Consider the following 252043-nt stretch of genomic DNA (forward strand, 5'->3'; position numbering starts at 1 on the left):
CTCTTGTAAGTTTTCACGCTTTCTGAATACACGACATCATTATGCTGCTGACTGCAGCCTGTGCGCTCTCTTCAAGACTTGCAACGCATCGTCAGGCTCTCGGAGAACAGCGCTGAGCTCCTACATTATTTCAAGCAGTGGATGAATCAGGCAAGGCGTTTCGGAGACGCCTTTTCTGAGCTTCTGCGAATTATCGCCATGGAAAGCGAGATTAATGGTAACTACTCAGTACTCACCTCAGTATAGCTGCGCAATGAAAAGACGTCCTGATGCTCTATTTCTCTCTCTCTCTCTCTCTTTTATGGCAACTGTCTCTTTAGGCTTTAGGAACGCAGCAGACTACGTCATGAATTCTTACGAATGGCCGACGTTCAGGGAAGATGCGGAAGCATTCTGGAACAAACTGTTCCCGCTGTACCAGCGTATGCATCGCCTGGTGCGAGAGAGGCTGATCAGAAAGTATGGCTCTAAGGTCGTGTCTCCGACTGGTCCTATAGACGTTCACCTACTGGGTAAAGCACTTTGACCTTTTTTATTGACTGTACTTAATCTATGGTTCCTGCACTCTGTAATATTTTCACCCTTTAATGAACAAGACAGCAAATAATGCGTGACTGAATTTACAATGTTTACATTGGTTCACTATTGCTTTATTTGCCTCTAAAGAATCTCAAGCCATATTTAGAAATACTTATAAGCAAATAAAAAGAAGAACAGTACAGAAACGCGAAGATTTTTGTTATGTCGGTTTGCAGGAACATAATGCTGCATGGAGAAATTGTGTGTTCGATACAAGTGCGTTTGCTGGCAAAATAGGCGTGCGAACGAATAGAATTGCACAGAAAAGCCAACGTGCACGTTTTGAGTGAAATCGCGCAGTATTTTCTGCGTGAAAGCACATTCTTCCTCCTAGTTCTATACGTGAAAAGCCGTAACTAAAGGGCAAGCCCCGTACTCTCACTGCGCTCATTTAACCCACGTTCACACTATAAGTATGCGCAATGCACAGATTGCACGAGACGTAAGCGCAAACGCAAAGAGCGCAGATGCAGTCGCACCAGGCTTCAAGCGTGCCAGAGCCTCAATATTAGAAAGTATTAGTTTAGGGGACGCAAGCGGCTTGCGCACGCAGCAACTGCGCATGTGCAGACCCAGACGTAGGGGTCCACGCATGCGCAGTACCGTCGCCCGTAGTTCCTGCGTACGCAAACCGCTTGCGTCCCCTAAACTAACACTCTCTATTTTCTAAAGGATTTGCTGGGAGGGTCCAAACAGAGCGACAGAACGCGGCCAATGAGCGCCACAGTATTAGTTTTCGTTTTGCGGCTACATGGACTTCCGGAATTATCGTTTTGTGAAACGGATGGCCAGTACAAGCCGCATGGGCTTTTGAGAACAGTGGGCTTGAGCCCTTTGCTAGTACTTCTGTTGGTTGTGTTGTCTTTTACGCGAGTGCGCTACGTCGGCGCTGACGTTTCTGTCTGCGTCTACGAACGCCCAGGTAAATGTGCACGAGTGGATGTGCAGATGTCACTTCGCCGCCTCGTATTTTGACGGACAACGCGAACCGCCAGAACCGTTTCGATTGTACATCCTAGTGCGGTCAACACGCTAAAATAACATGATTTGTTAACGTTACGACTGTGCTCTGAACCTAGCATTATTCAGTGATTGCTGTAAGAATTGGCTTCAAGATATACTTAAACACAAACTGCCTGTCATTATCCGTCTATGCCTATACTTCCGCATGAAGGACTTTATCAGCGAGATTCAGTTACCCCTATTCTTCACCAGTGGGCTCCAGCATTGCCTGAATGTTCTCATTCTTAACATTTAGAGATTAGTGTTCCTTAAAAAGCCATAATGTATTGCTGTGATATCGGTTAAAGCATTCGCACCCGCAAACGCACTTGGCATGGCGTGATCTATACCAGAGCCGTTCCAGTTAGTTTTTACGTATAGTTTGGCAATGAAATATACCCGAGCTGCGCTGCCTCTAAACCTTGTAATAGGTGTGGGCGAACATTTGAAGTTTCCAATAAGAATAAAATATTTCACACTAACTATTCGTATTCGTATTCAAAAAATGACCTATTCAGTATTTTCGAATATCGAAACTAACAAAACATTTCGCACAATCCGACTGTTGAAGTCCGGTTACTGTCCTTCGTTTGCTAAGCGAAGTGTCGTATGTCATCAGAAGTCAAACTACGACAAATGTTTTTAATCACGGAAGAAACAAAATAGGTAATGCAAGCTTAGTTTTCTTTTAGTTTGGCGGCGGAAACCAACATGACAACCTGTGATTTTTGCTTCTAGTCTGCGATTTAGTGTTTCTTGCAGTCTAGTCATTTAGCACTTTTATATTTTAGGCTACAACCACGCAGAGCTGTTTTCCTTGCAACGGGCCTTTTTACATGTGTCAACGGCACGCAAGTCCTTCAGCCATCTTTTATTTTCTTTTTCCACAACTCTTCTGGTTTATTTTCAACGACTATTTATTTAGCGTTCTTGGAATGATAGCCGTGCAACAACCATTGAATTTTGGAAAGCCCCCTTGTTTGCAACCAGGCTCTAAAGATATGGAGAGGCTATTCGTGCGGTTCATTTCATAAGGTTTAGTGATCTTATGTTTCAAACTAATCCCGATTGCCCGTGATAGTTGGCTGCCTTTTTCTCACTAGTCACTCAGTACAGGCGTGGTACCTAATTACTGGAAAATATATATTCCTGCTGCAAATACATGCGTCTGCGTTGGCTATTTGATATTCGATTTCGTATTCAATACTTACTATTTGTAAGCGATTCATATTCGAAAAAGTTGATATTCGCCTACCTCTAGTATATAGCGTGTTTCACCGAACATTTTCAAAATTTTTTTAGTATTGCCTGTGGCAGATGACACAATTCTAGTCCATGAGCTGGTCTACTTGAAGAGGCGGATATTACTTGCACAAAATATTGAAATGCACAACCGATTAATTAACAGAAATTACTAATTAAGTTTTTAACTAATTACCGTAGGCACGCATTGCAATTTACAAATTCTAGCGAGTGAGACTGGAAGGCACATCCACTTGAACATCAGTGCGTGGATGACATCATTTACAGAATATGCGCCGTCACACTTGCGCTAAAAGTGCACTGTCGTTCCACTTACTCTTTAACAAAACGTCGTTTTATGCGTTGAAGCACAAAAGTAACTGGAACACCAATGCGTTCCAGTTACTTTTACTCCGCAAGGTTAGGGAATTAATATCTCGAAAGCGGTGTAATCCTGGGAATTCGTTCCAAATGGATCCGGCTTGCGGACTCCCGGCGAGAATTTGTAAATTGCAATATGGGCCATGATGTAATTAGTTATTCATAATTAGGCATCTTTTGGTATTTAGTCGCTTAGGGATTTCAATATTTTGCGTAAGTAGTGCCCGCCACTTAGAGTAGACGAGCTCATCAACTAGAATTGAGCTCTGTGCCACAGGGAAGTTTTTTATCTTAAATTGAAAGTGTTCGCTAGAACACTCGGTATAGTAAACACTACGACCTAACACGACTTACGTTTTTGGTTAGGCGTGCAGGGTTACTTGACAAGCAATGCGGCAGATCTGACAGACCCTTTGACGGCGTCGACATGGAATGATGAAAACTCTCCTGTGAACTCGAAGGTAAGAAGAATCCTGGTCATCGGGTGTCTTGCACAATAACATACCATCGGTATTTCACCCTACCAGCAACGCCATCTAGTTTAACATGTTCTGTCATTCTTTTACGGCCGCTTTGTTCTGTCGACCTATCTTTATGAATTATTTTACTTTCTATATGATTTTGCAGCTAGCCGCATGTATGAGCATTCCTATTCAATAAAAATCTTGGTTGCAATTTTACAGCTCGTGTCCTGTCGATGCCCTTCGTCTCACTTCTTTTTCCCGTGAAGAAAGTGGGTTAACCGAGGGACCCGATTTTTATTAATCATATCATAAGAATCCACTAAATAAAGACACCAAGGACAATACAGGGGAACTTACTTCTACTTATCAACTGAAGTAAATTAATGATAAATTAATGGAATTGAAAGTGGACGAAGAAACAACTTGCCGCAGATGGGGAACAATCCCACGTCTTCGCATTAGGCGTGCGATACCGCGTGCCGTTTTTCCATCCACTTTCTGGGGCATTAATGCGTTACTACTAGAACTAACCCTGGGAGTGTTAGCCAGCGCCACCGCTCACAAGTTTAACTATTAACTATGAAATACGCGCCAGCATACCAACCTCTCTCTCATTATATCCGCGTGACAATTAATTTGGAGCACAGCGCTGGCACGCCTGCACAAGTGCTGTATTGGGCTGGTAGCTGCCATTAACGGATTGAATGGTGTGAAATTAACTGCCCTTCTTTGCTTTCAGTCCCAAAACTTTACTGCATTCGAAGTGTTCAAAGAGGCGGAGTACTTCTACGTTTCTTTGGGGCTGCCGCAGCTGCCTAGGAGTGTTTGGGAGAAGTCTATGATTGCAACGTCATCGTCGCGGGACGCCGATTTCTCTTGCGAGGCGTCTGCTTGGGACTTTTGCGATGGACAAGATTACAGGTAGGAAACATTCGCGTTCATTGACTGAGTGCAGCAGTGTTACTTCATACGTTTAAAAAAAAGATGTAATTTACAGGTTAAAGTAGGCAGAAATTAACGAACACAATTGGAGCAGGTTAGGACGTATGCCGTTAGAATGAGTAAATAAATTAATTCACTAGGTAACATAAAACGCGCAGAAAGTTCGCCCGGTGTCCTGGGAGACCTAAATGTAGTGGCGACTTTATATTTATACAGGTTGGGGCGCATGCCCAACCTGCGGGCTGTTGGGTGATACAGGCACGTACCCAGGATTTTTTTTCGGGGGGGGCCCACCACCTCCATCATCATCATCATCATCATCATCATCATCATCATCATCATCATCATCATCATCATCATCATCATCATCATTCTGTGTTATGTCCACTGCAGGACGAAGGCCTCTCCCTGCGATCTCCAATTGCCCTTGTCCTGCGCCAACCGATTCCAACTAGCGCCCGCGAATTTCCTAATTTCATCGCTCCACCTTGTGTTTTGTCGTCCTCGATTGCGTTTCCCTTCTATTGGTACCCATTCTGTAACCCTAATGGTCCAACGGTTATCTAACCGGCGCATTACATGACCTGCCCAGCTACATTTTTTCTCTTGATGTCAATTAGAATATCGTCTATACCCGTTCGCTCTCTGATCCAAACCACTCTTTCTCTCTTAACGTTATGCCTAGCAATCTTCGTTCGATCGCTCTTTGCGTGGTCCTTAACTTGCTCTCAAGTCTCTGCCCCATATGCACTGGCAAAATGCACTGGGAAATGCACTGGGAAATGCACTGGCACATGCATTGGCACTGGACATATTGCACTGGCAAAATGCACTGATTGCACATCGTACTTTTCAATAATAATGGTAAGCTTCCAGTCAGGAGCTGGCGATGTCTGCCGTATGCGATCCAATCTATTTTTATTCTTCTGTGAATTTCCTTCTCATGATCAGGGTTCCCTCTGATTAATTAACCTAGGTAAACCTACTCCTTCACAGTCTCTAGTGGCCGACTGGCCATCCTGATCTCTTGGTCCTTTGTCCGGCTATTTATCATTATCTTCATCTTCTGCATAATAATATTCAACCCCACTCTTACACTCTCTCTGTTAAGGTCTCCAATCATTTGTTGTAACTCGTCTGCATTGTTGTTGAATAGAACAATGTCATCAGCAAACCGAAGGTTGCTGAGATATTTGCCGTCGATCTTTACTCCTAAGCCTTCCCAGTTTAATAGCTTGAATTCTTCTAAGCACGCAGAAAATAGCTTTGGAGAAATTGTGTCTCCCTGTATGGCCCCTTTCTCTATAGGTGTCTCCCTGCTTTTCATGTGTAGAATTAAGGTAGCTGTAGAACCTCTGTAGATATTCTAGCGCGAAAAACGAGTCAGTAAGACGAGAAACTATTTACAGATTATATTTACAACAACGGTTGCAGCGCTGACCGGTTAGATTCACAGCGCGAGCCCAGTTCGTTCTTCCTCCTCTTTTCTGTTGTTATGGCGCCTAAGCGCCTCGTTCAGACAAACAAATACCTCACGCATGTAGGGATATTTTCCAAGCTTTTTACGTAAGCGTTCTGTACTCCTTGATTACGTAGTGCCTCTACAATTGCTGGTATCTCTACTGAATCAAATGCCTTTTCGTAATCTATATAAGCCACATAGAGAGGCTTATTGTACTCTGCAGATTTCGCGATAACCTGATTGACGACATGGATGCGATCCATGGTAAAGTATATCTTCCTGAAGCCAGCCTGTTCCCTTGGTTGACAAAATCCAGTGTTAACTTTATTCTATTGGAGATTATTTTGGTAAATATTTTATATAATACTGGGAGCAAGCTAATGGTCCCATAATTGTTCAATTCTTTAACGTCTCCTTATTTTGTGGATTAGTATAATGTCTGGATTCTTCCAGTTTTCTGGGACCTTTGCAGTCGATAGACACTTCGTATAAAGAGCCGCCAGTTTTCCAAGCATTATGTCTCCTCCATCTTTGATTAAATCGACTGTTATTCCACCTTATCCTCCCGCTCTTCATCGTTTCATGTCTTGCAGGGTCCTTCTGACCTCATCGCTAGTTATAGAAGAGTTTCTTTATCCTGTTCATTACTGTTTCTAAGTGCACTATCGTGACTCCTCTAGGTACTGTATACAGGTCAGATTAGAATTTTCCCGCTGCTTTTACTATATCTTTGAGATTGCTGATGATATTATCCTTCTTATCTTTTAGTGCACGCATCATGGTTTGTCCTATGCCAGGTTTCGTTTTTTACTGATTTCAGGCTGCGTTCATTTTATGCGGCTTCTTCAGTCTTTCTCATGTTATAGTTTCGAATATCAGTTATTTTCGCCTCAGTTTGACAGTTCCGCGAATTGCGTAACGCTGTGCGGCCGCCAGTCCCATACAACCGCGTAGAGTGCAGGACTCTGCGATTCAAGACGTACTGCGCTCACTGCGAAATGTTAGAAAAACACTCGCATAAGAACAGCAGAGAAGTGGCTACGTGAGGCGGCTCGACCGATAACTGTAGAAGCGTCATTCAAAACAAGTAATTGTTCTCCACTTCCGGCGGCGTTTTCTCTACTTCCTTTTTAAATAAAAAGATGTTGATCCATAAATATTCTCATAAACAACGGTTAACTTTTTTATTGTTCGCTTTTGCTTGCAGTTTGGTTGGTGCCTTGGCTCTCTCCCTTAGTAGATCGCTTAATTTCTCAACTCTTTGCGATTTTTGTTTCCAGTTGCCAATTTTGCACGAAAAGCGCTATACAGTTAGGGAAAAAACAGACGAGGTAACGGGCGACAGTCATCTTGCTTATGGGTTTAAGGGTTATTGCAGGGTTTCATGATGGACGCTTTTTCACATTATTTTATTTCCCATCTTATCTAACCCATATCACGTGTATATGGTTACGGGCATCTGCCAGCGTCGCGGCGAGCCGTAACTCAAGGAAACAATGAAGCAAAGGGATAAGTTAAACGCAATTGGCGTTTTCTCCGTCCGCAACTCGTTCCATGAGAGTACAGACCAGCTGAGTAACAGCCGCATCCCTCTCCTGGTCCCAAGATCAGCCTAAAATAAGAAGGTTGAACTAACAAAAGCAACAGCTATGCACGTGACGGTTGAATAGATGGTGTTACGACATCCCAACCGGTGCCACCAGGATAACGAACATCCAACCGGCGCCACCAGTGTTACGAACTTGCACCGCTGCACCACGATTACGGCTTTGTGGTCCCGTAGCGCTCGTCACCCGTTTCGTGACAGAGCGTTGGTAGCGAAGACTCCGAGCCTGGCGTCGATGAGAATAACAAAAGGGACTTTATACATTATATACAGGTTATCATACAGGACATGAACGGGTCGGCACTGGGGCCGAATGCTCACAACAAACGCGACTGTTCTCGCACGACGACGTCCGGCGAAAACGCGTGACACATCTCACCCCAGTCGGGAGCGACACTCTCTCCCGGTGGGTTGGCGGATCCTGTTTTTCAGGCAGCGCGTTGCTGCTTTTATAATCCCCGAGCACCATTGTCACTCAAACGGCCCAATACAAAGTCAGCACACGACGGTCGTCCGAGGGGTCCAACCAGCGACCGCGCTGGCCACCCGGTTCAAAGTTCGCGCGCGCGGTGACCTCCAGGCAAAGGGAGGCGCGGCGCCGGGCTGTCTGGCACACGCGGACACGTCCAAACTTGCGGCTCGCCGAGGCTTCTCCGCTTCTCCCGCAGGACCCGCTGCCTGACGGCTCAGCATCTTGACTTGTGAAGGGAGAATTAGGGCGCTCGCAGGATAGATTCTGCATCTTGCAGATTCGGACTCCGGGCTTGTGGTAATGGCACAACAATGGTGACAACTGAACGCACCTCAAGTTAATCGCGCGGCTGCGGAATCTACGAGAAAACTGTCCTTCATATTACAAGAGATGCCGATAACTACCGCCATTTAAAAGGAGTGAAAAAGGCAGCATAATGCTGACCGATGAACAGCTGCGAAATCTCAACATTGATCTGGCGGCGCTTTAGGAATGTGTGAGGAGTGGTGGCGTGGGTGGGGAGGGGGGGGGGGTATGCCACTTGATTTCGGGGGGGGCCCAGGCCCCCCCGGGCCCCCCCCTGGGTACGTGCCTGGGGTGATATGCAGATAAATGTTTAGATGTGTGGGTTGATGACGGGCTCATTAATAAATATTTTTAAGGCGAAAGCCTTAAGTAGCTCATACATCGATGGCTTTGAAAAAGAAACGCTTCGTCCGGTCCAGTAGTACGAAAACTATACTTATCAGCAATTGCTCATACCCCTCTAAACAAGCAAAATGTGCAATGGCTCATCCTTTTCCTAATGCAGAGGCTACAAGCACTCAGCAAAGTGAAGCGTACGGTGCATGCATTTATTGGAATCACGCATACAACGCACAGAAACGCGGCATCTAGTCGAGTTGTAAAAAAAAAGCAACGTGACCTTCTCAATGACTCATACCACGGTAAGCAATGGCTCATACCCTCGTAACCAAGCAAAAAATGCAGTGGCTCATACTCGCGCAAGGCTGAGGCTACAAGCGCTCAGCAAAGTAAAGCAAACAATGCATACATTCATTGAATTCACCCGTACAACACACAGAACAGCATACGTTTCAATCCCCTGCTTAGAGAAAGTAACGTAACGTCGAAAGGAAACGTCGTTGGCGCGAGTGTGACCCCGCAACACGAGCGCCCGAAGCCGCAGCTAAGCGTCGAAAACGAGCCGAAGAAGCCGAACTGCGAAAGCAGCAACGTGAAGATGCGAGACGGCGCATTACCAAGTGTGCAGCAGGCTTTCGCATTCGCGTGTTACAGGAGTGTAACGTGCTGCCGATTTTTTTTTTCTCTCCGGCCTTTTAGGGACTTCAACGAAGCGCTAACTTGGTTTGCCCGCCCTGGGAGAACTAAACGTGGCACCTATAGGTTAAGTTTGCGCGGGGATGGTATACGTGTTATAAGCGATTCGCGATCAACGTTTAACCTGTAGGTTATTCACAGCCTTTGTAGGAAATTACGTATGCACACGTTCGAGAGTGTGTTTCACGAACAGTGTGCAATGCTTCTCCGGTGTTCCCTGGATGAACTATATTCCAGTCCGCATTTGTCTAGAATGAGGGTGCACATTGCGGCCGATATGTGCTAACAATGTATAAGGTCTTTGGGCTAATTAAAAGCTTTGTATTACACTGATGCATGTGATTGGCGTCGTTATACAGCCTTTATAAACAACGTTTGTTGGGACAAGTAAATCTTGCACCCGGTTCACATTTGATGGAAACTATGGACATACCAGGGATTACGTGTGTGCAGAACATAAAGTGAGTGGGTTTTTACTTTTTGAATAGGAAAAGCCTTTTCGATAATGTACTGATGGAAGTACTCCAAAGTGTTGTGCTCGTTTTACAAACTCTGTAGAATGCTTGCGTTATGTCTTTGGATAAAGGACTATGATACCGTGTTCATCATATATGTTAGAAGTAGGAGCCAGGTTATGGCCGATGTGTGCTAAAAATTTAAAGGGCATTGGTTAATTCCGGCTTTTTCAGTAAATTATTTAATCGCTCGACAGCGTTTTACGACATGCGTTATACATAATCATGTTTTCCCGTTATCCTTGGAGAACGAACTGAGACATCGGGTTTACATTAGCTGGAACTAGAGGCCATGTTACGGGACATGTGCGGGAAAAGCTTAATATATGCGGCCTCATTAATACTATGCAAAGCATTACTAATACAACTGTTTGAAACAAACAGCTTCGCTGAAGATTGGGTTGTCATTCTGCAAAGATTGCACAAGTCTGCCGTGTCTTTTGCACCGCAGTTGTAACGTTCTGGCACTTTTTAACTTTAGGAGAACCTATCGCGATTACAACATTGAGAAATCTTGAAAATCTGAAATTAGCGTTTCACACGTGCATGCCTGTTTCCGTGTGTTCCGTCGTGGAGCCGTTTTGTCAGATTACATTTGGGTTTCTTCAAATGTGCTGCTAAGGAGGCGATTACTTGAGCACAAAATAGCCTCTGAACTCTAATATACTTTTCCGAAAGTCTACCAAAGTTTACCCGTGAAGAAAAGTGAACTCAGCGGGATCGTCTTCGGTAGCGATTTCGTCACGTTGGATATGGTTGAATTGAAATTCATAAATGCTGAAATAAATCCTTGACACAGCAGCGCTTTCATTCTATGTAATTAAATACCGATGCATTTCTTATTGCTGAGAGCTCTCAGCCACCACGCGCAGGTTACTCATATAGCTGTCCTCACAATTTTGCTAACGCGTATGCGGTTTAGGTTTACGCATGGCAAGGAAGCTATAAGTTCGTTTAAGCGACCTATGGTCCTTGGCTACTACTGATGTACACGAATCCCCCCAAAAATCGAATTCGATAAATTCGAAAGGAATACATAAATTTGTTTACAACTACGGCTGTATGCTCGGACTTTAAATGCATTGGCTTCTTCCTATAACCAGGTAAATCACGAATTCGAAAGAATTAGTGTGCAAAGTGGTTATGAGGAGGCCGGTTCACTCCTAGTGCGCTCTCATGCAATGTACAGCCAGCCAAATCTTTTGTTAGCTGAAGCGAGCATCGCTTTCTTATACTTTCCAGCGCGATGTATACGATGGAGCGAGCTTGCGAAACGGGTCAAGGTTAAGCAAGCACAAGGCGACGGGAGCAGTGTGAAGTCGCATAACCTCGACTTGTTTTCGGCATTTTCTCAAACACGTGATGTACAAGTGGCGTTATTTATTTATTTTATTTTATTTTATTTAGTACATACTGCAGACCCTTTTCAGGGTCCAAGCAGGACAGGCATATATTCTTAAAACTCAAAAGATACAGAACACAATGAAAAGAAATATACATAAAAATAAGGAGACAAATATTGCAAACTATTAAGATGTCATAACATGGTTCCAATCGGATATTGTCCGCGGAAAAAAGGAATATTTAAAACAGTCAGTTTTCGCAAAATACGGTGTCAATGAGTGAATGTGATGATGTCGGGTATAACGTGTGGTTAGAGGGGATATGTACTGTGAAGGATCCAAAGCAAACTTATGGTTAAGTAAAGAATAAAGAAATTCAAGGCGATATTTTCCTCTTCGCGTTTCAAGTGTTTCAATATTGTTAGCCGCCATGAGGTCAGTGGGGGAGTCGGTGATTTTAAATTTGGAATAGATAAACCTAACAGCTTTTCTTTGAACCCTTTCTAATTTATCTATGTTAAGTTTAGTGAATGGGTCCCAAACAACCGAAGCATACTCGAGCTTTGGCCTGATGTAAGTGTTATACGTTAGAAGTTTTATGTGAGAAGGTGAATTTCTTAGTTTATGCCTCAGAAAACACAGCTTTTTAAATGCAGAGGAGCATATGTTATCTATATGTGAGTTCCAGGAAAGACGGCTTGTGATTGTTACACCTAGATATTTGTAGCTATTAACCTGCTTTAGTGTTGATGATCCGAGTGTATACACGTGGTTAATTGGGTTCTTTTTATGTGTTATTTGCATCGAAACTGTTTTTTCAGTGTTAAGAACCATGGAAAACTCGCTGCACCAATCAAGAACATTTCGAAGACACTGGTCAAGTTCGTTTTGATCGTTAGTACACGTAATTTGACGGAAAACGACACAATCATCAGCAAACAAGCGAATATGAGTTCCTGGAGTAACCACATTAACAATATCATTTATGTAAATCTGAAAAAGCAAAGGCCCCAAGACGCTTCCTTGGGGCACCCCAGAGGTGACTGGGAGACAACTGGAGCTGCACCCATCGACTGAAACAAATTGCACTCTATTCGTGAGGTAATCTTGAATCCACGATATTAAAATGTCTGGAAGATTAATGTTTTTTAGTTTTTGAATCAGTTTTTCGTGGTGAACTTTATCAAATGCTTTGCTGAAATCCATAAATATGGTGTCTATTTGACCATTCATATCCAGTGTTTTAGCAAAGGTGTGTACTATTGTAACCATGTACCTATACGTACATGTAGTGCTACCATGTACCTATACGTCTGGAATAAATAAATAAATTATGAAAGCTAATGCTCACAAAAGCTCGTACGCACACGAGAGTCGTCCATTTTGGTTAGCTCCTCTCCTGAGGCACCATGGCGTGCAGAAAGTCCATGCTCGCGCGAGGCAGCTAAAAGATTTGGCAGCTGCACGTGCTTCAGCATTGTTCCCTGACCAGTGTGCCCGTATTGCTTTCTCTTCGAAAAAGGATTAGGATGTGCACCGAAGCAACTGTCGGTAGCCTGGGAACAGTGTTCCACGAGATGGGACACGTGTATTACTTCATGCTGTACGCGGAGCTGCCGCATGTCTTTCGAACAGGAGCCAATGCAGGTAAGTGAATAGAGAGAGAAGTGGTTCTTGTGGGGAAGGAGGAAAGGCTAGCACTATTTTCTGCAACCCATGCGGGAGCACGGCTCAGCGCGAACAGGGTGGAGGAGATGGGATTAAATGAGAGAGAGGGTAGGAGGGAGAAAGGTAGAGGGTCGTAGAGATGGAAGCGAAGTAGTGGCGGATCAGGAAGGCCGAGGTGGTGGGACGGCCGCTAGGCCATCCGTCTCTCTAGAAATTTCCTAGTCTCGCCGAGAGCCCCGACGAGTCGAGGTACTCGACGACACTTAGGAAGGCTGGCAGCTGATTACGACAGGGGAAGAGCATATCTTCCGGTCGTGAACATGGGAGCCCCAGGCGGTGGAACTCTTGCAGAGCTGAACGCAGCTCTCTCTCTCTCTCTCTCGGAAACGTGCTTTTCTTAGGCACCTGGGCACGTCAGCAGTCTATGAACTAAGGAAGGACGAATAGCGAAACCGAAGCGATTTACGCGCATAGTCACGTTAATTGTATTATTTTTTAAAAAATATTAATGATAGAGAGAAACAAGAAGCCCTGCAGACGAAGGCTATACCACCCTTGGACGCACTGTCTTTTTCTCTACACTTTCCACATTTCTGTGCGTCCCGTATTAATAATTTATTAATTAGCTAACAAGAACAATCAACAACAAACAAAATGACTAAGTTCTCTTTTCCTTTGACTAATACCTGTTGTGGTCGTGTTCGACCAGCATTCCACGAAGCTGTTGCAGACGCGCTGTCATGGTTGGCGATTCAATCTAGAAGGCTTCGAGAACATCTCGGATTTGGAATAACAAATCCCGGTAAGCAAAAAAATCGAAGTTGCTTATTGATGCAAAGGGCGAAAAATTGCATTATTTTATTTCTTTTTGCGCAGGCATTTCCATCCCCTCCCATTTGTTACATTTATCTCGTGAAAGATGCTGATTGTTTTCCATTGTTTGTTGCAGTGGCACCTGGCAGATGCGAGTTATATAGAGATGAAATCAATATGCCACATAATTATAATATCCCGTAACTTTGGAAGATTATTTGGTATAACATGTACCATACAGAGAATGTGAACACAAGACATTAATTCTTATGGAGTATACGTGGCCTTCGTGCGCGAGATTTTTTTTTCAGAAGGCTTTAGTGCTTGTACAGCGAAGTTGAATAGACTTTTTTTTTGTGTAGACATTCATGACTGCCGTAAAAACAGCAATAATAAATGAACCACCGTAATCTGCAGCTCCAGGATAGCGACACGCTCTTGCTGAACTCCCATCTTTTTTATTTCCATTAATGAAACGCGTCGCAATTGCTACAACGAAGTAGCTGCGGAGACACATCACCTACTGGCGCTCGCCTTCGACCACGTCGGACGACTGTTTTATGGAATCGCAACTAGCAAGTGGATCTGGACAGTGCTGGACGAACCTGTAACCCGCGAGCGTATGGACTCCCTATACTGGGATATGAGGCAAGTGAGAAGTGTGCGCTTGTTTAAACGATTACTTACTTATGAATGAATGAATGAATGAATGAATGAATGAATGAATGAATGAATGAATGAATGAATGAATGAATGAATGAATGAATGAATGTCGTATGGACTCACTGAACTGGGATATGAGGCAAGTGAGAAGTGTGCGCTTGTTTAAACGATTACTTATAAATGAACGAATGAATGAATGAATGTCGTATGGACTCTCTATACTGGGATATGAGGCAAGTGAGAAGTGTGCGCTTGTTTAAACGATTACTTATGAATGAACGAACGAATGAATGAATGTCGTATGGACTCTCTATACTGGGATATGAGGCAAGTGAGAAGTGTGCGCTTGTTTAAACGATTACTTATGAATGAACGAACGAATGAATGAATGTCGTATGGACTCACTGTACTGGGATATGATGCAAGTGAGAAGTGTGCGCTTGTTTAAACGATTACTTATGAATGAACGAACGAATGAATGAATGTCGTATGGACTCACTGTACTGGGATATAAGGCAAGTGAGAAGTGTGCACTTGCCTAAGCGAAAACTTATGAATGAATGAATGAATGAATGAATGAATGAATGAATGAATGAATGAATGAATGAATGAATGAATATTCTGCCTCACTTTTTAGGGATTTCTGCGCCACTTGGCAACACAACAGCACGATCACGATCGAACACATCAACAGTGGCTCAATCAGCAGGACAGTGGCTTTTTTGGGCGCACAAATATAAAATATCCAAAGGTAATTTTGGTACAGAGCGTGAGGCTATCTTGTTTTACAGCGCAACAAGAATATGCGCCTGCGCACTGCACTAATTGCTACGGTTTTCTAAGAAGCACCAAGACGCCAATCTAATGCGACATACAGGAATGCCCCTTCTGTGGCCACTTCGAGACATTTTCGTTGAAGCAAAATCTTTCTCTTTTTTTTCAGACTAAAATACGAAGGAATACGTTCACCGTTGGATACCCAGACGGGCAGTTTCCGCTCACCTGCGGATTATGATTTTCGCGCGCACATGAACCGAATCAGGTAAGTGAGGCGCCTGCAAATGCTGTCGTGCAAGTGTTTTTTTCCCTACATATTACCTTGATCAATGGTGTAAAGGCTGAGGGAGACATTAGAGTACTTGAGCAGCATGACAAAACTGCGCTTAGTACTAGTAAGGTGGCTGTTTCCACTGAATCTCCGCTTATTTGTTCATGTAAACCGACGTTGAAAGCACGGATCAAAACTAAAATACAAACAGTGAAAATAGTACTACCGATAGCCCATGCATATTCACTTCGCTGCATCCTGGCTCAAAATTCAACTTTTATCAAGTCGATTTTTTTTCCGGCATGTTCGCAATAGCCAGTTCGATTGGATGAATTTTATGAGCGTCCCTGTTGAAACGGGATGGCATCTGTTGCGACCACGCTATATATAGTTACGTTTATAGTGCGTTTATTCACGGTACTTAAAACCAGCGGTAATTACCGATTCCTGTATACGCATGCGAAGCGTACCTCACTCACTGCTATTTGCTTTATAACTCATGCTGAATAATCACGTTGATATAACTCTTTTCTTTAAGCGGATGAACAGGATAAATTACCGGTTTGAAAAAGAAATCTGATGTTCTCCTTTGTATTGAAGCACCGGGGATAAAATCAGTATCTGCCGGAGTAGCGCTGTCTCTTCTTGCGTGGTGGTTGCGAAAGTAAGCTAGCGCAAATAAAATATGCAGTATTGCTTTTTCAATTTATTAGAACGCACACCATTTCGAACATCTGCGAAACCTCGACTTGGAGGGTTGCCATGACTACGCCTCTCGTAATCTAAATGCAGCTCTGGGACGTAAGGAGCCCTTGAATCATTAACCAGCGCTTTTCAAAGAAAGCAATAATAACACGGAATGCCGACACGTTAGCAGGGTACGTAAGCGGCGCTTATTAAAGTTTATATTTACAGGATAACAGATGAGATGGGGAGTAAGCCGCAGTAACGCAGACATTTTTTTATATATTTTTACGTTCGCGCAGCCATCACATTACGAAGCCGCAAATGCATGGACTTTCCAGTGGCATGCACTGTATATGCTGTCCGATTTATCTGCACCGTAGCATATACGGAGTACAAGTATATAACGATCCGTAGTTTTTGTGCAGTTTTAGTGAGACAAATTTGGCAGCTTTAGAACTCGGACTGCTTTCCGCTACAACACAAGTGTTTGTCGCAGTCTAAGCAACACAGTGGGGCCACAGTTCGATAAAGTGCTGGCGTGGTGATCAGTGTCCGAACGAGGAAACCGTTGTCCTGGCATCGTTGCCTCGACAATGTCCGCTGGTTGTCTAAGCGGGGGTTGTGGAAGCCCAAGCTGCCGCTTCTCCTGTTCGATTGGTGTTGGTTGTCGAATGTAGCACAGCTACGGCCTGAAGGGCTATGGGCGCGTTTTGAAGAAATGCAAATGCTGTTTGTTCGCGCACAGTAGGCCCGGCAGCTATTCTGCGCACGAACCCATGTATAACCCTTGCGTCGTCCTGCACAGGTCCATGTGCAGCTTTGTCGTGCAGATGCAGATCGTCAAGTACCTGTGCGGAGGAGCGAATCGCACGGGTCCACTGCACGAATGCGACGTTTTCGGCTCTGAAGAAGCAGGCAGACGTCTCGCGTAAGTCTGTTGCAACACTATTCTTTATATATATATATATATATATATATATATATATATATATATATATATATATATATATATATATATATATATATATATATATATATATATATATATATATATATATATATATATATGATACTTAATTATTTGCAACCTTGCATCTGAAAGAAAGCAAAGAGACAATCTGTCAACATTTGAAAACATTTTCCTACACAAACAGACCGTATGGATGGAAGATCTGTTGGAATTCGTAACGCCCCGCCGACGTCATCGGTACCATATTTTGGCGCGAGAGTCGAGAAAGATTTTTTGAAAATTCACTTTGTTTTCACGGAAAAACTACAATTAGAACTACAAAAGAATGCGATGCCGAAATAATCTCATTTTGCGTCTCTACCTGATGTCGGAAGTGCATATAGGACTCGGCGATTGATCAGTTAACATTGACTAATCGATTGAGAGTTCAATAGCGATTAGTGTTTTTTTTTTCTTATCGCGAGTAACTGGGTAACGTGACGAGTAAAATCATGCAAATGTCGGCGCCGATGCTGCCACTTTGATTCCTCAAAAAGCCCGCAAGCGAGCGACAAATGGAGCTTCGGACTTTTTTAGACGGTGACCGTGGGTCTTACAGGATCGAAGGCACTCGTACAGTTTGCACTTTGAGCCTGCACAGGAAGAGTCAAATGCCATGCGAGCGCCCCCTATTCGACGCTGATCGTATGGCGGTTAGTAATTAAGGAAGATCTACTATCTTACGCCAACAGACTTCGTTACCTCCACGGTTGGTCGTATTTAGTCAGCGTAAGCTTCGTACGTTTGATATGCCCGCTCACGCAAAGTGTCGCTGACAGGCGAATGTCGATTGAAGCGGCACGGCTTGTTCGTTCGGCGAAGTTTATGCACGTGAATCACGTTCTTATTTTTTGCCGTGGTTTTGTTGCATTTATGGGTCCGTTTGCTAGTGATAAGATCAGATAACTCAGAAGCCCAAATCGCTGCCTGTTCGTGATTTTCTTATTTATGTATGAGATTCACACGGGTGCGAGAGGCGCCAACAATATTTACAAACTGCTTTTTGTCCATGAACCTACTGACTAAGATTACAGCGGCTGCTCGTCTTACTTTTCAGATCAATTCTTAGGCTCGGATCATCAAAACCCCTGGCGGATCTTATGGAAATGATCAGTGAAGGTCAGCGAAAAACTATGGATGCGTCGGCTACTCTCGAATACTTCCTGCCCGTGATGGAGTGGCTGCAGGATAATTCTGAAAGCTACGTCGGATGGGGTCAACACCGGTAGTTACAGGTCGCAGTGGCGCTTCTCCGCGTTTCAATCCGCCTCTGCCCATTATACATAAAATGGGTCAATGATGTCAATCGGTCGTGCGATCTGACAGCTTTCTACGAGGCACCATCGGAAACACCTGAAGCGTGGTGCTGCATTAAGCTTTTTTTTTCTTTCAGAGTATATATATGCAGAACAATTTGTGTAGAATTAAAACACTTAAGCAATGTGTAAAACAAACCTCGAGAAATAAAAACACGACTACAATAAATGTAGACGGTTCTTCAAATCATTGACACTTTTTTTCACCTGAGAGCGCGGATCGTCTGCTACAGCTGTTGAACGCTGCAGACGTGGTCACACGCACACCACTCCCTCCCCCCGGCCCAAACACGCACGCACGCACGCACGCACGCACGCACGCACGCACGCAAATTGAAATAGAAAAGTTTGGAATAGCTTTACGGTATAGCGCCCCTGCAGTGCAAGCGCAGCGTTTGTTTTGTGCACGAGAGGGCTTGGGTGCTCGCTGGCGCTCAGATGCTTCAGTCTGGCCGTGCTACGTGGTGCAGGCCATCTTTGTCCTGCACCAGCTTGACCGGTCAATAGCACAGAACGAAGCGAAGTCTGCCAAGGCGTCCAGCCAGGAGCGAGCGTGCGCTGGGTAGCGTGCGCTGGGTAGCGTGCGTGTGGTCTGCCTTTGAGTTCCGCGCGGTTTGAGGCTGGTTGAGTGTTCAAAACTAGTCGAAATTAGCGAGACCCGACGGATACGACACCAATAAGCAGGGTGGCCAAAGTTTAGTTCCTACACGGGCGGCTTCGACCGAGCTTGAGTAAACAATGGTCGGCTTCTTCCGGGAGTATGTAATTACTATCGAAATTCGAAAGCAGATTTTGCCTTACTTAAGCCTGTTTATGAAACTATGTCAAAAAGCCTGTTTATGTTAGTGTGACACAGTAACAGCAGGAAGAAGCAACACTGATACAAACAGCCTTCTAGATTGATGTCAGATATTGGCGGCGTATGGGCTATATACTATAGTACGATATTCAGCGCCCGAAAAGAGTGAGCAGGAGGCTTCTGTTGAAAAGAGAGCTGGCGGAGGAGAAAAAAGGTGATTCGCATTCCGCTTGCGAGCTCCACGCGCCGCGCACGACTGCAAGATTTGGCTGAGATGTACACAGCAGCGTGTGCTTTTCGCAGACTGTGTTTTTTCACCAAGCCCGAGGGTTGGTTCAGGTACCCTTTAAAGAACGTCAGATGGTTAAAATTAATCCGGCGTGCCCAACTACGGCGTGTCTCATAATGACGTCGTCGTTTTGACACGTAAAAACCCAGAATTTAGTTGAATCTTTCTTTTTCTGTAGTCGATCCGGGGAAGCAAGGCGACCAGCCAATTATACCATGCGTTGGTTGTAATTGTTCTGCAACGAGAGCATATAGGAGAGGAATGTATGGCGCTGTGCGGTGCAGTTCTTACGAATAGTTCTAATAAATCCCTTACAGCGATAGGGTTGGATTTGCCTGATGGTACTGACTCATGCAAAACTCCCAGAAAATGCTTCAACGAAGAAACTAATGCATAATCCTTTCTCGCGTAAACGGGCAGGAAGAGCCAAGGAAGAGCTTCCTAGTTCGTTCAGAAACACCAGCGTCAAATCGTGCAAGGAAAGTTTGACGCAACGCACGTGAATATCGTTGCGCCTTGGATAATCGGATGATGTCCCCAGTAAATACGGCCTCAGAACAGGAATGGTACTGCTTCCGTACGCTTACCACAGTATGTGGTGATTCAGACATTTAAACGTCGTAATAACACGGTGCATACTGGTAGGCGTCGCGGGCGCATGCCACAGCGGTCACGATACAATAATTAAAAGCAACAGCATATGCCCATTCCATACATGGTGCGGATCGGTGACATGCGAATCAATTTGCAGATAGCTGGCCATCTAGCACCTTTTCGGGGTTCCACAGAGCGTTATCACATGGTGCCACAACATGTCCTTGTAGGGGGCGCGCGACGCTAACTTCTGTACGACCACAACGGCAAGGCGTTGGTGAAACGACGACGATGGAGAGGCCAGTGATTTGTTGTGCTCAGGCGAAGAGCTGTCACAATCTATTCCTTTACGCCCTGCTTCGATTCCAAAGGGCGCTCACTGGGTAAACTGGGCGACCCTGAAGCCGATGCAATGTTACAGAGCGTCTCACAGCGTCTCAAAGAACTGTAGGTGCCACGAGGAAAATACGAGGATAACTGGCACGTTGCTGCACGAGGGAAGGAAATCGTTACTGTGCAACGTGATTTACGTGCCGAACATCTAAAAGTGCTAGCTTGCACGTGGACAGGAGTTTGGTAACCTTGTAATTCTCATCCCACCGTCGGGCGTGTAACTTGTCTATGCTTACTGAAGATGCCCCAAGTGAGGGTAGACAAGGATCATCCACCTAACTACATACCACAATATGACTGGTCAGAAGCAAATAATGCTTCCCACTAAATTGCAGCAAACATCCGCTGTGAACATCGGAGTATCGGTTCCAGCTGGCGGTTACGGTGACTCGAGCGAGCGAATTAATCGCAGCGGGCTTGACGCTTCCGCTTTTTCCCCGTCATGCAGAAGTTTGCGCTGGTTTCGCTTAACTCTTTTACCACGTGGTGGCAGCTGCTTTATTGTTCTTTGGCCGCACGATTGGAGAAAGAACCGAGCATCTTGCAGACGGCACGTCGTGTAGACGCGGGCTGCCTGGCTCAAAGATGTCAAAAGACCAACTGCTGTACGAACTAAGGAGCCGTTCTCTCAGTTTTTCCCTCTCTTCTTCTCCATCTTCACAACAGTTGCTGCTGCTGTGCCTCCTTTCTTCGGACCTGCGTGGCGCGCGCTCAACAGCTGGCGCGCACGTTTCCGTGTTTGTGGTTTCCGTTCTCGTTTTCTCGACCAGGTGTACAGCATACGACGCGTCAAGCGTCGCCGGTGCCGACAGATCTCATTACCGTTTTCTCTCCAACTCTTGCCCAACAGCTGGTGATTTAAAGCTACCGCGTTGGCAGCACCATGCCGTGAACCTGTGTTACGCATCCGCCACAGTGTCCGCACACAGTGCGTGTCAATGAACCTCGAAAGGCCTCTGGTCTGTGCGCGCTCCTGCATTCGCCACATCACGGTGGTTGGTGACACTTTTGACTTGGGTCAGCGTGGGAGGACTGTTGGCCCGGTCCTATGCCGTCCCCGAAAACCATGTGGCAGGAAGCAAAGGGATGATTCAACTGGCGGTGATGGAAACGTGAGTGATCTCTACTCTCGCCTGCTTGTCAAAATTGTTGCTGCAAAATTTTGCAGACGAAGGGGCGAATTCTGGCCGCTGACTGTTTTTGTACCGAGTGGACAGACAATCAACCATAAGACTGTCTAATCAGTTTGTACAGTGAACGAGAACACAGAAAACAAAAGTTGAAATAAGAATTTACTTGAGGTGATAGGGAGCGAAGTTTCATATAAACTTAAAGATACATTGATACAGTTTATTCAAACATTTAGAGCTAAGGACTTCTTGGAAAAATGGCTAGAACGAACGTGCACTCTGTCAATGTAAACTAAGGGCAATGTCTGAATGGCGGTTTCTTGCAGGTTTTTTGGTCATGGAATGTGGTAGCGGTTGCTGTCAGGCAGGCACGATGGTAATACTCGTGAAAATATGGCCACCACTTATGTCGTGAAAAGTATGGAAAGTATCCCCATCATGCGTACGTTGGAAAGTATGGAAAGTACCAGTACCACTTATAAAAGTAGTCAGCGTTATAGTGAAAGACATGGCTTTTTGACGCCTTTCATAGGCTCCAGGCCGTATCACTGTTCGTACGAATCACAGTGAGCAGCGGAAGCGAAGCGGACCAGCGAGACAAGAAGCGAAGCAGTGTTGCTGAAGCGGAGGTATGTGTTAGTGTTATTGTTGACGATACTGCTGCAGGAGCAGTTAGCCTGGCAGGCTAGACCCACTGATGACCCGCCTGAGCATCGCTTGCCGTGCTATAAATACCGGTCGCCATCAGCCAATCACTTCCGTATGCTCGACACTTCCTCATTCGTGGTCTTACCGGGACACCAACACTTCTGCTCGTTCATGGGAAAATCCTATTCTTCTCATGCTGCTCAGGAGCCTCTTACTTTCGAAACATAAGCGCTTGCTGGTCCAAATGAAGTGCTCAGTTTCGCCCACTTTGTAGCACTCATAGCATGATGGAGTAGCAGCACGGCCTGCCGTTGGTACCCCTGCAGGAGCGTAGGCCAATGCCGTTGTTACCCTGCACACACTGCGCAGCGAACACTACGATGAGCCGCCAGAGGCAACTGGTCTTGGTTTGAATGTTCGACCATTCCCTGCTAAGTCAGGCCATCCGTTAGGAATTCAGTTGGTTTAAACCTCAGCCCTGCAGTATGGCGTTTGTCACAGGCAGATGACCGTATTGCAAACTGCGTATTTTAGCTTTGCTAACGTTTGCCACAGACTGTGCTTTGGTGTCGGACATTAAGGGTCCACAGTCACGGTCAGTACTGAGGTCAGAGAGAGAGAGAGAGAGAATAAGAGATGAACGTCAGAGAGGTTAACCAGCGTAATCGTCCGTTAGGCTACCCTGTACCGGGTGTAAGGGGAGAGGGTAGAAAAGATGAGGAGAAAAGAAGACATCAAAAGATTATGCCAGCACGTGGAAATCTGGCGGTCAGAATGTCCCACAAATGCGAGACTATATATATAAAATAACTGTAGAGGAAGTTACAACATAAACGAAGGAAAGAAACACGTGGCTGAAGAGTTTTATGAGCGACAAAGCAAAAGCATTCAACTCACCAGAATCCTCTGGTGATAAATGATGGTTGTCAACGTTGGCAAAGACAAGGCCAGCGTCACTGCCACCTCACCAACTCCACGAGATTACGTACGTTATATAGGAGCTGCTTACTGACCATACTAGGACGTTTCATGAATTAGCGTATTATTTAGCACATCAGTTTCCATTTCCAGGATGATGATGATAATGAAAAACTTTATTTATCCCTCTTTAAAGGTAAGGGGGCAATGGAATAGAGGGTGGGGTGAGGAACTACTTGAAGTAGGCCTCCTTTATCCTCTCAGCCCACTCCAGGATGGCCTCCTGAAGATCGGGCCTCGAGCTGCGCAAGGCAGCCTCCCACTGCTTCTCACTAGATATTAATTACTTGAGGAAAGGGGGAAGGGGGTGCTTAGGGCACCCCCACATGATGTGAGTCTGCTTTGGGAGAGACACAGAATTTACAAGATGGAGAAAGGTAAGGAAACAAGCCACCAAAGTTTTTATACCCGTGAAAGATAAGTATGTGAGGGTAAATAATGTCACTCCTATGCCGGCGATCTTGAGTCTTTTTTCGCGTCCTGTGCTAAACACTAGTGCTTCACGAATGGAGAAAACTGCGCAAAATAATAAGGGCAGCACTAACGGCAACTCTATAATACGCTGCGCAACATTACAAGAAGTGCGTTTATTTTGACAAAGGCAGAGAAGTCGGCCTGATCTACTGCATTCTAACTTGCGACTCTACCGATAACGTGGAACGAAAGCGAGACGTCCAGTCCTGCATGGTGGGGCATTTGTAGCATGGCTCCCACTAACAGCCCTTCTCTGGTGGAGTCAAGCAACCAGCATTAAGTTCTCATGTGATCGACGCAGCAGTTCATAATTATTACCCGCCGTGGTTGCTCAGTGGCTATGGTGTTAGGCTGCTGAGCACGAGGCCGTGGGATCGAATCCCGGCCACGCTGGCCGCATTTCGATGGTGGCGAAATGCGAAAACACCGGTGTACTTAGATTTAGGTGCACGTTAAAGAACCCCAGGTGGTCGAAATTTCCGGAGTCCCCCACTACGGCGTGCCTCATAATCAGAAAGTGGTTTTGGCGCGTAAAACCCCATAATTTAATTTTAGTTCATAATTATTAATGCATTCGCATTCTTAGGATACTTCACACAGTTTACAGCGGCTATGTATGTATGTATGTATGTATGTATGTATGTATGTATGTATGTATGTATGTATGTATGTATGTATGTATGTATGTATGTATGTATGTATGTATGTATGTATGTATGTATGTATGTATGTATGTATGTATGTATGTATGTATGTATGTATGTATGTATGTATGTATGTATGTATGTATGTATGTATGTATGTATGTATGTATGTATGTATGTATGTATGTATGTATGTATGTATGTATGTATGTATGTATGTATGTATGTATCCATTTTCCCATCTACCTGGGTCACTGGGTAGTCCGTGGTCTAGTGGTTAGCGCACCGGGCAGCTGTGATGGGGTAACAAGCTTCGAAACTAACTGTCGGATCAACTTAGGCCACTGAGCAAATGTCACGGTGTAGATACATGCCTCTCTTCAACGAAGCTTTTTCACGCCGACATGCTGCACTGTGGATGCGGCACTGGGTAAGCCTAGCGCCGCATCTACAGTGAAACAGTGCACTGCTGTTCGAAGAAACTCTTTGACGCTGAATTGGAACACTCGGTATGTGCCACTCGGTCTGGGCTGGTCTTCAATGAACCACTTTGATGCCAAATTACATCACTGGGTGTGTGCCAGTAGGTGTGTGACTCTCTTCAGTGAGCGTCTTTGACGGCAACATAGGTAACTAGGTATGGGCCTCTTAGAATGTGCCGCTCTACAATGACGAAAGTTATCCCTTTAATTTCTTCGATGCTGAGCGGAATCGAGCCCACGTCGCACAGGTTCCTCAAGGACAGCAAGCCGTCGCGTTAGCAGGCTGTGCCACAAATGCACTGGGTTGGTGGAGCTTTTCAATGAACGCCCGTTACGCCAACGGTTCAGCAAGCTGCGCCATGAATGCACTGTGTATGTACCGCTGCCCAATGAGCTTCTTGCCAACTCTGATCACTAAGTATGTGCCACTGAGTGTGCAGTAAGCGAGGGAACAATTCTCAGCGTTCGCAGGTTACCAGTGCACCACGGTTCTCGTCTCGCAGCCCATGCGCGGACTTCTCGGCAGCGCCACTAGATGGTGCAGCGTGCCAAATAAGAAGCGCGAGAGAGGAGCCAGGTTGCCGCATGACACTTTTCTCCGCCTGCGACGCACCGTGCATTTCGGAGGCCACGCGCAGGATTTGCGGCGGCACCGCTAGATGGCGCCAAGTGCCCTTAGGGAAGCGCGAAAGAGGAGTCCCGCGGCTGAACACGTCTCAGACATACCTCGTTTCGACGGTGGCAATACCTTGTGCGGCTATATTGATTCAATGCTAACGCATATAGCGTCGAAATTCATCGTAAGATAAAGATGATCCGGAACGATATATATCGGATTTTCTGAGCCGAAACCGGTGTTCCATTTTAGTTGGTTTTCCAGATCTGTGTCACTTTGATATGACAGAGAAGCGCGCCTACGGGAATTGTGTCAGCCTTAACCGGTGCAGCTGATCTTTCCGTCAGCGCAGCGCTGGTTGCGTTGGGCTGGTATTTTAGGTTGTTTAATTAGAACACGACTATGGCTATTTTGCCGCGAACTTCATATCTGCGTTGAAAATTAAAAACAAAACAGAAACAAAACAAAGAGCATAGTTATCGCGCAATAAGAGCGCCACACCACTTTGGTTTCTTGAAAACTTTGCTTTGGACCCATAGGAGGGCACTACACAAGTGGGGGGCAATCATCAGTAATAAACAAAGGTCATTTATACAATAAAAATTATCATCAGAACAAAAAAAATTACATGAAAATGAGAAAAAGTAACATACGCAGTTAAGACAACACAACTAGGGCCATGACACAGCAGTATCACGCAAGAAAATTTACGCTGCGTGAAAGGAACATCATCTGGCAGGGTGTGTTTGAATGCATAGATGCTTAGACAATGCTTCGCAGAAAGGAGCAAGGTTACGTTCATTCACTATTGAATTTGACACTTTTCTTTCATTTATGAATGGCAATTGAAAAAAATAATTCGTAAAAGCATTAGTCGAACCATGTAATCGTATGCTTAAATAATTATTTAGACGACGCGATAGAAGCTCGATGTGGTGGAAGAAGTAGTTTCACGTAGGCCCGAGAAATTGTAAAACAGCTTATGAAAAAGGCAAAGACGTGAAATTTTGTGACGTGATGCTAATGTGGAAAGTCCAATGGCTCTTTTTATATCATTTACGCTGGAGTGACAGCCGTGCTTAGAAACAATAAAGCCAGTCGCCTTATCTTGAACTGCTTATAATGAATCGGTGAAGTAATTTTGGTGAGGGTTCCATACTGAAGCGGCATAATCTAGTTTAGTACGTACAAAGGTTTCACATGCAAATTTACAAACGAAGGCCGGCGAGACATGGAGGGATCGTCTGATAAATCCGAGCGATTTAGAAGCGTCAGTTACAAGCTGTAATATATGGTTAGAGCTGTTCAGTGTACTTGTAATGATAACGCCAAGGTACTTGTGGGATTTTGCCTGTTCAAGATTAACTGAGTTTAAAGTATAGCAGTGGGCGACGTTAGTGCAGTCTAATAAGTTTTTTGCTTCACAGTGGTTGGAAGTTTTCACAGATATGAGACAGACAATGAACTTTTACTGAGCCCTTAGTAAAGGTTGGTGCGCGCTGGCACCAGATGGAATGGAACCTTCTTCTCAAGTCCCATATGCGTCCAGCAGTTCCTGACCCCTAGCCGCCAGTGCGAGCTGGGTCGGTAGGTCGGGTCTGGACAACACGGTCTCCCATCGCTCGGGGGGGTTGGGGCTGGGGAGGGTGGTGGTAGGGATGGTGGGGGGTTCCTGAGCTTAGTGCACTCTGCAAGGATGTGTGCTAGACAGCCTTCCGATCGTCTGCAAAACGGGCATGAAGTGTCATGCTCTGCTGGGAACATCTTGTGCAAGAGCATGGGATGCGCTAGCGACCCTGCTTGCGCGCGTCGCACGATCGTTTGCTGCCTTGGGCTTAGTTGCGGAGGCGGACGGGGAAGCCTGCATGCCACCTCTGTACCTTTGGGTGATATCTTCGTTATTTGTCACGGTAGCTCTGGCTCGTACTCGGCCCGGATTGACAGTTCTCGGGCATAGTAGTCGGCGAGTGCGTTGCCTTCCACTTGCGAGTGAGCCGGGACCCACACGGAACTCAACGGCCCGTCCCGGTGATTTGCGTTTTGTGATGATTGCTTGTGCCGCGGGAGAGATGTTATCCTTGCGGTAGCTTGCGTAGGAGGTCTTGGAGTCTTCGACCATGGTCCTCACTCCCGGTTGTGCGAGTGCGAGGGCCACGGCCACTTCTGCTTCGGCTGTATTCGTCGTGTGTATCGACGCGCCTGTGACCAGTTTCTCGATGGTGGTGACGACCGCCGTTGCTCTAGTGCCGTGCTTGGGAAGCGAGGCGTACGCGTAGAGAACCTCGGGGTCCTCTTCCAGCTGTCGAGCCAGTGCCTTGGGCCTTGACCCGCGCAGAGCGTCTCTCGTCGTTCCGCCACGGCTGCATGTTCCGGGGGTGGGGCTTGGTCTTAATAATGTCTCTCCACGTTGTGGGAAGCGGCTCCGTTGTCGGCTGCTGCTCAATTTGCCATCCTATCTTGCGTAGGACGGCCCGACCGTGCTCTGTCCGGCCCAGCCTTACTCTCTGGTGGGATATGTGTGCTTCCACTAGCTCTTCACCGTGTTGTGGGCACCCATGTCCTGCAGCTTCTGTGTTCAAGAGTAGACTGAGATGCCCATGCCGAGTTTTACTGCTTTCCTTATCGTCGTGTTCAGCGTCTCGCGGTTCACCTTCGTAAGCTGGAGGTCCGGAGCGGAGTACGTTATGCGTGACACGACGAATGCCTGCACCAGGCGCAGTGCGTCTTTTTCTTTGATTCCTCTGTTCCGGTTGGTGACTCTTCGGATCATGCTCAGGACCTGCTCTGATGTGGTCTTGATTTTGTTGACGGCTGCGTGCGCCTTGCCGTCGCTGCGCGACAGCAGGCCCAGTATCCGGATCTGCTGCAATGGCTTGATCTCCGTGCCGTCGATGGTGATAATTATGTTCGGCGGTCGGGCTCTTTCTTTAGTCTTCCGGGATGTACCATGAGCAGCTCCGATTTCTGCGGAGCGCAGCTCAGGCCGCAGGTCGTGGCATACTCGTGGACGGTCGTTGCCGCTCTCTGCAGGGCTTCCTCCGCCCAGGCATCGGTCCCCGCGCGGTTCGTCCACACCGTTATATCGTCGGCATAGAATGCATGGCCGACGCCTTCAATCTGATTGAGTAGTTTGGGCACCGGCAGGAGGGCCAGGTTGAAAAGCAGAGGCGACAGGACCGGCCCCTGTGGGGTACCCCTGTCTCCGAGCTCCACAGGCTCGGACTGTTCCTTTCCTATCCGGATAGTCGCCGTTATATTGGTGAGAAAATCTTTAACATAGCCGTAGGTCTTGCGGTCACACCCCGTCTTGCACAGGTTCTCGAGCACGCTGGCATGGGAAACGTTGTCGAAGGCCCCCTTGAGGTCCAAAGCCAGTATACCCCGGGGCGCGTGCCTCGTTGCTCTCTTAATCACGAGTTCGTGTAATTGGATCAGGACGTCTTGTGTGCTATCCATACATGGTCGCCGGCATCTGACACGTCTCGTCCAGGTGTGTTTGAAGTCTTCTAAGAACCATGCGTTCCATGACCTTGCCCACACAGGACGTGAGCGAGATCGGGCGCATGTTCTCGATCGTCAGAGGTTTGCCGGGTTTCGGTATGAACCGCAGCTCGGCCTGTTTCCATTCTGCGGGTAACTTCGAGCTTTCCCAGGTTCTGTTGATGTGACCCAGGAGCCCGCGTGCTGCCGCATCACTCATGTTGTTGAGCAGCTTGTATGTAATGGCACCCGTTCCGGGTGCGCTCGTCTTATTGCTTTCGTCAATGGCTGTTAATAACTCCGTGATGATGAACGATTCATCCAATGCCGGATTTTCCGGTCCCCCGTACTCCTCCGGTATCGGAAATCGCTCTTTCTCCGTCTTGAGGTAGATCGCCTTGAGGTCTTAATTGAGCCTTTGGCCGTTGCCATCGTAAGCGTTCAGAACTTTGGTGCGCTTGCGGTTGGTTGCGGTCTTGCTGCTCAACGGGTCGATCAGGTTTCTGAGCAGGCACCAGGTATGAAATATGATATGAACTGATATGAATAGATACGAAATACAAAAGGAAGTCCCACAGTCAAAGACTGTATTGCGATCTCTGGTCAAGGTTAGGTGGCGAGAGGAAGCGCTATATGGCAGCAAAACAAACCAATATTGTAACGCGGCGAGGAGATGAGTAATCGTTATGTCAACTTAAGTTCCTACTCACGTCGGAGCCTATACTGCGTCATTTTGACCCTTCTTCACCCACCGAAGTCCACACTGGCGCCAGTGGGATGAGCTCAGAGCAGTGCTCGTAGACAGAAACAGCGACGCAGAATGCGTTGTTGCTTATGTAATTCTCAGCAATTCTGAACAAAACTACATTGTCTTTGAGCAAGGATGCCTCTCGGCTGTTTTTGTTGTGTAGAAATTTCGCTGCTGCATTTACGGTCGCCCATTCAAGATCATCACCGACTACCGTTCTTTACTCTGGCTTAAGTCTTCGAATTGGCGTGCTATGTGCCTTGCATGGTGATGCGACATCCGGTCGTCTGAGATTCGCCCGCGCGCTGCAGCCGGTCCAGGAGCGCTTTTACTGGCCACAGATGCGTCGCACAACAAAGCAATGCGCGGTCAGCCGCAGTCAATGTCAACGCCACAAGCGACCTTCAAACGCTACATCAGGCTTTCTCCACCCACTGATTCCTCCGCATACACCCTTTGAACAAGTTTGAATCAACCTCCTGGACCCATCGAACAACAATTAGGCCATCGGTCATCGTCTGTGTTTACCACCTTACTCGGCAGAAACGCAGAAACAGCATCCATAACTTCATCCACCGTCTCGTGTCCCGTCACGAATTTTGGCCGGAATCCGTGCTGGTTACTAAAAAAGAAATAATTACTGTCAGAATGTTGTGCGACGTGTGAACAAATCGTATGCTCCAAGAGCTTACATGTGATAAAGGTTAATTAGATTCGGTGATAATCTGTAGGGTCTACGAGGTTACGAGACTTGAATACTGATAGAAACTTTCATATTTTCAATTCACTGAGAGAACTGTTTGGAATTGACTGCAAAAAACCATTTGCAGGTAGCCGTTGGTTATTAGCGTTGTGCCTTTAATTATCTTGGCGGTAATATTATCTGGTCCAGCAGCACTTGAAATTTTAAGGTTATAAATTAGTTTAGCTGTGCCGTCGGCAGTCATACTGATGAGAGGCATCTGGGAGTAGTTTGGGATGGGAAAAAAAGCATCAGGAAGGATTTCACACGTGAAGAATGCTGAGAAGTTTGAATTCATAAACTCGAGCGAATACTAGAAGGAATTATGCAGAAATCCTCTAGGTGAAGTAACTTTCACGAGAGGGAAAATTTTATCGCTAACTTTGCAGTACAGTTGAAGCTATAGGTAATACAGAGGAACTCCTTATACAAATTTGTCAGAAGGGAGCTTTACACTCATCAGAAAATTGAGTGTCAGAATGTCAGAGTGTCAGTGTCATCAGAATATTGAGTGTCCCGGCGCTTCTACGAATTCGTCGACTAATTCGGCTTCGCTTAGAAATTTTCCAGCTTCCTGGTTCACCCAGATGGTAGAACAACCGCCTCGGGAATGCTTTCGTACCGGGCTTGACCCCCCGGATCAGGAAGAGTATTCTTCAATTGCAAAGCATTCCTTCCGACAAATGTGTATATGGATTTCCCTTGTAACATTGTGCTATCGTGTTGACGACACATTTTCGTTCAAAGTCATCCTAGAATGACCTGAACTTTGTGTTTGCCAGAGAAGAAGCTGAAGTCCTTCGCTCCTGTGTGTATGCTGAGCTGACGCAAAATACCCGTGCTAGTATCTCTGGTAAATGTCAGCCGAAGGGGAACAGTGCATTGTTTTTAAAAGTAATACGGATTACGTTGCCTGCGACCGAAAGTCTATTTAAGGCTATTTAGGGGAATTCCTTTGAACCGAATACGCTCCAACGCCGCTCGGGAATGAAAAAAAAGAAACGAAGAGGAAAGAAATCCGTGCTCGCCATCCATATATGTTTGAATTGTAAATATTGTAAAGGAGCTTCACCGCACAGCCGAACGATATACATGACGATGACAGGGGTAGCCCGTATATTTTGACAAGGGCTGTCTGTATGAGCAGCCATGTGCGTGTTTTGTGGCCTCCGCTTCGCCGATGCCTTTCTTTTTTGTGCAATTTGCGTTTTTTTTTCTTTTTTTGAGGTGAGCCAACTATGGACCAACATCGCTTCCTGCTGGCCTGACGTTTGTCACCGGCCATTCACGAACAGCGATGAGCGTGTATGTGTCGTGTCCCCGTATTGCCTCTTATGCTCGCCGAAAAAAACATGCGTTTGCGCGTGCTCGCTCTTTTCTTTTTCCTCTCTTCGTGTGCTAGAGCTCAATATAGTTCACGGGTTGCTTCGAGCGGGGAGTCGCGAACGCTTGTCGTTTTGCTTATGAAATGAGCTACTGGCGGCGTATTTGCTTCCAGATGATGCGTAGAACTTCAAATATCAAGTGCTTTCGCTATGTTCCACGGTTATATTCAACGACGAAAGCTAAAGGAAAGGTATTCACGCTATTATAAATTGATTATATTTCCGGTGAACGTGTTTCACCGGCGAATCTCTGTTCTTTATTACTTAGAATAGGACCTCTAAATGTTATTACGAAGTGGGCAGAAAGTCATTGTAACTTAAGAAAGGTACTTTTGGAACAGTTCATTTTTTGACGTAATACTTCTGCGGAAACCTGCAAGGTGGAGAGCAGCAGTTAATAAAAAGAAAATGAGAAATCCGCACATTCGTAGCCATTGCTGAGACGGAAGCCTATACGGGTTCATCGAAAAAGAAACCTCACAGTTGGAGAAAAATTCACCCTGGCCCGGGACTCGAACCCGAGATCATAGCTTTTCCGGGCAGCTGCTCTATCATCTGAGCTAACCAGGCGGCTGGCTGGTGACAGGGTGAAGCCCGAACATATCAACAACTCTTAACCAACAATAATGGATTGCTTTTGTCCACCGTGCGGGTTTGCGCAGAACTATTACGTCAAACTCTTGCCTTTGCTTCGGGTTGCGATAGCTATCCTCGTGCGCTATAACTTCAGCGCGAATACAAAGCTCTATACAATGCTACAGCTGTCCCCGAGCCAATGCAGCAGGAGAAGACGTCTCGAGCCCGGTTTCCGTGCCTCCTGGTATCTTTGCAATATACAGCCCAACGACATCTCTCAAAGGGAGCACCAAACAGAATGTGTTTCGGGAAGTCCATTTTGTTATGTCGTCTACGGCGGCCCGGGCGGCGGCGGAAGCAACGCCGTACAGCAACGAGGATCGAGCCGCAGGCCGTAAGCCGACCACATGGAAGGAAGGGCAAATGAACAGTCGAAGAACCCCTCGTAGAATCCCCATTGTCTTGCGTTCCCAATACGTCCTCTCTTGGTGCCAGTCCAGTGGAACGGCACACGGCTTCTATGTGCCCCCATATTACAAAGGTGAAACAAACTGCATCTCGAGCTGGACAGAACGGTGAATTTTCGAGGCAATACGTGGACCCGCCGCGGTAGCAGGTGGTTGATGGTCGGGTGGGACGGGCGCCATCTTTGCTCCTACTGCTTTCCAGCTGGGGATGCCGCTCGCGCCATCGACCGCCGTCTTGTTCTTCTAGTCGGTGGTGGTCCCCGATTGAATTCGCCTGCGCAGTTGTAAATCGCCCCAAGTGCTGACCACTGTGCTCCCCCTTCCTCCCTGATGATTCACTGAATGTTGTTACGAAGTGTCGCGCCAGCACCCTTAGCGTCTCCTAGTACACGTCCGTGGCCTCCGCCATCGATGAATGTTTGGTCTTCCCCGCCTGCGTCTGGGCAGCTTGGAGCTTGAAATATCTATCAGGCCCTCAATCCCCAAGGCGGTCAGAAGAATTCACCTTTCGAAACCAGAATTGGTGTCTCCGGACGCTTTAAAGTAGGCTTGGAAAGCGCGACGCCACTTTGCCCACATTTAGGGGGGGGGGGGAGGGGGGACCTGGCGTGTGCAAAAAAAGCGGTGGCGTGATTACAGAAAGCACGGTTGTAGCTCGAATAGGGTCGTCGTCTGAGTAGGAATACCGTGGAGCTCTGAGTTAAGACCTCGGCGGTATGTCCTAGACCTTGGTAGTCGAAGCGGATTGTGCCTATGCAGCGTATAAGTCCACATAATCATTGATGAAATGCGTTGTAGCGTCTAGCGTCCGTGGTCCGAAACAATAGTATACAAACGACACGGCCGGGTATCAGCAGCAGTGTCTCAGCACAGAAAGTATAACTGCGGTACGTGGACGTATGGGCGCGTCGCGGCAGTAGCGTTCAAAGTAGGGTTAGCGCCCGGGTAGAGTCTGAGTCGTTCTAAGTCCGAAGATGAGGTCGCAGAAAGCAGGGACGCGTTTCCGTAGTAGAATCTGAAGTCTGTAGTGTAAGTGGTCGCAGTAGTATGTAACAGGGGGCTCCTCATAGTCAGTCTGGACAGCAACATGGACACGTCGCAGCAGCAGTAGTAGAAGTAGAACAGGGATGTGTCTCAGCAGCAGGAGTACCTGGCATCCATTGTAGACACATAATCCGGAGCAGCAGTATCGTAGCAGTGGTAAAGTTCGGAAGCAGTGGCCGCAGCAGTAGAAGTTCTTTTTTTACCTCGTCGCCAATTGATATGCCGTCGACCGTGGCCAGGGCGGCGGCACCACCGTACAACAAGGAGGATCGCGCCAGAGGGCGTCGGCTGACGGCATGGAATAAAGGACAAGTGAACAGTCGAATAACTTCTTGTACAATACCATGGCACCACACCAGAGGAGGTGTTCTGTAAGAGTCCACCTAGTGGACATGTCCATTTTGTCTGCTGTTGAAGTTCTGATTGGCTGGGCTGGGCTGCGCGTCCGCACTTCAGTAGAACTTCAGCATCGTCAGAACTTGAGTAGCAGACGAAATGGACATGTCCACTAGATGGGCTCTTACGGAATACCTCCTCAGGTTACGCCAACGCGTTTCGTCACTGCCGCACTTCGGCGTCCCACTGGGTGGATGCATGGACGATATCACATTTTTGTTATCGTAAACGCAACCAGCAGCGCGCGGCGTTTGTGGGTTGCGCGTCTAAACGGTCCGACGCACAGTGCGCAATAAAGGAGCCATACGAGAACGTTTCGTGGGAACGAGGTGGTCACGCCGGATCGGTTATGATCGTAAACTCACGCCGCAGTGGCCTGCCGGTCACATACGGCAGCAGGTGTCTCCACGAGCAAGGCGCGAAGCCTTCGCTATATCCCCGCTCACGGCGCATATCCGTATGTCGTCCTGAAAGTCTCCTCGACCCCACGCAACTGGTCAGCTGCGTAGGTAAGTATACGCAACGCCTTACGTTTCATACCAGTGTCAACTCTAACTGCTCTTGACCTTTTCTTTCCTGCTCAGGGTTATTCAAGTTTGAAACAGTAAAGTGGCTGTCTGGGAAATGTTGAACATGCCATGCAATGGAAACGCTGGTCTATATTTGAAGTAAAGTGAAATAAATGAGACTTCTTAGTAGTGTAGCGATATTGCGAGTAAACAAAACCTAATGGTGGTAACTTTATGTAAAATTTGATAAGGTAATTTTATTGTAGTGTAGTGTGTGCATTTTCCGCCTCCTCTCCCCTCTCCCAATGAAAAAAATAGCTCCCTAAGTTACGCTACCAAAAAAAGGTATAATGGTCGTAATTCATACAGGATGCTGAAATTTACTGTCGTGAAACTACACTGATTATTAGCAGTACGCGCGTTCATAATAGCATACTATACGAAGAACTTGGTCTTCTATTTCTTATTAAATACGGGATTTTTCTGTAGGGTATGTTGTAAAGGTAATTTGAATTGACAATACAATGTGCATAGCAGCTTGAACTCCAGCCAATGTTTGCAGTAAAAAAATTCGTATTGCACCTCTGATAGAATGTTCGGACAAAAATAATTTTGGTATGCCTGAAATTGGATAGTAGTAGTAGATAGATAGATAGGATGTAGATAGGTTGTAGATAGCTAGTAGTTTCAATGACGAAACATCGCTGCGGTTCTCATTTACGCCGCGCAATCCTCAGCATACTTTAGAAGGGCAACGTAAGGTAATAAGCAGGGCTCCTATTAGCAAGCGTTATCTGTACGCGAGAGTATGTACCTATCGTGGTGCCGAAGATGATATTAGCGAAGGCAGTCAGCTAATGGCAGAAAGCTCCCACGAGTGATAAGCATGCCGAAATCAGTACCCGAATATCTTGCCGCAGACGACGCTGGTGACGACGATAAGACATCTCTAGTTTGTTCCTTTTTGAGCGAGTTAAGCGTCATTATTAAAGTGAATTGAGCGCAAAAAAAAACTAAAGCGAGCAGACACGCACAAGAAAGACAAGGACGAGCACTATCACTACAGCAACTTGGTCCATTCCCCATAGTAGGTTGTGGTGTCATTACTCTGAGGACTTTCATACTTGCCATCTTTCGTATTCTTCCCCGCACTTTGAAGAGAAATCAATCATTTTTTATAGGCATACAAGTATATAGGAGGTCATTCAACGCATGTACTTATATTAGGTCGTCGAGTATCAATTAAAATGGAAGCCTCTATATGCGCCACAGCCAGCTATTTAGCGTTGACAGAATGGCATGGCTGTCTTTAGGTGGATTGCCACTTTTTTCTTTCATAAATTTTCCATCTTGAGCATTTTCGCAGAACTGACAATAAAGTGCGCGAGTGAAATGAATTGCCCTATGAAGTTATCACAGCAATGCTATTTCTATTTGGGAATTTATTGTTTATTATTGAGCTGTTTATTAGCTTGCTGTAGATAACACTGTTTACTTTTGATAGGCCAGTGTGACTGTCTTTCTCCATTCATGGTTTGTGATATCCTAACTTTGCGTGTAATATCATGATACATACTGTATTGTACAGGTACATTGTCTCCTCCACCCCTGCTTTAATGCCCACCATTGGGCACTGCAATTAAGAAAATAAACAAACAAATAAATAAATAAATAAATAAATAAATAAATAAATAAATAAATAAATAAATAAATAAATAAATAAAAACTGATTTGCCTCAATAATCGGAGTTTCACCCGACATGGTGACTCAGTGGCGATGACCTACTGCTGCTGAGCCCGAGGCTGCAGGAAATCGGTTCCGGGATGCAAAACTTATTCCAGGATTCCGTGGGGATGGAATGGAAGAACGGTCGTGTACTCAAGTTCAGTTGCACACCCCCATACGATTGAAGTTAACCCGGAGGCTTCCTCTACTACGTCATTCATACGGCCGCTGAGTTGTCTCGGGGTGCTAGCCTCGTGCATTTCGTGCTAGCCTCGTGCATCTTCGGGCATTTCATACCAACAGAATAAAGATACTGTGCCATCGAGTCATCGCTATGCGTGCGCTCGAGTGGCACATATTTTTTTTTTATATGGCTGGCCCCGCCTTTGGGTTTATCAATATTTCATTATCATACTCTTGCGCATGCGTTCCATTTGCTACTTGTGTCATCTTTTGTACTTTATGGTGACAAAAAATTGCCAGTGAGAGATTCATTGAATTTAATTATGAGGTTTTGCGTGCCAAAACCACTTTCTGATTATGAGGCACGCCGTAGTGGAGGACTCCGGAAATTTTGACCACCTGGTGTTCTTTAACGTGCACCTAAATCTAAGTACACGGGTGTTTTCGCATTTCGCCCCTATCGAAATGCGGCCGCCGTGGCCGGGATTCGATCCCGCGACCTCGTGCTCAGCAGCCCAACACCATAGCCACTGAGCAACCACGGCGGGTGCCAGTGAGAGATCGGAAAATACGCTGAGCAACACCCCTTCAACTCGTTCAGCAAAAATTGGCTCCGCGTCCGTCATTTTGAGGCGAATGGCGACATAATACGATTAGAAATATTTCATAGGATGGGGAATGGTGTGTTTCATGTGCTATGATGATCATTTTGATCGTTATGATGATGAAAGTAATGAGACAGAAACAAAGCTGGCATATGAAAAAGTGAAGATAGTTAATTAAAGAGCTCGACGGGCTGTCCTTTATTGTTCTGTACATATATACTCAGTCGCAAAGTTGTCTAACTTGCTGCTGGCTGCATGTTAGACAGCTGCCATCCAGCAGCAAGTAGTCTATTCGGGCGCTTACCCAGAGGCCCATGTTGTCTGCTTGACAAGACAGTAACCAGCACAAACCTGGTGGCCCAAGCTAGTAGACATTTTGGGTAAATGGGTGGAAGTGGTTATAGGCATACCGCAATGTGGGCAAAGTTACCGAAGAACGCTAATCAGATGAAAACTGACTTCGTTCAACACACTTTGGTTCACAGAACGCTTGGACCTGAGACAGAATGCAAACAGCCAGAATCACGCTCGGCGTGCTACTGTTTCTTGAGCGATACACAGCCGCAAGTTGTTCTCCGAGGCAACCGGCCGAAGGCACCGTGCAAGACGAAGACCGAGCAAAAGCATATCTCGGTGAGGTCGACGCCATTTTGAACGACATTTGCTACAACGATAACGTTGCCGAATGGAACTACGAGACGGACATCAACGACGAGAACGACAAGAAAAGAGTGAGTGCGCAGATGTGAAGAAAAGCGGGGGCGAGGGAATAAAGAAAATTTTGAGTCACATTTCACTTTTCGGGAGAAAGGATAATTAATTGAGAAAACGCAGAGAGGTCATGGCCTGAGGTAATAGTCCTCTAGCCTGCTACTGCGGTCGAAGGGAAAGGGAAGAGGAGAAAAAAAGAAGGGAATGAGAAATGATGCTGAGGATAGACAGCGTAGATATGATGATATGCACGTTTTTGTCCGAAGGGCCTGTTCAGAGGCTTGAATCTAGGAGCACGAGGGTTGCATTGGGGGCTTGTTGGTAACGCACCTTGAATAGGTATTTCTGTAGTGCAAGATAGGACAAAATAAGGCAGACAAGGACACACAGGGCACTGTGTGTGTCTTCTCTTTTTTTCCTGTCTTCTAATCGCACAATGGCAATAGCTATTGAAGAAGTTGAATCTAGGCCTGCGTTTATCAAAAATTTTAAGAGAGCGTCAATGGCTCGTTTCGCTGACATTATGTCCGGTCAGGGACTCAGTGATTCGTTTTCGCTCGACGAGCTGTCGTTAATTCACGCCAACGAAGAGGTCAACGCCTGGCGTCCACCGTCATATTTGGGAGAGGCAACAAGCTTATGTCCTTCTGTATCAGGTCTGTGTTCGACTGTCTCAATGCACGTATCATAAAATTTCTCAAGAATATTAAAAGAAGACTGCATCCACATAAGTGAGTACAAAGCATTGAGATGTTTTGAGACGTAGAACAGCATTGACGTAAAAAAATAAACTGACCTATTATTTTTAATGATTTTAAAACATGTAATGCTGTTTAGCTGAATACGAAGTTACATGTCAATTAACTTGAGCTATAGTGCAGAGAACATTGCAGAAGAGAGGCATAATTGAAACGTCAAGGCATTCTGGGCTGTCATTAGAATTTAAAATAAACTGCGCACGACCATGGGCGTGCAGAGGATCAGTCAGCTAAATAGTAATGTCAGGCTGAAACTAACGGCTATTACTATTTACCACAAAGAAAAGGAGCAATATATAACTATAGAACACAGCACACGAACCTTAGTGATGCAAACATGATGAATTGCAGGCGGGCCCTACCAAGCATAGATAGTAATAATAACCTGCACTAAAACCGAGCAATTATTCGTTAAGCCACACGGTAAATTGCTAACATCCACCTAACGAAAAACCAGCTGCGCCATCTCGCTCAGCAGCCTTTCCGAAAAGCAACAGTGTGTTTCATGCGAGGCAGGCTCGTTCATGCAAATATTGGTTGCATGATGAACAGGTTCTTTAGCTGGTGTATATTAGTGGGCTGACCAATACGTACACTCGCCACTACGTGGATTATGCTGGCTCCGACAAACGCAGCTTGTCCCCGTGTTCAACCACAATCGAATGTTTAGCGCGCAACGAATGTACAACATACCGGACTAAGATTAGAATGACATGAACTGTTATCTCCATAAGTACATTCTACCATTTCCAACGTAGGGGCTGGAACTTGTAGCATAACAAAGAAATTTTAGACGCAAATGGCGTCGCGATGAACGGCGACACGGAAAATGACAAGCGTAATCAAAACAGATAGGAAGACAGTAATATTCAGTAGAGCGCAAACAGGCATAGCTGATATGCTGACTGGGATTTAAGAGGAGGCTTTTGCTAGAGGCAAACTCACATGGCACCTATTGAAATAGATGTAAAATACAGAAGTACTTTGCCAATACGACCCTTAGACTGATGGGGATGAAATTTGTTGCCTTTTAGATAGGAAGTTAGATTATAGTGACATTAAGAAGCAAAATTGTTTTTAGGCCATTAATATCTTTCAACAAAAATCCCCCAAAAGTTCGTATGTTTCGAAAAACTGAAGCACAAATGCGTACCTTCGCAACAGAAAAGCTATCGCAGTTCTGCGAACTGCATCCGTTAGAGCACCGAAAGGGAAGAAATTTCGTAAATTAATTCAAAACTTGCTTGATATCCTTATATTGTTTACGAAGGTTTTGCGAAATGTCCTTCTCGAAACTGGCGGTACAGTTCAAAGCTGTGTATGGACTATGTATCGGTATATTGTTAGAAGTTCCATTAGATTGATAAACAATTACTGTAAGCAGTTCATTTTGATGTTTTGCATTTCGATCTATTTATTTATTTATTTATTTTTAAGGATTAAGGACTATCATTAATAATAGTTACATATTGAGTAGTTTTGCGCTTCCCCCATTTTAAACTTTTATTCCATTTGACAAGAGCACCAAAAGTGGCCATTGAAAATCCTATACCGTTAAGCTTTCGACAGTACGTGGATCGTTATTTGATTCTTTTGAGATGACGTTTGGAACCATATCATTCATCATCATGATATGTGTTCAATATTACAATTAGGATTTACCGTATCGTTAAAGATCAAGATATGGTGAATTAAGGGGTCGTCTCCCTAAAGGCGTGCATGAAACTTTTGCTAAAAATGTTCGACCTCTCTCTAGCCTCCCAGCGGACTAATTTAATCATTTTTTTCTCGTCTACTGCAACAAAGTGGACTGGTAATACGGCCAGTTACCTTGTACATCTTCAAGGGGCAACGAAAGACGAGGAAGACAGAAGACTTTTGTCTTTTGTCTTCGTCGCCTTGCGCTGCGCCTTCAAGATGTTCAACCAGCACCAACTGGCCCAAATCTCGATTCGTCTGCAGTTATGTTGTGCCGCAAACGGTGGCTGAGTCTGCCTTTCTGCTAGAATTCACTGAATATGACATTCGTTATATCATATTCAACTTTAAACAGTGCAAATTAGTGGGATTAGACAGCTTGTCTGCGGACGTTATTCGGAGAAACTTTGAAGCCCGGAAGAGTGTTCTTTTAGCACTCACAAACGACAGTGTAGCAACACAAATCGTGCCACCTCGACTCCAGAAAACTCTTGTAGTTCCCCTTTTCAAAAGCGCACAGGTTCATACTGTCAGAAGCTGTAGACCTATTTCAATACTTTCCTGCATTACTCTGATACTTGAAAAGCATATTTTTCATGTAATGCGACGCTTCATTGATGCAGATAGCCTTCTATCGCCCAACCAATATGTATTTACCTCCGGGCGCGGCAGTAAGTTGGCGTTAGATGAACTAACTGATTTCCTCTGCTCTAGAAAACAACGAATTTGCTTGCGCATTATTGTTGGACGTATTACAAGCTTTTTATTCTGTGAACCATGATGTTTTACTTTGTAAACTTCAGATCTATGGATTCTGAGGGCCTTTTCTATATTTCGTTAAGAATTATTTGTATGGTCGAACTGAAGTTGTACTAATCGAAAATATTAAAAGTATGCCCACACAGTCGTCCAGTGGGGTTTCTCAAGGATCGATTTTACAATCCCTTTTATTTAATATATATGTTCCTGATTTCACTCAACCTATTTTTCATTCCCGAGTTTTGCAGCAAGCTGGTGACACGGTTCTAGTATCTCGTCATGCCAATTTTGATCAAGCCGTGACCGAATTACAAACTGACGCTGTAAATGTCATGAGTTGCTACTGTGACAGCTTAATTTCTGTCAATTAAAGTAACACTAAACTCGTACGTTTCCACACTCCCCGGAAACGTATTCCTGTCATCATCCATTTGTTTCTTCATTCTCCTCCGTGTAATAATGGCGCCTGCTTTCTTATTCCATGCCTTTCAAGTGTCAAATATCTGAATGCTGATTTCGATTCCAGCATCTCTTGGGACAGTCATTTGGCTAACGTTTGTTACTTCAAAGTTACTTCTTTGTGGCGATATAGAAACAAATCCTGGACCGACACAAAAGGAACTGTATGACCAGCTGCTTGAAGGCCAAAAAGCTATCCTCACAGATGTAACTGAAATGAAAGTGCAGTTATGCAACATAAATAGTGTACTTGCCAGCTTACAACGTACTCTGGAGGACGTGCAAACTAAACTCCCTGACTCTTCTGCAACCCTAGTTCACACCGGTCAAGTAGAAAGCACGCTGAAATCCTTAGAGAAAGTGATGACTTTTCAGACAAAAAAATTGACTAGTTTGGAGGACCATAGCAGGCGTTCCAATGTGATTATTTACGGGATAAAGGAGTTAGCCGACGAAACCGAATCCATGATGAAGGAAAAGATCGTCAAGGAAATATTCCAAGACAAGCTGGGTGTGAAATGTGAGTCGATTGGTCGAATACATAGGCTAGGAAAAAACAAAGGAAACCGACCGGTAATAATTTACCTTCAGGATTACAGTGAAAAGAAAGCAATTTTTGCAAACTGCAAGAAACTTAAAGGGTCTGACATCTACATTCAGAACGATTATTCCCCTTCCACACTAAAAAAAAGAAAACTCCTCTGGGACAGTTGTAAAGAAGACCGGCTGCTTAAAAAAAGAGTTTCATTGATCCACGATAAGCTTAAGATTGGCAAGGATACTTTTTATTGGGATGAATGCCAAAACAGACGCGTACAAATTCCTCAAAGCTCCCTTCGGACTCCCACAGCAAACGAGCTAAACCATTCCACAATCTCGCAGGATTGACGCGCTCCCCAAGGGCCACATAAGCAGCTCAGACTGATTAATGTCAATGCCCGCAGTATTAAAAATAAAGAAGATGCATTGGAAATTTTATTACTGAAACATGACCCTCATATTACTGTCTTAACTGAGACTTGGCTACATGATGAAATAAGTGACGATATATTTCCTCCTTCCTATACAGTGTTCCGAAAAGACAGGCGCACCAGGGGGGGTGGTGTTGCCGTCCTGATCAAAAATGGCATTTCTGCCCATCTCTTGGAAGATATCCCTGAGATTGAATGTTTGCGCGTCAAGATAAGTTCTTGGGGTCACAGCTTTATTGTTTACGCCATATACAGACCACCGGATACTACTCCCGAATACTTACAAAAATTAGATGATGAAATGAACAGGCACAGAAAGAATAAGATTATATTGGCAGGTGACTTTAATTTACCGAACATCGACTGGGAGCGCCTTAATACTGGAAACGCGTTCAGCAAGCACGCCAACATTATCTTCAATATTATGCTGCGTTATAACTTGAAACAGGTGGTGCGCGAACCGACACGCATACAGGGCATTTGCAAATCCATTCTCGATTTGGTATTTCTTAGCCAGGATTTTCCGGAATATTTTGTTTGTATTGAAGAAGGACTTTCTGACCACCGGCTAGTGAACATTACCTTACCAGTTGTACAGATGACGCAAAACTATTCCTCAGTGCTTAGCTACAAAGATTATTCTCATGCCGATGATGTGTCCATCATTGAGCACATGGAAAACTGTCTTGTTGATTTTATCAGCACTGATGCCTGTTCTCTGTGGAATCGATTCAAAATTATGTGCCACTTTTGCATGAACCAATTCATCCCTAGTAAAAAAAAGAAAGTTCGCAAACACACACCTTGGGTGACACGCGATGTTATTCATATTAAACGCAAGGTAAAAAGGTTAAAAAGAAAGCATGGTAATCCTATTAAAATAAAAGAGGCGCAGAACTCTCTTCAACAGAAGGTGACTGCTGCAAAGAGTTACTATTATAACAACTCTCTGCCTAACTTTATTAAAAATGATCCTACAAAATTTTGGAACCATATGAAGGAAAGAAAGAAACCGATTTTACAAATAATAATTGAGGGCACATCAATAACTAATGACAAAGACATAGCACAACATTTTAATGAGTATTTTCAAAGTGTATTTGCAGTGTCAGATGATTGCATTACTATGCTTCCTGTGAAACAGGTATTCCATGTGGATTCTATTTCTTATGCTGGAATTGTGAACATGTTGGTAAACCTAAAAACCAAAGCTTCTTGTGGCCCTGACGAAATCCCTAACATCTTTCTGAAACGTTATCCTGAACTTATTGCCAGCTTTCTTGTACGAATTTTTTCTGCGTCTGTGCTGTCGGCACAACTGCCCGATGAATGGAGAGTGGCCCGAGTTGTTCCAATATTTAAAAAAGGAGATCGACTAAGATTACAAAATTATCGTCCCATTTCTCTGACATCACAATGCTGCAAGCTCTTGGAGCACATCGTGGCAAACTATATAAAAGAATTCTTAGCTGAAAACAATGTGCTCACGGAGTTTCAGCATGGCTTCAGAAAGGGTTATTCGACTGTAACGCAATTGGTATCAGTGATTCATTCATTTGCTTTATCTCTAGACAATAATGGCCAAATAGATGTAATATTTTTAGATTTCAGAAAAGCCTTCGATAAGGTTCCGCACGACAAATTAATATACAAACTTAGAATTATTGGCATACCTGACATTTTCATAAACTGGATTATTGCTTACCTGAGCAAACGCACTCAGTACGTTACAATAGGTGAACATAGCTCGGCCACTCTCCCGGTCACATCAGGGGTGCCCCAAGGTAGTGTCTTGGGGCCTTTACTGTTTTTAATTTATATAAATGACATTGTTAAAACCATAACTCCTGGTGTGCAAATTAGACTGTTTGCCGATGGTTGTATTTTGTACAGTGACATAACTTGTCAGAATGATCAGACTGTCCTCGAAAAGAATTTAAATAACATATTAAAGTGGTGTAATGAATGGGGTATGTTTATTAATGCTGATAAATCCGTATTTCTTTGTGTTACTCGTAAAAAAAGCCCACTAACTTTTTCTTATACGCTAGGTTCTTCAGCTCTGCGTGAAACTCACAATTACAAATACTTAGGTGTTACTTTGACTTCCACATTGTCATGGAACATGCACATTAATGATATTTGTTCTTCTGCTTTCCGCAAACTCTGTTTCTTAAGACACAAACTGAAAAATGCCCCTCCTAACGTGAAATTACTGTGTTATTTTACATTTATTAGACCAAAGTTAGAGTATGCATGTATATCATGGGATCCTTATACTAAATCAAATATCGTGCGTCTTGAAAAAATACAAAGAAAGGCAGTCAGGTTTATATTTAATAAATTCGCAAGACTGGACTCTCCCTCCAAAATTATTACAGAAAACTCCATACCTACTCTTGAATCGCGCCGAAAGCTGCTAAGACTTGAATTCCTTTCCCTTCTTCTCAACAACAGGCTTGAAATTAAACCATCGACTTATATAACGCCTGCACTAACACGGCAAACAAGACAGCATCATCCGGATTCACTAACACCCTATTATGCTCGAACTAACACATTTAAATTTTCTTTTTTTCCCAGAACAGTATCAGACTGGAACGACAGTTTACAGACACAGTGTGACTAAAATTTGTATAAATCTGTATTAGTTTGTTCTTAATTTGTTCTCTTTTGTTTGTATACGTTCTGTTGACCCTCTGCTTGGACCGAAAGGTCTGCAGTATGTACTAAATAAATAAATAAATAAAATCTCTTGGGACAGTCATTTGGCTAACGTTTGTGAACGGCTGCGCAAAATAGCGTGTCTTCTATACTCTATCAAAGAATTATGCCAAAGTTATAAAAATTTATATAAGCAAAATGATTGCTCATGCATTAGCATACAGTGTGCCGCGCAATTGGATCTGTTCTTTTTACTTTTGTTCAGTCTTGTGGCGCAATAAGGTTGATTACTGACTAAAACCTATAATGCGTGCCGTGATGTATGGTGTACCAGTTGCAAAAAATTATAGTCTCTCTTCTTGCTCACGTACGCCTTCATTTAGGTTCTGATTTAAAGGAAATGTTATTCTCGCGTGCCATTGGAATAACGAATTTCGACTCCCATATGTCCCTGCTCGAACATTGCGTCCACGAGATCATTTCATTTTGCCCAGAGTGCGGACCAGATATGGGGAACGTGTTCGTGCTTTCTGTGTTCCAAGTATTCGGAATGACCTCCCCGTGAGTGTCTTCTTTTTTAGGCAATCGGAAAGACGTGAAGTCTGGTTACCTTTTATTTGCATGCTTTCTCTTTTTTTCAATTTCTTCCTGCCTAGTCCAGTTTTTTCTTGGTGATGTGGACCGACAGTGGTGTATTTTTTTACTTGTACCTTGCTGCCGGAGACTGCCCCACGGGCCATTAGTTGGCTTTGTCAAGCCAATATTTGTAACCTGTAAATGCACAAATAAATAATAATATTTATTATATTATTAGTATAATATTATTAAATAATTATATACAAATATTGGCGACATTATGATGTATTACCAGTTGCAGTTTGAAGATTGTGTTGATAGTTGAGTTTACTGAAATTTTGCGATATTCAAGAGTACTTCGAAAAAATATTGGCCACATCAATAACAAGCACTTCTTTCTACAGCGAATAAAATTTAACTTTTGTTTTAAATGCAACAAAGCTAATCAAAATCAGTGCACTGGTTGCTGAGAAAGAAGATCCTCCTTTCTTATGTATTTAGATAGGAGATTCCGAGTTAAAGCCTCCTCTTAAGAAGTCCAGTTCGGTAGGCCATATAAGGTATAGGAGGAGATGGCGGAAAAGGAGGAGGGAGGCAAAGGCAGGGAGGTTAGCCAGTGTAAAACTGGCTGGGTGCCACGCAATTACGTGGCGGAGTAAGACCAGGAAATGTGCAGGCATTTAATGTAGTTAGCTGACGCACGACAAAGGCAATCAAGAACGCGAGAGAAGCATTTTTCCTGCAGCGGACATAGATTATGCAGGTAATAATGACGAAACATGCATAGATGAACTATCATGACGTCGTTCTTGGCTGCTGAAGTTGTTTGTTTAGCTCAAAGTGAATCTGAAACTTGTGTCATCTTGGGAGCAGGGGAGTCCTCCCATGGACATGAACTAGAGTGATGATCATGATGACGACGACAACAATGGCGATGTATTTCTCCGTCCATTGAAATCTTGAATACTCGCGAACCATTGCCAGAAAGCACACTGACGCAGTAAAAAAGCGATTGAGAGCAGCGCCATTCTAACCCACCATACTTACAGGTGGATCAGAGTCTCAAGTCAAGTGAGCTGAAGAAGGAGTTGTGGAGGAACATCACTCAGTTTAGGTGGACTTCATTGAAGGATCCTACGACCAGGAGGGTGTTCAAGCTGCTCTCAGTTATTGACACAGCTATCCTACCTCAAGAGAAGCAGAACGAAGTAAACATTTTTTTCGTAGCAAATTTTGCTTTCGCTAAGTATGACAGGTAAATATGAAGTTTCTTTTTCTTCTGGTTCACCCATGCTCAGGGTCAGCTATACAGTTCCGTGAAATAATGTTTGGTTTGAACACAAACCGGACGTAGTCAATAATAGAAGCAACGTGGCAAAAATATAAATGCGTTCACGTTGAATTAGAAGTGACATTCCAGTTCGTAAATAAATACATCAATATTTCATGGTTAGTCCATGAAATAAAATTGTAAATATTCAATTAACTTGGACATCAAAGGTACCAGGTCACGCTAATATACATGAACTATGTATCGGTATATCTTTAGAAGTTCTATTAGACTGAGAAATAATTACTGTAAGCAGTTAATTTTGATGTTTTGCAATTGGATCCATTTATTTATTTTTTGATATTTAAGGATTTAGGACTATCATTAATAATAGTTACATATTCAGTAGTTTTGCGCTTCCCCCATTTTAAACTTTTATTCCATTTGACAAGAGCACCAAAAGCGGCCATTGAAAATCCTATACTGTTAGGCTTTCGACAGTACGTGGATCGTTATTTGGTTTGGATCGTTATTTGATTGAACCATATCATTTAACATCATGATATGTGTTCAATATTATAATTAGAATTTACCGTATCATTAAAGATCAAGATATGGTGAATCTGACTTTATTTTTGTACACCGAACCTTCATGTGATAAAGCTAAAGTGAGAGGAAATTCCCACGCATAAAGAATGAATTGGCTGACGCAAGAAGCTGGTAAATTGGTACCGTTGGAATAGGTCTTAGCGCTACGACGAACATGAAGGAAACCAGCCCTGGTTGCTCAGTGGCTATGGTGTTGGGCTGCTGAGCACGAGGTCGCGGGATCGAATCCCGGCCACGGCGGCCGCATTTCAATGGGGGCGAAATGCGAAAACACCCGTGTACCTAGATTTAGGTGCACGTTAAAGAACCCCAGGTGGTCGAAATTTCTGGAGTCCTCCACTACGGCGTGCCTCATAATCAGAAAGTGATTTTGGCACGTAAAACTCCATGATTTTTTTTAACGTAAAGGATGTTGATAATAATGGCTATGTTGATAATGACGAGGTCCTCTGTGGGTTTAGTAGGGATTGTGGCAGGCTGAAACGACTCGGAGATTGTGGGCTAATGATAATTTTCAGCATATGTTTTACAACGCGTCTGACATGAAACGGAAATAGTGCCTGAGTGGGCGTTTCATAATGAACTGCCGCGTGAAGAATCAAGTGTATAAAGTGAAACAAAATACGGCAAAAACGGAAAAAGGAAAGGCGTGTAAATTTACAGCTTTAGGAGATGGGTTTGTAGCTTAAATGTAGTTATCTTTTTTTTTGTTTTCTCCGTGTCCTGATATCTGTCGCATGCGAGTCTCTTCAAACAAGAAAAACAGAAAATATAGGCTAGGCGGGGGCACTGGTATGACACAGCTATGCAAAATGGGTTGTTTATGTTTTATGTTTTGCACAGAAAATACTTTTGTTTTTCTTGAGTACGTTGTTTCTTTCGATTTGCGTTGCTTGTTCATTGCTCTCATTTTCGAGGTGTAACCTACTTCCATGGGGCTTGAAACTCAGGTTGGTGGTATGGAAACTACTACTACTACTACTACTACTACTACTACTACTACTACTACTACTACTACTACTACTACTACTACTACTACTACTACTACTACTACTACTACTACTACTACTACTACTACTACTAATAATAATATAGGTTCTGGTGACAACGGCGGTATGGCTTGATGCAATGGAATGACGAAAGAGAAGAAGAAATTGTACTATATATTGAATTGCACAACATTTCGACGGGACACACATATATTGCTTCTCCTCTGTGTCCCGCGTCAAAATGTTGCGCAATGCAACGTGTACTCTGCCGTACCAATGCGCCCAGTCTTCAACCTTCGCACGAAGAAAGTGCGAGGAATTGTCACAAAAATGACAACCACTCGAAAAGCGGCCAATAATGCAGTTTATGTAATTCAAGGGCAAACAGAGGGCTTCTATAAAGGAGGCTCATGAGTCCCGATGTCCGAAAAAAAAACTTTAATGGTCCTTGCGCAGCTTCCTTTCTTTTGCCGAAGTGAACCATAACGAAGACTTCGATTATACATTTGTGTCTTTGCTTCAACGACCACCATCCAGTTCTTGGAAATAATCAGCGACATGCAAGGCAACCATGCGTCTGCAAAAATTTGTCCATTTTCACGAAAATCCCGCAATCCTGATGACTGCACCCTCACGCTAGACAAAGGTAAACGCATCCGCTATTCCTCCACGATTGCGAAACGTGCTTTATATGCGTCTGTAGACTTTAAGGTTGCGTATCGCGTGATTTTAATATTCCTTTTTTCGTTGTGGTCGCCTCAGAGATCAAGGACATACTGGCTTCCTCGAGAAACTACGATGAACTGCTTCACGTGTGGAGTGAGTGGCGTAGAGCCTCAGGAAAGCCCGTGAAAGAGAAATTCACCCGATACGCCCAGCTCATGAACGAAGCAGCGAAACTCAACGGTAACGTTAAACGCACGTACGCTTCGCAAAGCTTCTCGTTTTGTAATAGCAGTTACTCGTTTGTCGGCCGCATTCTCTAACAATGTGCCCGCTGTCACTACTGAACGGCACGTTTCCCGAACCGGTCTATAGAGGGCTAGAAATGTTTCCCGAACGCTGACCGACAATAACCTGCCGCGTGTTCGCGCATCTCACGTTCCGTCCTCCTCTGATTCATGCACTGGTTTCTCTCTGGCGAACAGGCCGAACTACGTCGTACGCCGGAATTGCCAATTTGTTCAAGAAGTGTTACCGAAAGTCTCTTATCCTAGTTGTTGTGCTTTGTCTTGCTGCATGTGAACATTCGTTCGCGCCGGTCTGTGACTAAGGACGGCACGAGACACGGAGTACAGGTCTTTATTTACTTTCAGAAAAAAAAGCAAGAAATTACGGAGGCAGTTAGCCATGTGAAGGTTTAATCGAGGATTCTACGCGTCACGGATCTCAAGCGACATCTATTTCTACAGTAAAATGTTTTTGACTTGAAAACAATGGATGCTTCTTAGCTTTGACTACCTTATTAATTTTTCTCCGGTATGCATTTGCATTACCCTATGCGTTAGGCAGTGAAATATAACTTATGTTAATCCATAATTCCGGCTTGCATCGGTGAATGTACAACAAGCCTTCACAACTATGAAAACGCGATTGTTTGTTATAAACAAATATTAATTTCATAGGAGACGCACCGTCCCGTGTTCGTGAGTCGTCTCGTATTTTTTTTTTCGCGCTTTCGAAGCCCTGAGTATGCACTAACTCGCCCAGTTCGTCGATGTTTTTTTTTCAAGTTTGTGCAAATATTATTGCACGGGAATGCGCCATATCGACATGGTTTTGAACGCTCTGACCGTTTCCGTTTCCTGTTCGCAGGTTTCGAGGACGCCAGTGGGCTGTGGCAGAATCAGTACGAGTACGATGGTTTCGAGGATAACGTAAAACGGCTCTGGGAGCAACTGTCTCCCTTGTACCAGCAACTACACGCGTACGTGAGAACGAGACTACGCACGATGTACGGCCCCGAAAAGATACGAGAAGATGGCCCCATACCGGCTCACCTTCTAGGTAAAGTGCCTCGGCGCGCAATCCTCCTGCTAGACGGCCAAAGTTAGCGTCACGTTGAGCAAGTGCACCTCGCCGTTAACGTCATTCCCGCAGAATGTCACTCGAAAATTATTAGAAAGGATTAGCGATAATCGCTGTAGGATGCACTTGCCAGCGAGTGCGTTTGATAAACTCTCAAGTACGAATCATAGCGCAAAACGACGAAGAGAAACACACAACGCATAAGACAGGCGCTAACTGTGTCTGTCCTCGCACTGTTGCACTGCGTCATTGCTCCATGCGCTCTGTCTTGGCCCTTGTGTTTTTGCGCAGTGATTGTTGCTTATTCGTTATGAACCAACTTGGCCCCACAACAAAACAAATAAACACACAAGCAAAAAGAATCCTGGAGGACGCTTAAGCTTCGCCTTTAAGAGCGGAACGCAATAGCATTCGAATATCTCTGACTACTTCGCACGCTTCCCGGCAACTGCTGCTTATGTACCCGTTATGTTTACCGGGAAACGCTGGCGGTGAACGCCATACACGAAGGCGAGCTAGAAATGCGGACACTTGCGCGGGCCAATCAAAGAACTTGTGTACAGCCGCGTCAATGTTGGTGTTTTGTTTCGTTGCATTTGTTTTTGGGCTGTCATTCTCAAGATTCGGAGGAATAACTTTGTCGAGAACGTAAGCCAAGGTGTGAGCAACTTTATTCACAGAAGGGTGTGGCAAATGAGCCGCATATATACAGCACGTCATATAGGAAGGCGTGGCATATACATGTACTTAAACATACACGGAAATTTTCGCTCGAAGACAACTCCACCGACGCCGGATTTTCTGCGACACGGGGCCCTTAACGTTATCGATTAAAAAGTTACAGTGACATTCCACTTCGTGAACGTGGGTTACGCGCAAGCGTATAGGTGCGTAAATGTTATGAAAATGCTATTCCCTTTTTTGTACATAGCGCGTAGAATGTTATAAAAATGCCTTGATTTCGTGTAGGTGTGGCGGATTTTTCAAAGCTTATTTTTTAATTTTGCGTGTTTTATGCCCGTTTTTCGATTTTTATAAAGTGTAAAGTGCCATTAGGAAAGATGTTAGGGCACTGTAAGGAAATGCAGTCTTTATCATTTCAAACAATTTGGTACTGTACTATTCACACTATTCATCTGCCCCTTCTTCCCCTCTTCTGGAGTCTTCTGGCTACGCCAAGCCCGCGCCTCTTTCCGGGCTTGTTCAGCTCGTGCCCGGCGCTTGGAGACGACTTCGGCGTCGGTTGACTAGCGCTCGGCCTGTCGCCGCTTCCTTCGCTGCTCCGTCCTCCTCACTCGGAGGTCGGCTTCTCGATAACGTGACGAACCCGGTACGTCCATAGCGGACACAGAGCAGGTAGCAACTGCCTCAAGAGGTCAACCCAGCGCGCCTCCGCCTACTCTTCTCCTCCGCGACGCTTGGCCTTCTTTCTGCTTCCCCGCTTCCCTCAACGCCACCTAGACTTTCCTCTAGGTGCCACTGCGTTGCCGCGCGCTCAGCGCGCGGCAAAGCAGATGATCGAGCCGCGATCATCTGCTTCCCCGCGTGCTTTCAATCGCACATGCAGCACACGACGCGCAGCAGACGACGCATAGCGGGGCCAAATTAATCGACGACTCGAAGCACAGGAACGCAGAATACGGAAAATCTGTTTCGCGGAAATTCGCAAGGCGTGAAAAGAGAAACCCGTATGGCTTTTCCTGTTGTAGTTTGGTGTTCCAGTCAAGTGGAGGATAATTTTTTTCCTTTGACTTTCTTTTTTCTTGTCGTGATTTCGAATCCTAAAAGAATTTGCTTGTCATTATCAATGGAGACCGCCATTCTTTCTCTGCTCGTCTTGAATGCGATGCTGGACTGTTTGGACACTTGACCATCGCTCAAGATAATGCTATCATAGTGAATTATTCACGCTGAAGCTTATGCTGAGTACACGTAACTACAATACTGTTTGCGAACATTGACGAATATGAGACATGCAGTATGCTTGCTGATTAAACCGCGATTTTTAACATCACTTCCGAATGGTGCTTTCGTTTCCCGAATGTCAGCGAGCCGCCAAAGTGTGACAGGGGTATAATAGCTCGGTAAGGCGAGTAAATTGAATATCACTGCGACGGCCAGACCGAAACAACTTTTCGTATCGGATTCAACAACCACAAAGCACACGTTGACAGCTTGCCGTACATGTCATTATCTAAACACGTTCAACTGCCAGGTAATACGTTTGACAACATCAACGTAAGAGTAGTACAATCAGACTTCAAATCGCACCATGACCGAGAAGTACGAGAATCCTTCCTCATTCATAAATTTGACACTGTGTCATCCGGTATCAACGAGAGCGTAGGAAAAGTGTCGTGCCTTTCTGTCATACCTTGATGTGTATGTTCTTGTAGAGAACTGATAAAGCATGCCAAATCTATTAGTCCCTTGTTTTTCCATTTCGCAATTGATATCGTGCTATAACTTCATGTACAATCATCGTAACACCACAATGATATTTCATACATATCAACTAGCGTGCTGAGTCATGCTTGCTGCTGTACTTTTTTTATTATTTGCAAGTGTACACCTGCATGTACTCCTGACTATGGCCACGTGCACATGCCCATAAAAGAGACTGCGCGCTTGTATCTATTTTTATTCTGACGAACGCCGTGCCACGGCCGAAACGTTGAACGATTAAACATGCAATTTTCCTAAGTGTGCCCCATCGTTTCATCAACTACCTATGTATGTACTATATATATAGTGCAACACGTAACCTACTCTACCACGTGACCAGGTTCTCACACTTCAGACAAATCCACTTTTTTTGCGCAATTTGAAACTCCAATGCTGACGCACTAAAAAAATTGAAATCTCTCACGTCTCATTGTATGTTGGGAACTGAGGTCTCAGAGCAAAATGAAAACCAAAAAGTAAAGTTTGGCTTTGATTTCCTACTGGCGTAATAAATCCTTTCTGTTTGCTCAATGAATGAAAGTAAAGCGTTCGAAGAATGCTTTATCAGTTTAATATGACTTAGGAAGACTTTAGATTTCGCAAAAAGGCACGTTTAGTGACAAATTGGGCCTGCAAACGACATCTTATTACTAAACATTTACAGGCACTATACACTCCCAGCAGTGGAGGCCCTTGCACGAAGCAACACAGCCTTTCCCCAACAAGGAAGCAATAGATGTGACGTCAGCTATGTCAAAGAACGTGAGTACACATTTACAGCATGCGTTACAATCCCAAGAAAATTAGTCGCTATCGTGTTAGTGACCACAAGGAGTAAATGCGCAAATAGAAAGTCGCAACAGCTTTTCCGAAGTTGCAAATACAATTGTAGGTACTGTAATTGTTTTAGTTCGAATAAAAAATAGTATTTTAGAAATACATCGCGATAAAGAATTTATATTACAGTAAACTAAACACAACGTACACAAATATTCAGCGTTCTTAATTTTTTCCGCAATAACCTAAAACTTGTTTTACAATTAGGAGTCAACAGTGTTTCATCAGATTATTTCTAATGCTTGAAAAGTTTTCTTCTTCCTCCCAGCCATATTCACCCTTCTTTGTTTTCACCGGTATGACGAAAGGAGTGCTGAAGGCCAAAGTACTTAGATATTCGAGAACTTGCATTGATCGAAGTCTCACCCGTCGCGGTGGCCCAGCGGCTGTGGTGTTCCGTTGCTAAGCATGACGTCGCGGGATCGAATCCTGTCCACAACGGCCGCATTTCGATGCGAGCGAAATTCAAGAACCCTCATGCCCCATGCATTGGAGGCACGATAACGATCCCTGGTGGTCAATCTTAACCGGAGTCCCCCATTACGGCGTGCCTCATAATCCAATCGTAGTTTTGGCAAGTCAAGAGCCAGAATTCGTTAATTGAGGTCGCATATTTTCGAAGGCATTGTTCATTACTATAGCGAACGAGATTGAAGTAAAGTCTAAGTTTTGATTCACTGCAGGAAAATGTACACTCCGCAACAATATGAAAAAGAACGCTTTCGAACAACGACGTCACCGAGAGTGTCAGCTTAAGTGTCGTTCAGTGGCACTTGCTGAATAGTTCTTACATAGTTCTTGCACTGGAGCATTCTCGTAAAGTAAAAGAACCATCTGCTTAAAGCCCAACTTCGATGTTATTTTTCATTATGCACGTGCAGTCTAAATTGTAAGGCATATGTATGGCGTTTTTACATAACCTCCCCGATAATGTGCACGATAATACATACATAAGTACATACATACATGCACACAAAAAGGAGATTTACGCCCTCCTTTTGCCTTACCTTGCGGGCAAACCTTGTATTTCTTTTGCCCAAATAAAGAACTTAAAACTTAAGTAGAAAATAAAAAAAGTATCTTGCTTTGACACCGCTGTGCCGTTGTTTTTATGATATGTCGGTCTATAATAGGCACTGTAATGGACCTGTTGGAAGTCATGCTGATCCGGAGACTGTATTGAATTGCTCAACGTAGCATTCGCGTAAGCTTAAATGTTGAAAAACTATGGTAGAAAATATCTCTAATGTTCTGTATCTGACAATACACCCGTCGGGTAAAGGACAATAATTTAACGAGGGCATTGCTGCAGGGTTTGTATCAAGCAGGCCTGCTAGATTTTATTTAAGGTTTCTTGCTTCCTTGCTTCATATGTCTTGCGGCAAATAACATGAATTAAAATAATTTAAATCACTCTGACGATTATAGCTATCCTATCCTGCCCCATTTTAGAAGTAGTTTTCATATTATGATGTCAGATGCGATCATCTTACGATTGTTCAGGGCTCTGTGAATGTCAATATTCAGCCACATGTGGCCACTTAAGCAGCGTTCTTTAGGTACGTTACACAAAGAAACAACGACGGTATTAAGTTGAAGTGCACATAATCCATGTGAAAATTATATGATTCGTCCGTGATGCCACCGCACTAATTAATTACACTGCCCTGTGTAGTGTACGTTCAACGATAAAGCGCAATTTCACCCATCGCCATCATTTATTGGACACTGAAGACTTACATTGTCATTTCCCACTCTTACACTATCAGTTCCTAACCTTATTTTAATTTAATTAATGGGAAAAGGGTTGGCTGGAAGAAATAAACGCCAGATTCGTTTTCTCTTTTAAATTTCGCGCTGTAACGTGAGCGCCGATACATCTGCGTGACCTCACGATTTAAACGAAAGAAAAATTCTGGTGTTTTGGCTGTCTTAGTGCAGAAAAAAATCTCTAAGCTTCCTAGGTAGAGTATCTGGTTCTCTTCAAAGTAAAGGACTACCTGGTCCTTCACCGATAAAAGAAATCAGCTAGACCCTAGCGAACGCTGTTAGAACTTATGACGTCACGACGAGGCGATTCGAGAACCGCCAGAGGCCGTCGCCACTCGCGTTTCGATATAATAAAATTTGATTATGGAAATTCATCGTGGTTTCTTTCTCATTTTTTTTCTTTTTTAAACCTAGGTAGGACATTGGCAGCATAATAGCAAGAGCTTGGTGGCGCAACCTACCGCCCTGTTCGAAAGGGGACGCTCATAACGTCCGTCCGTCCGTCCGTCCGTCCGTCCGTCCGTCCGTCCGTCCGTCCATCCATCCATCCATCCATCCATCCATCCATCCATCCGTCCGTCCGTCCGTCCGTCCGTCCGTCCGTCCGTCCGTCCGTCCGTCCGTCCGTCCGTCCGTCCGTCCATCCATCCATCCATCCATCCATCCATCCATCCATCCATCCATCCGTTTTCGCGCATTGTCTCGGTCACCAAGCCTATTGTCACGGCTGCCTTTGTCATTGGGAAAGCGCAATTTATAATACAGCCTAATTCAATGTTCATCTCTAGCACCTCTCTAAGAACCCGGAGGGCAGAAAACATAGCACGGGGTGAACAGGCGCAACGAAATAAACAAGTAGCATAATGTCAGTCGAAACCCCAGAAAGCTAGAACAGTACGACAAGAACCGTGCAGGGGACCCTTTTGTCCAGGTGCGAACGTTCATTGCGCGTGCCCTTAGCCCGATAGCATTACAAGTGTTAGCATGATCACATACGCGAGCAAATCGCTCGCACAGCTGAGGCCACAGCAATGTGAACGCAAATAAACGTGAAGGAATGGGCACACAAGGTACGGTGCGCGCAGAACGCAGGCATTTTGTCGGTTTGGTTCACGTTTTCGGGAGAGATTTATTGGTGGGTAACAGGCAGTATCTCTTTACGACCGTCTGTTGTGTCATGCAGCTTATCAGTTAATATCAAGCCGTGAAGAGATCGTCTTTAAGCCAAATTTTAAAGAGAAGAAACCTTCGTGTGCGGACAGATTGGCTTCCCTTTAGTACTAGGACAAATTATAGAGGTGTTCGAATGGTGATTTCTCAGACCGAATTGAATACGAATCGAATAGGGCCAGACGTGAATCGAATAGCGAATACTTTTCAAATAATGAGCAGCCGTTATCAAAAATAATATCAAGCGGTTTACATTGTACCTTAAGCAGCGTTGTTTATTAAAAGCACAGATGGTGCATCAGGATGGAACAAGTAGCACGGCCGCTGGATTTCTTTTTATCCATCGGCAGTGGCGTAGCTAGGTCGTCTGGCACCCGGGGCCCATAGGTCTTTTGTCACCCCCCCCCCCACCCCCCAGGGTGTAGCTGGCGGAAAGAGGGGTGCCTTCAGACGTATATGACACTCCCCCCCCCCCCCCTCCACTGGCCCCTTGCACCCGGGGCCCGCGGCCCCCCGGCCCCCCCTGTTGCTACGCCACTGTCCATCGGCCGTGCAAGTAGTTTCTTCGCATGGGCAAGGCTCTTCAGAGAGTGTGAATTCGCCGGATCTAAAATAAAGTTGTTTCTATCCATTCATTCTGAGATTGAGAATGATCGCTCTACCGCATGGAAAGTATGGCTACCTAAGTGACGTAACGTGCTCTCCTACGCAAGTTGTCATGTTTTATGTCTATATTACGCCCACGGGGGTGAAAATTTACGGCATTTTTGCTCCAATCTTATGTTTAATTGGGCGTAGCAGACCTTTCGAACTATTCAAAAAGTATTCGAAAAATATTCGCGTTTACGAATAGTTGGTCCACGAGATAATTTTGGACGCCTGCGTTCAGTTAACCTTGCCTGCAGCTACTGCATGAGCACTGGACAATAAGTATTTTTGTCTGACTTTGTGGTCGAGCTATCACTGAAGTATTTTTTTGCACCTACGCCCTGTTCATTGACGGGACATAAATTGAATGAAGGCTTCTTTAAAATGCAGCTACTGCTAGAGCGCTTTAGTACCATGTTACCGCTACACCACTGCCGCGAATAGCTCCAGACAACGTTTTTAAAAGGTTGGCTCCAGCTGCGTGCCGCATGTAGGCACCCAGAATCTCTTCAATGTGGCGGTACCACTAACAGTGGTGGGGCAGTACAGCACTATGCTAAATAGCTCTCCTAAAGGGTTTTTCGCATGCCGCAATTGCTATACCATTAGGGCTATACCGTTTCCACACACCTTCCGGCTCGGCGTCTGCTAGCTAAGCCGCATTATATGTCCGCGCAGAATGGCTTAGCCACTACGTGCGAAGATGGATGCGTGTCGAAGCAGTTGCGGTAACGGTGAACCCGTAGAGGAATGCTAAAACTCTCTAATGATGCTGTAGGAGGAGTGCGTGCGGTGTCAGCCGGGAGGGGGTGGGAGAATCTGTCGCCAAGGTTGTTGTAGTGGGCAAAATACTGCGTTGATGATACCGGAAGCGGCAGCGCTCTGTAGGTTTTCGATGTTGTAGTTGTACTGGCAAGTTTCATGTTTTTGCAAGGAAAGGTTGAGAGAGAAGAGTGAGAGAGAGAACAAAAAGAGATAAGGCATCGATGTTAACGAGAAAGGCGTCTGGTTGGCTATGCCCTATTCGTTAGGGGAAGAGAGCAGAGGAATAGAAAGAACACACACAGAGAGAGAGAGAGAGAGAGAGTGTGTGTGCGTGTGTGTGTGTGTGAGAGAGAGAGAGAGAGATAGAGATAGATAGATAGATAGATAGATAGATAGATAGATAGATAGATAGATAGATAGATAGATAGATAGATAGATAGATAGATAGATAGATAGATAGATAGATAGATAGATAGATAGATAGATAGATAGATAGATAGATAGATAGATAGATAGATAGATAGATAGATAGATAGATAGATAGATAGATAGAGGTGTTGTCACTTTGTGCACGTGTGCACAACGCAGGCAAAGATGATACCTGAAAAGAGAGCAGGCGAGTATACGCAGACACACTAAACCGATTTGCAATGTTTAGGATGTTTACTGACTCACACCCGTAAACCCTCTCGGCTGTAAGTGTATGAGTTTAGATCGATTTGCACTCTTAATAACCCTCTAAGGGTGTAAATCGGTTTACATAGCAGGGACGAAGTGCACAACAGAAAAAGTGGTCAGAGGTGCCGACTTACGGACAGATCAACACACAGACTACGAACAGCTAATTATGGACGATATGTACCACAGGCCACTTATGAACGAGAAGAAAACGTGTTTGTGACAGGCTTATGAAGCTTCTTCATGAAGAGGGGCTGCGCAGATTTATTTAACAATAGTATGCCACATGGTAAACCATGTGATTTAAAAAGAAAAAAGACGGCGTGCGCTGCTATTCTACTTGGTTGTTCACCGCTTTGAACAACAATATTTGAAACGCAACTCTTTGAAAGCTTGCCTACAACTATTATTCTTGCCTGCTGAAAGAAAATCCGCGCCAAGAAGGCATGTCTGTTATCTATTATAACTCACTGCCTGCACGAAATGCGACGCGTATACGCCGCCGCCATCTTATTGACGTCACGCTCTTCAGCTTGTCTATTTATCATTGTAGCGGAGTCGTACCACCGGCAGCCTTCACACGCACCCATGGACCACATCTGAGGATTATTTGCGAATCCGCGACAGCCTATGACGACGTGGCTGAGGCTAGCCGAACGCATCCTGTATGAAATGCATGCTTAATTCGTTTCATCTTGTCAAACGGCTTCTCATTCGTCTTCTGGTTGTCTTTACGTGCATTTCGGAACCTACATGCGATAACATTGTACGACACGACACCTTCATCTCAAAGCATGCGGCATCGCTGGTCACATTTTATTTCGAAATCGTGCCTCCTTTCGTTTTTGTTTTTAATGCACAGTGGCAACATCATCCGGATAATCATGAAACCGGAGTGCGAGCACAGGGGTCTGCTGTGCTTTCGATTTAAAAAAAAAGAAAAAAAAGAACGCCAGTAATCAAAGTTCACTCCGAGCTCCTCAGTGCGGCGTCCCTTAGTGCCAAACTTTGGCTTCTGTTAGTTAGTTATTAGTTACTTATTTGTGTCACACTAGAAAGCGTTTGTGGTTTGTTTGGCTTTGTTGAATTTTCGCTAAACTTCAAGAAAACCTGATATTCTTCTGAATAGTCATCCAAAATTATGCTTACCAACTCAATTTTGCTCAATTTAGAAGTCTAATTTTAGGGTATTTATTTATGTTGTGCAGGTGACTGATCTCACGTTTAATTAAATGGAGGTATAGGGGATCATGTAATCATATTAATTCCCGCGACGTTGAAGATCAAGTTTCCCTCCCCATTCAGTGATTTAAACGTTAACCTGATGAATTTGTTCAACAACAAACAATTATTTTATAGCTAGGCGAAGAATAACAGAGGAGCACTAACATCGAGCTTTCATCCACATGAAAAGCACCATTTCATTGTTCCAATTCTTACTCCACGTGTGTGACACCGTTGAAATGGCGGTCTCAGAAACGTGTCAAACATGGGCTCATCGAGGAGATTTTTTCGAATCAGGGTCGGGACATGAGGATGTTGTCGCTGTAAACTTCGAAGCAATGAACTTAAGTGAATGTCTCTCGCTATATAACGAACTTCGGGGAGTGTGGGAGGGGGCAGTGTACGTAAACACGTACCCCGAAACCTGTCACGTTAAAAAATGCTTCAAAATTTATTGAGGTATTGCTACAGCAAACGTGCTACCATGCTGGTACGAGAGTGGCCGTCTAGCTTTTATGAAACTGCCTGTTGCATTGTATCATAACGTCGCAAATTGAGCATCGGCGTACCAGGTGGCGCCACCTGTTCTGCAGGAGCTGACATGAAACATTGGTTGTTTTCTCAGTGCAGCCTTAGTTCGTCATTTCTCGGCACTGCAAAAAACTTGCAAAAAATACTAACAACTTTTCTTTGCTGATGAATTATTATGCTATATGAATGGGTTTTTCATGTATTTTTATTTAACTATGTTTTCAATTTAACGAAATTCGTCTCGGGTGCCCTTAACGTCGTTAATTGGGGCTTAACTTAACGACAGTGGCCTTTAAGGGACAATAAATGATGATGATGATGAACTGTGCATCTGTTTAAACCCACAGAATATGTCAGTTATCGACATGTAGAAGCTTGCGGAGGAGTTCTTCACGTCTATAGGGCTTCCGGCAATGCCAAAGACTTTCTGGGCGAGGTCGCTATTCGTTAAGCCGCACGACAAGGAAATTGTCTGCCACGCTTCTGCCTGGGATTTCTGCACCAATGGCGATGTCAGGTAAATTCACTAAATATCACATTTCATTTTAGTGGGCGTCCATGTTGCAGTTACTGTACATGTTACACTATACACACGTGATGCAAGCAAGAGCTTCAGCTAATCATTAGCGTGCTAATCATGCTCTCTGGTGCTTAAGGCGATTTGCACATTTATTTTACACATGTAGAGGTGAGTTGTCTTCAGCATTCAAAACGCGCAGTTTGTACTGCAGATCCCTACGTCTGCACAACATTGGCGCTCTATAACCGACTAAAATTGTGACACAATGAAATAAGTGGATTTTCAACCTAACAGTCCTGGCAGTTCATATACGATGGCAGATACCCCAGAGAGAGAGAGAGAGACGTAAATACCCCAATTTGCCCAAGAATAAAGTGCCTCACACGACATTAAGAAAGTAAGAGAAGCTGCTGAACTCTACAATTTATTTAGGGTCCTTCGTTATCTAGATTTCTATATTTTTTTTAATTCGGGGGTAAAAACGGGTGTTACGTTTTGAAATGAAAGCTGGAGAGGAAATGGGGGCTTTGTTGTCTGACAGGAGTCACGAAGGACATTAAGTATCTCGCACGCCAACGCACTAGCCGTCGTCTCATATCTTCATCATCATTTCATCGCTGTCGCCTTGGCATTGCAATCACGTTCGCATCACACACAAGTCTAGATTTCAGCAGTGTTACACCATTTCTATAAGCTATCGCTCAATTCTCCCCCAATTATACCAACCTTTTTCTTCGAGGTGTTTTTTTTATACAGCGCTGTTCTTTCTAGCTCCGATTCATTTCTGCGAAAATCTAGGTTCATCCGCTGGTCCTCGCTGCCTGCTCGGTCGTGATGGAAGTGGACGACCTCGCACGTCTGTCGGCGATGGCGGCATCAGCGGCGGCAGCCTCCAGAAAGCGGATCGGTCAGCAGAGCGACAGCGACAGCGAGGACACACATGTTTACTCTATCAGCAGTGAGGACACTTCCGATGACGACTTCCAGCTTCTGCAGAGCCGCAGAGCGAAGAGAAGGAACACCAGGACGCCCTCATCGTTAAGCACGCAAACAGTAAGACACACGCAGAGGCCGGACGTCAATACCATCATATTTGTGACCCTGCTTCCCACTGTCAGCATGAAGCTACTTAACAGGCAATCTGTGTCGATGTCACTGGAAGCCCTGGTGGCAAATGAAATATCGGACATTCGAGTGAACGCCCGAAAAATCTACTGGCGGTTGATGTCCAGCACGCGGCTGCTATGACCAGTCTACGCAGCGTAAGGGACCTCGATGGCATTCAGGTGCACCCTTACATCCCTCTGGGATCTGACGTAGTCACCGGCGTTATCTACGACGTAGACGTCGCCATCCTTAATAACGACTTACCGATTCTTATCAAGCCAGCCAATGATGAGGTCATTGTTGATGTTAGGCGGCTAGGCAATTCACGCTGCGTGAAGATTGCATTCAAGGGTAAATATATACCCTCGCATGTTAAGGTGGGACAATTCAGACATGCAGTGCGGCCTTTCATTGCGAAACCTCTACAGTACCGCAAATGCATGAAACTGGGACACGTGAGCAGCGTCTGCGAAAATCGGGCAACATGCCCCGGCTGCGCCGAGCCCCACGCTGCAGATAAATGTGGCGCGACTGTAATGAATTGTTCTAACTTTGGAGGGTCACATGAAAATTCATCGAAGATATGCCCACATAATAAGACGGAAATGGCCATCTTGAAAGAGGTGGCGAGAGATCATTCATCGCATCGCGAAGCCGCCGAAAAAATTAGGAAGCGACGTTCCCGTCGCCGGTGCTCCTCAAGGAAGACTGTTGCCTCTGCGACGCGCATGCCACTTCCTACAACACCACCTCCTCCTCTACCGCCCAGGCCAGACCTTGTGGAAAGGACCGCGAAGAACAAGGCCACTGAGAAGACCACATCTTCAGAATCTCGGCTGGCTTTACCGAAACGACACCATTCACAAACAGAATCACAACAAACTTTTGCTGGACCACCCCCGACGTCTACTGTCGGTGAGTTGTGCGACCAAAAGAGGCAGGTAGCTGATATGCTACAATCGCTAATTAATACAATGCGCATCATACTGAACAAGCTGCGAACATCAGCAGCTCGAAGTGCTCTGAAAATACTGGATGCACTAATCCAGTGCTTGCTAGCATCGTTTAAGCATCATGGCTCGACCAATAGTCTCCTTCCGCCCTGAAGTTAAAAGCGCGTCGATATTTCAGTGGAATACCAGGGGTCTAAGGACCCGTATATCAGACGTTCGCTACTTCATTTTTACAAATCGCTTCCCCATACTGGTAATTTGCGAACCAAATACGTCAACTCCACTGAGACTGTCCGGTTACGAATCTTTCGTCTCGTCCACATGCGGTGCGAGCACGGAAGTAACCATGTACAACCGCAAGGACCTTACATATGTCGCTAATGCGGTAGAGCCTCATGACGAAAACCAATATGTCTGCCTGAATGTCCAAAAAAGGACGTGTCATTTACACTAATTGGAGCCCACATATCCCCAGGGGGTCACTTTGACGGGAACGACTTAAGAAAATATTACTAATGAACAATGGCCCCTGGGTTATCACAGGTGACTTTAACGCGCGTCACCAGCTATAGGAAAGCACTAAAATTGACTCCAAAGGCACGAGACTTGCCTCCTTTGCTGCTGAGCATGATTTCTGCGGTGTGAATGACTGCATCCCTACATTTCTGCGAGGCACGACCTCTAGTAGCTGCTTGGACTTAACTTTGGTGTCACGGCGCTTTGCCTCACGCGTCTAATGGTTTACAGGTATAGAAACACACGGAAGCGACCATATTCCAACATACATAAAGATTAGAGGAGTTGAGCAACGCTCCTCTACTGTCTTGCTTACAGTTGATTGGTCAAAGTTTAATAAGGGTATGGATGACGCATGTCGGGAAGGCCTTTCACACACTATCGAAGATGCAATCGCAGAGGCATTGAAAGCATCCATCTGCTCACTTACAAGGTCAGCAAGGCAAACAGACTTAGACATGGAACTGGAGAGGCTGCGTGCGGCACGCCGACAGGCGGAGAGGAGGTATCGGCGCACGAAGTCCGTTTTGGATCTGAGGGCTTCACGACGCATACAAAAGAAAGTCCAGCGTCGTATGGATAAATTGGAAGGCAAGCGATGGAAAACTTCCTGTCAGTCGCTTGATCCCAGATAATCGCTCTCGAACATATAGAGAACGATTAGAGGTCTTCGCTCATCTCCGCATCAAAGGGAGCCCTTTGCTGCTCTGGCCCTCTACCAACTCCGCTCGGAACTTCAAGTGGCTGAAGAGTTCTGTGTACGGGTTGCTGGGTTTGTGGCCATCATTACTGACGCAGCACAGAATGACGTCCCTGAGGCACGTGTACCAGAAGTGAACGTGCTATTTTCACTTGAAGAACTACATGCTGCCTTGGCGACCTGCAGGCGTTTTTCATCACCAAGACCTGATGGCATCACGTATGCTGTCCTATGCCACCTTGGACATGACGCACGTGATGAGCTGCTCAACTACTACAATGAGTCTTGGCAGAACGGCGCCTTTCCTAAACAATGGAAATCGAGCTGCTTGATCCCCATTCTGAAACCTGGAAAGTCTCGCTTCAACTTTCATGATATTGTCCAGTTGCGCTTTTGAGCTGCGTCGGCAAATTGATGAAAAGAACGATCCTTGCTCGCTCGGAATGGTACCTAGAGCAATTCAATATCTATCCGGAAGCCATGACGGGCCTTCATCGAGGTCGCTCGACCATCGACAACGTCATTGACATCGTAACCTGGGTCCAAAATCAAAAAAGCCTCGAGCGCCTATCAGTGGCACTTTTTCTAGGTATAAAAGAAGCATACAACAACGTCGCCCATGAGGCCATGCTGAACTCACTTGAGGCTATTGAAGTTGGTGGCCGGTTGTATCAATGGATTCTGGACTATTTGACTGAGAGGTGTTTCTTCTTACAGACCGAAGACGGCCCAACTTCACACCATTACACCTGCCGTGGTGTGCCGCAGGGTGGAGTGTTGAGCCCTATTTTGTTCAACCTTGTCCTGGTAGGACTAGCGGAGTACCTACCGCAGACAGTTCATGTCTCCATATACCCCGACGACATTTGCATCTGGGCGTCTCCGGTGACTCACCGTCAGGTAGGAGCCAGGCTTCAGCGGGCGGCAACCATGACGGCGTCTTATCTCCGAGAACAAGGCCTCCGTATGTCTACTGCAACATGCGCATTGGTTGGCTTTACGCGCAAACAAATGTCACTGTATCCTGTTTTAATCAATTGTCAAGCTGTATCCTATGTTAAGACGCATCGCTTTCTGGGTGTAATCATTGACCGCAACCTCTCGTGGAGCCCTCACTGCGTCAATCTGAAGAATTTAGTTGCCATTGCTCAGGTCTTCAAATTTCTTCGCGGGAAAAAATGGGGAACACCAGTCCATTCTATGATGTAGCTATACAGACTTCTACGTTACTGTCTGCCAGTGTATTCAAATGCATGCAAGACAAACTTTTGCGCTTTGTAGAGCATATAAGGTCAAGCCCTACGCATTTGTTTAGGGCTACCTCGGTGCACCTCAACGGCAGCAACAATTGCCATCGCGGGAGACCATATGATCCAGACATATCTAGCTGTCGACTCTCTCCGAGCGCACATTCGCCATCTGTCAAGGATCCCCGACCATTATCTGGCCTCCCTACCAGCCGATAGACCTCAAGTGGCCTTTTCAATAGTGATTAGCGCTCATCAAAAGTCCATACCATTATTTTTCACAACGGCGGCGAAGCCTTCATCGCCCCTGTGGTGCCTGCGACAGCCTCAAGTGAACTTTACTATTCCTCGTATTAGAACAAAGTCCAATCATCCATCGTCGGCTCTGAAGCAACTTACGCTCCTATTACTGCACCAGACGTTTGATGACATATATATATATATATATATATATATATATATATAGATTGTTCGACCTCACCTACCATCTCAACTGCCGCATTCATCGTTCCAGCTAAGCAGGTTACAGTGAGATTCAAACTATCACACATTACTAAATCTACATCGGCAGAACTTGAAGCTCTCCATGCCGCGGTGACGTACGTCACCGAAGAGCCAACAGAGAAATGGGTCGTATTTTGTGATTCTAAGGCAGCTCTTCACAGTATCAAATCTGCATTACATCAAAGAACTTACGAGCAGATGATATCTGACATCAGGGAAGTGCACCACCATGCTCTGCAAAGAGGGCACATTATATTTCAACGGATTCCTGCTCACTGTGGCGCCATCGGGAACAACCTAGCTGGCAAGGCTGCCCGGTCTGCCTACGAAGATACCAAGACGCGTCCAACACCTTTGGTGAGGTCGGACGCTGCCAGGGAACTTCGCCTACTTGAACACAAAAGGTCACAAGATCTCTGGATGGCAAGTGCATTCAATTGCCGATTACATAAACTAGACCCCACGCTACGGCTACACCTGCCATCTAGCCTTTCCCGCGGCGAAGCAACCTTGCTGTGCCGCTTGTGGCTGGGAGTGGCATTCACGAACGCAAACTCCTATCGTTTGGGAATGGTCGAGAGCCCGATGTGCGACTCCTGTGGGTGCGAGGAAACCATCGAGCACCTATTGTGCACCTGCGCTCGCTATGACGTCCACGCCTCTCTCTGCGGGCAACTTTACACCGAGTGGACTCAAGACCGTTCGTCGAGTCAAAGATACTCGCACCGCGGCCACACTCGTCACTGGCACGAAATGCGATTCCTGCACTAGTGCAATACTTGAAGCGCACCTGCTCAAGAGACCGTTTCTAGTGTCCCTGTGTATTGTGTCCCTCCCACACGCACTCATTGCTTACTCTCTCCATCTTTTCCCTCTTTTTATTCCCCTTTCCCCCACCCCCAGTGTAGGGTAGCAAATCGGGTGCTCTTCTGCTTGACCTCCCTGCCTTTCCTGTCCTTGCTTTGTGTTTCTCTCTCTCTTTTCTTCATAACACAATCACCAAATCACGCGTGAGTATACAAAAATCATGGCATATACGTCATCACAACACGTCATTACTGGGCGATAATTAGCAGAGAGGGACGAAACATCGCGCGACTGTATACGATCAATCGCTTCTTGCGACTGTCATCTCAAGGACACCAAGTGAGACGATCATACCGGAACGATTTGAACGAGTGCGGAATTTTGTGTATTGCGTCTTTTGACGCAAGTGTCAACAATTATGTGGTCAGGAAAGGGGCGCAGAGATGGCTAATTCGACATGATGAAAGAAATGGCGTGTCGTAAAAATAGCCACGTCCCACAGAGCGACGTTAAAAGACTATATACGTTATATACACCGTAAGAGTTACATACAGTTACAAGGTCAGATACGATTATAAAAGCGACGGCATGTAGAACAACAGATGCAGATTGGACTGGGTAGTTTCACTTAACTGGACCGTACGATTAACAGAAAACCGACAGAGAGAAAGAGAAAGAGAGCAAACGATGCAGTTACGACCTATTTACCAACTTTTTTCAACGACTAATTATCGCCGAAAATTGCGACATTGAAGGCTTCTCGCTGTTTTGTCTTAAAGTGAATAAATTCATTTGCAGAATCAAGCAATGCGCGGAAGTTAACATGAAGGACCTGCTAATTATTCATCATGAAATGGGCCACGTGGAGTACTACCTCAAGTACGCAGAGCAACCCATATACTTCAGGGATGGTGCCAACCCAGGTGACTATTCACCTTTTCTCGTACCGCAGTTCTTCCAAAAAAGAATTGAATACTCGCATGCAAACTGAAGTTGTCACTAGGAAAAAAATAGACCACGTAAGCAGAATAGTCCTCACGGTAGCCGTCCACGCGAGCACTTACACGAACAGCCAGGCACTCAGCGAGTCAATATGTGATGTGATTTGCGGGAACCGAACCAGGCGAAAAAGAAAACATCAATTTCCATTGTAGCTACTACTATGTTAATTGTAATACAACGGCTGTGTAGTACACAAATCTGACATATTAATAATCACTAGTCCACTGCGCCACTCGTTGATGTCAGGCACGTGTTTATTGTGTGACAATGCATGCATTTACACCGTAGTAGTGTAGTGTGAAGCAGATAGACTTAGTAGGCTGGCTTATGGTACCTGCGTCAACAGCAACGTAAATAATTTGACTTCGTTTGTAGATTTAGGTGAATATTGCGCGTGTGTCTGCGCAAATGTGTTTGTGTGTACTGTATCTTTATTGCGATATCAATTATACGGACACTCCAAGCGCATTCTTGCCGTCGCCTTCGCCGTGACGTTCCGAATAAAGTCCAAGGGCGGTAACACCGTCACCGGCGTCGTATGTTGCGTGTGCGAGTGAAAGCACACGAGGGAAGCCAACGATCGCGGCTCAATCCAACACCACCTAGATAACACAAGGCCTGTTTACTCCCATCCTTGATGTCACGCTACCTGGCCCCAAATTTCCATTGACAAGGCTGGCGTGATGAAAGCGGTGACGTAAAAATCACTGTTGCCTAGTCGGGAGCGTCCCCATTAGGTTCTATGGCAGTCGGGCCAGGTAGCATGACATCATGGATCGGAGTGAAAAGGCCTTGTGTTATCTAGGTGGTGTTGCTCAATCTCGCGCGCGAACGAAGAAAGCGGAGAGCGAATGCGCCGTGTTCCGTCGCGCGAAAAGCCGTGGGAGATGAGAGGGGAAAAGCCGTGGGAGATGAGAGGGACGGAGGAGGGAGAGGGAGGAAGGGCGACGTTGTGCTCCGGCAGCAACTGCGCATTTCGCGACCGGGCGCAAGGGCAACTGACCATCGCGGCTCAGTGTTGCGTCCCATATATGGAAGAAACCGGGTAGGGTGCCCAAGATGGAAGGGGGGGGGGCGGAGTTGCGGCGGTGGCTTCGACTTCGCGAACAAGTGCGTACTTTGCACGGCCGCGCGCTTTCGCGCGCGCCGTGTCTTGAAAGGTATCCGCAGACGTCTGATACCTCTGTGCACGCTGTGTCCTCGCCGCTCTTTCGTTGAAGCGATACACCGCGCGAACGTCACTTCGCTTGCTGCTGCTGTCACGCTTGCTCAAACCAACGTTTTGGCAGCCATCGAGTGTGATGTGTTCATGTTTGCTTGTGCGCGCCGACACCATGCTGTTAAGTCAGTTAGCAAGCGAATGTTTACAAGTTTATAGGACCGATAATACTACTATTCTTACTTCGTGCAGGTGTCTACTAATATGCCATTGCAATCGATGCTTCGGCTTTCGAGCGAAACCGCGACTTTTTTTATTAAACAGTGTTATGAAATTTTATCACGTAACACGTCCGCACGTATGAGACGCCTTTCTGGTTAGCTTTATTTTTTGTTCTGTTATTCGTTGCTGTATTTTGTGCCGATTTGTATGTATAATTACGTAAGAATATGGGGAAAAGGGGTAGCGTTAAATTGTCAAGTAAGTGCCGGGACAGTCAGCTCATATCCAAGGAGAGACAGTCAGTCTCTCCTTCTATTCGTCTGCAGAGTTTAAATAGCAGTTAGGACACCACCACCAAGACTGAACTATTCAGGCCGCCAACTTGTCTAATGGCTCCAAGACAGGGCCACATTCGTCCATGTCAACAGTCTAAGACTGAAATTGCAAGATCGGATGCTTAAAAGGCTAACACGAATGTTGATGAGCTAGCATAATTCAAAACTGCATGGCGGTTACGAGGGCAGCGTCTTCCCTGCAACGTGCTAGGGGGGTCTCTAAAAACTTAGGAAGACAATGGCCCTTAACTAAAATGATATCGCCGATGGAGCTCCAGGCCGTTTAATATATTGAATCGAATCACCCGTTATACAGTCTGAACAGGGAAACTGGCATGATATATAGAGTTTCACATTTGAAAGGTAACCTGTGTTCGCTGCCCTAAATAACAGTAACAACCTTTAAAAGCCTTTCTGGCTTGGATGTTTCGGTAATTTCGCTGATTAGATGTCAAGGTAGCATCGATGTTATCAAAATTTAAATGCGGAATGTGCTCGTAACTTCAGCGTCAGACATTATGTTGCACATGCTATGAGATGGTACTTGGTGCCGCAATTACCACGCTCGCGTCTGTCGATACGACTTGTCGTCCGACTTGTCCAACTTGTCGATCTTCAGTCCGACTTTAGCCGTGACAGCTTAGAAGCTATGGAGCTGCGTTGCTGATATCGAATTCGCAGGTTTGATCCCGACCGCTGCAGCCACATTTCGATGCAGGCGAAATGCAAGAAACGTTCGTGTACCTACAGATTTAGGCGCACGTTAAAGAACCCGAGGTGAACATGCAATAATCCTCATTCCATTACTATGACGTGGCTCATAATAATCACGCAATGTACCTTCGAATTGACATTTCGGTGCGATGGCCTCAGATTACGGCTCGGCCTTTGGGGGGTAAAGTGACGTCAATGTTTAGGGGGAGAGGTGCGTGCGGCGGGGCGCTATCCGAGAGTATATGAAGCATGTCAGGGTACTTCCCTGCAATGCACCTAGGGTTGTCTGGGAACGCGCCGTATGAGGTGGAGTCGAGAAGAATATTCCAAAGCACGCAAGCAATAGCAGGTATTAGCATTTAATGTAAAGAGCACCAGTTACCTCTAATATCACAAAATGTGCAGCTTTGACAAATATCGCTCTGTGCTCATACTGATTACAAAACTGGGTTTACTGTGCTTATATTGGCTCGTTGTTTACAGGTTTCCACGAGGCGATCGGTGACACTATTGCACTCTCTGTGGCGACCCCGGCACACCTCAGGGTTGTCGGGCTTGCGAACGTCGACGTCGAAGACGAAGGTATATCCGAGAGTATAACGAGACTTCATCTCCTTCACAAGGAGACAAACGGAGCAAATTTTCCTATTGGCATATTGTACGGTGTTGCTATTTCATCGAATACATTCTTTTCCGGGTTAAAATCTGGGTTAAGCATAGACTACTTTATTGGGAAAACTTGCGCCTCGAATGAGAAGCAATGCTCGAGTCACAGTCGTCAGTCGTCAAATCTGAACGCAGGGGTGAAACCCTTTCTCTACGCATACGTATATCAGCGTACATTCCAGAGTGATCGATGGCTCTCGCGTATCTTCGAGAATGTACGACACTATTTGTGACGCGCGTGAATATGATCAGAAATTGGACGTTTGGCAGCACATTAGCAAACAATGTGTATAATCACGTTAAGGCAATAAATGTCCATTATTTTTAGTACATGTTGCGCTGGTATATTTGGACGGCAGGACATGTCTGCTATATATGCAGTAAGCAGGGTGTACCGTGCGTTTCTGCAGAAATTGGACTGAACTACCTGTACAGCACTGCCTTGTACAAAGTGGCCTTGCTTCCTTCGGCCTACGTTTACGACCTGTGGCGTTGGAACGTGTTCCGAGGCTTGTACAAACCCGAGGAGTACAACAACGCTTGGTGGGAACTACTGTGAGAATTTTACTTCTTTACAGCATGTTGCCGGTCGTGCCAGTTAATCCCGAGCTGAGTATTTAAATTGAACAGGCCTGGTACCAGAGGGCATAAATGAATACTGACGAGAAATAAGTTGGCACGTGATGACACTGGCCCCTCGAGGCGAGAACGAGGAAGTTCGCGGTTACGCGCGCGCTCTCTGGGGATCAGCCATTACTAAAGGCAGACTTTTTTTGCCAATCTGTCGCTAGTGAATTATTTTAGCTTGTACTAGCTGGGTGACATTTCTGGTGTAGGGGCTGGGTACGTAGAAGTTAAGATCGCCGGAGCATACCCCAGACCTAAGCGCGGCGAGTAGTTCGGCCGAGCTTGCCCCTGTGCACGTAGGTGCTAGCCGACGTCTCCAGGGACTGCACGGCACGGCCACAGCACAGCATGGTATGCTACCCGAACGAACTCTAATGACGAACCAACCACCTCCTGCAGCTATTGCAGCATCGCACGCGGTCGTCAATCACACCCGGACGCCGAATCCGTTCCATGGAAGTGCTTCAGAACACGCCTACGACTGGCTTGACCATTTTGACCGGGTTTCCAACCTCAAGGACGGGACCCACGAGCGTAAGCTACGCTACGTGTACTTCATTCCTGAACATTCCGCGAAAACATGGTTTGAGAACCATGAGGCGACATTGGCGTCAATGGAAGAATTTCGTCGGCAGTTCCTTAATGCCTTCGCCAGGGCGGACAGGAAGGAGAGGGCGGTGTTAGCAATGGAGGCGAGAATTCAAGGCCCGAATGAGCGAGTGACGGCGTACGTAGAAGACATGAATCGGCTCTACAGACGTGCGGACCCTTCTATGACTGAAGCAAAGAAGGTCCGTCACCTAATGCGCGGCGTCAAAAAGGAAATCTTTGCTGGCCTCATTAGAAACTCACCGACGACACTTGCAGAGTTGCATGACGAAACCGCTACCATGGAAAAGGCCCTTCAACAGCGAGCCAGGCAATGCAACCGCGACGCCGTAATTTCAAGGGAGCTCTCTGCCGTTACCCTCGGTAACGACATCGGCGCCTTGCGAGAACTCATCAGGGCTGTCATCAAGGAGGAACTGCAGAAGATGCAGACGACCGCTGCCCCTATGGGAAAACTTTCCATTGCGGAAATGGTGCGCGCTGAGGTACGACAGGCCGTACGTGTTCCTGGACAGCACGAGGCACCACAGCTGGAGCGGCGTGCTGAAATAGATTACGCTGAAGCGACACGCCGTCCACCACCCTCAAGTGCGTACAGCATGATACACCCCGCTGAACAAATGGACGTAAGCTTCAGGCCTCGCAGCCCACCGCACGTCATCGAAGCAAGAACTAGGAAGATCGACGTCTGGATCACCACAGGCTACAAGCCCCTTTGTTTTGATTGTGTCGAAGCCGGGCACATCAACAGAATGTGTCCTTATCGTCATGTGGGGCTCAGTGGATTTTCGCCGAATGCACCTCGTCCACGACCTGGTGAGCGGCCGCCGGAAATAGAGTTTCGTCGGGAATCGTCGCAGTGTTGATCAACGATGGTACGAGCACCGTTCGCCGTTTCCTGCTCCTTACAGGTCACCATCATCAAGCCGAGCCTTCTCTCGCGGCGCTCCCAGACACCGCTCGCCTAGCCTGGCGGGTCGAGAAAACTGAGTTCAGCGACCTCCGGTGGGGAGACAACTGACGTCGACTGTACGTAAGATCCTCCACTACAACGACAACGATGTAAACAGAATGACGCAAACGTACAGACACAGTCAAACGCCATACCAGAGGAAGTAACGTCGAACATTACGGTCACCGTAGACGACGAAGAAATGACGGCGTTAATCGACACTGGAGTGGACATTTAGTTATGAGCATGGACCTTGCCTGCAAGCTGAAGAAAGTTTCTACCGAATGGGCTGGGTCGCAGGCTCGCACTGCAGGCGACCATCTGCTAACCCCGGTAGGAAGATGCACAGCGCGAGTGAGCAATCGTGCATTTATGTACAACGGAGATTTCGTTATCCTCACAAGTTGTTCGAGGGACCTAATTCTGGGAATGGACTTTCTGCAGGCTAATGGAGCCGTGATTAACTTACGAAAGTCGCAGGTAATGTTTTCGACGGCACAGGCCTTAGCAGGGAACAGCACTGACTACACTTATGTCAACGCCTTAAGGATTGTTCAGGAGAACATCACGGTGCCGCCAAGGAGCAGCGTATTGACCCTCGTAACCTGCGACGTATTCGACGGCTATGAGGGTGTTGCCGAGGCAAATATGCCACTGTGGCTCTAAAGACACATCTGCATCGCCCTAGGCCTTGTTCGATTACAGATTAAGCGCTTGCAAGTATTGTTGACCAACTTCAGCAATCAGTATCAGCACGTCCATAAAGGTACAGCTGTAGCGTTCCTAAGTGACATTGCTGACTTCTCCGACGTCGGCATATTACAAGTGACTTCACCGGATGCAACAACTCCCGCCAGCCCGAGTACCCGCGTCCACAATAATGTTGACTTAGCAGATGTACAGAAGGATCAGCTGCTAGGCCTTGTAACAGAATTCTCTGGCTGTTTTTCCACGGACTCTAAAGTCCAGCGCACCTCCGTTACGCAACAACGGATAGTTACAGAGGAGTCGGCGCGGCCTGTTCATCAGCATCCGTACCGCGTGTCACCTATGGAGCGGAAGGCGATTAAGCGTCAAGTTCAAGAAGTGCTAAATAATGACGTCATCCAGCCGTCGGCAAGCCCGTGGGCATCGTCTGTCGTACTGGTAAAAGAGAAAGACAACACACTCCGCTACTGCGTTGACTACAGAAGGTTTAACCGAGTGACCAAACGCGACGTTTAGCCCCTGCCACGGATCGATGACGCTGTGGACCGTCTGCGTCATGCTCAGTTTTTTACTTCGTTAGACCTAAAGCCAGAGCACTGCCAAATCGAAGTGGACGAGCGTGGCCGTGAAAAAAACCGTTTTCGTGACTCTCGACGGGCTACACGAATTTAAAGTCCTGCCTTTCGGTCTCTCCTGCTAGTAACAGCGCAAAATCTAGACAAGAGACGAGACAAGAAGACACCACAAGCGCTGACTTTCAACAACTCTTGTCTACATTTTGCGCTGTTACAAGCAGGATGGAACACCAACAAGCCCAAGCTGCTATTCTAGCGAAATACCTTTCGGTCTCTGTTCCGCTCCTGCTACGTTTCTGCAAATGATGGACACTGTAATCGTTGGACTAAAGTGGCAGACGTGCCTAGTGTACCTAGACGACGTTGTTGTGTTTTCCAGCACGTTCGATGAACATCTCGCCCGGCTACGAGGCGTCCTTACTGCAATACGCAAGGCAAACCTCACCATCAAGCCTGCAAAATTTTACTTTCGCTTCCAGGAACTCAACTTTCTAGGCCGTGTGGTCAGCTCCCAAGATGTACGCCCTGGCCCAGAAAAGCTCGCTGCCGTTGCCCAGTTTCCTCATCCTAAAGACAAGAATGCTGTTCAGCGATTCCTGGGCCTCTGAGCTTCCTATCGTCGTTTTGTTGAAGGCTTATTAAGGACTGCTGAACTACTCACGAGACTGACGCGACAAGATGTGCCCTTTGCGTGGATGGAAGACCAAGAGCAGGCCTTCACCGAATTGCGCAAACGCCTTCAACCCGCTCCAGTGCTGGCGCATTTTGATGACACCGCGGCAAGTGAAATTCACACAGACGCAAGCAACGTAGGACTCGGAGCCATTCTGGTTCAATGGCAAGACGGCGCAGAACGTATAATTGCGTATGCGAGCCGTAGTCTCTTAAAAGCAGAGGCTAATTATTCAACCACCGAAAAAGAACGTTTAGCAGTCATGTGGGCCATCAGCAAGTTTCGACCCTACTTGTACTGCCAGCCATTTCGAGCGGTCAGTGATCACTATTCGCTCTGCTGGCTTGCTAATCTACGACACCCATCAGGTCAGCTCGCTCATTGGAACCTCCGCCTCCAGGTACACGACATAACTGTTGTCTACAGATCCAGCTATAAGCATAGTGACGGTAACTGCTTGTCACGTTCACCTATTCCCTTGACAGTCTCCGACTTGGAGCTCGATTTGCCGTTTCTAGATGTCATCGACGTGGTGCACTTGGCTTACTATCAACATGCAGACTCTGAGCTGCTTCCAGTCATCCAATATCTCGAGGGAGCTGACGTTGCTATCCCATGCCCACTTTCACGAGGATTGACGTCGTACTGTTTGCGGAACGATGTCCTGTACAATAAAAATTTAGAGAACATCCAAAAAAAAAAGGCTGTGGCTTAGGTAAGGTTAAGCCCAGGATGCGAAGCATACTAGCCTTTATTTTAGTTGTTGAACCACTGTTTAGCCTGGTGAACTGCTGTTGCTTGGCTATATTTGGTTCGGCTAGACGAAGAAACAACTCATGCATTACTTCTTCGCCTTCAAGAGTGGAACGCGACAGCGTTCCCGTCGACCCGCCAAGGGGTGTAAGACAATGGGCTACAGGGCAGCGACTACGCGTCCCGCATTGGACGCGGTGAGCGTCGAGCAAAGCAGCGTTCGGCGCGGCAACGAAATGTGCGCCTGAGCAAGAGACGCACGCCTTAGAAACAGCGCGTTTCTAAGGCAACACCGCATTCACTAGAGGCGCTTTTGTACCGCTTTGAAGCGTTGTACTCGTGGCTCAGTGGTAGCGTCTCCGTCCCACACTCCGGAGACCCTGGTTCGATTCCCACCCAGCCCGTCTTGCAAGAGTTGAGCCAAAGCCACTTCTCCTCTGTCGTGACGTCACGGTGTCACGTGATTTCATGGTCACCGCCGCGCCTGAGGAGCTGGGTTGAGCCCTCGTAATATGCTTCGCATAAAAAACGTTCCTTCTCGTCATTCCGACGGTGCTGCGCAAGGAATTTTGACAGGCGTGTCATAACGGTCCCTGTACCGGCCACTTAGGCTTCGCGTGGACATTAGCACGCATACGGCAGAAATACTATTGGCCATAGCTATTTTCGTCGGTTCGGCGCTATGTGCGAACGTGCCGTGATTGTCAGAGGCGTAAAGTTTCACCCGTCAAGCCTGCCGGCCTCCTTCAGCCTTTGGATCCGCCTCCGGCGCCGTTCCAGCAAGTGGGAATGGACCTTCTTGGTCCGTTCTTCTCGTCATCCTTACAAAACAAGTGGATAATCGTGGCAACTGATTATTTAACTCGTTATGGGGAGACGAAAGCTGCGCCGCGGGGAACTGCTGCTGAAATAAAACTTGGTGCTGGGCTGGTTGGTGATGCATTCTTTAAAACTGATGGTAGCGCTAAAAAGGAACGGACACACGAAGAAAAGACGACACGACGACGAGGAAACGCTACTGACAACTGGTTTTATTTTTCGCAAGAATTCTATATTTAAAAGAATCACAACACATGCGCACAACCGAACTACACCAGCCTTCTTTATCGCCATATCAAAAAACAATGTCATGCACGCGAAGCGAGATGATAAAACTCCCGAGCAGCAAGAAGTGAGCACAAGACCAATTGAAGAAAAGCCATACCGTTATGGTTTTTCAAATTTCCCCAGAAGTGTGCGCTCAGCCGAGTACAAATTAATTGAAGCATCGCTGATGCACAGACCCGCCTTTTCTTGTATGTGGAAAGCTTCCAGCAAAACTCTAGCTTTTGCACTTGCACTTCTGCCCAGAACCTTTGCTTCTTTAAACCGTGGCACGCACTCGCAAACTATCACATGTGAAACTAAATTCGCAAGTTTGTCTTGTTTTGTTATGTTCTGAGAGTGTTCCCTTAAGCGGTCATTGAGGCAACGCCCCGTCTGCCCGATATAGCACTTGCCGCAGGAGAGGGGAATAAGGTATAAGTATAGTATAAGGTAAGTAGCGTTTCCTCGTCGTCGTGTCGTCTTTTCTTCGTGTGTCCGTTCCTTTTTAGCGCTACCATCAGTTTTAAAGGCTGCTGCTGAAGTCGCCAGCTTCTTCGTCCATAACATCGTGCTTCGCCACGGTGCACCCGCTGTACTCATTACTGGACGCGGTGCAGCGTTTACAGCGGAGTTATTGCGACAAGTCGTCACGCTGACGCACACCGACCACCGAAAGACCACAGCCTATCATCCCCGAACTAAAGGCTTAACAGAGCGCCTAAACAGAACATTAGCCGACATGCTCTCCATGTACATTGATGTGGAACACAAAACATGGGATAAAATATTGTCATACGTGACGTTTGCTCACCATACCACTGTGTAGGAGACCAGCGAGTTTACACCATTCGAGCTTGTTTAAGTAAGTCGCGTTACAACCCCCTTAGACGCCATGCTCCCGGTAGACCTCGGAGCCACGAGGAATGGTACCACTGAAGAGGTCATCGAGAAAGCCGAGGAAGCTCGCCAGCTTGCTCGGAATCACATCCGCACCCAGCAGAAAAGCGACGCCTGACGTTATAAGCAGACCCGACGGAACGTCCAGTACTCACTAGGCGACCGCGTGTGGGTGTGGACACCTATACGACACCGTGGGCTCTCGGAGAAATGGTTGCGCCACTATTTCGGCCCCTATGAAGTTGTACGCGACTTCAGTGATGTGAACTACGATGTGATGCCTCAAATCTCTGATCCTGGTTCTAACCGACGCCGTCCGCGTGCTGAACTCGTCCACGTATTACGGATGAAGCTGTACTACGCGCGCGAGGGATAGCAAACCCTCACAAACCGCTTCAGCATTTTGTACATTCCTATATGGTTCTGTTTTTGTTGTGTGTCTTTTGACGTTGGCACTTTTGCCCATAGTGCCCGCCCGCTGCCCATAAAGCGACCGAGTCGGACGCTTTTAAGAGAGGAGAACTGACGCAAAATAAGTGGGCACGTGATGGCACTTGCCCCTTGAGGCTAGAACGAGGAAGTTCGTGGTTGAGCGCATGCTCTCCGGCGATCAGTCATTGCTAAAGGCAGACTTTTTTTGGCCAATGCTAGTGAACTACTTTAGCTTGTACTAGCTGGGTGATAATACCATAGTGAACTTCCGCTATAACGAAGTCATTGGGCCAACAAATATACTTCGCTAGAAGTGTTATTCCATTAAAAGCGGAGAGGCTGTAAAACAGCTATAGAAAGGACGAACGAGTACTCCTCCAACAGCGTGGGAACGGAAATGCATCCATGCTTGATAGAGGGGTCATAAGGGTGCATAAATCCTGATGACGCCCGTGAGGAGCCGCCTCATCTGTCGGTTATCAGCACGTGATAAAATTACACCCAATGAGCTGCCGCCGCGCAGGACAGAGATGACAGCGCTCTTTGTCCCTCTAGATCGATGCAGGACCGTGTATGGTACACGGTGCGGATTTCCCACTACGCGTGTCGCACTGTACGGTGTCACGTGCCATAGCACTTTTTCACCCCAAAAAACTTCGTATAAAGCGACGTTTCGGATAGCACACGCGGATTAACCATGTATTCCACGCCAGCTTATACGAGTGAAAATGCGACTTGGCCTTTGTGTCGCTGCTCACACCTAACGTGAATTACCCTGTCAGCACGCATGGCTGCATCGTTATCATATTTTTTTGTGTGTGTTTATGTCCACTGCAACACGATCTCCATCGACCGCTGTCTTGCTTCAGCGTACTCGATACAATGCCAGCAAATTTGCTAATCTTGGGACACAATCTAATTGTCTGACGTCTTCGACAACGTTTCCCCTTCTCTTCGGACCTATATTGTAGCGCAAAAAGGCTCTCTGCTCCACGCGTCACGTGGCATGCCAAGAGCAGGTCATTTGATCCCAACAACCACTCTCCTTCTTCCTGTCAACCTGGATTAGGACATCCGTGCTAAAACCAAGAGCGCGATGACAACACAGGCACAAAGATGGACAACACAGCTCTCTATCTCGGTGTCTGTCGATACGTTGCCTTGGCGTTCTTGGTTTTAGCAATGCAATACCCACGAGCATCGACCCTTGTTGGACATCACCTGCACGTGCCCATTTGCTCTGGGATGCATACTGTGTTCTGCCTGCCCGATAACGTTGCGCGCACAGTTTACCGCTCCGTCGTTCAATTGGCGGTCCTTAGCACCTTTCTCGCTCTCTCTCTCTTATCTTTGTTTTCCTCAAAGTTTCAGCCCACACAGTTTAGACATTTCTTTCTTGTTGAAGTCACACCTGTTTAGATTAGGATCTATTTAAATTTTATTTTAACTGTAATCTTTTGCCCTTTTCTAATTCCCCAGTACACGGTATAGCTAATCGGAGATATCCTCCGGTTGACCTCACTGTCATTCCTTTCCATTTAACTGTGCCTTTCCCTCTTCACGTTGCACTTATTTGCACTTTATTTTGAGAGCCTTGTGTTGTACTAATGCCAGTAAAGGAGTAACAGTTACTGAAGATAAGCGACTCCGTTACAGACTGAAATACCAAGGAATCTGCCCCGGTATTGCACGCTCCACGGACGACTTTGACGCACCGTCCAAGTACCACATATCTGCCAACGTGCCGTACATCAGGTATGGCGCCAGAACTTGAGTGAACGTAAATCCTTAGAGTAGTTGTTGGGTCTGCGGGCTAACACATGTCGCTCTACAACGAGTATGCTCGGTGCTCTAACCTTTTCTTTTCATTTGCAAACTGTGATATCGCATGCTTGTTTATCTATCCTTCTTCCGAAGTTGTACGTTTTCTCTGGTTCCTGCACGCGACACTTGCAACCTCTGTTGGTGTCCTTTTAGTATGACATTGATCGTATGACGTGTTCTCTTTCGTTCTTAGTCCTTGTTTTCTTAAGTTAAAGGAGTGCTAACATGACACTTCTGACTTGTCATTTCATTGGGTTAAATCGAACCACAATCATTTCTCTTCATCACATGCGGAAGAGGTCAAGAACGTAGAGGGCGTACGGCCTTGCGAAGGCGTCCGCTCCTACGATTCGGCAGGCGGGCCGTACGCAGACAAATCTCGCAGACGTGCCGCAATTTTAACGATCGAGTGGCGTGATACACAACATTCATATAAAAAAGAAACATGTATACAAAAACCTGACAGATAAACACAAAGTGCAATTTATTGCAAGACAAGACTGTAGTTAAGAAAAAAGAGAGGAAAAATGATTGACAAATGATATTACGACTTTATTCAAACTCAATACTACTCACAATGAAAAACATTGAGCAGATGAAAACCTTCAAGAAATGAAAGACAAAATCAGCTAAAGAGCGCATGCCCCTGAACGTCCTAAATCACTCGGTATGATACATTTGCTTCTCCAAGCTAATTTCGATTTTTCACACAGGAAGTGGGCGTCATTACACACCAGACTGCTACTTTTCTTTGATGAGTGACGCTGTAACCCGCGTGCGCAGCCAGGAGACACGCAGGCATTACTTCATCACTTTTGTCTATTATTCTTGTTATAAGTAAATAAACCATAACTGAGCTTATTACTGCATGAATTCATCTAATTTTACTCGGTTTATGACGTCACAATAATGTCTATGAAACAATGTTCGGAGTCTCGAGGTCCACTTCAGTATCAAGGTAAAATAGCCCATAAGTGTTTTCCACACTCTATACTAGCCAAGTGCCATCTTTCTTGCGTGAATTAAGTTTATGGTAGGATTTCTACAGCTTGGAAAATATGTCTCAGTGCTCGTTTAACTGTGCGTGTAGGCGAAGTTGGTATTTGAGGAATTGTGCAGGCTACTTGTCTATTACCGTTATACGTGCGAAAGTGCGGCTTGTTTCTCTTATCGAAGCTATGCCTAATACTAAAGTTCCTCTCAGCGTACATGACAGCATCATCGTTATATTCGTCCCCATCGCGAAACGAAATGTGTACTTGCAGGCCGAAGGCCCTTACTTTTGGTCTCCAACTAGCTCCCTCTGGCATCGGCTGACCTAATTCTACGCCTGCAAATTTAATAATTTGATCACATCACCTACTCATCTGCCTCCCATAACTATGCGCTTCCTTGCCTTGGTGCCCTTTCGTTACTCACTAGGAGACCACCAGTTATCTGTTCTATGAATTACGTAACGTGCTGACATCTACTCCTTCCTCTTAATCTCAATTGAGCTACCAGCTACCCGTATTTGCTCTTCAATCAATATTGCCGTGTTTCTGTCTTGTAATTCTAGGCGAATTTTGCGCTTCATGAAATAATATGTGGCCCTCATTTCCTTCCATGATAATTTATTATTCATGAACTTTATTGTGCACGGAATAAAGTTGTCTCACTCACTCACTCACTCACTCACTCACTCACTCACTCACTCACTCACTCACTCACTCACTCACTCACTCACTCACTCACTCACTCACTCACTCACTCACTCACTCACTCACTCACTCACTCACTCACTCACTCACTCACTCACTCACTCACTCACTCACTCACTCACTCACTCACTCACTCACTCACCAAGTTTCGGCACCGTACGCTAGCACAAGTAAAACGGGGTGACTGCATCAACTTTCTTTTCCAAAATATCGGTAGTGGGCACTCGTGGTTTGCGATGACCTGCATGCCATGTTCGCTTCGATACATTGTACTTTGTCTGGAGATGTCCTTTTCGTTATCGCGGTCCCCTGATAAACTTACTCCTTCACAGCTTCATGAGTTTAATTACCAATTAATAAAACCTCTTTTCTGGCGAGGCATCTGAGCATTACTTTCCGTTTCTGCTCGGAAATCTTCCATCCTGCCCTGAAATTTTGCGGTTGCGCGTCCTCGATCAGTCACATCTAGACTTTTTACGATTCGCTTTTTTATGAAATCGTTCGAACGGAAATTTAATTCAAATCGCAGGTACTTCGTCAGCATAATACTACAGTTCCAGTTTTACAAGGCGCTTTGCGAAGAAGCCAACCACATCGGACCACTTCACAAGTGTGACTTCTACCGCTCTAAAGAAGCAGGAAGACTGTTTGGGTTCGTTGACGAGCATACATTTTTGGGTTCTTGTACGTTCAGGTGCCGCGGTCGTCGGGTCAGTTAGTGATATTGCGTCATTTTCAGTGTCACTGCTTCTCGTGCGAAGCAGAATGCTTCCCTTACGGATGACAAAACTGTTCGCAGAACGTTACTCAAGGATTAGAAAAATCTTGTATAATTGCTCGAGCAAGGTGGAGTGGGGGCGAGTGCGTGTGTTTTCTGGGTACATAGAAACTTGTCAGTAGACATGATATACTTGCTGCAGGTTACGTCAAAGATGAAGAAACGACCCTGTCCAAGTGTTCGAGCATGTTTAAGAAAGACAAGGCGGGAAATACAGAGTGCATATGAGAAAAAAATGATCAAATAAAAGTTAAATAGGAATTCAATGTATGGACGATAAGTAGAAGCCGTCCACGATGGACGGCTGGAATGTAGCCTCCTTTTTGACACGTAATGACGCCTTGACGAGTGCAATCCGAGAGACGAGAGCAGCTGATTCGGAAGAAGGGGAACACGTCATGCTGCAGGTGACCCCATGATCAAGGAGGCCATAGACACATTGCAGATTCAGCTCGGCACCCACGGGAATTCTTATTAGTTCAAACTCTTCGCGGCTGGAGATGACCCCGCGCGCTAGATCTGTTCCACACGGAGTTATCCATGGGCGTGTGGAGCGGCGAGCGGTCATCCTTTTTTTTTTTAGATTCGTGAGGACTGGTTGTTGCGTCAACAGCGGTAACGGATACGTGGCTGGAGCTTTATGAGTGGTTGTGCTTCCCTGGGCACACAAACTGGCCATCTGCACCATGCGCACAGGGCACGGGAACGTGGACAATCTGCATGCGGTGTGTGCGAAAGGCGATCCATTGAAGATTCTGTAGACATCCTTCACTATTTGGGCCGAATCAACGTAGAAAACTTTCTTTCGTTGTTCCTCATGGCAGTAGGGAGCGTAAGATGGTCAACGCGCTGCATTGACCACCTCTTTAATATTCTCTATCTCTCTAAATTCTCTATCGCTTTAATATAGTATGAATCTTTTGTTGCGGAAGCCGACATGTTTTGCTGGCGAGAACACGTCACGACATTGAAGAAGGTTCGAATGAATCTTCATTGTATAATGCGGATTACATGTGCGATTTCTCCTAGCATCGGATAAATTTAAAGTATATTTTTTGTCATCTTAGAGGGGCACATTCCCAGTGACACATACCTAGTTACCAAGTCGGAGTTAAATACGTTCATTCAAGAGCGGTACGCGCCTACTTGTAAATGCGATATTTGCACGATTCTACCGCGCCACCGATTGTAATGCGCAGTTATATTAGCGCCCAAATATAAAAATCTAAATTCTGACATATTACGCGCCAAAAACAGCGATGATTATGAAGCACGCCGTAGGGGAGGGCTCCGGATTAATTTTGGACACCTGGGGTTCTGTAATGTGTACCTAAATTTAAGTATGCGCGTTAGCGTTTTCGCATTTCGCCCCCATCAAAATACGGCCACCGCTGCCGGTGTCGCATAAGCGACTTCGAGCTACGCAGTTCAAACACTACGTAGCCTCTGGGCTACTGGGCTACATAGCCTCTGGGCTAACACGCCGCGCGGCGATACGGAAGAAATAACCGCCTAAGGATTCCGTCCAGAGGGTTAATTCGCGAAGCTGAAACGCGTGGTCCCGTTGTTTATCACTGAGTTATTCCCGACGGTTCATTAAACGACAACTTGGTAGGCTGCCGGATCCTCGGTACACATTTGCTGCTTGCGTTCGGCTGCATGAGCCTGTTCTTGTGCTCGGGCTGCAGCACCGGCACGGCGTAGACGAGCTCGTTCCCGGTTCTGCTCGCGGCGTTGCTGACCGAAAGGTGCCTGCTCCCCAGGAGTACGTATGACGCGTGGCCAACCCATTTCGGAGCCGCAGAGAAACTGCTGCGCGTGCGCTCGGCTGCGACGGAGAGCAACGATGTTTCTACAGGTGCAGCTAATCTAACATTACCTAGATAGCACAAGACCTTTTCACTCCGATCCATGACGTCATATTACCTGACTAGACTGCCACAGAATCTAATCGAGATGCTCCCGAGTAGGCAAGAGCAATTTTGATGTCACCGCTTTCATCATGCCAACTTTGTCAATGGAAATTTCGGGACAGGTAGCGTGACGTCATAGATCGGAGTAAACAGGCCTTGTGCTATTTGAGTGGTGTTGGCTAATCGCGCGCTTCTCTTTCTCTCTCTTTTTTTTTTTTCGCGCATGTGCACGGGGTTGCACCGGAGGAGTTTTCGGCGTACAGGTGACCGATAGACGGACGGACGGACGAATTGGCTGCCGTATACAGCTTCGCTGTAAAATGAACAACTTCATGCTGATTCTACCACGCACATCAAGTAACGAAACCCCAGTCGGCGCGTTCCGTGTTGAAACAATATAAGAGCGTTTTAGATTAGGGGACGCAAGTGGCTTGCGTACCCTAATCTTCCGTACCCTTGTCTAAAACTGTCCATTATGGAACATACAAAAGTATACAGACACGCACTCACGCACACAGCTGAATCTTAGCGGCTAGTGGCTATCGAAGTTCAACGGCACCTCCTTTTTGCTGTCTACCTACTACAGGAAGTCATCATCAGTTCCGTTTGATGCATTAGAAATGCCACACTTCTGGTGGCTCGCGCAACCCCCGTCTGCGGGAGGGCATTCCACGCACCATGGTCCCACCCTGCGATGTGTGCGGGCGTCGCTCTCTTCAGAATGACATTATGTGCACTCGACAAAACTGAAACCTGATGAGAGCTCCGTGTGGGTACTTGTGCAGCGTCTGCCATTATACACGTCTTTTTGGGACAAAGTTGACCAAGCAGCCTTCAATGGCAGTGTGGCTATAGCTACCTCGCATTGAGTTTTTCTTTTGGTAAGAATCGGTTTCATTTTTGATTTCGAGTAGAATTGGTCACCGTCACCCATGCTTCGACGGATTGAGTCAAGTGTGGGACCATTCCCTTATTTGTGATACGTGGGCGACAGACTGGTTGTAATTTTTAGTGTGAGTTGGGATGAATACCTGTAGGCAACAGGGAGATACTTTGTCAGTAAGCTGCGCGACTCCCCTTGTAATTGTCGAACAAGCTGAGCTCACACTTGCCGACGTTCCAGGGTTGAAATCCTTTCCTTGGAGGTTAGCGATACAACGCTGGTGGGATAGTGAAATTTTTTACCCTCGGGAAAAGCCGCGCGTCGCGAAGGGCCGGCAACACAGGCAGTGCTTATGTAGCAGCGGTCCGTGAGCTTGGTCACAGATTCATTCCGTTCCCATAATACGCCAGTCACTATTTTTGCAGCCAACTACTCTACACGTTTTCTTTCGGCCGCTTCACATTTTGCAGCACAAATGGAACGCAGTGCGTTAGAGAACACCCAGTTGCATTTCCGACAGCCGATCGCACAGTAGCAGGGCAGAAGCGGTGGTGGTTTAGCATTCGTGCGCTTTCGCTGAGGCAACGTTTGGCCCGCCGCCGAAAGCACCATGCCGTTCCCGAAGATCAAACTGCTCCGCGAAAAGGGTCAATGGGCCTCTTTTCAATGAACCTCTCTGATGTGAATTTGGGTTACTAGGTATGTGTAACTGGGTATGTGCCACTCTTCTATGAACCTCTTGAACACCAACTTGGGTCACTGGATATTGCCACAGGGTATGTGTCACGATGCAGGCGCTGGTTTTCAATAAACCTGTGTCACGCCAACTTGGGTCATTGCGTATACGTGACACTGGGTACCTGTCTCTGGGTATGTGCCGCTCTGCAATGATATTGTTAAACAGCTCGAAACGAGATGAAGGCCCGCAAGAACAAAAAAAAAAGGGGGGGGGGGGGCGTGGATAAAGACAAGCGCCGTTCTTTTGTGTTGTTTCGCACTGTTTAACAAGATAGAAGGCCAATTGCCCCGGTCTCTTACCTTGCTGCTCTTCAATGAACTTCTTCTGCATCGATTTGGGCAACTATGTGCAACTGTTTGTGCGTCACTCTTCAATGAATCTATTCGTCATCATCTTGGGTCACTGTGCGTGTGTCATCCCTCAAAAAAAAAAAAGAAAGAAAGAAATTCTCCTGTGGCCGGCGGATTAAACCCACTTCATAAATATGCACACTACCTTATCGGTATATATATTCACGCACGCACAGCGCGGGCAGTTTGCTGTGGAGGCGCCAGGTGGCGCAGCGAGTCCAGAAGGCAGTAGGGCGCCCCGATAGCAGAAACGCGGTGCCATCGAGGCACTCAAAGAGGGATGCGCGAGAGAACATCCGGGTTGCATGCGCACATTCTACCGGGTGTCTCAGCGAACGCTTTCAATATATATATTTTTAATTTGCTTATGGTAGATAGCACAATTCTAGTCCATGAGCTGGTCCACTCGAAGGGGCATATATTGTTTGCACTAAAAATTGAAATGCATAATCGACTAATTACCGAAAAATTCACAAATTACGCCTTGAATTACCTTATGGAGCGTATTGCAACTTACAAATTATGGCCGGGGAGTTCGCAAGGTGGATCCACTTGGAACGAATTCTCAGGATGACACCAGTTTTGAAACAGTAATTCCCGAACTTTGCGAAAAAAAAATGCATTAGCGTTACAGTTACTATTGTGCTTGAATGCAAAAAACAACGTTTTTCAAGAAAGTAACTGGAACGCCCATGCTTCGTGAAGTTCGGGAATCAATACCTCGAAACTGGTGTCATCCTGAGAATGCGTTCCCAGTGGATCCGCCTTGCGAACTCCACGGTTATAATTTGTAAGTTGTAATATGGGCCATAAGGCAATTAGATTATTTATTTATTTATTTATTTATTTATTTATTTATTTATTTCATCACCTTCAATGCCGGAAGGCGTTACAGAAGGGAGTGGGAAAAGACATAATTGTTATGATTGTTGGCGGCTAGTATACACCATATTAATTGTCGATAGTGGATTTAAATGCAGAAGCACTTGGAATGGTGGCGACGGAGGTGGGCAGGTGGTTACATCCCCTCGATGTCTTTGGCAAGAATGAATCGGAGAATTAGTATGGCAAAAAGGGATTTCAACTTTATGACGGTAATTAGTATGACAAGACAAATAAGATGGCTTATTAAGAAGTTAATTTTTCAGATGTGCATTATGAAGAATATAGAGAACCAAGGATAAACGAAACACTTTTCTGCGCAGAGAAAGGTTAGGAAGTTTCAAAATGTGTTTCATCGATGATACACATGACAAGCGGGAATAATTTGACAGAATGAAACACGCACTACGGTTTTGTACTGATTCTAATTGGTTATGAAGAAATTATTTACCGGGATCGCACAAAGCGCATGCATATTGAAGCTTAGACCCTACAAGTGCTTTGTGTAAGAAGTTAATAGCTCAATTAGTGATTTTTGTTAATTAGTCAATTATTCATTTAGTTTTCTTTTGTGCAAATAACGTCCGCCTCTGCTAACGTCAGACCAGCTGATTGACTAGAATTGTGGGATCTGCCACGGGCAATCGAAAAAAATTAGTGTTCGCTTGAGACACCCTGTACATGACGCGTTTTGGCGGTGGCAAAACGTTGTGCCGATACATTGCTTCAGTGTCAGTCCCAGTAACGCCGACATCTATTGTCAGATGGATATTGCCGCACTTCTATTGCGATAAAAATTATATGAATGCTCCGGGCGGATTTCTGCCGTCGCCGTGGCGCTCCGTATAAAATCCATGCACGATAACACCGTCGCCGCGCGTCGTGCGCTGTATGTGCGAGCGAAAGCTTGCGACGGTCAGCCGACAATCGCGGCTGAATCTCGCGCGCGCAAGGGAGGAAAGCCGGGAGGAAGCGCGCCGTCTTCCGTCGCGCGCGAGGCACCGGTAGGACAGGGGGAACGGGGGTGGGGGAGAGGTGTTCTATAGACGAGCGCACGCCAAGTTTCGCCCGAGACGCCAGCGCTCGTTTCTCCCTTGGCGGCACGGTTTCCCCTCCCCCGGGTGTTTGCTTCCGCCGGTTCCCTTCGCTCGCGCTGAGCCAGAGGAGGCCAGGCTGAGCGCGCGCTGCACGCGAGAAGGCTTTTGTTGTGTCGCATCGTATGTGCTGACGATTTTTCCGGCGGCACATACGATGTCGTTTCCAATTACCTGCTCAGCGTCCCTTACATGGTTAAGCAGACGCTGCCCTTTCGCCGCATTGCAGCCATAAAAATAATCGTTAAGCGTACCGATATTCTTAAAGGCAAATATAGCGTGTGCAGTTTGTTTCACACTAAGGGGAAAACTCGGAACGTATTGCATCGCGATGCGGCAAGCAATGGAGTCGTGCGGCGGCAGCAGCTCGAGCAGGCGCACACGCTTGAGGGGCGGTGTCGTGATCTGCGTCGTCTGCTACGGCGGCGCGCGCTGGCCGCATTTTCGGGAAGCGTGGTACTGTCAGGGGCAGTGCACCGATTTCATCGGTACTGCGGGAACTGAGCTGATATTCTTTACTAAACGTTGTGCGTCGCCACACTCTGATCCTTCATTGGCGCTAATGGAGTTCCACAAACTTCTTTTGACAACATGGTTCATTTGTTCTTTCGAAGGGCCGGAGTACTGAGCGTGTGCACGTATATTTCTTCACTGTGTGTGCTACCGTAATGAGCAGCGACAAAACGCACCAAGATGTGCGCGCAACGTGCTCAGTCTTTGTTTGACTCGAAAGGAAAACAAAGCACTCAACAATGGGAGTCGAACACGGTGAAACAAACAGACACGATTAAATGAACGTTTTAGGTTCAGACAATGAGCTGGAAGTGATTTTTCTCGATAATCATTCGCTACACCAGACAGACCCTGCCCGCCGGTGGGGAATTGGACACGTCACGCTCGGAACTTCAGTTAGTATCTCGTCATGTCCCCAGCGGCAGCGATGACAGCGCTCATCCTGGAAGGCAGTGAAGTGTAGAATGACTTGATCAGGGATGTGTTCATTCGCTGCACGTCTCAGTCACTGACGATGGTGGATCGAAGCCTATCCTCGGGCGACTGATAGAGGGGATGTTGCGCCAGCGATACTTTCAACGAGCCCCAGACATTTTAAATGATGTTGGCGCCCGGGGATTGAGGCGGCCGCTCCAAGAGAGTGACTGCGCGCTCTTCTAGCAGTTCTTGCACAGCACGAGCAGTGTGGATCGGCGTCCTATCGCGTTAGAATATATAGTCGCCCTCCAGAAACGGGCCGTCAAGAATGTATGGAATCAGTACGTCGTCTATGACTGCCATGCAGCGATGAACTTACATTCGAGGCGTGTCAGTGGGCGTCGCGCAACGCTTAGCAAAGAATACCGGCTTCTTTCACGCAGTAACGATGTGATCAGCGCCCTGCACCTGACAGTAGAACGTTTCTCGACAATGCGGCCAGCGTGCGCCGCCGTAGCAGACGACGCCGTTCAAGATCCCGCCCCTCGAGCATCTGCGCGAGCTGCTGCGCTTCGAGTTTTCCCCTAAATGTGAGAGAGACTGTACACCGCCCTTCGAAGGAAATGTCCACGCGCACACACCGCGCGCGGCGCGAAACGTGCCCAAACACGCGCAGTGCAGGAGGCAATCAAGGCGGCGCGAACGAGAGATGGGAGAGGAGTACCACCCGCTAATAGAATTTTGCTCCGCATGCGGCGCTCTCAACGCCGGCGCAGCAGCGCCGCTCTAGGTGCCGTTCTTGTCTATACTGGCGGCTACTGCGCACGGCGTGGTCACGCGGGCGCCCTATCTTGAAAGTGATCTGCGACGTGGACAAAGTGTGCGGAGTGCTGGCAGCTTCGTATGCGCTGTGCTTTCGACGTTTAGTTCGCGTTGAACCAAGACGCAACACGAAGGCCGATTCGTTCCCGGCTGCAGCCGCTCTTCGTCACTCCAGCGTTTCGACAGCGATATTACGCGGTCATCGAGTGAGATGCGTTCATGTTTATCTGTGCGCGCGTGACACCGTCCTTGTTAATTTAGTTAGTAGTTTACTGAAGGCACTGGGCAGTGGGCATGGTGCTGGTGTGCTGGTGCATGAGAAGACGACGTGAAGTGCTTGCTTCCCCGTGTTTAAGCCTAGCGCTACGACCTATAACTAGTGACCCTTCTGCTAGGCGAACAGCCCCGTTGCATTTGGTGGAGGTGCTGGGTTTCCCTTCGACATCCTGGAACTCCGCAGCCGATCGAACGCTACCACCAGCTGTTGCAATGGATGAACCGGGACCATCCCAGGCTGCTGCTCCCGTGCCCCCCGCCATCGTCTGTTCTGGCGTCATCCGGCAGCGCGATCCGGCTATATTTAGCGGCACAGATGACCACGACGTGGAAGACTGGCTCGCCGAATATGACCGTGTCAGCGCCTATAATAGGTGGGACGACCGCGCCAAGCTGACAACCGTCATCTTTTACTTGACTGACGTGGCCAACCTATGGTTCCGCAATCATGAAGGCGATTTTACCACCTGGTCGGCTACCACCCCCGTTTACCTGACAGTGGGGGCGCCTCAAGCTACAGGCCTGCTCGACTCCCGCGTCAGGAGCAATCTAGCCTTCCTCCGGACTCATCTTACAGTCGCCTCCCTTCCGACGCCCGCAGGTCACCTTCCCCACGTCGCCGATCCGTTTCCCCGATGGTTCGCCGACCCAGCCCAGCCCGAGAGGAAAACTAACAGTCGCAGTTCCAGAGGCAAGAACTGCGTTTACGTCGAACATTTCAAGGCCTCATTCTAACCCGGCGAATGAAATTGAACTGTCCGTAGACGGCGTCACCGTGCACGCACTTATCGACACCGGAGCCGCCGTTTCTATTATTAGTGAGAAGCTTTGCCGCCATTTGAACAAAGTGACCGTTCCCCTTACCTCTCTTTCTCTGCGTACGGCAACCTCGTATCGCATTCAGCCTTCTGAGTCGTGCACAGCCCGGGTTGTCATTCAACGCGTTATGTATGTTATAGAATTTGTCGTCCTACCTCGTTCCTCACACGAGGTTATTCTTGGATGGAATTTCCTATCTGTCAATCAAGCTCTTATCGACTGCGCTCGTGCCGAACTTACGTTATCAGTGGCGTGCTTCGACCCTGATGACCATTCTTCTCCTAAAGTTGTTGCCGCCTCTGACATCGATATCGCACCTTTCTCCGTCGCTCTGGTTCCTGTGTCAAGTAACTCTGCTGCGAACTCATCTGTTCTGTTTACACCGTCGGCCACTTGTGCGCGCCACCGGAACTTTCTGCTTCCGTTTGCTGTCGTGACTTTTTGCGATGGTTCTGCTGCCCTTTACGTCTGCAATCCGTCCGCCTGCCCATCATCCCTACTCCGCGGCGGGTGCCTGGGTACAGCTGAAGCTTTCGATAGCGTTCTCCCGGCCACTATGTTTGGTGATACGGCATCACTTCCGATTTGTTCCGTCACTAATCCCGCCGCGACTGACGTCCCTGCAGACGTCTTCGCTCGTGCCGTCGACGCAGAACTCACACCTGCGCAGCAAACAGAAATCATCAAACTCCTCCAACGTTTTCGTTCCTCATTTAACATTGACCAACCATCCTTGAGTCGAGCGTCCGCAGTCGTTCACCGTATCGACACCGGTCAACAAACACCATTGCGCCAGCGTCCCTATCGTGTGTCGGCTGCTGAACGCCGTATCATCGACCAGCACGTTGACGACATGCTCGAGCGTGGCATCATCCAGCCCTCTGGCAGTCCCTGGGGATCTCCGGTTGTCCTCGTTAAAAAAAAGGATGGCTCCATTCGGTTCTGCGTAGACTATCGCCGTCTTAACCGAATAACGCGCAAAGATGTCTATCCTCTGCCGCGCATCGACGATGCCTTGGACTGTCTGCAGGGAGCGGAAATCTTTTCGTCGCGGGATTTGCGGTCCGGGTACTGGCAAGTGCCAATGGCAGAGGCCGATCGTCAAAAGACAGCCTTCGTAACGCCTGATGGGCTATATGAATTTACTGTCATGCCGTTCGGCCTCTGCAACGCGCCTGCCACTTTCGAGCGAATGATGGACACCATTCTTCGAGGGCTGAAGTGGAAAACGTGCCTCTGTTATTTAGATGATATTGTGGTTTTTTCCACCGACTTTGCGTCGCACCTCAACCGCCTCGAGCAAGTACTTGCGTGCCTCTCCACTGCAGGACTGCAACTAAATTTGAAGAAATGCGACTTCGGCGCTCGTACGCTTACTATTCTCGGCCATGTACTTTCAAAAGACGGTATCCTTCCGGACCCCACTGAACTTAGCGCCGTATCCGAGTTCCCTAAACCAACCACCATGAAAGAGCTTCGCAGCTTCATCGGCCTGTGCTCATATTTCCGACGCTTTGTCTGTAACTTTGCCTCTGTCACTGCCCCCTTGACGCAGCTTCTCACCGGCAGTTCTGACCTATCAGCCTGGTCCTCGGCGTGCGACGACGCATTCCAAGAACTACGACGCGTTCTCACCTCGCCTCCAGTACTGCGACACTTCGATCCCTCTGCTACAACTGAGATCCATACGGACGCTAGTGGTGTCGGGCTCGGCGCTGTCCTCGCACAACGCAAGGATGGCTTCGAAGAGTACGTCGTCGCGTATGCCAGCCGCACCCTTACCAAAGCCGAAGCGAACTACTCGGTTACTGAGAAGGAATGTCTGGCCATCATTTGGGCTATCGGCGAATTTCGTCCTTATGTGTACGGGCGTCCATTTGACATCGTGACCGACCATCATGCCCTCTGCTGGTTATCTTCACTAAAAGATCCAACTGGTCGGCTTGCCCGTTGGGCATTGCGCCTACAAGAGTACGACATCCGCGTGGTTTACCGCTCAGGCCGCAAGCATTCAGACGCAGACGCTCTATCCCGGTCACCCCTGCGCTATGGTCCTGTCCATTCGTCTATCTCTACCTGCGGTGCCTTCGCCCTCAACATTTCCGACATGCCATCAGAGCAGCGCAAAGACCCATGCATCTCTTCGCTTATTGACTTCCTGTCCAGCCAGTCGCCAGCACCGATCTCTCGGACGCTTCGTCGCCAAGCCGCGCACTTCATCCCTCGGGATAACCTGCTGTACCGCCGCAACTACAATTCCAGCGGCCGTAAGTGGTCGCTTGGTATCCCCCGACACCTCCGCTCTGACATCTGCGCCACGTTCCACGACGACCCACAATGCGGCCACGCTGGTGTATTCAAGACATACTCTCGCCTCCAGCTTCGGTACTACTGGCGCGGTATGTACCTTTTCGTTCGCCAGTATGTCCGGTCATGCCACATATGCCAACGACGCAAGACGCCACCTCAACATGCCACCGGCCCCTTGCAACCTTTACCATGCCACGCGCGCGCGTTCGACCGCGTCGGCTTTGACCTATACGGTCCGCTTCCCAACAGCGGCATCCGCTGGATTATTGTTGCTATCGACCACCTCACGCGGTCCGCTGAAACTTCAGTCCTCGCATCTGCCACAGCAAAAGACGTCGCCAATTTTATCCTTCAAAATCTGATTTTACGCCATGGAGCACCTCGAGAATTACTGAGTGACCGTGGTCGCATTTTTCTCTCAGACGTCATTGCAGCTTTGCTAAAGGAGTGTCGCATCATTCACCGCACTACCACAGCATATCATCCTCAAACAAATGGGATGACAGAACGTTTCAACCGCACCCTTGGTGACATGATGGCCATGTATGCTTCATCTGACCACTCGAATTGGGATCGCATTCTACCTTTCGTCACCTACGCTTACAATACCGCCACGCAAAGCACCACTGGGCTCTCCCCTTTCTTTCTCCTTTACGGACACGAACCTTCATGCACTATGAACACGATTCTATCTTACGGGCCAGCTGCTTCGGAGTGGACGACTGTTTCTAGAGCGGCTGCTTACGCCGAAGAATGTCGCCAGCTCGCTCGTTCGTTCACATCCCAGGACCAGTGGCGCCAAAAGCTTCGCCACGATTCATCCACTACGGCTACGTGCTTTGCGCCTGACTCGCTGATCTGGTTGTGGGTGCCCTCTACTACTCCAGGCCTTTCCTCCAAGCTGCTCTCCAAGTACCACGGTCCTTATCGGGTACTGAAACAAACATCCGCGGTCAACTACATCATTGAACCACTCGAAACGCCTTCCGACCAGCGTCGTCGGGGCCAGGAAATTGTCCACGTCTCCCGGCTCAAGCAGTGCCATGACCCACCTGTGTTCTCCTGTCCTTAAGTCGCCAGGATGGCTACCCTTTCGGTGGGGAGTGATTGTACTGAAGGCACTGGGCAGTGGGCATGGTGCTGGTGTGCTGGTGCATGAGAAGACGACGTGAAGTGCTTGCTTCCCCGTTACGATATAGCGCCGACCTGTTTAAGCCTAGCGCTACAACCTATAACTAGTGACCCTTCTGCTAGGCGAACACCCCCGTTGCAGCAGGGGAATTTTTACAAGTTTATAAGCCGATAAAACTACTATCCTTACTTCGCATCGCTGTCTACTAATTTGCTATCGCAATTGATGCTTCGCCTTTCGGGTGAAACTGCGACTTTTTTTTTCTTCTTTTCAGCGAGGTGCTTGCGCTTGGAAAGTCGAAATCATGGCCCGAGGTATTGGGAATTCTGACCAAGGGCAGGACGAAAGAAATGGACGCTACTCCATTGTTGGAATATTTCCAACCCTTGTACAGGTGGCTCCAGAAGCAGAACGAAGGAAAACCTGTCGGCTGGAGAAGTGACAATGCCACGGTCTGCCCGCACACCTCAGACACATAATTAGGCAAAAGAACTACGCCATGATCTAACTAAAACATTTGTTTTACCTGTAATAAAGGCGATGATGATGCCTGCAGAAGGCTCCTGGCTGCTCCTTTTCTCTTAATTGACAGATGTCTACCAAACGATGCAAAATTTTGAAGCATGGATTAGAAAACAGTACGTATATATATATATATATATATATATATATATATATATATATATATATATATATATATATATATATATATATATATATGTGTGTGTGTGTGTGTGTGTGTGTGTGTGTGTGTGTGTGTGTGTCCTAGCTAGCAACCTATATGACGGTCAAACACACACAAACACACCAATAATGTACGAAAACATTCCTGAGCAGTTCTCTGTTCTTCCTACAGTAGGAATGACGCCCCTCATTGTACCCGCGTTCCTAACCCAGCACACGCGAACACGCACACTTTTTTTCTGTATTTATCCGACATATATACTAGGGTGCGAAGCAAGTATTAAATAGACTCGTACACGTATCTCTCATACAGAATTTTGCTACCACGCTATACTTTGCACAGAATTTCATTCGACGTTCCCTTGACAGTTTCTTAACTTTCGCACCTCCGAGTGTAACCGTCTGATTGCATGCTCTCTCTGGCATTCAATACGCGGTCTACTGTTAAAGGGAGAGCAAGATTTGTATTACGGGACTCTTTACAGCTCAGTTATGGCAAGAAGGCTTCGACAATTATTTTTTTGCTGTTATATGTCTACCTAACGCATCACGTCAAGCACTTTTCTCGAATGAAATCCATAATACCAGGATAAGGCATTGGAGTTATGTTGGCTTCAGTAGTAAATCTATTTTCTCTTAAGATTGGATCATACTGCAAGCAAGTTGTGGTCGTTAAATGAAGCTGTTAATTTTAAAGCTATAAGTGGTTGTCAAGATGTCTTTCCCTTTAGCATGCGTACTATATGCCGCCGAAAAGGTTACCAGATATCTTTTTATAAAATATCTGCTGGCAGCCAGAGTGACAATTGTTGTCAAAAGCATAAACCGCTTTGCGTAAGAAACGCAACCTCCTTGTCTTCTTCTCTCCTTTACCATTTCCCCAAGTTTTATTATAGTGTTGCTGCGGATGACTTCACAACAAAAACAGAGAACGATGACCAACGAAATGTTTTAAAAGCAATTGTTAGCGCAGAGAAGCAACGATAGGACCAAGCCAGCTTGTTCTATTTATTATATATACCCAATGTTAATAAATGTTCGGAGAAAAGTAACGCAGCAGTAATCGATGACTATTGAGTAAATCGTCGAAGAACTTTACTTTTCACCTCTAATGTGTGCAGGTATAGAATGCAGGAACGCTCGCCTTACCAGTGGTAACACCGCATGGCGATACAGCCCCCTTGCGATGGTACTGTGCGGCGGCACCACCCATATCGACGCCACTGGTACCAAATCTATCCGCGTGATAGGCGCACATTTTTAATGTGCACAATCTCCGGGATCGGCGCCGAGAAAGATACAACATGCAAACAAAAGTGGGGGGGGGGAACTCCTCAAGAAAGTATTTATCTTCAAAGTATTTATCCTCAAAGCGGAGGCGCTCAAAAGGGCAAAAAAAAAGAATGCCTGACAACGCGCCTGCCCTTAGAAAAGACGATTTACGTGAATAAAACTTCAACTCGGAGATTTCAACTTCACTGTCTCGGCGCTGTGTCGCCCGGTTTAACTCACTATACAGTTCTACTGCTGTGAAATAAGACTGTTTAGCCGGTGCGCCTTTTGTGAATAGCATGAGCTCTGCGCGCTTTGAGCAGTGGCGTCGCGCGTTTAGGTCGCAAGGCAGGGGGAAATCAAGGATAGCAAAGGTAAGAAGGTGAAACAGACGACCGTACAGTTTACTACCCTACAATAGGCGTAAGGGAAGTGAGGTTATAGAAAGAGATGAATAGGGAGAGTGTGAACCCAGTGTCGAACCGTCAGCTGAAGTTGATTTAGTTTACGCTGTTTATAAAACAGATGAAGACGCTATTGCTGCAGAATATCGATAAAGTATATCGATAAAAAAATTGCCGATAAAAATATCGATAAATAAAATTGCCGAAGAACTCATCTCGCGATAACTGTCGTCGGTAATGCGTTAACATTGCATCAACATACCGACACAACGGATTGCTACGGTCGGATCGAGTTATGAGGCGCGTACCGCATCGGGGCTCGTCGTTCGCGCTTCCATAAAAGCACGCGGCGCACTCTAGCGCCGCCGGCGCGAAGCCTGCGCTTGGCCTCCGAAATGCAAGGCGCACCGGTGCGTGCGAACACTGAGAAACGCGTCATGTGGCAACCGAGGTCCTCTTTCGCGCTTCTGGATGGATGAATGGATGGATGGAGGGGGGGATGCTATGAGCGTCCCCTTCGAAACGCGGGTGGGGGGGAATGGCACCACCAGGCTCTTGCTATCATTTTGCCTATGTCCAGCCTATATTTAAGGAAAGAAGAAAAAATGAATTCCCAGCATCGAGATTTCTTAACCACTACTGAGAACTTTGTTTCGTACGCCTCCGCTGTCGGCGATTTCCCTACTTTTCTGCCACGAGATTTCCAATCGCCCTTTACTAATGTTGAATTCCAATGGCGGAGTCGGAGCAAGTTTTTCTGCTCGTTTCGGATCAAGTTTGTTCCAATGGCAGAGTGAGGGCAGGAGTAAGGTGTTCCAATGAGAGAGTCGGAGGGGATTCAGAGCGGGAGTCGGTGCGTCCCAGGTAGCACACAAAGTCTTGAAAACGTCGTATTAAGGGATTCAACGTCTGAAACGGATTTTTGACCAAAATCGACGCATCAAAGACGTTCCAAACAAGATAGCTTAAAAACGAGGGGTGAATACGTTTGGATAACGTTGGAAGCCAGGCAGCTTAAAAACGAGGGGTGAATACGTTTTGAAAACGACTTCATATGACTCGCTCTATCTCTTTAGTTATCATGTGACCAAGGTGGCCACGTGATTCGTGATGCCGGGCAGCCGGGCGAGCCGGGCATAGTCGCGTCTTCATGGCGTCGTCGCGTCCCCGCACTCGCATTGCGCTGTGGTGTGTTTGCGGCTGTTCTGAGTGTGCTGCCGCTGCCCTTTGCTATGTAAGTGTTGCAGTGTTTTGCTGTCAAGAAAACGATATTCTGTGATTAGTTTGGGTTGTGCGAAATTGTTTGTGTGGTTTTAATTCGGAAATCAGTAGTGTTTTCAATTGTTATCGGACCATGGCGGCCACGTTATTCGTGAAGCCTGGCATAGTTGCGTTATCGCACTTGCATTGCGCTGTGGTATGTTTGCGGCTGTTCTGAATGTGCTGCCGCTGCCCTTTGTCATGTAAGTGTTGCAGTGTTTTGCCGTCAAGAAAACGACATTCTGTGATTAGTTTGGGTTGTGCGATCTGTTCGTGTAGTTTTAATTTCGAATTCAGTAGTGTTTTCAATTGCAGGGCGCCGAGTGGAGGGCACTAATCAGCTCTTCAAGTTCATTGTCATGTTATTTGAGGCGCCTTTTCACTGACGCTGTAATTCAGGCGTTAAGGGCAGTATAAGGACGAAAGTTAGAGGGAATAAATTGTGCCTGTGTGTCCCTAGCGTCGGGATCGGCCGCTATGCGTGATCCTAACAAGAAAGCATTTTGCAGAATGCGAAGAAAGATGGCAAAATTGCTGTCTGTGCGTACCTTGCCAATCTCCGCAATAGAGCCGTCATCGTGGTATTTTAGTCTCCCGTTTAGCAAGAGTGTTGCAGACAAGATAACTGGTTCAAACAGGCTTTTTTTTATGATTCAGTACTAGTACGGTATCCCAAAAGGTGAGGTCAAGTGCTCGCCCTATTTTCTTCCCTCGCGCTACAGCGCACTGACAGAATTTTGCGTGCACCATATATACCGTGCTTTTATCGTTTACGCTTCAGGTTCTCGATTGTGTTTTCGCCCCCTTTACCCACGTGAGCGGTATTTCATGGTCTTACGGGGTACCACGTGTGTCCATATATTGTGTCCAATATATGAAACGGCCCAACTCTATTTTATTTGACGCCTGAAATGGTATTAATGTATTGAGTCCCTTGTAGCTTTGTGCTTGTTATCAATTTTACTACTTGGCGAATGGATACAGCATGTACGCTGCATAACTCGCTTGTGGATACTGCGCACGTGAGTCGAGTATGCTTCAGGTAGTACCATTGTTTGCCGTTTGGGACATGTGTCGGAATGTACGCTGTGCGCCCTTCGCGCTTTAATTAGTCGGCGGCCTGCCGAGTTCGTGCGGGTGCAATGTGTGCGCGTGGAGTAAGCGAAGCGCTCGCGCGGTTTTTTTTTATATGTGTTCTGTTCGCGCGCTTCGCACAGCAGGGCATGCCGCAGTTCTTTGTCCTTGTGCAACACATTTTCCTAGCGTACGCCTGTGCATTATTTGATACCGTTTTCACACGGGGCTCTTTTAACCGCTATCCAATCCGTTACAAATCGAATTTCTCGGTCGTGATTGGCTCTTTTGCGCAAGCTACGACAGTGAGCCAGTCGCATCGATAATTTCGATCCGGATCGGGCGTGATGGCGATCGAGAGTGGTCGCGTGACGCCGGTTTTACACATGGCTCTTACATAGGGAACACTTTAAGTTCAATGCTACTGAGTGAAGAGCAAGTGCATATATATGCCAGTGGTGGTATGTGGGCAAGTCTTTCTGGTGAAGCCAATACTTGTGCATTCAAAACATTTCAACTACCAGCGTAGTGCATCAATGTGTCTACTTCACAAAACGGAGCACCAGTGCAGATATCTGAGCATACCTGTCCAGGGCAGCAAGTGTGTCTACATTTAAACAACTACCAGCTTGTGCGGCAGTTCTATTTCCAGCGGGACTGCAGAATAATCAGTAGGGTGCGCTCAAGCTGTTTATCTATGAAGCTCTGCCTCGACTGTGTGCCAAATATTTTTGGACGTGAAAGTGGGGGTGAATTGGTAAACATCAGTGGAACTATGCCTGGACTTTGTGGCAAATGTTTTTGGATGTGAAAGTGTGGGTGAACTGGCAAAGAATTTGCTCTGGGCTACATGTGTTAAACGTTTTTCTCATTCAGAGTGCTTTTTTTTTTACTTTAGGAGACTGAAGATGTGCGCAAAGTGTGACATGTCAGTGTGCTAATTAATGTATTTGCTGGTTTGCAAATTATTCGTTGCAACGTTGTCTTTGCCAGAGGGGTACAACATTGCCTCTTGTACAGGGTTTTTTAGATAAAACACTTACTATTTATTACGAGCATTGCTTCCTTTGTTACACAAATGCAGCTTCCAGTGCGTTCCAGTTTATTTCCATGTTTATGTAAGTTACTAATATGAGGCTTGCATATTCATTTCTCACGTTCTGGAGTGGCAAGATGCAGCATTACTGTCTCATCGTTCGCTGTACTGCAGTAGTGTTCACTTGTTACACTGAATCCCCCGTTTAAGTATTCTGTACTAATTTCACTTTATTGCTTTTTTGTTGTATGGTTATTTTTCTCGCCATTACCTTCTTTGATATATCCTAAAGGCGATATTTCCAGTTTTGCATTGTTCCCATTTTTTTATTTCTGTCACAGGATTATTTTATGATGGTATGCGGTGGTATTTCTTTTTGTGCTCTTTTCAAGCTTCTAGCTGATTGTTAACATTGCTTGGAGGCAGTTACCATCCGACTCATACTCTTGCATTTTTCAGTCTACTTCCATTCGCTCCGAATGTCACTTCTGCATAACTCTAGTCCATCTAATAGCACGTGCTCTTTACTATGATAAATGAGAAACTTTAGTACACTCCAGGTTCTTCTATTCATTTTTGTATGTGTACTTGGAATTTTGTTTATGTGTTAGTGAATGTTCACTTTCGAGTTCATTACGGATCCTTAAATTTCTGCGACTTTTGTCATTGTTGATGTACTTTTACTTCTATTTGCATTTCTCACACAGTTTGTTCGAAGCTTGCATAAGCATTACATTTTAATAAAGTGTTTTTGCTTGGTCACAATGTTCTCATTTCATTCACTTTTGGCACGAAGGGCTTGGTCTTGCCGCCTGCCAAGTCGTGACCATTTGTTCTTTGCAGGATGTCATTCCCATTTTGGTTGTAAGCATCGTAGCTTACTAAAGGTGGTATTAAGGATTCATTATTCCTAACAGGCTTATTTTCGTGGGACTTGGTAAAGGATACGCCGGCCATGCGGGGAACAGTGCTTGGCACTGCGCCATGGCTCTTACAGTCAACACGACGCTTCTACTCATCTGGGGCGCGATTGGAGATCGTTGTTCGAAACGCCCGATCAGTTTCACCTCACGCGATTGGCCTAGGCCGTGCCGACGGGTGCGGCTGACGACGTCTGCGCGGCATAGGCCAGTCGCGTGAGGCGAAACTAAACGCGTGTTTTGAACAACGATGTCTGATCGCACCCGTCACTCGCGAAAATTAGCTTCAGATGATCGTAAACCTTTCAAGACCACTTCTAGACCAGCTTTTTGATAACCTCCTAAAAACGTTTAGAAATTGGTTACGAATAGTTTTGGCAAAGGGATTACTTGTGTCTTTCCCAATCCTATTTCTAGACCAGCTTTTCGAATACGTCTTGCAGACCTGGGGTGCTATGCAGGATGCGTCGAGTTTCTCGTTCACCCGAGTTTTGCCCGAGTTTGCTCGACGGCAGTCAGTGAACGGAGATAGCGCGGAACGGGCCGAAGGTGCAGGCAAAAAAATATGTAGACAAGAAGTCGCGTATGACAACATGAGCGCACCCTGCGCGGCACGCTGCTTCCACGTTTCAAGCGCAGAAGGCTGCACAACGAAACGCGCCAGCGCCGCGTATTGTTATCAACGGATTATCGCAACTTAGCGATACCGTGACTGCCCCGCTGTCTGTCAGCACACTTGCCGTGAGCCGTTTGCCACGCCTTTCCCGGGCGCGTCAAGGGCGTGCCTCATCTTTCGGGCGCTATCTACCTATCCTCCATCGAATGCGAACGGGGTACATGCGGCGCATTCTTGCACCTACACTTTCACTCAAACGAATACGTTAAAATACGACAAATAAAATAACGCACATTTTTATTTCTTTAGGTATCTGTTTTTCGTTTTCAGTGCTAGAAATTTGTGATGACAAACGGAGATCGAGCAAATTATTAAATTTTGCACTTCTTGCCGTGAGTGGCGACAGGGAGGCGAAAGCTTAGAAGCGGTACATTGAAGCGGGTCGCACGCACGAGGGCGTTCTTACGGTGATAAGTCGCCTAGGGGCGCTGCAGTGCTATTCTCAATAAAGTCGGTCATGATCCATGGAGGGTCAAGGCCACTCTTTCTCTATTAGGGGAATAGAAACGCAGCGCCGCGGTACGGCTGTTCATCGCAGGCGCTTCACTAGGCTTTAAGGCCCCCGCTTTACCGACTAAAAACGACACAACAGCTATCGCTGTAAAATGGCGGTATGTTATTTTAGAGTGCGTAGTGACGCAGTTCAGTGAAAATGTACCAGTTTATCTTTGTGCGCGAAGCCTCTGCGATACATTGCGAAACGTGCGTGCTTCCCCAGCGACAGAATTCATCGCTTGTCATCGCTTGCCCAGTGAAGGCGCCTCTGAGCGCATGTACGCAGTATATGAGTGTGTTGTGCAGTCGAAGGTGCTTGCGGATTACCTCTGCTGGAGCCAGCAGCGATCGCAGATGGATATCGTAACGACACCGCAGCACTCGCATTTTGGCAGGTGAGGGCTCTTGTGTGCATTTATGAAATCAGATTTCGAACGGAGAGAGGTGTTGGAACTGTTGAGTGCGCAGTGCTTGTGATGAGGAAATGCCATTGCACTGGGCCTAGAAGAGCGAGCGATTCTCGGACGCTGATCGTGTTCACGACGTTGTGACTCCGTTTCATCACCGATGACAGAGCAGCCATCTGAAACGACTGCTGCAATAAGCACTCCTCAGCATCGTCGTCCCCCTCGACGCCTCGACGCCTTGCAAGCACCTACAGTGACGTGCCGATAATTATTTACTGTGCGCTACGCGCCGCAATGCAGGCAGTGAAACCGGGTTGTGCGGTGATCTCAGCCCGAGAGGATGTATGCCAGCGACAGTCAACGCTTTGTTTTCGATAGTGGTGCTCAGTACATCACCGATGACAGTGCGTTGTGCTTGTTTTATGTCGGCGGTCAAGATTGTTGATGCCTCTCAGCTCGACACCGCGTCGCTGTTGCCGGAAGATAAGTTGGGCGGGGCCCAACTGTAGTGGGTGCGCGCGCAATAGTTACATGCCTCGCGCGGGGCGTGACCTCTGGTTTTGATTGACAGGCGAACTCGTGCTGAACTCGTACATCGCGAAACCCCCTCCGAGTTCAACTCGGGAACATGGCGGCGGCAGCAGCAGCCTGTTTCATTGCATCCAGCGGCAGCAAGCGTCAGTATGACCGTCCGGACCCGTTCACCTGCATGACCGACGGGGAGTTTCAGCGTCATTTTCGCCTGTCGAAGACATCAGTGTGCTGGCTGTGTGACGAGCTAGGCGAAGACTCTCGTCTGCGGAGACAGCGTGGCGGGCGTCATTCGCTCACCGTCGTAGAGCAAGTCATCTGTGCCCTCCGTTTCTACGGGACTGGGAGTTTTCAGGGAAGCGTCGGCGCCGAGCGTTACATCGGACGCCATCAAACTACTGTTAGCAACTGTGTCAGAGATGTGTATGACGCGCTTATCGATGCGGCAGTGCGTAAGCGGTGGCTAGCTTTCCAGAATACTGCGGCGGAGCGGGCATATATAAAAAAATGCTTCCCACTTCGTGGGAACATTACGAACGTAGTCGGGTGTGTCGACGGAACGTACGTAGGAATTAAGGCGCCTTCAATGTCAGCGTTACTGTGATTAACAGACTTTTTCGCTGGTTGATCACTTTTTGTCGATTGTTCTACTTATCTGTCAGGGTGCCTTCCAAATGGCTCACTTTCTTGGGAAAGGGGTTAAGTATAAATAGATAAATGGATATAACTAATTGTGTGAAGTAACCTATGAATCCTAATCTCATAAACAACTTGGGGTTCTTCATTGGTGAAGTTACTAAGTATGCACAATGCTGAATTTTGGTCATGCGTAATCTATCGGCCGCACTATGAAACAGCGAGGCATTGCACAATTTGTTGCAGCGCGAGATGTGGATGTTGCGCCAAGCCGGTTGTGCCTATGCATTTGTGGCGAAATGAAAATGCATTGAGAATCTTAGTGTGTTGGCTTGCATGAAGAAAATACTTCAGATTGTTTGCTCTGTTCACTGTCGATGCATGTGCCAGAGGTTCAGTGCATCTTCTTTTTTTTGGGGGGGGGCGGCGTTATTCTGGATGGATAAATTGTATATTTTCGTCTCATAATGGGGCTCTAATTCTTAAGCATTAGAACAATGCACATCCGATACTCTGCAGAACTCTCTGTACGTGAAGATGTCATGAACCACCAAGGCATTATTACATATCGGGAGAAATGTGGTGCAGATGCCAATGAAAAGTGGGTCTTTAACCTACCATGATAAAAATAAAACTTGCAGAGCAAATAGACCATTTGTACAGGTTTAGAGCAACGATTACACAAAACGTGATATGCCCAAACGAGTAAACACTTGCCGCATTGCCAAAGTAGGCTGAGCGACATGCAGCATATATTGGCATTGAACATGTCTTGTAACTGTTATTTTTATTGTAAGCCCTCGCTGTCACACCTTTCCCTCCAGCACTCCCTTTACTGAAACGTGGCACTGTCTTTCCATTGGTGTCATGATGATAATGGTAATGGCAGTAGCAAGGCTGGTTAATGCTTGCCTCTTTGATTCCTGTGAGTTTAGTGGTAAAGAATATGGCACGTTCATACATACAGCTGTGCTGCAAAATTTAACATTTGTGATTTTTCGGAGAACTAATTTGTGTTGGGAAATTTCAAAGATGTGCACCATTGTGGCCTAAGAACTAGAGCATTGGTGAGGTTGAAGACGGTGTATTGGTATAGAAGCTTGAAGTTTAATTGCACAACAATTCGACGGGACACAAAGAGAAATACACACAGCAGAATGCTTTGCTGTGTGTGTTACACTTCTTTGTGTGCCGTTGAATTGTTGTGCGATCCTACTTAAAATAGAGCATTGGGCTTCTTTGGTGCAGGACCGAGGAAGTGTGAGCTATTCGACAACATGCCAGTGCCTTGCCACACACTTATGGAAGTCGGAAGGTTTGCAAACAAAGCTTTGCTTTCAAATCCACCTGCTCATGTAATACAAGTGCTGATTGAAAGAACCATCACACAAAAATAATGGTGAAATCAATGGCCTGTGAAAAGTGTAATTTGTATATAGACACTGTTGACATAATAGGTGCCATACCGGTGCCATAATAGGTGCCATACCGGCCTCAAAATTTTACTGGACAGAGCAGTTTGTTTCCTATGTGAAGCTCGACCTCCCATTACATGCTGTGCAAATAACCAAGCTCAGTTTGTTTTGACGTGCTACACAACATTCAGTGTAATCTGTTTTTGATTCTAAAGAAGTGCCAAACACCACCTCTTTTTCAAGGACGTCATGGGAATATTTGGCGAGACCTTTTTCAGCCCCTCATAATGGAAGTGTGGCCAGCCAGCTTTGCTTGGATGCCTTTATAGATTTCTGCTCCTGATCATTGTGTGCTATCAAATTGCAGAAGTCTATGCAACTGGTGCAAGGCATTACGTGTTTCTATAGTCGGATACAACTTTAGGAGGCTGCGGAATCTGCACTTTAAGGCAGGTGAACACAAGCCTGCACCAATGGGCACGCACTCGAGACTGATAACGTGCCGCCAGACAGACTAATATTGCTCATTGGAGAGGGACTATTTCTTTAGACGTGTAGGCAATCGGCTGCTGCGCTTTGGTCATCTGGGTGGGGCCTCTCCTGTCTTCTGAAGTTTTATCCGACTGTAAAGGATGCTGCTTTTCATACAACACAAAAGGACAAAGTGTACAATTATTTGGCCTATGAAATGGATACATCAGAAGTGTGCTATGCAAGGGCTTAAGATGTGTGAAATATGGTACATGCAATTATAAGACAATGTTAAAGAATATGTGGTATCGAACATGCATGTAATGGCACATTTGAATCGGGGAGTGTTGCAGTCATATGCACAGTCTATAGGTGATAGCATTATTAAGCTCCTGCTGTTTCCTTTCTTCATTGTGAATTACACACACCGTTCATCTTGTGGCTAATGAACACGCACTGTATTCTTGCACATAAAAAGAACAAACAGCATGATGACGTGTATGCTGCATTAGTGTATTTTTTATTTACATGGTCCAAGAGTGGCACAGGTTGTCTTACGTTTTTGCCTATTTTGAAGGGACACAAAGTGCATGTTATAAGTCGCCTAATATGCACAGCACAATGTTTACTGCAATAATTTTGTTCATGTTCTTGAATAATAAACAAAATATTAGCGTGAAAGCTCCTTTATAAGGTGCCTTCTGTGGGCTCGACAGGAGAGCAGTGAGGGCAGCGATACTACTGTTGCGGAGCAGCCCTCTGGACCTTTGCCACACTCTCAAGAGCACGTGCCTGGCGCTCGCCTACTGCCACCAGGCGGTTGAGTGGCTCCAGCAGCAGAATGTTTTGCTGCAAAAAAGTGTATTGGAATGAATCAGCCACATACAAACCATTATTTACAAAGAAAAATGCTCGTTGCACTATTAGTACTAAGTGCCCTTAAATGTGGAAGCCTCTAGTGTAGTATGCTTAGTAAAACAATGCGTTGGGACAACATTGCTTTATTTTTCAAAACTGGGGTTTTCTTTTTCAGAGCCAATTGTCATGTTGATTAGTGTGCCAGCAGCTGAGGTGGCCCTGCACCTTCACGAGTCTCTACTGTCAGCACCACAAACCTATTTTTGTTCGCTGCAAAACAAATGCCTCACCCTACAATCCCGTCTTATACGAGCTGATTGCATCCTATGCCTACAAACATCATATTCTTGTCCCATTACGCAATTTTCTACCATCCTTGGCTGTAGTTCTCTCTCCTTGACATTCATTCTGTAATGCTTATGTAATCACCTGATATGAATTGGCAACAAGTGATCGAATACGTGCATGGCCTGCCTGCCGATTCCTTTCTTTTTTAATCTCAACTAGCATATCAGTTGCCACGGTTTACTACGCCACTGTCTTCCTGCCTTAATGCTATCTGCAACAATTTTTGTTACTTCGCTTTCTACACAGTCCTTGACATCTCAAGTTTCTTTGTTAACCTCCAGGTTTATGTCCCATATTGCATAACCGGTGGAATGCAATGATTCTAGACTTTTTTCAAGGATGTCGGTAACGTGGCGATCACGATTCGGTAATGCCTTCCATGTGCTGTTCAACCCATGAAATTTTTGTATAAGTTTCCTGCTTTATATAAGTACTTGCTATTGATATTTCACTTGGATAAAGATACTCTTCCATAAATTTTCTAGCTTAATGTCACTCATGAATTTCTGTTGCCTCACCAAGTTAGTGAAGGTTACCTTCATTTATTCCATATTTTCGCGGGCCCACTTGCACGTAAAAGCACGAACACTCATTGGTTCTCACTGCCTTCTTTAAACTGCTGGACATTCAGTTCGTTACTACGAAAGTGACTTAATCCGTGCACTCTTATTATGCTAAATATGAAACAGTAGAAATATACTTATCTGCAGTTTGTCGAAGTCTCCTTCACTGTGTTGGTAGCGAGATCCATCGTCGGTACCACCTCGTCGCATCGTAGCTATATAGGATGTCTACCTTTTGCCCACACTATGTAATGTTCGTGACGCTCGCAGTCACGCAGAGTGGAGGAACTCGGCGCACTCGCAGAAGCAGCACCGGACAAGTTGTTTCTTCAGCACTTCGCCGTGAACAGTAGGTGCGCGTTGCGATCTGTAAAATCGCCGAAGCTATTGGCAGTCTTACCGGGTGCACGGGAAGATTGCCCACGGAGGAACAGAACTATCCAAGAAATAGTGGCCTTCGTCGAGCCTGATCACTATGTCGCGCACTGCAAGCTCGTTGTACGGGTTTGTTTACACTGGGCCTCTCTGATGCTTAGCCGCCATGCTTGCCCGGTGAATGGATGTGATGACGCCACTACAGCGCTCCCTCGTGGTATAATGCGAAGCGTACTAAATTACAAATTAGTCTAAGACGCATTCAGTGCACATCTCGTAAGCTTCAAAATGCTTCTAAACCACGTTATGGTAACTAATAATATTGTACTAAATGCATTTGTTTTACAACTTGCTTCTGCATGTAATGCACTCGGTGGAACGACAAACAAGTGAAAGAAGGCACGACCATGCACCGACGGTATGATCACGTGAGCCCCAGTTTGTCGACCGCCCAGAAGGCAACGCCCAAGGAATGATAGCCAGCCAGAGTGAATCTAGATAAACCAATGAAACTGGAGGCTTGTCGAAAGATAAACTGTGTCTCGGTACCATTCGTGCTTTCATCTTGGGGTGTCGCCAGAGCTCGTGAAGATCCCGAGTTTCGCCAAACTCGACGCATCCTGCATAGCACCCCTGTTCTAGATCGTCTCAAGAAAGTAATTAAGCCGGACATTAGCAGAGATATACGACGTTTTCCCGCCGAAGTTCTCTCATTCGTGTCTTCTTTAACCCGTTTTTATCGTCTTGGATAAACGCTACGAAAACGTTACGTATCTCTTTTGTGCTACCTGGGGTGGAGCAGAAAAAGATACTCCGCCAAAATCGGCGGAGTGGACCGGAACTCTGCGTGACGTATTTCCTTTACCACGTTTGTCTGCTGGGAGGCGCCACCGCTCACGACTCGCGAGGAAGCAAAAGCTGCTGCACGCTTGGCGAGATATCCATTCCGCACTTTTAAAAAAACAACAGGTGAACGGCGCTGAAGAGACAAGTGACCGGTGCGGCGGTGCTTGGAGCAAATAGCGCAAGGCAATGACAACACGCAAGGTATCCTGGGTAATTCGGCGATAGAAGTTCCGCTTCCGCCTTGCTCCGGCGGCGCAGGTTGTGTTCCACTCACGGATCTGGAGGCGTTGCTCTACGCCGGAGTCGAGTGCTCGCTCGCGGAGTCCATCGGCTGCTCCGACTCCGCCATTGGAATTAAACATAAGAGACGCTTCTGGACGAGTGGCACGGTGGAGCTTGCGCCTTCAGGAATACGACATGACCATCGTGTACAAGTCAGGCCGCACGCCCGAAGATGCCGACACATTGTCGCGCGCATCCGTTGAAAGAATGGAACACAGTATGTATTTCAGGCGAAGTTGTACCTTGATTTAGGCAATTGCGGCGCTGCAAAGGCGCAGCTGCAATGACATAGCATTGTTACACCACCACAATTTTATGTGGTATTGTAAACTGAAAACTCCATTCACTATAAAGATCGTATAGCTTATTCAGAAAGGGCTTGGACATATACCTGCTGAACCATTTGATGTATAAAGTATTGGACACTTGACAATGTCAACAAAGACACTGCATATTTCAGACAGAAAATCGATTGCAATTTCTTAAAAAATGACAGCAGACGAGTGCAACCTTAAGGAATTGCAACATTTTGCAGCAAAGCTGTCTCAAGCAGTTGCAGTAACGTTAATACGTCACACGCCATGATTTGCCTTTTTGAAACTCAGCCTGCAATAACATGTTCAAATACTTCTGCAGAAATCGCATCATCTCGAATTAAAATCTTGCAGAACCGAACAGGCTTGTATAAAGCTTTAGAGAACTACATCGTTGTTACAAACTGTTCTAAAGATTCAATGCTGCGCATTGATGTGCGATATTCGTTTAAACTAAAAAAATTGCAAGTGGTAAATGACCCAGCCAATGCACAGTCTTTGATATATTGGTATTGCACAAAACAAGAAAACTGCTCTGAGCGGCAAAGAATTTCTAGCATGCATTGGCACTGAAGTTACTTGGCTGGATGAAATAGCAGCATTTAAGGCTGTAGTTCATTCACATGTTAAATTATACAGACCCAGATCTAAAAATAATTTTTCAAAATGTCCATATGATCCAATACTCTATCTGAGTTCACACTGGCATATTCAATATTTATGTTAAATGCGCACACGCTGCAAATTTTATGCGGCATTAAATTGAAATAGCAGCTACCTGGGATTTTCACGTTGTGGAGTTTTATTATGATGGCCGTGTTTGCGGCGGCGTTTCCCTCTGCAACTGTAGAGGGTACATGGTCTGCTTCTTCACTCTCACGCGCCTTCTCTCTTGTATAGTGAGTTACAAAAAAACACTTCATTGGGATACTGATAAACTTGCAGCATATGTGTACCTAATGTAATAGTAATGGCTATTGCAACTGTATATTGGAATGTTTCATAACAGAATAGTGTCACACACTTGTGTGCAAGCGTCATACACTTGCACACAAAAAACAACAACACCAGTTCGACCTAAGTTTTTTTTGCTAAATTACTAGACAAAATTTTTTTTAATTACGCAATTAAGAAAGGCGCTGTAAAAAGCTGCACTACCTGCTTATGTCACCAAACAGAATAAGAAGTCCTAGTCGCAAAACAAGGCAACAGTGCACTATGGCAACAGACAACAGTGCACGTTCAAGTAACTTTTTTCTATGCGCAGTATAACACCGGCACTGATTAGCTTGCACTAATGGATCCTTGAGGAATAAATTAATTTTTATTCGCTGCAAGAGAGTGCTTCTCGAATACGTGGCACGCTTTACTTGTTTTTTCCTTCTACTGATGTTAACTTGCCTGAATGCTAATTTACGTTTCGCGCTCCTGCTATACCTGTATAAAAGGGCTGCAGTATACGCTAATAAATAAACTATAAAATTTGCATGTGCGTAATTTCCGGTTAGTTTCAGCGAATATGTCCGCCATTGCTAGGTACCGGCCTGCCTGCGCTGCTCTAATGAGCTGTACCGCTACTGCACTGCTGATCCGATGGTACTGCTCGTGTCGTGATCATGCCGACCAGCGCAATTTCCGGATGCCTCAAAAAGTGTAACACTGCAAAAAAAGCTAACCTACGCATAACCAGGTCCGCACCATTTACCCAAAATTATAATGCCCACATGCAGACTCCTATCGGAGAAACGTCGGTGCCTGTTGCCAGCGTGAAAAACAGGCTAAATCTAAATCATTTCCAGATGTGTGACGACTTTCCATATTGAGTAGGCAGCAACGCAAGGGGTAAGATAAAAATGAACTATATATATATATATATATATATATATATATATATATATATATATATATATATATATATATATATATATATATATATATATTGTAATGAAGCAGACGCGCCCCTGTGTATGTGCCGTCTGAAGAGGAAGACGAAGGGCCGTGCCGTGATCTCGAGCGACCCCGTGCTTCGGACAGCCCTTGCAGTGCCTTGTTTTGCCTAGCGTTCCACAACGTCGTGAACGAGAATAAACCTCATCGCATTTGGTGGAGGTTGCTGAGATCCTTCGCCTCGTCCTGGAGCTCCGCACTCGAACCCTGCCAACAAGATCGCCTTGCACTATGCCTGATCCCGCCACCTCGTTGCCCGCCCCACCGGCTGCCACTGTCATCTGCGCCGGCGTCCCTCGTCAGCGCGACCCACCCATTTTCAGTGGGACCACCGAACACGACGTGGAAGACTGGCTCTCATCGTACGAACGTGTAAGTGCCCATAACCGATGGGATGACCAGTCTAAGCTGACCAACGTGCCGTTCTACCTCGCCGACGTAGCCAAACTTTGGTTCTTCAACCACGAATCAGACTTTACAAGCTGGTCCGCCTTTAAGACTCTGTTTGCAGAAGTGTTTGATCGCCCAGCTGTGCGTACGCTACGCGCTGAACAGCGTCTACGCCAGCGCGCACAGCAGCCTGGAGAAACATTCCCCAGCTACATCGAGGATGTTCTCGATTTGTGCAAGCGGGTCAATCCCAGCATGTCAGAGGATGACAAGATCAAACACATCCTCAAGGGCATCGAGGACAGCGCATTCCAGATGTTGCTGGCCAAAGGCCCAACTAGCGTATCCGTCCTCATTAACCTATGCCAGAGCTTTGACGAGCGGCGCCGCCAACGTTCCATCGCCCGCCAGAACATCCAGCACGCCGATTCCGTCTCCAGCATCGCGGTTTCTACCGAATTCACCAACTCGACCCTCTCGCAGCATATCAAAGATTTTATCCGTGAAGAGGTGGCCAGGCAGCTCTCGCTGCTGCCTCACAGTGACGCACCTACGGCAGCTTTGCCTCCAACGCTGCAGGAAGCCATCCGAAATCACATATCTGAAGCGCTTCCTGCAGCTCCTACAACCCCCCCACCCAACCCTATGAGTGTGCCGCTGGCCCATACCAACTTTGCCAACCACCCTACGTCGCTGCCGCTCAGTTATGCAGCCGTGGTTGCACGGCCACCTGCGCAGACCGCTTCCTTTCCATCGCCCATGAATCCGGCTTCATTTCAAGTTGCCCGACCGTCACCACACTTTTTTCGTCCCACCGAGACGTGGCGCACTCAAGACAACCGGCCTATCTGCTTCGCCTGCGGCATTGCTGGCCATGTGGCACGCTTCTGTCGCCGCCGCGCCTCAACTGCGTGTACCAGCTTTGACAGGCCCCGCTACGCACCACAATACGCCGCCACGCCTCCATTATCACCGCGACGTCTCGACACTGATCGCCGGTTGGAAACTCGGCGTTCCCCTTCCCCTCGTCGGCGTTCGATTTCGCCCCTGCGTCGTCGAGTTCCCACTGAAGAGGGAAACTGACTGCTGCAGTTCCTGAGGCAAGAACTGCAAATACGTCGATTTTCTCAAGACCTCAATCTTCGCCGCAAAATGTAATTACCGTTTTTGTAGAGGGAGTACCAGCAGTGGCACTAGTCGATACCGGAGCAGCCGTTTCCGTCATTCACGAGGGCCTTTGCCGCAAGCTACGAAAAGTGACTACAGCTCGCTCTGGCCTGGTGCTCGCCACTGCCAGCGCGCAGCGAATCCACCCTTCAGCTGTATGCACGGCCCGTGTCGTCATCAACGACGTTCTGTACATAATCGAGTGTTTCGTGCTACCATCGTGCTCTCACGACCTCATCATTGGTTGGGATTTCCTGTCACGTCATCATGCTGTCATTGACTGTTCACGTGCAGAAGTGTCGCTTTTACCACTATGTGAATCACTGCCGACCAGCTCTCCTCACTTTGCCGACAAACTCACTGTTGATGCCGACACAACCGTACCTCCTGAGTCATCGATGGCTGTTGTCTTGTCGTCTGATTCCGCATCTGACGCCACCGTAGTGTTCACGCCGTCCGATGTGTTTGCTCAACGCAAGGGCATTGTTCTTCCGTTTGCCGTGCTTACTGTAACCTCTGGCTCAACTGTGATGCTGGTCACCAACTACTACCAATACCCGATCAGCCTACTGCGTGGAGAGACGGTAGGATACTTTCAAGCGGTCGACTACGTCGACGACTTCGATGTTCCTGCCGCCTCCCTCCGTCACCTTGACGCCATCGCTTCGGTCTCCGGCTCATCACCTTCAGTGGGTTTTGACAAGGCCATCGACCCTGCACTTTCCCCATCTCATCGCCGCCAACTTCTCGCTCTCCTTCACAAGTTTGTCTCTTTCGATTGTCATCAGACGTCACTGGGCCGTGCCACCGGTGTTTCTCACATCATCGACACTGGTTCCCACTCCCCCTTGCGACAGCGCCCGTATCGTGTCTCTGCCGAAGAGCGCCGAATCATCACGGAGCACGTGGACGACATGCTCCAACGTAAAGTCATCCGTCCCTCTCAAAGTCCTTGGTCTTCACCTGTCGTATTGGTGAGGAAAAAAGACGGCTCCATTCGCTTTTGTGTCGACTACAGACGCCTAAACAAGATAACGAGGAAAGACGTTTATCCTCTGCCTCGAATCGATGACGCTCTCGACTGTTTACAAGGCGCAGAATACTTCAGTTCCTTGGATCTGCGCTCCGGGTACTGGCAAGTTCCCATGGCCAAGCCTGACCGTCCGAAAACCGCATTCGTTACACCCGATGGCCTCTACGAATTTAACGTCATGCCTTTCGGGTTGTGCAACGCGCCTGCTACTTTTGAGCGTATGATCGACACCATCCTTCGTGGCCACAAATGGAAGGCCTGTTTATGTTACCTCGACGACATCGTCGTCTTCTCAACCGATTTTCCGACGCACCTCGCTCGCCTGCATGACATTCTGACCTGTCTCGCCTCTGCCGGTCTACAGCTTAACCTCAAAAAGTGCCGCTTTGCTGCAAGCAAGCTAACCATATTGGGTCACGTTATCTCAAAAGACGGCGTCCTCCCGGATCCAGACAAGCTCCGCGCTGTTGCAGAGTTCCCAAGGCCCACGTCTATCAAAACCCTCCGAAGTTTTATTGGCTTATGTTCTTATTTTCGTCGCTTCGTACGCAATTTCGCATCCATCATGGCGCCTTTGACAAGTTTACTTTCCGCCAGTAACGGCATAGCAGCATGGTCACCTGAATGTGATGCAGCATTTCAGCAATTGCGCCACTTGTTGACCTCACCACCGATTCTTCGCCACTACGACCCTGATGCTCCCACGGAAGTCCATACTGACGCCAGCGGAGTTGGCCTTGGCGCGGTCTTAGCGCAACGGAAAGCTGGCTATGATGAATACGTCGTCGCTTATGCGAGCCGTACTCTAAAGAAAGCAGAATTAAATTACTCCGTCACAGAAAAGGAGTGTCTAGCGATCATCTGGGCATTAAGCAAGTTTCGCCCATACCTTTACGGCCGTTCTTTCGCCGTTGTTACTGACCACCATGCCCTTTGTTGGCTTTCTTCCTTGAAAGACCCGTCTGGACGCTTGGGACGTTGGGCGCTTCGCTTGCAAGAGTACGACATCCGCGTCATGTACCGCTCTGGTCGCAAGCACTCCGACGCTGATGCGCTCTCTCGCTCCCCACTGACGCCTGATTTGGCGTCGTTGTCAGCTTCCTCATCCACCATGTCACCGTTCACCATCCCTGACATGCTCACAGAGCAGCACAAGGACCCATCCCTTGCAATGTTACTCGACTACCTTGCTGCTCCGTCTGATGTCCCTTCGACACGAGCACTGCGTCGCCAAGCAACCCACTTCTCAGTGCGGGACAACATTCTATATCGCCGAAACTACATGCCCGACGGACGCAAATGGCTCCTCGCTATACCTCGTCATATGCGCTCTGACGTCTGCGCGTCTTTTCACGCTGACCCCCTAAGCGCTCATGCCGGCGTCCTCAAAACTTACACAAGGTTGCGTCAGCGCTATTATTGGAGAGGCATGTACAACTTTGTGCAAAAGTACATTCAGTCTTGCACTACACGCCAACAAAGCAAAACAACTACACAGCGTTTCACAGGACCGTTGCAGCCGCTGCCATGCCCGTCTCGTCCGTTCGACCGCGTCGGCATCGACCTCTACGGCCCGTTTCCATGCAGCGGGCGTGGAAATCGGTGGATTATTGTCGGCGTAGATCACCTTACTCGCTACGCTGAGACTGCAGCACTGCCAGCAGCGACCGCCCGTGACGTTGGTTTTTTCATCCTTCGCAATTTTGTCCTTCGCCACGGTGCTCCCCGAGAATTACTGAGTGATAGGGGCCGTGTCTTCCTGTCGGAGGGCATCCAAGCCCTCCTCGCTGAGTGCAGGATAATTCATCGCAAATCGACCGCGTACCATCCCCAAACCAACGGTCTTACCGAGCGCTTCAATCGCACACTTGGCGACATGTTGCGGATGTATATTTCATCCGACCACTCCAACTGGGACACCGTACTCCCCTTTGTTACGTTCGCGTACAACACCGCGACGCAAGCGACCACCGGCTTTTCCCCCTTTTTCCTTGTGTATGGCCGTGAGCCATCATGCCCTTTGGACACCATACTGCCGTACCAACCTGACGCTACAGAGTATACTCCGCTTTCCGAAGTCGCCAAATATGCTGAAGATTGCCGTCAGCTGGCACGTGCCCTGACTAGTGAGACTCAAGAACGTCAAAAGACAAGACATGACCGTGCTCATCAACCACCGCCCAACTTTGTTCCTGGTTCACTTGTGTGGCTTTGGATACCAGCCAACATTCCTGGCCTTTCTTCCAAACTCCTGGCGCGTTATCACGGTCCATACCGTATAATCGAGGCCACTTCACCGGTCAACTACATCGTCGAGCCGCTCACCGTGTCACCAGACCTGCGTCGTCGTGGGCGAGAGACAGTACATGTCAACCGCCTGAAACCGTACTACGACCCGCTCATCTTCTCCGCGCCCTGAGTCGCCAGGATGGCTACGCTTAGCTCCCGGGGCATTGTAATGAAGCAGACGCGCCCCTGTGTATGTGCCGTCTGAAGAGGAAGACGAAGGGCCGTGCCGTGATCTCGAGCGACCCCGTGCTTCGGACAGCCCTTGCAGTGCCTTGTTTTGCCTAGCGTTCCACAACGTCGTGAACGAGAATAAACCTCATCGCAATATATATATATATATATATATATATATATATATATATATATATATATATATATATATATATATATATATATATATATTGTCATAGACAAAGCCACAAAAGACTTCGGTCGACGCTAGAGATCTTTTATATATGTCGTTGTCCTGGCACCTTTGTCGTTCTCTTCTTCTCGGAGCCACCCAACATGCCTAGCATGTGGCACCGAATTGCACCGAGTGGCTGTCAGCTGTGTCCACGTCGTGGCATTACCCCCTCCCTAGAAGCATCGTCTCGATGCGGAACATTGATGCACTGGAGATTGCCACGGTGATATTGTTAAGACAGACGTAGATGGTGAGAGAGGTGTGGAGATTTGCGTTCAGCGTGAGTGGTATAACTTTAATCTAGATACGTGAACGACATCGGACAGGCGTGGGTGTCAGGGACGGCGAGTGGTGCCTTCTCATTCAGGAATAACTTCGTATGTGACGTCGCCGAGTCGTTGAACGATCCTATAAGGTCCAAAGTAGTGGTGCAAAAGTTTCTCCGACCGACCGCGCTGGCGGATCGGTGTCCACACCCATACTTTGTCACCGGGTTGATAAGTGACGTCGCGGTGACGAAGATTGTACCGGTCGGCGTCGTTGTGTTGTTGGTGGCGGATACACATTCGTGCGAGCTGGCGTGCCTCTCCGGTGCATCGAGCGAATTCCACAGCATCAGTGACAACATTAGAACAGTAGGTGGGTAGAAGCATTGCGTACAACGTTGTGACAGCTTCCCGGCCGTGTACCAAGCGAAAAGGGGTGAAGCCGGTAGTTTCTTGAACGGCAGTATTATATGCAAACGTAACATATGGGAGAACGTCGTCCCAGTTTTTGTGGTTGACGTCAACATACATGGAAATCATATCAGCGATCGTTTTGTTTAGCTTTTCTGTGCGCCCATTCGTCTGGGGATGGTTAGCAGTGGCTTTGCGGTGAACTGTACCACTGAGAAGCATGATATCTTCTATGAGCTGCGCTGTAAATGCTGTGCCCCGGTCGGTTATGCCGTCGCGGATAAAAAACGAGGATAATTTGCGGATGAACGTACGAGGCGGCTCTGGTAGACGGTTCTCAAGGTAGTCGATGAGAGGCCGGAGTTCTGGATCATCACGCTGTTGCTTGCTGATGTCTGATACTGTGATAATGGACAGAAATTCGTCCTCTTCATCAAAGTCGTATGGCGACGGTTGAAGTGGAGCACGTGACAGGCAGACGGTGTCGGTGTGTTTACGCCCGGACTTGAACACTATCGTCATATCGTATTGTTGCAAGTGAAGACTCCAACGTGCAAGACGGCCAGATGGATTCTTCAGATTGGCGAGCCAGCACAATGAATGGTGATCTGTCACAACTCGAAACGATCGGCCGTACAAATATGGTCCGAACGTAGCAATTGCCCACACAACGGCCAAGCATTCCTTCTCCGTAGTGGAATAGTTCCTTTGAGCTGGAGACAACGTGCGGCTTGCGTACGCAATGACGCGCTCGGCTCCATCTTGGCACTGTACGAGGACGGCACCAAGGCCAACGTTGCAGGCATCCGTGTGCAACTCGGTGTCACTGTCTTCGTCAAAGTGTCCTAGAACAGGAGGTGTGTGCAGATTTCAATTTCAATTTTAATTTCAATTTTATTTTCCCATCTTACAATACAGATGGAGGGGTTGCAGAAAAAAGCTACACCAGGGCAGCTTGACAAGTCTACAAACCTAAAGTTCAGCAGGGAGGCAGTACTGGAACTCGTACAAAAAGCAAAGAAACAGTTATATAAAGTATATAAGTTTATATATATATAATATATATATATTTTATATATAAGTTTATAAGTATATATATAAAGTAATCACTAAAGCCTACACGAAACAGCAATACGTGCACACAAGTAAACTCAAGCCATGTTATTTAAACACATAATATGAAGCTCCTCGCGCGAACAAGAAAACAAATCGAAATTAATGAGACTATAACCATTAAGAAGAGATGGAAGAATATAGTGAAGGCGTTCTTATCCAGGCTTAAGTCGAGGTGTCGGTACTATGCATTCCTCGCCATGTCTTGTTGCATAGCTTAACGTTTTTTTTTCTTTAGTTCTGCTAATTTCCTGAGATTCGTTATATTATTCCTATTTTCCGATTTAAAGATGACATTGAGACGATATTTATAGAGATTATGTACTTTAATTACTCTAGAATGACTAAATAAGGCTGCACTTGGATGTCGGTATGACGTATTATGCACATGTGGGAGATACCTTTTTTGGATTAGGTGAATGCGTTCAAGGTTAGTGAAGGTTGTGGTACTCCAAACTAAGTGGCAGTAATTCAGATGCGAGTTGAAGGTTGAGTTGTAAATCAGCATTTTAGTTTGTGTAGGTTGGATGTTTCTTAAACGACCTATAACGCCAGTGATTTGAGCTATTTTGTTTGAGACATAATTAACGTGATCATCCCATGACATATTGGAGGAAAATATAACCCCTAGGCATTTGAACTGCTCTATTATTTCTACAGGACGTGAATTCAAAATAATATCTTCATGCAGTGGGATAATTTTATTTTTTGGTTTGAAAATGACTGCCTTAGTCTTGCCCTCGTTTATCTTCATTGAATTAGCAATGGACCAATCCTCGAGGGCTTTCATTACAACGTTGCATTGATCAATAAGTTCGGAAATGTTATTACCGGCAAAAAACAGACTTGTATCATCCGCATAGATTACAAACTTTGCATCATGGTTTATATTTGTTATATCATTTATATGAATGTCGAAGAGTAAAGGTCCTAGCGTACTTCCTTGAGGGACACCGCACATGACAGGTTTTGGTTCAGACTGCATACCATTAATTAATACCACTTGTTGCCTAAATGATAGATAAGAGTTCAATAATGATAGTGCTTTCCCTCGGATACAATAGTGCTGTAATTTATTAAGCAGTATTTTATGGTCCACGAGGTCAAAAACCCTTGAAAAGTCCACAAACACACCAATGACAATAGCTTTGTTTTCTAGCTGTGTTACTATATATTCTTTTTGCTCGAGCAATGCAGACTCAGTTGATTTGCCTTTGCAGAAGCCAAACTGAAATGGTGTTAGCAGGTTAAATTTATGAATGAAGTTAGACAGCCTTAGATGAAGCATTCTTTCAAAGGCTTTTGACAACACTGGCAGAATTGAAATTGGTCAGTAATTACCAGGAACATTTCGATCTCCCTTTTTAAAAAGGACAGCGACTTTCGCAAATTGCATTTTTGGGGGGAAAACTGCAGTAACTAAACAGATGTTAAAGATTTGAGCAAGTATAGGAGCGATAACTTCAGCTACATGCTTGACTGGCCGAATTTGAATGTCATCAATATCACAGCTACTGCTGTTAAGATTTCTTATTACTGACACTACTTCACCTTCCGTAACAGGATGCCATAAGACTGATTCATCATTTCGAATGTGAATGTATTTGCTAGCATCAGATTGAGCAGCGCTAGTAGGGAGGTTTGTTAAAAACGTATTGAATACATTAGCCAATTCCAAACCACAAACTTCCTTTCCATCAATATTTAGTTTCGTTAATACAGTGTGTGCACTATAACGCTGTAACAGAGTATTTAATCTTGCCCATAGTGCACTATGTCGAGTATTCTTGGTGTTTAGTAGTGATAGGTAGCAGGAAGTTCTTGCAGATCGCAGTTTTTTAGTCAATTTATTCCTGTATTTCTTAAAGACCGCAAGGTCCTCAGCCTGACGAGTGCACAAAAAATTTCTGCATAACTTTGGTTTGTATTTCTCTGCGGAGCTCTAACGTTATCCCTGGCTTGCGGGTTTTGCGACTTCTTATGCGGGTCACAGGAGGAAAGCAGTCGTGATAAAGTTGTTTAAATGTATCAATAAACGTATTATAGGCTGAATCTCCGTCATCTAGTTCAGCTATCTTGCTCCAATCTATTTTCACAAGCTGGTCCGCAAAGGATATCAGGGATGTCTCTGTAATTGCTTGGTATGTGACTGATCTAGATCTGCTCCCTATTGCGCCAGGCTTCTCTATGCAATGAAACACGGGAAGGTGATCACTAGTGGAACACAATAGAACGCCGATATAACATTCGTCTGCATAGAGTTAGTGATAATTAAATCAAGCACATAATGGCTTTCACTTGTGACTCTCGTTAGTATATCAATCAGGTTAACAAAACCATTAGACACAATGGATGTATTAAAATCTCTAGCAGACGGACTGGGAATATTCATGTCAATATTAAAATCGCCGCAAGCTAATAACGTTTTCTGATTATGACGCTCAACAACAGAAGCCATAAACAGGTCATAGAACTCCAGAAATGACGAAATATTACCGTCCGGAGGCCGGTAACATACAGAAAACACAGTGCTTTGCGTACAAACCGACAGAATTTCATAATCTCGGGTTATTACAGTGTATGATTCAAGTAATTGACCTTCTAGGTCATTGCTGAGCAATAGTGCAACACCACCACTGCGCACATTTTGCCTATTTACGGAGTATGTGGTATAGTCTTTCAATCTAAAAACATCATAGTCAGAAGTGCTCCATGTCTCTGTTAACATTATTGCAGAAAATTGAAAAGAGAAACCGGCAAAGAATACTTCTAAGCACAATATTTTGTTTTTCACTGACATAGTATTGAGGTGAATATATTTGTGAATAGCCGTCGAGAACTTTGACACTGCTTGGTTAATATCATTAGACAAATAATAGCGAGTCTCATTCATCGTGCTTTCTTTGAACACAAACGAATAAACTTGTCATCAGTTATAGTTTGACAAGGTCGTCTTTGCTCCTAATAACAGTGGTAGCTGCTCCACTGGACTTTCGAGCAAGAATTTTTCCATTTACATACCAGACGAAATCATAGCCTTTTGTTGTTGCCCTCTCTTTTGCGGCTCGAAGAAGCTCGCTGTGGAAGCGAGCTAAATTTTCCTGAATGAAAACTTTCGGTTCACTATTCTTGAGCGCGCTCTTTTCCTGCAGCCATGTGTCCCTTATCTGTTGTCTGGCAAACCTGATAATAATTCCGGGAACATTATCTTGCCTCGCTGGCAGGCGGTGAGCTGATACAACGTCAGCATCAGTCAGCCGAGGAACACGAAGCCTGTCAGTAACGTGATCTAGTGACGATAATAGGTTCTCGCCAGGAACAACAGGGACACCTTGTACTTCCAGATTAAGCCGCCGGCTGCAAAATTGCAAGTCATTTATCTGTTGCCGAAGCTCATGTTGTACTGCGGTGTCGACCATGTTCTTTTCCTCTAGTTCTGTCACTCGCGTTTTGAGAGCCTTTATTTCACTGTCTTGTCGGATTACCTTTCGTTGAAACTCGTCAAACTTTCCCGACATAAACTGGAGCGATTTTTCCATATCACTGATTTTTCCAACTAGTGCAGGCAGGCTTTCGAGCTTTTGATTTATGGCCGCGAGAACCACCGTTTCAGGTTCGCTGTGAGTAGCGCGTGCTGCAGTGTTTCTGCATACTGGGCATCTCCACGTGATTTTGGAGCTTTCCGATTTCGTTTTAAATGTTTTCTCAGCTACACCAGCGCACTTGCCAAAGTGGTATTCGCGAGAGCACTCGGAGCATTGCACCGACCCTTCGTCTTTACGAATGGGCAACTGACAAGAAGAGCAAGTATGGGACACAGTTGAAACTTTCACAATGCGGGCACAAAACAAGGGAAACCTTAACAACAAGAGCAAGCAGGACTACAGCGCAACACTGTGGCAGCGGCAGCAGCAACGTTGTAGGTTGATTTTTAACGAAATAATAAGAAAGTTCGAGCACCAACCTGTAACAAGCAGGATTCAACGATTAGTACGTGTTCCCACGAGCTGCCACCGCTGCCAAATGATCGCCAAGGAGCAAAAACGCCCACTTATAACGGCTCCCGAAGCTTGCCAGGTGCGCATGCGCTTGGTAAAGATCGTGGAAATCAGTGCATCGTGCATGATCAGTGCATCGGGGCTTCCGGCGTGGCACTCCTTGCAGCGCTTCCCGCAGGTACGGTACGAGGTCAAAAGGCACGTACGATGGCTTGCATCAGCAGTGCATGGAAGCTGTAACAAGCAGGATTCAACGATTAGTACGTGTTCCCACGAGCTGCCACCGCTGCCAAATGATCGCCAAGGAGCAAAAACGCCCACTTATAACGGCTCCCGAAGCTTGCCAGGTGCGCATGCGCTTGGTAAAGATCGTGGAAATCAGTGCATCGTGCATGATCAGTGCATCGGGGCTTCCGGCGTGGCACTCCTTGCAGCGCTTCCCGCAGGTACGGTACGAGGTCAAAAGGCACGTACGATGGCTTGCATCACCCGCCGTGGTTGCTCAGTGGCTATGGTGTTGGGCTGCTGAGCACGAGGTCGCGGGATCGAATCCCGGCCACGGCGGCCGCATTTCGATGGGGGCGAAATGCGAAAACACCCGTGTGCTTAGATTTAGGTGCACGTTAAAGAACCCCAGGTGGTCGAAATTTCCGGAGTCCTCCACTACGGCGTGCCTCATAATCAGAAAGTGGTTTTGGCACGTAAAACCCCAAATAATAAAAAAAATGGCTTGCATCAGCAGTGCATGGAAGCTGTAACAAGCAGGATTCAACGATTAGTACGTGTTCCCACGAGTTGCCACCGCTGCCAAATGATCGCCAAGGAGCAAAAACGCCCACTTATAACGGCTCCCGAAGCTTGCCAGGTGCGCATGCGCTTGGTAAAGATCGTGGAAATCAGTGCATTGTGCATGATCAGTGCATCGGGGCTTCCGGCGTGGCACTCCTTGCAGCGCTTCCCGCAGGTACGGTACGAGGTCAAAAGGCACGTACGATGGCTTGCATCAGCAGTGCATGGAAGCTGTAACAAGCAGGATTCAACGATTAGTACGTGTTGCCACGAGCTGCCACCGCTGCCAAAAATGTTTCTGGAGTTCACAGAAGGCCTCTTGTTGGTCCTGCTCCCAGACAAACGGAACATTATCCTTAGTCAACCGTTGCAACGGTTCGGCTATCCGTGAAAAGTTAGCCACGAAGCGTCGATAATATGCGCAAAGCCCTAGAAAACGGCGGAGTTCGTGTTTGTTCGAAGGTGTTGGAAACGAAGCAACAGCAATGGTTTTGTCGGGATCTGGTCGAATGCCCTCGTAGCTGACGACATGGCTTAAAAATTTGAGTTCGTCATACCCGAAATGGCATTTTTCAGGCTTTAAAGACAGGCCACCAGTACGAATTGCGTTTAGAACTGCGTGTAAGCGCTGGAGGTGCTGCTCAAAAGTTTCTGAAAAGACAACGATATCATCTAAATAGACAAGGCATGACTGCCACTTGACACCTGATAGAACCCTGTCCATCATGCGCTGAAAAGTAGCAGGCGCAGAGCACAATCCGAAAGGAAGGACCTTGAATTCGCAATGTCCGTCAGGCGTAATAAATGCGGTTTTCTCACGGTCACGCTCATCATCCTCTATTTGCCAGTAGCCGCTGCGAAGGTCCATCGATGAGAAGTATCGAGCATTTCGAAGGCGGTCCAAAAAGTCGTCGATACGGGGAAGGGGATAAACGTATTTCTTCGTAACGTTGTTAAGCTTGCGATAGTCAACGCAAAAACACAGTGTGCCGTCTTTCTTTTTCACCAGAACCACAGGTGACGCCGATGGACTAGTGGAGGGTTGTATGATATCGTCGGTAAGCATTTCTTGGACTTGATTTCGGGTGGCGTTTTGCTCTTTACGAGAAACACGGTAGGCACGTTGGCGCACGGGTCTTTCACTGGGATTTGTAATAATTGTGTGTTTCGCAGTAGGCGTTTGGTTGACCTTCGATGTTGAAGCGAAGCAGTCCGCAAAAGTCTGTAAAAGGCTTCGAATGCTGGCCTGTTGTTCACCTGATAATTTAGAATTCACAGCAATATTGCTGTTGGCTGGTACGTCACAGTTAGAATATCCATCATTTTGCCCTACAGTTAAACAAGCGGGAAAATCATTGACTGGCTCCAAATAGGCGATGGCAGTTCGTGGGGCGAAGTGCTGGTATTCACGACTGAAATTTGACACTAAAATCTGAGCAGTCCGTGACGACAGCTGCAAGATGCCGCGGGCTACGCAAACCTATCGAGCCAACAAGACTGACAGATTGCCTTCAGCGATTCCGAGATGGAGAGGATCATCGTCTGTTTCTACGGTGATCAACGCAGTACTCCGGGGTGGTAAAGTAGCACAGTCACCCGAAACGCGTAACACCGTGGACTGTGGGTGGTAGTCGTCCGAATGAGTTGCGTGTTCGCTGGAAAATGTGTCAAGCAACTCGCGAAGGTTTATGAGTGCGCCGTACTCCCGAAGATAGTCCATGCCGAGTATGACGTGCCTAGAGCACTCTTCCGGTATAATAAATGAACCGACAAATGTGACCTCACGAATTTGTACCCTCGCAGTGCATTTGCCGATCGGCGTGACAACATGACTCCCGGCTGCACGGAGCTTAGGTCCTGGCCACGGTGTCGTCACCTTGCGAAGTGCGGTAACCAGTTGTCTGCTCATGACAGAATAATCGGCGCCAGTATCGACAAGAGCGGTTACCGGGTGGTTATCAACAGAAACGAGTATGTCGGCTGAAACAGGTTCACCGTTTTCGAAGGAAGGTGTCGAAGGTACGCAGTCGTCGTTGTCGTCGTCCTTATCGTCGTCGTTGGGGTGTCGCAGCGCAGGATCTTTCGAAGTGCGCTGGACAGCGGCCCCACCTCCGGAGGTCGCTGTTCTCAGTTTCCCCTACTTTGGCTCGTGGGCCGGTTGCCCACGGAAGCGGAGAACGTAGTGTAGCGGCTAGGTGACGCCGATCGTCGAGGTGGTGGTGATCGTGACTGGCGCCTCTGCGGAGACGGAGATCGGGTCGTTGGCAGAGACTGTTGAACCGGTGGGAACTGCGCGTACGGCGACGAAGGTTGACTGGACAGATATTGCTGGGTTTCTCTCGGGCGCTATCCCTCATGTGGGCGACGAGCGCCGGGTTGATAGCCCTGGAGTCTAATTCTTCGGTAGTAGCACGTACGGTACAAGTGGCCCGCTTCGCCACAGTGGAAGCAGAGTGGCTGAAAGTCAGGTGTGCGCCACACGTCTGACTTTCGCGTATTGATTCGGGGGCTCGTGGACCCATACATATTTGTACGTGAACCTTGGCCCTGGAAGTGGCACAGCGGTTCTTCAGAACAAGGCGGGTTACGGTGGTTCCCGGGTTGCGCAGGTAGCCTCACTGCTTGCGCATAAGTCAGTACGGGGGCGGCTTCAGGTCTGGTTTGCACGAAGCTGCCTGGCGAACTTCTTCGCGGACGATATCTGTGAGGGATGTTACGGTCGGTTGAAATCGCACTCCCCGTAGCCGGTCGAGCTCCTTATGCACGACACTACGCACAAGCTCTCGAAGCGCATCGGTGTCATAGGGTAACGAGAGAGAATATGCTGATCCCAGGTTGATTTGGCGATCGTAGACCGAGGAGCGTTGTTGAAGGGCTCGCTCCATTGTTGTCGCCTCACTGACGAACTCAGTTACTGTAGCTGAAGGCCTTCGCATCAGTCCAGCAAACAGCTGCTCTTTCACTGCACGCATCAGTAGGCGTACTTCGCTTCTGTCATGCCAGGGTCAGCATGCTTGAAAAGCCGCGACATGTCTTCTACGAACATGGCTACACTTTCGTTCGGCCTTTGAACCCTCTTCTGAAGGGCTCGTTCTGCTCACTCTTTTCCTGCGGGGCTGCTGTGCGTATCGCGTATCTGCCGTTGAAATTCTTGCCAGGTGGTGATGGATGGCTCGTAGTTAGCGAACCATGTTCGGGCAGAGTCCTCTAGGGCGAAGTACACGTTCCTTAACTTTTCTGCTCGTCCCAATAATTGACGTCAGCCACACGATCGAAGTCGTCGAGCCAGTCTTCCACGTCCTCTAAAGGCTCACCATGGAACGGCCGCGGCCAGCGTGGGGTGTGGAGAACCAGCGACGCAGCAGGCTGTCCCATACCGTACGTCTCCTGTGTCTGGCTTGCGGTTGTGGTGGACATCCTCGGCAGATCTTGCAGGCCATATTCCGGAGGCAGTCTTTGAAGCCGTCGGCTTTTGCGTAGGTTGTCCGCTCTCTGTTCCTGGGGATCAGAGTACATATACGCGTACCCAGCAACTCCACCAGTTTGTCACAGACAAAGCCACAAAAGACCTCGGTCGACGCTAGAAATCTTGTATATATGTCGCTGTCGTGGCACCTTTGTCGTTCTCTGCTTCTCGGAGCCACCCAACATGCCTAGCATGTGGCACCGAATTGCACCGACTGGCTGTCAGCTGTGTCGAGGTCGTGGCAATATATATATATATATATATATATATATATATATATATATATATATATATATATATATATATACATATACATATATATATATATATATATACTTTATTTCACTTTGACACTACTAATACTCAAAAAGCCTTGACGACAAAATATTTCGTTTTCCTTTCACCTGGGCCCTTGCGCTGTCCTCTGGTCAGTACACAGAACCAATGCTTCCAATTTTCTGCTCGTTTAAACAAATTAATATGTTAAACTAAAGGTCGAAACTAAAGCACGAAAGGTCCCGTAAACGTTTATCTACAGCTTTATTCTTAGATGTGAAAGGGGCATACGATAACGTATTACATGAGGCGATTCTCGACGCTCTTGTGACGGTTGGCCTAGGTGGTCGAGTATTTTTGTGGATTGCAAGTTACCTTTCTGCAAGATCATTCTATGTGTTAACTGATGATGGCCCAACTACGCGACGCTATACCAGCAGGGGCGTTCCTCAAGGCGGTGCTCTCAGCCTGACGCTATTCAACCTCGCTCTTATTGGGCTTGCTGACCACTTGCCAACTACCACCAAAATTTCAATATACGCAGTTGACATCTGTGTTTGGACTTCGGCAGTCACACGTCCTCAGATACGTGCACGGCTTCAAAGAGTGGCTACTTTGACGGCGAGCTACTTGTGTGAACAAGGTCTGAGCATATCGCCAGAAAAATGCGCCCTAGTGGCATTTACTCGCAAACCAATGACGCCTTATGTCATCTCAATCAATGGGCGGACCATTTACTATGTCAGAACCCACAAATTTATTGGCATAATTATCCACCGAGACCTCAGTTGGAGCCCGCACGTGGCCTACATGAAACGGCGCTTGACAGCAACCTCCCAGTTGTTTAAATACTTGACAGGAAAGACGTGGGGGATATCAGTAGACGCAATGCTGAGACTCTACAGAGCTCTCTTTCTCGGTATTTTAAGATACAGTCTACCTGTACTGAACAACACCTGCAAGACGAATATTAGTGTTCTGCAGGCAGCACAAGCTCAAGCACTCAGAGTTTGTCTTGGTTTGCCCAGACGCACGTTAACTGAGGCAACTATTGCGATTGCTCGGGACCATCCAATGCAAACTCACATCACGGTGGAAGCCCTGAGAACGCATATCAGACATTTTGCACGTGCCCCCTATCACCACCTTGCAACACTACCTTCAGACAGGCACCAAGCATCATTCTCTAAATCTATCGTCAAGTGCAACGACAAACTTCCCTCGGGCTTCACCGCTGCATCTAAACTACCGATACCCCCTTGGGGCCTTGTCAGCCCCACAGTCCAGCTCAGCGTTCCAGGAATCGGGAAAAAGTCTGAGCTGTCGTCGCCTGTGCTGAAACAACTGTCTCTGCTTCTTCTGCACGAGAGGTACGCGGACAGTGCACATATTTACACAGATGGTTCCACAAACATCCAGTGTTCGTCCGGTGCTGTGGTCGTCCCAGCAAGACGTATTACCATCAGCTTTAGGACTGACCAACCAACGACATCTACATCTGCGGAACTAGCTGCTCTTCGCGCTGCACTTTGTTTCGTCAATCGGGAACCACCTCGACAATGGTCAATCTTCAGTGACTCAAAGGCAGCCCTACAATCTGTGCTATCAGCACTGCGTCGGGGGCCATTCGAACAGCTCGTGCTCGATATTAGGTGCCTACTTCATACACCACACGAGAAAGGACATCACGTGACGTTTCAGTGGGTACACTGAAACGTCACGTGATGTCACTTATTACACTTATTAACCCTGATTAACTGAATAATAACTGAATAGTAACCCTTAATACACTTATTAACCCTGAATAACTATGTGGGGCCCAAAATACTCATTCGAGCAGCCACTGTCCAGCTTCACACCAAAAAGCAATAGACAACGTGAAATTGACAGCCACTCTTAGCAGCCTGCATGCCAAAGCACATTCATGTGGTTGCACTGTTTATTTTGGTTATCTGGCTTACGCAAATAATGTGAATAAGAGAACAGTTATAAAACATCATTGGCTTAGTGAGACCCAAAGTGCTCACTAGGGCAGCGATTTTCGAGTTGACGGGCCCTATGGTGAAGTAGCAGCAGCAGAGGCGGAATTGACCGCCAATCTTGGCAGCCTTCGTGTCGAAAGGAAAATAATAGCAGTCGTGTCGGAGCCATTGTCAAGTTTACATGCCTATAAAGGCCAATAGATGCCGTAAAGTAATAACAAAAACACACCGTCGGCTCGGTTTACTCCACTGCACAGTCATTTAATTTCATCAAGCCACCTGAACAAATAAGAGCAATGCCGAGCAAAATGCCCCGGTTAGGCGGCCTGCTTCCAGGTAGTTGTGCTGCCCCTACTGTTTCTTCCGGCCTGTTGAGATGAATAATGCCAATGTCAGAAGGCCCAACATACTCTATTGGGCACGCTTGAGAGGCACCTTTAGCATCTGCACTTCAAAGCGCAGCCATGTCGCAGTCATTGTAGGTGAAGCAGCAGTAGTAAACGCGAAATTAACTGCCACTTTTAGCAGTTTGCTTGCAAAAGCACATTTATGCGGTGGCATTGTTTGTTTTGGTTATCTGGCCCAGGCAAGTAATGCGAATAAATGAACAATTATCAAAACATCATTAGCTTAGTGAGGCCCAGAAAACTCATATTAGTAGCTATTAATAGCAGTAGTCGAGGGCACGTTTGAAATGCACCATTTGCAGTCTGCACATCAAATCACAGTGAAGCCGTCGCCACTGTTGGGGAAACGGCAGCAATCAACGCGAAAATGACAGCCACTGTTGGCAGCTTGCATGCAAAAGCACATTCATGTGGTGGCATTGTTTATTTTGGTGATATGGCCCAGGCAAGTAATGCGAATAAAAGAACAATTATCAAACATCATTAGCTTAGTGAGGCCCAGAAAGCTCATTTGCGTAGCTATTAATAGCGGTAGGCGAGGGCACGCTTGAAAGGCACCGTTCGCAGTCTGCACATCAAATCACAGTCATGCCGCAGCCATTGTTGTATTTGTTTATCTGACCGGGCAAGTAACGCCAATGTAAGCGCAATTATTCACCCTGAATAACTCTGCTAGCATTGTTTGTACTAAAAAATGCTGAGTAGAGTTCAATGTGTTTTCTTGAGCCAACTATTTAATTCACAAGCCATCGGCATAGCGATGGACGGCTAGGTTCAGACAATGACGTTGGTGAAGTAATATATGGTGAAAGTTGCAAAAGCTCTCAATGAACTGCTTTGCCTGGATCCATTCACTGAAAAATGTATTTGCAACGACGAAAGTGTCAGACAGGAAATGACACCCCACTGCACAATGTTATTCGTGTTGAAAATTTTTACCATCATATGTAATGGGCAGCGAAACTGTCTGTTTACTAAGACTGAATGCATGAAAAATGCAACAGCATAGCAATGTGTTGTTTTGCAATATTCAGTCTTTCATGTGCACTTCTGGCTAGCTGCCACATGCACTGATGCATAAACAAGAACAGAGGTAAGAGGCAAAGTTACTGCGCAACCTACATGACGCTCTTAAGAAAATGTATCTGTAAACCTTTCTCTTTTCACAGGCGATTAAAATTTGTTTTGAGCAAGTTGGTTAATCACATTGTAGCAACACCACAAGAAGCAAGGACAGAAAACACAGCGAGTAGGCAGATTGAGAAGACGAGGTAGACCAGTGAGAGAGGTTTTAATGAGATGGAAGAGGCCAGGCCTGCAGTGTACAGGAGTTAGTGCTTTGAATGAGATTGGTTAATGAAAATGTGCAAAAAGATTTTGCGGAAAGAAAACTAGCAAAAACAAATGCTAATATCAAATAAAAGGACAGAAATAATAGTAAGCGCAAACACGCATGGAAGTAGGCACGTATTCACATACAAACGCGAAAACTAAGAAAATCTCGAATGTAAAGAAATGTGGGAAATAAAAAAAAATTGACAAGCGCAAGGAAACATACACACATTTACAAACAGACGCGGGTAGATGTATTATAGGAGCGGTTTCACAAGCTGCTGTGCCTACCTTCTCGTATGTTTCTTTTTTTAACCATTCTCTTAACACTGTCTTGGGAATTCCTAATTGCAACATATCACGAAAATTGAAAAGCAGCGCGAAGCTATGTTGTGGGAAACCATAGCGAGCGCTGGCAACACAACTTATTCGTGGCTGTTCCACAGCACGCATTCTACAGCTTGTGCGCTCGGTGGGCACTGGTGGAAAGCAATCAATCGACGGGGCTACACAATGCACAAGCACCGCCGTTAGACGCTCGGCCATCTCACTGCTGAAAACGATCGTTCGCGCTAAGTTGACGGCGACAAATCTTTGGGTTGGAGACTTCTTTTGCAAATATTTTTTCTTCAGACGCTCGTAGGTTTGTTTCATGCGCGCATGCTTTTCTCATTTCTCCTGAGAATGGTTTTGCTCCAACACTTCACCCCGCCCGACGAGAAACGCAGCGACACAGTACAGGAACACACCCGCCGCTGACAGTAGGCACCAGACTTTGGCAGACTTTTCTAGTCGTAACTTCACTTGGAGCGAAATAAAAAAAAAAAAACGTGGACCAAACACGCAGGATGTGTGTTTGCAGCGGTCGCCGTGGGATCCTGTTTTCAGGCAACGTGCAGCGCAGAGTCAGCGATGCTCGCTGCAGTGTTTCTTCGCCGGATCACGGCATAGAATAAACGCACGCGGCACAATTGCCGCATCGTAAGCTGGCAGTAATATTTCCGGCATGATAGACAATCACAAACAGATTGGGAATTCACTGTGACGAGGATTCGGCGCGCACAACTGAAGCGACTTGGCCCAGTTCGAAGATTGGGCGGCCATCTTCTTCGACGGCGGGGTCACCACCGGCCGTCCGGCTCATGACGTCGGTCCAGAGTGCGCGCCCATTGGTGGATGCTTATGTGCATCCGCATCGGAGGAGTAAACGGCCCCTTTTTTCTAAAGTTGTATCCGACTGTAGGTGAGCGGTCAATTTACCCGAAGGTAAATCCCGGCACTCTTCTTTCCTCGCCACAAGGAAGTGGCAAATACAAGTCGCGCACACAAATGTAAAAACCGTGACTTCGAGACACGGAATTGATAGCCTTCACTGACGCACCCTTGCTAACAACGCGTGAGCTGCACAGGGGGAACAACTGCCGGACAAGCATGTCATGCTTACCTCGCCTGTGGCAACACCACCACCACTGAAGGGGATAAATGCATGAAGGGAGGTAAAAAAAAAAAGCTTGGAGCATGGTGGCACTCAGCTAGCCTCGACAAGCCAATATCTGACGCCGCCCATCTCGCTCTGTACCCATCTGCGCGGTGGCTCACGGGAAGTAATAGTCCCACAAGGTTATGGTGAACTAGGAGGCTTTGTAACAAGGTAGCCAGAGCCTTCATTGGATTAGTTGGCCTGTGGTAACCTTTACGAGGTGACAGCTGCAGCCGGAGGCTTCGGTCCTATCACGTCGTCGTTCTGCAACGTTTGACAATATAATTTCCAGCAGATACTGGTATTTGCTTTAGATTTGACTCACGATGCTTCAACAGCAAAGTATTCTTTTCAAATGGGCGCTGTTTTCGAGATCCGTGCTTGGTTTCTTGGCCCATTAGGCTTTACAGCAGTCACTGTATTAGCTGGACAGGGCCTCCGAGATTCTATGGCACCGGCGACCTAGAGAGGCAACTCTGACGCTGCGATCCTTCATCTGCCATGGGAATATTAGTTTGAACATGTATTTGTCTGATCTTCGTGCTTCTGGCTTCAGACGTTCTTGTGACCTCGTTTATTGTGTTTTAATTGCCTCCATTGGCATAAACTCCAAAGCAATGTATACTTTCTTTTTTAAATGCAGTAGGCAATGAGTCTCTGCGAACACGCATAATTGCAGGTAATTGCAGCGGTCACGCCTGTCCATAGGTCCGTGGATACTTTCAATATCGGGCTTCTGTGCCACAGTTGTGAGTTCGATTCCTGCCGTTTATGTTTGTGTAATCATTTATAACGCAGTGCCTTCTTGAAAATGGCCAGCTTTCGAAGTCACGAAAGCTGTTTAAAAGCTAGAAGGACGAAGTCTGGCAAATCCATGACTACGTTTTACGAATGTTACGTGACACTCCCTCCTAGGTTCTTCCGCTATGATAAAATGCAAACGCATGTATCACGGCCGTTTAGTCAAATGTTCGATGATGCCATTTCTAATGTCATAATGGAAAACTCGTAACCTCGAGCAGACGCTCGGGTCACTGCAGAGTGCAAGAAAAGCGCTGGTACCAGCGTACGTATATGCGTGTAAGGTTTTGTCCTCGCTGTAGTTCGGAAAGATCGATTGGGATGAAAGTTGGTTTTCAGTCGCCCGCAGTATGACGGCGGTCGACAACATATCATTTGCGAATACATTCTTCTTTTTTTTTAGGTTTAGTACCGCGTTCACCTGTTGGCCTGTTTCCCTCACAACGAGCCTCCAGTGCATCTCGCGAAGAACCTCGCGCTCAACGGCAGAGGCTAGGACATCACCGTTTCGGACCGCAAATAGTGGAAGAGTAAGTATTTGTCAACGGTTTATTTCGAATTATGAATAAGGGTATCTCCGTGCAGAACACTGCAACAGACACAAACACATCACAGATACGAAAAAGCCCTTGTCGTTCTCGGTTCTGTACGATCATGTTTCTTGCGGTATTTCGCACTGAGATACCCTATTGATAATATTCAGCACCTACTAGCCGACCGTGTATTATGATACGCAATGGAACCATTGCTCTTGCTTTTTTTCATGACTGAAACCTTGCCGAGTTGATATTCTATTTCTTTCCTGATATTCACCGCTCACTACCGGCACGTCCTGGTGATATCGGGTAGGTGGAGAGCTCCTGGGATCAACGACGAAGCACGAAAAAGAATAGCATAAGAACATGATTGCTGTATCGTCACAGTCGTGTTGTATCTCTTATGCAAGGTTTCGTTAGGCCGTAACGGCCGTTAGGCCTTTAGGAGTTATGCTCAAAATTTTCACAGCATGGTTTTGCGAGCGACGCTGCTTGCCTATAGAAGAACATGAGAGTTCTTAAATGACCGAGGTAATTCAACAGCATACAATAGTTCACATGATCATGCGTATAAAAAAACAACTAGTGTGGGAACCCGTGAAAGTAAAAAAATATACGTAGCTTTACGTAAATCTGTACGTGTAGATACCACGTTAAATAAATACAATATCAGCTGACAGAAGCCATGTGGAAAAAATACGTGAGTTTAAATATGCAACTTTTGATCGGCAGACAAGATGTCGCAATCTTTTCGAAAGGCTATGAAAGGTGCATGAACTCACATTGACCATAGCACCTGCTTTATTGTTCTGCCCACGCAACACCCAGCTGAAAAGCACTCCTTTCTACACGAGTCACATTTCACAAAGCGCCATTAGCGGCAACTACAATGTTGAAGCTAGTTTCCAAAGTAGCAGTTCAAAAGCCATCTTTCGATACGCTGCGGCCGAGACATTTTTCCTAAAGAAAACGTAAGTCCGGTAATGATGATTCATAATCTATTGAACACACACTCACACACACACACACACACACACACACACACACACACACACACACACACACACACACACACACATATATATATATGTATATATATATATATATATATATATATATATATATATATATATATATATATATATATATATATATGTATATATATATATATATATATATATATATATATATATATATATATATATATATATATATATATATATATATAAACACGCGCGCTTGGCCCCATGATCGGCTTCCTGCACTTCATAGACATGCACACACACACACACTTTTCATGCGATTAGCATTCTTTGCCTACTTCAGGTGTTTTGAGGCTATCTATCTATCTATCTATCTATCTATCTATCTATCTATCTATCTATCTATCTATCTATCTATCTATCTATCTATCTATCTATCTATCTATCTATCTATCTATCTATCTATCTATCTATCTATCTATCTATCTATCTATCTATCTATCTATCTATCTATCTATCTATCTATCTATCTATCTATCTATCTATCTATCTATCTATCTATCTATCTATCTATCTATCTATCTATCTATCTATCTATCTATCTACTGGTATCCTCTTTTGCCGACCCGGTGGCCGAAGTTGTCTCCCAGCTTGTGGCCCTAGGTATATGCTCGCGGTGGCGATACCGTAATGTTCGCTCTATCGTTGTCATTTCAGCTTTGTTATCTAAGTCTCGCCATGGGGTCGTTGTCACACCTCCTTCATGCAGGTGCTGTGATACATTCGTCGCAACGCCATTGTCGTCACACACTCGTCTCCATTCTATTATTCTACCGTTGTCATGGCATTGCCGTCACTGCGTCGTCGACAAACAGCCGTCGCCATGCATTCGTTGTGATACCTTTGTCTTGACATCATTGCGATCGTTTTATCGTCGCCATTCTAACTTCGTCGTACAACTCCCGCCATGTCATCGTCGTTACAGAATCGTCGTTATGCCGCCTTCAACGTTAACCCTTCTTTGTCATTTTGTCGTGATCATGCTGTTGTCATTCAAACGTGATCACGGCGCCGTTGCCATGCTATAATTTCATTGAGTCGTCGTGGAACAGTCGCTATTATGCATCCGTTGTCATAATGTAGTCTTGATGTCATTGCGGTCGTTCCATCGTCGTCATTCTAACTTTGTCGTCAAACTTCAGGGATGCCGTCATTGCCATGCCATCGTCGTCAAGCGGTTGTCGTCATGCCACCTTCAACGTTAACCCTTCTTTGTCATTTTGTCGTGATCATGCTGTTGTCATTCAAACGTGATCATGGCGCCATTGTCATACTATAATCTATAGTCGTCCACAAGACAAACATCACCGCTTTTGCTGCCTTCTCGCTCAAGCTATTGCCGCTGCCACCCTCCACCCCCTCCTAATTGTTGGAGATTTCAACGCACCCAACTATTTGTGGGGTCACTCCGTTTCTACTCCTAAGGGCAGAGCCCTATGGATCCACATACAAGAGAACAGACTCACATTACATAACGACATCGATGCACCAACCAGGCTAGGCAATAGCGTAGCTAAGGACACCTCCCCAGATCTTACGCTTACACACAAAATCCAACACGTCACATGGCACAACTCACAAGTTAACCTCGGTAGCGACCATTACATAATTACCATCACACTACAATCCAAACACAAACCCTTTGCACCCAAATGCGTCAGCCTTACCAATTGGGACAATTTTCGAGAGGCCCGCCAGATATCAGCTCCCACAAACATTAAAGACATTTCAGAATGGGTTCAGCAACTACACTCAGACACCCAGACGTACACTACCACTGTGCCCCCCGAAACTGCTCTCACTACGGTTGATTCCAAGCTTCTACTCATGTGGGAAGCCAAACAGTCTCTTCTCAAACGGTGGAAGAGGCAACGGTTCAACCGAAAACTAAGACTCAGAATTGCCAAATTAGACCTCCAGATCCAGGAGTACGCCACACAACTGGCCTGCCAGCAGTGGGGCCAGGTATGTGAAAGCATGCACACAAAACAATCATGCACACAAAAACATGCACACAAAAACAATCTCCACCGATTCTTCGATGACCTCCGCCATAAAAATCTGTCTCCCGCTGAGAAGTATGACATGCCAAAATATACTGGCGAACCCAACGAGCTACTTAGCGCCGCTATCACGGAAGCACAGGTTCGCCATGCCCTCGCCACCCTGCGCACAATGTCGGCACCAGGCCCCGACCTTATTAACAATAAAATACTCCACAATCTAGACGACAACTCTGTCACAGCCATCACGGCGTACTTCAATCACTGCTTTGACACTGGCACCCTCCCTAGTTCGTGGAAAGATGCCAGGGTGATTTTTATCCCACAGCCAAACAAACCACTCAACACTTCTAATCTCAGGCCTATATCACTAACCTCTTGTCTAGGTAAAACACTCGAACACGTCATCCTCAACCGACTCAGTAAATACATGGAGGACAACAATCTTTATCCATCAGAAAGGGTAGGTTTTCGAAAATCTTTCTCATGTGAAGATATCATGCTTTGAAGGAACCATGACATCATTACACCCAATAGCAGTCTAGATACGCTAGCAATTCTCAGTCGGGACCTCCATGGAGCCTTCAATAACGTTTCACATTCCGCCATCCTCCGAGAGCTTAATCTCATTGGGGTTGGCGGAAAGACATATGACTGCATACGTAGCTTCTTATCCAACCATACCGCAACGATACACATAGGCACAGAGCAATCCCTTTCATCCGCTTTAGGTAGCTACGGCGCGCCCCAAGGCTCACTGCTCTCCCCTTTTCTTTTTAATATTTCTGTGATGCCGATAGCGCAAGCATTGCGGTCTTTTCCCGATCTCAAGTTTTCACTCTACGCCGATGACATCACTTTTTGGACGACTGGCGGTTCCGATGGAGAGATTCAAGACACTCTACAGGCCGCAGCAGACGCCGTCGTGGCTCATGCCGCGGCTATGAATCTCACATGCTCCCCTCAAAAATCCCAGCTACTTCTTCTGCCATCCCACCGGGGGGCCGGAAAACACATGTCTAGTATACAGTTCATCCTAAACCACATCCCTGTTACTAGAGTGGACAGGCTCCGGGTGCTCGGTTTAAACATTCAAAGCAACCGGCTAAACACACATACCCTACATACACTCCACACCACAGTCGATCACACCCTGCGCCTTCTAGGGCGAGTCTCCAATAAACATGGCGGACTAAAGGAGGCGGAACTTCTCCGCTTGATTCAGGCCTTCGTGATCAGTAAGATTACGTTCGCAACACCATATCTACATTTACTTAAATCAAAATCAGATAAGATCGACACTCTTTTACGTAAAATATATAAATTTGCTCTGGGGGTTCCCATACGTACCTCCACTCAAAAGCTAATGCTTACTGGAACTTTCAACACGCTTACTGAACTCACAGAAGCCCACCTCGCATCCCAATATAGCAGACTTTCTGACACCGCAACAGGTCGACAAATTCTACAAACTCTTTGTATCACTCCGGCACCCATCATCATGACTAAATACACCATTCCACATCACATACACGAGAACCTCTGCATCCCCCCACTTCCTAAAAACATGCAGCTTGTGCATCACAAACAGCGCAGGAGGCAGTGAGCAAAGGCTCTCCAAAAACAATTATCCACCTCAAAAGACGCGCTCTATGTTGATGCCGCCGAATATGGGAACAGAAATCATTACGCAATACCAGCCATTAACTCTCACGGCCAGGTCGCTGCGGCCACCTCCATTCCTGCCTCTTCCTCGGAGGAGGCGGAGGAAGCGGCCATAGCCCTGGCCCTCACAATCCCAAATTCATCAGTTATCGTTAGCGACTTCAAAGCAACCATACATAACTTCGGAGCGGGCAGGGTCTCTAAGCTAGCCCTTTCTCTCCTCTTGGCCCATCCTTTCCATCAAACTGTGGCATTAACCTGGACTCCAGCACATGCGGGCCTTGCCGGAAACGAGGCGGCTCCTGCCTGTGCCCGAGGATTTACAGTCCGGGCTCAGGCATCAGATGTGTCGGACCTCGCCACGGAGGAGGCACCGTTTACAGCGCGGGATCGACTTATTACTTACCACGACATCTGCACACACTACCGATTAGACCGCTTAACCTTTCCGCCACTCATGGGCAAATTTCCGCGTAGGTGTGTAGTTCTGTGGCGACAGCTGCAAAGTCGCATCTTTCCGTCCCCTTACCTCCTCCACCGCATTCATCCCGCCATTTACCTTTCTCCCTCTTGTAAATTCTGTGTCTCTCCCAAAGCAGACTTAAAACACAACACGTGGGGGTGCCCTAAGCACCCCCTTCCCCCTTTCCTCAAGCATTTAATATCTAGTGAGGAGCAGTGGGAGGCTCCCTTGCGCAGCTCCAGGCCCGATCTTCAGGAGCCCATCCTGGAGTGGGCTGAGAGGATAAAGGAGGCCTACTTCATGTAGTTCCTCCCCCCACCCTCTATTCCATTGCCCCCTTCCCTTTTAAGAAGGATAAAGTTTTTCATCATCATACTATAATTTCATTGAGTCGTCGTGGAACAGTCGCTATTATGCATCCGTTGTCATACCGTTGTCGTGATACCATGATGGTCGTTTCACCATCTCCATTCAAACTCAGTCATCCGACTCTCGTCATGTAGTCATCGTCACACGTTGTAGTGTGACGATGACTACATGACGTATGTCGTATGTCGTATGACGTATGTCATGTCATCGTAATACCATTGTCGTCATGCTGACGTCGTTATACGCTGTCGTTTTACTATCGTCATCACTTCAGAAACGTCAACACCTTGTCGTCATGCAATTTAAAAATTATGGGGTTTTACGTGCCAAAACCACTTTCTGATTATGAGGCACGCCGTAGTGGAGGACACCGGAAATTTCGACCACCCGGGGTTCTTTAACGTGCACCTAAGCACACGGGTGTTTTCGCATTTCGCCCCCATCGAAATGCGGCCGCCATGGCCGGGATTCGATCCCGCGACCTCGTGCTCAGCAGCCCAACACCATAGCCACTGAGCAACCACGGCGGGTCGTCATGCAATCGTCCCCATACTTCCTTCGTCGATTCACGGACGTCACTCCTTCTTTGTCACTCTACAGTAACCATGTTGTCGTCATTCCATCCCGATTAGGCGCTGTTGTTGCGTCGTCATTATTCATTTATAGATGCGTTCCGCCGTAATTATTTTTTTTTCACTTTGACACTAGTAATGCTAACGCACTTAATAAGGGTCCTGCATATTTCGCTTAGCGTGTTCAAAAAAAAAAAGATTTTGCGTTTACCGCAGCACTGTTGTTGCTAAAGTTTTACAGAAACATCGCCATTTAAAATCATCGTCGTTCATTGTAACACTTGCCAAAGTTTATTGCCTGGTTTTTAAGAAAGAAGTGCAAATTTTCCTTCGCCTATGGAGATGCGAACTGCTGCCGCGACGGCGCAAGCATGAACTTGTTTCGCCACCTGCGGGGTGGGGGCGAAATGCGAAAACACCCGTGTACTTAGATTTAGGTGCACGTTAAAGAACCCCAGGCGGTAAAAATTTCCGGAGTCCTCCACTACGGCGTGCCTCATAATCAGAAAGTGGTTTTGGCACGTAAAACCCGATATTTTTTTTTCGCCACCTGCCGGCAGCTACAGAAAGCAGCCGGTCAGGGAGGTTTGCCGCGTGCTGTCCCGTTCATCTATCTAAATAGAACTTTGTTAAAAACGATATATGAATGAACGTTCGCGGTCATTCATTTTGATAAGCACACGTGTTATTTCTTTTGTTTATTTTACTGTGAACAATCACAACGAATGCCGCGTGCCCGCTGAACGCCTTTGAAGGCCATGAATAATAAAAAAGAAGAAGCACGGATATTAGTGCGCGCCTGTGGTGCTGAGATCTGAGCACACACTAGGTGTCCGCAGCTCTAGAGTCACGTGCTCCTTAGGAAGAAGAGGGCGTTTCACGCGGGTTCGCCTGACAAGATGAGTTTGGTGGCCACTTTCCAAATTATTCTAAACTGCTCGTTCAGTCTGCTCGCTCAGTAATGGTGAATGCGCACAGTTTGGCGACATGACCTTCACCCAGGGTGCTCCTTCCTTGCCAGCTTCGTGCTCAGGGCTCGTTCAGGACCTTCTCTTTTTACCCCGATGTCTAATACCTATCACTCAGAACAACTGGTCGTGTTGGCTCAGCGTCTAAGGCAGCGGATTACTGAGCCCGTTCGAGGTTTTGACTCCCGGCTTCGACGACTTAAGCTCTATCAATTGCTCACACGACTCCTTGAAAGGTGAAGAACCAGCAAATAACACAACGTACGTAGGCAAGAAGATGACGGGCTGAGGCCGCAACTGACAATTGGGCGTTTATTGCGGAAAATAAGTATATTATCTCCCACAGCCCCACGGAGCATGGACGAAAATCATTGCAGCGCGAGCGCGAGAAGCCTTATTTAGAAACAAATCACCAGATTGCCAATGTATACCGCTCAAGAAACAGAACTCCTTGTCCCTCAAGCTTGCTGACATCACGCTCACACGCGTCTTTCTCTGCCTAATCATGTTCTAACGTAACATCTGGTACAATCCTCTGGCGACCACGCGTCGGAGGACTGGCGGAGGTTTGTTGTTTCCCATAATAAAAATTGGCCACGCATCAATCTTCTGAAGATGATTGGTGACATCAGTGTTGTTGGAAATCTTTTTTATTGATGGGTGTGTAATAAATTATGATATGTTTTATATGTCATGATGATTATTATGATCATTCTTCGTCCGTGTCGGCAACGCGGCATTGAGTTTTCTTTTTCTCCAAGCTAGTGGCGCGGAGTTCCGCCGTATCGGGCGTAATTGCTTTATTATACAGGGTCTCCCACAAGTCTTTCCCTGATTACAAACATGTAGAAGGCAGAAAATAGGGCACATATACACATATCTTTGATCTACAAGTGCAGGTAACAATTCAAGGTTTTGTGCGCACATACACAATTAATAAATTTCGCCGTCTGCTTCTTTCGTTGCCCATAAGATATCCAGGCGCTATTCCAATTCCACCCATGTTTTGGTCGACATTTAGCGAGGGATGGATGTTAAGACGTCAGAAATTCTGCGCCGTAATGCTGCGATGTCGTTCACCTGGTGTTTGGCAAATCCGGTCCTTGACATAACCACAAAGGAAGAAATCCAGTGGTGTTATGTCCGGTGATCGCACAGGCCAGTTGAGAACACTCCACCCGACGATTTCCCCGCAAAAATGTTGTATCCAAATAGGCACGAACATCTAACCCCCAATGAAGTGGTGCACCATCTTGTTGGAAAATTAAGTCCGGAATGCCCTGAATCTGTGGCACAACAAATATATCAAGACAGGTGTTGGCTCTGATTGTCGTTCCACCGAAGAAAAAAGGTCCTGTAATTTTAACAAAGTAACAGTAAGTAAATATGTACGCACAAAAGCTTTAATATGCCATAAGCAATTCAAGATGAAAGGTATGTGTCTATGCGTCATATTTTCTGCCTTCTGCATGTTTGTAATCAGGGAAACGCTTCTGGGACACCCTGTATTTAAAGCAGCATAGCCCTTGGTTCGCCTTGGTGCGTCCATTATAGGCGATTGACCAAAAATGGGCACATACCGACATCACATGTTCCGAAAAAAGTTTATTACTACATGGACGATTGAAATCCAATAACAGTACAAAGCACTGTACACTAGGTACACGAACTCGAAAATGGAAGTCTGATGCGCTGTAATTCCACAACAATCACAACACAGTAGTCAAGTTTGACCTTCTTAAACAGTAAATAATATAGACAAAACAACACACATATGCAATGCCGAAATTGCCTCATCGAACACACGCACCGTGGTGCATGTTATCTGCTCGGAAAGGCAGCAGCCAGCGCATACCTATTGGCCCAAACTACCGGAAAACTTGGGTCACTGGGTGTGCGAAAAAACAAAATTAACTTACGGGGTTTTACGTACAAAAACCACGATCTGATAACGAGGCACACCGTAGTGGAGGATTCCGGAAATTTGTATCACGTGGGGTCCTTTAACGTGCCCCTAAATTTAGGCACATGGGTGTTTTCGCATTTCGCCCCCATCGAAATGCGGCCTCCATGGCCGGTACTCGATGCCCCGGCCTCGTGCTTAGCAGCCGAACAGGGTAGGGGAAATATGTTGGATACAAACATACTGCAGTGTGGGTAATGTTCCCAAATATTGTTAATCGCATAAAAATTCTGTTAGTTCCAGCCTCGTTCCGTCGCCTTATTGCTTGTTTACGTTGTGTTATTCATTTGTTTTCCTCTACAATCATATACCAGCTGGTGCAGCTGTCGACCTTTTTGTCCCTCGAAAGCAGGTTTAGTGCACGCAGCAACAATGTCCCCTTTCACGAAATCGCATTGAGTACCGTCGCAGAAAACTGCACCGTTTCTTTTTATCTAGGCTGGTAGTCCAAGAACATAGACATATTGTCACTAGTAGTGACGGCAAGGAACACAGTAGCAAAACTGTGAATGACGAAACTAAGTTTTATTGGGTGAACCTGTGCCCACGAAAAGAGGCTACACTCAAAGAGCAACGACAGCGGCGAACACAGCCTGTGGTCGTCGAAATCTGATCAGCGGGTCAAGTGCGTCGGCTTTAATACGCGAGTCATGGAAGGTTCCAGAGAAATCGTTGGTGCCCTCGTGTATTCCAGAAAGTACTACACAATTCGCGTCGCGCATACATGCAATAAGATTATACAAGGTTCGGTGGCAACAGACAGCGGATAGAACCATCGATAAAATTCCAGAAACTTCCGATACATGCAGGCGCACCATGCCCTGGGCGATAACATTTGTTAAGCGGTGAAACGCGGTCACTCGATGAAATGTAAACAAGTACACGTCCCAATATATTTGATTCCAAAGAAATGTTCACATCAATACACAGAATGCATTTATTATTTGCCACTTCAAAATTTAGCTTAAGCCCTTCGCATGGTTAGTGAAAATGATTAAAATACGTATTTGCAACAGCGTTGTGAACACAAAAATTTGGGCATTTTTAACATCTAGAAGACATTAGTCTACACAACGCTACACGCTAAAACGATAAGCGAGCCAACAACATTCACGTCAATGCAGGCAAGTTGTCTACGAAGGATGGAAATGTCACAAGCTATGGGGGTAACATATGAGCTAACCCTTATGCTGATGCGCGGGGTATAAAAAGAAAAACGCCATTGAAGTTAATAGCGGCCTACTGGGAAGTAAAAACCTTGTGCATCCCAAGCGCTCTGGCAAACGGTTTAAGCGAAGCGTTCACTGGCATTTGTGAAGAACGCTGTTTTTGTTCAGCAACCATTTGCAAGTATGGGACACCAAGCTGGACGCATCTTCAACGGGAAGCTCCTCGGTCAATATCAGCGTGTACCGTTCGAGCACACGGATCCTACGCATGACGATCGACGAAGGAATCAAAACGATGGAATGATCACAGCGGAATGATGACGGCAGTATGACGATGCGGACGTGACGACGACGGCATAGTCGCGATTGAGTGATGAGGATAGCATGACGATGACGCCAGTGGCATGCCGACAATATCATGACGACACCAGAATAACTACGTCAAAATGAAGAAAATGGAACGAACACAATGGCATGGCGATAGCTGCATCACGACGACAGAATTTTGAGGAAGGAATGACGACGATAGAAGGACAGCGACGGATATGACGACGGTGAAGTGATGACGAAGTGGCGATACAGCGCCAGCAGGGTGAAGACGGCGGAACGATGACGGCGATATGCCAACTGATCATCGATCACAAAGAAATGACAACGACGGCATGAAGACGGCGTGGTGTTTGTGTTCGAGATCACACCTGCGCTTACGTACATCACCGGCTGCCACGGGTTTGCACTACGTGCGGTACCGGCCATATGTGCTAGATAGCAGCCAGCAGGTAGTACACGAAAAGTGGGCGGAAGAGGCAAGGAAAGTTTCGCATTAAAATGTTAATGCGTGTGGAAATTACCGGTGCTCATGCGTGAGAAATGCTTGGACTCGTGTACCAGTGTTCTACCGGCTGCAATGCTGCGACTACACTAAGATATACTATGCCGCGCTATCGTTTAGCATTCTGGTTAGCGGCGAGCGCGCCACTTCGTGTGTCTACTGATATGCCCAGAAGATTTCATGATTCACGTGACGATTCAGAGTCAGATTTCATGATGGCATAGAGATATGCAGCAGGTTACTGAACAAAGCTACTGCTGAGTTTGACAATTATCTTCGGTCATTTTGGCAACAATTTCTTAAAACTTGGCATGTCCTTCTCTTGCTCTAGTGGGAGTGATCATTTGAGCGTCGTCAACAGTCATCTTTGTGCCATCGCGGTCGTCCATCGTCGTCCTGCGTGGCATGTGCATGCTCGAGCGCAACAAGATTAAGTTGAGCGATGCTGTTCCCAGTGAAAGCGTCTTCAACTGGGTCGTGTAATCTCCACTTGCAAGTTGTCACTAACCAGGAACAGCGTTCTTGACAAATACCAATGAGAGGTCCAATTAGACTGATTTCCACAGCGCATGGGATCCGCTGATTTATTCAGTTATTTATTTACATATTTATTTTGTACCGTTTGATTCAGTTGTGTATAATTTGTTAATATGCCATTTTATTGCTGTTTCTTCTTCCTATGTTTACTATTTAGGCACGTTTACAAAATGAGCTTTATATCCGGAACGTGTTTGGCATATTACCTCGTGATCTCATGCCTTTCATTGTTGTACAATTTACTTTTCGTGGAGGAGCCTGCGAGACAGTAGTTTCCAACATTTCTAATTTCATTCGAATGCCTCACTCACTCACTCACTCACTCACTCACTCACTCACTCACTCACTCACTCACTCACTCACTCACTCACTCACTCACTCACTCACTCACTCACTCACTCACTCACTCACTCACTCACTCACTCACTCACTCACTCACTCACTCACTCACTCACTCACTCACTCACTCACTCACTCACTCACTCACTCACTCACTCACTCACTCACTCACTCACTCACTCACTCACTCACTCACTCACTCACTCACTCACTCACTCACTCACTCACTCACTCACTCACTCACTCACTCACTCACTCACTCACTCACTCACTCACTCACTCACTCACTCACTCACTCACTCACTCACTCACTCACTCACTCACTCACTCACTCACTCACTCACTCACTCACTCACTCACTCACTCACTCACTCACTCACTCACTCACTCACTCACTCACTCACTCACTCACTCACTCACTCACTCACTCACTCACCAGATCTATGACCTTGGTATTATACTGCAAAAAACTGCACGCGCCGAGCACGGAATGCTCAAAGGTCTGCTTCAGCTCGAAATGGATAGCGTCAAGTTCTCGCAGCTCAGAAAGAGCTCAGGTTGGCTGAGCCACCGGATACTAGCACTGCAGCCAACAATGAACTCCACCGTCGCTTTCATTCGCGATGCCTTCGTTTCCCCGTGCAACGTGCGCGACATCTGCGGGTTCAGCGGGACGTGACCAACGCATCAATTGGCAGGCGTGCCAATCGCCGGCGCTGCTTCAGTTTCTCGGCGAGAACGCTAGCCCATGCCAACGTCACCTACAACGACTGGCTCTGCCCCGAACGCCTTCAAGCGAAGTCCGCAATTCTCTGTGAGGTGAGGTGTTTGAAGTGCGTCCTCCTCGATGAGTATTGTGCGAACTTTTCTGTCCGCCTGTCACTTGTACCTGTCATGTGTTTGCACACCAAGAAATTTTACGGGTTTCTTATCGACGTATTAGTGATCCGCAACACATCCGCTTAACTGTACGTCCATGTCACACGGTTAAGACAGTGCCTGCGGCAGCGGTGGCTGCGTGAATACATGGTGATCCTCCTGCTGTGAAAGAGGTTGCGGGCTCGATTGCCATTCGTAGCAGTCGCATTCCGCTGGGTGCGAGATGCGAAAAAGGCCCACGTGTCGAGCTTTTGGGGCTTATTAGAAAGAACACCTGCTGGTCAAAATTAATCCGGAGGTTCCGGCGTATTTCATAGTCCCTGTGTTGCTTTAAATCGTTAGAGAGATAATTGATCAATCTATCAATCCACAAAAGTTAACAGAATGAGGAAAATGCGACAATTATGAAGTACTTCAGTGCTTAATTGTGCACACTGAACTCGAGGGGTGCACCAGAAACGGTGGGCTTTGTCTACGGCAAGCATCCTGCAAGTATTTTGTCTGCGGAAAGCAGCCTGTTAGAGACGCGGAGTATCCGAGGTTCTGCTGGGCTTCCAGATACATTTTGTAACAAGGTGCGCAGGTTAGCCTTCCTGCTCCATGCCCTATCCCGGCGAACAATGCCTCGCATTGTGATTCATTCCGCTCGTCACTTTTTTCAAGTGTTACTCCATACTTAGTTCCACTGAGAACAAGGCGAATCTGTCTGATGGACTCTTTGCAAGAGCTTACATGCGTATTGCCGGCAAAATCAACCACTTCTAATACGTCAACAGAACGTGCCACTCTCCATCGAATCAACTAAACAAAGACGGTCGGTTATCCGTGTAGGCCAGAGAAAAGAAGAGAAAAGCGCGCCAGGTTGGCCGTCACGCGGATTCGCCGTCTAACAGCGACTCCGTATCATACTGACCGCAAATAAAGACGGAGACAGTGGAAGAGAACACAAAAACGACACGGGTGCTCTCTTCCTCTGTACCCGTCTTTATTTGCGGTTAGTATGGTATGCAGTAAACACCAACTAGGCCAAACTGAAGTTATTCTGTAACAGAGACGCGTTTGTTCTTTTAACACAACCAGTCTGCGTGTTCTTGCTTAAACACTAAAACACTGCGAATAAATGCGTGCACGCTTTACCGTCCCATTCCTAAAAAAATTTCGGACGCGGTGGTCGCACTTCAACACAGGCGAAATGCACAAACGCTCGAGCATCGTGCTCTGGGTGCCCGCCGTAGAAGTTTAGCTGGTCGAAATTAATTCTGAGCTGCCCACAGAGCCCTCCCCATAGGCCGCGTCATCATAATCTTCGTGTTTCATGCCTTACCGCGTCCCAACAATTTGGGACGTTAATAAGAAGCCTTGGCTCGGGACCAACCCCGATGCCACCTATTCAAATATCGTATTTATTCGTATAGGTCGGTCTTTCGTTTTTTTCGAAATTGCCAGCCACAAATGAGCTATTCCCCTACATTCGTGACCAGAGAATGTCGACCTCTCGTCGTGAACAAAGCTAGCTAAAAGTACCGAGCTAGCATAGTTCCTCCGTCACGCCCGCCGTAGAAAGCCAACCTGGAGATTATCCCGTCTGGCTTTAATGAGCGCTGCGTATCGAAAGCGCTCGATGGCGTCGAGGACGACGTCGTTTGTGGTACCGGAGACGCCAGCCGAGCATTCGACGAGGACCACTTCCTCTGTAGTTCCGGTAAGAATGCAGCTGGTGGCATCGACAAGCCAGACTTAGTTGCCGAGCTTATGGTAAATAGAAGGGTGTGGTGTTCAATACTTTTCGTTTTCCTGAAAAGATGTTGGTCGACCTATATTGAAATATTCTTGTCTTTCTTTTTTGTCAGCGAGTTCAATATAGAGGTCGAGGTACGTAAGTTAGTGTACGACGTATAGGAGTAAACAGGGTAAATGTAGACGCTGAAGTGCTTATTATGACACAACCGCTGGACCGATTTGAATGAAATAGATTGCATTTTTGAACGATAATTAGATTTTCGCGATTGCAGCAAGCATAATTCTTGAAGTAGAGCCTTAATACATTATAAAAATTCTCGAATATTGGTAAGCCTAAAAAAAATGGAAGCCCGAAATTTACAAATTCGCACCACTGCAACAAAAACACATCGCATTTAAGTAAAATGAATTCGTTAGAACATCTAAAACGGACAATTTTGGCAAATGAATTTGCAGTTTACTTTACATTGTTAGAATACTTACGGTGTTGCAAGATTTCTATTCACAAAGTAATGGTGTATGTGAAATCGGTGTACAGTCTCTCAATTTTATCTACGTTAGATATATTATTAAGCGCAGTTAAAAGGATTAGGGCAGCGTTTTTCATTGATGACATACAAAATTGTAAACTTGATAGTTCGGCTTCTTGAACTTTAGACTTTTCAACAATTTATCTCAAAAAAAGAAAACTGACCACCTAAAAGGTTTGTTGCCACAGTCACTAGATATCAACTTTATCCCTTTAAATGCAGCAAACATAATCAAGATAACTGCAGTGCTTCCAGGGAAAAGCGACTCGTCCGTTCTCCCATTCACTTAGATAGGAGCTCTATAGTTAAAGCTTCCTCTCAAACAACGCAATCTTTTATCATTACTATTTTTCTTTTTCAATTCGGGTTGCGTCAATAGCTATTACACGCTGGTGTCGTTCGTTTGTTTACAGCTTAGCGATGCGCGTTCCCGGGGGACCAATGACCCGGGACATACAGCTGAATCTTCGGAGAACGGCAAAGAACATCTCTGCATGCGAGCTTTCTTTTCCCCCCGATGTTTCTTCCTTTGTTTTTTTACTAAACACAACGATATCCCGCGTTAGTACCACTCAAGTGCCATCACATTTAAAAGCGTTCCGCAACGCACACATACTTCAGCCCCGCGAGCGAAGCAACGAAATGTGCGCGGCCGCGACGGCTCGTCTTCCATCTCTTAATCTCAAAACGGCGGCCACGCAAGTCTGTCGCCGGAAAGGGTTGCGTCGCGCGATAGGGGAGACCTTGGCGGTGCCTTGTGGCGACTGCCAGCTGAGGACGCGTCGTCGCAATAAAGATCGAAACCGGGCGGCCACGAGCGTATGTTGCATGCCGTGCACGTATACGCGCCAGCACGCGGTGCCGATAAACAATTGTGATGCGGTCAAGCTATTGGCGACGGGTACGCCGAGGAGGAGGAGTTTCTCAACGTGTAGTATGTTTTTTTTTAGCCTCTTTTAAGTTTTGTTAGCGGACAGCCGGCGCACTATAGGGAGGAAGAGATCGCGCGCGTTTTGTATGTTTTGTTTGGCGACACTGCCTACAGCGGTCGTGAAGTCTCGCTTGCTTTCGGAAAGAAAGGTAAGCTGTTGTTCGTAGCCGTGGCACCTGTTTCGTCGGAGCTTCTCGACTTTTTTCTTCGACGGCTCGCACTCGGAACAGGGAGGTAATATTATCGTCGGCGAAGTGCTATTCCCACGTGGCAGATTCAAGAAAGGTGCGCGTAGTTAGTGTAATTAACCGTCTGATTAAACTGACTGTAACCAACATTCGATTGCGGTAGGGCACCATGTAGTAACTGCGTATTTAAATGGAGCTTGTGGTGAGTATCTTTAATTTGCCAGTTTGAGATCGAAAACCACGCATTACGCTGGGAAAGGTATTCGCGTGGCACATTCTTAAAGAATGCTTGAAATAGCCCTTAGGAAAAGAAGAGAGAGTTGAATGTTATAATGTATTTTATTGCACATTTCGGCGTGTATATCTCGAAACTGGAGCAAGCCCGAGGATTAGCAAATGGTCACGATTATAATGATTGCTGTCTGAAGATATGTAATCAGTACATGTATGTGTTCGGTGGTTTATCTTACCGCAGAACTCCCTCAAAATTTTTAAAAAATTTTGGACACCCTGACGTGCTGGTCATATTTTACTTGCTCAAATGTACAAGATTACTGTAGTAATGCCACGGTAACGTCTACCGCAAGCTGTGGCCGCTAAGCTTCATGGAAATGGTGATAACAGTGACAAATTGGTTTGGAAGTAAATGGCTTTGAAATGTATATTAAGCACGTGTGGTATCCAAGTAATTAGCTTGGATCACGAGAAAGAAAAGTGGGAGAGCGCCATCAGCGACCACAGTGTCTGAACCTTCAGGCGCCACTAACCTATCGCGCGACAATACGTTCGCCTTGGAGAGCTCGGCGAAACTACGAAAACTGGCGAAGTAGCCAAAACAGAGCTAGCCTCTTTAAGGCGGCACAGAGAGCCAAAGAAACTAATTATGTTTGTCAAAGGAAACATGAGTTTGACAGTTTAGTAACGACTGCTGGCGGCCTAGTAGGTATATCGCTTTTAGAAATGGTTTTAGGCGTATGAAATAAGACACGGACACGTGTCGTGTCCGTGCCTTTTATTCTATTGTCCGTGTCTTAGTTTATGCGCCTAAAACCATTTCTAAAATGGGCTTGACAGCGTATACAGGGGTTTCTACGAAGACTTTAAGTAATAGTTAGAGATAACCGTTATGAAATGAAATGACGGTTCTTTCGAAGACATGCCGTCAAGGGGTGGCGACCACGGAGTCACGGGCGATGCGCGATAGTTAGTCTCTAATCAGCAAAAATGCATTAATTAACTTTAAATTTCTCGTGTTTAGCGGCCGCATGGTAATTGCGAAATTGAAGCGAGCTCTCCGCCTCGTACGAGCCATATCTATTTTTTAACCTACAAAAAAAAAAGAAGGATTACCTGTGGAACTCTGGCACGATGAGCTTTTGGCTATCAGAGAGCGCGAAACCAAAATTGAGAGAGTGCAATGAGCGCCTAAAGGTATAAAGGTTCCCGTGAAAGAAAATCCAACGCGATAGTTCGAGGAAAAAGTGTTCTTATGGCAGAAATGCTTGTACGTGAGCACGCCCCGTTCAATTACGTTCTGGCCCACGATGTTCGAAAAAAAAATGCGGAAAGTTATTTGCATCCGATATGCCCATAGCCAGGCCAGGAGTTCGCAGAAGTCATGCATGTCGGGATCCGCAAACGCTGTTTGTATATGCCAGCTTCAGGCTACATGCCGCCCCCACCCCCACCCCCACCCCCAAAGAGTGATTATATATTCTTCTATTTCTTCCTTGCCTTTTTTCTCTCTTTTTGATTATTTTTTGAGGGAGCAGTATTCCACGAGGGAGCAGGTCAACTGATTAAACACCAGGAAAATATTGCAGAAACTTGGACTGCAGCTTGCAATAAAATGCACAGTTTTAGACTAGAAAGGCATTGGTGTAAACTTAATGAATAAAAAATTTACTAAGATATTCGCAAGGCCTTCAAATGAATGATGGTATCAGATAACTACACTGGAAACTAGCGAGCATTGGCAAGCAATGAAGAAACCTAGCAATAAATAAATGGCACAGCACTGACATTTCTAGCCGCAGACACTGGGCATGACTTGTTTAACTCGTGATGATGAAACTCGTGACGTGATGAACAATTTAAAACGAAGTGGCAAGTCAGTAGCACGCACAAAAAAATTGGTGAAAGCTTAAAAGCTACGCTTTTAACAGTGGAACGCAATAGCATTCAAAGCTCTCTGACTACTTCCCATGCTTCCCGGCAGCTGCTGCTTATGTAACCGTAATGTTTACCGGGAAACGCTGGCGGCGAAAGCTATGCACGAAGGCGAGCTTTCTTGTAAAAACGCGCCCTCTTGCGTGGGCCGATCCAGGAGATAGTGCACCAGCCGCACCAAAACAATAACATAATTTTCAGGTTTGTGCTATCTTTTCGCACTTGGGGAAATTCAGCCTGAGAAGATTTAACATAAGAAGGGATGCGCTGTAGGTGTTTTGTTTCATGACATTTGTTTGGGAGCTGCCATGTTCGAATTTCCGCGACACACCTTTGTCATGAATGTGAGAGAAGGTATGAGCAACTTTAGCGAAAGAATGGTGTGGCAATGCAACCCCCATGTAACGCACGTCATATAGCAAGGCGTGGCACATGCATATACCTGAATATATACGGCAAGTTTCGCTAACGGGACGCCAACGCCGACACCGAATTTTCTGCGACACGGGGCCCTTAACGCTCCCATGTTGAAAGATTGAACGCGCCATTAATTAAGAAACACGAAGATGCCTAAGAGGAGACTAGGTATTGGCAGGAACGACATGTGCAAGATAAACACAGCGATGTAATCAGCAGCCTCGGTAAGATAGTAAGATTAACACACCGATTATCAGCTGCTTAGCCGCTAGAACAACCAACATATTCGCGCATATCTCCTAAGGGAAAACTAATCGAGCTGTGCGCAAGCTATGTACAGGAGGAAAGCAGCCGACGATTCAGCAAAAAAAGGAACTTACTGAAGACGGTCGGAATACTGTTCCAGAGTACCATGTCAACCTCACGCTTAACGATGACCTCGCTGACCTAGATGATTAATAGTGCACTGTGTCATCACATCAAGTGCATGAGGTACACGGAAGAGCGCTAAGAAAATAGTAATTACTGAGGGAAGTGATGTTAAAGGGTGGATGAAGTTACAGCATTGTTAGCTTGCTCCCTCTAGCTGCTGCAGAAAATAATCGCTACTGCAATTTCGATTCGAATCAGGATCAACACGGCTGCAATTAATTCCAAGGAAAACGCTGCTTTTCAGGAAGTGTGTTCAGCAAGAGATGACATTCGCGTCGTTATCGTTAGACCCATTATTGAGATACTCGCAGAGCATGCGCATATTTCTCTTTTTAACGATTACGGCAAGGCATTAGAAGTCGAAACACCACCATGTGCCTAAATATCACGTCGTCAAGGCGTGAAGAAGGTGCACGTGAATATGTCACAGTATATACTTACAGGAATTCCGAAACTACCATGCTCAACCACAAAAGGAGGATAAAAAATATCGATGAAGAAAGGTGTCAGGCAGCGAGCCGCAATCTTCACGTTGTCGGCCACCATGTGTTTGCGCCACAAGCATTCAGTATACTACAACATTCACTGCACGTTTGTTGAAAGCCCTTGTTCAAACCACTAGACCAAATATAACTGTGTGTAAATATTGATGTGGCATACGTCAACAGCCTGCGCGGAAGTGTTCTGATGATTATGAGCAACGAGTGCGGGAACGGAGAATAACAGGCGAGAGAGTCAAACGAGTGTATCTGACGTTGTAGTTCAGGATAAAAGGAACGAGTTTACAGCGTGTCGCGTAATGCGTAAAGCAGATGTGCGAAGGGAAGAAAAATGCAATCGAGGACGGCAGCCGATTACGTTGTGGGACAATATATAAGGGAAGTTGCTGAGTGTCTGCCGACGCAAGGCAGGGTTCATTGGCGATTTCGGGAGTGACCCAGCTTCCTCCTGCTGAGGGCATAAAAGAGGATGATGATGATGATGATGATGATGATGATGATGATGATGATGATGTCCTGGTAAGTAACTGAAGGCCATTAATATATATTCGAGCACGTGGCAAGGTAAAAGCTCGAATGACAACAGAAACCGGAAACGATGAGAAGTTGCCGAACAAGGACTGTCGCTTTAAGCAAACGTTTCCACAAGGGGACTTGTATTCGTCGGGGCTGCATCTAGTAATTTAAGCGTGGCAAAACAGCTCCATCAAACGAAAACTGAAAAGCTTCGGGCGTGTTGACATTTCATCCTAGCAGACGAACGCATGATACAAGGACGGGGGCGTTGACGTGGACTAAGCGCCGATTTCCAGCATGACTTCCGGAATTACGAGCGCTGATTTTTCAAGAGTGTAGCTTGGGTCTTTTGTTTGTTTTAGCTCATACACTGCAAACTCATTGATCTGTGTGGAAAGGCGGTCCATGCAACGCGCACCGGAAAAGCAAGGCGCCAGGCGGCGACTTTGTACCAGTTGTATAAACCGGTGGGTGTGCGGCGGTAAGGTTCGAACCACGCACCTCCCGCAGCTGAGCCAGCCGCCGCACTCAGTGGGCCACAGCTGCGTCGTCGATTTCACCGTCCTTGTGTCTTGAGCTCGTCCGTCAAGGAAGTTATAGACCGCAGCCGCAGAGCGTAGATACGGTTTCTAAGCACCGCATGCAGGAAGAGAACTAGTAAACGAGAAATAATACTCCGCCCACTTAAAGGGACACTAAAGGTTACTATTAAGTCAACGTGGACTGTTGAAATACCATCACAGAAACCTCGAAACGCTTGTTTCGTGGCAAGGAGAGACTTATTTTAAGAGAAAATGCGTTCTGAAGCGTCCGCGTACCTCTAGCGCAGTTCAAATCGCCCGCCCTCCGATCGAGGAGAACTGACATCATGGTCTCATAGTGACGTTGCGCCATCGGTGAGTAGAACGGCGTCCGCAGACGGCGCTACGGCTTTTCTGCGCAAAACGCAAACGCGTGGCCAGAAACAGAGCCAAGACAGAGCCGACAGCAGAGCGAAAGCGGGAGTATGGTGGCTAGCGGAAGGAGAAACTAATTACGTCCCACATTACGTCCCACGGCACACGGAAAGTCCGTTTTCGTTAAACTATAGGCTGCGGCGAGCTCGCAGCGTGGTCGGCGTGGTCTGTGAGAAGTGACAAGCCTTTCCGCACTCGAAACAGGGCATAAAAAGTGCGAATCGACGCAAAACTCGGCCTAGAAACGTGCTTCACCACAGCCGACCCAGATGTCGTTTCCCGCACCGCCACCAGGCGCCGCTACTATACCTCAAGCTCCAGCGCAAGACGCCAATAAGCTGGTACTTCATTCTATGACGCAAACTTCGACGCTCGTCGCAATGGACCCTGACACCGACAGATTGGCTCGCGATGGTGGGCTCAACTTCAGCGATTTGAGCACCGACGAGCGCGACCTGCTGCTGAGGGCTCGCACTGCCGGCGTCGTTGCGTACTACGACGGCGGCCTCGACACCGGCTCTCCGGAGCGGGACAGCAACGAGGGCTTCCCACGACATCACATGGACGTGGCATTCTCGCTGCTTGTTCCAAATGAAAGTTTCGCGAGCCAGCAGAACCCTCACAGCACGACGCGATAACGAAAGTACTGAAACTCCAAAGCGTGCGCGGCGCAGAGTCGTGCGCGCAGAGTCGAGCAAAACGAAACCTTTCGACCACCCATACTACTGAAGGGTAACGCCAAAATCTTAGTTTTTGTTAGAATCGAGTAGACGTAGACAAGTAGCATTTTCTTCCGTCTTATAATCGAATGAAATGATATTTTTAATACGAGTAGTTGAGTATTAGTAACATAAATTACGGGGAGACCTTTCGTCATCGGTTTAGTACCGGAATGTCGCTGGGGGGTCTCAAATCGTGTCATGCATTTACCTCAATTTCTCTGTTACTAAAGCTCTGTTCGCGATTATATTGACGCCTTAGACGTTCTAGAACATTGCTCTACCACTTTAACTTGACTTACTGGTAACCTTTAGTGTCCCTTTAAGCAGAGGATGCGACTCTTTTCTCCCATTGCTCCTGCTCCGAACAGACAAGCAGCCTCCCAGAAGCACGTCATGGTGCACAGAGCCGCTATCGACTGTCACTAACTTTTTTTTTCTGGACAGCCGCACACCGGTTCAATGGAATGGGAAGTTGTCCAACTTTCCATTCCTATCGGCTTGCAGAGTTCTCGCTCTCTTCTTTCCTTTATTCCTGGGAACCTACGCTCTGCGTCAAGGAAACGGAAGCATGTTGAACGAAAGAAATAGTGGAAACGCCAACCAATAAGGATAGGTTAATAAATATTAAGTGGAACTTCCCTGAATGGGAACTGTCAGGGATATGGGCAGCATTATATGACGGTGGGCGTGGGGCGGAATGCCTGATGCGTGATAATGAGGTGGTGGGGGCTATGATGATAGTAGCACGCTTTATTTATTTATACTTGCGCGAGGAGCAGGAGTAGAAGACATAAAATTCTACGCATATATTTGACAGTTCTTGTTCAGGAAGGCTCCGCATAGTTTGGCGCGGCATAACCAACGTGCTAATGCTGTCATAGGAATGGAATAGGGGATGACTATGCGTCCTTGCGTAATTTACACACGAGTGGCGCAACATCTCGTATTGGATTACCTTTAGCCCACGTTCTATCCTGACTGGTCGGGTGTTTATCACGGTGTCCCGCACTGCTTGCTATCCCCCTTTTAGCATAGGCTTAGACACTTCTGTCCTAAATTCAACGCCTCCTTTCTGCGCACGGCGTATGTGGAACTACGAAAGCGTACGGGCTCGTAGAATGTTTTGCGCCGGCACATCTCTTGTAATCTTGAACAATAGATCGATTGCCATTGTACTCCAGATGGCAGCTTTCAACCGCGCACAGTGGGCTTAAACTCCATGTTCTCGCCTTGTATTGAGAAAGGCGGTTTTCTGACTTCACACTGAATCTTCAACCGATTCGCCACATTAAGTTTTAAGACGTTCATCCAGCATGCTTAATCCTGACAAGATGAGGGGTTCTCAAACCATTGATTTCAGGGAACGCGAAAGAGGTGCCGACCTCGGGGTGCGAAGGAACCAGGGAGGAATTGGTTGAAGGTCAATCTGTCTTCCAGACAGCCGACCAGAAGATACGGGCTTGATGGGCTAAAAGAGTGGGCATGCGCTGTTTTGTTTTTCGGACAGGAGGAATCACAGCCGCCGAGTCCACTGAGTTCCTGTGAGAGATGGCTCCACCGCATCGATGGATGTGGCCGTGGCTCGTGGGCATGATCCTCGCAGCGGTTATGACCGAGGCCCACGGAGCTGCCAGGCAAGCTGTGGAAGGCGACAACGAGGACGAAGATCTGGCCCAGATGTACGCCTGCTACGCAAACTATCTCGTTACCCAAATGTATAACAAAGCAACCAACGCTGATTGGAACTACGCCAACAACCTCACGGAGTACAACAAGAACAACAGCGTGAGTATTTTAGCCATGCTCGGGCACTTCTGCGCCCGGTGATTTATATTTTCTGGAAGGATGTCAAAGTTGAAATAAGGCGGATGTCGGTAAGGGGATCTCGATGGGAATAATAGCTAATGCCGTTACACTCTAATTGTGCACTGCACTCACTACATTGTTAGATTAGTCTCATCAAGTCTCGTCAAGTTGATGGGTTACCGCTGAAATCTTGTACATCATGCCGCAGAATGCCACGGTTGGGTTTAGAGCTCTGCGATACAGGCCCTGCGTCATAAGGCTTTAACCCCAACCATGACATCCTGTGGCAGGGTGTACAACATTACAGTGGAGTGTGGTATCCTAGTGCACAGCAAAACAGTGTAATCACATTAGTTGCAACTACCATAACAACTCCCACGACACGCTATACATCTTAACAAAATGTGTCATGGGTGATATCGCGAACGGGACCTAGTGAAAGATTGTGACTGTTACGTATTCCAACTGTTACTGCATTGCAATTACGCATTATTGTACGCTGTACCACGCTTCCAATGTGGGGCATGTCGGATATGCGATGTTATCAACGATGGTAACTGATGCTGCTAGACGGGCTCACTGATTTCTGGATTGTTATACAGGTTAGCTGGGCCAGATGAAAAGTGACAAGAAAACTCAGTGCCCTTCCACTCTGTGAAAAAGGATGACCAGCGAAGCTATGTATATGGGCCCCTTAATGGCAAATTGCACCTCCGCCGCGGGTCGTCCCGGTATTGTACTGTCTTCGATATCGGCTCACGTATAGGGAGTGCTTAACGCCACCTGCTTCATCTCTGCCGCTGGTCCACCCGACATTGCACTTTCTTCGGGAACAGCCACGTATGGGGAGTGCTTAACGCCTGCTGCAGTTCCGCCGCGGGTAGGCAAGCATTGCACTATTTTCGGGATCGGCCCACGTATGGGTACTGCTTAACGCCTGCTTCACCTTCACCGCGGTTCGGCCTGGTTTTGCACTATCTTCGGGATCGGCCTACGTATGGGGAGTGCTAAGACCTGCTGCACTTATGCTGTTCAGTGTCTCGTTCAGTGTCTCGGATTGCACATCCCAAAGACACTGCCTTGACATTTGCCTACGGAGATGCCTCCCCGACTTGCGGTAGTCCGTGTCGGCAAACTTGTGCCCAGCGCGACCAACCGTCTCACTGCTTCCCTACTTTTCGATGCTACATCCAGCCAATTTTCCACAGGTGCCAGGCCAGATGCTGCCATCACGCACCTCGGAAGCACCCGACATCAACACCAAACCTTTGTTCCCAAGTCCACCTAACATTCAGACGACGGCGGCAAGGTAACCTCGATTGAGCAAGCCGAGTCTCATCATTGAGAGATTGCCACCTCGGTCGCAACATCAGCAGGTGTCGGATTCAATGCTGCTATCAGGCGCCTCGGAAGGGCCGAGGTGCCCTACCGCAACCTTCTCCACGTGACAAGGCCATATTAAGACAATGTCATCGTGGCCCCCGGGTGCCGCGCACCTGTCTGAAGTCGACCATCCATGCTCACCGACCACGCAGCATCTGCAGTTTAGAACACGAAGGGCATCACCCCTGCGCCCTCCGCGGTGCAGCAATCACCGAGGCCCCGTTTCTCCAGCTACCTCCACCAAAATCTCGTTCACTGCTGCAATCTCAAGCCACACCACCCCAGTGAATCGCGTACATTTCGCCGTTCCCTCTAGGCGGGGGGCCCTGCAGCGCCCACCGACCCGCAACGTGGGTATGCTAATCAGCCGGCTCCTTGATGCCGGCTTCGAAAGACGAGGAGAATACATATGGGCGGCGCGTGCTCGATGCGCAAGCACGACACGCGCAGTTCAGTCCTGGAAGCCGGCTACGCTGGTCCACTTCTTCTGGCGCTCCGCTGCGCACAGCCTGGATGCGCTACAATGCAACCTTGTCTGTTCTTGACCTGGATTTTGCGAATGTTTCCGACGAGTCTTCCGTAGGTATAGGCGACGGAATTTCTAGTCACAAGCTGGTTTATGTAGTTCCAAACACCAAATCAGGACAGACTGCGCGTGCTTCGCAGTCTTTCCTCGACTTCTCATCTTCTGATGACGACTCAATTTTGGACTGCCTGCGTTTTTCTCTCGGTGAACTTGAACAGGGTGGTGATATTTCGGTACTATGGCATCGATTTACGTTTTCGATTGCGGCGTGCATTGAAAACTCCATCTTGGTTTGTAAAAAAAAAATTCACAGCCTCTTTAGCATGCGCCAAAGAGGCTGAATGCGAAGCATGCGTGCTCAAGAGACGTTCATTAAGCTGTTTGACATTCTCATTCGAATGCGTTGTTACTTATTACTTCTTTTCTCCCACTAAAGTTCATGGATTCGAGTGCCTTAATTAAAGCTACCTTAACTGCACCCTAATTAACACCAAAGGTCGAGGGTTCGACTCGCGCAATATGTCGTGGGTTCTGGTGTTTTAATTACCTGTATATTAATTAACTGCGCCTCTTTGGCATGATCATCGATGTGGCAGAGACGCGGAAGAACACGGCGAACGCCACAGCCGTGGGACAAGCGCCGCGATATTATGTATCTCACAACGCAACCTCGAAACATAGCAATTTAATGCTTTGCCTCAAAACCTGCGCGTGTTAATCGTTCACTTAAAACGTTGTCTTACATGTTAGCGGAACACAAAAACGAGATGTAGCGCCACTGTGGCCATGCTTAAAGGTGAGTTAATAATGAACATGCGGTATGAGCGAATTAAGTTTTACAGCTTCATGCTTTAAAACTTTCTAAAAGAATCAGCTGCGAAGTTCTGGCGTTTCTTGTCTGATACTTAAAGTAACATAAACCAATTGAAGATAGAGAGCATTACATGCAATAGCATGCGTTTCAGGCGGCTTTCGCAAAACCTAATAGCCTGCTCGCGCAAAATCCTTGCTACAATTTGTCTTCAGACAGTCCTGCAGTGCCGGATGTCGTCATAAGTCATGAACGCACACTTTACTTCTACGCCTTGAAGTCATGCGGCGCAGATAGCATACCCAACGCCTTTCTTCGACGATACGCTGAGGGGGTTCCTCATTACCTTTTTACACTGTTTAAGTGGTCTTTAGATGAGTCCTCTTTCCTTTCATACTAGCTCTCAGCAAGATTGATTGAAAAACGTTTATTGTATGAAACAGGTGGGTGGGGCACCTAGTCCTGGGCTCCGCTGCCCTCAGCAGCCCGCTGTGCTCGGTCGAGGAGTGCCTCTTGGCCCTCCCTCTCCTCGCTGGCGAGCGAGGTGTCCCACTGCTCCGTTACGGATTTTTGCGCCGGAATGTGAGGCGTATTAATTTTGGATGGCCTGAGCTTGCATTCCCACGTAATGTGGGCTAGAGTTGACTGCCTTACGCACCACGGGCTTCCCCCCCACGTATGCAGTGGGGTGGGTGGCACGTTTTAAGCGTAAGTGGGGTATGTATTTGTCTGTAGGCGGCGCCACTGATACGCTTTCCTTACAGTTAACTGATTTTGGGGTGGGGGTAGCGCTGGTGTTCGCGGATATCCCAGGGCATGTAACAGCAAGAGTAGTCACAGTGCACAGATCGGGTAACAAATTAAATGCCGCAAATTAACGACCCATTTCTTTAATAGTTACACACCGTTACAAGCTCGAGTATGTATAGAATAAATAGCCAACCATATTCGTACTTAACTACCTCTAGCCCGAGAACTTTTTCTGTCTTGTCAGCATGGATTCCGCAGAAAAAAATGTCTTCCAAATAGCACAGTTAATATCTGAGAAGAAAGGGAACCGAGGGGCCTGATTTTTATTAATCATACCATAAGTAGCCAACAAACAGACACCAAGGACAACATAGGGGAAATTGCATGTACAGTCGACCAAAAAAGTTTACGGACCAAGAGATCTCACAAAAAGCTGAATATCTCCTCAGTCTCAAGACGCAGCCTATTATTCCCATTTCCCGCCTTTTGTGGCATATGCGAACAACATTGTGATGCACAATTTTAGTGGCTGCTTTTAAAGGCTACTGGTATATTTGGAATTTTATGAGATCCCGTGGTCCGTAAACTTTTTTGGTCGACTGTACTTATTAATTGAATTAAAGAAATGATAAATTAATGAAAATAAAAGTGGATGAAAACACAACTGGCCATAGTTGGGATACGTACCCACGTTTTGCTTTACGCGCGCCACGCTCTGACCAATTCAGCTTCTGCAGCACCGCTAACCCATCTATTTTGGGGGGTCTTTATGTTCTACGACTAGAACTAACCCTGGGAGTGTTAGCCAGCGCCACCACTCACAAACCTTGGCCGCGGATGTGGAGCATGCTTTCTGCCGCAGGCGCGACGAGTACCTGATCTGTTTGGGTGACGGAAACTGCTGAATAAATTCAGACATGGTATCTGGAGGCCGAATGTTGCCGAATTCGAGATACTCGTAATGTAATGAACTAGAAAAAACGGAAGTGACGATTTTTATTAATCATATCATAAAAAACCAACAAACAAGGACACCAAGAACAACATAGGGGAAATTACTTGTGCTTACCAATTACAAGCTAACACTCCCATGGTTAGTTCTAGCTGTTAACATAAATACTCTAGAAAGTGAGTAAAAAAACGGCGCTGCAGTAGCTCAGTTCGTAAGAGCATCGCACGCGTAATGCGAAGAGGTGGGTTCGTATGCCACCTGTGGCCAGTTGTTTTTTCATCCACTTTTGTTTCCATTAATTTGTCATTATTTTTAATTCAATTAGTAAGTACAAGTAATTTCCACTATGCCGTCCTTGGTGTCATTGTTGGCTTCATATGATACAGTTATTATCTACCATTCATGACTTTTCCTGCTCATTCGACGAGCAGCTTCAGATAGACGCCAATTTTTCATCTAGAGCAGTCGATCATATTCCGCATAATTTGTTCACTGCCAGAATGGGGGAAGTGGGGCTCTCTGACAGATTCGTTAATTTGGTTCAAGCATCCTTGAATAATTATACGGAATTTGTTGAAATTGAAGGAATATGGTCTAATAAATTACAGGTGCCTTATTGGGACCGTAATTGGGACCATTACTCTTATTTTTGTATATAAATGACATTGTGACCACTATTGATGATTGTGTAACGGTGAAGTTGTTCGCTGATGATTGTATTCTCTACTATGTTGTTAGAAACAGTGCGTCCTGAGTGCTATTAAATAATAATATTTGTAAACTTCCGGATTAGTTCGAACGTAAGGGAATGCAGATTAATTTTGCTAAGACCGTGTCTGTGGCTATACCTGCTAAAAAGATCTGTCGTCTTTACACAGCAAATCAAGCCAGTTACTTATGTAAGCTATTTGGGCATACCAATTACCAGTAAACTTACGTGGGATTTGCATATCAATAACACGTGCATGAAGGCATATGTGAAACTGTGCCTTTTGCGACGGAAGCTCATAACCTCTCCTTCATATTTTAAGCTTTGTTCACCCAGTTCCTTGTTCACCCTTGTTCGCCAAGTTCTTGAGTACGCTGCTGTCGTGTGGGATCCGTGTTATTCTAAAGATATTGTCACGTGGTGGTGACGTTGAATAACACAGTAGCAATACTGTGAACAACAAAACTAAGTTTTATTAGGCGAACCTGTGCCCACAAAATAGGCTACACTTATAGCATAACGATAGCGGCGAACATGGTCGGCGATCGTCGAAAATGTGATCAGCGGGTCAAGCGCGTGGGCTTTTATAGATCAGTCGTTGAATGTTCCAGATTAACCGCTGAGACCCACGTGTCTTCCACAAAGTTCTACATTATTCGCGTCGCGCATACATGCAATCAGATTACACAAGTTGCGGTGAAAGACAGTGGACGGAACCATCGATAACATTCCAGAAACTTCTTTTACATGCAGGCGCGTCCACGCTGTGCGATAACATTTGTTAGGCGGCGAAACGTGGTCGCCCGATAAAGATAAGTACACGTGTCATCACCCCGCTCTTAAAAAGCATCGACCCGATACTGCAAACAAACGAAAGTAATAAACAAAAGCACTCGTAGCAAAGAAAAGAACAAACACAACGAAGTTCGTCAGCGTCCGTAAAAGGGTTTAAGGCGCACCACGTGGACCACTTCAGATCGTGCGCACCGCCGCTGGCGATCGCGATCTTCACGGAGGAGATGTCCCGTCTTTTCCGGCACGCGGACCCGGAAATGTCGGAGGAGAAAAAATTCCGCTTCCTGATGCGGGGCGTGAAGCAAGAACTTTTCGCCGGACTTATTCGTAACCCGCCAAAGACCGTAGCTGAGTTTTCTGCAGAGGTATCGACGATCGAGAAAACTCTGGAGATGCGCACCCGGCAATATAACCGCAAGGGGCTCACGCCGCAGTACGCCATCCAAGGACTGGGTTCCGACGACCTGCAAGAGACCATCAGGGCCATTGTGCGCGAGGAACTGCGCAAGGTCCTGCCTTCGTCGCAGCCTCAAGTGGCCTCGATCGCCGACATCGTGAAAGATGAGGTTCAGCGATCGCTTAGAGTTCCTGAGGTGCAACCTCAGTTACCGCCGCCCCAGCCAGGCGCGACGACCTACGTCGCCGTCGCACGCCATCAAGCCCCCCCTCCGCGACCACGCCAGGGCCCTGTAACGCCGCAATTCCGTCGTCCGCCGCCGCCGCCGCCAGCACGCCCAACCGTCGCTCAGCGCACCTACGCGAGGACGACGCACATTTGGCGAGCCCCCGATCACCGCCCGCTCTGGTATCACTGCGGAGAAGCAGGCCATGTGTATCGCCTATGCCCATACCGCGACTTGTGACTGAGAGGGTTCGCCGTCAACGCGCCGCGTCCACAGCTTGGAGAGCGCCCACGTGACATCGCCGACTACCTCGCCGCTACTCAATGGAGCTCTCGACGACCGTCGCGTTCACCATCACCAGGCCGCTACCTGTCGCCGCAGCGCCGACCATACACCGGCCCAGCGCGGGGCCGCTCTGCGAGCTCATATCCGGAAAACTAAAAGCAGCTACCGGTGGAGGTGCGGTTGCTGTTCGTCGAACTGATGAAGTTCCTCCGCCGCCGACGAAGACGCAGAAGAGACTACCTCGACGACATAACGACAAGCCGCCGTCCCGACGATGTCCGCAAGTAAAGAATGCGCCTACGAAAGGCAACCCTACGACGCCACGTAACCGCGACAGGTCAACGCGACGCAGCCGCGATCCTACGCTAAGACCTAACAGTAACACAAGACAAAGAACCAGCGACCTTTCCGTACTTCTCGACGGCCACGCAGTCACTGCCTTAGTCGACACAGGGGCCGATTACTCCGTAATTAGTGGACACATCGCCGCCCAGTTGAAGAAGGTTAAGACTGCATGGGAGGGCCCCCAAATTCGGACCGCTGGAGGACACCTCATTACGCCGACTTGAATCTACACGGCAAGAATTACCATTCATGACCGGACTTACCCTGACACCTTCGTTATCCTCCAACAGTGTTCACGAGACGTCATTCTTGGCATGGACTTCCTGAACCAACACAGCGCAATCATCGACCTGAAGTCGAAATCGATAACGCTTTCGCAAGATCAAGTGATACCATCGGAGAGCTTTCGTGGTCACCGCGCCTTGAGTGTGCTCGAAGATCAAGTGAGCGTCCCGCCGCGCTCCAGCATTGTTATTTCCGTCGGCACCGAAACACCCGCTGACGTAGAGGGCGTCATCGAGGGAGACCAGCATCTACTACTCGACCGTGAAATTTGCATCGCAAGAGGGATCGCTCGACTCCAGGAGGGAAAGCGGAAGTGATGCTAACCAACTTCAGCCAAGAGTTCAAGCACATCAGCAAGGGCACGACAATCGCGGACATCGAGGAAATTCTGGAAACGAGAAATGCCTTTGTCCTCTCAGATTCTGCCGCATCTACCCCGCCGACCATAATCCCCGAACCAGATTTCGACGTAAATCCAAGTCTCCCCATGAGCAAGCGGCAACAGCTCAGAAGGCTTCTCCGTCGATACAAAGAGCGCTTTTCGACGTCATCGAGGATTCCACAAACACCAGTTGCAAAGCATCGCATCATAACCGAAGAGTGCGCTCGACCACTCCGCCAGAACCCTTAACGAGTTTCGACGCGAGAACGTGAAGCTATTAGGCAGCAAGTCGACGAAATGCTGCGCGACGACATCATCCAGCCGTCGAGAAGCCCTTGGGCATCTCCTGTTGTCCTGGTGAAAGACAGTGGACGGAACCATCGATAACATTCCAGAAACTTCTTTTACATGCAGGCGCGTCCAGCGCTTTGCGATAACATTTGTTAGGCGGCGAAACGAGGTCGCCCGATAAAGATAAGTACATGTGTCAATAACGCGACGATTGGGCGCATACATCGTCCTGAAGCTAGGTAAATTTTATCGAATTAGCAACTACATCGTCAATTTCTTGCATATGCTGCGCTCACTCAAGCTTCGCCCATAGCAAGTACGGCGGCCGATAGCACAACTTAAAATCTTCTATCTTCTATGTCATTCTAAAACAGGTCTGGAACAGAATCAATATTTCTCTACTCCACCAAAAAGGTCGTCAGGGCGAAATCGTAGCATGATTGCACGTTCGCATGTTGCCAGGACAAAACTTTTTCAAAGGCTATTCTCTACCTGCATCTGCTGCAGAATGCGATGAAGTCTCATTGTTTGAAAAGGGCTTGGAAACGTGCTTTGTGCAACCTCACCTGCTTGGGCAGCGTAGTAGCCTGCGCTATTGTAGCATAAAGAAAGCCACCGCTTTCGCCATCGCGAAAATTTCCAATTCTGGAGTGAAGATCGCACTGGTGTTCCATGGCGACCTTGCGACGAAAGTGAAAGCAAGATGCCTTGAATGTCTGCGAATGCACGATTCCCTTCCGCAGTCGCTTTATTATTGCTTGTGCTCAATCTCTCATTTTTTCCTCATGGTATGTCCCAAATGCTACGAATCAGAACATTCGCGCGTGTTGGAGTAGTCCACGCTGCGTGTTTCTGCGCGTGAACGTGCACGAGCGCGCATTCTGATTACATTTACCGCGTCATTTGTATTTCTTCCTTAGGTGAAGGCGACACTGGAGGTGCAAAAACTAGGGAAGGAAGTCTGGAAAAATGTCACCAAGTACAAGTGGACAAAGTTCGAGGATCCGGTGACGCGAAGAATTTTCGAAAAATTATCAGTTCTGGGAACTGCCATTCTGAGCGATGACAAGCAAAATGAGGTAACGAAACCTGCTCTTTTCTCATTCCCGAAAGAAAAATTTTTTTTTCCTTACGCTTACTATGATACGTTCTTTTATTAATTGCACGTGCTTCAATGGAACTAAGTTCCGATTAGGCTAAAGAATTGGTCAGCAGCTTTATTAAGTTATTTATTCACCAATTCATAAAAAATCGGCCACATTGATTTATAGCTTTTCGATACGTAAATCCCTGACTGTGAAATTGATCTGCAAGAAACATCGTGCACTGTTAAAATTCAATACTAAGGTTCTTTTAGTAGATTTCTCAACGGTTCGCGCCTCTACCGAAATATCAAAAGAGAAAGCCTTGGGCAGAATATATCGTCGCCGATCACCCCAAGTGCTTGTAGCTCTTGCCGAATCGTGCATTGCTATACGTGGACAACTGGAATACCAACAAGTTAGGGCTATTCAGAACACGTTCCCTCACTTCTGGTCACGCTGATGTGTACACTGTCTGCATAATTTTGGCATTCGGACGTGGACGGACTGAAAAAAAGAAGTGCTCGTGCATCATGGTTTGGGTGCGCCATAAGGAATTCCAAGTGGTCGAAATCAATTCGGTCTTTTGTGAAACCTGCTTACAACACATAGAAAGACGAAACAAAAGCACAAATCGCATAGGAGGAGCGCTCATATTGCTTTACATCAAGTGACTTTAGCACATCACATGCATTCGATATACATAAATAAATACTTGCTCGAAAGGCTCAGACTGCGCGAAATGAAACGTTCAATGTCGCCGATATAAACACAGATGGCGTAGAGCGGGGAAAGCGCAAAGTCCACTCTATGCCCGCAGTTAGAGACAGAATTAAAAGCGATGGTCGACAGCCTGCAAAAGAGTGGTCGTATGCATAGAACATTTGAATAAATCATTTTCCACAGAGGGCCTGCGCCAACCAGGAAGAGTGTGCAACTATTGTTGACTGCCTTCCTGAGTTACACGGGGCTCATCGACACCTGGTGACACGCACCACTGATGTCAACTTATAAGAGGCTCAGGCGGAGCAACTGCCGGCTATGTATGCTATGCTAATGCCCACTTTGCTGCAACATCACCACCACCGCGAGATCGCGCGAGAGAAATTTCAGAACACGTGACAAATCACTCAAATCACCTGTCACGCACACGCACAACGCATCATCTTGTTCAAGTAATCATTCTTTTATTAGAGATCTCAACAAAATCAGCTCTTACGCAGCTATCGGTTTCTGGGAAAATGTAAGACTGAAAAGTGACGATTGACAAGCAAGTTCATTTACATACAAAAGAGGGGTAGCTGCAAACCACCCGTCTGTGTCTACTTGCTTGTCATGACCTGTCGCTGCGCTTAGATGGTTGCATTTACGTATTACGAATGATGCCTAACCTGAACGCTTCCAAGTTACTCTCTTTTTCCATGCTTTTTCGAGTACCATCTTAGAAATTACACAAAAAACGTCTTGAAGAATGTTTTTCACGATTATTTCTATTTTCCTTCCATGCAAGACACGAACAGTTAAGCTGGAATTTAGAGTAATGTTCTTTGTAATGTTTCCGGAAATAAAGCGATTCATCACAAAAACACCCGAAATGAGCACTCTCTCCTGCGACGAGAAAAGTGTTAAACAACTCAAATGGCTTCTATGCGCTAATGATTCCGAACGCAATTTTTCCGAGTAAAACAAATTCCGGTTCTTTTTATTTTCTTTGCAGCTCCTGAACATAGTTGCGGAAATGCAAGAAAACCATGCTTCGGGAAAGATATGTCCTTTTCTCCGAAAAACTAACACGTCAGAGGAATGCAACTTGTCTTTAGAACCAGGTACGGCAGTGGAACTCACACAATATGTGGATTGCATGTTGAGAGACAAGGCCAAAATTCATTTGTGCCAATTGCTACGTCTGGTGTTGTAAGTGATGACAGTGCGTATTTTGCGTGCGCATCTCCGATCAGAGATCAAAAACATCCTCGAGGACTCCCGGAATTACTACGAGCTTCAGCACGCATGGAACGAGTGGCGGAAGGTTGCGGGGAAGCCTATGAAAGAGAGGTACCTGCGCTACGTCGATCTCATGAACGAAGCGGCCAGACTGAACGGTGAGATAAGCTCGCTGAATAGGCCGAATAGTGCCGATGCACACTCTTCGTAAAAGGCGCACAAAACGCTGCGCGCATCCACAAACGCTATCGACCGAAATTCTCAGTTTCATTCAGCAGCATTTGTGCATGAATATGCACGACCAAATGAAACTTTCAGTTGGTAATGCACGTTCAGAAATGTACATCATTGCGCAAGTGCAGGTAAAAGTAATTGTGTAATTGGACGAAACACGCGCTTAGCGTGTTTTCTTTCTCGCGCGAATGAATGCATGGAATGAGCTCAGACAATTTATTTGTCGATTTCATGCACTACACTTCTTTTTTTGGGGGGCCCCGATGAGCAGCTGTTCCAATTTATGATTTCGTACGGTTTCTCGCCCTCCCTGCTCAAGCTCCCTCCTGCCATATCGTACAATATGAAAACGCCTGCCCGGGCGGAAAGACTCGGAAGTCACGCTATGCCTTCGAATTTTCCATTTTGCCGCAGGCTTCATGGACGCGAGCGGTCTCTGGCAGGACGTGTACGAGTACGACGGCTTCGAGAGGAACATGGCCAAGCTGTGGGAGCAGCTGCTGCCGCTCTACCAGGAGCTGCACGCGTACGTGCGCAGCAAGTTGCGTGCCATCTACGGCGCGGACAAGATTTTGGAAGACGGACCCATCCCGGCACACCTACTCGGTACGGCCGGAACACGGTGCATGCAAAATATGGCTTGTAGGCTGCATACTCTAAGGTCCCGGAAGTCCGCGTCCACTCTTTTGCGCACACTATACTATACACGCATTCAACGGAGGAACCCATGGTCAGCCCGAACATATATCCCAATATACGTACGTTAAGGTAACCGCAGGTGGTCAAAATTACCCACTGTCGCACACTACGGCGTGCTTCACCATAACATCGATGTTTTTGGCACGTAAAGCTCCAGGATTTAATTTTTAAACAGCGATATGCCATGCATTACACAAACGGGGACCAAAGCTTCCTTACCAACCTGTGGACAGTGCGAAACGCATGCTCCTCCAACACGCACACATTGTGGCAGAGCGCCAACTACCTCCACCTTCCAATAACACAGACCTGTTACTGTTACAAAAGGATAAGCGTCCCAACAGACAAGACGGGTGCCACCACTGCCCCATGAATAAGCGTTCAAAAAAAGTATGACGGCCGCTTCTGGGGCAGCCCTCCGAGAACGCAGTGGGGCCAAGAGGCGTGGGCCTATCAAAGACTCCCGGAGTGGAGCGATCAGTTTGGTTTTCGTTTGGTTCTTAATGGAATGGCTACACCTACTACGGAAGATCGGCCACGGTATCGGCGTAGATGCAGAGCGCAGGTGTCAGTGGCACATGCCCTCTCTGGGTGATTGCCCAGGAACAGAGTAGTTATCGATGAATCAGGTGGTACTCGTCGCCTTCAAAATATGGTTCGTACTCAAGATTGGCCAAGGTTTGCAATGGAAACATAAGGTCCTGCTTCCCTTTGACTCAGTGGTATGCACTTTTTATATTTAAATAATAATGATTATAATTCTAAAAAAATGTATTTGAAAAGTGATCACGGCAATTTTGACGAAGCCGTTAGATTGCGAAAAGGGAAATCTTATGTTAATAGCGATAAAAAAGTGCTTAACATGTCACTCTTCCTCTAGCAGTGACGTACTCGTGCACAACGAGGGTCCCGTTGTCGTTAACAATGCAATCCTCATCTGTATAGTAGATTTATGCACTTAAGTTTTGTGTGTGAATAAACTCAAACTTCAAAATTCACTTCAATCTGACAAACTTCCTTCCGCGCTTGACCAAGGGCGCTCGCACCCAGAGATGAAATATAAAGCTCCGAGAGAGGAAGACCAATACGCGATAGAGGTTGCTCTAAGTGGGTCTTGCTGTCGGGATCATACGTATTTTCGGCATAGCTGGAGAAAATGCTTCAGTGATTCTTTCCCCCACATGACGTACAAAGGTTTGGATGGGGCGATCTCACACCTACTCATGTGCAGATTTACTTGAGGTATTCGACACCGTAGAGGGGTGATCAAAATCCTGCATTGCCGTGAGGTAGTAGCTTCGTTCTAATAAAAAAAGACGTATATTCATCCTCCTGCTCTAATGCCAAACGTACTGGCATAACCGATGTGTGTACTGCGCTGGAGCATGTCTTTGCCTAATCTGAACTAGCGCATCTCTGCCTTACAGAACTGTTTCCCAAGGGTCTCGGATACGCATTTCCACAGATTTCATCAGACATTCTCAAAACTTCACAATGTTTACTTACGAGACAAGTATGCTGCAGTGGATATGCTAGTTCGGATTAGGGGAAAGAAATGGTGCTGATCAGGTCACGTAATGCGTATAGCCCATAAGCACTGGTCCCTTAAGTGAATGAATGTCAAGGTCGACGATGTCAGAACATTACGTGGTGTGATGAGATGAGGAACATTGTACGAATGGAGCGGAGCAATTAAGATCACTGCGAAAGGCCTTGGACCCTTCTGTAGACTTAAAAAACATCAACCTGTATGCTGCTGTTGCTGATGATGATAGAAGATCAGCTAGAGGGTTCCATGTGGGCACTTTTAATGACAATCGACTTATATTCATGAGTACCATTGTGGTAAAGGTGCCCTAAGACTTCGATTACGCCATCACACATTCTTCTTATACCCTGCACTTAAGTGACGCGTGTTTTGAAACAGCCATATATATCCTAAACAAAAAAGTTAGGCGCTCACTTCGGAATTGCTAGTGCTTCTTGGTTAATTAGAACACAGCGCTGGGAATCCCTAAGTAACAGCTGGCAACATGTCAATAGCTTATCACTAAGCATAGATTTCCTCGTCTGTTTATTCATACAGGCTACATCTTAGGAACGTATTCGCCACAGATGAAAATTATATGCACTAGGACACAAGCAGGTTCGTTAAATAACAACCCACTGCATGTTCTTTGTGCAGGTCACATCCACTCGCAAGATTGGATTGCGTTAACCAAAATGAGCCGACCATACCCGAACAAACCGGCAGTTGACGTCACAGGTGCCATGAAAGAAAGGGCAAGTACTGCGCAAGCTTACGTTAGCCAAGATATTAAAAAAAAACTGGTACAATGTGCGATTCTGAGAGCTATGGGATTCGGTCATCAGTGCCCTTTCCCACCCAGGATACTTCTGTGCACTAATTACCTGATTACCTGTGTAATTTCAGAAGTTAGCTTTCTAAACTAGTTAACATTTGAACTGACGGTATTACTTCCGGAATGAAAGCTCTTAGTTCGTGCTAAAACAATAAATTTAGTTGCTTTCAGCGCACTAGGTCGTGCATAATTATTTGTTCCACTTTACTGTTTACTGAACCTGTTTAAGCTTTTCCTAGACGCTAGAGCTATACTATGTCCGCGCAACCTTGAGCGATCGGAAAGCGCGTTTTCCCCTCTTGGCCGGCGGAGAAGGGAGGCTTCGTTCCGGCCGCGGAGCTCTCCACATCTCAGTAAGGTGCCTGGTGGTGGTCTGGTGCTGACGATGCCCTCTCGGTGACCGCATATTTCCCCCCTCATCTTTTAAGAGGTTCAATACATACAAGCATTTGTCTCGCAAACCAGATTTATTTCAAGGGAATTTTCCACGTCTCAATAATTTCTCTCGTCGAATTCGAGTGCTAATTGCCGTATTATAGTTTGTTAACGAAGCTTTCCCTCAAGTCTAAATATATTAAGGCAGTTTGTCGTGTGCGTATCATGGCCAGGCACGCTTATATCGCCTTCCGTTTCTCTACCACGGTTGCGCTTTAAAACCACGGCGCTGCAAGTTTACTTCAGAGACTTTCCTTTCCTTCCCTCTTCTCCGCCCTTAAACTGGCTCTCTTAACTACTACACGCGGAGACAAAGCAACAGCGCGCATGCGATCCCATAGATGAGAAGAATACATATATATAGAAAAGTATCAGTCATAGCTCTCGTAGTATAGCCTTCTGGGCCGTTTCCTTTTTTTCTTTTTTTTCTTTGAAAGTAGTCCTATTAGGGTTATTATAATTACACGAAGGTATTTCGCCCTCGTCAGCAGCAGTCCTTGAGATAGCTATTCTGGCGGCTAGCTTCCCACGCTATGCGTGCCGCCTTCGCACCTGTTTAAGCTTTTCCTAGACGCTAGATCTTTACTATGTCCGCGCAAGCTTGAGCGATCGGAAAGCGCGTTTTCCCCTCTTGGCCCGCGGAGAAGGGAGGCTTCGTTCCGGCCGCGGAGCTCTGCACATCTCAGTAAGGTGCCTGCTGGTGGTCTCGTGCTGACGATGCCCTCTCGGTGAGCGCATATTTCCCCCCTCATCTTTTAAGAGGTTCAATACATACAAGCATTTGTCTCGCAAACCAGATTTATTTCAAGAGAATTTTCCACGTCTCAATAATTTCTCTCGTCGTATTCGAGTGCTGATTCCCGTGTTATAGTATGTTAACGAAGCTTTCCCTCAAGTCTGAATATATTAATGCAATTTGTCGTGTGCGTATCATGGCCACGCACGCTTATATCACCTTCCGTTTCTCTACCACGGTTGCGCTTTAAAACCACGGCGCTGCAAGTTTACTTCAGAAATCTTCCTTTCCTTCCCTCTTCTCCGCCCTTAAACTGGCTCTCATAACTACTACACGCAGAGACAAAGCAACAGTGCGCGCATTAGTTCCTATAGATGACATGAATATTTACAATTATTATTAGGGTTAGAATTATATTCGACTGCTGATTGCCGTGTTATAGTTTGTTAACGAAGCTTCTCCTCAAGTCTAAATATTTTAAGGCAGTTTGTCGTGTGCGTATCATGGCCACGCATGCTTATATGTATCGCCTTCCGTTTCCCTACCACTGTTGCGCTTTAAAACCACAGCGCTGCAATATTGCTTTCCTCTCCTTCCTTCTTCTCCGCCTTTAAACTGGCTCTCTTAACTACTACACGCAGAGACAAAGCAACAGCGCGCGCATGCGATCCCATAGATGAGTACATATATATAGAAAAGTATCAGTCATAGCTCTCGTAGTATAGCCTTCTGGGCCGTTTCTTTTTTTTTCTTTTTTTTTCTTTGAAAGTAGTCCTATTAGGGTTATTATAATTACACGAAGGTATTTCGCCCTCGTCAGCCGCAGTCCTTGAGATAGGTATTCTGGCGGCTAGCTTCCCACGCTATGCGTGCCGCCCTCGCACCTGTTTAAGCTTTTCCTAGACGCTAGAGCTATACTATGTCCGCGCAAGCTTGAGCGATCGGCAAGCGCGTTTTTCCCTCTTGGCCGGCGGAGAAGGGAGGCTTCGTTCCGGCCGCGGAGCTCTGCACATCTCAGTAAGGTGCCTGGTGGTGGTCTCGTGCTGACGATGCCCTCTCGGTGAGCGCATATTTCCCCCCTCATCTTTTAAGAGGTTCAATACATACAAGCATTTGTCTCGCAAACCAGATTTATTTCAAGGGAATTTTCCACGTCTCAATAATTTCTCTCGTCGTATTCGAGTGCTGATTCCCGTGTTATAGTTTGTTAACGAAGCTTTCCCTGAAGTCTAAATATACTAACGCAGTTTGTCGTGTGCGTATCATGGCCACGCACGCTTATATCGCCTTCCGTTTCTCTACCACGGTTGCGCTTTAAAACCATGGCGCTGCAAGTTTATTTCAGAGACTTTCCTTTCCTTCCCTTTTCTCCGCCCTTAAACTGGCTCTCTTAACTACTACACGCAGAGACAAAGCAACAGCGCGCGCATTAGATCCTATAGATGAGATGAATATTTACAATTATTATTAGGGTTATAATTATATTCGAGTGCTGATTGCCGTGTTATTGTTTGTTAACGAATCTTCCCCTCAAGTCTAAATATTTTAAGGCAGTTTTCCTAGTCTCTAAAGCCGCTCGAGTTCACACCGCTCTTATGGCGGCCATTTTTCCAAGAAATTATGCCTTCCAACCACTCGACTAATGGTATCTTCGACTGGTCGCCTGTATGCCCCGAAGCAGAGTCGGGTAGATCGGTCGTTTCCCGAGCTCAAAGGTAGGCGACAAGCGCTCAAGCCAAACGTGCGACTCGCTCTCGGAGGAGGAACTTGCTGATGCGAAACCACGTGACTACTGCCAACATCCGATGTTTCGCCTATCCAAAGCTCACGGCGCGGCCGGAAAAACCAGCGGACGTGCCGGCGGGATGAATGTTCGTCGAGACGCCAGCATGCAGTGGCCTAGGTTGCCAAGGTTACGGTGTGCCGTCGCCAACAGCAGCGACGCGGCGCTGCGACGACGTTTCAATCTCGATGACTGCTGCGACGACAGAGCTCGGAGCGCCTCAGAGCGCTCCAAGATAGAGGAGAGCAATCGAGAAGAACCAGCCGAACGCAGGGCGCGCAACCTCTTTCAACCAGCCGAAGACGACGCTGCTCGCGAGAGCGCTCCAGAGTGCTCAAAAACGACCAGCCGAAGATAGCATTAGTATGAGGCTCGGAGCAGGAGCTATGGCGCTTGAATGTAACCAGTGGCTTGACGAACCAACCGACTGAGCTACCTTTCCAGGCAACATCGAAGGGTCACAAGTTCAAATCACATGTTATGTTTCTTTTTTTCTGTCCTTTTAATGTCTTTTCCTTCATTTTATCACTGTAGGGAAACCCTCCTAAAAAATTATATATCCTCAATTATGTATGGCTACACATGTGCAGGTCATAAATACCAGGTTCTCTAGTCGAGTGCCATCCGTGCAGTATAACCGAGCTCAGATTGGTCCACCTTGACTCATAAAAATAGGGCACGGCTGTAGGTTTAATGAGGCGTACAACTCCTGCGGGACCAGCCGTGGTTGCTCAGTGGTTATTGTGTTAGACTGCTGAGCACGAGGCCGCGGGATCGGATCCCGGCCACGGCGGCCGCATTTCGATGGGGGCGAAATGCGAAAACACCTGTGTACTTAGAATTAGGTGCACGTTAAAGAACCCCAGGTGATCGAAATTTTCGGAGTCCTCCACTACGGCGTGCCTCATAATCAGAAAGTGGTTTTGTCACGAAAAGCCCCATATTTTAATTTTTAATTTAACTCCTGCGGGGACGGTAGAGTATCCGTCTCCCGTGCAAGAGGACCGTGACTCAAATCCCGGTGCCACGCAATTCTACACCGGAAAATAAAAAAAAAACCGTGGGTTGAGAAAATTGCACAAACAGGCCTGGACTGCAGCCTGATCCCGGTGACCAGAACCGGTAACGCACTCTCTCACCAGAGCAGGATTGGCCACCCTGGTGCAGTACTTGGCCACAACCTCCTAAATGAATACAACAATCAAACCCCGGCCCTCAGTCCCCAGCAGCCGCGAAGCAACTGACCACGGCGGCGGTCAGATCTGTGACGCTGCAGAGGGTGCTAAGAATACCTGGCTCCGGACAGGCCACCATTGGAATCTGTACCTGGCAACGTTTAACGTTAGGACGCTATCTAGTGAGGCGAGTCTAGCAGTGTTATTGGAGGAATTAGAGGGTAGTAAATGGGATATAATAGGGCTCAGTGAGGTTAGGAGGACAAAAGAAGCATATACAGTGCTAAAAAGCGGGCATGTACTGTGTTACCGGTGCTTAGCGGAGAGACGAGAACTCGGAGTCGGATTCCTGATTAATAAGGAAATAGCTGGTAACATACAGGAATTCTATGGCATTAACGAGAGGGTGGCAGGTTTTGTTGAGAAACTTAATAAGAGGTACAAATTGAAGGTGGTACAAGTCTATGCCCCTACATGCAGTCATGATGACCAGGAAGTCGAAAGCTTTTATGAAGACGTGGAATCGGCGATGGGTAAAGTTAAAACAAAATACACTATACTAATGGGCGACTTCAATGCCAGGGTAGGCAAAAAGCAGGCTGGAGACAAGTCAGTGGGGGAATATGGCATAGGCTCTAGGAATAGCAGAGGAGAATTATTAGTGGAGCTTGCAGAACAGAATAATATGCGGATAATGAATACCTTTTTCCGCAAGCGGGTTAGTCGAAGCTGGACGTGGAGGAGCCCGAATGGTCAGACTAGAAATGAAATCGACTTCATACTCTGCGCGAACCCTGGCATCATACAAGATGTAGATGTGCTCAGCAAGGTACGCTGCAGTGACCATAGGATGGTAAGAACTCGAATTAGCCAAGACTTGAGGAGGGAACGGAAGAAACTGCTACACAAGGAGCCAATCAATGAGTTAGCGGTAAGAGGGAAACTAGAGGAATTCCGGATCAAGCTACAGAACAGGTATTCGGCTTTAACTCAGGAAGAGGACCTTAGTGTTGAAGCAATGAACGACAATCTCATGGGCATGATTAAGGAGTGCGCAATAGAAGTCGGTGGTAACGCCATTAGACAAGAAACCAGTAAGCTATCGCAGGAGACGAAAGATCTGATCAAAAAACGCCAATGTATGAAAGCCTCTAACCCTACAGCTAGAATAGAACTGGCAGAACTTTCTAAGTTAATCAACAAGCGTAAGACAGCGGACATCAGGAGCTATTATATGGATCGAATTGAACAGGCTCTCAGGAACGGAGGAATCCTAAAAAGAGTGAAGAAGAAACTAGGAATAGACAAGAATCAGATGTGTGCGTTAAGAGACAAAGCCGACAATATCGTTACTAATATGGATGAGATAGATCAAGTGGCTGAGGAGTTCTATAGATTTATACAGTACCAGTGGCACCCACGACTATAGTGGAAGAGAGAATAGCCTAGAGGAATACGAAATCCCGCAGGTAACGCCAGAAGAAGTAAAGAAAGCATTGGGAGATATGCAAAGGGGGAAGGCAGCTGGGGAGGATCAGGTAACAGCAGATTTGTTGAAGGAGGGTGGTCAGATATTTCTAGAGAAACTGGCCACCCTGTATACGCAATACCTCATAACCTCGAGCGTACCGGAATCTTGGAAGAACGCTAACATAATCCTAATCTATAAGAAAAGGGGACGCCAAAGACTTGAAAAATTATAGACCGATCAGCTTACTGTCCGTTGCCTACAAAGTATTCACTAAGGTAATCGCAAACAGAATGAGGAACACCTTAGACTTCTGTCAACCAAAGGACCAGGCAGGATTCCGTAAAGGCTACTCAACAATAGACCATATTCACACTATCATTCAAGTGATAGAGAAATGTGCAGAATATAACCAACCCTTATATATAGCTTTCATTCATTACGAGAAAGCGTTTGATTCAGTCGAAACCTCAGCAGTCATGGAGGCATTACGGAATCAGGGTGTAGATGAGCCATATGTAAAAATACCGGAAGATATCTATAGCGGCTCCACAGCCACCGTAGTCCTCCAGAAAGAAAGCAACAAAATCCCTATAAAGAAAGGCGTCAGACAGGGATGTACGATCTCTCCAATGCTATTCACAGCATGCTTACAGGAGGTATTCAGAGGCCTGGAGTGGGAAGAATTGGGGATAAAAGTTGATGGAGAATACCTTAGCAACTTGCGATTCGCTGATATTGCCTTGCTCAGGAGATCAATTGCAATGCATGCTCACTGACCTGGAGAGGCAAAGCAGAAGGGTGGGTCTGAAAATTAATCTGCAGAAAACTAAAATATTGTTTAGCAGTCTCGGAAGAGAACAGCAGTTTACGATAGGTAGCGAAGCACTGGAAGTGGTAAGCCAATACAGCTATTTAGTGCAGGTAGTGACCACCGATCCGGATCATGAGACTGAAATAACCAGAAGAATAAGAATGGGTTGGGGTGCGTTTGGCAGGCATTCTCAAATCATGAACAGCAGGTTGCCACTATCCCTCAAATGGAAAGTGTATAACAGCTGTGTGTTACCAGCGCTCACATATAGGGCAGAAACCTGGAGGCTTACGAAAAGGGTTCTGCTGAAATCGAAGACGACGCAACGAGCTATGGAAAGAAGAATGATGGGTGTAACGTTAAGGGATAAGAAAAGAGCAGATTGGGTGAGACAACAAACGCGAGTAAACGACATCTTAGTTGAAATCAAGAAAAAGAAATGGGCATGGGCCGGACATGTAATGAGGAGGGAAGATAACCGATGGTCACTAAGGGTTACGGACTGGATTCCAAGGAAAGGGAAGCGTAGCAGGGGGCGGCAGAAAGTAAGACGTCTGCAGGGACAACATGGCCACAATTAGTACATGACCGGGGTAGTTGGAGAAGTATGGGAGAGGTCTTTGCCCTGCAGTGGGCGTAACTAGGCTGATGATGATGATGATGATGATGATGACTGGTAACACGGCAAATATGAAAAAAGCCACGTGATTTAGTACCCATGCGCTACCACACCATTTGCCCCAGAAGTGATTCTCAGTTCACTTTGTTCGCGAAGAGCAGATTCCCGCCTTCCAATTCCATAAACGCGCATGAAGGCAAAAAAAAGAAAAGAACAAGGAAAGTCAGAAACGATGACCAATGTTTTCACATGAGCGCACTTGTCACGTCTGTTTTCGGCCGCGGCAAAAGAAGAATCTTCAATTGGCTTGAAAACTTGCTTGCCTTCGGGATCATACCCATTAGACTAGCTTTCGTCACCCGTGGTGACCTTCAAAGGAAAATTTGAATGTGACTCAACGCAACACAAAAGAGGTTTTTTTTCCCTCTATGCGAGCAGGCGGGAAACAAACACCATGGCAATGCGTTTCACGCCTGCGTCCAGCCTCAAAATCAACTCACAAGAGCTGCAAATCGTGCCATCAGCAATCTTGTAAATTGTGTACGATGACTCGTTGGTTTTTTGTTCAACCTTTTCGAGAATTTCGTGTGTATGGCAGGTGGAAGGTCTGCAAAATGTGGGTGGCCTTTAACGCTCATTTCTCCTCTTGTAACAGCCCAAGCTTCTAAAACATTCGTGTGCGGCTCAGCGCCTCATGCAAAAACATAGTTTTAGACATTTAATGTTTTATTGCATTGAGTATTCTTTGCCTACTTCGGGGAATCTATCTATCTATCTATCTATCTATCTATCTATCTATCTATCTATCTATCTATCTATCTATCTATCTATCTATCTATCTATCTATCTATCTATCTATCTATCTATCTATCTATCTATCTATCTATCTATCTATCTATCTATCTATCTATCTATCTATCTATCTATCTATCTATCTATCTATCTATCTATCTATCTATCTATCTATCTATCTATCTATCTATCTATCTATCTATCTATCTATCTATCTATCTATCTATCTATCTATCTATCTATCTATCTATCTATCTATCTATCTATCCTTTTTTTCTGACCTAGTGACCCAAGTTGTCCGCTACCGTAATGTGGGCCACTAGATATGTGCTCTTGGTCGTCATGCCATGGTGGTCGTTCCATTGTCGTCAATCCAGCTTCGTCCTCTAGATCTCGTGTTACCGCTGTGGTCACACAGTCCTCGTCATCCTATTGTCTTCATGCCGCGTCATCACACCATCTTTGTTGTTTCACAGACGTCATTCCTTCCTCATCATTCCATCGTAATCACGCTGTCGTCAATCAATCGCCGTCATACTGTCGTGGTCATGCAATTGTCATACTGTTATCATGGTGCCGTCGTAATTGTTGCATCATCATCATTCCAGCTTCGTCCAATACTTGTTGTGCCGTCGTCGTCCTACGGTCCTCGTCATCCCATGCTCCTCATGCCGTTGTTGCCACTCTTATCTTCGTTTTTGACCTTCCTCATTTCCCAATCGTCCTCCCATTCTCATCATGCCATCGTCCGTCATACCGCATTCGTCGGTCCACCTATATCATTCCTTCTTTTCCATTACATCGTCGTCACCATTATGCTCGTGACCGACCCTAGTGAGTTAGTGTTATAGCAAAGTGGGCCAATTTTAGAAAGACTAAGTGTCCCATATATCCAAAGCATTATAAATTTAAGAAGGACCACAATAGATTCTAAATAAAGGTGTCTTCAGCAATTTGGTATAGGGCTACAATGCTTGAATGATACTGGCATTAACGTCGACATTCATTGTGAAATGGCTTCTGCCGGAATTTCTTTGGTCGTTTTTATTTCGATAGCAATGATATGGACAAAAAAAAAATGTATGCCGTCGCCGTCTTCGTCGCTGTGAGGTTCCGTATATATTTAGGCATGTGAATAATATATGCTATGCCATGCAATCAGACATGCGGTATATGCGCGCTATATTGCCGCACCTCTCTATCATTAATGTTGCCCCTACCAGTTCTTAAATTCTCGACAAAATTATTCCGCAGAGCTTTGAGATTGGAAGAAAGCACTGACGGTGCATGCCTTTTATCTTAAATATTTTCAGACTTAAATATTAAAAGTGCGAAGCAATAACAGAGCTCAAACCTGAAAATGATGTAACTTTATTGGCGCGGCTGCGCGCTACCCCCAGGATTGGACCAGAATAGCGTTTTGAAACATACCGGTTGTGGAAGAGCGGTGGTGATGTCGCTAAGACGCTGGCATTAATTAATAAGCATAAACTAAATTGTCCGATGGTAGAACTCAGAGGAACACTAACAAAACAGCCTTTTTCTACTTAGCTTACGTTTACTTCACTTTGTACTGCCACTGCAGCTACGAGTCTTACTCTTCGTGTAATATTCTAACATTTTGCTATCGCATTCATTGCTTCGCGCTTATGGAGAAACAATGAGTTTGTCTCAAGAAGAAATCAAAATTACGAGGACATTCCTTACAAGGACATTTTGCAGTAATGTTTGCTAGGCTACGTACTAATTTGTAAAACGTTCCCCTACAATTGAATAGCGGGAGGGCACAGCAACACAATTACTAAGGGCTCCATGAAGCAAGGGCGTTTCTGCTGCCCTCCCCCCACCCCCCATTGCATTGGATTACATCAAGTAAAGTGTTTGATCCGCAGAATTTAAGGTCGAAAAGCAGCACTGAGGCTATGCGGGTTAGCGACCCCGTCTAAAGCGCTATTCCAGAATAGTGTTGAACGACCGCTACTATCGGGAATTGAAGCCGAGACCTTCTGCTCAACCAACAGAATTCTACAGCAGCTGTGCCACCACATCGGCCGTATCACAGCAGGAGTAACGTTCTCATAATTCTACATAATTCCACACAAGCGCGATGTCACGGATTTTATTACCGGTTGTGGCGGCCGTATTTTGATGCGGGCGCAATGAAGGAATGTTCTTGTACTATCGTTTACGATAATCAACCAGCTGATAACGATTAATCCGGAGGCCATTACGGCTTTTCTCATGCAACACGTGTAGCTTTGACATGTTAGACATCATTAATAATTTAATTAAGCACCAAACGTCGACATTCATCTGCCGTCTATGGTTCCAAACACCCCGTACGACGAAAAGGAGACGCCCAAAATGAGCCATAACTAATGCTGTAATAAATAAAGACTCCGTTTCTTTCGCTTGAAGCGCTTGTACATGAGCTGTAAATTGCACGCAGCTTCAAAGCGTTACAAACGCGTGCAGTGGTTCAAAGCTGGTGTCGTCCATTAGGCGCGCTGTTAGCATTCAGCTTTCTATCATAGCTTGAATCAAACAACAGCAATGTAGAAACTTGAAGGAAACTAGATTTTTTTTTTTCATTTTAAGAAATCCCCATCAATGTACCAACCACTGTCCACTTGTATTTTGCAGAACATGACGGTTCTCGACATGTTCAAGATGTCTGAGGAGTTTTTCACCTCGATGGGCCTCCCACCAATGCCTAAAACGTTCTGGGAGCGGTCGGTGCTGACAAAGCCGAGAGATAGAAAGATTGTGTGCCATGCCTCGGCTTGGGATTTCTACATCGGCAAGGATGTAAGGCAAGTGTGTCACATATGTGAGCGGAGATCAAACCGAAGGGAGATGGGGGGGAAGACGCGTAATAAAGTTTAGTGATCGTAGGTCATAGAGGAAAACGCTCCCCTAAACTGCTGATACTTGAACACAAACGTACGTTTGTCTGGCCAAATTTTCGGAGACACACAATAAATTCTAAGCCTAGCTCCCAATCTTGAAAAAAATTTATTTTCTTTAGCAGAACTGCAAAGCAATCTCGTACTCTCTAAAACACCTAGCATCAGATATTGTACACATACAGCAGCTTCCGCGCCACATTTAACGCTTGAAATGGATGTGCCACGTACGAAAAGCTTGCAGAATAGAAGCTCCAGAAAAATAGTAATAAAAATAGGAAAACACCTCCATTACACCTTGCCTAAATGACACAGAACGTAGAAAACTTAGAAAGAGCACTGCGGCTGGAAAGATCTGCGAAATCGAGTGGCACTTGCGGCTTGCTTACAACCTCAGAGGCCATGTACTAGAGGCCATGTACTACAAACTTAGGATGATATGGTTTTCGCGGACAGGCTCAAATGCTTCTCAAATCCTGTCTATTGTATAGAAAACAGCCTGTTCGCATAGACAACCTGATATCTGAACCAAAATTTGTTATTTCTGGCGTTCGAGAAGGTGGTACATTGGGGCCATCATTATTTATTAGGCAGCTTATTATTTCCAACACTAACTCCACTGCTAAATTTATCATCTACGCTGATGATACTAGCATCTTCTTTGTTGGAAATGATTTTGACCTCCTTGTTCACGAATTCAATGATACCATGAGCGAGTTACGAAAATGATCCGAATCCAAGTGCATGCGTTAAATGAAAGGCTAGCACAAGCTGTCATATTCCACCTTAAAGATCAGCCAGTTCCCTCCTTCCTCGAGATTAAGCTAAACTCACGATGTATAGATGTAGTTGAACAATTGAAATGTATCAGAGTAGTTTTTCCCTCGTGTATGTCTTGGGAACACCGTGTGGACCATATTGTCACGTAGTGACGGTAAAGAACACAGTAGCAATACTGTGAATGACGAAACTAACTTTCATTGGGCGAACCTGTGCCCACAAAAATAGGCTACACCTAAAGCACAACGATTGCGGTGAACACAGTCGGCAATCGTCGAAATCTGATCTGCCGGTCAAGCGCCTCGGCTTTTATACACGAGTGATCCAACGATCGAGAGTAATCACTGGTGGCCGCGTGTCTTCCAGAAAGGTTTAGGCCATTCACGTCGCCCATACATGTAATCAGATTACGCAAGGTTCGATGACAACAGACAGCGCATATGACCAGCGATAACATTACAGAAACTTCCGATACATGCAGGCGCATTCCGCGATGTGCCGTAACATTTGTTAGACGGTGAAAAGCGCTCATCCGAAAAGGTAAGTTCACGTGTCAATACCGCCCTCTGAGAAAGCATCGTCCCTACTCTACAAGCATAACAGGAGAGTGAAACATAAAAGGAGACTGATCAAAGAAACGAAGTCCAAAGTAACACACTTCAAAAACAGGAAGTCCTAAGGTCAGTTACACGAAGTCCCAAAGTTCATTAGCGCTGGTGGAACGGCTTAAGTCACACAACATGGACTATTTGAGATCGTGAGCGGATCGAGCCGTTGTGATAGTGAAATGCTGTCTGGTACGACCTCGTAGTCGAGCGCACCAATGTGCCGGATGATCTTGTAGGGTCCGAGTTTGAAGTGCAAAAGCTCCTCACTAAGTCCTCGTCGGAGTACTGGGGTCCAAACCTAAACACGATCGCCGGGCTGGTACTCGACGTAGCATTGTCGAAGGTTGTAGTGTCGGCTGTCGGTCCTCTGGTGGTTCTTGATCTGCAGGTGAGCGAGATGTCGGGCTTCTCCGGTGCGCTGAAGATAGGTGGCGACGTCAAGGTTCTCTTCGTTAGTGACGTGCGGCAACAGGGCGTCGAGGACCGTCGTATAGGGTTCCTGAGGTAAACCAGCTTGAACGGCGGGATCTGTGTTGTTTCTTGCACCGACGTGTCGTAAGCGAACATAACGTCGACGTACATTGCTAGCATATCGGTGAATGTCTTGTCGCTCCGTAAGACCATTTGTCTGCGGGCGCTAGGCAGTTGTCCTCCTGTGGCTTGTCTGTGCTGTAGAAAGGCTTGGGTGAGCTCCGCTGTAAAGGCCGTTCCTCTGTCGGTGATGAGTACTTCTGGGGCGCCACGTCGAAGCAGGATTTTCTCGAAGAAGAATTTCGCCACTTTAGCTGCGCTACCTTTCAGGAGAGCTTCGTTTCAGCGAAGCGGGTAAGGTAGTCCGTCGCCACGACGATCCACTTACTTGGAGATGTTGACGCCGGAAAGGGTCCCAACAAATCCATCCCGATCTGCTGAAATGGTCGGCTAGGAGGCTCGACCAGTTGTAGTAATCCCGCTGGACTTGTCGGTGGGTGCTTGCGTCGCTGACACTCTCGCCATGTCTTGACATAACAGGCACGTCGGCGGTCATGCGCGGCCAGTAATACCTTTCCCGTATCCTCGACAGCGTCCGGGAGAATACGAGATGTCGAGTGGTCGGATCGTCATGCAGGGCGTGCAGTACTTCTGGACGCAGCGCTGAGGGAACAACAAGAAGGTATTTGCCGCGGACTGGTGAGAAGTTTTTTCTTCACTAACAGAACGAGAAACGAGAAGAAAGGAAGTTAACCGAGGAGACCGATTTTTACAAGTAATCTCCGCTATCCTTGCTGTCTTTGTTTGTTGGCTTCTGATGATATTCTTTACGAGCAGTTTGTTTCGAAGCGAGAACGAAGACAATCCTCGATTAGGAGCTCTAGGGACAACGTCGGTGTTCCCTTCTAAATACTCGACGAGGCTTTTCAGCTCCAAGTCTGCTCGTTGCTGTTCAGCGAAATGGTCCGCGCTTATTATTGCAAGGAAGGCGTCGTCATCCTCGTCATCTTGCGGTGACGCGTTAATGGGGGCCTGTGATAGGCAATCGACATCAAAGTGTTTTCATTTGGACTTGCAGATTGCACTGATGTCGTATTCTCGCAGCCTCCGGCTCCACCGCACTATGCGTCCTGAAGGGTCCTTTAAATTATCTGGCCAACACAACGTGTGATGGTCGCTGACGACTTTTAACGGCCTGCCATCTAGGTAAGGGCGGAATTTCGCTGTAGCCCAAATGATGAAGAGGCATTCCTTTTCGGTCGTAGAATAATTGCCTTCCGCTTTTGACAACGACCGGCTAGCGTAAGCTATTACCCGTTGAAGTCCGTCTTTTATCTGCACTAGGACGGCACCGAGGCCTAAGCTACTGGCGTCAGTGTGTATTTTCTGCATCAGCGTCGTGGTCGACGTGCGCAAATACCGGTGGCAACTGCATGCGCCGTTTCAGTTCTTGAAATGCGTCGGCCTGCGGCGTTTCCCACTTCAACTCGACATCACATTTCGCTAGATGTGTCAGCGGCTTAACGATGCGTGAAATATCCTTGACAAAGAACCTGTAGTAGGCACATAAGCCAAGGAATCGACGCGCCGCCTTCTTGACGATGGGCTGCTGGAACTTTGCGGTGCCGGCTGTCTTCTGTGGGTAGGGGCGGACTCCAAGTTTGCTGATGACATGGCCTAGGAACAGAAGTTCACCGTAAGCGAAGCGGCAATTTTTCCGACTTCAGAATGAGCCCTGATGACTTGATGACATCTAGTACTGTCGAAAACCACCCAAAGTGATCGTAGAAATTTCTGGCGAAGGCGACGACGTCATCCGAGCAAACAAGACAGGTCTGCCACTTCAGTCCTGCTAACACCATGTCCCTGACGCGCTGAAACGTTGCAGGTGCCGAGCACGATCCGAATGGCATTACCTCGAACTCGTAGAGGCCGTCCGGCGTAATGAAGGTCTTTTCGCGATCTCATTTGTCGATTTCTATTTGCCAGTAGCCAGACTTGAGATCCATCGACGAGGAGTATTTAGCGTTGCAGAGCCGATCCGATGCTTCGTCTATCCGTGGGAGGGGGGTATACGTCCTTCTTAGTGATCTTGTTCAGTGGACGATAATCGACGCAGAAACGTAGGGGTCCGTCCATTTTTTTTTCACCAAGACGACAGATGATGCTCACGGGATTTTTTGACGCTGGATGATGTCGTCACTCAGCATTTCGTGAACTTGGTGTCTTATAGCTTCACTAGCCCTTACAATAGCCCTTACCGCGTCGAAACTCGGTAAGGGTTCTCGCAGAGTAGTCGAGCGCACTCTTCAATTATTATGCAATGTTTTGCAACCGGTGTTGGTCGAAGCCTCGATGACGTCGAAAAGCAGTCTTTGTATCGTCGGGGAAGACTTCTGAGCTGTTCCGGCTTACTTATGGGCAATCTTGGATTTATGTCGAAGTCTGGTGCGGGAACTATGGTCGCTGGGGTAAATGCGGTAGAATCCGACAGGACAACTACATTGCTGGTTTTCCACAATTTTCTCGATGTACGCGATTATCGTGCCCTTGTTATGTGCTTGCACTCCTGGCTGAAGGTGGTTAGCATAACTTCCGCTTTCGCTCCGTGCAGTCGAGCGATCCCTCTTGCGAAGCAAATTCCACGGTCGAGCAGCAGACGTTGGTCGCCCTCGATGACGCCTTCTATGTCTGCAGGTGTTTCAATGCCGTGGGAAATAACAATGCTGGAGCGATGCGGGATGCTCACTTGATCTTTGAGCACACTGAAGGCGTGGGGACTACGAGAGCTCTGCGGTCGTATCGCTTTATCTTCCGACAGCGTTATCGACTTCGACTTCAGGTCGATGACTGCGCCGTGTTGCTTCAGGAAGTCCATGCCGAGAATGACATCTCGTGAACACTGTTGGAGGATAACGAAGGTGGCAGGGTAAGCCCGGACATGAACGCTAATTCTTGCCGTGCAGATTCCAGTCGGCGTTATGAGGTGTCCTCCAGCTGTCCGAATTTGACGGCCTTCCTATACAGTCTTAACTTTCTTCAACTGGGTAGTATAGCTTGTGTTCAGCGGTAGGCAGTTATATTGCCTTGTCCGCATTTCGAGCGTCTTCTCAATGGTTGTGGCCTCGGAAATAAATTCGGCAACGGTCTTAGGCGGGTTGTGCATTGACCTGGCGCGAAGCTCTTGCTCCAAACCACGCATCAGAAAGCGAACTTCTATCACTTCTGGCATTTTTGGTTCGGCGTGTCGGATGAGGGGACTCATCTCCTCCGTAAAGATCGCGATGTTCTCGTTAGGCAGCTGCATGTGCGTTTTCAGTGGAGCTTGGGCTCGCTCTTTGTGTAGGACTCTCGAGAACGTCTGCAGGAAGCCATTGGGGAACAGGTCCCACGCAGTCAAGGCTGATTCTTGGTTCTCAAACCACGTCCTGGCGACGTCTTCTAACGCGAAGTACACATGCCGGAGCTTGTCGTCAGAGTTCCAGTTGTTGAATGCAGCAAACCTTTTATATATTTGCAGCCAGTAATCCGCGTCTTAAAATGATGATCCACGGGAATTCGGTGGCTCCCTGGGCTGTTGCAGCACAATGGGGGATGCTGGGGCTGCCATTGAGGCGGACTTGGAACGACGTGCCTTGTCGTCTCAGGCAAAAGTCCATGCTCCGGGGGCATTCCTTGCAGCCTGCGGCTGCCTCGCTGGTTCTTGGCGACGTTAGTGTTGTCTTCCGCGTTCGGGCTTGGGTCACGGCTTTGTGGGGGCGTCGAGTACATGAACGCAAAGCACCTCCGCTAGACGTCATGTAGTAGTGACGGTAAGGAACACAGTAGCAATACCGTGAATGACGAAATTACCTTTTATTGGCCGAACCTGTGCCCGCAAAAGCAGGCTACACTTAAAGCACAACGATAGAGGCGAACACAGAGGCGATCGTCGAAATCTGATCTGCTGGTCAAACGCTTCGGCTTTTATACACGAGACATCGAACGCTCCACAGTAAACGCTGAAGCCCGCGTGTCTTCCAGAAAGTTTAACACCATTCGCGTCACGCATACATGCGCTCAGATTAAGCAAGGTTCGGTGACCACAGACAGCGGATAGGACCATCGATAACGTTCCAGAAACTTCAGATACATGCAGGCGGGTCCCGCGGTGAGCGATCACATTTGTTAGACGGTGAAACGCCTTCACACAAAAAAGGTAGACAAGCCCACATGTCAATATCACAACGAAACTGGCTGAAATAATTGGGGTAGTAGGTCGGCCCAGAACGTTCTTTCCAGGCCAATAAGTTTTCTCCTCTATAATTCCATTTGCTACTCCTATTATAACTATTGTCATTTAGTGCGGGGCACAGCCGAAATTTAGTAGTTTTTAGCGTATCCGAATTTTGCAGAAGACATTCCTTCGTCATGTTCGCAATGTCCCCTGTGACTCACCGAGCGCAGATCTCTTTCTGCAAAGTAGCGTGCTGAAGAACCATAACTAGTACAAATACCACTTGAGTATCCGGGTTAAATTTGAAACATGGTGAAACGTAAATCACACACGTTAGCTTGTTGATTTGAGTGCCCGAGAAGCAACCTACAAGACCAGTTATGCGGAGAATTCGGTAGTGCCGACCCCTCGAATCAATTGAGGTAGAGAACGCCTTCCCTCTTAAATGTGAATGCATATAAAAATTTTGACCTCTTCAGTGCGTCAAACAGTGCTTCACATGCTATGTTTATTACCATGTAAGTTCTATTCTCCTTTTTGCGACCGCCGTGGTTTCTCACTGGCTATGGTGTGGGCTGGTGAGCCCGAGGTCGCGGGATCGAATCTCGGCCACGGCGGCCGCATTTCGATGGGGGCGAAATGCGAAAACACCCGCGTACTTAGATGTACGTGTACCCTAAAGAACCCAAGCTGGTTGAAATCTCTCAAGCCCTCCACTACGGCGGGCCTCATAATCAGAAGGTGGTTTTGGCACTTAAAACCCATTAATTTAATGAATTTGTTTCCTTCTTGTATGTATTTTCTATACTATATATTGTCTAAATACAATATCTTTTTTTACTTGTTCATAATTGTATAGCTGTTATTGCACTGCAATTACCTTTGTATTAAAAGCCTTGCTTTCAAACCACTGCCACGCGAAAGGAGGCGGCGGCTTTGTCAAGCTGACCCGCAGTGGTTGCTCAGTGGCTATGGTGTTGGGCTACTGAGCACGAGGTCGCGGGATCGAATCCCGGCCACGGCGGCCGCATTTCGATGGGGGCGAAATGCGAAAACACCCGTGTACTTAGATTTAGGTGCACGTTAAAGAACCCCAGGTGGTCAAAATTTCCGGAGTCCTCCACTACGGCGTGCATCATAATCAGAAAGTGGTTTTGGCACGTAAAACCCCAAATATTATTATTATTTGTCAAGCTGTATTTGACAGCTTTTTCTGCGCCTCCGCTCTCTGTACCTTGTATCGTTAGAAGGCGGAAATATAAAACTTCAACTCTGATTACAAAGTGGCTCGTCGTTTGCTTAGGTGATATTCAAATGCCCTAATAAGAAAACTAGACAATCATTACCTCATGTAGATTTGCAAAGATTGCTTTGATAGTAACACTGATTCTTTACAACCGTTTTAGCCAAAGCGAAATTTTGCGGAACTTCACCTACATGCAGTCCGTTTTTGTTCGTGAGCTTTTGTCGATAAGGGCCGGTTTCTTGAATTTGACGCCGACTGCCAACAGGATCAAGCAATGCACAGAAGTGAAGATGGATGATCTGCTCACTGTGCATCATGAAATGGGCCACGTTGAGTACTTCCTCAAGTATGCCAAGCAGCCGATCTTCTTTAGGACTGGTGCAAATCCTGGTGAGCACACTTTTGGGAATTATTTTACCATCCCAACAACAATCTGATACATTATTAAGCCCCAGTCATCATTGCTTTAGGTATTTCAGGTCTTAGAATATCTGCCAGCCCATGCTTTTGCAGTACAATGTGTTACACAGCATCTCAAAATACCTTCACATGAGTATAAGTAGTGTTACACTAAAGAAGAGTACTAAATCTGTTTACATTGCTCAAATTATTTCTAGCCTCTATATGCACTTGGTGGGAATTGAGACTCGTATTTAACGATACAAATCAAAACCGTGCGTATTTCTTTTTTGAGTTTTGTACATAAATCGCGACATTAACACATCAGCGTTACGTCGTGGAAGATTTCAAACAATTTTTATTTGCCTGAGCCACTTTCGCGCAGAAAAGGTTATCAAACCCGCTTCGTTCAGTGTGCTGTTGTTTTAGGCGAAGACGAAGCGATAAATAAGCGATTTACCTAGGGTTGGTTAACTGTTTATCAATAATATTTATCAATGTAGCGCACAGACTACCAAACACATTCACAATCCATGATGTTACGCGGAGTTTTAGACGCAAAACTTCCACGTGCACGTCACGAGGTCTTTCATTATCAAGTATTTATTGGCTTACCAAGCTTCTGATAACGCTATATTTGCCATCTTTTATTACATCGTATATTTCACGTAACATTACCCAACTTTAAAAGTAGAATGGTGCACCTAAGGCAAACGAGACATTTCACAGTCATCTTGAGTTTTTCAGACTATTTCTTAAAATCCGATTAGTGTCAATGAAGTTTAATTCTGCAAAATTTTAGCTATTGTTTAAACGACATGAGTCGTACTGGCAAAATTTTACAGCGTACTCAGAAACACTATATGAAGGTATTTCCTTGTTGTTGTCTTTTAAGTGGTTATCTTTTACGGGCTCTGAAAAAGACTGCAAGTTTGAAATAAAACAAATCACCTCCCATGCACCCCGTACAGACGGTTAAGCAGCGAAGCTGAAACGAGCGGCCCCGGTTCTGCCACGTGGCCGAATTGCGCACGCCCGCGGGCCTCATCTTCAAAGCAATCCGCGATGTTTGCAGAGTGCGCGTAGCACCGGTAGTTTGGCATGCACTGCTTTCCACGTTTTGTTCGCGTTGAAATGAGGATATGCACGAAGGTTAATCCAATCCCTGCTGATGCTGCGATTCCTCACTCCATCGTTTTGATAGCGAGATCCACAGATACAGCGCTGTCTCCGTGTGTCTGTTTCGCTTTATCTGCTCGTTCAGTCGAGATTACGCATTATATCATTGTTAAATTAGTTAGTGAGCGAATGTTTACGAGTTTATATGGCCGAAAACTATTATAACTCGTGTAGCTAATTACTAATTTGCTATCGTAATCGGTGCTTCGCCTTTCGAACGATACTGCGACTTTTTTTTCTCCAGTTTCATTTCACTTGTTTTCACATCATTGACGCGTGAAAATACTTATCATTGTTTACAATTATATTTCAACTACAGATTGTTTCCTCCATGATTTCCTTGGCTTAATTATATGTTGCCAATATGCCTTTGGTTTAAACCGCAATAACTGCAATATTCCATTTTAACGTTTCTTTCCACCTAATTAAGTAAAACAAGCGATATTGTAAATACGTAGCTTGTAATGATGTTTTATTAAAGGTGAGAAGCAGCAGATTAACAGCGGCCTAGCAGCAGCAAACAGCCCGAGCTCTCTTGCGAATGACAGCACGAGTCGTCGTCGTCGTCGTCTCCGAGCTGCTATCGGAAACACGAGACGCGCCTGCTTAATTACTAGCTTGAGAAACCAGTTCTCCCTTTAAGAGCTGCCGTTTCAGTAGCAGTTCTATAGGCAAACATACAATTACGCATAGCAGTAGAGCGCAGCAATTCACAAGTGTGGTCTGAAGAGTTTTTCTCCTATACCTAGGTTTCCACGAGGCTATTGGCGATACTATTGCTCTCTCTGTGGCCACGCTGAAACACCTGAAGGCAGTTGGCCTGCTGCAAGACAGAATGGAGGACGAAGGTACAGTGCAAACGTGTACATACTAAAGTTTTTCGCAGAGGTTGTGTCGTGAAGATGCAGACACCAGAATAGAAAAATAACACCAACCGTGAAATAAAACAGCTTAGAACGACAGAAAGCTCAGCTAGTTGGTAAGGATTCATTATGCAAAAAAGAGGTGAGGCGTGCAGACTGCACACAAGAGTAGAGAAGTGGACAACACGAACGCCGACTATCAACTGAGGGAAGCACTGAGGCGCAAAAAATAAAGAAGACACAAAACTCGTCTGCGCACGCTCAGGAATGCCATGTGTCAGTATATGTGCCACGTAGACCGGCACATGTACTCGACTGACACGTGGCACTACACGATTACACGTGACACGCGTAATCCTTGGTTAGATTCGTGAGGTGGCCTTAAATAAATTCTGCCACTGCTCCTGGTGCATTGCTTTTTCTTGCACATTTGCTTCACGCATTGTTGACTCTTGCAGATAGTGTGCGCGCGCAATAGTAAACCTGGTGGATCGAAAATCCTGATAGCACACTAAAGTGCACCAACAATGGAGGAACTGTGTTTAAATCGACGTTATAGTGTAGCCCACAGGGCGAGGCTAATAGAAAACCGTCAGAGTTGCTAGCGCCCACTGCATATATCATCGGTTCCATTGCGCAAAGCAGCAGTTGCATAGTGGTCAGAATGCTGAGCATAAACACTTCAAAGTAATTGATTGAAATCTCTGCTGATATATATTTTTCCTGACATTATGTTGCCATTCTTGAATCAAAGCTTGATAAATGGATGACTAGACATGACCTAATGGTCATTCATACGCGTGGCGTGTGCCTGGAAGTTCTGATACTTCACCATTGCCTGAAAAACTCGGCTCTTTATTCTAAGCCACTCAGAAAATAAGGGGCACACGAAATTTTAGACCTTATAACGCACAGCCGTGTTATCCTGGCTTTTCATTTCAGACACTGTTGTGACAGAAGGTTGAAGGCACGCTTTCCCGTTGCCGACTGAAATGCCAAGAAGCTTGATACCCCTTGAGTGAACTCTCAGCTGGAAAGAAATGTGCTACCTTTACATCAGCAAGCAGCACCTCAAAAACAAATAACCAGTAGCAACAAGTTAGCAAATCACCGTAACCGGGTCATTTGACAGGATTATGCTGGAAGGTTACTGGCACAGTCTCCAATTGATGAACTAAGTGTCGAGGTGTTTGCAAATGTCAGCATCGACTTACAATAAATTTGTAACAATTACATGAGTAAAAATCGCCTCCAAAATAATACCAACAAGTCAACATATCTTCCCAACGTGCTCATGTGACAGGATTATCCTGGAAGGTTACATGCACACTCTCGAGTTGAGCTAAGTGTCGAGGTGTACAGCAGTTTGAAAATATCAGCATCGTCTGACAATAAATTTGTGACCTTTGCATGAGCAAACTGTGCTTCTATTGCAAGAACAAGGTGACAATAGGTTAGCCTATAAGAAGTACGATTGCTCCGCAGTTCATTAGCCCAGAAAGCCATTCGAGGACTTCTTCACTACCTGAAGACCACAGAATTGAGTGCCCGACGGTAGACATCCTGCAAATATCTTAGTGCATGTGAAAGTGCGATATAGACTGATGTTTTCTCTTTGTCTCTCTCTTTCACTCCCCCTTCCCCCTCCCCACGTGTAGGGTAGCAAACTGGACTCAGTCTGGTCAACCTCCCTGCCTTTCTTTCCTCCGTTCTCTTTCTCTCTCCCTCTTGACCTCTATGACGCCGCCTGTTTGCACAGTGGTGAGAGCACGCACAAAGTGTATGGTTATTTTTTTTAAGTACAGAGTGCAAGGAAGAAAATAAAGCAAAGCAGGCCTAAATGCTATTTTATGCTCTTTTACAATGTTTATTTTGCGTGCAAGGCTGACAGGCTGTGTTTAATAAATGAACAGGTTAGTTTGGCTACAGGCTTGGGATGCTATTTCTAGTGGCCACGATGAAGATTAACAAATAATTTAAAAAACACTCACGTGCATTGAGTGTTTCACTGTACGTTTAATAATTATTGTATTACAAGATACATTCTAATTTTACGTAAAGCGTTTGTCATAACATATATGGCACAGTTGTGCCCGCTCGCTGTAATTGTTTTTGGCAAAGCATTTCTTCCTTCCTGCTTACTGGTTTACTTGGTTTCCTTGGTTTCCTAGTCTAAATGTGTGAACCACTCGGGGGCTACACAGCTGCGCACTCAAGCCACAAGGCTTATTTATGCGCCTGTGTTCTTCTCTTGTGTGTAGTTTCAATAATCATTTATTCATTTATTAATAATGTTTTATTTATTTATTTATTTATTTATTTATTTATTTATTTATTTATTTATTTATTTATTTATTTATTTATTTATTTATTTATTTATTTATTTATGCACGCATGCATGCATGCAGGCTAGTGAGCGCTTATACGCACACACTCAAAGCACTCTGATATGCGCTCAGCGCTCAGTGATATGGCGCTCAGAGGAAATGTTTAATAAGAATGGGCAGTTGCGCTACTTGGTATTTCATCATTGGGAAACTAGAGCACTGGGTCGATGAAACACGATCAAAAACGACGAGTACAAGCGCTCACCGAGTGCTTGTACATGCACTCTTTTAACATGTTTCGTCATCCCGGCGCTCAAGCTTTGCAATAAAATGGATTGTTTAAACTGCTTGAACTCACGATTATTAGAGTGCTCATAGAGCTTTAACCATCTATTGGTTCAAGCAGTTCACACATCTTGGCTCAGCGCTGAAACATGCAAAATCTTTAGGAGCACATCATTTTAACACTTGAAAGAGACATTGCACTGCCACTACTAGACCGCGCACGACTATCTAATATTTAAAAAAAAAGATACGCCTCATGTGCTGAATAATCCCCGACCAGACATGCGGAGAGGGCGGGGAGCGTTACGCCCCGTGATTACTACAAATGAATGATCGACGATAATGACTACCAAAAAAAAGGGAAACAGAGTGGTGTGAGAAAGTCGGTGAGGACAAACCTGCAGCCCTGTCATCCTGTATTCCAGAAACGGACATCAACTACCTGCACAGTATTGCCATGAGCAAAGTGGCTATCATCCCCTCGGTTTACATTTTTGACCTCTGGAGGTGGAACGTGTTCAAGGGCAACTACAAGCCGGAAGACTACAACAAGGCTTGGTGGACCCTGCTGTGAGTGTCAGTTCACATTGAATTGAAAGTATCATGGCTTGTTCGCCGATTAATGGCATTTAACAGCCTCGAGCAACACCATGGCTAAGAGAGATGCCTTAGTGAAGGATTCCAAAATATATTGACGGCCATGGGTAGCTCAACATGCGCCGAAATGTTCTGTACATGAATATTTTGCATATACTTCCATCAAACGCACCTTTCAAAACCAAACTCGCAGCATCGTGCTCCGTAGTAGAACATCTCGTGGCTCACGCCTGGCTTAGAAAAACAGCATTTAACAATGTTGTATATGCATGTTGCCCGCATTACCTGCAAAATTAAAACATTGAGGAAACATAACGCGACAAGAGACCAAAGAAAGACGACAAATCCATAACTCTGTCTACAACTAACATGTCTCGTAACGCAGGCTTTGCATGATATATAGTCACCGACAGAAAATATTTAGGAAACTACCACTGGGAAAAATAGTGTATTACAGGACACGCACACCTACACCCGCCGTGGTTGCTCAGTGGCTATGGTGTTAGGCTGCTGAGCACGAGGTCGTGGGATCGAATCCCGGCCACGGCGACCGCATTTCGATGGGGGCGAAATGCGAAAACACCGGTGTACTCAGATTTATGTGCACGTTAAAGAACCCCAGGTGGTCGAAATTTCCGGAGTCATCCACTACGGCGTGCCGCATAATCAGAAAGTGCTTTTGGCACGTAAAACCCCACAAATTTCTAAGCACACCTACGTCGCCTGTTAAACTGCACCCCTGCCTCAAATATGCTCTTACTACTCACAAATTTTTACTGCGGGAATTTTTGGTCCATATACCATACTTTAAAAATGTCAGAGATTACGCTAGTCGATATTTCATGACGAAACATTTTAGCCTGCAATAAACGACAGACACAGAAGGGGTAAGACGAGCAGGAGCACTAACTATCGTCGACCAAATTTTAATACTGAGAGCTCGCTATTTATGCGTAGAATATCCCAAGTAAACGCCACACACGCACGGCTTGACCAAGGTAAATCCTGCGTTATGGAGACATTTATTGTGTAGGTCATGCTCGACTCACATACCGCGGCATAGTAGCTCCACCTTTTCGCCTTCATTAGTTCGCTAGGTTGTCACCGTCTGTTTGCTATGTCTTCGTTGCACTTATGATACAGCTCCTCCATGATATGGCATTTGCATGTAATATGGTCTAGCTAAACTTTTTTTGTTGGCCACGACCGTCACAGAGAATTAAGCCATAAAAAGATAAATTAAGTTACCTATGGTTATTCGAAACGTAGAAATAAATAGGTAAAGTGAAAGCGGTCGAAAATACTCGCTTGCCGCAAGTAGAGACAGAAGCCACATCTTCTACATTATGCGTGGGCTGCATTAGTAATTGAGATACTGCGGTCTCCAGGCTTTGCTGTTTGTGTACAAGGTTAACCCGATGGTGATGATGATGATGATGATGATGGTGATGATGATGATGATGATTAATTGGCATCCCCTTCGAAACGGGACGGTGGCAAAAAGTCGCTTAGTCTGGTTGAACTAATCAGATAATCTATACATGCTTATCAGTCTGTCATTTTGCCGATAGTTTTAAATCTTTTTTTTGTATCTTCTTTAAAACCTCTACCAGCCTTGTACAGTTTTATGCCTGTAACGGATCCGGTCCATTCAATCTCTTCCTTCCTTCTTTCACCAATACTCTAAACGTCTCTTGCTTATCGCGACTCCCGAGCAGTTTATGCTTCCGTATTCTTTATATCCCAGTGCTTCTGAAATGTGGAGGTTATCCGCAGTACTCGCTAGAGTGAAAAAATCTTCGCGTTTTATTAGGATACGTTATTGGGATAAAAACTGCAGCAAAGACGTGCCTCATCCTGTTGCGGATATTTGCAGGGATATGTTCTGGTCTCGAAGCAACCAGATCGTGCCTCAAATAGCAAGGCACTGCCCTTTGTGATATGCAGATTTTTCTTTCTACAAAAGAATGGCGAATCCATCAAGTTTGAATTTATCCTTGGCAGCAGTGCGCGACGAAATGAGGACACAAAAAAGAAGTAAACAGGACAAGCGCTGTCCCGTTTCTAATTTCCTTTCTAATTTCGTTTCACTCTTGTATGAATAAAAACAACATGCACGTCCGCACTTTGTGTGGACGTGCATGCTGCTGCTTGGTCAGTTTTGTGTTGTAAGTTTATCAAGGTCAGAGTGAAATCAGCCATCTCGGCAAATTTACTGCACCTATGCTGCTGCTTCATTCCCAAGTTCTAACCCTCTCTGGCAATCAAAAGACTTCCCTACAACGCAATCTTCAAATTGTCTCCGAAAATTTGTCAGTCAAACTTTTGCGGCCATAAAGCTAAACATTTCTTACATCATGAAGGCTTCCAGAAAAACTGACAGACGAGTGTAAGGAGCTTTTGTAGTGCCTTACCTTGCTAGGATATGAGGTTGAAAGCAAATTAAGTTCGACGAGGCTTTCACATAAGCTACCAACGTTAGTGGTACACTTTTGTCAATTCCCGTGTTTACTCGCGTAAGGCCTGTAGTCCCACATTGGAGGTCTGAATTGTTGAAATATAAGTTTCACCAAAAATTGGATTTTGAACGCATAGTTGTAGCATAGTTGTAGTTGTAGCATAGCATAGTTGTAGTTTATACAGTTTCTAAATGTTTAAAAGTTGCTGGAATATCTTAAATGCGTGAGCGGTACCAAGGAAGCCCATTTTTGGGAGCGTGTCAAAGTTGTACAAGTCTCCACTGCCGAATGGGTGCGACATCAAGAGCAATGAAGGATGAAGCAGAATGTAATCAGTGGTGCTGAACATTGAATAAACGTGTGTGTAGCTAGTGTCTGCATTATTCTGCGCATCATCTACTTTGTCGTTATGGGATCAGACAAACATAGATACTGAAGAATGTGGCACACAATTGCAAAACTGTCAGGTCGACTGCCTTTTCCCGCACCATGAAAAGAGGGCCAATTCTCTACAGTGCGTCACCCCAAACGTCGACAAATGAGGCATGTCATCCCATTAAGGTTTTGAAGCTACCTTATGCTGAATTCTCATGATTGAGAATTTACTATGAGGACATTCTTTCCTGTGAAATTGAATCTGTAAAAGGTTGCATTCTATTTCCCACAAGTGAAACGCGCCAAGCTTGCTGCTTAAAGAATCAAACTTATTGCAAAAGTAATTACAGTAAATTCTGTAGCTTTATATGTCAAAACAATTATTTAATTGTGAGGCATGCCATAGTAAGGAATCAGTAGTAATTTTGACTGTATGAGATTCTTTAGGAGAGAGATAATCATTTACAGAAAGGCAGATAGGTCGGCCTGGGCTACAGTCTGCTCTGCCCTGCTACTCTTCACTTGAAAAAAGGGATCGGGAGAAAAGAGAATGCTGAAAATAATGGTGAGGAAAAAAGGCACATGCCTGCGCGGCACACGCAGCAGAGTCACAGCGTGAGCTGGACGAGCGCCTACAAAGGAGCTCCATTTTCCGCAGCACGCACTAGACGATTCGCACATAGCCAGGAGGCGTCATAACCAGTACTGGACACTAAACACAGGTATAGAGACTATGCGGCGCACACATCGCATCCTCTGCCCCGTGGTACTATACGATGCTGTTGTTGATTATGCTAATATATTTGTAGCCCCTTTGGAGCGATCCAGTGACAAATAGTCACCTGACGAGGCCCAGCTACATGCAACATACAATTGCTACATATCTAGAAACTTCGTGGAATATAACGCAACTGCAATTCAAAAGTTGCATGTATTGACGCACGTATGTCAAGATGGGACAAGTGGCACGATATGTTGCTAATGAACATGATGATGATGATGATGATTTATTCGATCCCCTTTAAAACGGGGCGGTGAGAAATAGTCACCAAGCCTGCTTTATTTATTCGGGTATGCTGCGCATGTTTTTCATTCCGGCACTTTTCTATACATCTCCTTGATTCTCTTTTTGTTCCTCGAACTTAATATATATATCTTCAATCGCTGCCTACGAACTGCTAAGTGACGTGCCACCTGGTGCAATAGTATGCAAGTGCAATGCAAGTGTGCACGCATCGACACTAAGCGGCATGCATCTCACATCGCATGACAAGTCGCATGATAGGATGCCAATGATGACAGTTATTTGGTGACGTACCCTTTCAAACGGGGCAGTGACAGCTAGTTGGCCTGCTTGATTTATTCAGGTCAGCACTACGTGGTTTTCATTCTAGGATGTATATACATGTCTTTAATCTTCTTTTTCTTCCTCAGGACTATCTCTCGTTATGCAAAGAAGGTGAGGCGTGCAGACATGACACGAGAGAAGAGAAGTGGACAACACGAACGCCGGCGTTCGTGTTGTCGACTTCTCTTCTTTTGTGTCCTGTCTGCACTCTTCACATTTTTTGCATAATGAATCCATACCAACCAGCCCAGCTTTCTGTCGTCCTAAACTATATCTCGTACAGCTACCTATACTGGATGAATGGATAGATGTTATGAGCGTCCCCTTTGGAACGGGGCGGTGGATTGCTCCACCAAGCTCTTGCTATTATACTGCCTAATGTCCTACCTAGGTTAAAAACAAGAAAAAGAAAAGAAAACACGATGATCTCCCACAAATTTCCTGACCCCCTATTGTGAACTTTGCTTTTGCACGTCTCCGTTTTTTGTCGTTTCCCTACTTCCAGCAATCTTCCAATCGCTTCTTACTAATCTCTATTGAAGACACGATTGCTTTCCCCTGCTTTCGCTGAACCCAAGGGCATCCAGGAGGCCAGTGGTGCCTCAATGATCCACTGGGAAACTGCTACAACTGCAACTGCTGCATGCAACTGCTGCATGCCACGCCACCTGGTGTATTATTATGCAAATGCAATGAAAAGGGCCCACGCATTGACGCTACGCGGCGCGCATCTCCAATCACGTGACAAGTGACACAATGCGATGCCAATGATAATCACGTTGATCGGGATGATTTATTGGCATCCCCTTCGAGACGAGGCCGTGACAGTTACCTAGCCTGCTTGATTTATTCAAGTATGCCATACACGCTCCTAATGCTAGAATTTTTTATGCATCTCATTGTCTTCTTTTTCTTCCTGAAGACTTATCTAGCTTCCTTGTACCGCTACCTGTGCAACTTCTACGTGGCGTACCACCTGGTATAACATGATGCAAGTGCAATGCAAAATGTGCGCATATCGACGCTCTACGGCACGCATCTCACATCGCGTGTCTCCCCGATCGCTAGTACGCGTGTATGCAGCATTGTTTCGCTACAAGCTAGAAAAGCGCTAACGTGGTTCAGTGAAATAAAGAAAAGCGAAAAAGCAAATGCTGGCGCGACTCAGTAGGAGAGCAGCTGACTCTCGCGCTGTGGGAACGGGTTTCATCCCGGCGGGAACTGCGATTTTTTTTTTCATTGCCAAGCAATAGCTACGACGGACAGCGGCGGCGGACACCGTCGCCGAAATGGCTGTTGCAATGAGTCCAAAACCGCTTACACTGTAAAATATAATTTTACCTAATCTAAGACAAGACTGTTGTATTCATATAGGAGGTTGTGGCCAAGTACTGCACCAGTGTGGCCAATCCTGCTCTGGTGAGAGAGTGCGTTACCGGTTCTGGTCACCGGGATCAGGCCGCACTCCAGGCCTGTTTGTGCAATTTTCTCAACACACGGTTTTTTTTAATTTTCCGGTGGTAAATTGCAGTGGTAATTTGAACAACGGTCCTCTTGCACGGGAGACGGATACTCTACCGTCCCCGCAGTAGATAAATTAAAAAAATTAAATTATGGGGTTTAACGTGACAAAACCACTTTCTGATTATGAGGCACGCCGTAGTGGAGGACTCGGGAAACTTCGACCACCTGGGGTTCTTTAACGTGCACCGAATTTTATGTACACGGGTGTTTTCGCATTTCGCCCCCATCGAAATGCGGCCGCCGTGGCCGGGATCCGATCCCGCGACCTCGTGCTCAGCAGTCTAACACCGGGGTAGTTGGAGAAGTATGGGAGAGGCCTTTGCCCTGCAGTGGGCATAACTAGGCTGATGATGATGATGATGATGATGATGATGGTGATGATGATGATGACGATGAAGACAAGACCATTTTTCGCAAGCCAGTGCAGCCGGAGTCAGACCCACGACCTGGAACTCGGCAAAGCGCAACATCATTCCTCCAACGTTGCCATAGCGGGTGCTACATGTTGCAGACAAGCTGGCAATAAAACTGCAAGTTAGGCAGAATATTGGCTGATATGAATGTGTCAACACTCAGAGTAACATCAGCTCTAGCTCCACATGATTTGACGCAATCTCCTAATATATTACGCAAAAAATGCTTTTAGCTCCCGTTATCGGTCATCTTCGAATGATCTGGAGCCAAAAGCCACAGCCGTTATCCAGGCACTCACGCGAGAAGATCCGGGCAGGTTGCGAGAACAAAACAAGATCAACCGAGAATCATAATCATCAGCCTGGTTACGCCCACTGCAAGGCAAAGTCCTCTCCCATACTTCTCCAACTACCCCGGTAATGTACTAATTGTGGCCATGTTGTCCCTGCAAACTTCGTAATCTCATCCGCCCACCTAACTTTCTGCCCTCCCCCCCCCCCCCGCTACGCTTCCCTTCCCTTGGAATCCAGTCCGTAACCCTTAATGACTATCAGTTATCTTCCCTCCTCATTATATGTCCTACCCATGCCCATTTCTTTTTCTTGATTTCAACTAAAGTGTCATTAACTCGCGTTGGTTCCCTCACCCAATCTGCTCTTTTCCTATGCCTTGACGTTACACGTATCATTCTTTTTTCCGTAGCTCGTTGCGTCGTCCTCAATTTAAGCAGAACCCTTTTCTCAAGCCTCCAGGTTTTTGCCCCGTACGTGAGTACTGGTAAGACGCAGCTGTTATACACTTTTTTCTTGAGGGATAATGGCAGCCTGCTGTTCAATATCTGAGAATGCCTGCCAAACGCACCCCAGCCCATTCTTATTTTTCTGATTATTTCAGTCTCATGATCCGGATCCGCAGTCACTATCTGTCCTAAGTAGATGTATTCTTTTACCACCTCCAGTGCCTCGCTACCTATCGAAAACTGCTGCTCTCTTCCGAGACCGTCAAACATTAGTTTTCTGCAGAATAACTTTTAGACACACGCTTCTGCTTTGCCTCTCCAGATCAGTGAGCATGCATTGCAGTTGGTCCCCTGAGTTACTAGGCAAGGCAATATCATCAGCGAATCGCAAGTTACTAAGGTATTCTCCATTAACTCTTATCCCCAATTCTTCCCAATCCAGGTCTCTGAATACATCCTGTAAACACGCTGTGAATAGCACTGGAGAGATCGTATCTCCCTGCCTGACGCCTTTCTGTATTGGTATATCTTTCAGTATATTTACATAGGGCTCGTCTACCCGCTGATTCCGTAATGCATCCATGACTGCTGAGGTTTCGACTGAATCAAACGCTTTCTCGTAATCAATGAAAGCTCTATATAAGGGTTGGTTATATTCCGCACATTTCTCTATCCCCTGATTGATGGTGTGAATATGGTCTATTGTTGAGTAGGCTTCACGGAATCCTGTCTGGTCTTTTGGTTGACAGAAGTCTAAGGTGTTCCTGATTCTATTTGCGATTACCTTAGTAAATACTTTGCAGGCAAAGGACAGTAAGCTGATCAGTCTATAATTTTTCAAGTCTTTGGCGTCCCATTTCTTATGGGTTAAGGTTATGTTAGCGTTCTTCCAAGATACCAGTACGCTCGAAGTCATGAGGCATTGCGTGTACAAGGTGGCCAATTTTTCTAGAACAATCTGTCAACCATCCTCCAACAAATCTGGTGTTACCTGATCCTTCCCAGCTGCCTTCCCCCTTTGCATAGCTGCCGAGGCTTTCTTTACTTCTTCCGGCGTTACTTGTAGGATTTCAAATTCCTCTAGACTATTCTCTCTTCCATTACCGTCGTAGCTGCAGCTGGTCTTGTATAAATCTCTACAGAACTCCTCAGCCACTTGAACTGTCTTATACATATTAGTAATGATATCGCCGGCTTTGTCTCTTAACGCATACATCTGATTCTTGTCTATTCCTAGTTCTTCACTGCTTTTAGGCTTCCTCCGTTCCTGAGAGCCTGTTCAAATTTATCCATATCCAATCATATCATATCATATCATATCATATCATATCATATCATACCTTATCATATCATTTCATATCTTCCCGAGTTAAGGCCGAATACCTGTCCTGTGGCTTGATCCGGAATTCCCCTATTTTCCCTCTTACCGCTCACTCATTTATCGGCTTCTTATGTACCAGTTCTCTCCTCAGGTTTAGGCTAATTCGAGTTCTTACCATCCTATGGTCACTGCAGCGCACCTTGCCGAGCACGTGCACATCTTTTATGATGCCAGCGTTAGCGCAGATTATGAAGTCTATTTCATTTCTAGTCTCACCGTTCGGGCTCCTCCACGTCCACTTTCGGCTATCTCGCTTGCGGAAAAAAGGTTTTCATTACCCGCATATTATTGTCTTCTGCAAACTCTACTAATAACTCTCCCCTGCTATTCCTAGAGCCTATGCCATATTCCCCCACTGACTTGTCTCCAGCCTGCTTCTTGCCTACCCTGGCATTGAAGTCGGCCATTAGTATGGTGTATTTTGTTTTAACTTTACCCATCGCCGATTCCACGTCTTCATAGAAGCTTTAGACTTCCTGGTCATCATGACTGGATGTAGGGGCGTGGACCTGTACAACCTTCAAATTGTACCTCTTATTAAGTTTCACAACGAGACCTGCCACCCTCTCCTTAATGCTATAGAATTACTGTATGTTACCAGCTATATCCTTATTAATTAGGAATCCGATTCCTAGTTCTCGTCTCTCTGCTAACCCCCCTAGCATAGGACGTGCCCGCTTTTTAGCACTGTATATGCTTCTTTCGTCCTCCGAACTTACTGAGCTCTATTAATCCCATATACTGCCCTCTAATTCCTCCAATAGCACTGCTACACTCGCCTCACTAGATAACGTTCTAGCGTTAAACGTTGCCGGGTTCAGATTCCAACGGCGGCCTGTCCGCAACCGGGCAACCAGTCATAAGTTAAGAAAATGCGGTATCTGGCCCTCAACCCTTCGTAAAGGACCGCCTTCCATACGCTAGTAACTGCCCAAACAAGTCGCAAAACATGTTGCTTCCGCTTTATTCCTAATGCTTCTTCACGATATCACTGAATCAGTAACTTCTAGTACACTGAAGTTTTGTTTGTCATGTCCAATAGGCGACGTTCAAAAGGCAGATACAGGGCACCATACTCTTCATTGCCATCTTTTGGCATTTTGGTGATGAGAAAGGGATGCCGGTGCTCTTTTGAACATCAGCCGTCCGTGAGTTCCGCAACGCGAGCTTTGCGTCGCCTCGAGAGATGGCGCCACGCTGCGTGGCGCCTCCTTCAGGCGCTTTTGTCGTTCTAGCTGGGCAGTCCGCTCAGTCTCCCTGGCGTCTTTCACTGCCTGTCGTGTCACCTTCAGCTGGTTTTCTTCTTCTGGCTGGGCAGCGTCCATATGAATCAGTGCCCATTATGACTCGAAGCGGTGTGGTGTCGTTGGGTATGCCATTGCGAACACGCACTGCACCCATTTTAAGATTGTGGCTAGTATCATCTTCAACCAGTCAGCTTTGCCAGTTGCCATTTCATGCTTGCATATAATCTCGAATACGGGGAAGACAGCAATTTCTTTCTTGTGGCCTTTTATTGTCAATGAAAAAGCGTTTTTTACAAAGTTTGTTCTTTTTCCCAATCCCTCGCATCTCTAATATATATGGGGCGATTTCAAATTTCAAACTTACATTGCAGACTGAATTACCAAGGCATTTGTCCTGGTGTCCCGCGAGCCCTGGATGACTTCGACCCACCATCGAAATACCACATATCAGCCAACGTGCCATACATAAGGTAACACGTTTTAGTGCGCGGTTTATTGCATACCGTACGTACATAGAACAACTTCTAGCAGAATGCAATCTGAAAAAAAAATGGTATAGTATAGTATTCAGCCGGAATCTATATACCCTCCAACCATGAAATATATAGCGAATGTAGCTGTGGAAATAATTACGTATTTTTGCATTAAGAACTGTATGGCGGCAGCTCGATCGTCACAAAATGCGCAGCAAGTTCGCAACTAAAAAGGTCATTTTCAAAACTTGTGTCTTTTAGGTCAACGCACAATACCGGTGTGCTTATTATATCTATATAAGCTACTGGTATGTTTTGACCACGTGTGGTTCTGTGACGCAAGCGTTAATTGCCGTATCGCAAATCATACAGCATGTAGTTGTGGATTGTTTTGTGGACGAACGTAGAGATTTGTTTCCTCGCCAAAAAACCAATTTGATGACAAAATGTAATTTTCGTGCTATACTATTTCTAAGCACCAGTAGTGGCGTAAAATGGGTAAGAAATTGAAAATACCAGCACCGTTTGCGATTAAGATAGCATGGCGCCTGCCATGTTCTAAGAGCTAATAACAAAAGTAGTCACAAATAACTCTCGGAAGAAGGGGATGCAAGCCTACTTTCGGCTTGCGTTCAATTCCGAAAAACTGCATAACAAACATTAAAAGCAACTTCTATAAACTATTCAACCAATATATTGAAGCCACAATTATTCAATCAGGGATGACTTCACCAAATTTTAAAGTAACTGAACTAGCTAAAGCTGCAAAAGATGCATTCCATTTTAAAATGAGTACTTGAAGGTATTTCAATGATGTTTATATTTATGCAAGTTTCCTGAAATTCAAAATTCTTTGTACAAGGCTCTAAAGTATACCTCTTATTGCACGGTGTATCATGCACGATATTCAACAACTTTGCCTCCTAAAATCATAAACAAGGGTTTCTGCAGAAGAAGAAATGCTCGTATAGTGCTATAAAGAAAGGTCTGTTAAAGTTTTCCAGAAAATATGTTCTTGGGAAATTTTTTTTCAGCTTTTCTTCGTCTGGCAGTTATTCCCTTTACAAGGCCTGACCAACTCCATTTCCTCCCAATTCGTTTCCTAATGCACAAAGCTATCTTCCTGTTTCTTAATGTTGTATCTGAGTACTTTATTACAGCGCATGTTCCGCAGACACTAGCACGTTCTCCCAAATGTTACAGCCTCACAGTGCAATATTGTCAAGTGCCGCTAATATAATAGCAGCATCACAAGTTTAGAAGACACGAGATCTGTGAAATAATTTTAATATCACCGTAACGTAAGCAAGCAGCCTGGTACTGGGATTCCCAGACTGTGTGTGATTTCTAGCGTATGGGACCAACAGCGTGTTATATGGCTTTACTTGCAGCAGCCAGAAACTGTTCGTAAACTAGTACTTTTTTTTGCTGAACCCATGCCCGCTAATTTTCCACACTGACAGAACACGATCTTTTCAAAGAAAAAAATGACAAGCTTTCAGTCAATACTTGGGAGTGCCTGCCATGTGCGCTCGAACTAGGGTTACCAGCTGTCAAGTGGATGAAGTGGAGACAGAAGAGGCAGGTAGGGGGGGTGGGGGGTGGAGGGGGTAGGGAGGTGAGTGTTTGTGACAACTGACCCTGTCAATGCCAGAAGCTATTAGTGGGTATGTGAAGCAGTTTCACAATCCTTTTAATCCTATCTCAACTCTAGGATTTAAAACAAGAAATCGGTCGTTGTTGGCTAACAAGGCTGATAATACAGATAGAGGTACTGTGCACGGTTAGAGCATTAACCAAACCTAGAGCCAGAACAAGACTGAAGCCACCTTTATCTTTATGACAATGCAACACAAGACGAAAGGGAAGAATATGCAACCAAACTGCCAGGTATTGTAAGAAAATCTGGTTTATTGGCTGTTATCCAGTAAAAAAAGAAACTAAAGTTTGGGCATTTGCCTGGTCCAACTCGATGAAGTTAGGACTCGGGACATTTACTCCAAAGTTCGAATTGTACTAAATTCAAGTTAATTGGCAACCTGAGCTCCAATTCATTTTTAGGAAAAGATTTTATGATCCTCGATTATCTCCAACTGCATGACCAAGTCTTCTGAGACCTGAAGAGAGCTGAGGGACATATTTGATCTTTAAGTCGGTTCTTACGGCGTGTTGCAAGCTGCTTGTTACAAACGTCAAAAAGCAGGTTTTTGATTAAAAGATGCTGTGAGATGACACAAGCAGGATCTCCATGTACGTATACATATTAACTATCCCCTCATATTTTACATGATAAGGACGATTTTTCTTTGCATAAACATCGAGAAGAACATGCAAATTCGTATCGTGGGTTGCCGTGTTGACTTTGACCCTTCATCCAGGATTTATATCTTATGTCCTGGTATTCAAAGGGCCGTTCGTGGTTGCTTCCCATCTTCTGTGACGACATAACAACCTCAGCAAAATTAGTTTCAGTTTTTGCGAAAGCTAGTAGCAAAACTATGACTTTCCCTCCACGGTAACATAGTGACTACAGAGTTATGCTGCGCAGCTTGAGGTAGCGTGCACAATCGGGGCCGCAGCGGCCACATTTCGGTGGGGGTGAAATGAAAAACCGCAACGAAAACACGTGTAACTAGATTTAGGTGCACGTCAAAGAGCGCCAGGTGGTCAAAATTAATCTGGAATTTCCTACTTAGGGATGCCTTATAATTAAATCACGGTTTATAATGTAAAAATCCAGCATTAAAATTTTTTCAATGCGATTAAACTAGATTCATCAAGTTCTCCATGCACCTGACATCGTATTCAAGGTAACGAGTTACCTAATTGCTTCTGAGTTACTGCTGAGGATTCATGGCAATGTGAAATATGATGCATAAGGCTTCTCCAACAGGCTGGGCTAACGTACTCCTGCACATCTTCAAAAAACTGAGTGTAGCACACAATGTCTTGTTGCTTTGCCAGGCATTGAACAATAACTGCCTTACTCATATAATCTGATAACCCATCAATAAACATTACCGCTTAATTTCCGTGCGAGATTGTGGGTAGAAGCAGTAGTTTAATAAGAAGCCAGGGAGGCCAATTCCAGTTCTCTTGAGAAACTCCTGTTCTTTTTTTAGTCTCATTGGTTGTTCATAGATAAGTTACACCTATGAGACCTGGCCCATTGAGTTGGTAACAAATAAAAACAAAATATGAATGACGTGAACTAGTATAAGCTCACCAACTTTCAATTGTAGCTCCATCTGCAAACCTTGTTATGAGAGTAACCCTGCATGACTTTTTTTTTTTTTGCATTCGCCAATGCAGGTACTTTGCAAGCATCGTATTGCAGTTCCAGTTCTACAAGGCACTTTGTGAAGAAGCCAATCACACTGGCCCATTGTACAAGTGCGACTTCTACAGGTCGAAAGAAGCAGGGAAATTATTTGGGTATGTTCATTATACTTTGCCGGGATGTGTGTAAAATGGCAGCGAAATCTCATTGTACACCCTCGAAAGTTAGGAAACAGAACACTGAAATCGCCTTCACGAGGCCGCAGTGGCGAAACACAGACTCCACATAGAAAAGTATTCTTTGAAACCAAAGGTTAACGGCAGAGCTACTTGTCACATTGCAACGTGTCACATTAAAATGCACAGTTCCTGTATAACCGTTGCTTGGGCACGCATTCAGCATTTCCTCACGCATTGCTCACGACTGCATATTGTCTACAAGACAAAGACACTTACTGCACACAAACAATGAACATAAATTACAAGAAACCAGGGCCATGCCTGAATCTAGTTTGAAGGCAGGGGTAGTAACAAATAAAATTCAAAGAACATGGCCTGCTTAGAACATGCTCCTTTTGTTTCCGCTTTTGCCACTTGCCGAGACGTTACCAGTACTTCAGCTTGTACGCTTAGTTTCAGGGCTAACTCGCCATCGATGACCAGATTAGCAGCAGCGTAAAACCCATTGTCACATTACGGCTATGCCATGAGTGCAGACGGTGACAATACGCTGCAGAGGCTGTACGAGGGCTCCGAATAAATCCCTCGAAGACGATGACGACAACTGTAGGACGAGGCGTGTAACCAAGGCACGAAGCGCTGTGCCAATGAGGAGCCTACACGACAGGGGTGAAGCAGAAAAGAAGCGAAGAAAGTCAGCTGGCAGGAAGGTGTGCGCCAGTGCTCCGGGAGCAAGAATCAAGTCGTTGGGCGTCGGGGCCCGACGTGTTTCGTGCCTCCTACTGGAACAGGAGGACCTTCCAGAGGCGCAGTCACCGCGTCCTTTCCTGTCGCAGGAAAGGAAGGAGCTGAGCGACGTCGGAGATGTGGAACCTGTGCACCGGGATAAGAGGTGAAGCCATTGGCCTTGGTGCCCGGCGTCGAGAGCTCTACCGTGCTACCTTCCTACGTTCCCGCAGTTGAAACCAAACCTATTTCTGCATTTTCGGGTTCGTGCTGTTCGCCTGTGGGTGACCTCGACCTTCGACGGTACCTTGCATCGCCGTCACTGCTGACTTTGAGGGTGGCCTCCCTCACCACCCTTTCGCCCATCTAGTCCATCTCGTAACTTCAGTGTAGACCATGAAACTTGATTTTCTGCTTTCCTTTGAGACTTGTACTTTGTGTTTAATCAGCTGCGTCTCTTTGTTGAATATTTGTCCTCATTTTCCCGCAAGTGAGCGAATTAACCCCTTCATGCGCGAATAATCTGTTAAAAGAGCCTTATACCATGCACCACTTCATTCTTTCCCGGTGAACTTTCATTTGTACATTACCTCTCAGTGGTCTAGTAAGCAAACTCTAAATATCATAAAAAAAACTACATAAATCATGATGGCAATTTGTTATGTGCAACATATTCTGTTTGCCAAACACAAAGCCACCTGCGGTAGGAAATAAACAAACCACACATATTCAACGTAATGTTTCGATCTAAATGTAGCAATGCTTGTTTGAGTTAGAAGGTAGCAGCAGTACCGGATGGCACGTACTTGGTTTATATATATATATATATATATATATATATATATATATATATATATATATATATATATATATATATATATATATATATATATATATATATATTCTTATATGAAGGCAACGTACAATTCTTGTTGAAGGGAAGATGTTGACGAGAGGCGCATGCACGACGAAATATGTAACATACTGATGACGTTTGGTCATTCAATGCCCTCTCTGTCACCGACGAGGCACAAACTTAATATGAGGGGTCGGCCATGCCGTAATATAAAAAAGGTATGAAAATCATAGAAGCCATTCATCATCATCATCACCATCATCATCATCATCCGCCTGGTTACACCCACTCCCAGGCCCCTCCCATACTTCTCCAACTACCCCGGTGGTGTACTAATTGTGGCCATGTCGTCCCTGCAAACTTCTTAATCTCATCCGTCCCCCTTACTTTCTGCTGCCCCCTGCTACGCTTCCCTTCCCTTGGAATCTAGTCCGTAACCCTTAATGACCACCGGTTATCTTCCCTCTTCATTAAATGTCCTGCCCATGCCCATTTCTTTTTCTTGATTTCAACTAAGATGCCATTAGGTCGCGTTTGTTCCCTCACCCGATCTGCTCTTTTCTTGGCGTGCCTCGTAATCAGAAAGTGGTTTTGGCACGCAAAACCACATAATTTCTTTTTCTCTTTTTTTATCCCTTACCGTTACACCTCTCATTCTTCTTTCCATAGCTCGTTGCGTCGTCCTCAACTTAACTTTAATTGATTATCATGCGTTATTGCAATAGGAAGTCTGTGTGATTGGAAGATACCTATAAGCCAACACTATATGCGGATGATTTATGCCGTGATATACTGTTACGCAGAACAAAGCACAGAAAGCTCACTGGTCCTACTTTGCCAGTCAATATTTAATTGCGACATAATTATTCTATTTGAAGAGAAAATTACGTACGTACATGCTCACACCAATCCCTGGGAGTTTACGCAAAGAAGTTGTTACTTTAAAGAAGAAAGCCTGTTTGAGTGATGCCTTATGTCTCATGTTCCGCTGATCCCCCCGAACTCAGTGAATGGGATTTGTCTGAGCTACAAATCAATAACACCGACGGACTGTGACAAATCACAGATATAGGAGTTAGTTAATCTGTATGCTTATATCCATTTATTCAAAGACTAATTTTACTTCAGACGCCCCTCTATGCCGGCCTATGAATCAGTCCCTTTCCTAGTCACTGCTGTTATACTATCACGCACCGTTTAGGCAATTCTGTTCGCCAGTATAACTAAACACATTTTCAATTAAATATACATGGTCGGTACACCGTTTTGTGTATACATATACGCATTGTCATTCATACTTAAGAACATTCCAAGCAGCCCAAAACGACGCAGGCAAGGGGCAGAGAAAACAGTGCAGATGAAGTCTGTTTTATTAACCTGGGGCAGACTCTTTACTCAAACCTTTCTCTTCGGCTTCTTGCATTGCTTGAAACTTTCTTAAAATGAGTGTACACCAACTCGCCCAACTTTCGTTACTTGTGTCATTCATGCTGTACTCGATATGATATATATGAAGACAGCATCGATGGGAATGAAACATTCTGATGCTGTGTGCAGCCACAACACGCGAGAAATGTGTTTTCCTGAGTGCCCTCGTAGAAGAAAGCCGCATATGCTTACAGCGACCATGTAGCTGTAGATGCCATTAAGCCAACACCTATTTTCACTGCGTCATAATTAGCAGGCAATGCTGCCGACGCTATGCAAGTAGTGCAGTCATTGGTCATGCAAACTTATTACTGCGTACTTTATGGTGACGTCCCCCTTGACGTGCGATGCCTTCTACAGAATAAGTTCTTGATACGTCGCCCCTGCCACACACGGCCATTTTATGACAAATCATGCATTGCTTGCATGTATACTTCGCATATCTCATGGACTAAGTATCGTTAACCGATGCACTGCCGTATGTCGTGGGTGCTGTACAAATAGTATGGTCACACAAATGTACCACTCAGGTTATCCCATGGAGAATTGCCTCAGATCGGTAACACCTTTCGTATGTTAATTTCTTCACGTGTAATGTGTTGTATAGCCAATTTTACCCACCATTACGCAACTCAGTTTCTTGCTTTCAAATGTGGCGCGCTGTTTTTTGGTCACGAACGCAGGAAATGTAAGAGAGAGAGAGAGACAGAGAGAGAGGAAAGGCACGGAGGTTAACCAGAGGCGAGTTTCTGGTTTGCGGCCCTACACAGGGGTGGGGGATATGTTGTAAGAAGACCCTCTGGCCCATGCAGTGGTATCGACAATGCATCAAATGTACTATAAGTAAAAGTAGTCAGTCATTGCAATGATAACTCTACATGCTTTGGATGAACAGTGTATCATCACACACAAGTCGCTTGTTCCGGCTGTGCCTCCAGTAATCCACAGAGGGCAATACGGAGACGAATTATATAAGGACCTCTATTATCAATCAATTAGTTTATCGCCTTTAGTCATTCGATGTGCAGTGCAGGATTCATAAAGACAGGGCCCAAAATTATTCAGTGAGTTCTGCAAAAGGTCCACAAGTTACAAAAGGTGAATGCATCATGAGTGATCATGCGACTTAAGGAAATATTAGAGAAAGAAGGCAGCATAAAGTAACACAGTAGTAAATGCCAAAGGGAGGTGGAGACAGTGACTTAAAGCTCCCGTGCTGAAAATGCATTTACACTCGAACCTCCTAATAATGAAACCGGACATAATGACGTAAGTAAAATTCCACCTGAAATTCCCATAGATATCCATGTATTTTAAACCTCATTTTAAGGAAGCGAAATTGTCCTGGCAATAGATATAACGAACTAGATTCGTCTCCGAAGCCAAAAAAAAAAATTGGAAGCTTATCAAAGAGAAGCCCAGTGGAGCATCCACTGGGCTTAACTTTAGCGTATCCTTAGCGTTTGGAGGCATCTTGACCGCATACACGCCCGGCGCAAAGACGCTGGCGCGGTTGCGGGCACAGAGACTGACGCGACGGCGGGCGCGATCCCTGGCGTGACGTCACATATCACGTGATGCAGCGATGGTGGCGCCGCCGCCGCGTCGCGCGCGACGGCGCGAACCGAAGCGTGGTGGCCACCGCCGGGAGGCGACCGACGGCGCGATATGAGGACCCATCTGCAGCCGGTGTGACGTCATCACGTGACGTCATGTCACGTGACCTACTTGAAGGTCACTTGAAGGTCAATGGCGGCCACCGCCGGGAGGCGACCGACGGCGCGATATGAGGCCCCATCTGCAGCCTGTGTGACGTCATCACGTGACGTCATGTCACGTGACCCCACTTCAGGGTCAATGGTGGCCACCGCCGGGCGTCGCGCGAAGGCCCGAATCCTACGTTAATATGCTTCGCATAAAAAGTACTCAGCCCTTGCGCGCCGATTATATCGCTTTCCGCAGGGTCTGGCATTCGTTCGCCGCGGGAGTTCAAAACTCCCGCGAGCCCGCGTCGAATAGGTCGCCGACAGGCTGTGGTCTTTTTCACCGCCGCGCGTGCTTGCGCATAAACATCAGCTCACTATCGCACTTCTTCACGGACCTCTCTCTATCGCGCGTGCCTGGCTGCGCGAGGCGCGCCACGCTGCGCAGCTACGCGCGGCGGTGCTGAAGATTTGTGCATTCACTTCTACACGTCGCGCAGACAGGCGTAGCGTGACGTGGCGTCCGAGAACTCCCCAGTGCAACCTCGGGGGTCACGAGCAAGTCGCGGGCATTCGGGCATTCACTTCTCGGGCATTCACTCCTCTTTCTGTACAGTGCGCCGCGCGTGCAGCCGCAGCTGGGCCTGGCCTCAGAGACATCAGGGCGCAATCTCGGGTGTCATGCCCAGGCCGTGGATTCACTTCTCACGCGACATGCCGTATGAGCTAGCAGCTAGGCATGGCCTCAAAGATCACTCTGGCATCGGTGCTATCTCGGAGGCCACGAGCTGGCCGAGCCAAGCCGGCGCCGCGAAGTTCGCTTGCCTCCTCGATCGCACATCGGAGTGCTATGTTGTGTGCCACGTGCTTCTCAACCACGACGAGCCAAGTGGAAGGCGAGCGCGAAAGACAATCACAGCAGTCTATCTAAAAGCTGTCGCGTGAGGCGCTAAGCCGCATGCTGCACACGCCCAAGATTCTTTTCCTATTTTATTCAAGTTTCCTCCCATGCGTGGTCGTGTAGCAGTTCCTCGGGCCACAACTTCGCTATCTTATTTCCACGTTTACAATTGTGCACCTCGTTAGGCAGGTAGTGCAATAAAAGCGCCATAATGGATGTAACGAAGTAACTTTGGCTGCACCTTCAACTTCGCTATAAGAAGGTTCGAGAGTGTTATGTTGGAGTAAGAAACAATAAGCAGTACTCTAAACATGCATCATTTTTCTTGCAGAGATGTAATGGAGCTGGGATACTCCAAACCATGGCCGGAAGCCTTGGCCATGCTAACAAAAGGCAGGACGAGAGAAATGGATGCCAGTGCACTGTTGGAGTACTTCGAACCACTCTATGTATGGCTCAAGGAGTACAACAAGGGAACGTACGTTGGCTGGAGGAACGACAACCCGACTGCTTGCCCAACAGCTACGAGAATGTGCCCTAGAAAGGGAGAAGGCAAAGACAGGAAAGGCAGGGAGGTCAACCAGAAGAGCATCCGGAGGGCAGCCAGAAGAGCACCTAGGAAGTATAAATAAGCAGGGACTCAACACTTCAGTTACCTGTTTAAGTAATTTGCTTTGGTGACTACATTTCAAGATCCATAAAGCTCCTCACACTTATCAGTGCACAGAAGGTGATGAATGAAAACCAGTCACAAATCACGAGCCTTTTGTAGCAGTCTCTCGTGACGTCGGACACTCTCTCGTAAATTTCCAAGCGGTGTATTAGCAAACACCCTCGTCACGCATATGCTCTCACACTGTTTCGATAAGCGTTATGATTTCAAATGAGGCCTGCTACTTTTGCATTTATACAACACTTCTTTGCCAAAGTAGTGATTTCAGTAGTAAATGTGTAACATATCCTCCTAGGACAAGACATTACGCGAACATCGTAAAACATTGTGGAGTTTAGTGCCCCGAAACTGCAGAAGCGGTTATCAGCGACGCCTGAGGGAGAGGAACTGCGGATTAATTTTGATCACCTGGAGTTCTTTAAAGGGACCACTAAGGAGAAACATTACATTAGTTTAGATCAATAAACTATCATTTAGAAACTTGTGTTTTAGTTAATTTCGAGTAATAGAACCATCACATGAAGGACAAATGAAGGGCAAAGTTCCATTTCTTTTTTATTTCGCGCCGAAAACTAGCATCGGAACGGCATGGATTTCAAAGGAGTTTTTGTATTTCGGTCAATGTATCTCAGTAAAATTTTCGGAAACTTAATGTTTAACACTTTCGCAATTGTAGAATACAATGCAGTCGATGATAAGCCATAAAGAAATTGAATAGGCCGAACCAGGCGTAGTCAAAATTCATTGCATCATGGCTAGCTGGTGCGCGAACTTCAAAGCGGCGTGGCCACTTGTTTTGGTATCGTTTCTAGCACATCAAACCTCTTCTAAGGACAAGCGCGACCTCTTTCGTAATGTAGAAGAGCAATTCGCATAACAGGCTGAGAAAACCTGATCTTCTTTCAACCTACACCCAATGCACGTTACACGAGCATTCTTGCATTCCATCCGCATTCGAATGCAGCTTCCGCGGCGAGGATCGAACCCATGACCTCGTGTTCGGCAACGCAGCGTCACAGCCACTGAGCTAAAGCGATTGGTGAGCACCGTAAAATGACGTAGGTGAATAGTGAAAGGCAAATGTGTCGGCACAATATATCAAATGATTTTTTGTTCACAAGTGGGTGCACCATAAGCACAGTTCTGCAGCCGCGTTGAATTCAGCGCCGCTCAAGAAGCCACGTCTAAATGCATCTCCTACCTGAAACACTCGCTCAGTGGGAGTCAGCTCCCACTGAGCGGTAGAATTTGATGATAGGATTTGTGTATAGCAATCTCTTAAAAGAACACTGACATGACAGTTCTAAGATGTCATCTTTTTTTACGTTAAATTACGATCGAAGGGGCTGCAGACCCTTCAGGCCTTAGAAAGAATACAGGCTTAACCCCTCGTGCGGCGGTGTAGCAATCCTTGCAGACAAGTCTGGAGCTTGTCGCCACGTAGCCTTACAGACACCTTATAGAGGCAGTATAAGTTAAGCCTGTTTCACATGCAAGCGATTGAGTGAACGGAGCAAACAGCGGTGCGGCGCTGCGAAGCTTTTCGCGAGGTTTCGTTTCACATGCAATGCCACCGCGCGTTTTTCGCCGCTGCGAATATCAATGTTGCTGGCAAAAACATACGGGACTTTCAGCCAGATTCGGTAGTTTGCGACTACCAGCACAAGCATTGTTTTGTCCCTGCTATTCAAATTTTTATTCTATAGATACAAATCCTGCATTCTAAGCACCTAAATCATGCTTACTTTTTATCTTTTCTGTTCTTTTTGCAAAAAAAAAAAAGAATGCGCATATGCCGCGCACAAACTCGCGAGCGGCTCGGTACTGTGCCATGATGAATGCTAGCATGTCGACGGAGATGGATTTATGTGCGCGACATGACCATTCTTACACGCATCCTTTACGTGTATTTAGATAGGATCACCCGAGCTAAAGCTTCCGTTAAATAAAGGAATGACAGCTTGCTTTTTCTCGCGTTTGTGGAATTAAAACAATACTTGTACAACTCGACTGCGCAGAACAACCGCACGCAATAAAGAAAAAATCCAAGGAGCGTGTGATGTGTGCGTAAACCGAGAAAATGAATACATAGAAACGCATGCTCGCAGGAGCGCGACGAAGAACGCTTCTATGCGAATCGATGGGATTCGATGGGGATCGTGGATTCGATGGGACCGAGCTATTGCACTCAAAATCGATAACCGAATGAAGAGGATTGTGCCGGGGTCTGCAATTGGTCCGCTTTCCTTTACTCAGCTGGTGGTGGCTTGCCGACAATCGCGGCGGCATGCAACGGAAGCTTAAGAATGACGCTAAAACGGATCCTCAGCAAAGAAGAGTTGGCAGAACAAGGTCGTAAACGTGCCGAAAGTGCTCTGAAACGTTACACGGCCACGCACAAATTTTTATTACACGCAAATAAACCCATGCTTTCCGGCAGGAGCGAGTAGCCAGTGTCTGAGCGATCGGCGGCAGCCATCTTTTATTCCTTTAGGAACGGGGCAGCCTGCGGCTATTCAGAACACAATTCAGTTTTGTTCGGCATATTAATGCATCTTTGTGCCTCAATTAACTATGCCTAATTAGCTTCGCATTCTTGAGCAGCGAAGGTCGTGGGTTCGACTCCCACCAAAGATCGTGGCTGCAAGTGCTCTACTTATCTCGACTTTAATTAACTGTGCTTCCATTAAGACCGAACGTAGTAGGTTCGAGTTCCACCAAAAGGTCAAAGATTCGTAACTTTTTTGGAGCATGGCGTAGTCACGCCAACGCTGGGTTATCCCCCTCATGAGCCACGTGATCTCGCATAAAAAAAAATGCAGTGCAACCCATACTGCGATGAAGGTCAAGGGTAATGCGTTTATATGGAATTACTTTAGCGACAAAACGGGTTGCCATCGTCGGAACGGGTTATGTATGAGTCGCGTACTGCAGCGGGACTACTCCATCGTGTTTCCCTGTCACAGCTGTTGGCATCTAGCACAAAGGCCGCCGCCGCCAAGCCAGTGCGTGGTCTCCGAAGTGCACAAAACAAATAAAGTAACAAGCGTGCACACATGCATACATACCAAATGTAAAGTACACGAAGCACCCTAAGAATGATACCGGGGGCATTAAAGCAAAATGGTGCGAAAGGGTGCTGAACCACTACAACAGGCTGCGTCCGAAACATTAGCGTATAAACTTGGCCTGTGTGTCGCTGGCGGGGCTTGGGAGAACCAGCGGTCCAAATTATTTTGTTGTTGCATGTTTCTTTCTCAACAGAGATGTTTGTCGTTTGCGCGGCACCAAACCCTTAACACCTTTTCCCACCCCAAGTCTCTCCTGCCCATATTAATGCCACGCACGTTGTTCTGCCGAGATTCGACTCCGCAGCCGGAATCAAAGTGACACCGTGTTTTATCAACTACCTCCAAGGCTAGTTCGCTGTGCGGCTAATTAGGCCACTCCGCGCAGAGGCGCGAAGTACAGCGACACGTAATCACGGTTTCACCGGTAGTGGGTTCACAATATACACCGCAAGGTTTTTGAACCCACCACCTCCCATATTCGAAGGAAGAAGCGTTCATCGCATCTTGTCACGAAGCTGGTTATCACATCATAGTCCCTGGAGGTATATATGCCTGTCGGTGGCGTCATTGCGTCGTAGGTTGCGACAACTCGGATGTAGTAGTAGAAATGATCTGTAAGCTTTGCAGGACAACCTCTAGAGTTGCGTCTGTACAGTGATTAGAGACATGGGAGCTCCGGACACAACGTGTTCCTGTTTCAATGCGATTATAATTTTATTGTTATTAGCATTTTAAGGCACTTCAAGCACTTTCCACGTGTTGTCTGTATGTATGGCTCCCTGCGTTTCTGTCTGTGTCTCTACCGTTTTCCCGCCAACTTGGATCACTGGATAGCCTATGATCTAGTGGTTCACAGCATCGCGCTGTGGTTTGATATCAGGGAACCGGATTCGAAGGCGATCGTTGGGCCAACTTGCATCACGGGAATGTGACATTGCATATGTGCCGTATTTCCACCAACTTATGTTACTGAGCGCGTGCTACAACTTACGCGCCGCCGTTCAATGAACATCCTTCATACCAACTTGGACTATATACTGGATACGTGGAACGAGACATGGTGCCACACTTCCATGACGCTCTTGGATTTCACTTTGGTAGACGGCTATGTGCAACTCTGCGTGTACCGCGCTGTTAATTTGGGCATTGAATCCTAGCGCACATTCTCCATCTGCCGAGCCTACGTTTATTTATGTGTTATTCCCTTTGTGTTAAGCAGAAACTTTTGTGCTCCCCCGTCGCATTACAAAGTCGAGGAGCTCAACGCCGCTCGATCTCAGCGCTCGTGTTTGCAGCCCGCAAGGCGCGCCGAGCAGTCGTCCGCTTCCGCGATTTTAAAATCGGACAGCGAGAGAGCGTGTGTCTGGGTGCAGCTTCTTGTTTTAGCCGTTAGAACTCATTTAAGCGTTGAACAACTGTATGCATTTTGTGCAAAACGTCATTAAGAAACCAATAGTGAGAATGCGTGCATTTCCAGGGCGAAACTGAATTTACGGAGGCGGCTAACGAGACGTAAGAAGAAAAAAATCTTGCTCCGTGGCTTCGTATTGTGAAAATTTATCTTCAGGTTTGTCCTAAGAATAAAGTGGGAATAGACAAAACACGTTAATACGAGGAATCAGTGCCTTGTTTCATTACAGCATCAGCAGAAAAGTTTTGAGAACTATTTCGCGTAAATCCTTGTACTCGGACCTTAGAAATGAATGCGGAACAGGTACCTAATTGTGAATTATTATCCTACTCGTTTAACGACCACTTCAAATCTATCAAGACGAAGATGAAGTGTCTGCGAGCTAGAACGCTATTGCTCTAGCTCAGCTGGTTTTTTCCTTATTTCTGCGTTCATTTTTGGAGAGTCGGCATGGTTCGTGGCGCAGATGCAAGTTGACGTCCCCGTGCCTCTGCCGGGAATGGCGACTTCAGCGGCGGCTGCGTCTAGGAAGCGGACCGGCCTCCAGAGCGACACCGATGGCGATGACACCAGCGTCCACTCACTCAGGAGTGAGGACTTCTGCGATGACGTATTCGAGCTTGTGCGGAGCCGCAAGGCGAAACGAACACACACCACCAGGGCATCCATGTCTTCGAGCACGCCAACGGTAGGACCAACTCAGAATACCGCAGTCAGTACGATTCTATCTGTAGCAGAACTCGCTACCGACAACCTGAGGCGACTCAACAGAGTGTCCGTATCTGTGCAACTTGAAGGGGTGGCGCTAAGTCAGATAGCAGACGTTAGAGTCAACACACGAAAAAATGTCTTGGCTATCGACGTCACACATGAGACCGCGCTGAGACATTTGACTACAGTTACAGAACTAGGTGGCGTTAAACTCCGCTCGTACATCCCCCAGAACAGCGGTTCAACTACTGGTGTCATCTACGACGTGGACGTCTCCATCTCCAGCGCCGACTTGCCGATTCTACTGAAGTCTGCCGTTGATGGCGTCACCATAACACATGTGTATCGCCACGGTACATCCCGCTATGTGGAAATCATATTCAAGGGCGAGATTCTCCCTTCTCACGTCAAGGTGGGCCACTTTAGACACGCCATCATTAATCCCAAGGACACTGCAATGCCGCAATCGTATGAGGCTGGGACACGTGAGTACCGTGTGCGAGAACACGAGAGTTTGCTCACGCTGCTCTAGACTCTTGTGCAGCCATGGTTCTGAAATGCACCAATTGCTTTGGGTCCCATGATGCTTCCTCGAAGGACTGCCCCAAAATGAAGAAGGAAAAGGCGATCTTGAAGCAGATGGCGAAAGACCATTCGTCTCGTCGGGAAGCTACTGCGGCCGTTAGAAAGCGACGCTCCCGACGCCGCCAGACTTCAAAGAACGCTATGAACGCTATGAAAGTCTCTATGAACAGTACACCCCGTCCGACAACACCTCCTCTTCTGCCCCTTAGGCCTGGGGCAATCAATCAAAGTTTGACAAGGCCCTGGCGGAGAACAATACAACTTGGTCCTCACTACTAAAGCAACAGCCAAAGCCAGAACAACAACGGAAGTCACAACCGAAGCCACAGCTGATGCCGCAGCCGATGCCACAGTCGGTGGTACAGCCGATGCCACAGCCGGAGAAGATGCCACCGCCGGAGTCGATACCGCAGCCGATGCCACAACCGGAGGCGATGCCGCAGCTGATGCCACAGCCGGAGCCGGAGCCACGTCAAGTGATACAGCTGCGCACGGCTATAGAGCGAACAGCACGGGCTCCTGACAAATGCCCGAAGAATACCAGCAGGTCGTTATGGTGCTCCAGTCTCTGATGAATACCGTTCGAATGCTTTTAAATAACCTGCACACTCCGTCAGCGCGAAGTGCAATGCAAGTGCTGGGTGCTCTCAATTCAGTACTTGCAACTCTTCAGTAAGCATCATGGCTCACCCGCATCATTATATTCGCACTGAAGTCAGAACGGCTGGGGTTTAGCTTAAAAAATATGCTGCCACGCACTGCAACGTACTGCTGAAGCCCACCGGATCCTTGGTCTTCACTGGTGACTTCAATGTGCATCACCAGCTATGAACCACCAAGATTACCGGCAGCCAAACGTTTCGATCGAGCACCTGCTTTGACTTGGCTGATTTCCAAGCACTTTGATGCGTGCACAGACAGTGTTCCCTCTATCCCGCTTTCCTCTTTCTGTTCCCCCTTTCCCTTCCGCCAGTGCAGGGGAGCAAACCGGACGCTCATCTGGTTGACCTCCCGGCCTTTCCTCTCTGTGCTATCTCTCTCTCTTTCAAATCTATTCATACTAAAAATGATGGTGCCATCGTTTTTTTTTTTATGTCTCCTCGCCACGTATGCCAGACCTCATAATCTCAGAACAATCTTCAACATGCTGATCTTCAACATGCGGTTAAAACTGAGTGTGAAGAAGTCACCGGGGCCAGACAACAACCCAAATTCGTTTCCTCAAAAATATGCTGCGTCGGTGTCTAAATATTTGCACGTTTTATTTAATAAACCACTATGCGATCATGAACTGTCGAATGACTGGGTGACAGCCAGAATCAAACCGTTACATAAAAGCGGAAGGAGAAACAAAATTAACAACTATCGCCCGATTTCATTAACATCCAAAACTTGCAAATTTCTCGAACACATTATACATAATCAAATGCACAATTTTCTTCATAATCATAATTTTTTAACCAAACATCAACACGGTTTGAGAAAAGGATTCTCGACGTGGCACTCAACTGATAGAAACAATCAACCATTCGGCAACATCAATTAACAATGCTACACAAATTGATGCTATGTCCATGGATTTTTCAAAAGCACCTGACGAAGTTACGCACAAAAAAACTACTCCATAAATTACATAATGTTTTCAAAAATAATCATCTAACTGAATGAACCGCTGCATGCCTATCCCACAGAAAACGGTGTGTTTCCATTCGTAACAGCGTATCTGCATCAGCAGCGGTGGATTCCGGAGTACCCCAGATCTCAGTGATAGGGCCACTTTTTATCCTTCTATACACCAACAATATCCTACGAGGTATTGCAGTTCATGTTAAACGTTTTGCCAACGATTGTGTTTCGAACTCACAAATTAATGCCAAATCGAATAAAGTATAGCTGAAAACTGCTTTTGGTGTCGAGAATCGAAGATGGTGATAAGCGTTGAAAGACCGGTTTCCATGAGAATAAAACAAAAAACCTTTACAATTTGATTACAGTGTTATTAACACTTTCCTCTCTGAATCTAGTAACCGTAAATATTGTTACATGTGGAAAAACGCAGATGAAAGAGGCTATCTACAGGCTATTTACACTGGAGCCATACCGCCAGGCCGACACTGGCTCGCGCCAAGGGCACAGACCCACTTCGTCGTCGTTCTCGCGGCAGCTCGTCCCTTGAGCATCGCTCGATGATATCGTAATACTACCCCCCGGCGGCAAAAGCTCCGTCACGGTGCTTTTAAATATCCAAGGCGCGTGGAGAGTTGTAGGGTTTGAGTCGGGGGACGTGGACAATGTCACTGGTTGTCACAGCAGAGGACGTAGTGGGCGTGGCTAGAACGATTTCGTAGGTGACATCGGTCACTTGGCGCAGCACGCGATATGGGCCTGTGTAGCAGGAAGCAGTTTTTCACAAAAGCCAACTTTACGCGATGGTGACCAAAGTAACACGAGGGCGCCGGGCACAAAATGGACATCACGGTGACGGAGGTCGTAGCGTTGCTTTTGTTTACATTGAGAGATTTGTAGACGAGCGCGCGCAAGTTGGCGAGCATGGTCAGCATGGGCGATAGCATCACGAGTATGAGGGCAATGAGCAATCACGGTGAAGAGAACAGGAGTGTGGCGACCGGCGATGCTAACACGCGCCGTACACATGCCGATGATAGGCACAGTACCGCCATCCGCAACGCGGACGCCGCGTGCCGACGCAGGGGTGAGGAGCTTGTTCAGTCGTCGTCGGAAGGCAGTACTCATAATAGAAAGATGTGCCCCTGTATCGATGGATGCCGCGACAGGAGAGCCATCAACGTCAACGTCAAGAAGGTTTTGGTTCATGTGTAACGTGAGCAGAGGATTTGAGGGCAGGGTGCACAACGCAGCTTCACCTCCAGAAGCTGCAGTGCCTAGTTTTCCGGCTGGATCCAGGAAGCGATAGCCGACGGAGAGAAGCGACGGGGTTTGGGCGAACGAGAGTGATGGCGTCGAGGTGAGGGCGAGCGGCTTTAGCGAAGGTTCGGGGCCGGAGCATCAATTGCAATGGGTTCATGGCGGGTGGCATAGGGAACAGCAGGTCCAAATGGGCGGGAATGAGCGGTGGTGTATGTCCGAGGAGGTGGTGGCCATCGTTTGCGGCAGTGACGAGCGACGTGGCCGATGCGACAGCAGTGGAAGTAGATCGGCCTGTCATCAGGGGTACGCCATTCGGACCGGTTGCGGTGAGATGTGGCAGAAAAGGACGGCCGGGGACGAGCAGGGCTGCTAGAAAACTGGGGAACCATGGGTGGAGACGATGAACACATGGAGTTGAGACCAATGTTCTCGAATTCCAGACTGACGACGGCCTGAATCATCGCAATCGTGGTTGGTGGTGGATCGGGAGGCGTCGCGGAGAAAGCTAGCAAACAGGCGGCCTCGAGCTCGCGGCGAACAATAAGGGTTACGTCGTCACGGGGGGTGGTTTTGACGCGGTCGACCCTCACACATCGACGCAGCAGCAATGTTGGGTAGCCGCGTGATGTGGTGTGAGATACGGCGGCTCTTAGCTTGTTCAAGGCGACGGCATGCTTTTATAATGGCGTCGATAGTCGATACATTGCCGAAAACAAGCAAATCGAAAGCCTCGTCGGCAATGCTTTTTAGCACATGCGACACTTTATCTGCTTCAGAAATAGTATCGTCACCTTTGCGGTAGAGAGCCAAGTCGTCGAGGATGTATGAAACGTACGGCTCTGTAGATGACTGAACACGAGACGCAAGAGCGTTTCTCGCGGCAGCCTTGCGCCCAATGCGGTCGCCAAACAGTTCCCGTGGCTTTTCTTTGAAACTGTTCCAACTGTTTATCTCGTCGTCATGCGTTTGGTGCCACGCGCGTGGGGTGCCGCCGAGATAAAAGATGACATTGGCGAGCATGATCGTTGGGTCCCACCTGTTATTAGCACTGGCGTGTTCATAGAGCTTGATCCATTCGTCAACCTCCTCTTCCTCCAAGCCAGAGAACACACCAGGGTCGCGATGTTGGGCAACCGTGATGACTGGAGCTGTCGGACAAGCCGAAGCCGTTGCAGAGGTGGTCTCATCACCGGGGGGCATGGTGAGAAGCTCGATGTACCGACCACTCCGGAGTTCCGTGGTGAGGACGGGGATCGCTGACCTCCACCAGAATGTCACGTGTGGAAAAGCACAGATGAAAGATGCTACATACAGGCTGTTTACGCTGGAGCCAGACCACCAGGCCGACACTCGCTCGTGCCAAGGGCACAGACATACTTCGTTGTCGTTCTCGCGGCGGCTCGTCCCTTGAGCATCATCGCTCGATGATATCGTAATAATATTTAGGGCTTTGGATTTCGAACGATCTCAATTGGAATACTCATTCATTCTGTCACAGCAAATGCGAACCTAGACACTTTTTCCTCAGGCGAGCACTTAAGCTTTCCTTCCCTTCTGTTCATCTCTTGGCTCACATATCCGTTGTGCTGCCCATTTTAGTTTACGCTGCAATGATATGGGACCACTTGTAAAAACGAACACCGCCAAACTGGAGCAGCTACAAAGGAGAGCCGTGCGTTTTCATTCATAACACATTTAGGAAAACTTCAGGTACTGAGCTTTTAAAGAGAGCTAAGCTTTCTTCTCTGGCACAAAAGAAATGTTCGCGACTGAAATTCTTATATCTACTAATAAAGGGACATTGCAAGAATGGCATAACGGAAATCGTATCCATCTCGTCCGGATACGCTACTCAGCAAAGGCAGAATTTTATTATACCTCCCTTCTCCTCACGCAGCAGCTCATTAAGGTATTCATTCTTCCCGCGTACGATGGCGGACTGGAACCAGCTAAACAATAAGGTCATCTCTGCGCCAACATTACCTTCCATCTTAGCATGTTTACAGTGACCTTATTTTGTTTGTACTATGTTTTCAGGGACAGTCTTTTACTTCTTTGGTGTAACCTTGAGTGTGCCCAGCCTGTATGCTTTGTATTTATTCATATTGCCACCTGTAGTAGTGGGGACAGTGCAAATGAAGAGACGGGAAGGCCAACAATGAAGAAGTGTGCGTGCTATTAAGAAGAGGAAGCGAAGCCGAATCCGTAACGGCGAACGGCGCGGTCCAGTGCCGCTCCCAGTGGAGCTGTTCCTGCCTTCCAGGGTTTTAGCGAAGGATTGAGTAGCTGTTCTTTTCTTTTGTCGATTGTCAACTGTTTTGCTACTATCATTATTATTCAGCTAACCAGACTAGGCAGATGCTCTTTTTTTCACCAGGGCCAGGGGCCTTCCCCTGGTCCGCTTTTATTCCTCAGCAGGGGTTGCATCTGTTACATGTAACTACTTTGCTACGTGACTCCGTTCTGCATGTAATTACATGTGGAATGGCGTCACATCAGTTCCTGTCGCTTTTGTTCCAACCAATGACGGAGTCCTACAGATGAATCCAAAAGCGATTCAGGCGGAATTGCGATCGGCGACGGCCCATTTCCAAAAGATCACTGAGGTCCGCCAGTTTGGCAGAGGTGGTATCCTCTGCTTTTCCGCAGACGAGTCCTGTGTACAAGACCTTTTAAAGTGTTCGCTGCTTGCTGCCAATGCGGTGAGCGCATTTATTCGTTCCCACTTGGCATGTGTGAAAGGGCTTGTCCGCGGCGTCGATGGGAACATGACACCGGCAGAAGCATTAGAGATGTTTTAACCGGCGGATGTAATTTCAGTTTATCGGTGTGTACGTGTGGTCGAGAAAAACAGGATCCCTACTGAAGTCGGTCATAGTCACATTTGCAGGGACAATTCGACCATCACAGACCATCAGACAATTCGACCACCAGGTCTCTAATCTACAGAGTGGAACCTCTGTCTCCTCGTCCCCTCCAATCTGTAAAGTGCTGGCGTTATGGACACACCTTAAAAATGTAGATCTGCACCCAGGTGCCGAATTTGTGGACAAGAGCGCAATTCCAGCGAGCGCAAAAGCAAGAAGGAAGTTGTTTCCCGTGCAATGACGCGCACTCTGCTGATTATTGTAATTGCTCACCAAAGACACGAGAAATTCGAATCTTGGAAATCGTTCAACGACGACGTTCCCGTAAAGAAGCCGTAAATGAAATTCATGCTAGGTCAAAGGGCTACGCCGGTGTCACAGCCCGCCAAGCGGCAGCAACAGACGCGTCTCTTTTACTTTCTATTGCTGATGCTGTCGAAAGTGCAATAGAAAATCTATGGAGCTCCTAGCTGGAAACATTTGCGAGCCCTTGACACAAATTGTAACTAGCCAGATGGCACAGATATTCGGAACAACAACAGCTGTTGGTATAACTTCTCAAACTGACTGTCCACGTCCTTCAAATGAAGAACCGCCAATTTCACGTCCCAAGATGCCCAAATTGTAGGCCCATCCGTTGATGTCAACCAGAGCCAATGCGCAGGCTTTAATTCACGCAGCAGCGGCAACGCAGCAGCGGCAACGGGCGCACGCTTCAACGTTGCCTAATTTTTGCCCAACTACTTTGCAGAACCATCCGCTGCGCTATCACCGTCACCTGACCTACGGACCGGATAAGAAGCTACTGGCTCGGCGAAAGTTGCATGGCACCGACAGCATCGACGACGGACGCTGGAAGCGTATAAAAGGAATGGACCACCGGAGGCTCTGACATTTCTCACGCAGCAGCGGCAACGGGCGCGCGCTTCAACGTTGCCTAATTTTTGCCCAACTACTTTGCAGAACCATCCGCTGCGCTATCACCGTCACCTGACCTACGAACCGGATAAGAAGCTACTGGCTCGGCGAAAGTTGCATGGCGCCGACAGCATCGACGACGGACGCTGGAAGCGTATAAAAGGAATGGACCACCGGAGGCTCTGACATTTCTCACGCAGCAGCGGCAACGGGCGCACGCTTCAACGTTGCCTAATTTTTGCCCAACTACTTTGCAGGTTGGTTGCTTTTCGGCCTTTCTGTACTATAAGTTATTTGTGCTACCATTGCTGCTGCTGCTGCTGCCGCTGCCGTTTTCTCTGGGATGTCTAAGGAAAGCTTGATCGAGTGCCTAAAGTGTCATGGCCAAGTGTCTGAGGGTGATTTGTTCATAACGTGTGCTTCCTGTGATTACCCTTACCACATTGTAGATTGCTCTGGCCTTAGCGCCTCTGAATTCTGCAAACAAAAGGACTCTTTGAAAGCTACTTGGAACTATGCAACCTGTGTAGTGGCTAGTAGTAGAAGCGCATGTGTCCCTGGTGAATCAAACGCCTCCAACATTGAGCGCAAACTAACTGAGCTTAACGATAAGTTTTCCGTGCTCCTTCCGCTTGTCGCAAAAGTAGACGCCCTTCCTGAACTGGTCGCGAAAGTGACCGGCATTGAATCATCACTCGCTCTTATCTCTGAAAAGTACGACCAAATAATGACCAAAGTTAACAAACAAGAGAAGGATGTTACTTCCCTGAAGAAGCGGGTAGAACGCATTGAATCGGGTACCTCGCCAGTAGTTGAGCAAATGAAGCATCAACTGAATGACCTGGAGCAGTACAGCCGACGCCTGAACATTGAAATTCACGGTATTGTAAAAACTGAGAATGAAAACTTGCTCGAAAAGATTAACGACCTGGCCCGAACACTGGAACTGCCCGAGATAACGAGCTCCGACGTTGACGCCCTTCACCGACTGCCAGCACGGCCCGGTAAAGAATCTGTTGTAATTGTTCGGTTTCGTTCAACCACCCTTAAGGAAGCGTGGTTACAGAGCCGCTCTGTCCTTAAGTTGAAAAAGCCTAACATGCGTATCTTTGAAAACATGACTGCTTTCAACGTACATCTCCTGTGGCTTGCGCGAAAGAAGGCTGAAGAAAAATGCTACCGTTTTGTGTGGCAAAAGAATGGGCATGTGCTTGTCCGTAAGGACGAGGGCGATGGCGTCATTCGTATCCGTAACGAACATGACCTCGACAAAATGGTATAGGTGGTTAAGTTTTTGTTCTTTAAATGCGATAGCGATTTCCGATGCCCGTCGCAAAGGATTCCTGCCGTTATCATGATATCGCATCTTTCCGCAACGTTGTATCTGTGCAACAGAAGCAATCAAGCTTTTTTTCTTATTACCATTTAAATGCGCAGAGCTTAAAGGAACAAAGGAAGAACTGCACTCTTTTTTTGTCTTCTGTACACTACAATTTTGATGTACTGGCGTTTAGCGAAACGTGGTTTACTTGTGACTGGGATGTCGTACAGCTCGATGGCTACAATTGTGAGGCACTATGTAGAAAAAACAGGAGGGGTGGTGGCGTGGCCCTTTACATCAAAAAATAATTTTCATATAATGTTATACCCGAATACTCTGTTGTTAATCCAGATTTTGAGTCCCTTTTCATTACAGCTAACGTATTCACACTTGGAGTTATCTACCGCCCGCCCTCTGGATCCTTAGAAGCGTTTTACCGCTTTTTTGAACCAATGTTGGAGTATTTTTCACCTTTCACATCGGCAGTAATTATTTTAGGGGATTTCAATATAAACATTTTGAACCAAACGGATTTAGTTACAGAATTTATCGATATTATAACGTTAAATGGTTTTTCGAATATTATTGATGTTCCCACACGCATAACGGCCACTTCTGAGACTCTGATTGACTTATGCCTGACAAATCTCGATAAAAGCGATATTAATGCTGGTGTACTTACTACTGCTATCAGTGACCATATGTCTCTTTATTGTTTTGCTCCAAAACGTTCGGTGCATAGGGTGACACCCATAGCTACAAGCATTACTGTTAGGCCTATAACGTCTAGTTGTATTGATAATTTTCGACAACTTGTATCGTTGATAGACTGGGGTACAATAATGCAAAAGACTAATCCTAATGACCTCTATGATGGATTTATTGATAAAATTATTGGAGCATATGATCGTGCGTTTCCGATCAAGATAATTAAGAAAAGTAAGAAAGCAAGAAAACCTTGGATAAACCGAGAGCTATTGCGTCGAATAAAAGAAAAAAAATAAACTCTTCCGTAAATTTATAAAACACAGAGACTTGGCAATGCTTGTAGAACTTAAATAGATCAGAAATAAGCTGAGCTCAGATATTAGGAAGTCCCGAATTTCTTATTATGCTAGTAAATTTGCCGAAATATATTATGACCCTCAGAAAACCTGGCGCACTATCAAAGACTTACTACGGAAAACGCGAACTGACGTCCCCCAAGAAATGAAAATAGATGGGCAGAGATTAACTGGTAAGGCTCTCGCTAATGAGTTTAACCACCACTTTTTGACTTTTGGAGCGTCGGAAGGGACCACCTGTGAGTATTTTGAAACATATATGGAACACAATTTGCCACAAACTTTATTTCTTTACCCGGTTACCGAAGTTGAAATTGCTGCTATAATTAAGTCTTAAAAGTAATGTTTCGTGTGGTTTCGATGGCATTAAAGCAGCCCCAATTAAAGCGGTCTCGGATTTGCTATCCGACGTAGTTTGCCACTTAATGAATACTATTTTGTTGACAGGAATATTTCCGGAAAAAATTAAAGTTGCTAGGGTTTCAGTTCTGCATAAAGGTGGTCCTCTTGACTGTATTTCTAACTACAGACCAATATCAGTACTTCCGCTATTTTCCAAAATAGCAGAGAAAGTTATAAATTCTAGAATTTCTCAGCATTTATGTGAGCACAACCTAATATCCAAATATCAGTACGGATTTCAACAAGGTAAATCGACTGAGTCAGCCTTATTAAACATTAGAGAAAAATTGTAACTAATATAGAAAATCAACTGTATACAATAGGCATTTTCCTAGATTTTAACAAAGCCTTCGATTCTATTAAACATCCAATACTGTTTGCAAAGTTACCTTATTATGGAATAAGAGGACTTCCACTTAAGTTACTGCGTAGTTACCTGACTAACCGTACTCAGTATGTTGTAATTAAGAATGTACAGTCGGATACGGAATTCATAAGTTATGGAGTTCCGCAAGGATCTATATTAGGGCCAACAATATTCTTGCTGTATATAAACGATATTGTCAACATCCCCCTGACCACAGACGTTGTCCTTTACGCAGACGATACAAATGTTTTTTTTACATCTAATAACCTTTCGTCTCTCACTCGTACTGTTAACTTATGGCTTCAAAATTTGTCCTGCTGGTTAGATGCAAATAAACTCTTATTGAATGTTAGCAAAACCAAATACATTGTCTTCTCATCTGTTAATAAACCAGTTCACCTTGATAGTTCTATAACGTTTAAATCATGTCCATTAGAGCAAGCCTCAGAATACAAGTTTTTAGAGGTAATATTTCATGAAAATCTTCGATGGACAAGTCACGTGAATTTTATAAAAGGTATCATTGCTAAATCAATTGGAATGCTAAATAGATTTCGGACGTTGTTGCCAATAAGATTAAAACGGCAACTTTATTTTAGTACAGCACATTCCCGTATGCAATATTGTCTCCTAGTTTGGGGGGTTACATCAAAGTATGATTTGGAATGACTATACATAATGCAGAAGAAAAGCATACGATTCATTCAAAACCTGTCCAGTCGTGATCATACATCCCCATACTCTGCCGAGAACCGGATACTTCACATAGAAATGTTATATAAATAGCGTTTGTTGGAATTGATATTTCTCGAATTAAAAGCTAATAGTGAGCTGTTTTTCATACATATACAAATACGGAGACACCATATTATTTCAGAAATAAAAACTTTGTAAAGATTAAAACGAGAACTAGATACGGTGTGCAATTATTAAAATGGCAAATGCCGAACGTACTGAATTGTTACCCATCGTTTTTAGATACAATGGAGAGTGCTCCCTCCTTGATTGCTTTCAGAAAACTAACCAAAATGTATTTCCTCCAACAGTTGTAATTTTGTTGTACATTTGTTTTGTTCTCTTCAAATCCAATTGTAGTCCATTGGCCTTAATAGTTTTGTGTCTTGTTGATGATGAATGTGTTGACGACTAATTCTGTCATTCTTCCTTATCTTGCTTTATCGGGTTGGATGCTCTGTACATGCATTTGTATTTGTATGTGTTTGATATTTTGCGGTGTGTTTTGAAGCATGTCGCCCTCATGTTGTGTGCTGCGCGTGCTGTCTGGTGTCAAAGGCCTAGTCAGGTGGCTTTTTAATGCCGCCTTTTGCCTTGGCACCAAGACAAACCGCTCTTGAGCGTTGTTTTGTCAATAAACAAACAAACAAAACAAACAACACAGAGGGCGCAGATGAAATGGACAAGGATGTTCGAGTGGTAAAACGATTTAGATCCCCTTTGTCAAAAAAAGCTAGGACTATAACTCAAAGACAAAAAATATCTCAAAGACTGCCTTACAAAGGAAGATTTCTTAAAGGAAAGCATTTTAAGTAAGGCAATTAGTGATTCCATACTTTCGCAACCATATGACTCCTCAAAATTCTTCATAGGAATTGCCGATTGGTTTGCTCTGAAACAACATATTTATTGTATTTATTATCGAAATTCTCCTCGAATATTACTGATTCTTAAGAAACATGGCTTCCAGGACAGCAATCTTTTCAATTAAATAGCTACCGATCTTTCCGACTGGACCGTCTATCGAAGGGCGGAGCTTTAGCCTTCTTTATCACTAACAGAATTAACTTTAAGGCAAAGATTTCATATGAACATATGTCTCCCGAAAGTTACATTCTTGCATTACATATAGCCATACCAGGATGTCTACCTTTCTCGTTAGTAAATTTATACTTTTCTGCAGGTGTGCAGATCACTCGATGTTTGAATTTAGCAGTGACTTCATGGTGTAAGGACAAAATTCTTGTTGGAGATTTCAACTTCCATCACACGTGCTGGGGCTTTCTAACTGACCAATGTGGCAAACGCTTGTGGGATTTTTTTTTAAATGCCAGAGTAAATGCCTCAGGGCATACAGGGGTGTGCGATGGGGTTTAATAAGGATGATTAAATGAATGAGAAAATAGTTGTTGACCTAATGAAGTCCAAGAGGGTTCGATAATGCGGTCCCTGCGTCGAAGCAGTGAAATCGCTCGGATTGTGCGGTGAGAGCCCCGCTGCTGCGAGGTGCCGGAGCCTCGTCGGTTTCAGTGCAGGGCAAACCCACAGCAGGTGGTGAATGTCGGCTTCAGCATTTCGCGACTTGCAGAGTGGACACTCAGGACGAGGATGGACAATAGATAATAATCTGTCTTGTCTGAACTCTAGAATTCCTACATATATTTGTAAACAATCCCGCTGCGCATTTGATTTAAGTTTCGTAAGTTCGTCCCTCACTAGCTCATCCTGGACAGCCTTGGACTGTGTCACCAACAGTGACCACTTTCCCATAATGTTTGGAAATGCTTGCCCGATTATGCCATCATGCTCTCGGGTACGCGTATTCATAGATTATAATAAATTTAAATCCGATTTTAATGTACATTAGGCTTCTCATTCTGAAGAGCATGACGACACCAATGCTGTGAAACTTTGTGCGATAATTAAAAGACCATACAAAAAGTCTGAATTCAGTGTTACATCTGCAAAGCAAACATCTTATAACCCTTGGTGGAATACAGACTGCACGCGAGACCACCGTCGCCGACAAGCAGCTTGAAAGCAGCTCCTCTACAACCAGTGCCCCAAAAATTGGTCTGATTACAAGTTTCACGCTGCTGTCTTTAAACGCACAGTTGCTAAAGCTAAAGAGGATTATGATAGGAAACACTATGATTTCCTTTCTAATTCTAAAAACAACAAATCGTTGTTTAGATTTATGAGATATCGGAGCGCGGTAGTACATACTGACGCCCGTAACATCGGTCTTGGCGCAGTACTCGTCCCACGTCAAGACGGCAATGAAACAGTAACAGCTAATGCTAGCCGCTCGCTGTCCCGTGTCGAGCTGAACTACTCTACCACAGAAAAAGAGTGTCTCGCAGTTGTGTGGGCGATCACAAAGTTTCGCCCTTATGTCCACGCCCGTTCTTTCAAAATGGTGACTCACCACCATGCCCTACGTTGGTTGGCAAACATACGCGATCCCTCAGGACAACTGGCAAGGTGGAGCTTGTGGCTACAGGAATTTGACGTCACTATCATTCACAAGTCCGGCTGCAAGCATGAAAACGCCGACACACTGTCGCGTGCACCCGTGGAATCTTTCAGTCGAGAGTCGGAGGACGATGATGACTTCGTGGGCCCCATTACTGTATCAGACTTGATATAAACGGCAGCGTGACGACGCTGAAATTCGACCTGTCATTTCGCCCCCATCGAAATGCGGCCGCCGTGGCCGGGATTCGATCCCGCGACCTCGTGCTTAGCAGCCCAACACCATAGCCACTAAGCAACCACTGCGGGTCATTAAGAATAAGCATAATAAAGAAAAAGAAACATATTTTGAGGAAATATTTTCACCAGTAGAGGGAAAACTCCAGGTAGGAAACTGGAAGTGGGCTTCACCTCATGCCACATAAGGCTTTGTTTTTAATTTGTATAGACAGCTCTCATCATATGTGAACCATAGGTGCACATTTCATTTGCTTTACATCACATGTGCGGCACCACGGCATTTGGATATTTTGCATTGGCCTGTTTCCTCTCCCAGGTAGCACACACAGTCTTGAAAACGTCGTATTAAGGGATTCAACGTCTGAAACGGATTTTTGACCAAAATCGACGCATCAAAGACGTTCCAAACAAGATAGCTTAAAAACGAGGGGTGAATACGTTTTGAAAACGACTCAAGGCGCCACGCCACGGAGCGTCAGCCTCTTTAGCGGCTTCTACAATATTCAACAACCCATCAACGCGATCCAACCTTGCGCAAGGTGGCGATACCGTCGTCAAATCATGTGAACAAGGTGGCCACGTGATTCTTGATGCCGGGCAGCCGGGCGAGCCGGGCCTAGTCGCGTCGTCATGGCGTCGTCATGGCGTCGTCGCGTCACCGCACTCGCATTGCGCTGTGGTGTGTTTGCGGCTGTTCTGAATGTGCTGCCGCTGCCCTTTGCTATGTAAGTGTTGCAGTGTTTTGCTGTCAAGAAAACGATGTTCTGTGATCAGTTTGGGTTGTGCGATATGTTTGTGTGGTTTTAATTTGTAAATCAGTAGTGTTTTCAATTGTTATGTGACCAAGGCGGCCACGTTATTCGTGAAGCCGGGCATAGTTGCGTTATCACACTCGCATGGCACTATGGTCTGTTTGCGACTGTTCTGAATGTGCCGCCGCTGCCCTTTGTCATGTAAGTGTTGCAGTGCTTTGCTGTTAAGAGAACGACATTCTGTGATTAGTTTGGGTTGTGCGATCTGTTTGAGCCGGGCATAATAGCGTTATCGCCCTTGCATTGCGCTGTGGTATGATAGCGGCTGTTCTGAATGTGCTGCCGCTGCCCTTTGTCATGTAAGTATTGCAGGGTTTTGCCGTCAAGAAAACGACGTTCTGTGATTAGTTGCGATCTGTTTGCGTAGTTTAATTTGGAAATCAGTAGTGTTTTCAATTGGAGGGCGCGGAGTGGGGGGCACTAATCAGCTCTTCAAGTTCATTGCCATGTTATGTGAGGCGCCGTTTCACTGACGCTGTAATTAAGGCGTTATGGGCAGTATAAGGACGAAAGTTAGAGGGGCGAAATCGTGCCTGTGTGTCCCTAGCGTCGGGATCGGCCGCTATGCGTGATCCTAACAAGAAAGCATTTTGCAGAATGCGAAGAAAGGCGGCAAAATTGCTGTCTGTGCGCACCTTGCCGATCTCCGCAATAGAGCCGTCATCGTCGTATTTTAGTCTCCCGTTTAGCAAGAGTGTTGCAGACAAGGGAACTGGTTCAAACAGGCTTTTTTTAAATGATTCAGTACTAGTGCGGTATTCCAAAAGGTGAGGTCAAGTGCCCGCCCTATTTTCTTCCCTCGCGCTACAGCGCACTGAGAGAATTTTGCGTGCACCATACCGTGCTTTTATCGTTTGCGCTTCAGGTTCTCGATTGTGTTTTCGACCCCTTTACCCACGTGATGGGTATTTCATGGTATTACCGGGTACCACATGTGTCCATATATTGTGTCCAATATATGAAACGGCCAAATTCGATTTTATTTGACGCCTCAAATGGTAGTAATGTATTGAGTCCCTTGTAGCTTTGTTCTTGTTATCAATTTTACTATTTGGCGAATGGATACAGCATGTACGCTGCATAACTCGGTTGTGGATACTGTATACGTGAGTCGAGTAGGCACTTGGTATAAAATAACTTGTATGCTTTAGGTAGAACGATTGTTTGCAATTTGGGACATGTGTCGGAATGTACGCTGTGCGCCCTTCGCGCTTTACGGCGGCCTGCCGAGTTTCTTGCGGTTGCCATGTGTGCGCATTGAGTTCGCGAAGCGCTCTCGCAGTTTATATATATATATATATATATATATATATATATATATATATATATATATATATATAACGAGAAGAAAGGGGGTTAACCGAGGGACCCGATAATTATTAGTCATATAATGAGAAGCCAACAACCACTGACACCAAGTACAACATAGGGGAAATTGCATGAGCTTAATAAATGAAATAAAGTAATGATACATTAATGGAAATTAAAGTGGATGAAAAAACAACTTGCCGCAGGTGGGAACCGAACCCACAACCTTCGCATTTCGCGTGCGATGCTCTACCAATTGAGCTACCGCGGCGTAGTTTTCCCTTCCACTTTCTTGGGTATTTATGTGTGCTAGTAGAACCCTGGGAGTGTTAGCCAGCGCCCCCACTCACAGACCTTGGCGGCGGACGTGGAACGTCTTTTTTGCCGCAGGCGTCACGAGAACGTGATCTTTTCGGGTGAAGGCAACTGGTCAATAAACCCACATATGCTACCTAAAGGCATCAATGTTGCCGGATTCGAGACCCTCGTAAGTAATAAACGAGAAGAAAGGGGGTTAACCGAGGGACCCGATAATTATTAGTCATATAATGAGAAGCCAACAACCACTGACACCAAGTACAACATAGGGGAAATTGCATGAGCTTAATAAATGAAATAAAGTAATGATACATTAATGGAAATTAAAGTGGATGAAAAAACAACTTGCCGCAGGTGGGAACCGAACCCACAACCTTCGCATTTCGCGTGCGATGCTCTACCAATTGAGCTACCGCGGCGTAGTTTTCCCTTCCACTTTCTTGGGTATTTATGTGTGCTAGTAGAACCCTGGGAGTGTTAGCCAGCGCCCCCACTCACAGACCTTGGCGGCGGACGTGGAACGTCTTTTTTGCCGCAGGCGTCACGAGAACGTGATCTTTTCGGGTGAAGGCAACTGGTCAATAAACCCACATATGCTACCTAAAGGCATCAATGTTGCCGGATTCGAGACCCTCGTAAGTAATAAACGAGAAGAAAGGGGGTTAACCGAGGGACCCGATAATTATTAGTCATATAATGAGAAGCCAACAACCACTGACACCAAGTACAACATAGGGGAAATTGCATGAGCTTAATAAATGAAATAAAGTAATGCGAAATGCGAAGGTAATGCGAAATGCGAAGGTTGTGGGTTCGGTTCCCACCTGCGGCAAGTTGTTTTTTCATCCACTTTAATTTCCATTAATGTATCATTACTTTATTTCATTTATTAAGCTCATGCAATTTCCCCTATGTTGTACTTGGTGTCAGTGGTTGTTGGCTTCTCATTATATGACTAATAATTATCGGGTCCCTCGGTTAACCCCCTTTCTTCTCGTTTATTACTTACGAGGGTCTCGAATCCGGCAACATTGATGCCTTTAGGTAGCATATGTGGGTTTATTGACCAGTTGCCTTCACCCGAAAAGATCACGTTCTCGTGACGCCAGCGGCAAAAAAGACGTTCCACGTCCGCCGCCAAGGTCTGTGAGTGGGGGCGCTGGCTAACACTCCCAGGGTTCTACTAGCACACATAAATACCCAAGAAAGTGGAAGGGAAAACTACGCCGCGGTAGCTCAATTGGTAGAGCATCGCACGCGAAATGCGAAGGTTGTGGGTTCGGTTCCCACCTGCGGCAAGTTGTTTTTTCATCCACTTTAATTTCCATTAATGTATCATTACTTTATTTCATTTATTAAGCTCATGCAATTTCCCCTATGTTGTACTTGGTGTCAGTGGTTGTTGGCTTCTCATTATATGACTAATAATTATCGGGTCCCTCGGTTAACCCCCTTTCTTCTCGTTTATTACTTACGAGGGTCTCGAATCCGGCAACATTGATGCCTTTAGGTAGCATATGTGGGTTTATTGACCAGTTGCCTTCACCCGAAAAGATCACGTTCTCGTGACGCCCGCGGCAAAAAAGACGTTCCACGTCCGCCGCCAAGGTCTGTGAGTGGGGGCGCTGGCTAACACTCCCAGGGTTCTACTAGCACACATAAATACCCAAGAAAGTGGAAGGGAAAACTACGCCGCGGTAGCTCAATTGGTAGAGCATCGCACGCGAAATGCGAAGGTTGTGGGTTCGGTTCCCACCTGCGGCAAGTTGTTTTTTCATCCACTTTAATTTCCATTAATGTATCATTACTTTATTTCATTTATTAAGCTCATGCAATTTCCCCTATGTTGTACTTGGTGTCAGTGGTTGTTGGCTTCTCATTATATGACTAATATATATATATATATATATATATATATATATATATATATATATATATATATATATATATATAGATGTGTTCTGTTAGCGTGCTTCGCACAATAGGGCATGTCGCAGTTCTTTGTCCTTGTGCAACACGTTTTCCTAGCGTACGTCTGTGCATTATTTGATACCGGTTTCACACGGGGCTCTTTTAACCGCTATCCCGTTCGTTACAAATCGACTTTCTCGGTCGTGATTGGCTCCTTTGCGCAAGCTACGAGAGTGAGCCAGTCGCATCGATAATTTCGATCCGGATCGGGCTTGATCGCGATCGAGAGTGGTCGTGTGATACCGGTTTTACACATGGCTCCCACATAGGGAACACTTTAAGTTCAATGCTACTGAATGAAGAGCAAGTGCATATATATGCCAGTGGTGGTATGTGGGCAAGTCTTTCTGGTGAAGCCAATACCTGTGCATTCAAAACATTTCAATTACCAGCGTAGTGCATCAATGTGTCTACTTCGACAAAATGGAGCACCAGTGCAGATATCTGAGCATACCTGTCCAGGGCAGCAAGTGTGTCTACATTGAAACCACTACCAGCATGTGCGGCAGTTCTATTTCCAGCAGCGGGACTGCACAATAATCAGTAGGGTGCTCTCAAGCTGTTTATCTATGAAGCTCTGCCTGGACTGTGGTGGTGGTGGTAACAACTTTATTAACAATCCGGCAAATTGGTGGCCTGGGCCTAGGCCGCCCCTGAGGAGGTCCGGAGATCCTGTCTCCTCGCCGCTTCACGGGCTTGCTGGATGGCCCATAGTTGATTTTCGAGGTTTGAGCTGCGCAACGCGGCCGTCCATCACGCCGCAGCTTCATCTGGGGAAACTGCATTTTCTTCGCATATAACGTCACATTCCCAGAGAATGTGTCTAAGAGTTGCGTGAGCCCAGCTGCATAGCTTGCAGTTATCATCTGAGTAGACGTCTGGATATATCCTCCTGAGGTGGACGGGGTTGGGGAAGGTCTTTGTGCCTGCCGCCAGTCTACCGCTTGGGCCCTGTCGAGTTGGGGGTTAGGGGGCGGATAAACCCGCCTTGAGTTTTGATAAAATTTTGTAATATCACAGTATCTGGTCATTCTGTCCCTCTCTGTCCATGCCTCCGTTGGATTTCCAACCCCAAGAGAGGATCCTTCTTCGCGGGCGCGGAACGTGAAACCTCGCGCTACGCGGTCTCACGCTCAGTACCCCGTACCCAACCTCCTCGTTGAGGTTGGGTACGGGGGGGTCGGGGGACGTGTGAGCCGGGAACCATATATTGTGTCGTTCCTCCGTCTCCTCGGAGGTGACATAGTTCGCGTTGGCTTTGAGTATAGCCTCAGCCTTCGGCGAAATTCTGCCTTGTGCATAGTTTCTGACCGCCGTCTGCGAGTCACTGATTACGTATCTACAGCTGGGGTTAACGATGGCTAGGGCTATCGCCATCTCTTCCGCTACCTCGGGGTTTTTTACACGTATGCTACAACAACTGCAATTGTTTCTCAGTATTGAGGACGGCCACTGCAAAAGCACGTCGATCCTCGTATTTTGCCGCGTCTACGAACAACCTTCCTTGTCCCTACCGAAGGCTTTGAGTAAAGCCTTGGCTCTACTCTCTCTTCGACCCTGATTGAATTCGGGGCTCATGTTCTTGGGTATATTAGCCACCTGCAGCTTTTCCCTGATCGCGCTTGGAAGGGATGTCTTGTCGCCGTGCTGCTTGTGATAACTTATCCCGAGTTTGTCCAGGATACTCCTGCCCGTTCATGTCTTCGCTAGTCTTTCGAGTTGCGAGATTTGGTGTGCTTCAATTAACTCTTCAAGCGTGTTGTAGACGCCCAGCTGTAGCAGCAGTTCCGTGCTGGTGCTGTCTGGAAGGCCCAGTGCCATCTTGTGTGCTCTTCTAATGAGGGTGTTCAGTTTGGCATATTCGGCCGCGTACCAGTTGTGGTAGGCGGCCACATAGGTAATGTGGCTAATAACGAAGGGGTGTATGAGTCTGACGACGTTGGCCTCCCTCATACCCTGATGTCTGTTGGTGATTCTTCTGATGAGCCTCATCGTGTTCGTGATCTTAGTCTCCAAATGCCTGACCGTTTCTCCGTTGTTGCCGTTCGATTCTATGATGAATCCGAGCACCTTAATCTGCTTCACCCTGGGTATTTCTTGTCCGTCTTTGGTGCGTATGCAAATTTCTTCGTATGCAGCATGCTGGATGTAAGCCTTGGGGGGTCTTCCCCTAAGCGTCGGGCGGTAGAGGAGGAGTTCCGATTTTTCTGGCGAGCAGACGAGACCGGTTCCGACGAGGTACTCCTCCACCACCTCGACCGCTGTCTGTAATCACTGTTCGATTTCTCCGTCGCTTCCCTCGGACACCCAGATCGTAACGTCGTCCGCGTATATTGTGTGATGCACTCCCTCGATGGCGTTGAGGCGCTCGGGGAGGCCGATCATAATGAGATTAAAGAGCATCGGCGAGATGACCGAGCCTTGCGGGGTGCCGACGCTGCCTATGTTCCTGTCTTCGGATGCGAGTTTGCCCAGCGTTAAGGAGATTTTCCTGTTTGTGAGGAAGTCCTTAACATAGCTGTACGCTCGGTTTCCTAGATTGAGTGCGGCAATGCTGCGTAGTATGGCTGCGTGAGCTGCATTATCGAAGGCTTTCTTGAGGTCTAATCCTAGAATGGCCCTGGTACCTCTTGTCTTGTTGTCGAGTATCTGGTGCTTGATTTGCAACATTGCATCCTGCGTGGAGAGATGAGCTCGAAATCCGAGCATGGTGTCTGGATACGCTTCCACGTCGTCCAAGTGTGCGTTGACACGGGTGAGGAAGGCGTGCTCCATCAACTTGCCGACGCACGACGTAAGGGATATTGGTCGAAGGTTGGCCAGATCAGGGGGTTTCCCTGGTTTGGGGATGAGCACCATTTTTGCTCTTTTCCACTGGTCAGGGATGCATCCTCGGGTCCAGCAATCGTTGATGTACTTGGTCAGTTCGGAGATGGTCTCGTTGTCCAAGTTACGAAGGGTCTTATTAGTTAAGCCGTCCGGTCCCGGGGCCGACTTGCTGTTGAGCTTTTGCAAAGCGGCCCGGATTTCCGCCTCGACAAAGTCTCTGTCCAGAGAGAAATTGGGATTTCCCGTGTATTCCCCGTGTTGAATAGTCGGGCGTATCTGTCGCAGAGTTCGGAAAGGATTTCTTCCTCGTCCTTGGTGTGTGTGTGTATTAGCTTGCGCATGGTTTCCCGATGTGTTGCCTTGGTTTTGGTCGGGTCTAGCAGGTGTCGCAGCAGGCGCCATGTGTGACCGGTGCCAATCCGTCCGTCCATCTCGTTGCAGATCTCATCCCATTGTTGTTTACTAAGAGTTTTGCAGTGTTCTTCTATTTGTTTGTTGAGTAACGCTGTGCGTTTCCTCAACTTCCTATTGTGTCTTTGTTTCTGCCACCTGGCTTGAAGCGATCGTTTGGCCTCCCAAATGTGCACCATGCAGGCGGCTGTCGATCTTCTCGACGGGAAGTTCTGGCGTCACGGTCTTTGTAACTTCATTGACGTCAGCCATCACTTGTTCGGCCCATTGTTGAATGTCTGTGATGGGCGCGTGCGTCATTCCGGCTCGATTCTTGCGGAACTGGTCCCAGTCCGTCCATTTGAATGTTTTGTTGGGTTCGACCTTTAAATTCTCCAATAATTTCGTTTCGGGAATTCTGTGGTCCCTACCAAGGTCTTCGAACGTGTTATTCCTACTCGCTCCTCTTGCATTCTTCACTAATGTTAGATCGGACGTGGTGTCTCTTGTCAGCCCTGTTCCCATTCTGGTGGGGGAGCTGGGGTCGGTGATGAGGGTCAGGCCTGTTTCCTGTATATCCTGCCATAAAGCATTGCCTTTGGCTCTCGTATAGGCATAGCCCCACGCTCCGTGCGGGGCGTTAAAATCTCCCCCGATTAGTAGGGGATGGGAGCCCGCGATGTCGGTGGCCCTCCTAAAAAGGGTTAGAAAGCGCTGTCGTATGTGCGCTGGCTTGCTGTATAGATTGAGGATAAACGTGCTGCTTTGGCTCTTGCTTTTAGGTATATTTTCTACGAATACTTGTTCAATTTGTGCTACCTTAAGGTCATGACGAACGACCACTAAGCCTTTCCTGACCAAAGTAGTTACCGCTTGGTTTTCCCCGGATGGGGGACCGATGGCTTGGTAACCGGGTAGTTTTGCTAATTCGTGTGTCTCTTGTAGCATTATTACATCGGGTTTCGATTTGTTTTTAAGGTGTTGTTGCAGGACCGCTTTTTTGCGGCGTAACTCTTGCAATTCCACTGCCATATCGTCAGCGCGCCTCTTTTACCGTGCTTGCCTATTTTGGTCTGGTCGAGGGCTGGAGGTCTGAACGACCCCAGATGCTCCTGCGTTGTTTACAGGGGTGTCGTGGAATTGATTAGATGCGACCCCAGCTATGGGGGCCCCTGCAGTGGTTACTGGCTGCAGCTTGGCTACTCTAAGACTGAGGTTGGCCACGTTGCTTTCGAATTTGTCAATTCTCCACATAATGGTCGAGACCGCCAGCGTGAGGTTGCCGACGGCTTCCGCTTGTTCGTTGAGTACATTTTGCATTTCTGTTAATTTCTGTCCTAGGTCTGCCAGTTGTGATCCGGTTTGGCTGCTAACGGCTGGAGCCTTTCTCTTAGGTGGCGGAGGGTTGTCGTCCTCCTCCATGCTATTATTAGGAGTTACCGCAGCTGCACCTGCACTACAAGTACTCAGACGGGGAGATATGTCCACCCTTCGACTATTTTAAGTTCCTGGATTTCTCTCGTGAGGTGTGAGAATAATTCTCTCAACTGCGCATTTTCCCGTCTCATTTCTGCTATTTCTTTAGAAGCTGCAGTCTCCTCAGTTCCTCCGCGGCGCGACGAGCCTTTGACCGCGTCTGCCCGGCTCACCTTGTTGGTGGCCTCTTCTACCGCCGGGCCGCCTCCGCTGCGGCGGGAACCCGAACGCGTACGGCTCCTGGATCTGTTTCGGGCCGGTCCGGGTGTGCGGCTCCGTGATCTGGACTTTCTGGTTCTCGAGCGGGCCCTCGAGCGTGAAGGGGCCTGGTATCTCGGGAAGGGCGTCCAACAGATTCCCTAGTAGCCTCCGATGCTAGAAATTCTTCCTGTTGTCGTTGTCTTTCCCAGTGTCGTCTCTTTACTATATATGGCGTCTTGAAGCGAGCCTTGCAATTCTTATCGGCCGTTAAGTGCTCAACCCCGCAAAGTTGGCAAAGGGGGTTGCACTGGTGGTCGAGACCTGGGTTGGCCGTGCCGCAGCCTCTACAGATGCGGTCCTGCGGACTGGGGCACACGTCCATGCGGTGGCCCAGTCTGCCGCATTGGAAGCAAAGGTCAAGTTGTTTTCTGTACAAGGCGCACCTGATGAGAGCGCCTCCGTAGCGGACGAAGGAGGGAACTTTCAGTCCGGAAAACAGCACGATGACCATGGTGGTATTGCTGAGTCGTTTCGCAGCGATTGCCGTAGGATTCTTGGGGGTAACGACCTGGGCGGTGATGTCCCGGGGCGAATCTTCGAGAGGTATACCCCTGATGACTCCTTTGGAAGTTAAGTCGGGTGCCGATTCATATGCGTTGGTCTTATAGGCATGGCTGTTGACCACGAGGCGCTCGACTCTTTGGTATCTGTCTGCGTTGGCTTCACTGGGGGTACTCACTACGATGATGTTCTGTTGTACGTTGAGGCACACGGTGTCTTCTTCCCTGTGCTCCTCGGGTATGCCAGCAGCTTGGTAGACGCACGAAGCTACTCGGGCCGCTCCTAATTCGCCAATCTTGAGGCCTCCCTTTGGGCGTATGATAATCTTGAAATCACCCTTCGGTAGATATGGCATGCGGCTGGCCTTGATTAACTGCTGTTTCAATTTCTGCTCGCGCCTCTTCCTTCCGCCGGTGCCGAGGTGGGCGCCGAAACTGCTCCTATTGGATCTCTCAACGGCTTGCTTAACGGCTTGCCCTATCAATGAGCACCTTGGCCCTCGCCACCCGCCACTCTTTCTGGAATTCAGGGTTCATGTTTCTTGGCACCGGACATGCCTGTAGCCGTCTACTAATTGCGTACGGTACAGGCACTTCTGTATTTTCGGGTCCCCCTTCCTTGGGCCCCAGGCCTAGGTCACGCAGCACTTGTCTGCCCGTTCTTGTTTCCGATAGCCGCGCGAGCTAAGCGGTCCTCTGCGCTTCGGCGATTTCCTCCAGGGTGTTATGCACTCCCAGGGCCAGGAACTTGTCAGTGCTTGTGCAGTCGACAAGTCCGAGTGCAGCCTTGTACGCTTTGCGTATGAGCGCATTGATCTTATTTCACTCGCACTGCCTCCAGTTGTGGAAAGCAGCAATGTATCTAATGTGGCTTATAGTGAAGGATTCCACTAGCCGGGTGAGGCTTTCTTCCTTCATGCCTGCTGTTCTGTGTGACACCCTCTTGATGAGGCGAATGGCCCTGGTGACTTTGGCCGCGAGACAGTTGACCGTCTCGCTGTTGACTCGTTTGCACTCACTCAGCATCCCCAGCGCTCGGATCTTCTCGAAATCCGGGATCGTGTGGCCGCCTGTCGTCTCTATCTTTATTGTATCTTGCTCTCTCGCAGGTTCGTTGCCTTTTGTCTTCCTAGCTGCTCTTTTCGGACGAATCACTAACAGCTCAGACTTGCTTGGGGAGCAGACGAGCCCAGACCCGTCCAGCTGCTCCTCGATAGCGTCAATCGCCTTTTGCAATGTACTCTCGATGTGTCCTTCGCTTCCTCCTGGGACCCAGAGCGTTATGTCGTCGGCATAGATGGTGTGTCGGACCACGCGACTCGCGAGAGGAGCTCGGCCACCCCTATCATTACAAGGTTGAAAAGTAATGGCGAGATGACCGAGCCCTGGGGGGTCCCGACACTGCCGAGCTTTTTCGGAGCCGCAGGTCACCGGCGATGATTTCAGTAGTCCGCTCCGTCAAAAAATCCTTGATGTACGCATATGTTCTCTTGCCCATGTTTAGCCGTGAGACCTGGGCCAGGATCACAGAGTGCCTCACTTTGTCAAAAGCGCTCTGCAGGTACAAAACCAAGATGGCTCGCTTGTCTTTCATGTTGGTAGTGTCATTGAGGATTTCATTTTTCAGTTGTATCATGGCATTCTGAGTTCCGAGCTTGTTTCGGAACCCGATGACGGTGCTTGGGTAAAGCCCCGAATCTTCCAAGTACCTCTGCCACCTGCTCTTGAGTACATGCTCCAACTCTCCACACAGGACGTACCTGCCGGTAACTCCCACAGAAACGCACCCGGACTACCTAGGCGAAGCAAACGTGTGCCTAGATCGAGGCATTGAAGTATGGGAAGTAAGGGTTGCCCTGCACGATCTCAACAGCAAGTCCGCCGCTGGTCCCGACCGTGTTACCAACAGAGCGCTAAAAAATCTTAACGAAGCGGCCATCGAGAACCTCACGGCATACTTCAACACTTGCAGGCGAGCCGGGTCACAGTGGAAAGCAGCCAAGACCATCTTGATTCCAAAGCCGGGCAAGCCACCCAACATTGAGAACCTGCGGCATTGAGTGTTCTTTTTTTCCAAGTGAGCGGCGCGGCGTTCTGCCGTATGGGACGTAATTGCTTTAATATACAGGGTATCTCAGAAGTCTTTCCCTGATTATAAACATGCAGGAGGCAGAAAATAGGACACATAGACACATATCTTTCATCTTGAACTGCAGGGAACAATTCGAGGTTTTGTGTGCACATACACAATTAATAAGTTTCGCCGTGCGCGCCTTTCGTTGCCCAAAAGATATCCAGGGGACATTCCAATTCCACCCATGTTTTGGTCGACATTTATGGAGGGATGGAAGTTATGACGTCAATAATTCTGCGCCGTAAGGCGGCGATGTCGTTCACCTGGTGTTTGGCAAACCCGGTCCTTGACATAACCACAAAGGAAGAAATCCAGTGGTGTTATGTCCGGTGATCGCGGAGGCCAGTTGGGAACACTCCGCCCGACGATTTCCCCGCAAATGTTGTATCCAAATAGGCACGAACATCTAACCCCCAATGAAGTGGTGCACCATCTTGTTGGAAAATGAAGTCCGGAATGTCCTGAATCTGTGGCACAACAAACATATCAAGACAGGTATTGGCTGTGATTGTAGTTCCACTGAAGAAAAAAGGTCCCATGATTTTAACAAAGTAAGAGTAAGTATATATGTACGCACAAAACCTTGAGGCAATTCAAGATAAAGGATGTGTCTATGCGTCATATTTTCTGCCTTCTGCATGTTTGTAATCAGGGAAAGGCTTCTGGGACACCCTATATATAAAGCAACATAGCCCTTGGGTCGCCTTGGTGCGTCCATTATAGGGGATTGACCAAAAATGGGTTCATACCAACACCCATGCCCCGAAAAAAGTTTATTACTACATTGTCGATTGAAATCTAATAACACTACAAAGCACTGTACACTAGGTACACGAACTCGAAGATGCAAGTCTGATGCACTGTAATTCCACAACAATCACAAAACAGTAGTCAAGTTTGACCTTCTTACAGGCTAAATAATATAGACAGAACAACATGCATATGCAATGCCGAAACTGTCTAATCGATCACATACGCCGTGGTCCGTGTTATCTGCTCGGAAAGGCAGCAGCCAGCTCATACGTAGTAGCCCAAGATACCAGAAAACTTGGGTCACTGGGTATGTGAAAAAACAAAATTAAATTACGGGGTTTTAGGCGTCAAAACCACGATCTGATCATGAGGAACGCCGTAGTGGAAGATTGCGGAAATTTGGACCACCTGGGTTTCTTCAACCTGCACCTAAATCTAGGTACACGGGTGTTTTCGCATTTTAACTTTCCCGCCTTCTACTTTTTTCTTTCCTCCTCGCCTGCATAGAAATGTGGCCTCCATGGCCGGGATTCGGTCCCGCGGTCTCGAGCTTAGCAGCCCAGCAGGGTACGGGAAACATGTTGGATACAAACATGCTGCAGTGTGGGTAATGTTCCCAAATATTGCTAATCGCATTACAATTCAGTTAGTTCCAGCCTCGTTCCCTCGTCTTATTGCTTGTTTACGTTGTATTATTCACTTGTTTTCCTCTTGAGTTATGTACCAACTGGTGCAGCTCTCGACCTTGTTGTCTCTTAAATGCAGTTTTAGTGCACGCAGCAACAAAGTACCCTTTCAAGGAATTGTAATGAGTACCATCGTAGAAAACGGCACCATTTTTTTATCTAGGCTGATAGTCCAAGAACATGCACATATTGTCACGAAGTAGTTACGGTAAAGAACACAGTAGCAAAACTGTGAATGACGAAACTAAGTTTTATTGGGCGAACATGTGCCCACAAGAAAGGCTACACTCAAACACAATGACAGCGGCGAACACTGTCGATGGTCGTCGAAATATGATCAGCGGGTCAAGTGCATCGGTTTTTATACGTGAGTCACCGAAGGTTCCAGAAAAATAGTTGGTGCCGGCGTGTATTCCAGAAAGTGCTACAAAATTCGCGTCGCGCATACCCGCAATAAGATTGCACAAGGTTCGGTGGCAACAGACAGCGCATAGAACCATCGATAACATTCCAGAAATTTCCGATACATGCAGGCGCGTCCCGCCCTGAGCGATAAGATTTGTTAGATGGTGAAACGCGGTCACCCGATGAAAGGTAAACGAGTACACGTGTCAATATATTTGATTCCAAAGAAATGTTCCTATCAATAAACTGTATGCATTTATTTGCTATTCGAAAATTTAACTTAAGCCCCCCTTGTGGTTAGTGAAAAGGTTGAGAATATATATTTGCAACAGCGTTGTCAAAACAAAAATTTGGGCACTTTTTACATGTACAAGATATTAGTCTACACAACACTATACGCTAATGATAAGCGAGTCAACAACATTCATGTCAATGCACGCAAGTTGTCAACGAAGGTTGCAAATATGCCACACGAAGTGGGGGTAATATATTAACGAAACCTTATGCCGATGCGCGGGGTGTAAAAAGAAAAAATTACCGACGATTACGTTACTTCCTAATGCGAAATTTGAGCGCAGCAAATAAGCTGTCTCTGCTTATTTGCAAATAAGTGAATCCTCTGCTCTGGCAGCTCGTTTAGCAGCAGCAGCAGCAGCAGCAGACGGAGGACTTCCATCGGTCGTCTCGCTCATGGCTCCGAAAGAACTGGCAGACAACTTCGCAGTGGCGAACGGCAGCGGCAATTTCGGCTCGGGCGGTGCACATATACAGATCCGCCGCCACCGATCTGGCTCTCTGATTGCCACCGCACAGGGCGAACGGCAGCGGCAATTTCGGCTCGGGCGGTGCACATATACAGATCCGCCGCCACCGATCTGGCTCGCTGATTGCCACCGCACAGGGGTTGCATTGGAGGAGGAGCGAAGAAAGGAATTAAGTTCGAGCCGGCGCTTTGACAACCGGAGACTCGCAGGAAGAGGGGGGAGGGGGGCGGCGTGTACACCCAGCGGCGTGTACACCCAGCGGCAAACGATGGGGGCAGAAGCGCGCGCAGCAAGCGGACAACACGATAAAGGGAGGAGGGAAGAGATAGCAGCGACTGACTGATGCCGCTGACGCCGATAGCGAGTCAACCCCAGCTGCGGAGTTGGTTTCAGGGACAACGCCGCCGATGCCGACACAAACAATATGATACCCTCGCTTCCGCAGCGCTAAGAACCAGGTCTAGCCGTGGGAAGGTGGTCACGTATTCGTCGACGTGCCGGGGCCTACGTGAAATAACCGGCGCGTCGGCAACTGAAGAGCACCCTATCCGCCACACAAGAACAGGGGGGGGGGGGGGACCCTTTCCTCCTCTTTCTGCATGGCGGCGACGGTGTTCTATGCAGTCACGTTATCTTGACTCTCTAGCGGCGTCAGCGGCATCCAGCGGTATCAGTCGGTCGCTGCTAGCGCTGGGGGGATGAAAGGCGGGCGGAGCTGGTTACGAGGCCGACGACAACGCCGACGACGACGCGAAACCCAGCAACGGACGCCAAAGAGCTGCGCTCTAAAACGGCACTGAAATTAATAGCGGTCTACTGGGAAGTAAAAATCTTGTGCATCTCAAGCGCTCTCGCAAAGGGTTTAAGCGAAGCGTTCACTGGTATTTGCAAAGAACGCTGTTTTTGTTCAGCAACCATTCGCAAGTATACGACACCAAGCTGGACGCATCTTCAAGGGAGGCGCCTCGGTCGATATCAGCTTGTGCCGTTCGAGCACACGGATCCAACGCATGACGATCGACGACGGAATCAAAACGATGGAATGATCACAGCGGCATGATGACGGCAGTATGACGGCGCTGATGTGACGACGACGGCATATTCGCGATTGAGTGATGAGGATAGCATGACGACGACGCCAGCGGCATGACGAGAATGACATGGCGACACCAGAATAACTACGACAAAATGAAGAAAATGGAACGAACACAATGGCATGGCGATAGCTGTATGACAACGACGTAGTGACGACATGACGACGACATGACGACGGCAGAATCTTGAGGAAGGAATGGCGAAGATGGTATTTCGAAGAAGGAATGACGACAATAGAAGGACAAAGACGGATATGACGAAGGCGAAGTGATGACAAAATGACAGTTCAGCACCAACAGGGTGAAGACGGCGGAACGATGACGGCGATATGTGAACGGATAAACGATCACAATGAAATAATGACGACGGCGTGAAGACGGCGTGGTGTTTGGGTTGGAGCTCACACCTGCGCTTACGTACATCACCGGCTGCCACGGGTTTGCACTATGTGTGGTAACGGCCATTTGTGCCAGACAGTAGCGAGCAAGTAGTTCCCGCAAAGTGGGGGGAAGAGGCAAGGAAAGTTTCGCATTAAAATGTAAATGCGTGAGGAAATTGCCGGTGCTGATGCGTGAGAAACGCTTGGACTCGTGCACCAGTATGATTTCTGAAGTGAAGGCGCTAAAATGACGGTGGACAAAGAAGAAACACACACACACACAGGGCGCCACTTCCAACAATGTTTAATCAGGAAAAAACGCCACCGATTTATACTACGAGCGCAATCACAGTTTCTCAGGGCGCATTCGCGTTCAAGTAGAGCAGTTCTTTGCGTGACAAGGATATGGATGCAACACTTACGCAGTTATCAGCTGCTTCAATGATTCTTTTGGCCTCAATTATTAATCTAACCCATTTGTCACGGCTTCTGGCAACCACAGCGCAGGCGTGGAAGTCTGGCTTACATCTGCAATTTCTACAATGAATTGCCAGGTGGCCCTCCCTCCCATTGTTCACTTTGTTATTGTGTTGCCTCAGCCTGTCATTCAGGCACTGCTCTGTTTGGCCCACGTACTTTTTTCCACAATCTAAAGGAATCTCATAAACAACTCCTGCCTGACAATCTACGTATTTGTTTTCGTGCTTTGTAGCACAGGCCGGTGCCTTGCGGGAATAAGGGTTGGTCATTCGACATAGCTTCGAGAGCTTGCACGGGGCAGAAAACACGACATTTACGTTGGCTCGCTTTGCAATCTTTTTCAAATTATGTGACATGCAGTGTATGTAAGGTATGACAGCAACTTTTTCTTTTTCGCGGGGTGACTCCTGGTCCGGTTGGCGGATTCGCGACTTCTTCAGGATTGTTTCCGCTACGGACACTAAAACAGGACACTAAATCATGCTTAACCAACACGCCCAACTATCCATCCTAACGTGCACCAGTGTTCTACCGGCTGCAATGCTGCCACTACACTAAGATATATTATGTCGCCGTATCGTTTAGCATTCTGGTTAGCGGTGAGATCGCCACTTCGTGTGTCTACTGATATACCCAGATGGTTTCATTATTCACGTGACG

At 46.6% G+C, this 252043-nt stretch overlaps 3 protein-coding genes and 1 pseudogene across 10 annotated transcripts in view; 3 read left to right on the forward strand and 1 right to left on the reverse strand.

The window, feature by feature from the left end:
• The window catches only part of LOC135911422 (angiotensin-converting enzyme-like), a 22398-nt gene extending 3812 nt beyond the window's left edge, over positions 1-18586 (forward strand). The window contains exons 4-13 of one of the 3 annotated variants that reach the window (XM_065443710.2): positions 77-217; positions 321-512; positions 3571-3665; positions 4408-4589; positions 12872-12996; positions 13727-13819; positions 14331-14478; positions 15437-15535; positions 17034-17156; positions 18295-18586. In XM_065443710.2, the coding sequence (XP_065299782.2) occupies positions 77-217; positions 321-512; positions 3571-3665; positions 4408-4589; positions 12872-12996; positions 13727-13819; positions 14331-14478; positions 15437-15535; positions 17034-17156; positions 18295-18466 (1370 nt within the window). In that variant the 3' untranslated portion in view covers positions 18467-18586. Of the gene's footprint in view, positions 1-57; positions 218-320; positions 513-3570; positions 3666-4407; positions 4590-12871; positions 12997-13726; positions 13820-14330; positions 14479-15436; positions 15536-17033; positions 17157-18294 lie in introns of all 3 variants that reach the window. The other 2 variants (XM_070538047.1, XM_070538048.1) reach the window with 2 other exon arrangements.
• Positions 18587-21600: 3014 nt separating this feature from the next.
• LOC135911444 (angiotensin-converting enzyme-like) lies at positions 21601-216491 on the forward strand. 6 transcript variants are annotated; one of them, XM_070536892.1, is made up of 14 exons: positions 21601-21740; positions 157604-157881; positions 166960-167118; positions 168839-168947; positions 169080-169223; positions 169714-169905; positions 172184-172281; positions 182827-182996; positions 190676-190800; positions 192738-192836; positions 195889-196033; positions 205919-206017; positions 209333-209455; positions 215425-216491. In XM_070536892.1, exons 2-14 carry the CDS (start codon positions 157645-157647, stop codon positions 215723-215725), a joined length of 2001 nt encoding a protein of 666 aa, XP_070392993.1. In that variant the 5' UTR covers positions 21601-21740; positions 157604-157644; the 3' UTR covers positions 215726-216491. The 6 variants fall into 6 exon arrangements, with proteins under 6 accessions (XP_070392993.1, XP_070392994.1, XP_070392991.1 ...); XM_070536893.1 differs by lacking the exon at positions 21601-21740 and adding an exon at positions 146763-146962 and having other exon boundaries at positions 157603-157881; XM_070536890.1 differs by lacking the exon at positions 21601-21740 and adding an exon at positions 146763-146935.
• On the reverse strand, positions 28176-29300 carry LOC139059519 (uncharacterized). The gene is made up of 3 exons (XM_070537941.1): positions 29059-29300; positions 28676-28928; positions 28176-28532 (listed from the first exon to the last, which is right to left on the reverse strand). Exons 1-3 carry the CDS (start codon positions 29298-29300, stop codon positions 28176-28178), a joined length of 852 nt encoding a protein of 283 aa, XP_070394042.1.
• LOC135911448 (angiotensin-converting enzyme-like) lies at positions 34816-95788 on the forward strand (annotated as a pseudogene).
• Positions 216492-252043: the final 35552 nt, after the last annotated feature.

Source organism: Dermacentor albipictus, chromosome 4, assembly GCF_038994185.2.
Source record: "Dermacentor albipictus isolate Rhodes 1998 colony chromosome 4, USDA_Dalb.pri_finalv2, whole genome shotgun sequence".
Classification (NCBI taxonomy): domain Eukaryota; kingdom Metazoa; phylum Arthropoda; class Arachnida; order Ixodida; family Ixodidae; genus Dermacentor; species Dermacentor albipictus.

Coding starts and splice junctions, on each gene's coding strand:
- LOC139059519 (XM_070537941.1), bottom strand. CDS start 29,300: ATGAGTGATGCGGCAGCACGCGGGCTCCTGGGTCACATCAACAGAACC. Junction 28,929..29,058: donor TGTCAGATGCCGGCGACCAT/GTATGGATAGCA, acceptor TTCCCATGCCAG/CGTGCTCGAGAACCTGTGCA. Junction 28,533..28,675: donor TCTATGCCGACGATATAACG/GTGTGGACGAAC, acceptor ACATCCCGGAAG/ACTAAAGAAAGAGCCCGACC.
- LOC135911444 (XM_070536892.1), top strand. CDS start 157,645: ATGGCTCCACCGCATCGATGGATGTGGCCGTGGCTCGTGGGCATGATC. Junction 192,837..195,888: donor AGACAGAATGGAGGACGAAG/GTACAGTGCAAA, acceptor CCTGTATTCCAG/AAACGGACATCAACTACCTG. Junction 209,456..215,424: donor GAAGCAGGGAAATTATTTGG/GTATGTTCATTA, acceptor TTTTTCTTGCAG/AGATGTAATGGAGCTGGGAT.